The sequence below is a fragment of the Sphaerodactylus townsendi genome, linkage group LG13 (assembly GCF_021028975.2).
Source record: "Sphaerodactylus townsendi isolate TG3544 linkage group LG13, MPM_Stown_v2.3, whole genome shotgun sequence".
NCBI lineage: Eukaryota > Metazoa > Chordata > Lepidosauria > Squamata > Sphaerodactylidae > Sphaerodactylus > Sphaerodactylus townsendi.
This window is the reverse complement of record NC_059437.1, coordinates 24,443,138-24,731,495: the sequence shown is the minus strand read 5'-3', so window position 1 is coordinate 24,731,495 and position 288,358 is coordinate 24,443,138. Positions and strand designations below refer to the sequence as shown.

The 288,358-nt window shown below is 43.1% G+C and overlaps 3 protein-coding genes across 13 annotated transcripts; all 3 read left to right on the top strand.

Annotated features, from left to right (window-relative positions):
- Positions 1-79,031: 79,031 nt before the first annotated feature.
- Positions 79,032-185,550, top strand: MAMLD1 (mastermind like domain containing 1). Its single transcript, XM_048514459.1, has 5 exons — positions 79,032-79,355; positions 139,767-141,464; positions 180,024-180,176; positions 182,260-182,341; positions 183,165-185,550. The coding sequence occupies exons 1-5, from the start codon at positions 79,302-79,304 to the stop codon at positions 184,193-184,195; spliced, it is 3,018 nt and encodes a 1,005-aa protein (XP_048370416.1). The 5' UTR covers positions 79,032-79,301; the 3' UTR covers positions 184,196-185,550.
- Positions 185,551-192,511: 6,961 nt separating this feature from the next.
- Positions 192,512-237,771, top strand: MTM1 (myotubularin 1). 4 transcript variants are annotated; one of them, XM_048514445.1, is made up of 15 exons: positions 192,512-192,596; positions 202,151-202,222; positions 202,948-203,020; positions 204,445-204,539; positions 206,112-206,222; positions 207,949-208,050; positions 215,933-216,016; positions 217,524-217,673; positions 219,176-219,364; positions 221,872-222,057; positions 222,205-222,411; positions 228,486-228,578; positions 228,987-229,100; positions 231,273-231,449; positions 235,084-237,771. In XM_048514445.1, the coding sequence occupies exons 2-15, from the start codon at positions 202,163-202,165 to the stop codon at positions 235,243-235,245; spliced, it is 1,803 nt and encodes a 600-aa protein (XP_048370402.1). In that variant the 5' UTR covers positions 192,512-192,596; positions 202,151-202,162; the 3' UTR covers positions 235,246-237,771. The 4 variants fall into 4 exon arrangements, with proteins under 4 accessions (XP_048370402.1, XP_048370398.1, XP_048370400.1 ...); XM_048514441.1 differs by having other exon boundaries at positions 235,081-237,771; XM_048514443.1 differs by having other exon boundaries at positions 192,530-192,592; positions 235,081-237,771.
- Positions 237,772-240,429: 2,658 nt separating this feature from the next.
- MTMR1 (myotubularin related protein 1) lies at positions 240,430-286,897 on the top strand. Of its 8 annotated transcripts, XM_048513938.1 has the most exons (18): positions 240,430-240,707; positions 244,253-244,273; positions 244,778-244,883; positions 247,624-247,647; positions 251,825-251,875; positions 256,268-256,343; positions 260,538-260,632; positions 260,790-260,897; positions 261,565-261,663; positions 262,063-262,146; positions 263,590-263,739; positions 264,874-265,062; positions 267,222-267,407; positions 269,624-269,830; positions 270,285-270,377; positions 276,137-276,250; positions 278,671-278,847; positions 286,169-286,897. In XM_048513938.1, the coding sequence occupies exons 1-18, from the start codon at positions 240,529-240,531 to the stop codon at positions 286,325-286,327; spliced, it is 2,118 nt and encodes a 705-aa protein (XP_048369895.1). In that variant the 5' UTR covers positions 240,430-240,528; the 3' UTR covers positions 286,328-286,897. The 8 variants fall into 8 exon arrangements, with proteins under 8 accessions (XP_048369895.1, XP_048369896.1, XP_048369897.1 ...); XM_048513939.1 differs by lacking the exon at positions 244,253-244,273; XM_048513940.1 differs by lacking the exon at positions 247,624-247,647.
- Positions 286,898-288,358: the final 1,461 nt, after the last annotated feature.

Here is a 288,358-nt window from a genome sequence, read left to right as displayed (position 1 = left end):
ACATCAGGACATGGGTAAAGGATGTTGTTTTTATGGGCTTCCCCCTTTACAAAGCTACCTGCAAGTTAAAAAAGCATTAATACCATAGGCAAAAAAACTAATCTAGCCCCTTGTTATATGGTTTTCCATATCCTGGATGGTGGGGAATTTTTTCCATAGAGGAGCATGCACAAATGTGAGTTTCCCTCTGCAGTCTGGGATACTACATTGGACCAAATCAGAAACCTGACATCTCATTCCCACCTCATTATGCTACATATGTAGATCAGATCACTATTTTATTTCACGTTTACTTCATTTATAGTCCACCTTTCTCAGGGGGATTCATGGCAGATTACAACTCAAAACGATGCAGTAAAAGCATGGTAATACCTACCACTAACAAAACAAGAATATCACACTAAAAACTCAGTGTAATACAAACAGTAAAGTAGGATTACTACAGTGGAGAAGAATGCAGTGAAACACTGTATTCCATATAATAAGCAAATTAATCAAGCAGGATTACAAAGTTAGAGAACAATGCAAGCACAGTATAATATATCCAATGAAGATTGTCTTACCAAACTGGTAAGGACCTTGTGATGTGCAAGTAGACACATAAATGGCCATAGCACAGTTCCTTGTGCAAGGTCTTCTGGAGCACCAAGCACTTTCCTCCCTATATATGATAGGACACAGAAATTTGTTGTACAAAATATCACAGCAAAAGGAAACACAAGCTGCGATACACAAAGTCTGACTTAATTGTCGTCTTTTTCTTGCGTTTCCATTTGCGCCAGAGCTCTAGCCAAAATTTTGCAATGGATGCTGCCCAATAATTACAAACGTATCGTTGTTAGTACTACTATCTATAGTAGGGGTGTCCAACTCTGGCGCCTCAGATGTTCATGGACTACCATTCCCATCAGCTCCTGCCAGCAGAGTCTGATGGGAATTGTAGTCCATGAACATCTGGGGCGCCAGAGCTGGACATTCCTGATTTATAGCCTTGTCATACCCTCCTCAATATCTTGCAGGATGCAATCCCCGCCCCACTTCCTCCCACCTATAGAAATATGCAGCTGGTGCAAGGTGGGAAGCTGTGTCCAATCACCGCTTGGACACGGTCCACCACAGGTCTTCCAATGCGGGGGCCACATGCACCTTCCCTTCACATTTTAACATGTCTGCATGACGCAGGGATCACTGGGCTGCTGTGTCAAGTGCTTCCAAATGCAAAAGAGGGAGGGGGGAGAGTTTATCATTCTAGTTCCTGATAAGGTTCTTTGGAGCCCTGCAGCAAAACTGCTGTGCTGTTCCCGCTCTGTGCAGTTCTGTCAGACTGGAAGCTGTTGAGGTAGCCTCTCCCTCCCTTCCCTGTGTGTGTGTGTAGGAAGAAAGTAGAATGAACAGTGCTCGCTCCAAGAATGCCTCCCAGTGTGTGACTAATCAACCCCCACAAGGCTTCATACTTGTTTATTCCAGTTAGACTCTTCTGGTTCATATCAAAACATAACAGCCAGTTCGCTTAATTCATCTCCCTTTTCTGAAGTGGCAACTGAAGCAAATGTCTTGATAAAAAAATTGGGTCCTTTTATTTGCTTGATGCCACCATGACCAAATTTCCTTTTGCGGGAGAACAGACGAATTAGGTAGCTGGTGCATGTGAGTGCGAGCCATGCAGAAAATAAGAACAATAACAACACTGGGAGTAGATGTGGGTTTTTTAAAATATACAAAATCTCCCCCTACAAACCTTTGCTGGTAAACATCAAGTCCAACATGCAAGATTCTCTCCTGCAGCAACCTAGCAATCAAGAGTTCTGTTCCATTCACAGCACGGTGTCAAACTAATTTATCCCATAGTCCCACCCATGGAGATGCTACAAATTGGATTTAAATTAAGTTTCATTCTAAACACATACATGCCCGCCATAACAAAACAGTGACAAATTAGCTTATTCCATTTTTTTTTAGTCGTCATATGGGATCAGATTGACCTACAAGCCTTCCAGCCTGAGGCTGGTTTTCCAAAGGTCACATATTTCAGGAACTGGCTTACAAAAAAAAAAGGTAGGGTAGCTATCAGTTGATTGGTTTCATTATTACATGAAAAGCCAGTTGGAAAACAGTAAATGCATGGGAAAGCATCCCTTTAAAAAAAAACCAAACACATGACTGGAAAGCTAAAAGCATAGAGTGGAACCAACCATATTTATAGTCTTCTCATTAGGAATATTGGAGTATTTTAGGACTGAAAATGATCCTAAAGGACATCTGGTATTACCTCATCTATGTACTGAAACATCTACCACTTTTAAAATGTATTTCACTGGGCAACCTGCCACACAAATTCTGATGCTTGGAACATTCTGAGAATCCAAGGCTTCAACTCAAAAAAGCATGATCCTAGTCCTTGTGGAAGTAGAAACAAAAAGTACAGCTAGGTTGGACAGGGAATCTGAGATTTGGTTGTGAGGGTCAGATGTCCCCACACAGTTCCCCTTGGTTCTCTTCTGGCTGCAAATCTCTGCCCCTTCTGGAAACCATGATCCAAGTTTCATAGTGACCGCTGCCCCCCGCTCTTACTGTCTGATTTCCTTGTTCTGACCCATATCTTCATTCTCTCTTAAAATGTGAATAGTGAAGCCAGATTAAAGGAATGCAGTCAGCAATATGTGCAAACCTCTTTGATGTTGTGGCATTTTGATTTGGGAGGGGACAGCCGGGCAAAGCGGTGCTATAAATAACCCTGGGTAATAGCAATAGAGAACCTTTTGAATAAACATACTACAATTATGGGGGTTATTTTTGCCTTCTGCTTTATATATGACGATATTTAAAAAAAAGGGCATGCATTCGGTGATTTCCATGCTAACACCATATATTATGGATTGACCTAAATCCCTCTCCAAACCACCCCCTCCCTGCCGCCCTTCCCCCATCCTCACTTGCCAAGGGATAGCACATAATTAGATTTGCTTGTTTGGCTTTGCTCCTCAGGGCAGGGCTCTTGCTAGTTTTAGAATTTCCAAGCAGCCAGAATGGGTCAGAAGCAAAGGGAACAGAGCGAATTTGATCCTGCTCTGCAGAGAACTTGGCTCGTTTCCAAATCAATCAGAGCTGGGGGGGGGGAGCAACAGGCATTAGAAAGAGATCCTAACAGTTACCGCGGCTAAAACATCAGCTGTGGTTAGATCAAGCGCTAGCAAAGAAGGCAATCTTGAAACTGTTATTTATGAAGAAAGGCAACACTTCAGAGTTACTGTGGGACACGTTCGGAAAAGAGAGCATTCTGCCAATGTGTTTTGCAGTAAACAGCCTTTTTCTCTATGGCAGGCATATGTATCCTGGCTCTTGCTATTCTGCAGGCATCATTATGAGTTAATACGCACAAATACTACCTCTGCATGCTGTTAAACTACAAGGGATGAGACATGTCTGCAGAGGGATTTGCCTTCTTTGTCTTTCAGATAGCAACGCCATGCCCAGACCTGTAGATCCTGAAAGCACAGTTCCTAGTCTCCCTACAGATATGGCTGTATCCTGAAAGAACAGTGAAATTAGTTTTTAGGATCCTCTGAATGGGTTTGCATGACCAGGGCTGAAATGCTCTGAAGATAATTCTTTAGATATTTTATTAGAGATGTGTTCCCAGTAGCACTTTTATCACAGGTTTGCCGATAGAACTCCCACCCACCAAAGCACTATTTCCACTGTATGATGGAGGCTGATTATCTGCTAACTTGTTAGGTTTGCTTTACTGACGACTGAAGGATCCAACAGCTGTTTTATGAACTCCTGTGGAAATTGGTATTATCCTAAAACTGTCTGTACTGGGATGTGGTTTGTGTTGGGCTTAGATTAGGGAGACCTGAGTTCAAATTCCGGTTCAGCCACAAAACTCACTGGGGCTTGGACTAGTCAGTGTTTCTCAAGATGGCTTCCTTCACAGAACGGTGAGAATAAGAAGGGATACCCCCATGACAAGCAGTCCTAAGGTACTTGAAAGAACAGTGGAATACAATTGTGGCATTTCAAAGAATAGAAGACAGTGTGTGTTGAATGAGAACTGTGAAGGACTTGAGTTCAAATTCCCACTCACCTATGAAACTCCAAAGTGGCCCTTGCCTAGTTACTGTCTGTCAGCCCAACCCACAACCCAGAGATATTGTGAGGATAAAACAGAGCAGGAGAAAGTGGTTTCCTTGGGCCGTTTTCGCACGGAGGCGGAAGCGGCTGGGTCGGCGTACTTCATGCAAGCGGTCCCAGAAAGAGCCGGGATGACGGCAGCAAGAGAGCCGGCTCGCCTCGGCCGTGAATCTGGCATGTCCCCAGACCTCAGCGACGTCAGGCATGGTAGGCCTGAGGACATGCCCCCCCCCGGCCCTGCGTGCCTGCTCCTGCGTTGCAGGGCAGGGAGGCGTGTCCCCAGGCCTCGGCGACGCGCCGGAGGCCCAGGGACAAGGTAAGTGCAGGGAGGGAGTGAGAGGCTTGAAGCCGCTTATGACTGGCACAGCAGCGGCTTCAAGCCGGCGTTTCCACAAAAGTGCGCTTCCCAGCGCACTCGGGAAACGCCGGCTTCGTGCTGGTCTGGCGGCGCGAGGGCGGCGTGGCTGCAATGCAGCTGCACCCCCTGTGCAAACGGCAGCCTGGGGACAGCGTTTTTGCCGTCCCCAGGCCGTCGTATTCCGCCCGTGCGGAAACGGCCTTGGTTTTTTAAGAGGGAGGATGAGACACAAATATGGAGAAATTTAATAATGCATCTTTAAGTTAGCAGCGTAGGTCAGAATCAAGCAATGGTGCATTTCCTCAAGCATAAGAGGGAGTGTCATCTGTTGAATAACACCACCCCCTGGAAAATTCCCTGCACATGGCGTATCATGCAGGACAGGGCATCTAGGGCTCACCCTGATGAACAAACAGGTGGGGACATTTCGCACTAAAGGCTGCTTCCAAATTCTCTTCAGACTTGGAAATTTTCAAGACACCTTGGGCAACCTCCTGATTAAGCTGATTTTCATGTGGGGGGAGCTTTTTTCTCTTTCTTTCATGGGTTTCATCTAAGATGTACTTACATCTACACAGACAGGGTCTAGCTAGATGTTATAAGAAACGCGACTGTGCCACCACTCCATGTCTCATCCGGGCATGAGGTCATCAGGCTGTGCCTTGCCTTTCCTATGACTCATTTAATTGGCTGCTACTTTGTAGCAGGCCATAGCACAAAAGTTTCAAGGTCTGTGTTGTACTGTGCTAGATTTTTTTTTAGGAAGAAGGAGAAGAGACACAAAGCAGCAGTGGTTCCATACCTCTCATACATTCTAATTAGACCCACATTCTCCGGAATCCTGAAATGGTCCTCTCCACTTGATTGTATTGTAACTGTATGAATTGAATTTGCTTCCAACTGAAGTGTGCTATAACTCTGTAAAGTTTCTAGGTGCTCCCACTCATTATAATCAAGGAAAATAATTCCTACTCAGCCTGGAAGGATCTGTTAGCTACCCCAAAAGAAACGCCAAGTTATATAACACGTGTCCAGGCTACTTTGTTTCTTATCTGTGTGGCCAATTCTTCATTTCCTCAGAGAAAAGAAAGTCATAATCTTTTAATCATTTCAATGCTTGGTGTGGCCGTTCGAAAGAAGACAAAATTGTAAATTTCATTTAGTGGTGGAATGCTGATTTGTATGCATCACAATTGTCAGAATGAAAATCAATTCAGACCCCAATGACTCTTGTCAGGCCTTGTTAAAGTGTATCAAAATTCTTATGTGAAGTCTGTAAATAATGTAGGGGGTATCATTTTGAAAACCAAGATGGTAATTAGGTTTAAAAAACCAAGTGGGTTGTTCCTTTTCCCAGCAGCTGCAACGGACAGCCATCATTGTTGAAGAAGACCCAAGACTGTGAGCACTCCCTTTGGTACTAGTTAACCGTAGTGGGGACAGGGGTAGAGGTAGGAGAGAAACAGCTGTTAGTTAGTTGCTGCTGTTGGAATTCCATTGCCCAAAGAAAGATCAATTAAGTCGTATACGAGGCCGTTGCGAACAAGACAAAGCCGCTTCTGTATGTCAGAATGTAAATACAAGTCTGTGCATTAATAAAACAATAAGCGAAATGAATAATTTACCGTCTGCCTTAAAAACTACCAAAAAAAAAAGAATCAGCAGGACAGAGATTTCCATTCAATCTGGATTGCATTTTTCCTCCGTTCTACCTACAGGCCATGTACCAATAGTGGCACGTTTACCTTACTGTGTTCACTGCAATCCCAATTAACACTTTTTCCAAACTGAATTTAGGTGTTCTTTTCCCCCTTCTTCCTTTCCTAATGAGGTTTTTCCCTCCCTGCTGTCTCGATACAAAGCTTTATGCTGTATGAGTGTGTTCATATGGTGCTTGAGTGTGTTATCTGACCTTGATTGGTGTTTTGGGAGCCAGTTAAATAGATTACATAGAGGTTACCTTGACAACTGTCTTTGCTGATTTAGCAATGCAGTTCATTCTTGAGCACAAGACTCTCGGCAATGGTGGAATTCTACTGACTTCATATTAATCATTAACACAATGTTCTAGAAAGGCTCTGCCAAACCAGCAGTAAGGGTTGCATTGAAATTATTTTCCTTTTTCCCCTAAAAAAAACCCCTAAATAGTATAGACTAACTAATGCATGCAGTGTGAAACGATGGTTCACCAGCCTTAAAATAAGTTAATGTCCTGTTTCAGGGTCCTCGCTCTCGGTCCCAGTATACATTAATATTGGGATAATGAATTAGATGGATAAAGATGATCCTTGACACGGTGTCTCCTCTTTAAGATTCATTGTCTACCATATGTTCTTTCAGGTTTGTGGAGTAAGCCCCTGAGCATGACAGATAGCTAAATACAAGCATGGACAGACATATTAACGGAGAGGGATGAACATATTCTTGATATAGAGTGTTGGGGGTGCTTAGATGAACACAGTCCTTTTCTTGCCCCTCAACGTTAAAACTAAGCCCATCTATTTTTCATCACAGAAGGACAGCCAAGGTGTCAAAACAAAGAAAAATATCTGAAAACTAAAACTGTCTACAGCAGAGAGCCAGGAGCATTAAAAGCTGCCATTGAAACAAGCATGCATGGTCCAGGGTGGAGCTATGACTGATTGCTTGGGCACCTGCTTTCCATGCAGAAAATCCCAGGTTCAATCTTGGCATCTTCAGTTAAACGATCGGATAGAAAGACCTCTGCCTGAGACCCTGGAGAGCTACTGCCTGTCCAAGTTGGCAATACTGATATACTGAACAATGGCCTCACTTGGTATAATACTGGGTCGCTGACAGGGGGAACTGGGGGACAAAATTAGAAAGGCCCAAGTCAAGTGGAGGGCCCCTGAAGTCAGTGTTACTCTGGCCCTGCTAATCAAGCCTGCCTGCATTGTTTACTACCAGGCTGAAGGAAACCCTTGCTTATCAGATCCTGCCAGAACTATCAACCTAGTCAGCACTGGAGCACAGACATACCAGCCAGCACTAGGAGTGGTGATTCACACACACACACACACACCCAAAAATCCATATTTAATTTACCGATTTAAAAAGCCAGTTGCATTGCTCAGTTTTGGACTCAACTCTTTCTCATCCTTGGTTGGTAATTTAGAATGAACTTAACATTAGTACAGCAGCACACCCTTGTTAAAATGATAAATGGAAGGGTGGCAGCTAATATTTCCCCATGATCTATCAAACTATTAAAAGCTTGCTCCCCCTCTTTATATCCATGGTAGTGGAGTGTTAATCTGTATTGGTGGTTACACATTATTATTATTCATTCCATTTGTAGGCAGCCCTTCCCATTGCAGTCTCATGTGGAACAGAAGTTAGAACCCCTCCCCCTCATTAGATTTAATTACATTTTAAACACTATTTAGGAAGGGGTTATTATACCTGTGGGGCGTCCAACATCCCCTTGTAAACACTACTTTGCTACTGTAGACATTAAGCCTCATGTGACAAATGACACAATCTGTATAGGAAATGTCAATCCAGTCAGTCCCAAAGATCCCAGTACTTTTCGTCATGATGGAGGCACCACTATGTACCTCTGCTTTTGTGCTAGGAAAAAGTACAAAGGTAAACTTAGATTTTTTTTACTGACTGACTTATTAAAGATTTATCGTGATACTAAATCGAGGGATGTAACTGTACCTCTCTATTCTGCATTGGTTAGACCTCACCTGGAATATTGTGTACAGTTCTGAGCACTGTAATTCAAGAAGGATATTGACAAGCTGGAACAGGCCCATAGGAGGGCAACAAAAATGGTAAAAGGTCTGGAGTCCATGCCCTACGAAGAGAGGCCTAGGGAGATGGGAATGTTTACTCTGGAGAAGCAAAAGTTAAGGGGGGACATGATAGCTATGTTTAAATATTTTATGGGATGCCATGTCGAAGAGGGAGCAAGCTTATTTTCTACTGCCTCAGAGACTAGGACACAGAGTAATGGATTCAAGGTGCAGGAAAATAGATTCCACCTAACCATTAGGAAGAACTTCCTGACCATCAGAGCTGTTCAACAGTGGGATTCACTGCCTCGGAGAGTTGTGAAGTCTCCTTCTTTGGAGGTTTTTAAACAGAGGCTGGATGAATATATGTTGGGAGTGCTTTGATTGTGTGTTCCTGCATGGCAGGGGGTTGGACTTGATGGCCCTTGAGGTCTCTTCCAACTTCATGATTGTAGGATTCTAAATTTTTGTGAACTACAGTCCACTTCACCAGACATGTCCTATATTGGTGCACAAATGCATGCGTGCACCAATATAAAATTACAAAATTAGACATAGTTTGGATCTGGATCGTATGGGTGGGGGCAGGTGGAAACTCTGGCCAGGGGCACATGGTGGCCCTCAGCAGCCCTGGGTACACAGCAGCCTTAGTATTCATTGTGGTATGAGTTTCTCTATGCAATAGCATTTTCCTATCTCCCACATGTAGCATTGTTATTATTATTATCATCATTGTTTATTTGAAAAATGTACACATCGCCTCTCCAGAGACATGCTTGTTGTGTCTTAAAACACATCCATTTAAAAAAAAGCTGTGAAAAAGCAAGCCAGGGCATAAAAACTGCACAAAACAGTTATTAAGCTACTTAAAATATTGATCAAACACTCCACATACGAGAAGGCAGTGGCGTAGCACCCACGGGATGGGGGGCGCAACGCCCCAGGCAGAGCAGTGGCAGAGGCATGGCCGGGCTGTCGAGGGGGCATGGCGGGGGCATTCCGGGGCATGGCAGGGGCAGGTGAGCGCACACACACGCCCCAGGCATAGTTTCCCCTCGCTCTGCTTCTGCGAAAAGGAGACCATAAAACAACTAAAAAGATACAACTCCTTGGTTAAAAGCATAAGTTAAAAGGGGTGCTAGATGCAGGAGATTTTAAATAATGCTTTTGAATGTATTGTCAAAGACTTTCAGACTATGTGGCCACGGTCTCCTAGTTTGTGCTCCTTTTGCTGTTTTGTGTTCTGTTCTCATCTTTCCGCCTATGTTCGCATGCTCCATCCTTTTTTGGTCTCCTGTGCTCAAAATGCTTCCTCGGGCCCATCTCTTGGTCAAACAGGCAGAAGAAAGAAAGGCAGAAGGGAATGAAAATGTGGCTGCCAAGGACAGAAAGGTAGGGGTAAGGCAGCCAAGGAATGGCAATGGAATGGGTGGAGAAGAGGGGGCGGGAGGGAACAAAAAAGCAGCCGCCTTTCAGTTATGTGGCACTGGGATTGGATTGCGGTGATTGGCAGGGAGTGAATCTGCAGAACAGTGGGAGCCATTGTGAGCCTCACCCCCAAAATCCTGTACACTGGAGCTGTCGCGCACCTCACTGGTGCATGGAGATTGGCTAGAAGTCCATCATCCCCATCCGGCCAGGCTCTTACTCAATTATATAGAGAGATATTTTTATGCTGTTTTTATGTTCCTTGCTCATTTTTCATCTATTTTTATACTGTTCATTTAGAATTATTTCATTTTACAGTGTTTTTGCTTGCCATATAAAAGCCACTAGGCTTCTTTGCTGCATCAGCAGCTGCAGCAGCAATGGGAAAACCACATAACTTTGTTCCAGTGTGAAAATATCTACATTTCCAATAGCTTAATACCATTCAGTAATCTCAGTGCAGAATTCTGCACAAGTTGATGCTTCCAGCTAGTTTTCAAAGAGAAAGCCAACACAGAATACACTGGTGTGATCAGACCATGGATAAATGTGGCTAACTATTATATGTCCAGTATTCTCAATACTATAGACCAAAATATTTTCCTTGGGTTTTACTTTGGACCAGCTTCCTATGCTCTCCCCCAATGAGATCCTTCACCAGATCAAGGAGCGATTATTTGATAAGGAATATCAGTCATTACTTGGTAAAGCAAGGAGTTAGTGTTCACTCCTCCACTTTGACATTATACCTGGGAAATGTCGGATAGCTGATTATTTAAATATACTTTCTTACCCTAAACTGAGATGGGTGATCACCAAGGAAAGAACCAACACGTTCCCTCTCACATTACCTCTAGAGAGGTTTCTGAAATCTGCACATCAGAAGTGTGCTTGCACTTACTGCCAAACTCTCGAAGATTCGCTTGAACACACCCTGTTTGTTTGCGTGAAATTTATGGGATTTAGACCCAACATTTTCTTCTGGCCCCCATTTTGGCAGGCCCCTGTTTTCTTAATTCTAAACTGAACTACCTCTTGAATAACCAGGATCCTGTGATATTGGAAATGGTGGCCAAGTTTCTGACCAACGCTCTGAACTAATCCCTTGGGTTTTTTTCCTTTTCTTTTCCTGTTTATATTCCCTCCATGAATACTGGATATGTATATTTTTCAGCTACTTCATTTTGTTTGTTTCTACTCTGTTATTTTCTATTTTGATAAAGGTTTCTGATCTGATCTATAGAGCTGATATTCTCCGCCTAGCTCCCCTCCCTTTCCCAGCCACAGGAAATGAAGCTTGTCTGGAAAAAAAAGTTTTAAAAGACCTCCTGATCATCAGGGAGGGCAGAAGCAGAGCAGGGGAGGTGGGCTGGAGCCAGAAACAGGCCCTGCTTGTGCTGTTCCTTGAAAACGCCAACTCTATATATCAATATATCGATTGAGCATTAGAGAAGCAGCAAGGAACGGGGGAAGGGGGAAGGCATGGATGGCAGCCCAAGGAGTTGGAAGGGTGAAGCTATGCAGGCTGGCCATGGGCAGAGGGAAGAGGTCTGGGACAAAGCTGTGCTCACTGGAAAATCTCCGCACTCTGGAGGTGAAGCAAAATTACATTCATGCTACAAGCGATTTTGCTTGCCACAGGGAGACTAGAAAGTGAAAGCAGGGCGTGAGGATATACATCTGTACAAGAAATCTTGCTGCAACAGACATTTGCCCCATCGCACAGCAGATGCCTTGTGCGTAATCAGCTTATAAACATTGGTTTAGTGTGCTTACTGCCTCACCTGACTTATAAATACCATCTCTCCTGAGACCTACTCAAGGTGGCTCAGAAATGGCACAATAAAATCATAGGGAAGGAAAGGAACTTTGCTTCAGAACTTTTAGCACCAGTGTAATTTAAACCTACTGTTAAAATTTACTGTGGGGCTTGTTTGTATACCTTCATAGCAAACCATCCAATTTTAGCATTATGATTAAAAAAGAGGAAAAACTCCAAGTTTTGGAAGGAGTTAAGGATCTAGTCCCAGCAGCTCTATGCAAAACTGCCATATTTGCTTTGGTAACTGAAGTGTCTGCTTGGAAGAGATACACAATTTAGTTTGTTCAGAGAGCGATTTATCTCACTTCCCTTTCTGTTAGCGAGAGCTGTCCTTCTAGGTCAAGGTTGAAGTCTGTGCCATGCAGACTAGCAAAGCTACCGCTTTGATATTCTACATAGTACCTGGCCCAAGGATAAACAAACAACTCATTTTTTTCAATGCTTCAAAGTAGGATTTATTGGCTTTTGTGAACAAAATAATCTTCCCAACAACAAAGAAGAAAAGCAAAGGCGAAGAAAGGAAGCAGTGAAATCGGCATGAGCAAAAGAGAGGTTTTTTCCCCCCACAGTTTGATAGATCTTTTTGTTCGGCCAGGTGTAATGTTTGGAGACTACATCAGCAAGGCAAGAGTACAACTCTGCTTTATGTGAAACACAGTGAAGCCTCAGCTACTTGTCCATCCTGAACAAACCCCACCTGAGTAGAATTTCCCACATTCTGGAGAAAACAGTGTCCTGTCCCCTTAGAAGAGGCTTAATAGGGTGTTATTTACCAGGTGATGCTACTCACATCCAAGTTTTAACTGAACATTTCCACACATGAAGCTTCTCTTCAAGGGACAGGACTTTTTTTTTCAGGTTGCCAAAACGGTGGGGAAAGCATCAACACATGCACGCCCAAGAGTCATGTCATAGACCTCTTGTTTGCCTTCTGGAAGGCCGTAGCATCCCTCTAGGCAAATTTTACCTGGGAGCTTCCATTTGCTGATTTCTTTGACCTCCTGCACCTGTGCATTTTGGGGTACAGTTGGTTAGATCTGAGCCATCCTTTACCAGGGTTCAACCAAAAATAAGGCCGCAGCAAGACTGGCAGGATTTTCTCAGGATTGTATTGTGGAATATTAATACACTTGACTGAAGAATAACATTGTCCCAATCATTCGCCCTTTCCACACGGGCCAGTAACAGTGCCGTGGGGACGGCAAAAACGCTGTCCCTAGGGAGCTGTTCGCATGGGGGCGCAGCTGCATCGCAGCCGTGCCGCCCTCGCTCCCCCTCCAGCGGTGTGAAGCCACTGTTTCCCAACCTCACTCCCCGAGCGAGGTTTTTGGGAAACAGCGGGTTTGCACGGCAGCGGCTGGAAGGCGCCATTCCCCCCCCTTTCCCAAATGCCTTACCATGTCCTCCGGCCTCTGGTGCATCACACAGGCCAGGGGACAAGCCCCCCCCCCCGCCCTGCGACTTCCGAGCTGTCGCGCAGGGCAGGGGGTGTGTGTCCCCTGGCCGGAGGACACGGTAAGGCATTTGGGGGACGGCACAGCCTGCATGGAGGCTGAGCTGTCTTCCCCACCGCAACCGAGACCGTTCATGCGAACAGTCCCGGGGGGGTTGGGTCGGCGTCATGTACGCTGACCCAACCCCCAGTGTGGCCGTGTGGAAACTGCCATAGTTTGTTCCTTTGCCAAACAGCACTTCTTGAATTTTGTTCAATAATATGTAGAAAATAGTCAGTTCCATGGTTTATTGTCATTATATTCCATGGGGACTAATTTCTACATAGCAATACTTACGGTATGGGTTTTTGATCAGATTGCACTCACAAGTAGAACAAAATAATTGCCTTTACTGCTTACATTTCACTTAATCTGGATCCTGTTGTATCAGGCCCTGGATCCCTGTAAGATGACTGGAGGGAACATTTCCATTGAAAATTTGTGAAGAGGGTTTTACTTGGCATACTAATGCAAGGCTCCTAGGTTGTAGAATGTCTCTTCTAAGCAAGCCTGAGAATCTGAGCCAGTGCGATGAGGTAGTTAGGGCACTGTATTATGACTGGGGAAATTCACTTTCAAATCCTCCTCAGCCATGAAGCTTACAGGGCATAAACTATATCACAGAATCTTTGTGAGGATCAATTGTTTGTCTGGGAGGCTGTGCCCATGAGCTGAGCTTCTTGGCGGAAACATGAGGTAGTCATGAAGAAACTAATAGAAACATAGGACCAAAATTCATGTACAGGACATCTGGGTGGTTGACTCTGTGGCCAGAGAGAAAACAAATATGCATGGGGAGCTCAAGCTAGGGTTCTGCATCTGTGATGTACCCTGTATCTTTACATTTTGCACCAATTATGCTGCCTCCTAGATCCCAAACACTACTCTTGTTTGCCTTCTCAGTTATGGCAAATTTTGCAAAGAAAACGTGCAGTGCTCGTTGAGAGGACTGTACGTATGTGCCCAATAAAAGTAATTTGTTCCAGTTGCAGAATTCTGCTTTTCTGGACATGGAATTCTGATGGTGTAGGGGCTCAGTGTGAAAAAGCAAAAAAGGGAGCACAACTTAAGTATTTTTATTAACATGCACCACAATTGCACATCAGGAGGATTTCGTGATGATACTGTTACTCAGACTCTCAGTTTCCACTGCTGTTTTTTCCTGCTTTCAATATGACCTTTTGGGTAGAGTAAACATGTTTTGATGGGAACGTTGCAGTACTAGGCATATATGATCTTTGGCCTATGTATGATGTGTACTGCATAACCTTTGTGGAAAGTACTGCCTAAGGTAATCCATCATGGAGCAGTCTTCTGGATTAAAGGCTGTGACCCTCAAATGAACATGCAGTTTAAATGCTTTCTGGCAACATTTGTTTCATATTCCATTGTGTATCAAGAGAAGGGAAGAACCCGCAAGACAGAGTTAAAATGAAACATACCTGCATCATTTTATGGTAAGACCATTGTTAACCAGATCTTCTGTAAAGAGTTTTATATGCATTCTCCCCATACAATCCACCAGTCCATGTATATAAGTATGTCTTACTTGAATTCTTGTGATCCATTGAGTTGAACTAGCCCAAGAACTATTTGTCCATCAAAACACTGTAAATGCTTCTATGGCTTTCCATTTGGATTGATGTACAGCAGTGGCGTAGTGGTTAAGAGCAGGTGCACTCTAATCTGGAGGAACCGGATTTGATTCCCCGCTCTGCCGCCTGAGCTGTGGAGGCTTATCTGGGGAATTCAGATTAGTCTGTGCACTCCTACACATACCAGCTGGGTGACCTTGGGCTAGTCACAGCTTCTTGGAGCTCTCTTAGCCCCACCCACCTCACAGGGTGTTTGTTGTGAGGGGGGAAGGGCAAGGAGATTGTCAGCCCCTTTGAGTCTCCTACAGGAGAGAAAGGGAGCAATATAAATCCAAACTCTTATTGTTATTATTTGGACAGTCTCTGTGGCCCCCTGGTTTGCAAGAGGAATTCCCACCACTTGTAACCTGTATAACTCTCCTCCTCTGGCATATTAGAGAAACCCTGGTGGTACAGAGTTTTTTTTAAAAAAAGATTACTTATATCCTACACTCTTGCTTCCCAAGACATCAAAACAATGCAACATATTATCAACAACTTTTCAAAAATCCAGCAATAAAACAACAGCATCTGAAAAAGCAGCAGCATTTTAAAAAAGATTAACCGTAAAACCCTACATCAGTAGGAAAACCATGAAAAGGCAAAGAAAATAATCAAGTCAGAAAATAATCAGGTCAGGAAAAGAGAGGAGGGGGATTAAAAACATTAACACTATCAGTAGACTCAAGCAAAAAAAATCAAGAAAATAGTATGTAAACCTGGGGCCTAAAATGCATACCAGCCCAATCTAGGGAGGGATGGGGGGGACTTCCGGACCCAGCATGGAACTATGCCGCCCAGAAAAGCCTACTGCCTGAAGAGTTTTGCCAGCCTAAAGCTGAATGCCGGTGCAGCTGGAGGCAGGCTAGGGGGCTTTCCAGTCAGTTCCCATTTTGAGCCAGGAACACCCCCAGCACTGGTCAAGAGGGCTTTTGCCCGGTGGAGGGCTTTCAGGCAGCCAGGGATGTTTGAGAGTTTGCTGCTTTCCCATGCTGTCTGGAAGCCCTCTGGAGTGGGCTGTCTGATTCGTGAACTATTATAAGACAAGAACTCCAAAGCTCAGGTGCACAAAAAAAGTTCCTGTTTTGGGTAGATCTTCATCTTGCTCTGAAGAACTGGCTACACAGAGCAGAGTTACTGAAAAGTATCAAGCTGATATGGAAACTTGCAGTCTACTAAACCACATGTGGCTTTAAGATTAAGCACTACCATTTTGAATTGTGCCTAGAAACAAGTTGGTAGTCAGCGTAGCTCTCCTCAAACTGGAGAAAGATGTTCATGTAACCCACCTTGGTGGCTACTGAATGACGCTGAGAAGGATGACTGGGAAAGAAGAAAAGGGACCATTCTTTGGCGGTCCTGATGTGGCATCCATTGAAGAACACCGCCTCAGTCGATTGCGTTTATTTGGAAGTAATTGCAAGTAATTATGCTTGGCACCTAATTATGCTGAATGACAGCATAAAACTGGCTGTCCGTCCCCCTAATACCATGAGAGGGCAATCCTAAAAACACTTCCCACACTGAATAGACCCTCCCATTTTCTTGTCAGCTATGTTTTTGACATCTTTCTGCAGCCAAGCAAATTAGAAACATGCTCTGTTTCCCTGCAGGCGGTTTTCAAAAATTCTGAATCACTGCAGGATGGTGGGATAGAAAATTGGTGCACACGCACACACACACGCACACACATACACACACCCCACAAATTTCCCATGGATTTTGTTATCTGCGGTTATCATGTATGGGATTAATAATCCACCATAGAGCCACATATCCTCTCTTGTAACTTTGCTTAAATTGCCAGCCTGATTACATTTTATGACTTCGCATTCTTCTTCAACATAATTTACTTTTCACTTAGGAAATATGTGTGTCTCAGGGGAAACAGTTGGCTTTGTGTTCTCCCTGATTGCTTTGCAGATTATGAAGAGCAACTGCAAGCATCTAATAGATCTGTTAAGATCTTACTGCTATTCAAATCTGGCTGCTGCTTCTGCTGCTGCTTCAGGCAACTTCTATTTAAGATTGTCTGTAACTCATCCCCTTCATAAAGACAAGGGTAGTTCTATTATTTTCTTCCCCAGACTTCAGATACTGTTTACATTTCATCTATTCCAAATATGGCACCTGAGATGTGTTTTTTTAACCACCTACATGATCTACTACAGGATGAATTTATGCTGGATCGCTGCTGCATTTCTCCCACTTGGTATCTACACGGCGTCTCTTTACTTCAAATAATTCCTACCCAAGCCACTTCTCTCACACATTAATCACAATTTTCTGAGTTCAGCCCAGATCAGCTTTCGTGACACTACTGTGTTCTAAAAACTTACTTAAGAGGAGTTAAGTGCGTTTTGTGGGGGCACGCACACAACTGCCTCAGAGTTATGAACATGGCTGGAACTTGGCCCAGGCAGATCTTTTCCCTTCCTCTGTTGAGGTAATCATGACAACAAGACCGGAGGGCTGCCAGAAGAGAGATTTTGGGGCAGCTGCCAATATCCTTTAGTTTGTCTAGATTCCATTGGTTACACAGGGGCAGGGAGAGCATATCTTAGTTTATCTCATCACTTTGGAAGCCTCCTGTTCAGTGGAGTCATCCCTGCCATTCGGCAGTGGAGCAGCCACCTCAGGCAGCTCGATCCTAGCCACCAGTAACAAGCATCAAATTGGCCTATGTTAATTTATTAGCTACATGCCTGCCAAGTGGTGGAAATATTTGAAATCTAGACATGGTACAGCTTGTTTTTAGAGGCTGGAATTTTCAAACATGTAAACAGAGAGAAAATTGATCTGTTACTGGCTTCTGCATTTGCAGGAACTCCATAATGAAGTCTATATTAGTCTTCCAAGGAGGATGGTGCATTTGTAGGAATCTCTCTCAAGCAAAGGGGATGGTTTCCCTGTACACAGTATGACTGTTTATGCACTTGTCCTTCAGATTAAGTGTACATTCTCTTTGGGTTTGAATCTTGATTACACACAGATTTCCCCCTTTTCAGCAGTCACTTTGCCTTCAGATCAGAGAATCGTCATGGTTTTCCAAAGCTATGAAAGTGTGACTCTTCCTCTCCGTTTTCAGGGAACATGAAATAGATCAGAATGCATTTAGCTTTCTTCAGGTTTTCTCACTCCCCCCTGCTTTTTCCTACACATGCCACAGCACTTCCTCCCATTCTTTGGGCTACCATTTCAGAAGGATCAGAAGGACTTTCTTTTTTTTTTTCACACTTAAAGGCTATTGCTGGAGCAATAGACCGAGTGAAATTGAGAAGACCATGGCATGGTCTAGCAAACTAATGCTAGGCCAAAGATGGCCCGGGGGCGGGGGGGGGCAGGAAGATAGTAGGGAATCTCCCCAAATGGAGATTAAACAAAAATGAGGAAATGGGGGTGGGCAAAATGGCAGATCAGATTGACTAGGGACACTTCTCAGGAGGACAATCCTTGTGGAAACAAAAAAAAATGGGGAAACACCCCCTGGGGGCATGGTGGGGGCGTTCCGGGGGTGTGGCGGGGCGTTCCAGGGTGGGGACGGAGGACGCACCAGTGCACCGGACGCTTTTCCCCCTTGCTACACCTCTGACTACACCACACTGGTTCTGACTGCTCTAATTCTCTGGGATGGTTTCCCAGAAGGAGTTTGCAGGGATCCAGTGTCAATGCGTTTTCTGAAGGGCTGGAAAAAATGTTTCTTTTTGGCACACATTCAGCTAATAATTATTCAGAGACTCTCAAATCTGATTATTTCACTCAAATGTTTTGGTTGTATTGGAGATTATTGATTTATTTTATCTGATTTCGTACATCTCCTTTCTCAGTTGGAGAGGCGATATATAAATGTATGAACAAACAAGCCTGCGTAATCAGTTTCAAACACAGTGCCAGTCCCCTGACTCCCATATATTTCTTTTTGTGGCTTCCACCATTTTATTGGGGAAATCTCTTCTTAAAAGCCTTGTTTCTTTTTGTTAATGTTTCTTTTTCAAGCTGAGCGCCACTGGCGATCGCAGAAGCCTGCCAGTTTATCTGTCTTTCAATTTCTGAAGCTTTATTAATCAGCACATCCCCTGAAGCAGCTGATGTGAAAAACCCACTACAAGAATAAACAAGCACTATTATCAAAGTTCTTTTGGGGGGGTGGGGAAGGATGCGTAAGGTCCTCATTAGAAGCATTATTGTTATTGGGAGTTTGGTTGATAATTGTGATCTGATCAATTTGCCTCTGCCAGATAATGCCGCTTAGTTGTCTAAAATAGAATCGTAAGACTTGCAGGAACACAAGGAGCCTGGGTTGTCCGGTCAGGCTGCATCTCACGTTTTCTAACTCTGATCTTGAATGGGGCTGAAGCCTAAGGAAAGAATGGGCTCCTAACAGAAATTCCGACACCCAACCATTCAGATGGGAGAAAAGGAACAGCTCACTTCACTTGTTTACAATCCACCTGGTGGCTTTCTGCTCCTGTTTTGATTCCATTTACAGTGCATACTTCCCTGTGGCTCTGTGGAACACGACAACTGGAGGCTCTTCCCAATTATATTGTATTATGTCCCCTTTACTCAGAGTCCAGATCTAAATTCCTCATGGCTCTTTTAGCCAGCGTCAAGTTGTGTTCAGTGGTGGAGAAAACTACCTTCCTTTAGCTGATGTAGATATATACATCACTTACCTGATCTTGTTGTACGCACTGGCCACCATGAAAATTGGGACTAAGCCCTCACTTGAGGCCTGGCCCATTATAGTATGACTTACATGCTTGTATCTTACAGCTAGGGATTTCTATTATATTTTAATCTCATTTTAATTTGTTTTAATTGCCCTCTCTGTTAATGCTTGTATTTTTGGTTCCTATGATTCCAAATAGAGAAATCATTTAGCTTCTGTGTTCTTATGGGGGAAACATATGGGACAACTGATTTTATTTATGCTTTCCCTCAGAAATGCAAGCAGCTTCAAAAAGGTACCAGTGGTCTCCCACCCAGGAGTTCACTATTTGCCACATTATAACTGTTACATTTTTATCCCATCCTTCCTCCAAGGAGCTTAAGACAGCTTAGTGTTCCCACCTGTCCATTCACAAAAAAGTCCTGAGAGGAAGACTAGGGCTGCAGTCATAAGGACACTTCCCTGTGGATGACATGGGACTTATATCTGAGTAGATCTCATAAGGGTTTCTCCTCAGGTGAGTATGTGAGACTGGCCCAAGGTCACTTCATGGCTTGGTAGAATTTAACCCATATCTTCCAAGCGTTAGTTTAGCATGGTTGTCATTCAGTTCATAGCTGCTTAGCATCAATTAAGCTGTGGTTTTAAGGATTCCCAGAGCATTTGTTTGGACCTGTTGTGGAAAGAGGGCAAAACTTGCCTCCTACAATGGTTGGCCCAGGCCCCTGTCACAATGAGGACTTCCAAAAGTCATGCTTTACATCCCCAGGGCTTCTTGATTTACACAAGTCCTCCTCCCTAAATGGATATCAAGGGTTATCCACATTGGGAAATGCCTTTGGGTTTGGGAGGGGAGGGACCTCAGTGAGGTATCATGCCATAGAGCCCACCCTTCAAAGCTGCCATTTTCTTCAGGAGAATTGATTTCTATAGCCTGAAGATCAGTTGTAATTCTGGGATTCTCCAGGCCCTGAAGCTTGGTGATGCTAGTTATTTTGCTAGCAAAAATATTTCATAATAATGAGTAAAGGAATGACATTTCTAGTTGCTGTGGAGAGTTAGTCCAGTTATTCTCAATTGTCTGCTGGAGTGTGTTATGAGGGGGTTCGTCAAGAATGTAACACTGAGCTGGTAACAGTGCAGAAAGTTATCTAATAAAGTCAGCTGGTTTTTTTTATGTCTAGGTTTTTAATGCAAGGTACTATTGGAGTCCTGACCTGAATAGTCCCAGGCTGGCCTGATCTCGTCAGATCTCAAAAGCTAAGCAGGGTCAACCCTTGTTAGAATGTGAATGGGCGACCTCTGAGCACTACCAGGGTCATGACTCAGAGGCAACCAATGACAAGCCACCTCCAAATGTTTCTTGCCTTGAAAACCCTATGGGGTTGCCATAAGTCAGTTGGACTTGACAACACTCACACATTACTGGAGTCCCCTGACCTAGATGACCCAGGCTAGACTGATCTCATCAGATCTAAACTGCTAAGCAGAGTCTGCCCTGGTTTGTATTTGGGTAGAAAACCATGATCACTATGCAGAGACAGGCAATGGCAAACCACCTTTGATCGTCTCTTGCCTTGAAAACCATAAAGGATTGTCACTAGTCAGCTGTGAGTTCATGCCACTCTACACCCCCACACACTCTATTGGAGTAATAGATTGGTCCCTAATACTGGGTAAAGTGTGTATGCGTGTATAACTGCTTAAGTAGCAAAGTGATTTTTTTCTCACAACCTAGGATGTAATAACTATAGCTCACTTTCAAAAACAGAACAGTATCATTCATACTGAAAAATATGCTTTTTCCCTCCCACAAGGGATGCCTGTGTAGGTGTGGAGCTGTAGTCTGGGAAATTAAAAAATGCAAATTAAAAAAATGCAAATGTAAAAGCAAAGCAAAACCGCTTGCCATGGTGCTCGAAGGGCTTTCTTAAATAGCAGCAAATTAAAGAAATGCTATGTAATCAAAGTTTATATCTAGCCTTAAGAAAGAAAAGCACCTCTCTCTCTAAATATAGTGGTAGTACTATCTGCCTGCTTTTGACACTGTGTGCCAATTACTAGTGAATTACCAATACTGCGCCTCATAGTTTTAACAAGAAAATGCCTCTACCAAATCACTTTAGCTGGTTTAATTAACTAATGACAATTAGCAGGGATATTGCATTTGTGCACTGCAGTCAAGAATACCTTTTCTTAGAAAAATCCCACTCATGCATTGTGCCGTCTATGGTATAATTGACTAGGAGTGGCCAGTATTGGACTCCTTTAACTTTTTGGAGCTGAGCTAAGGGCATAATAAATGTTCCCTTATTACATTGTTGGAAAGCAGTGGCCGCCTACACCAGTTAGCCCAAGCCTGTCCATAGTTTTAGAGGTATCCTGCTGGGTGCATAGAGAAGAATTTTGTACACTACCAGGTGGTCAAGACAAGGATGCCTATTTCTGTATCCATGGTGGATTCTGCACAGCATATGCATAATGAATTGCAGTCATTATAAAGGAACCCATTTTCCTTTTTTTCCATTTCCATGTCATTCGGGCAGCGATTGGAGCCCATGAAAACAATCTGAGGTGCTTTCACACCTTCACATGGAGATGCTTCTCTTTTTAAAAAAACATTCCTGCAACACATGCATAGCTGCGCAGGCATACAGAAATGAACCCCGCAGCCATGCCAGTCATCCCACAATACCATCCGCTGCACCTGCATAGCTGCACATGTGCAACACATGGAATTTTAAAAAGGAAAAGGAACCTCCCAGCAATGGCAGGGCAATAATGATCGTATTGCTATAGATCGGTCATACTCGCTGCCAAAGGGGAAAAACATGTTTGGGGGACTTTGTATCCTACTGGGTGCTCAGAGAATTTGCCCACAACCTGCTGAGCAACCTGTCCAGAATGGCAGGCCAGCAGATTCTCCCTGACAGTGGATATCATGGGATTTAAAGTGAATGGGTGGAGTAAAGCATCTCCTGCCTGGCCATTTGCGTGAAGCCGCTCCCACCTGGGATTTTGCAAAAGAATCGCTGGTTCAGCAATTTTAGAAAATCCTTGGTTGAGGGAAATAAAACAGGAGAAGCTCGTTTTGGAGATGGGACCAGTGAACACACACACACACACACACACGCCCCTGCACATGGTTTGTATTGCGCCCTTCACCTGTTACATTTGCCCTGTTCAGAATTCTCCTACTGTGGCCCATCAGTCTCTGCAATTGATCACAGGCAGACTCATGTTTAGAACACACATTTACTTTGATGCCATGAAATTCACATGAAACCGGCATTGGTCTACAGTAAACCAATCCAGAGTAAATCCAACTCGTCGTACATGTGACAATTATTAATTTCTCCTTAAACCTTTGTTCACACTACCTTTCCGTACCCTTTTTTCCCCCATTTCTGGTTTCCTAGAACTTAGAGAAGTCTGCTTTATTTACCTAAATCCTTTTTGTTTTTCATAAGAATCTTTCCAAATTAAGTGCCTCATATTTAATAGAACCATATATAATGTGAAAGCAAATTGCAAGTGGTAGTATATTTGGATGTTGCGTCGTAATTAAAAGTTGCAACAAAACTCACTCTACCAGACCACTGTAAGGCTAAGGCATACTATTTTATTTGGCCTGAGGGTGGGAGATACAAGGTGGGAACATGTCTTAGTGGTAAATCTAGTTGTCTTTGACTTCCCAGTAGCTAGATGTCAGGTTTGATTCAGACTGTGCCGGGTCCAGATCTAGTGATGCCAATCACAGTGTTTGACCTTGGAGGCGATTCTAACTGTGGAAGAGAATCCTCCCCTTCTTGATTCTTACCATCGTGGCTGACAGCCAAAATGGATACAAGGCCAACTGCCCAAGTCAGCTGATTACTATGTTGTTCTTTAGTATGTTCAAGGACTGTAACAACCAGGTTTCCCATGGAAGCTCAGAGCTGATCCTGCACCTTTGAAATTCAGCCCCAAAGCATAAAGATATATGACTACCACAAAAGATAATTTCTTATGTCCTTATAATGTAATTAAAATAATGGATAACTGCCCCATTGTGACTCCATTACAGTTTCTAATCCTTACTTTGTTTTAATAATCAGACAAAGCAGTTAAAATGTTTGCCAAGTCTTGCAGAACAAAAGTTTTTAAAGCACTCTTAACCAAACATATATCCAATCAAAACAGCATTAATAACATTCTCCAAATAACTATGCAGATGAACTATGCTAACAGTCTCTACCAAGAATAGCTATTTATATGTGTAAGTAGCACAATAAACTATGTCATTTAATCTTTGTGTCTCACTGGGAAATGTGTGTATGGTACCAACTAACTCTTTATCTCTCCTTATGGAAGGCTTTGTGCCCTATTGCTTGTGACGATTTTCTCTGAAGATATATCAGTCAGGGCAAACTATTCTTTACAAGATAATCTTATTCCTTCCAATCACTTCCACCAAGAGATTTTAAAGCTGTCAGAGACAATTAATGATGTTCAGCATTTATAGACAGTGCTTCAGAGTGTTCAAAGCATTTTATGCAGATTATCTCAGTAGGCCTTGCTACAATGCTATAAGGTAAATCAAAGCTCATTTCCATATTGTAGCTAAGTGGGATGAGATTGAAAGATGGTGACTTGCCTAACTCCATGGTGGCAGAAGTAAGATGTGAAATGGGGATTTCCTGGTCAGCAGCCAGACTTCAGAACACGGACCGCTACAGGGTGGGCAAGAAGTGATGACAGCCAAAATGGTGGGGTGTCACCTTCCTTCACATTTGGGCGAAAATCCCTACAAGATAGGCACAACATCCAGAACTGACTCCCAACTACATGTTTCTTTACTGATTCTAAGTTGGGAAATTCCTGGAGATTTGGGCATACTACATGGGAAACGTTGAGTTTAGGGAAGGTAAAGGAACTCTGTGGGAATATGATGTCTTCGAGTCCGCTCTCTGAAGCGGCCATTCACTTCAGAGGAACCGATTTCTGTAGTCTGGAGCTTGGTGGTAATTACAGGAGAACTCCAAGAAGAGGTAATTACAGGAGAACCTGAAGGCCATTAACTCTACCCTGAATGTCCATGCTCTTTATCTTTTTTTACTTGCATTCATGTGCATCAGGTCAAAGGAGATTACTTGTCAAATGCTGCCAGGCCAACCTTCTGGCCGACTTATGACTTCCCTCTGCAGCTGGGGACTCTTGTGATCGGATGCTCTTTGTGTGTGAGAGCGGGATTCTCTGCATGTAAAAAACTAGACGTCAGGGGGAAGCATTCTAGCCTAGCCTTTTGAAGACATGTCAGTTTCCTATCTGTTACGAGATTATTTGTACAGAGGAACGTTCACACTTATGAACCTGGAGTTTCTCAACTGGTACATTCAGACACAAATTACCACCTCTTTGTGTTCCATGAAATTCTGCATGTCTTACTTAAATGTAAATCTGCTTGGGCAGATTTGGGCGGCCACCTTTTTTTTCCAAGGTAGCTTTGGTGCTTTTGACCTGAAAAGGTAAAGAAGGGTTCTGCTGCCTCTCTACCTGTTTTTCCCTGCTTAGACTTGCAGCTGATTTTGGTTTTATAAAAAATCTCTCTCTAATATATATAGTTTGAGCCTGGAACCTAACCTTACTTCAGCTTGGGGAGATTAACAGTTCTGTCCTAAACAGTAGAAGGTCTCTTTAGGATTGCGCCATAAAAGTATTTTCTTGCCTTTGGGGAGCCTTGATAAAATGTGAGGACCGCTGCCTTTTGATTGGAAGAGTTCTTCGAGCATCATGTTCAGTATTCTAGACACTTCTTGTCCATCTACTTATGTAAAACTTGGGTCTAAGTCTCCTTTGACATTTTAATAACTAAATGGAGAAGGCCACTTGTGTTTTTATGATAGCCCAGTATTTCTCTCTCTCTCTCTCTCTCTCCCTCTCCCTCCCTCCCTCCCTCCCTCCCTCTGTCTCTGATGTACACTCTGCAGACTTGAAACAGGTCCAAATTGTCTACCCTTAGAAGCTTGCTACATGATTCCATTATTCTTAACTTCAAATGCTGTCATAAAAAGAAATTGCAGTCACTTACAAACCCACCACCATCATCTACAAAAAAAAATACCCTTTAGGTTACTTAGAGACTGTCCTGGCCTGTGATTTCTAAACCCAGTGTCAGTTTTCAGTCCAGCTGCAAAACCAGGAAAAGGAGGGGGGGAAAGCAGGTGTGTATCCTGGTAATTGTTTTTAATTGAGTGCCTCTCTCCTGAAGGCTAAATTACAGTCCACAGAAACATACTGCAAAAGGAAGTTAGCATAGTCCTTCTGCGGAATGAGCATAACTTCCCCCTACCTTTATAATGCAAATCATGACAGTGATTCAAGTGTTGCAAAATATGTCTGTCTTATGCTTCCCTCTGAACTTCTAGTAGGTTGTCTGCTTTTAATTCCCACCCACCCCAATAGAAATGTCTCTTCAGTTGAACGTGCATTTGGCATTTAAAAAAAACCTGGCAAACTGTTCTGAATAGTGTGAGGGTGGGTGATGTTCCAGGGGCCTGACAGTCAGTGCCTTGCGCTGCAGGAAGGCCGGTTGGCAATCAAAATGTCTTCAAGCACGTTTGGAAAACGACCAGCTATAATTGTCATTGGTGTGTGGTTGTGGAGAAATTTGCATCGTGAGTGACATCATGAACCAGCAGCATCATTAACTAAACCCCAGCAATTTGATTCTTGTTCCAGCTTTGGACTATACATACGATCTTCCAGTTTCTCAAGCAATTTTGAAAACTTTCTTATGTTATTTATAGTCTGCCATTCTCACAAGGACTCAAGGCGGATTACACATCGTGAGTCAGAACAATCAACAAAATGGGACATTCAGTTACTAATGCATTAGGATTTCAGAAGGCTGGAACCACCAGGAAAAAAAAAACAGAAACACAGCATGTATTAACATAACACATTAAGTGGTACAGAAATTACATAATACTACTGACAAGGAGTGTGCACTCAGCAAAGCTAAACTAAAACCCTCCCCAAAAAATACTTTATCAGAATTTCTCTTCCCCCTGCAAGATGGTGGTAATATAAGGGAGTTGAAAAGCAGATCCCCCCAAATGCTGTATTTTTCAGCCTTTTTAAAATCACCATTAAAAAGAAAGATGGGGGAACGCTTCTCCCTTCCTCCCTCTTTTTTCCACTCAATTTCCTACCTCAGCTCGTTCTGTAGTTGGATGGCCAGTCACCTGCTGCCCCAGATGTTTTGGCATAGTGTTTGGAGGCTGTGGTTGGCTGGTTGGAAAAGAGCAGGTTGACGCTAAATCCATTGAAGAGAGAGATCCTGTGGCTGGGTCGGGATGGTCCAGTAGAGGGTTTCCAGCTGCTGAGATTGGGCAACATTATATCCAGATGCATCCATTGAATGCTTGGGTGTGACCTTGGAGTCCTCCCTTTCTATGGAGGCCCAGGTCACCAATACAGCAAGGATCGCCTTTTACCATCTTCGACAGGCTAGGCAGCCCTACATATCCTGGCCTGACCTAGCCACAATGGCCCATGCAATGGTCACTTCTAGGCTAGAGTACTGTAACTCGCTGTATGCGGGCCTGCCCCTGAACTGAGTCGGAAGCTAACCCTGCTGCAGAATGCAGTGGCCAAACTCCTCACAGGTACATCTCTGGTGCCCCAGATTTCTTTTATTAAATAGCCAGCAAACATAAGAGATTTTCTAATAGCTTTATTTGCAAAGAAAGGGGAGCTGTCCCTGCTATGAAAGACTACACTTACCACCCACAATACATACACATATATACAGTTTCTTTGTCCCGACATGCAAATCGCTCTCTGTTCCTTCATTGGCTAGAAAGGCCTTGGAGTGTCACTTTTTCTGATCTGTCTGTTACATATAATGAACCCATATGTAGCAAGCCCCTTACCATTCCATGTTCACTATCAACACCCCTTATTCAGCCTGGGGTGTGTCAGTCAATATATATTAGCTAATTATGCATGCGTCTTGGTCCCCTACCCCTAAAAACTCATGCCCTTTGTCCTACTTTCAAGCAGCTTGGGGGTCTCAACTAGTCCTGACTGGTTTTTTCCAGCCCGGTCTTATGATCTGCTCCTTTCCTGGCAAGAAGAAAACATCCTTTTCCTGTTATCACACATCTGTAAGAGAGCATATCACATCTGTGCTCTGGCAACTGCACTGGTTGCCAGTGGAATTCTGAATCAGGTTCAAGGTATTGGTTAGAACCTTTAAAAGCCCTGAGCAGTCTGGGACCATAGTGTCTACAAATCTGCATCACTCCGTATTGCCCCTGGAGGATGTTCAGTCCTCTGACAAAAAACCTTCTGGTAGTCCCTGGCCCCAGGGATGTGTGATTGGCCTTGACCAGAGCCAGGACTTTGTAAGACAGAGATGTTCCACCAGGCCTTTGGTTGAGGGAAACTGTGTGTCCCATTACCGTCCACTGGCCTCCCTACAACACCCTATCTTCAGCATCACCCACTCTTGATGTCACCCATGCTTGAATAACTCAGCAAGGGCTTATTTATGATCTGAGTCAGGCAGGTTTTTAGTAGGCCTAGATTTTAATCATTCCGAGTTTTAATGATATTTTCTATATTAATGGAATTGTTTTTAAATGTTTGTGCACTGCCCTGAGCCCAACTTTGGACAGGGAGGGTGGGATACAAATGTAATAAATAAATAAATACCAGTGGAAAAAATTTAATTTGGTCACAGTCAATGGCATGCCTCAGAATTATGACTGCTTAAGAGTGAATGCCTAACTGTTTTCCCTGGGAAGAAGCCACACTGAATAAAATGAGGTTTGCCTTTAACTACATCTGCCACTAGCAGTAGTCAAGGACACCCACCAGTATGAAAACAGTACCCCATAATGGTCAAATAAGGAAGGCAAAAGGGAAGAGAAGAAGTGAATCTCAAAAGGAGGAGGAAAGAAGGTGTTTGCCAATTATAAAATAATCAGACATGAGCAAGAAGAGTTAAGATGACGGCGTAGAACCTTCTCCAAATGTGGATTGAAATCTTTCCAAATATCAATTAATCCCTAATCTAACATGCATTTCTTAGTTGCTTCCTGTGCATTATTAATGGGCTGGTCACCCTGAGACGAAGGTAGGAAGTGAAAAGCAATTAAATCCCTCTTCCACCCCTGCAGATATGACTGACCTAGAGAATTCAAGTAAAAGGGGGGAAATGATAAAAGGACACCAAATTAATAAACGTGGTGCTCACACACCATTGCTGTTGAAACAGGGAGAGCAAATCCATGCTTCTTTGGATCATAAGACTGTTGCTTTTAGATCTGCAACTGATAAAGGAAACTCCAGATGTCCTTCTTCTAGTAATTTTTTTTCCTGGTTTTGATGTGAATTTCCCCCCTCCCTTAAGTGAGAGTTTACTGAAGCAGAACTAAGAGCAGTGGGTTTCTTTCACTCTTGGACAAAAGGAGGGACTCAGCTGTCCCTTGGGGGGGATTGATCCCGTTCACAAGCTAAGGCATCATTGTAGCTTTATGCCATTTACCCAACTGTGTTGTGTGTGTGTGTGTGTGTGTGTGTGTGTGTGTGTGTGTGTGTGTGTGTGTGTGTGTGTTACACACAACACAGTTGGGTAAATGGCATAAATGATATATACACACACACACGTGTTTTTAAAGGACTTTTTAAAATGTACTTTGATAACATTTCTTTTTTTCACTGTTTTATCCTAGAAGAAAACCTGTCTTATATTTGCCACAATAACTAAAGCCTCCCCAAAGATCCATACTGGCATACTAAACCCTTATAGCGTAAGTACTTAAATTCACAGCTAATTATGGCTCAGCTATAACATTTTAAAGAAATCCCAAAATATGGTTTATAAGAGAAGTATTGACACAGCCTTCACTATCGTCTTATGAATGGAGCCACTGTGATATTGTTTGGAAATAGTGCTCTAAAAGGGAATCTTTTATGAAATAGAGATGCCAGCTGTTCTCTTTGGAAACATTTATTTCTCTGGCTTAACAGTAAGAAACTCAACAACCCCTTATGCTTATTAAAATCTGAAATCTCTACACGTTGTCAAATCTGTGAGGGGGTCCAAGAAAGGTTTCTGATTGTGGGATTTGAATTCTGCTATTCTTAGATTGATTACAGCTTTTTTTAAAAAAAAACCCTACCATTTATAAACAAAATATGAAAAGGGAAATTAATACTCATGATAACCATCTAGGGCACAATGAGACAAAATGTGGGATTTTCTTGATATTTGTTTCAAATATTTAAAAAGCAACTGTGGTATCTCCCATCTTAATTCAGATGCAAGACAGGGTTCCCCCCTCCCAGGTAAGCGATGAAAAGGATGAAGGTTTGTCTTACTTTTGCATACAAGTTACAGTTACGTTCGATAATATTTGTGTGTGTGTGTAACATTTTCAAAGTGGTCATCATAAATTCAGGGTTGTCCTAAGACTGTGTTCTCGCATTCAGAAATTAACAGCTTTCTTCTGCAACAATGGCTATCATAACAATTTCAAGTAGAGCTGTTACAAATCTGTGGTTGATTTATCAATCTCATTTGTACCTGCTCATGTTTATGTGGGGTTATCTCAATTTATCGCATCAGCCCGCATTAAATAGGTTAGCTGGAATATGGTGACTTGACCAAAGTCTGGCTGGATGGGGACGGCCATCGTTGTCTCCCTTGTTCAAGTGTAACATACTGGCCACTACTCCTCAGTTGCTCTGCACAGATTTGGTACTGGTGGCTGGGCCAATCCTTCTGTCGGGCATTGTCAAAAATTAGGGCCATTTACCAAAGTTGTCAGCCTTTCACCTAGACCAGTGATGGCGAACCTTTTTGAGACCGGGTGCCCAAATTGCAACCCAAAACCCACTTATTTATTGCAAAGTGCCAACACGGCAATTTAACCTGAATACTGAGGTTTTAGTTTAGAAAAAACGGTTGGCTCCGAGGCGTGCATTACTCGGGAGCAAGCTTGGTGGTAGTCGGTGGCTTTGCTTTGCTTTGAAGCAACCATGCAATTCTTCCAACGGGTGAATCATGACCCTAAGAGGGTTTACTCAAAAGCAAGCCCCATTGACAGCAACCGAGCTTACTCCCAGGTAAAGAATCATGCTTTAGTTCTTCGCATGAAAATCAGTGGGGTTTAACAGCGCTTAACAGGGTTACCTACACTGCTTCCCCAAAACTAGGTCTTAGGTTTAATGCTAATAATTGATCCCAGCGGCCCAGGCCAGCCTAGATGTGTGGGGGAGGGGGGCGACTCTGTTTGCGCGTGCCCACAGAGAGGGCTCTGAGTGCCACCTCTGGCACCCATGCCATAGGTTCGCCACCACTGACCTAGACCTTCTCCACATAGTATCTTGTCCCCTCACCGCTGTCCCAAAGCATCATGATCCATTTTTGCATCTCTCAGGTTTCTCTGATATTTTCCAAACATGCCTTGCTTCAAAGTTTTAGGAAAAATCACAGCAAAACCTGGATGGCTGCTGTGTCAGTGGAAAAGTTCAGATTTTTTCCTGGCCTGCCTACATGGGAGCAATTTTCACTGCCCCTGCCACAGATATTTCTTCCACCTCGCCATCACTGTGGAGCAGCTTTTAAAATCACAATTGAATATCGTTATATTGTTATAACAATGTGTGTATCAGGCTCTCTGAATTCCCAGCTTTCATTTTTTTAAAAGTAATTTTCTATCTGCTTTCATTGCAGAGCTATAAAGGGAAAGGCATATCTCTGCAATGAAAGGAACTACACAATTTTTAAAACATGAAATGTGGGAATTCAGAAAACCTGATGCATGCAATGTTATGATTTTATATTGCTATAGTAGTGCTCAGTTGCCAATTTTAAAAAGCCCTAAAAAGCCCTGGTGGCAAGAACACTGGGTGATGGCTGCTACTAGGGGACTGGGATAGTAAAACTACAGGTAAATTTGCCATGTGGAAGACTGTTGTTAATGTGTTTTTCACTGGAAGCAGCAACAAGGACACGATCCCCATATTGAGAACACCCAACTCTTGCATTTCTAGAGACCCATCCTTGTTAAGAAGTGGGTTGCAACATTCTGTACCCGCTGCAGCTTTTGGATCAGACCTGGTCTGCATGGAGTAGAATAGGATAGTACTGGGTTGCCATCCTCCAGGTGAGTCCTAGGGATCCCCTGCAATTACAGTTCATCTTCAGACTGCAGACATCAGTTTCCCTGGAGAAAACAGATGCTTTGGAGGGTGGACTCTATGGCCCTGTACTCCACTAAGGTCCCTGCCTTCTCCAGACTCTACCTCCAGACCCTGCCCCCAGGAGTTTCCCAGCCTGGAGTTGGCTTGTTCCCTGCCCGTGAGTTGGCAGAGCACTGAGGTTGTAGGATGGACAGTACCATTTCTGATTGCAGGTCTGCAACATTCCCTTACGTTAATAGAACCTGCAAGTGGAAAACTTGTACAGCAGGCAGATTATTTACTAGGGGAATAAGCAAAAATTTATCTCAGGGGTGCTCCTTTCCATTTGAAGAGAACATTTTTAAGGAGTAGCATTAATAATGTGCCTTCCCCCCACTAGTTGTTAGAAGTGGTACAGCTCATTCATTCTCTTCATTGCTGTTGTAAACCAAGCCTTGGTCTATGTACTGTACTCCTAGAAGTCTGGCAGCCCAATTGTGAAGTGGGGGGGCGAGGTAGACGAGTGGTGGCCAGGCACAGTGGATCCTCCAAGGGCAGTGAAAAGTCCCTATGCAGCCTGTAACATATCTAAGCACTTAGGCTCATACAGTCAATGGAATCTTCAGAGCCTGAAGGGTTAATTTAGAACTCCTGGGATTGGCTGTGACAGCTGCACAGCACTATAAAATCTAAGGACAGGGTGTTCTGAAAAAAGAAAGAGTTCAGCTGTAAGAGCCAGAGAGAACAGTAGCTCAGAGGTAGCTTTGTTCTCTGGAAGTGGAGGGCCAGTTCAGAATGGGCTGTGCTTCTCTGAATTAAGTGACAGGAAGGGCATAGTTCAGTAAAGGAATCTGGACCAGAGTTCCTGGAGACAAACCTAACACAGTAACATTGATTGATCACACTGGTGGCTTGGTTTGTTTTTTTTCTCTGAAGAGAACTCCACTCAGGTATGAAGCAGTTAAGTTTCTGAGAGAAGGGGAATTATATAGAGAGGATTAGAGCTTCCTCAAGGAAAGCAGCCATCTTTCTATGATAAGCGCCATGTGAGAGAGAGACACTCTAAGGAAGAGTTTGTCTCAGTGTTAGCGTCCAAAGAATTGTGAGTGTGTAGTACTTACCTGAGGGTAAAAAGTAAGATTTTTAGGGAAAGGTCTAGATAGCCAACCATAACTCTGTAATAACTATATTGAAGTAACAGATTTATTTTGTCTAGTGTCAAAATAACAGTATCATCAGGAAAACACAGATAGTGTCCTGTCTATAATTCATATCAACTGAAAAAGTTACTAAACAAAAACTTGTACAGAATAACCTCTCTAAAACCAGCTTTGTTTGTACCTATATTTTTCTCCTTAATCCTTTCCCAGTTTAACTCTTTTAAACTTGTTTCTGTAAATAAAATCTTTCAATTTCTGGATTCAACTTTACAAGCCTCTGGTGCCATTTCTTTATTTAGTTCATGACAGAAATACAACAGGTTGTTTTGGTTTCTTTCAGAGATACTGCCCTTCCTAAGAGATGAATGCTCTAGAAGAGCAGTTAAAGACTATTTAGATGGCTTCTTAGGGAAAAAATATGTGGGAAAACTGAAAGAGAAATATGAACTCTTAAACATCCTCTCCTTGATACTAAAATTTTTGTTCTGACACTAAAAAATTTGCTCAGTCACAGCTGTTCTGTCAGTTAGAGATTTGGGATGGAAGAATTTCCCTCAGGGCACAGGTAGTTGGCAGGCACTTGTGTGAGGCAGACACTAAAAAGACTAGGGGGGTGCCTCATTATACAGCCCAGTGGTCTGTACCACCGTTACTAATGCCTACAAAAGGGGGCCTAAAGGTCTCAGGAAACTGACTAAAGTTGGCTCTGCTCTTGGGAACACCCTCATCAGCACTGGTGCGGGTTGCTGTGGCAGAGGAGCACTAGCACCATGGCAGCTTTGGCGCCTGACCATGTGTCACCACACAGGTCCTGATGCTGACATTGATATGCTGTGCTGAGTGGTATTTACACTAACAATAGGGTCATACTGCATCCAAAGCCTTTTCGTCCCCCCCCCCCCCCCGGAATGCACTGTTACATGCCCAACTCTGGGAATCCTTGGCTTATATTCAAGTATACCAATTTAACTGGCCTATCAGTCAGTCTGTATATCTAATTTTGTTACTATCTTTGTGGCACTTAGGCACGCCCACCCTCCTTAATTGCTACATTGGCTGCTTCCTCTTGCTTGTATGGGGTCTATAATCTTTGTCTTTTGCCATGTTATTGAACTTCCATTGCCTCTGGATTCATTAGCAATCATTATTTTGGTGCAAAAAAATAAATCCTGTACTGCACATAATGGGATGACCTGAGGCCATTCTGTAACTGGATGTTCCCATATGGGTATTCTGTCTATCATATATCAACCTGCTGAGAAAATATGCTTTGTCCTAGGTCATGTAAGCAATGTGGCTGTTAAATGTTTTAAAAGCAGTTATATAACTGGCATTTAAAATGTTTTATTGAAAAACCTTAATGCTACTGTAACTGAAATGACCTGTAAAAGGTATCCCATTTTAAAATGGAATTTGATTAAAAAATATCATACTAGGATGTTATGTCCCCTTTTCTGTGCTTGCACCCCACCATTGACTAGGCTTCATCCACTGAGCTCCCCCACCCCTGAAACACAGCAGCCTGAAATTCCAGAGGAGCATTCCCTTTTGCTATGTAATTTCTAGGATGCTAGGCTGTGTTGAAACTCGTTATTTATTTTAAACTTAATCCAACGTTTGAAAATAGAAAATGACAGGACAGGACTTTTTCTGTTGTGGCTCCTCGTTCACAGAACTCTCTCTCCACAGAAATCCACGTGGGGTCCAGTTTGAGCAAAGGGCAAAAATGTTCCTAATCTCCACTACTTTCTGTTTATTTTTTTTCTCATCTCAGTTGTTTGAATACTACATTTATAGCCTGCCTTTCTCACAGAGACTCAATGTGGATTACCAAATGTAAAACAATGCAATCACATGGCATAAAACTATCAGTGAACCATGCAATAGGGCCCATTCTGTAATCTTGGAGTACAGAGAAAAAACTAGGATTACAGGATTAGAAAACAATGCAAACATCAAATGTACAATAAACAATGCATAAAGTAGAAATAAAGGGGTAAAACTGTGTCATAAAAGTGAGATGATACTATAGTAGGTGTCAGAACAGAGGCCCCTTTTACACATGCAGAATAATGCACCTTCAATCCCCTCTCACTATTGTTTGCCAGTGGATTTTGCTATTCCACACAGTAAAATCCAGCTGCAAAGTTCTTTGCCCACTCTCACAAACAATGAAGAGTATGGGATCTGCCCTGCAGTGAGTGTGAGAGGGGAGAAAAGGCATCCATAACAGAAGCTCTGTCCCCCAAAAAATCCTCTTCCGCGTGGGACAGAGCACCAATGTATAACAGACCAAACTCGCTCTTTCTCCTTGTGCTATATACTTTTGACAAGCAGTTAGAACAGGGATAGGGAACCTGCGGCTCGAGAACCGCATGTGGCTCTTCTGCCCTTGCACTGTGGCTCCACGAGCCGAGCCGCCGGCCCCATCCTTGCCCGCCCTGCAGGCAGCAGGGCAGGCGCACCAACTGCCCACGGCCAGCTGGGCTGCGCCGCGGGCTTCCCCTCTCGCCTGCCCCATTGGAGCGGGGTGGGCGCTTTCCCGGCGGCCGGCGAGGCCGAGCTGCTGGCCCCATCCTTGCCCGCCCTGCAGGCAGCAGGGCGGACACGCTTCTCAGAATGAGCGGAGTAAAAGGTAAAAAAAACCCAATATATACAGTGTTATCTTTATTTTAAATGTCAAAAATTATTTGCGGCTCCAAGTGTTTTTTTCCCCCGTGGACGATGGGTCCAAATGGCTCTTTGAGTGTTAAAGGTTCCCTACCCCTGAGTTAGAAAAAGTAAGAAAATGTTTTTGGTGGATCTTGGAGATGTAGGATATTTGTGAAGAGACAGTGTCTGGGATTTTGAATTAAAAAGCCTGAGTCCGCTTAGATTTCTATTTTCCCTGAGACCCTAAGGTTAGGGTCACCATGAAGCTTATTTGCAGCATATCCAGAACAGACCAAAGAAAGTACTTCTTCTTTCAATGTCTAGTTATCTTGTGTAATTCACTATTATAAGATGTGATATATACTGGTAGGTGGCTTTCTAAAAGGATTAGACAGATTGATGGCAGATAGGTCAATCAGCAGCTACCATCCATCATGGCTAGATTGAAACTCCTTGTTCATCTGGACTAATGGACTTTGCTCTGACCCAACAAAGCTAACAATAGCTATATCAGCTGGGTGCAACTTTAGCAGTACTCGCTGCACACAACTCCTCCTCAATTAATTCACCTTCACCTCACACTGGAATAAAAGTGTTTCTTCTTAGGTTTGCTAAACCCTCAGCCCAGGGATCTTCCAGAAAATATTTTGCAAGGCTGATCTTAAGAAAATAGTTCATTTGACTTTTTATTTTACTTTTCTAAAGATATGTTAAGGCTATATTACAGCCCTGAGTCCTAGGGATGATGTTGGGAGTGGGACACACATCTAACTACAAAAATAAATACCTGCAAAAACCCTCCTAAAGAATTTTGTTTGCCGCGAATGGAAGACATGCAATGAGCCAAAGAACAGTTAATTCCAATGAATGTGAGATCAGCATGCCTGGTCGTATGATGCGCTGTTCCCATTTCACTCTGGTACCCTAGTGAGGAGGCAGCAATTAATGCACAATTACTTGGGAATATCTCACAGTTGTAGAAGACCTGATCATTTATCAGCTTAGTGAGAGAGGAGCAGCCTTGGGGCTGGCAACAAAGGAAGTGAAAATAGTTAACGGGAGAGTTATCTAGACACTGGAGCCAAAACTCAACACCTACAGGAAGAATTTCTGCTCAGGAAATAAAATGAAACTTTTTTCTCCTGCAAGGAGACTCCAGGTGGCTTACGAACTCCTTTCCCTTCCTCTCTCCACAACAGAGAGCTGTGCCTTCCTGACACAATGCAAGAAGAAGAGGAAAAGGAGGAGAAGCAATGTGGGATTGAGGAACAGAGGATACAGGGGGATGATGAACCTGGATGTAGGCCAGGATGGAGAGAGATTGATTCATTCACTCTCAAAATGGAAAAAAAACCCCTCCAGCTCATCCACTGAAATGAACACACAGTGAGTTCAAATCAAGCTAAAGGAAGTGCTATATCATGTTATTAATTTACATGGCTATCCTCCAGTTTTCTTTCTAATCAGAGCCCAAAATAATGTTCAGCATCGTTCTCCGTCCTCCCCTTTATCTTCATGACAATAACCTTGTGGAGCACGTTAGGCTGAGCAAAACTGACTAGCACCAGTCACCCAGCAAGCTTCCATAGCTGACTAGAGATTCAAATGTGGGGGCTTTTCCACCTTTTGAAAAAGATCTTTGACCCTTTATTGCTTCGGTTTATTCTCTGATTTCCACATGCATTTTTGTGCATTTAATTGTCATTTGGGTTATTTTGTCCCCGCCCCCGCCCCCGCCCCCGCCCCCGCCCCCCAGTTTTTTCCTGGGTCTTTTGAGGCCATTTTTTCTCAGACCCTTGGTTTTCTTTGTCTCACCCATCTCTAGCCCATTTTTTAATTACTAGACTTTGCTATCATCATTAAAACTATCCCCCAAACAGTTTTCTTTTTTTGTTGTTGTTTTAATGGCCTAAAATAGCAATATATAATGCTGCAGGAGCCGGCCTGCACGGAAGCCATGGGAGCCAGCCTGCACAGTGGCTGGCCCCCGCCAAGCCCCCCCCCCCATGCATCCCTGCAGTCTGACAGGCCACACACCGTTTTGGTCATATGGAGGGGCACCCAGCACCCCCCCCCCCCATGTGACTGAAAGGTGTGTGACCCCATGTCCCTATAGGCTGTACGCTTCTGGTCTGTACCTATCAGAAAAGGCAAACTATATCCCCACGAATAATTTACACTTTGAAAGGGAAACAGACCTCTAAATTATCATTTTAAAAAAAGCATTCTAAGAAGAGTACAAGAAGCATATGCTAAGAAACAACTGACTTGACTGACAGCCGCCATAACGGATTGTCAGGTTTAAAGAGCTGGCTTGCTAATTGGCTGACATAATGAGGTAGATTCCTGGCACTCCCAGAAAGTATGGTTGTGCGCTATTCCATCAATCTTCCTTCAGTCACCTTGGCATTCAAAATACAGCAGAAACACTTAGCTACAGTTCTTTAAACAGGCATGGGTAAAGATGTCTCTGTCTGTATTAAATGTAAGGCAAAGGGTTGCTATGGTAAATTGGAGCATGCAGAAGTGGCAATGTACAGTCCCACAATAGTGGTATCAGTTCCATAACAGTGAAAGCTACAAGTTAGTTGTACCTCTAGAAAATGACTGGATTTGTATCCAACAGAGTCCATTATCAAGAAGAAGAAGAAGAGTTTAGATTTATACTTCATCTTTTTCTCCTGTAAGGAGACTCAAGGTGGCTGACAAACTCCTTTCCCTTCCTCTCTCTACAACAGACACCTTGTGAGGTAGGTGGGGCTGAGAGAGTTGTAAAGAACTATGACTAGCCCAAAGTCACCCATCAGGATCCATGTGGAGGAGCTGGGAAACAAATCCAGTTCATCAGATAAGAGTCTGCCACTCATGGGGAGGAGTAGGGAATCAAACTCAGTTCTTCAGATTAGAGTCCACCTGGTCTTAATCACTACACCATGCTGGCTCTCTCTCTCTCTCATGCGGTATCTCTCAAGGAGATACACAAGCTCACAACCGAGAACACAGTTTAAAACAATATCATCACCTGGAGACTTACACTGTGAAATTTGTTATTCAGATTAGAGTCACCACTCTTAACTACTACACCACGCTGGGCTTTGGCTCTTCTCCCATGTAATGCAGTGTAGCCCTGAGGTGAGGGAGCATAACCACATCTTCAGGTGTGTGGATTGGTGATTGGTGAATAAGGCAACCTATGTAAGAAAACAGCAATTGCTCTTGTCCTTTCAAGACCCCATGCCATGGACCCAGTGGTGGGATTCTTTAGGTTCTCACCACTTCAGCAGAACCGGTTGTTAAAATGGTACTTGTAAACAACCAGTTGTTAAATTATTTGAATCCCACCACCGGAGCCGGTTGTTAAATTATTTGAATTCCACCACTGCATGGATCCCAAGTATGATTCCCGCCTTTCTTCAGAGGAGGGCATAAAGTGCCATGCATCCAGCTAAGGAAATAAATAAGAAACATGCACACTGTTGTCTAGTAGGCTACCCTAGTGCCTGTGTCGCATGGCCTTATCTACACGTTTCTTGGCACCTGCCAGGTGTTTTTAGAAAGTGGGCAGGCCCAACTGCCCAGTTGGGCTTCTGACTGACCACCAGAAATCTGGAGGGTTTTTGTTTTATTTTGTCAAGTCACAGATGAGTTATGGCAATTTATGGCTTATGGCTCTGCCACTTGAGCTGTGGAGGATTATCTGGGGAATTCAGATTAGCTTGTGCACTCCCACACACACCAGCAGGGTGACCTTGGGCTAGTCCAGCCGTTCTCAACCTGTGGGTCGCGACCCCTTTGGGGGTCGAATGACCCTTTCACAGGGGTAGCCTAAGACCATTGGAAAACATATATTTCTGATGGTCTTAGGAACTGAGACATGGTTGGGGGTCACCACAACATGAGAAACTGTATTAAAGGGTCATGGCATTGGGAAGGTTGAGAACCACTGGGCTAGTCACAGCTTCTCGGAGGTCTCTCAGCCCCACCTACCACACAGGGTGTTTGTTGTGAGGGGGGGAAGGGCAATGAGATTGTAAGCCCCTTTGAGTCTCCTACAGGAGAGAAAGTGAGGATATAAATCCAAAACTCTTCTTCTTCTCTCTTTTCAAGCCAAGAGATGTTTGGAAGTGGTTTGCCTGCCTCCATGTACATGACCCTGGTATTCCGTGTAGGTTGCCCATCCAAATACCAGGGCTGACCCAGTTTAGCTTCTGAATTCTGACGAGTTCAGGTTAAGCTGGGGCTACCATGTCAGGAAATCTGATCGGGGCTTTGCAAAAAAATTTAAATTGTTTAAGTAGCATCTGCCACCACGGTATAAAGATCTTCACTGCATGACTGAACATGAGCTGTGTTTATTCAAGAAAATACTTTAAAATGATTTGTTCATTTACAAAGGCATCCTGTTAAGCAGAGCCTATGCTAAAGTGTTGAAGAGTTACTAACAGAGTTATGCATAGCCTCACTCTCTGCTATTTTGTGGCTGGCTTTGCCTTGAGTGGCAGCCATTTTGAGGTTGGCTCCACCTCCAGCAGAAGTGATTTTGTGGTTGTGCCCACCACAGTGTGTCAGAATGTCAAAGATGTCTGCAGACTCAAAAAGGTTGGGGACCTCCTGAACCATTTAATAACCCCCCCCCCTTTATGTGGAATATGGGCAAAGCCAAACTAAGCATCCAAAACTGTCCCTTCTAGATAGAAAGCAAAGCACCTCTTTCGTTCAAAAATCAGCTGGTTATATATAAGGTGAAAGCAGAGGCTGTGAAAAGCAGCAGAAGTTAACACTGTAGATGTAAAATGTGGGTGTAGATGCTACAGTTCTACAGGAAACAAATGGACTGACATATGAATGGTATGCCCTTGTACAAATGTCTGTTGTGATGTGTATATTCAGTGTCTAAAGGGGCGAGGGCCAGATGAAGTGTTTTCAAAATAATGCCATAGAAAAGTGAACATACAGCAATCTGAAAAGAAAACCTGGCGGTGCAGTGAGATGAGAAATTCTCTACAGAACATCTGGCTCTCTCACTTGCTTTATTTCTGGATCTCTTTCTTCCCTTTCTCCCCAGGGAGTTACCAGAATCCTCTGGGATGGCGTGAAAAACCACACTATTTAGTTTGTTAGTTAGTTTGTACCCCACCCTCCCCTGGAAACCAGGCCCAGGGGCAGCTAACATAAATACAAATACATTAAACACACATTTTAAACAAAATTAAAATCATAAAAGCTAGATAAATGCACATTATGTACAGGTGGCACCTAACAATCCCATTCTACCTTAGGGAGTATATTCAACGAACAGCAGCGGCCCAGTAAATATGGGGCTGACAACAAGCCCTGATTATTTGGGTCCTTAAAAGTCAATAACAGAACCTTGATCTTGTTTTTCCGGAGGGATGAGACAGTAGGAGAAAAAAAATGGAAGGAAGAAAAGGGAAGTGAAGGGAGGCCAGCTTAAGATGTATTTCTGATGCTGTCTCATCCATAGGCCCAGCAGTTGACCTCTGTCTTACAGACCCTGCAAAACTGTACCAAGTACCACAGGGTACTGTACCAAGTACCCTGCAAAACTGTACCAAGTACCACAAATCTCATCTGGCAGAGAGTTCCCTGGCTTTGGTCAAAGACAGCAGGATGATTTTAGGGCCAGGGATCACCAACAAGTTTTAGAGAGAGGCAGACTTGAAGATGCGATGATCCCAGACTATTTGGATCCTTAAAAGTCAAAAGCAGAACTTTGAACCTGATTCAGCACTTAACCCGGAGTCAGTGCAGCTAGTAGAGTACCAGTGTTATATGGGCTTCCCTTGGGGTCCCTTTTAGGACCTGCACTGCTGCATTCTGAACCAGTTGCAGTTTCTGAAGCAGTCTCAAGGGCAGCCCTGCATACAGGGAATTACAGTAGTCCAAGTTAAATGTGACCATTGCATGGATCACTGTGGCTAGATTGGCATGGGACAGGTAGCGGGTCAACTGCCAGACTGAAAAAAATGCCATCCTGGCAGTATGTGTGACCTGGACCTCCAAAGAAAGATGGACATCCAAAGTTACTCCCAAACTTCTGATGAAGGAAGCTGGCTCTAGCTGAAGCCCATCGAGAGTGGAAAGCTGAGCTCCCTGGCCTGGATCACCCTGGTCCAGCCAAATTGCACCTTCTCCATTTTATCCACGCAACCACCCCATTAAGTAGATGATCATCAAGCTGAACTAGATGAAATGGTCATCCCCAGGGAGATGCTGCCATTTTATAGAGTGAGTTCCAGTCAGGAAACTCCTTTTAGGAAACTCCTATCACGGGACCCCGGTTCTGGTTGAGACCATTCCTGTGTGGCTCCTGCCTCCCCCACATTGTTTTTCCAATTCACAAGGGTCCCAGAGTATTATTTCCCTGTATGCCCTCCTGGTACCATTTCAGGCCAGGAAAACAGTATGGGTGGGAAAGAGGAGTCTCCCCTTTCCCCACACCACAATGGTCCCAACCAGAACCAGGCCCCTGCAGATGCAATTAGAAGAAGTTCCCTGGATAGGGTTGCTAAGCCATTCTGGCAACCAGCAGGAGATTTGGGGACAGGGGCCCAGGTGGGGCATGATGTCCCATGCACTGCTACATAACTTCCAGGGAATACCTGAAAGTGATATGGGATCTATAGTAAAACCTGCCCTGGAATGATATGGTAACGCACAGGATACCAGTGGTTTTTAAAGAAGACTGTGGGAGGCCTCCCTCTATGCTAGCCCGATTCCCCAAAGGAATTCACTCTCTAAAATAGTAGTATATCCAATATACAAATGAAACCTGAGATTTGTCCTTGGGATTTATTGATAGATCTCTGGAAAGAGAACATGGAACTTTGTTTTTATATATGACAGCAAAAGCAAGAATGCTATATATGCAGGAATGGAAAAGTCCAGCTATAACTACAGTTGAGGAATGATGGGTGAAAAGGTATTAGAGTTGGCAGAGATGGCCAAGTTGACTTTGTTACTCATAGAAAAGAACTTAATTAAATTTGTAGGACAATTGGAAACCCTTGATAGAGTATTTAGACAAAACAGGGGGGAAAGCCTTGAAGACTAGTGGTTTTGAAGGTTACGAAATGTTAAAGCAAAAACCAACAGATAAAAGCAAGACATTTTATCAGTGATGACATGAAAGATTTAATTTAATCTTGATGCTTCATGATCAAGTGGTAAAAAAACTGTTTTTAGGATTTAAGGCCTAATGTTCAGTGCAGAAGAAACTGGGAGTCTTTATGGAATAAGTGTTTTATAATTTGGTGATTTTTTTACCTTTGAATGTGAATTGGATTTTGCAAAGATTATGAAGTGCAAATAAAAATTGTTTTTAAAAAGATATAAGATGGCAGTATATCCTTGAGGAGGCCCGTCTCCACTAGTTTTGTCCTCAGCAGGCATCCAAGATGCACTTGGGATTTGACCCTGAATCAGCTAGATCCTAGTAGTCTGACAAACTAGTCACGATACCCCATTGGCTGTCAGTATAGTTTGCTTATCTTTGTTTTTATTACCGGCTGTGAGCCTTTGGGCTGCACTGGGCTGTGTGGTAAATTTAAATAAATAAACTGCCCGTGTATGCTGATGATACTACATCAGTCAGCAGGAGCAATTCATTTATTTTTATTTATTTCAAAACTGTAATCCCCCCTTTGCCAACAGGTCTGAAGAAAAATACCCCACCCCTTTACTAGAGGCCTCATGGGCAGAAATCAGCAACTGAAGCTTTTCATGGCAAGGAGATTAATAACATCCCATTGTTAAAGGGGCAGGACATTTTTCTCACAGGTCTGTGAGTCACCCTACTTTCTCCCAGGTTGGATTAATGTACCTAGACCTGTTGAAAATATCTTATGAAGACCACTCGGAGGAAAAGTGCAAACATCAAGGTACTATTGTTCCCAATGACTGGCTAAGGAAGGAGGGCTGTGACCGCACAGGAAGGATCCTGGGAATTTTTGTTTTTTTCTGATTCCAGGTTGCTGTTAAACTCAGACTTGGAGAAAACATATAGGAGCAAGATAGACTATTCTGCAAGGGTTACAGTTTGTTGCAAAGTCCTGAACTCTTGGAATCAATGGCTGGAAGAGGGATTTTTATAAAACAACACCACTTGGGTCTTTAACCAAACAGTGAGCCTATTCTGCCCTCCTGATTAGACCCTGGGGTTTAACCAGCTCTCTCATGTGCTACCAAGTCTATGGCAATCCAGAGTAATGGCACCCGCCTTCTTACATTTAACAATGCTTCACTCAATAAAACAGTTTCACACCACAGGTGAAAGATTCTGGAACGTTTTAATTAACTAGCAAGAGCACTGCTTGATTTTTATCTTCCTGGAGGTGGTAGAAACTCCAGAAGCTTGTCTCTTTGACTAAAAGCCCCTAAAATCTCTGAGACAGATCTATATTTACAGAAGACACTTTAGTATCTACAACAGTTTGCATCAGAGCAGTGCAAACTATGGGTTAATGTAGCTTGCCATGTCTGGGGAATTCAATATTTCTCATCCTGAAAGCAAGGAAAAAAGCAGTTTAGGACTCAGCTGTGCAAACTCTGCTAAGGGTTATGCGTTGTGTTCCCTCCATTTATGCTTCGAGATCCATTAATTGGGGCACGGATCCCCTCATGTCTTTGTTCCTATCGGAATCCCTGTTGTGTCTGTGCTGTTAGGATTCTGAATCCCAGCTGGAAAGTAATCGGAAGATGAAGGGTGGGAGAGGGGAGGAGGAGACCCAAACGAGAGCATTTTCATTTTTAAACAGTTAATCTTTTCAAAAGTTACATAAGAGCTTGCATTTTAATAGCCTGACATCGCACAGATGCAATAAGAGATCTGAGTCATCAAAGAACCTCTCCTTCATACAATGAAATAATTACCCAACTATTCCTGGCCCTGTTAATTTAACTCAGCCCAGTGGGTCACACTCTCTGCAAGATCTCTTGGGCAAAGGGACAGGTAGAACAAACGGAGCTCCAGAAACCTCAGGGAAAGGAAGTGTGTGTGTGTGGAGGCGGGGGGGGGGGGGGCTAACATCCCCAGGCTCAAATCAGAGAAGGCTCATGATTTATGAGCCAGTTTTAGCAGTCTTGAAAAATGGGGGTGGATCTTTGTCCCCCTGAACATTCTACAATCATTTGTAAATTGCTGCATTTTCCTTGTGAGCTCCACCAGTCTCTGTAAGCCCTCCAATTAACTTTACTTTGGACAGCAGCAGCCCCCTCCCCCCCCCTTATGAAACAGGGACAGCCATTCTGCTCTTTGGTGTTTGCTTCTCTCAGGGCTTTGAGGGCCACGACAGTGAGAAAGCAAAGGCCTCTTCTCCCCATTTCTGGTGCCCCAAATACTGCGGTGACGTACCATCCTAAAATAAAAAACACAAAAGTCAAAATCCTCAGCACCAACCTGAAAATAAAAATCAGAGCACTTTATGAGACTAGAGGGAGTATTCTTGCCTGACCTGGTGCCTAATACTTCATGGGTTTTCTAAGTGCAAGGCCCTAGGAAAGTGGAACACAAATCTCTTAAATGAATAAAAAAATAATATCTCCAACACATAATATTCTGAAAAGGCAAGTGTTTCTGAGAAGCTTTAGGGCCCTTTCCGCACAGCCAAAACAAAGCTGGCTGCCGCCAGGGTACATGAGCCCGGTGCAGCCCTGGGCTGTTGGCAAGCCTTCATGTGGGTGGCTCCAGAGCTAACACGGGTCACCAATGCGCATTCGCATGGAGGTGCGTCTTTTTTTTACCTACTTCCCAGGGCCTTGCTGATACCAGAAGTGCCTGCATAGCTCTGCAGATGGGAGATGGGAGGTTTTTTTAAAAGCACAGCCGCATAATGCGCCTCCCACCTGGGGCCGTTTGCTCGGCTGCGGCTACAAGGTGCATTAAAACAAAAGAATCACACAAATCGTGATTCTTGGAAACCCTTGGTTGGGGGGAACGCAGAGCGTACTCACATTAGGAGCAGGATCCGTGCAAAGTTCCCCCCAACCCTTAACCCATGTTTATTTTCCCATGTAGAAAGGGCCGAGGAAGGCTCCCTATTTAGCCTTTGGACCATTCAGGAATGGTGACTACCTACTTGCTGCATTCCTTTATGTTCCCCAGTTTGTCTTTCAGATGATAAAATTGTTCCTGTAGGTGTTTGACTGCTAGATCATAGAGTCTTTCTTCCCAGGTTGAGATGTGTGGTTCTGACATGTACTGTCTAAGAGCTTCTTCGGGCAGGATGGTTTCAGAATGTAAGATGACTTGTGTTTGAGAGTGTGCTGTCAGATTCAAGCCGGCACTGGTCCCTTCTGCACAGGCAACACAAATGGGTTAAATGAACCTGTGTTACCAGTCTTGTTGTTTGCATGGTGGGTCATGCAGGGGCCATCTGGGATCGTTAGGAGCCCAGTGATGCAGGATGTTTTGCACAGGAAACACTTTGTTTCTTGCGTGAAACATGCATCCGACAATCCCCCAACCCAAGAATCCCCCCACAAACATATCAGTACAAAATGGCGGCTGCCTAGAGAATGCACTCTGACAGCAGCCTACAGAATCCACCATAATGGATGGTGGGGGTGGGGAAACAGAATGCTTCCTGCTTGCTGTAGTTTGCACAGGCAAGCAGGAAGCATATGAAACCCAAGTTAAAGGGGGAAAGCCGCTGATTTTGTGGTTTTCATTTAACCTGGGTTCAGGAAAATAAAATGAGTTAGAAGTGTTTGGGGGGCGAGCTCTGAGGGAACTTTTCTCCCATAACACTTTTTTCACCCCCTTAACCTGCTATATTTTGCCTGTGCAGAATCACCCATTGTGACCCTATAGGGTTTTCAAGGTAAGAGATGTTCAGTTTGTCATTGCCTGCCTCCATGTGGGTGGAGAGAACTGTCACCCAGTAGGATTCATATGGAAGAGTGGGGTCATAAATGAACAGCAAGGGAGGAGTGGGGTAGCAAACCCATCTTTAAGATGGCTTAGACCTGTTGAAGCTGCTTTATGGCGTTATATAACCCAAAGCAAAGTTACAGGGGCCAAATGTTGAGGCAGCGTATCAAGGTTAGCAGGATTGATTTGGGTGCGTTTAGATGCAGTGGGCTTGTCCGTGAATGTCTTTGTGGGAGGGCCTGCACATGTTTTGAATTTCTTCCTGTAACATAACCTGCCAAAATGGTGAACTGTGCCACCAAAAGTGATCCTTAATATGTGCACAAGGAGCATGAGTCAAATCCTAAGGTAACCTAACAATACTATTGATTTTAGGGTCTCTGGATGCCACTCGATTCTAGCCCTTGAAGCAGAAGCAGAAGTTTAGGAACATGTAGCTGTCTTCGCTATGGGTCCTATCCTCTGGAAGTTCCTGCATTGGAGACTAAAATAGGCTTAACATCTTTGGGTAATTTTGTTGGGAGAATGTAGAAGCCTCTCAGAACTCTCATCAGAATACAAATGCAAGGATTCTTAAGCATTGACCATACATTCCCTTCGGTTGGATTCTCTGTAACACACACATTTTCCCCTTTCCCAAACTCACTATGCCTCAGATCAGAGACTCTCCGCTGTTGCTGAAACCCCTGAAAGTGAGACTGTTCCTCTTGTTTTGCCAGGAAAGCAAAGGCAGAGAGCATACGTTTGGCTTCTATTGGGTTTTCTCACTCCCCTGCCTTCCCCCGTCCACCCAGCAGCAATTCTTCATACTCTTCAGGGCAGCAATTCAGAGCAATCAAGATTGTTTTTTTAAAAAATTAACACCAGCAAAAATTTACATGAAATGTACATAGTCTAATAAAATAACTCTACACCCAAGGCAGCACACAAGAAAAAAGGCAGCAGAGAGCAGCCTCCTCAGTTGGAGGTTGCATGGAGAGAATGAGTGGGTAAAATGGCAGACCGGCTCAGCTGGGGATACTTTGTAACAAGAGAATCCCATTTAAACAAAAAATAGTGGGGGGAAACCACTGCCACGCTGACCGTCACAGGGTAAGCACTGCATGCATAAAGGACCTTAAAGGACTTTTCACCTTCGAGACTGAAAAGTTTTGGTGCATTCCCCCACTACCTTAGGCAATATGGAAACTATGTGCTTGGTGTTAAATTGCTTGACTACACAGTGTAGCTAGGGTTGCCCTTATCTCCACACTTACTTCTCCCAGTTCTGGTCTAATCAACACAAGGTTTCAAAATAAGCTTGTAAAGCCAGCTGCCTTTTGTTTAAAGCCAAGGACTAAACAGAGATGTGGGCACTCTAGCTTTCCTGTGCACCGTCTGCTTTCTGTGCACCGTCTGCTTTCTTGAATGTAAACTAGCATATTTAATCAGTGGGGGGACATTTAATTTCTCTCTTTTTCTGGTTATAAGAAACTAGACATTTGAATTGGGTGAAGACTGGAATCAGGAATTCCCTCGTGGGTAATTCCACCTTAAATAAATAACAAAAACATCAAAGCCAAGCAGAGCAATTGCCAGGGTTGCCGTTTGCTTCTCAGAAGTGATTAACTGAATAATAAGGAGAGATTTTGCATGTGATTCAGGTAGAGGTCCGTGGGCAGAATTCTCAGAAGCCTTTCACTCAGTTTGCATCAGCTTTTCAAACAAGGAGGCAAATAGTTTTAATAGACCACTAGAACAATATCCTCACTTTACACTATGAGGGTTTGATTTTCAGACATCGTGGCAGTTGTTACGTTGTTCGGTTATTATAATTTGGGCACTCCAACCTTGTGGAACGGGAAAACAAACTATCCACAATTCTCCTAATATGTGCAGTCACCGTTTTGTGTGAACAGGGCAACACACATATTTTCCAGTGTCAGTATGCACAAAAACAAACTCTCAAAAGTATGTGTTTCCGATTGCACGTGCCAGAGCTGGAAAATATGCATGTTGCCCTGTTCAGGAGCAGCAGTGGCGTAGTGGTTCAGAGCAGGTGTACTCTAGTCTGGAGGAACCAGGTTTGATTCCCTGCTTTGCCGCCTGAGCTGTGGAGGCTTATCTGGGAAATTCAGATTAGCTTGTGACCTCCAACACACGCCAGCTGGGTGACCTTGGGCTAGCTAGTCACAGTTCTTCTGAGCTCTCTCAGCCCCACCTACCTCACAGGGTGTTTGTTGTGAGGGGGGAAGGGTAAGGAGTTTGTAAGCCCCTTTGAGTCTCTTATAGGAGAGAAAGGGGCGATATAAATCCAACTCTTCTTCGTCATACAAAATGGGGACTGTGTGAATCAAGATGAGTGTATATAGTGCCATCTCCTCTTATACACAGTTGGATTGCAAAAATTGTTGTTGTTTGTTGTTGTTGTTGTTGTTGTTGTTGTTGGTGGTGGTGGTGGTGGTGGTAGTAAGACAAATACAGTTGTAAAACAACCCTATTGTCCTGGCCCCTTGCTTTCAATCACACTATTCCAAAGTTAGTAACTTTGTGCCTTTTGTCTCAGTTGCAACTTCCCAATTAGCCCCTTTGGAGGTTGGTGAGCACATACATGCACATGACGTAATTGTTTAGCATGTTGACTTTATCACAGGGGTAGTACAAATAATATTTTCTCTATATAAAGGCAAGAAGTGCCCTAGAAATCCACTGATGGCCATGAGGAAGCTGAACCAAGTGGCCCATTGGATGATCACACATCTCTTTTCATCTCCATTAGAGCCAGGATCTGAGCCAAACAGATGCTAGGGGCCTGCACGACTTTGCTTACTGTGGGGGTTTTAAATGACCCAAGACATTCTTGTCTCTGTGGTACCAGTTTACATATGCAGAGTCTCAACTTGATGCCAGCCATCAAGCTATGGACAGTCATATGTATATGTTACCCACTCTTCAAACTACCTCGTAGTTGGAACGGACCCCAAAAGCCAGACAGGAAGAGAGCAAGATTTCCCTGCCAGTTTTACCAGTTAAGGCCTTGCAGAATTCCTTGCTCCTCCTCAAAGCTAGCAGAATAAGCTTTGCCCAATAACTGCATACATACCAAACATTTTCGTTGGCTTAACTCCTTCAGATTTCAAAACTTTTCAAAATTACACCCTTTGGGTTCCTTTGGTGCAAAGTTCGGATTTGTGAATCCAACTGTGCCTAGGTCTGCCTGAAAGGTGCTGAGAAGCTGGGTTAAAATCCAGCTGAATATCACAACAATTGACCTTTTATGACATCCTTCAACTCAGAAGAACATTGATCAGTACAAGATGTAATGTTAGAGGCTGTGTAAAGACCTGGAGATGCATAAAGACTTGTGTACATGATGTAACACTCTGATTTAAACAGTTCTACATTTAGAAACAGTGGTAACATGATCCTTAATAAGATTTCAGTATCACAAGAACAATTCAGCTTAAAAAAAACAACCCAAAAGATTCTGTTGGTGGAATTTTTGTATCCTCCCTCTGGAAATATCTAATGAAAACATGCAAAAGAAGAATATTTTAGTCTCTATTTACCTTGGCTAGGGGTGAAGTGTTAGTACATTATGTTGCTGTGATGCAATAGAACAGACTTCAGCAAAGAAAAAAAATTAGATGTTTATGTATAGATGTAAATCCTGTTGCTAACAGAGAGCCAAATATGGAATAATTTGAAGAGTTTAACATAGCTATTCATCGAAGACCTGTAATTTTCAGCACCATTCAAGCCAAGCAAAGGCATGGGACCTCCCCTAGTTTCATGTTCAATAGCTGGTGCCCACAAACAGTAGGCAGGGGATGGGTGCTCATATTTTGGAGACCTCTGTCTATATCCCTGGAGCACATGGCTTATCTATGCCTCGTAGAATTCTGTAGGCACAACATTACAGTGCTGCTGTTTGACTTCTTGTGACATGCTGTGAAATCGGCAGTTGCGGAACTGGTGTATGGATAACCCTGTCCTCGGGCAATTACAGAGTCTCCCAATTCTTTGGCTGTGTTGCACTGATCTTGCCTTCAGACCACATGAAGCTGAAAACAAAATAAGAACATACACGGCCCTACTGGATCAGTCCCAATGTAGTTGGATCCCGTAATGCAAGAGCAGAAGCATAAACAGACTTGGTGCATTTCCACTTGCACAAGATCTTCTGCCGCACCTAGTGCTTTCCTTCCTGAATCTTGCTGTGGCCAGAGATCACTGTTGCGTACAAGTGGAAAGATAGGTGGGGACAAAATATGTATAACTTCGCATAAGCAGCCAGTGTGATCTGGTTTTCATGCTTCTGCTTGCACAAGGATTCCAGCACACAGGGAAATCTTCCACTGAACCCAAGTGATAAGTTGCCAGATGGATAGCTTCCATCTAGAAGTAAGAGAAGATACTAAAGTGTACTTTGGCTCAGGAACTAATAGGTTCTGAGTCAGATTTGACCTCTTTTCTGCCCACCCCATTATCAACTGAAGAGGCAAAATGAAGCTGTGTTTGGGCAGCATCTTTTTACAAGGAGGTTGGCCAGTGGCATAGTGCCCAGGGGGCGTCTTGCACCAGTAGCACTCCAGTGCATGGGTGTGATGTGGCGGGGGTGTGGTGTTCTGGGGCATGGTGGGGCGTGGCAGGCAGGCAGGGGCATGGCAGGGGGCACAGGGTACACACATGCCCCAGGCGCAGTTCCCCCTTGCTACGACTCTGAGGTTGCCAATTAGAAGGTTGGGCTTGGATTGGTGGCCCACCACCTCTCTGTCCATTGTCCAAGCATCTGTCCCAGCTTGGGCTGCCAGGCAGAGGTATCAGGTTACAGCAGGAAGCTGAATCCAGTCCAAGAGTCCGTCAAGCAATTTCAGCATCAGACGTCTGGCCCGAGGGTCAAAATGCACAGAATCAACAAGTCAAAGGAAGCGCTGCAGCAGTCACGTGCTCAGTTGTATCCAGGCCTGTTTGCTCTGTGATCCTGCTTAATATAGGGTCTTCCAGCACGTTAGGCTTCATCCTGTAAAGACTGTGCTTCCGCCTGCTGCAGAAGGTGGCTTCTTTGAGCTAACAGGTGCAAGCTTCTTCATTTAACTTGCAAAACCTCCCTGTGTCACTGCCTCTGTTGATATGTGGGCTCAGGTGAGCTAGGTGCATGAGTCTCTGCAGCTGGAGTAGGACTGGATGCACAGCCTGCTTCTGGAAGCACTTCTGGTTCTGAATCCTGACCTGCTGGTTGTTCACCCTTGCAGGGGCCATGGCTGTTTGCAGGGGCCCTGGCTGCTCCCAGCCCAGCCTTTGTTGGTTCCCAACCTGGTCTGGGCTTACTAGGCTCTGCTCATGCCCTGAGGACTCATTACTTTCCAGGGGATGGCCCACAACAGCATCTCTCTAGGAAAGTTACAATATCATCTTAAGAACACATACTTGGGAGTAGGCTAGGGTGACCATCCGTCACGCTTTTCGCGGGACCCTCACGCTTTTGCGCGAGGTGTCCCGCGTCCCGCCGGGCTCCAACAATGTCCCGGTTGGGAATGTAATAAGGCCCTGCGTCGCCAAGCACGACGTGCCACATTAGAGCACACTTGCCTTATGCCAGGGGAAAAGCTTCCCGGGCAGGAGACAGGCAAGCGCCCCAGAAGACACTGGGGCGCTTCCCTGTCTCCTGCCCGGGAAGCGCCGCGGTGCAAAGCGTTGCCGCGCAAAAGGCATGGCGATGCTCCTGCGGGCGCCGTGCGTCAAGCGGGAAGCGCCGCTGCTCTTTTATGGTAACGCTTCCTTCGGGCAGAAGACAGGGAAGCGCCCCAGAAGGCACGCCGCCGCGCAGCCGCGAGTGCATTCTGGGGCGCTTCTCTGTCTTCTGCCCGAGGAGCGCTAGCACGCGAAAGTTGTAGCAGCTGCAGCTCCTGCGTCAGCGGATGCAGGAGCTGCGCTACCTTTTGCGGCGGCAAGCTCCCCGGGCTGGAGACAGGGAAGCGCCCGCTTCCTTGTCTCCAGCCCGGGGAGCGCGGTTTGTGCACGCGCGCGCACGCACCCCGCTTTTCCCCCCCAGAATTCTGGTCACTTTAGAGTAGGCCCCACTGCATAGATCAGTGATGGTGAACCTTTTCAAGACCGAGTGCCCAAATTGCAACCCAAAACCCACTTATTTATCGCAAAGTGCCAACACGGCAATTTAACCTGAATACTGAGGTTTTAGTTTAGAAAAAATGGTTGGCTCCAAGATGCACGTTACTTGGGAGTAAGCTTGGTGGTAGTCGGTGGCTTTGCTTTGCTTAGAAGCAACCATGCAACTCTTCCAACGGGTGAATCACAACCCTAGGAGGGTTTACTCAAGCAAGCCCCATTGCCAGCAGCCAAGCTTACTCCCAGATAAAAGATTGTGCTTTAGTTCTTTGTGTGAAAATCAGTGGGGTTTAACAGCACTTAACAGGGATACCTACACTGCTTTCCCAAAACTAGGTCTTAGGTTTAATGCTAATAATCAAGCCCAGCAGCCCAGGCCACCCAAGATGTGTGTGTGGGGGGGTGCGACTTCCTGCCACATGACGAACTCTGTTTGCACGTGCCCACAGAGAGGGCTCTGAGTGCCACCTCTGGCACCCGTGCCATGGGTTCACTACCACTGGCATAGATCTTGGGTTGATCTGTTTAAGATTGCTCTCTTAGTTTCTGACCTGGGAACTTCCTAGCATTTGTTGCTTATCTTTGGCAATGTAAGACTTGTGTCTGTTTTAAACAGAAGGATAGCACATCTTGATCATTTTTTAATTGAAACCTATTCCATTTGTGCAGTCCATCTATAAACTCACTACCTCTAATAACACGTCAGTGAGTTTCAGAGATCATTTTGTGGGTTTAATGTGTTTAATGAGTAACAGAAAGGGTTTTCCCCTGAGTCTATTGTATTGCATGAAATTATGCCAGATTTATGTACAGAGCCATCAGAAAGGATTTGCATCATGGGCAGCACAGTGGGGTCTTTCTTGGGTCTGTCCTGAATAGTAGCAGAGGTGTTCTCCTTTTCATTGCTTACCCACTGCTTCCTGCTACATCTTTTAAACAGCCACTCCAACTAATGCATTTAGCAGATATTTCCGTTCTGGGAGTGCACACTTATGGGAGATTAGCAGGGAGGAGTTGTAATGGGTTTCCTTTCCTGCCCAACCACCCTTCCTTATTCCCCTGCTATGCCCCACCCAGAGAGGGTCGTTGGTATGGAACCAGCTCTACCAGTTTTTAGTGATCAAAGATTTCCTTTTGGCTGGATTTTTTTTTTAGGAGGGTACTTTTGAGATATAGCCTCAGTCACCTTCTCCATGACTGGGACTTTGGGACTTAAATAAAGCAGCTAATGTGCAGTTGTGTGTTTAATAGCAAAGATCCAGGCATTGAGCTGACCATTTACACAGGCAGCATTTTCAGTTTTGGCCAATTAAACATTTAAAAATAACAAAATACATCAGATAAAACAGCAGTTTGCTTAAATGAAGACAAATGCACACAAATATAGTAAGAAGGGGGGGGGGAGATGCACAAAATAGAATCTGTACTTAGAAGGAATTGTGTCAGAAAATGAGATCATATTGATATATTTTGGTACCAAACTTCAGATTATCTCATGGATCTTCAAAGATGCTGTATTGGATCTTTCGTTTGTACCCAGAGAACTCTGAAATCAATCAGTCTATTCATGCCCAAACATCTGCTTAACTTGCAGATGAATAAAACTCTGTCTCCTGCTTTAGCAGTTCACTGTTATTTCTCTCTTTCTCTTTGTGTCTCTCTCCCTCTCCTCCCCCCCCCCCCCGGTCTTATGGACAAACTGAACCAGCTTTTTATATTTAAATCCATATTTTGTTCATAATCTATGGATGACACAGACACATGAACATGACCACAAAGACAAAGTCATCCCATAAACAAGGCCTCACCATTATCTATATTTGAAGAAGTTATTTATACCCCACCCTCCCCCGGTCTCAGAGCGGCTTACATTAGATATAATATACAGTACTATAAATACATATACAATTCAAATTTGAAATAATAAATGTCAATAAAATCCTGTTAAAACATAGCATTCTTACAAACATCATAAGTCTATCCAGGAGACAGCTTTAGCTGGCAGCTGTACAATATCAAAACTGGTGGAATCCAATCACCAGCACCTGGGGGGAGGGGGGTGAAAGAGGGAGGCCAGCTTGAAATTTTCCAATTGTCACTGTCCTCAGCCATGTGCCCGGTGGAACGTCTCTGTCTTACAGGCCCTGCAGAATTGAGTTAAATCCCACAGGGCTCTGGTTTCACTAGTCAGAGAGTTCCACCAAGTTAGAGTCAGGGTAAAAAAATAACAACAACCCATAGCTTTGGTTGAGGACAGCTGGGTCAGGGATCACTAACAGTTTGGAATTTAATGAGTGTAGTGCTCTCTGAGGGGTATATAGGTAGATGTGGTCTCAAGAATCAATGGTCCCACACTGTTCAGGGCTTTAAAGGTCAAAACCAACACCTTGAACCTCATCTGGAATTCAGTCTGGAGACCAGTGTTGTATGGGCTCTATGTGGGATACCTATTAAGACCCACACTGCTGCATTCTGGATCAGCTGTAGTTTCCAGAGCAGTCTGACAGTTAACCCTGTATAGAGCAAGTTACAGTTGCATAGTCTAGAGATGACCATTGGGACCATAAAGGGGCAGACTGCTGCAGCAAAAGCAAAATGCTAGAACTGATAGTTTATCTGCTGTCAGTAAAGACTTTGTTGCAATTTGGGGGAGGCAGGGGAAGAACTAGTCAGGTACCAGGAATTAAGGCCAAGGCTTAGGGCTGAACACAGAGTTTTGTCTGCTTAGGAGCCAGGTACTAAAACCAGACTTCTCTGAGCTCAGTAGCAAGGAGGGTGTACCCGATTATCAGAGATTTATCTGACCTGATTCCCTCCTGTTTCTGGGCTGTACTACTTCAGACTACAAAGGTGTTGCATAATGGAAACCCCCTAAGTGCAAAATAGTTTCCTGTGGCCTTTCTTACTCGAAGGGATCCCCCCTATGCCGCGCGCTGCTCTCAACGCGCGGCATCCCTGGTGCGCGCCCCGGCGTCCCCACGACCCCGCGCTCTTCGCGGGGTCATCAACGGGCGCCGTTTTCTCCAGCGCCAGGGATGCCACGCACTGAGGGGGCGCCACCGCGGCAGTGTCGGGGCGGCTTCGCTGTGGCCGTCCCTGTCGTGGGGAGTGCCCAAGGACCCCACACTACTTGAAGAGAGTAGCACGGGGCTTAAGGTAAGTGGGGAAAGGGCCTGTGTTATCATGGCAGGGAAAATCCCAGCATATAATTTTCTGTGTTGAGGGAATTTGTTTTTCATGAAGAGCATTCCATTGTGTTAGACTTCATGTCCAACCCTAGATGCTAGTTTGCACCTCAGTCGGAATTACACCTCTCTGCTTATGCTTGTATCTCTTTTTCTGCTAGAGTTGTTTTTCACAGGAAAGTTCTACCAGCCTGCTGAAATATACTTTATGCCTCCTGAAGGCTGCATCAATTTAACTCTTGGAACTCCATCACTCCGCTGGATAAATATGAACATCCAACCCTTGGATATGATGGTGTCTTAGCAATAGTAGTGAATTCTTTGGACTTGGGCTTGGAAGCATTTTTTAAAATTATTGGCAGGTGAGGAACCTCCTCTTGAGCTGAGGCGCCTCTCTGCACCTTCTGATCATTCTTGAAGGATACTAATAGGATATTAATGAACAAATTAACAAGAATGGAAACACTGAATCCTTTGAGTGCTTTGGAGGAGTCCAGTTCTTTGCTCCTCTTTATAGTATTCTTCTACATTTTTACTCTTAATTGGACCGTATCATATTTGTGGATGTGTATGAAGCACCCTAAAGCCATGACATGGATTTAGGAAAGGTAATTTTGCAAATGAAACAACATTAGTAACTTATTGTGAGTTGTATCAAAGGTGTATAAAGAAAGGCGGTGTGTGTGTGCCCTTTGATTTTTGAGAAATCACAATGGCATCAACGGACTTAGGAGAATATAGCTCTGCCTGGGATTGCACTGGAAATGGCTTACTGTAGAAATCTCTGCTTAAATAACAAGGGTTGGTTCAACAAGACTGACTTCTGCTGAAATTGTGCTATTAGACTATTTTGTGCCAGAGGGTGTGAACTTGTTGCTATCTGCGGTCAATTCCATATTTTCCCCGCTGTGTGGCAGCCTTTTTGACAAAAGTAGAAGGATGCACACAGGTTAGTTGAATTAAAAATGGCAGCAAGGACCTGCATGTGGCCAGGGTAGCAGGAACTGGGTCCATGGCAAGCAGAAACCAGAAGACGGCCATTATGTGTCATTGGTAGTTGTGTAGAAACCATAATTTTAGCAGGTACAGCTTGTCATGCAGAGGTGAGAAAAATCGCACCTGCTAACATTCCATCTTTGATGCATCTGTTGAGGCACAGGAACACCTTCCTTATTTGCAACTGGTCTCCCCACTTAGCATACCAGTAAATTGCAGCAAGAAAATATATGCTCAAACCGAAATATATGCTCCCTGCACCTCATCTCTCTTTTTTGAACCCTTTAGTTTCCCTTGCCAACTGCAAACTTGATTGTACACAGGTTTGGCTTTGTTTACTTTTAATTCTTGCTACAGTGTTTTCCAGATCCCGTGTGCAAATCTAAATCCAGCAACCACTTGAGCAAAAGCAAAATGGGCCATGTATCTTGTGCCATAGCTTGCTGACAAAATGCAAGGTGGAAGGGGATTTTTTTTTGTCCTTTTACATTTTATTACTTTTTTGCTTTGTGATGACTGGCTGCGAGCCCATACATTTCTTGAATACACAATAGGGAGTTGGGAAAGACTGCAGAAATAAATTTTATTAACACACATTCACTGCAGTGGCAGCAGAAGACAGAATAATCTCCTTTGGTTTCCTCTGGCAAGCAGAGTCCTCTTCATACTGGGTCAAGTCAATTAGCAGTATAAAGTACGACAGGTTTTATTTAAAAGGGGCTTTAATTAAAGTTTTGATACAATGCTCATGCAAACCAACAATCTGTCTTTGAGGGATACGTATTATCTAGAAATTGATTTTAACTTTGGCTCTAATTTATAGGCTGTCCCCTTCAATAAGCATGATTCCTTGGGAGATATTAAAATCCCTGTTGGCCCAGATAATTTAGGCCCTGTTTCAGGGTTTGAGAGCACGCTCAATATAAAACAAGTCAGAGATCTGACCTTCATTAAGCAAAGAGTTTGAATGCAAAAACCTGATCCAGTGATCATCCACCATATATGGCAGGAACAGCTGTCTCATACGCAGGATCCTCCTATGAGTAGAAAACATGCAACTATATTATTCTAGATCGCATTCTGTGCTGGATCCCCTACAAATTAGCAGGGTAGATCAGAAGATCTACTTTACTTTTTTTTCTCTTAAACTGGTCTTTCCCTTAACCGATCTAACAGTCAATGATCAAAGAGTTCCACATCCATCCTTTCCCACCCAACCATACAAAAGTGGATGTAATTAAATGTAATGTTTTTAAAAACTCCTGCACATCTCTTTTTTCTTACCAACCCCTTCACATGTATTCACAAATACCCCTCTCCCCCAAAAAACATATATTTCTCACTTACAGTTCAGTTGTCATTCAGTAGAAAAATAGGTCAATTCAATGGGGTTTCATGAAAAGGATTGAGGGGGAGCTGGAGCGGAGAGAGATAACCTAAAGGGTAATTCCTAAGAGAAAGCAGTCCTGGAAACTAAATAGTTTTGTGTGAATTCAAGATATTATTCAACAGATCAGAACCCCTCCGCTCCCTGAGGTTAACCCAGTTCTAATAAGCAGCAATCACTACACTTATTAAAAATGAGAGTCTGACAGTTACCAACATCTTTAGAAAAGCCAAACAAGTTGGCACTTTCTTCCAGAAACCACAGCGCACAACATGATTTGTGGTTCTAATGGAGGAACCGCAAGGCTCAGGTGAATACCTGAAGGCATTGCCTGCACTCGCAATGGAGGCTACAGGACAAGGAAGGGGATTGACCTGGGCAATTAAACTGAAATATTTTTATGGATTGGAATTCTAAGTAGGAAGCCAAGAGGCAGGGTTTTTTCCCCCCCGAGCTTGACGTTTTAACAAGTACAAGGCATAAATCTATGTATGACTGGGTTGTTCCCAGTGCATAGGGTGTGTTGGAAAACTGAACAGGAACACTGATTGGGAAGTCAAGTGGTGGCATTTGTATGCTTGTAAAGAACTTTGACAGACTAAGGCCAAACATGTGATGGCAGCATTATAGCAATAACAACAGTGGGTCCACTTTGTTTGGGTTTTTTTTCCTTTCCGACAGGGTCCATGTGTACACTGGCCCTGAAGTCTTTTATATGGGTAAATAATAAACAATGACTGTTGGGTCATTATCCAGCCCACAGTTAGATGTGTTTAAATGTCACTCATTTTAAGCAGGTCCAGTCCGTAAGGTGGCTGAAAAACAGTCATGAGAGCTGATGTAGTTACCCAAACTAGATGTGGGGTTTTTTTTAGTGTTGAGTCTAGGTTCCGCAGACCAAACTTTCTCCTCTCAGACACAGCAGCTGTGAGGACCATCAGTTTAAAAATAAAGTAGAGCCCAAGGGGGGGTCAAGACACACTGGGGGGGAGGAGACCTGTTGCCTCCCCTCTGTAGTTCTTCTGTACCAAGACAGCACTGTGGGCAAGAGAGAATTGTTTCCCTCTTCTTGTGGCTCTGCATGGAACATTCTGTGCATATGCAGCAGCAAAAATGGGGAAATAATTTTCCCTCCCCGTGCCATTTCAGCTCAGAAAATCAGTGAGGGGAGAGGCGGGGTTCTTCCCTCTTCCCGTCCCGGCAGCATTCTGAGCCCAAATGGACTCTCCTACCTTTTTAAACCGATATTCCTCGCAGCTGCAGTGCAGTCCTTAGACCAGTTCAGTTCCATTCTGTTTTGTTTTCTTGGACATCCAGTGTGGTATAGTGTCAGGAGTCAAGTAAAATACCTGAAGATATTTTAGTTCCTTTGACTGCTTCCTTACAGTGACAGTGGTTGGGAAAGGAAGAAAGAGACACAAAGGTTAGGTCTGCTCCTTCTTGCCCTTTTCCCACCTCAATTAGGAACTGCTCTGGACTAAAGGAGATTGAGTGAAGCTGTCAGCGTGGGGCCTTCTGGAGCACATTTGGCTCTCTGGATTGGGGACATTCATTTTAGACCAAATTTTTAAATTTTGTGCCATCAAGTGACTGCTGATTTGTAGCTATCCTGTAGGGTTTTCAAAGCAAGAGACATTCAGAGGTGGCTTTCCTCACTCCCCTGAGATATGTTGGTTGTCTCCCACCCAAATACTTGCCAGGGCCAATCCTGCTCAGAGGTCTGATGAGATCGGGCTAACCTTGGCTATCCAGATCAGAGCTTAAATAACAGTGCAATCCTAAACAGAGCTGCACCATTCTAAACCTGTGGATTTAGAATGGTGTAACTGTGTTTAGGGTTGTACTGTAAGTCTGCAATCCGGTATGCGTTTACTTGAGAGTGAAGGCCATTGAATTCAGTGGGACTCGCTTCTAAATAAAGACTCAGAGAATCAGGCTGCATGCAATAAGCATAATTTTGAAGTAAACAAATTTATTTATTTATTTATTTATAATCAAATTTATATACCGTCCCTCCCCCGAAGGGCTCTGGGCGGTAAACAACACAATCATCACAACAATAACATTAAAATCCCAATTAAAACAGCGAATTAAATAAGTTACAGCGGCATCCAACAAAACTTCATAAAACGTAATACACCCACCCTGGAAACAGATGCTATATCCTGTCTCCTAGGAGCATTGTCTACAGAATTTATGATACTATCAGTTAAATATATATGCATTTTAAATAGTAATTGACAAATATTAGAAAATATTTTGAAAAGCAGGAGGTCAGCAGTATCAACATCATTTCACTATTACCCAGACTTATAACTGTGGAAGTATTATATAGGTTCTATTATTATATAGGTTCTATTTTCATATTTCAAATACTTCACATTTTTGTTAGTAGGTCATGGGGGGGGGGAATTTCCTCCCCTCTCCTGTGTTGGATTCTCATATGTGATTAATGTTTGCATATCTCCAAGAACCCTCTTGGTTCCAATTACAGGTGGCAGATGTCTTGCATTTGTACTACATAATTCTAAAATGTTTACCCTCAGTGGTAAAAGGGTGAATTACCCCCTGAGAAATATTGTGTAATGGAGTGAAAATGAGAAACATAATGACTTCTGAATTCTGTGTTTCGAAGTGTTTTGTATTTCCAACCGTCACGTTTTTCAAGCTTATTCCTGCAACCATGAGGACTGGTAGCTTTTACTTTAAAATAACAACCGGGGTTCTAAGGAATATCCCAAGAGCCTTTGAACCTCAGAGATTCTGAATAACCCACAGGTACATTTTGTATTTCTCTGGATTAACTTAACCCTTGCAGTGCCTTTCTTCCCCCCCCCCCCCAAAAAAAAACAGTCCTACCCCTTCTATTGACAAAATGGAAACAGGGCATAAAAGCTGGCGTGCTCTGGGGTAGCTGTTTCCATCAAAGTAGGCTCCTTCGAGCTTTTTGCCAGCTGCTTTCAAATGCTCTTTGCTCAGCCAAAGCAATCATGTGGTATTAAAAAAATACACATATTATTGCTGAAGGAAGTGGGGGGAACTCTAATGATTGCAATGAGAATTGAAATGTTTGTAAATGAATTAAGCTAGTGTCTATCATCCTTTATTAGACTGATCTCTCATGGAAAGAAAAATAAGGTCAACACACAAGATTTCCCCTGCTTCCTGGAATTCTTGCATTTTTTCAGACTGATAACATGGAGTGGGGAGAGTGAGTGTAAAAATGCATGATCGCTGGCTGAAAGCTCCCTCCCCCCCTGCAGTCCTGGGAGAATGCCTAAAGCATGAGCTCAGATGTCAGGCAGCTCTGTGCATGGTGTCACACACTTCCACAAGCAAATTCACAATGACATTAAGAAAATAAGATCGGGAGCATAATCCATCAGGAAGTGCTTCTGTGCAATCTCCCATTAAAGCACTGGGGAGGTGCACAAGCGCTCATCATTTTAGTCGTGTTTTTGCACATCTGTCCATGCATTTTGGTGGAACAGGTACCTGAGAACTTCCCAGTAGACAGCAACCCTAGGGCCCTGTACTCCAATCACCCAGAGTGCCTGGGAGAAAAATTCCTGAAGAAAGTAGGTTCTCTTTATCAGATTACCTAACTGGCAGCCTCTCCGAGGCTCAGAAGTCATTTCCACAGAGTTCCGAGAATCTTTACTCCCAAGTAAGTGTACGTCACATTAAAGGCTGATATGAAAGAGGCTGGCCTTAAAACATTTCTCTCCCCAGGCTCACACAAATTGTTTTCTTAAATGTAGTTTTCGGTCACCTGCAACGCAGCTGCACATCCTATGCACAAAGAGCAGCCAGGGTGAATGGCAGCAGGGCGGGGGGGGGGGGGGGGGGCCACACTTGTGTCTCTCAATTAATCCCCTTTTTGTGGTTTAAAAATAAAGGCTGGACAGAAGCTTAGTCAGAAGATGTGAGCACAAAAGACTGTGCCGCTGTGGTATGTGCTTCTTAGGAAAAGATCTAGATGATTTGCATATGGCCACCTAAATATTTAATGTCTGCGCTGAAGAGAAAGGCAGGTTTGGAACTCCACCGTGCCCACAAGTGACAGTCTCCTTTGCTGGCTGAAATTGTGCAGTACGTGAAAGTCCATCTTGAGACTGCATTTTGGGTTGCAGATTTTTGGAGACCCTTTGGAGAGGCCTTTCAGTTTAGTAGTTTGTTATAGCTGCAACGATAGACTAAGAGGATGTTTTTTAAAGTTGGTGCAACTTAATGATGGGAGTAAAAATGGGTCAGCCACCTTGTTGGCAGGAGGAAAATGCTTTGACTCCAAAACCTTTATCAGTCCTCAGACTGATCAGTCATCCCAACCTCTCCCTCTCTGAATAGTTCCCCAGCAGTTATTATTTAATAAGAATACATGGTAGTTCTTTAATGCCTGGAGCTTTATAATGGAGGTGCTGCAGAAGACAGAATAGCAAACTGGTGGCCATACACCAGATGCAGCCCTACGAGTCTCAGAGGCAGAGCCCAGATGGATTTCATTAAAGGTCCTTCTAATCCCATGGTGGCGAACCTTTGGCACTCCAGATATGGACTACAATTCCCATCAGCCCCTGCCAGCATGGCCAATTGACTGTGCTGGCAGGGGCTGATGGGAATTGTAGTCCATAACATCTGGAGTGCCAAAGGTTCGCCACCACTGCTCTAATCCATTATCCTCTATCTTACAGTGACCAGCCAAGAAGCCTACATTCCCTGCTTATGGACAACAGCAATTGGATTTTTAAAATCCAGAGGTGTTTTACATCCTTATCTGGTCCTTAGGAGCCCTGCCAAATGTTTGTTAAGGTGTAGCAAAAGGTTTGCCCACTTGTCAGATTAGGAAAGAGGAGGGGAACACTTTCAAGTTGTACAAAAACAGAGATTACCCATACTTTAATGTTACCTCTGTCTTGTTGCGTGTGCCTGTCACACGAACGTGATACCTGTATATATTCATAATACTACACCTGAGTGGGCACAGACTTTGAAGTGCATATGGCTTTGATGTGAACTTTAATAAAGTCCACTTCCAGTCTGCAGATCACTCTTTGAAGAATAGTGTGGCCCCTAAGGTATACACCTGTACCTTGTATTATAGTTGTACTGCAAAAGTTCATTTAAATGTTTCCAAACGAATAAAATATTCTGGTGTTTTAATGTCTAATACAGTTTGCTGACCTTCTTGGCATTTTGGAACTTTTCCCTTTTTTTATGGCATTTGGTCATGTCTGGTTTGTTGATCAACTGCTCTTGGTAATTTGGATGTTTTCGGTCTAAAGGCCATAGCACCCTACAGACAATCCTAAAAGTGAAGTGAAATAGAAGTGGTGTATTTGCAAAAACTAAACCAAACCTTTTGAAACTCTGAATAGGTGTTCTGTGCTCATTTGCATAAAATAAACTTGCTTGCTGTATATCTAAATAATTCCTGCAGATAAGGGCAGGTACTGCAATTTAGTTTGCTTTCTATGTTTAAAAGAATGGAAAAGACTAATCATGGCCATCATGAAAATATTTACCAGAAGAAACAGACAGAGGGTTGAATCCAACCAGCTTTCCACTGATTAAATAGGAAGGAAAGTCCCCTTGAAAAGACAATGCTGTGAACCTTTGAACCTGCATAGTTAAAAGGCATGTGTAATGCGGACTGAAATAAGAACGGAATGTAGTGAGATTGAGTGAAAAAGTTGGCTAGATCCAACTCAAAAGAAGGGAACCCTCAACATATCTGTTGTAAAGTGTCTTTTTCCGATATAGGTGTTGCTTTACTTTTCTCACTGCTAAGGCTGCCAGAATGAAAGTGGGAGTTTGAGAATAGTTTTTAGACTGGAATCCAACATAAGGGATGTCTGTAATGTCGTTTAGAAGGACATCATAACCCCGTATGATAAAAGTGCTTGCAATGGTCCCGTGCATTCATGTCCTTCCTGTGAAAAACCTGCATCTCTCCCACAATTCACCCTTTGTTTCCTGTCTTGGTTAAACGCAGACATTCGATTGTGCTTGTCTAGACTTGGCCAACTCTCAGCTTTCATTAGCCATCTGTCAAAATGAGAATATGTAGTAATGATTTGCCTTTTAGGGGTAGATCAGAGGAGTAGTTATATACCCCTCCTCCCCCACCTTAGGCTATGTAAAGTATTAATCACTACTTTTACTTCTGCAGTGGGAAGGAAATGCCAGCCATGGAAATGCACTTTGCTAAAGTTAGAGAAAACTCAATGATCAACTAGCTCCCAAAATCAGAGGCCCCTTCCGCACATGCAGAATAAATTTCAATCCACTTTCACAATTGTTTGCAAGTGGATTTTGCTATTTTGCACACAGTAAAATCCAGCTGCAAAGTGGATTGAAAGTGCATTATTCTGCATGTGCAGAAGAGGCCTCTGATTTTGGCAGCCGGTTGATTATTGAGTTTTCTCTAACTTTAGCAAAGTGCATTTCCATGGCTGGCATTTCCTTCCCACTGGCCTCTCTCTCTTTGTTTTTTTAAAGCAGCGTGGTTTTTATTCCTAGAATGTGCAGGGAAAGCAGGAACGTAAGTTAAGTAATAGCTTTTATTAAGACCACCCAAAATAATTCAAAGCCGTTTATAATTGTGAGATCCCCAGGTTCACCCAGCTGGATGTTACAAAGCAAGGTGTGTGTATTTCACACCATGTTGTTTGCATCTTGTGGATATGTAAAGTCCCGTCAAGTCACAGCTGACTTATGGCAACCCTATGGGGTTTTCAAGGCAAGAAACTAACAGAGGTGGTTTGCCATTGCCTTCCTCTGCACAGCAACCCTGGCATTCCTTAGTAGCTATCAGACTAGATGTACAATTGGTCTGATGCTGAACGGATGTTGTTATGTTCTTCTCTTTTGGTAGTTTTTTTTAAATGCCTGCAGAATCACTCCCTTTGGAGCAGTCAAATGAGGTTCTTTGCTACCCATGCCACCTTCTCCTGAAGGTCTCTCAGCCCGTCCAGATTCTGTCCACATGGAATCCTTTTGCCACCTCCAGCAAAAGCATTACTTTTTGCCTCGAGGCAGTCTTCAGATGCATTTTGGCTTTTACGAACGCTTGTAAAGGAGGCCTCCAGAACTTGTACACCCAGTTTCCACAGTGGTTTATGTGATGTAATCTTGTGCTTCGGGGGGTGATGGGAGGGTCATGTCTAAAATGACTAGATACATTGGAATACTGACATCTTAATGAAACTAACTTTTATAACTCCCCTTTCTCATACACTGAGGTGTGCCCTTGGCTAGGTTCACTACTGCAGCCTTTCCCCACTATGGTTTACTGCTTTCTGCTGATGCCAAAAATAAGCAACAGAGCAAATTTTTGGCGAAGTATGTTCATACTAGCCCTACAGCAAACCTAGTTCCTATAATGTCAGTGGAGTTTGTGCAGGAAAACTTCCAGATGGGTTGCGGACCGTGGATACATCTGTCTTTCTCCCCCTTCACTGCTGTTGGTAGCACTCAAAATCCTTTCCCAAGATGGCTGCCTCACTTTTTTTAATCACTTCAGTGTTCAATACCTGCACTGTGAACCAACCTGTTGTTGGTTGTGGTGGGTTTTCTAGACTGTGTGGCCGTGGTCTCGTAGATCTTGTTCCTAACGCTTCGCCTGCATCAGTGGCTGGCATCCTCGAAGATGTATCACAGAGAAAAGTCTGTTACACACTGTGTCATAGTCTGTCATAGACACAGTGTGTAACAGACTTCCCTCTGTGATACACCTCTGAAGATGCCAGCCACAGATGCAGGTGAAACGTTAGGAACAAGATCTACCAGACCACGGCCACGCAGCCCAGAAAACCCACCACAACCAGTTGGATCCGGCTGTGAAAGCCTTCGACAGCCTGTTGTTGGTAGCTGCTTTGAGCTTTCTTTGGAAGAACAAAGTATCTATGTTTTAAAGAAGGATCCAAAAGCTGTGGCCCAGGCTGAAGAAAGCAAGCTGTCTAGCAAACACATTTGCTTGCACATTGAACTGGTCACAAGAAACAGAGAAGGTTGCTCCTCATCTTCCCTTGCACTCTTTCTGCTATGTACACTGAAAATAACTGATCCCCTTAAGTGGCGATTAAATTCCACCGTTAGAGCACAGATAATGTTTTTTCAGTCTCTTATATCAGCTATAGAAAATCGTGACTCTTGTTGTGCTGAGGGGATTAGAGATGGTTCCTATCTTTACAAAATTTATTGCAAGCAGGCAAAAGAAATCATGAGGAGTTAGGAGTCTGGAGAAGTCACAACCTTGCTGAGAACCGGAAAGGCCCTGCGAAATAGTTTTGGCATGTTTAGAATTATCTGAAAGTTGTGACTACGGCATTCTTGGTATTTGGTTTTTGGTAACCAAACATAATGACATGGCAGTCGCCCCATTGCTCCCTATAATGGCCATGTTTTGTTAGGAACAGGGGATTAGAGGCTATCAGACACACTATAGTTGCCACTGAAAATTTTGACAAACAAGATATAACTGAGTCTGAGAGATCCTTAAATGAAGTACGTTTTAAAAAGAATTTGATGGAATCAAGAAGATTTCAATAGGAACCAGTGAGAAGGTTCCACACGCTTGCCTACTTTGAAATCCTTGTTCCTCGGAGAAAAAAAATAAAAAGCAGCTGATTACTCCAAGGGTTGCTTCTCCTGAGATTGTCAAGATGATGCTTAGCATTTATTTTAAGAGTAGTCAAAGCACTTCACATGGTAGTGTGTTGTGTGTGGGGTGGGGGTGGGGTGGGGTGGGGGGTCCTTTTAGATCCTAGACATTTATCTGTGTCTGTAACATGCCATCAAATCATAGCAACTCTGTAGAGCTTTCAAGGTAAGAGCGTAAAAGGAGTGGTTTGCTATTGTCTTTCTCTGCCCAACAACCCTGCCATTCTTTGGTGGTTTCCCAAAAAATTGCTAACCAAGGCTGGCCCAGTTTAGCTTCTGAGATTTGACAAGACCAGGTTAGCCCGGGCCCATCCAGGTCAGGGCTAGGCATTTATCTACCCAGCATCTATTTAAAGATAGGCAAGGAAGGAAGGAACCTCGTCATGCAGAGTGGGAAGCTGCAATACTGCAGTCAAAGATCTGCTCACAACCTGAGTTTGATCCCAAGGGAAGTCATTTTCAGGTAGCTGACTCAAGGCTGACTCAACCTTCTGTCCTTCTGAGGTTGGTAAAACGAATGCCCAGCCTGCTGGGGAAAAAGTGCAGATAACAGGGGAAGGCAATGGCATACCATCCCGTAAACATACTGTGTCTACATCCTTTTCCACCAGAAGATCTAAGTGCGGTCGTTCATGGTTCAGTGGGAGTGCAAGAAGCATGTTTCCACTGTTGAAAATAATCCCTAGTGGTTATAAGCATTAAAGAATCCTTTTTAAGCGCAGCCTTCGTCAAACCCATAATTCTGTGCACTATTAAACATTATAATTTGATGAAATACAATTTATAGTGCATTGGACGACTATCGGCAAGACTTGTCTTTCTCCATAATTGTGCCCGCCATTTGCTGCCTGGTTCAGGAGCCCCCGTGTTGCTGAGGCCATTTGGAGAATGTTCCCAGGAGTTTACTCAGCTCGCACCACATCCAGTGGTGTTTGTGTTCCTTTGCCAACCCGTGCATGTGTGTTCTTTTCTTTTAAATTAGTAATCGTTGAAGCTTTGCAGAGTGTATATATATATATTAGAGAATCAGCTGCTCAGAGGGCTGGTCTACATCAAGGTAGACCATCCCTTCAAGTGGCTGCCATTCTAATATACACCCTGTGCGGGTTGACAAGGAACAGAAACTTTAATCATCACGCCCAAACCCTAGCCAAACTCCCTGCCCCACTCCCTTGCCAAACTCCCTCTACTGCTGAATTCTGGGTAGGATGACTATAATTAGTTAGGCCAAGTTAGTTAGTCATATGTAGCATATTCTATTGTTAGTAGTGTAGTTAGGACTGTTAGGATTGTTTTATTCTCAGGTTAATGGACTGTAATATTTTAGAGGAAGTTGCCATCTGAATTTTTTCTTATTATTGTTAGGTTATAACTTTGTTCTATCATTGTTTATAATGGACTGTTAAGCATGTTATTACTATGTACCTGTATAGATGTTACGTTGTTTTGTTGTTTGATATTCTACATTATTATTGTTGAAATGTATTGCATATCATATTGTTAGCCGCTCTGAGCCCTCCGGGGATAGGGCGGGGTACAAATATAATTGAAATGAAATAAAATTTTAAAAATACTGCCGCTCCACCGCCGCCCCTGAGCCCAAGGCTGTCTTTGGCACTCTGCAAGGCATGCAGGGCAAGCGAGCAAGCAAGTGGCATGGTGCAACCTTCCTCTCTCCCTCCTTGCTAACCAGCCAGGCAGAAGAAGCCTCCTCCTCCTCCTCCTCCTGGTAAGAGCCAGCATGGTGTAGTGGTTAAGACCAGGTGCACTCTGATCTGGAGAACTGGGTTTGATTCCCCACTCCTCCACCTACATGGCTGAGGCTTATCTGGTGCTCACTCCCACAACCCTGCTGGGTGACCTTGGGCCAGTCACAGTTCTTCGGAACTCTCTTAGCTCCACCCACCTCACAGGGTGTTTGTTATTGTTGTGGGGGGGGGGGAAGGGAAAGGAGATTGTAAACTCCTTTGAGTCTCCTTACAGGAGAGAAAGTGGGATAGAAATCCAAACTCTTCTTCTTCTAAGCTGGGGGGTGGGGGGGAGCTGTGGGGAAACCAGGAGGGAAAGAGGGAGGCTGCACAGCTTGCTTGCCTTGTGTGCCTTGGAGAAGGCTTTTTTTGCTGCTGCCGGAGCGGGGGGCAGGGGGAGTTTGGCAGAGAGTTTGGGTGGGAGGTGGGTGCGGCAGGGAGAGGGGCCAAAATGCACCCCCCATGTGACTCAGATGGATGGTGCCTGGTCAAATTACCCCCCTGCCCCCCCAGTTGCACTGCTGGTTGAGTAACCTCTCGTAACCAGCCCCTTCCTTCTCTCAGCTTTCTATTTATCACCCATAGATTGCCAGCCTCTAAGGTGGGTCGATACTATTATCGGAGAGGATAGTAATTTGGCAAAGGCCATCTTTTGGTTGAGATGAGATTTGAATCAAGAACGTCCTGACTCACAGCTCTTACTTATCACTGATAGCTAGTGAAAGGAGCCCATTAAGACTGGCGTTTATATCAGCTGAAGGGTACATACATGTGTGCCATCAAGTGGCAACTGACTCATGTTGATGCCAATAAGTGGGTTTCAAGACAAATGATTAAGCAGAAGTGATTTGCCATTACCTTCCTCTGCAGAGTCTTCCTGGGTGGTTTCCCATCCAAATAGTGACTCTGCTTAGATTCTGAGATCTGATGATATTGGACTATCACCCAAAGGGCAGGTAGATATTTGCAAAAAGGCTCTTCCTGGTACCTGCCAGAGGTCAAGGGCTGGTAAGCATATAAAAATGTTCAGGTTACCATGTACAGGGAGGAAAGTGACATATTGAAATTGAAACTCATGCAAAATGTGGCAGCCAGGCTCCTTTCGGGGATAACATCTAGGGACAGGATTACACCGGTCCTATATCAGCTAGACTGGCTGACAATCGAGTACTGGATCATGTTTAAAGTTTTGGTTCTGACCTTTAAAGCCATTCGTGGCCTCAGACCTGCATACCTGATGGACCGTCTCTCCATGTATCGCCACTTTGGGCCCCTCCACTCGTCGGAGGCGGACCTGCTGGTGATCCCTGGCCTCTACAAGGCCAGGGATCCTGGCTGGCCTCTACAAGGCCAGGGATCCTGGCTGGCCTCTACAAGGGCTTGGGCTTTTACAGCCCTGGCCCCTACCTGGTGGAATAGGCTCCCAGGTGAGATAAGGGCCCTGCGGGACTTACAGAGTTTCCGCAGGGCCTGCAAAACGGACCTGTTCCGCCAGGCATTTGGCCAGCCGGGAAAATATCGACATCTCGCCATATAATAAACATCTGGCCTCCCGTGGGTACAAGTAAGGGGGAGGGGTGGGAGTTTTAAAGCCGTCTGTAACGTTTTTATGGTTCTTACTTATTGAGTACTGATTGTTAGTTGTTTTTATGTTGGACACTTATGTTGGACACCGCCCTGAGCCCTTTGGGGGAGGGCGGTATACAAATAAAATAAATAAGTAAGTAAAGAAAGAAAGAAAGAAAGAAAGAAAGAAAGAAAGAAAGAAAGAAAGAAAGAAAGAAAGAAAGAAAGAAAGAAAGAAAGAAAGAAAGAAAGAAAGAAAGAAAGAAAGAAAGAAGAGCATACATACCCATTTTTGTACTCCTCCTAATGCGAGGCAGTTGTGAGCAGGGCTTTGGCATGGAAAGGAGGGCTCTGTAGCTCAGGCATTTGCGGCCTTACCAACCATGTTCCTTACCAAAGCGGAGCATTACATTTCACTGTGTACATCATTGGAGTGGAAACTCAGCAGCTGCAACGGCTAACGCTTTGCTGACTGCTCTTCTCACTAATGTGGGGGATAGGAGCTCTCCTGTTCATGTGACATAGCTTGGATTGCCAGATGTCCCTGCTTTTAAGAGAAGGTCCCTTATTTTATATGCCAACGTTTTAACAACATGTCATGTTTCTGAAATTTTTGGATCTGGGATCCTTTGAGGTTACTCTCACCCATGTTTATTATGCAAAATGCTCTGTTCCCCCACCCCCACCCCAAAAACCTCTCTGGCATCTTTAGTCAGTTGAATAATTGTGAAGATAACCTGCTTCAGTTGTGCCTGTGTCACAATGGAGAGATCAAAGGGTAAGTCAAGGAGGGGTATGCATTTCTTCCTTGTGGACAGGTGGGAGATTGTAACCCGTTTCACCCTAGAAACTCTTGAGTGTGTTTACAATGTGTTAAATGTTTTAAAGCAAAAAATAACTTACCCTACATATAAATAGCTTCCTCCCACATGTACCAGCCTACAAACACCTGCCCAAGTGGAGAGCTTCTAATTTAAATCATGTATCCAGTACTGGGATCTTGTGAATTTAGAGGCAGAGCCCAATTTTCCTCTGTCCAGCTAGGATTTTTCTTCAAACCTCTCACATTTTTGCCTGAGGCCATCTCTTTCTGCTGAGCCAATAGAAACAAAGCAAATACCTAGGAATTCAAATATGGTGGAACTTATTGTATCATCTCAGTTTGTAATAGAAGCAGCCTTCTCTACCACTTACATTTGGCTCATAGAAAAGAAGAGTTTGGATTTATAACCCTCCCCACATTTCTCTCCTGTAGGAGACTGTAGGTTTACAATCTCCTTGCCCTTCCCCCCTCACAACAAACACACTGTGAGGTGGGTGGGGCTGAGAGAGCTCCAAAAAGCTGTGACTATCCCAAGGTCGCCTCACCCAGCTGGCATGTATTGGAGTGCACAGGGTAATCTAGTTCCCCAGATAAGCCCCCACAGCTCAAGTGGCAGAGCGGGGAATCAAACCCGGTTCTCCAGATTAGAGTGCATCTGCTCTTAACCACTATGCCACTGCTGCTCAAAAGAGGTTAATCCAGTAGCAGCCCTTTAGTACTCAAACTCCGTATGAGCAACATGCTTTCACTGCTTTTGCAATTTATCCGCATCTGACAGATCGACAAGTTATGTCTTCACATTCCATTTCCTTTGACATGTTGCTGCATATTCTCAACATTATTTTTCCAGATTAAAGAATTTGCCATGAGACTTACTGAGGTAGCCTGGTGGGTTGTCTTTCCCGCACACTTTGTTTTGGTTCCCACGTGGATTAGTATTGGACTTCACAGTCGTTTGCACGATAAAAGTAATTATGGCAGCTTGGTTGGGTTTTCCCTGCGCAAAGTCAGTTCATTCTAAACGGGCTCTGTTTTACCTTTCACACCTTTCCAAAAGCCCCATCGTCCCACATTTGCCCGTCTGCAGCAGGGAACAGTTTGCTGGATGAATATTTAACTGCTTCCAAATTGTCATGGAAATAAGATGCCTTGAGGCTATTGTAGTTCTGGTTAGAAGTAGCTGGTACAATGCGCAGATATTTGTCCCGTTTGCCCAGAAAAGCCCATCAGTGGCATGCAACCAGTTGCCAGGCGTGGTGTGCTTCATGAGGTGGGCACATCAGAAAATCAAAAATGAGGCTGTATGTGAATCATACGTGCTTTTAGACGGGTGTTGCTAACTCTTCCCAAAGAACAGTTTGCCTTTGAAAAGGACATGCAAAGGATTTAACATTCTTTATAGCACTGCTGTCCATGTCATTGATCCAGCCTATGGCCTTTTCTGGATGAGTCATTTACTATGTATCTTGCCTGCAAACGCTGCAGGTTTCTTTTCCTTTTAATTCCACACATTTTTTTTCTCCATTTTTTCTCCAGAAATATATTCCCTTTATTTTTCTTCCATTGTTTTCCCAAGTGCTTTTACCTGGATTTTTTCTATCAATTTCCAAACCAGCTTCCCTTGAGAGTGTGATCTTGCTGAAACAGTCTTTATTTCTCAGTCCTGCCAAACGCCCGGCCCTTATTCATGCACCCAACCTCTCCTTCACCCATTTTCTTCTCCCCCTTCTCTGTTTTTAAAAGGATGCTTTTTATTTCTCTTTCTTCTATCAAACTAGTGATGTAATCTGCAGTCAGAGACACTAGCAGGCTCGGTTGGATTAGCGTTGTCAGTTTCATATAGAACTTGCAACATTCAGGCAGAGTGGCAAACAAACAGTGTCGATTTCTGTTGGTGGGTGTGGATGGACTACAATATGATAAAACACATCAGCTTTGTCTATTTCACACAGAGCTTGTGATCTTAAAGTTCAGGCAGCGGCTCATTCCGCACATGCAGAATAATGCACTTTCAAATTGCTTTCAGTGCTCTTTGAAGCTGTGCGGAATAGCAAAATCCACTTGCAAACAGTTGTGAAAGTGGTTTGAAAACACATTATTTTGCGTGTGCGGAAGGGGCCAGAGATACAAACTAGCATGGGTGATTGGATCAGATTGGATCCAATCAGCTTTGTTAATTTCACATGGATCTTAATGTTCAGGCAGAGATGCAAACTAGCATGGTCAATTGGACCTGCTTTGTAAATTACATATCGAACTACCAATATAACATTAGAGCAGAGAAGAAGAGTTTTGATTTATATCCCACCTTTCCCTCCTGTAAGGAGACTCAAGGTGGTCTACAAGCTCCTTTCCCTTTGTCTCCCCACAACAGACACCTTGTGAGGTAGGTGGGGCTAGAGAGTTCCGAAGAACTGGGATTAGCCCAAGGTCACCCAGCAGGAATGTAGGAGTGCAAAAACACATCTGGTTCACCAGATAAGCCTCCACCACTCAGGTGGAGGAGTGGGGAATCAACCCCAGTTCTACAGATTAGACTCCACCTGCTCTTAACCACTACACCACGCTGGCAACTCTTAACCACTACACCACCAGAACAATTTTGAAGCTGGGGACAATTGAAAAGAGTACTAAGAATGCTTGCTGCATATAATGGAGGACTGCTGCAGTAACAATTCTATGTTACTGTAAATCCATAGGGACTTCGGGTGGTTTCCTCATTACCGAAAGTAATTGTTCCTCCTTACAAGTTTATCTCTTCTATTCAGATTCTACATTGTCAATTCATCAGCCCCTGGGAAAGGATCACACCCATTGTGAGTGAGTAATTCACTCTTTTGAATGGATCTAATTTCATCACTACTTTTCAAGTTAAGATAATCTTTTCAGTGGGAGGTTCCCTTCCCTTTCTCCAACCACCTGAAGAGTTTTCACCTGTGTGTGTTATGGGCCATCAGGTTCCTTCTGTTTTATGGTGGCCCTATAAATTAAAGGTCCTGATCAGGAGGGCTAGGCTAGCCTGATCTCATTTGATCTCAGAAGCTAAACAGGGTTGGCCCTGGATAGCTTTTGGGTAGTAAACCACCAAGGAATCCCTCAGTTGCTTTGCAAAGGCAAACCAGTTCTGTTAGTCTCTTGCCTTGAAAATCCTCTGGGATTGTCATGTCAGCTATGACTTGGTAGCATTTCACACATACATGAATTAAAGACCTTCAAAACATCCTATTAACAACACTGCTCTTGCAAACTGAAAAGTCCTGACTACTATGTCTCTACATAGCAAATTCCCAGATTATGTTATATGTTAACAAAGCATGGAAATTTCAAACTAAGTATTAAGATTGGGGATTATAAGCATTCATTGCAAATAAGATCAACTATGACCTCCGTTTGGAAACATAAGTTAGGGGAAAATATGCAAGCAAGATAACAAGCAAGGAAGCCCCTTGAATAAACCCTTGAACGAAACCGTCTCTTGTCAGGACAGAAAAGAAGCAGAAAGATATAGTATTCAAAGTGACAACACACAGCATATTTAGACTCATGTTTAGATGTATGTCTGTTCTGACAGAACTGTAAAAATGTGTTACTGTGGCAAATGTCATTATATCAGTTTGCTTTGATGAGTAAAAATTGATTGTTAAAACATGTGCCAAACTTGCACAACCTTACTAATACAGCACATATTAGTAAGCTGTGCTCCTCCTATTTTTTCCCTTAGATCAAATAGAAACTGTCAGAAACTGTCAAGTGCAGCCAAATACATTGCATGCCCACTATCCAATCCAAACACTTGTCAACTGCCAAATATTAAATCAGATATGAAACACAGATCATAAATATTTAGTTAGCATTGGAATATTCAGATAATGTCTGATACACAGAAAATTTTGAGGATCATTTTGGGGAACAAATTATTGCTCACTCTGGATGGAACACACTGTTTCCAAAGACCTCTGTCTTTCCTTTTACTGGAATGGATTCTTGTTAACTTCTGGAATCTACTGAGATCATGCTATTCAGAGAATGCTGCAAGAGAATAAATGGGAACAAATCAGGCATAAAAATTTGAGCCCTCAGAAAACAGTGGAGGAGCACTCCATTAGACTCTATAGACTTTCCATGATAGACCATGACACCTTCAGCAGAAACATTTCAGAGGGAGACTCCATGAGAAGTTGCTGGGTTTGGAATTCATATGCAGATGACACTTTGATGCTATCAGACTTGGTAGGGACTTGGGGTGGTTTCCTCATTACCAAAACTAATTGTTCCTTCTTACAAGTTTATCTACTCTATTCAGATTCTGCATTGTCAATTCATTAACCCCTGGAAGAGGATCACATTTACAGTGAGTGAATAGTTCACTCTTTTGAATGGATCTAATTTCATCACTGCTCTTCAATGTAATGTAATCTTTTCAGTGTGAGGTTCCCCTCCCTTTCTTTAAGTACTTCACCTGTGTGTGTCATGGGCCATCAGGTTCCTTCTGACTTATGGTGACCCCATGAATTAAAAATCCTGATCAGGATGGCCTAGGCTAGCCTGATCTCATTTGATCTCAGAAGCTAAACAGGGTTGGCCCTGGATAGTATTTACAACAGCCTTGAGAGATAGGCAAGACTGAGAGTGATCAGCTCAAGGTCACCCAGCAAATATCATGACACAAATATCATGACACCCAGGAGTTGGCTCCCATGGGGGATTTCTGTAGACAGTGGAGTGTCAGTAGAGAGTGACTTTCTGCCTTCCTCCCCCTGCTAAACCCCCCAAATAACTCCTAAATTCTTTGGGGAATTCTGGGGGAACCCCCAGGAACAGCATCAGGGGAAGATGAAGGGAAGGAAAAGGAGCTTGTAAGTCACCTTGAGTCTCCTTACAGGATTCTTGTTAAAGTTCTGGTCTTCTTGCTGCTCAAAGTGTTCCAGAATTTAAAAAGTAATACTTAAAGATTAATACATTTATTATACCATAAGCTTTCAAGAGCCAAAGCCTACTTTATTTGAAGCATGATCTGTTATATTCCGTAAGCAGAGCAGAAGAAGAGTGGCATAGCTCTACTACAAAAAAGAGTCTAGAACAGGGGTAGGGAACCTGCGGCTCTCCAGATGTTCAGGAACTACAATTCCCATCAGCCCCTACCAGCATGGCCAATTGGCCATGCTGACAGAGGCTGATGGGAATTGTAGTTCCTGAACATCTGGAGAGCCGCAGGTTCCCTACCCCTGGTCTAGAAGGACCAGTTTCCTAGAAGTAGATGTGTTACATGTGTTGGCAGTGTGGTGAAATAGTTAGAGAGACTAGGACAGGGTCGGCAACCTTTACCACCCAAAGAGCCGTTTGGACCCGTTTTCCACGGTACTGAAGATCTACTGAGCCGGAAAGGCGGCTCGGCATGGAGCCGCCTGCGGTTCGGCCCCTCCACTCACCTTTCCTTCCAGCACTGGGAGGCGGAGGCACCGGGCAGGGAAACCCCCTCTGCCGGACCGAGTAGGCAGCTGCCTGCTCTATGGGGCAGAGGGGGTTGTCCGCTGCAACGATGGCAGAGGGGGGATGGCGGCTGCTCTGGAGGGACACAGCCACGCTACCATCTGACCTCCAGTGGTTGGAGGGCAGCATGGGTGTGTCCCTCCAGAGCAGCGCTGGAAGGAGAGGTGAGTGGAGGGGACGTGAAAAGCAGTGCCCTCACGCACGGAGCCGCCTCCAGTTTGGCCCCTCCACTCACCTTTCCTTCCAGCGCTGCTCTGCTACCCTCCAACCTCCAGGCCATGCGGAGCCGCAGTATAAGGCTGAAAGAGCCGCATGCGGCTCCGGAGCCATGGGTTGCAGACCCCTGGACTAGGATCTACAAGACTGGGGCTTGGATCCAAGCAGAGATTTCTACAGTCTGAAGACACTTTTTTTGCCAATTCCTCCTTCCTGCTGCAGACCTTCATCTTTGATTAATTTATCATTTGTTCTGATTAAAATGTCACTTGTGAAGCTTCAGCAGAGGAGGCAGACTTGGTCATTGCCCTAATTGTGTCATAAACGTATTTATGCCTATCACAGCCCACTTGCAGTTTCAGATTTACCCATAGGCTTGGTAGGCTGAAGCATAGGGCCTCAAAATCTAGGGGGCCTCCGGCCAACGTGCATAATATTTTTGACACTATCGTAGGCCTTTCTTACACATGCTGTCATAAAGCAACGTCATCTCCAAACAACCCTTCAGAATTCTGTGTTAAGCCGATAACTGGACACTAGCATTGATTTCTGTATTGATTTTGTCCTTCCAGGACTTCACTGAAGTGGACCCCTTCAGGGTTTCCTTTCTAATAAATGTTGAAAATTAATTTTACTTTTTATTTTCAGATTCTTCTTCTTCTTCTTCTTCTTCTTCTTATTATTATTATTATTATTATTAATAATAATAATAATTTTATATACCGCCCTCCCCCTGAGAGCTCAGGGCGGTTCACAACAAGGTTAAAACATACATTAAAACATAATTTAAATATTAATTACATAAAAACAGAACCCATTTAAAAATGTGGATGGCGTCTGGCTACCCCCCTCCCCCTCTTGTGCCCACGGGAGGCCAGATGACATGGTAGATCTGAGCATGAACAAAAGATTAAGTGTTTACGATGTTCAGTTATGGCAAAAGTTTTTCACAGTGTTAATTTCAACATTTATGCATTTTTTTCCCCCAGTCGCTACAGTATTTAACAATAACGTCTTATTTTTGGGTTTACTCCATTTTGTTTCAAACGCTCTTCCATCTTCTGCCTAGTCGTGAGGGTGGGGTATTGGGGGCGCTTCACAAGTGGAATTCCCTGGGGTCCCTCTTCATCTAAATCTGGCACGGCTTGCTCGGTATTTACTTGGAGATATCATACAAGATATCTCCAAATTCGAAGGGACTATAGGTGAGGACAAAGCCAAACCACTCAATGGCTAAGTGTAGGATTCCTGGTTTTGAGCAGCAACAAAACAGGCAAACATTCAACAGGTGCAGCTTTCCCAGCATTCAGCAATAGTGCTGGAAAGAACAATACCTGTTGATCTGGTGTCATTTCATGCAACTGTTCCAAGGCAGAAGGCTTCCTACCAGGAACTTAACCTTTGCAGTGAAGTCATCGGAGAGTTCCTTTGAAAAGCAAGCAAAGTACCAACAAGGCGTAAGGGAGGTGATGGACTAGGTTGGAGTCTCCAACTCTGGTGCTCCAGATGTTCATGGACTACGATTCCCATCAGCCCCTGCCAGCATGGCCATGAACATCTGGGGCACCAGAGTTGGACATCCCTGGACTAGGCTATGTCCGGGATGCCGTTCTCCGCAGACGCTTACCTGCGATTCAGGGGAAAGTTGCGCCTGTTCCAGGAGGCGATTTGAATATCCAGCCCCGCCCCTCCCTCCTTCCTCGCTTCAGCGGCTGCTGTGCTCGGTCGAGCCTCCCATTCAGAAATCCCACTCGGTTAGCAGCATCTATAGCAGCTATAAAAAGCATCCCGCGTGCTTTTGGGCCGCTGCCCGCAGCCTTGCACCGCAGGAGGCAAAAGGCACACAGTGTACTCCCCGGTCTGGTTGGTCACCTCGAGTCACCTAAGCGGCTGCGGCTGCAAGGGAAGTTGTTGGGTCTGGGACGTCTGGACTTTGGCGGCTTAAGCGAGCGGGGCCCTGGGCCAATGAATGAACCCTCAAGACCCGGACAGTCTGCCATGGGGAGGGGGGGGGGCAACCCCGCATCCTTTACTCTTTTCGAAGCGCTCTCCCGCGTGCGATTTGCACGCCTCCTTCCCTCAGCCATGCCAATGGGTTGCTTGCTACTGTCTATTTTTTTAAATTCTTATCCTTATTTCCCCGCTCCTGCGTCTTGAACCACCAGCGGGTGTTGTAACAAAGCCCAAGTGAAACTTTTTCCCGGCGTGGAAACAAGTTTGGCAGAACGAATGCACGCTCTCTTGGAAAAACAAAAACAAAAGTCTGGTAGCCTTGAGCAGGGACGAAAGCAATTCACATTAAGAAAGGGGAGGGAGACGGCCATCCGAAGTGAAACTTCCTACGCAGCGCCCCCCATCAGGATTGCCTCTGTGGCCACTTCCGCGAATGCAGAATAATGCACTTTCAATCCACTTTCACCGTTGTTTTTCAGCGGATGTTGCCATTCCCCACAGTAAGATCCAGCTGCAAAGTGCCTGCGGCCCCGTGGCTTCTCTGGGGCGGGCAAGGCCGGCTGCGCCGCTTCCCCTTTAAGGCTGGCGTTTGCCCGTGCGGGGAGAGGGCGAGGGCGCGCGAGCGTGGCCGTGTCTCCTCCCCCCGAGTGACACAGCGCTTGGCTATGCCCTATCAGTAACTTCAAGCCCACAAACTCCACCTTCGACGAGAGGAAACTGTGGGCAGAAGGAAGCGTAGTGAGCGAATCGAGACAGACAGTGAATCATTAGCAAACTGCAACGCCGGGATGAACTTGTCGGGAACCTAAAAGGAAGGGGGGAGGGACGGGAAGGGAAGGGAAGGCAGAGGAGCAACCAGCAGCGCCGAGGGTTTCTGTCGCCTCCTCCGCTCGGCCGGAGGGACCCTTCCTTCCCTCTTGGCGCGGCCGGGTTTTGTCCGAGACGGTCAAACTGGATGTAACGAGCTGGTGGAGCGCCAGTCCAAGATGCTTCTGGTGTCCCCGCGGGTAGAAGCACCACGCATGGAGCCGCACATGCCGGTAAGTCCGAAGCAGGCTCCCTCCGGGCGCGCGCGGGTCTTCGGTCCGGTCCAGTTGGAGGGGCGCTTGCTGCGGGGGGGGGGGGGGGGTCCCAAGTTCTCGGGATGGGCGAGTCCTGCTCGTCCTCCCTCTCCCGAGGCTCCGTCCCTTGCTGAGTTTTTTTTTATTGTGCCTTTGGGAGACCGGGAGAGGGGAAGAAACTAAGGGGGCTTTTGTGTTTTGGGGAGGGGGGGGGAGAAGCAGACTTCGTAAGAGGCTCCTGCTCGCCTTGTTCCGGCTTGTGTCAGGCGTCCCCCTCACTTGGGGGCCGGGGGGGAGAGATCTCTCGGCGATGCGTGTTTAAAATGGTGGTGGATCAAGGTGATTCCTTGCCATCCGAGTGGCTGGTTGGAAAAGGAGAGAGGAGGCGCCGGGCGCAGGACAAGCCGGCGTGTGCTCGTGGAGCAAGATCGGTCCAAGGAAGACAGACAAAAGTGTGGCTCCCCCCCCCTTTTTTCTGCTGGGTGTCTGGCTGAGAACCAGCTGCCGGGGGGGGGGGGAGAGGAGGAGGAGGCCGGGGACGCGCGCGGGCTTCACCCGCCTCCCTTCCCCCGTGTTCTCCAGCCTGCCACAATCCGAGACTGCCTCTCGCGTCCCGGAATAGTTTGGTTCCTTCGGCAAACACCGCTGGCAGCTCGACCCCGCACGGCTCTGCCGCCGCCAAGATCGCCCCTGGCCCGCTGGCACAAAGCCACGGCGATCAATGCAAAACGAGGCTTTTACTGGGATATTGGAGGCGGGGGGGGTCGGTGGGTGGGTGGGGGGAAGGAAATCTGCATCAGGGTTGTAAAAACGTATCTCGACATCAAGTCTGGGAAGGAAGCGGCCGGGGTTTGATGTTGGCGTTATTATTATTATTATTTTTAAATAGCCTGGGTTAAATGCTGACTGCACAGAAGACTTAATAGGATTAGAGAACTGCCAGGACGTTCAGTCTGAGGCGCTGTTGTGGCATCCCTGGGTAAATAGAGCCGGGCAAGAAGGCTGGTTCAGGCTAATGAGGGGGGGGGGGGGCTTTAAACTTAGCTCAAGCAGATAGGCGTGAATCCGGGAAGGGGGGGGGGGCGTGATGTTTCTGAAAGGTATCTCCTGTAGGGCGGTGCTAAAGAAACTATTGAAAGGTGGGAAGGAAACTAGAAAGTGTTTGTTGGTTCGCGGTTCCTTTTCTTGTTAGCAATTTCAGTTTGTAAAATGTAAAAAGACTTTTTTTTGGGGGGGGGAGGGGGATTCACTGTAGACCTGTACCGTTTATCTTCTCCCTCCCTCCACTGCTATGCTCCGCAAGATTTCAGACTGTAAATTCTTTGGGGTGCAGACCTGTTAAAACCTTGCGTTTATCTCAGCTGTGATGTGCGTTGACAATAAATGTTTTGCTTTAATAACAAAGCTGTGTTGGATTTTTGTGGGGAGGGGGCTGTTGAAAACCTGTCGCCTGCCAAAGAATCCTGTGTGATCCGAAAGCTTGTTTCCAACACTTAAATATGAATTGATCCAAACACTTGCAGTGCCTTTCTTGCCTCCTGGTGAAGCCCTTCACTGTGGGTTTTTTTTAAAATCCACCCATGCTGACTCACTTTAAAAAAAAGTATTTTGATTTCTCACCCTGTGATTAAGAGGCAAAGTGGAAGGAGCCACTTCGCCGGGGTAAACAAGTAGCTTGTTGTTGACTGGGCTGTACAGCTGTCTCCCTTGTTAACCCGGAGGAGGAGATGGTGGCCCCGGCTCTGCTGCTGCTGGCGCTGCCACCGTGCTTGGGTGATTCATTATTAGGATCTCTCTGCCTTCTCCTTTTGGTGTCGTTTGACCCCTTCTAAATTAACTCACCACCATGGTTGCTGGGACCCCTCGACTGGAGACGGGGGGGGGGGGGTTAAGGAATGGGAGGTGGATTTGTTTGGGTGGCCTCTGGCTGCTACTTACTCTTATATTCCCAGGCTGTGCAGCATGCTTTTGTTATGGGTTTACTAAAGGGGAATGAGATGTAAGAGGTGGGGGGAGATTCTGTAACCAGGGAGATTAGGGGGAGGGTATTCCTGCTCCCAAGGGTGGAGGAGGAGACTGGCAGCTCCCCCTGCAAGAATTGGCTTGTGCTTTCTTTTTGGACTGCTGCTCCTTCTTCCTGGAATAATAAATGTAAAAACCTCTCTCTCTCTCTGTCTTTCTCCCTGAGCCTGATGAAGCCAGGGAGGGAGGTGGGGAGGAGAGATGGCACAGCGTCTGCAAAAGATCCTGGCGTTTGTAACAGGAGATTAATAGGTTGCAGGGGAGTCTCTGTTGCCATCTAGCATCATCTGCTCTCTGTTTCCTATCTCTGCAATTTGCAAAGGCTCTCAGGGGCTACCCGCCCCCCCCCTTCCCCTGCTAGTCTAAGGCAAGGATCTTTTCGTTTTTGCAAAGATGCTGCACGGAGAAGCCTCCCTTCTAGCAGGAAGGGTCGGGCATGACTTTTGAATGGACCCTCTCTGTGTTTTGGGGTTCAATGCCTGCCTTCTTTTGCGTGTTTGTCAGATGTGCTGTCTGCTTCGGGGAGTGTGTGGTCCTGTGGGGTAGGTGGATGCGGTGAGATGCTCGTGCTTGCCCACCTGCAGCTCCTGTCATAATTGGGTTGAGGCTTTTCTCCCTTTTTTTGTTCTTCTTTGACTAATGCCAGGGCGCCTGTGAATGTCTCAAGCAAGAAGTTCCAGGGATTAAGCCTGCTCGAAAGTCTCTCTTCAGACAGCAACTTCAAGGATCTTGGTGCTTGACAAAAAGATGAGGCCAAGGGAAAAAAAAGACTCTTGCCTGTTCTAGAGGCCTTACAACTTAACCTTACAAGATATTGAAAAGAAAGAAGGCTCTGGCTTCATTTTTTTAAGGAGGCAGTGCTTCAGACAAGGGGTAGTTGGTTTGTGGCCACTCTTAGTGACGCAACTGTGCTCTGCCTACACCAGAGGCACTGTCTTTGGTGTACTCACTTTCTGGGTGTCAGATCCTGAGTTGGGAAATGTGTTTAGGCCCAGGTGAGCGGTGGTTGTTCAACACATGCTCGAATCTTTCTGGAAGATGGTTCTCATGCTCCATTCTGTAACTTCCAAGGTTGACAGAGGTTGTGGTGCTCCAGTTATTTCTCTGCAGAGGTGTGGGAGTAGGCAGGAAAGGGGAAAAAAACCCTCTTCTTTTCAGCGGGCACTGCGGGTAGAAGGGGTGGGTTGTGTTGGACCACAGAATCTACTCCATCTAGTCTGAAATTGCCAGCTACATCCCGGCTGTGTAAAAGCTCTGCTCAGGAGGGAACTCGCCCACAGTCATCCTCAAAAGTATCCCTTCTGTTCCATTCTACACAGTTTCCTTCCACCTCCACATTCCCCCACCAAACAAGCTATTCCTCTCCTACTCCTACCCCAAACACTGTGAAAACTGTTTCTCAGACAGATCTGTGTTGTGCAGAAGGGCGGGGGGGCGGGGCAGGGGGGGGAGCACACTATTTAATACTGACTGATCTTTTCTGCCCTTAAGAAATGTGTCTGGGAATAGAAATTACGCAGTTAGGATGTTCCCTTGAAAACCTGATACTTTCAACTAGCGAAGAGTTAACTACAGCAACTAGTTGAGAGAAAATACTTAATTTACCTATTATATAATTCTCTTGTGTTTCTATATTTAGGTCTTCAATCCCTGGTTAATTCCTAAAGCATTTCAGTTCTGGAGGTCTTATGCTTGTGGATAAATTGAACAATCAAATCCTAAAGGGACTCTGGATGGGAGTGTCTTGATGTTTCAAGAAATTCATGGACCTGGGATTTGGCATGTATGTGGGGAACGGTAAATCTATATTTGAGCACTTCTAACAGCTTGCCCAGTTATCAAACAATGGTGTGAAGGGCAGTGTGTATTCAGGGATTCTTTGGTAGGCAAAGATATAAAATTTAGTCCTGGCTGCAGAATTCAGCATTCCAGGGACATGTTTTCTGAAAAACATTTTCTTCTAAAATCTAGGTTTCTATTCTGCAAAGGTGGGCTTTAAACTGTGTGGGTGATACCTGGTGACAAGGTACCAATGGAGTCAATGTGAAAATCCGGAAAGCTTCTCTGGGTTTTAATCTTGGCAGACAATCTGTGCGGGAAACTTGGATCTTTTCCACAACTCAGGGTTTCCGTGCCCTGATGGTGGGTTGGAAAAAGTGCCCTGGAAAGAGTTGGCCTAGTCATTCAGTCCTCTTGTTTACTAGTGTATTTATTCAAATATTGATACTCCGCCTTTCCTCCTGGCTCAAGGTGGCTACAGGGAGGCTGTGAGATGTGAGGTGACTCCTCTTGGGTTGGTGACATTTCCCATTAACGCTCCAGTGTGCCTGTGGCATGAAGTAAGATAGCAGCTTGCTACTTCCTGGAAGCTGGATTGAACCGGGTTAGTGTGGTGGCTTGGAATGTCAATCTGGATTCTTGACAGATGTCATAGGTATGTTGGAGAGTTCACCATTAGCTCAGGCAGCTGCTTCATTTGGTGGCATCACCAGATTGAAATGGTCATGTGTCATGGCTGTTATACGGCTGCCGTGTGGGAATCATTGAAAATATGGTGGCAGTTGCCATAGATTGAGCAATTTGGTGAAGTAGTATGTTAGGAAATCTTCATTCGGCTACTACAAGCAGCTGTCACGAGAAGCCTGAAGTGGTATGCAGATCTCTTACTTGGCATGGTGGCCTGCTACACACATTCCCATAATGTAAGCGTCAGTTCAAAGAAACAAAAATGTTCCTGTCCAATTTTCTTTATCCCATGTTCCCCAAGACATAGATATTTGGACAAATGGGAAGGCTGGATAAGTAGAAATGCAGTTTTGTAGGTATTATCCTGGTATCTCTATAGTACATTTAATCTAACACTCTCCTCCCACCCACCCCCCACCCCCCGAAGCTCAGAACAGTGTACACAGCCCTTCCTTCCTCATTTTATCCTCGCAGTAATCCAGTGAAGCAGGTTAGACTGACACACAGTGACTGGCCCTGAGGTCATCCAGAAGCTTAATTGCAGGGTGAGGGCTTGAACCTGGGTCTCCTGGACCCTAGTCCAGTGCTCTAACTTAGGGATGTCTAACTCGTGCTCTTCAGATGTTCATGGACTACAGTTCCCATCACCCCCTGCTAGCATGGGCCAATTTGCCATTCTATCAGGGGCTGATGGGAATTGTAGACTAGGAACATCTGAAGCGCCAGAGTTGGACACCTCTGCTCTAACTGCTACGTCACACTGGCTCTGCTCATGCAGCCACATCATTGGTGATGACTTAATAATTATCAAAGGGCCCTGTGAGAACCCAAAGATTAGGCTGGAGGGTTGATCGCTTTCTTAAAACAGCTTCAAGGAGCTCCTGGCTGTCCAGTCCAAAGGCCTCATGTTTTATCCGGTGGGCACATATTAGTTATTTTCTTAATCATCATATCCTTTTAATAGTGCCAAAAGCAGCTCACCGCACCAAAAAAGGTGGGACACACAAATCCATAAATTAATATAGAACCTGTAGCGAACATCCTAATCCTCATGGATCTGCAAATTAAAGGCTTCACTCCCCCCTCCCTCTTTATAGCTAGACGGATTGCCTGTCTGTACCTTCCACAAAGTGCCACTGAGCATAATGTGAGCAAATCACAAATCAAGTGCAAAACACGGGCTCCCTCCTTTCTCTTCTCCCCCTCTTTGTGCTTCCCTTCTGGAGCAAGATTATTGGAAGCTAAAGCTGCTGATGTGAGAGATGGACCATATGGTGCCTCCATAAGAGAGAACGCTGAAATGGCCTTGAACCTGCCGGACTGACCAGCTGTTTATTGCCAGGAAGAGTAGCTAATCAGCTCTTCCCCTTAAAGAAACATTCACCTCTTTTCTTTCTTGGGATGCTCTACAGTTTGCATACCAAACAGCTTGTTCTCAACAGGAGGAAAAAAGTATTGGTGTGGTGCTTTGCCCTTGATAGGGGTGTGCTTCAGGCTCATGGACATCTTTGACATGGGCAAGTCTTGATGATTCTGGAGGGGGCAGCTGCAAGGGCATCTTAGCATACAGATGGGCAAGGAAGTTCAACTGTTGTGAAGGATTTTATTGTTCTCAGACATTTTACTCTCTTTTATCCCCCCCCCCAAAGGGTTACTACCTCCTGACTTCCTTCCCCTCTCTTCAATGAAGCATCCCCCCCTCCCCGTGCGTTGAGAAAACACTTGCTCAAACACTTGCAAGCACTTACGAAGCGAGAGGCACGCAAGACCAGAAGATGAGCCAAAAACCCTCTCCGTTTTTTGGCAGTTACCTTTTTTGGTTCTCCATATGTTGTGGGGAGGGGGGAAAAACAATTTAGGAAAAGATGTTTCTGGTTGGAAAGGGAGAGGAGGAGAGAAAAATGACAAGGAAATTCCATGTTAGGAAAGCATTAGCAAAGGGCGACTTCTAATGTTTTCCTGCCATTGACGTTGATGGTGACACAGCTGTGTGGGCTGAAATGGGAACGTCACCAAGCTTTTAAACTCAACCAGGAAGTAGTCTGTTGCTCAGGGATGAAAAACAAATATAAAGCAGTATATCTTCTGCTAGCTGAAGTTAACAGCTTCTCTCCAGCCAGGGGAAGGTTGTTTCATGTGCAGAGCAGATTTTGCAATTTCTCAAACGCTGTTCCCCACTCCCACCCCTTCCAGCACACTCACACACTTTTAAAAAAAAAGAAAGCTCCCCCGTGATGATTTCGATTTGGAAAGGAGAAGATGTTTCTCTTTGGTATCAGAGGAAGAAAGCACGGAAGGAGACTGTGCCTAGCAAAATCGCCCTGAGTCTCCAGTCGCTGCAGAAAGAGGAAATGCAGTTATGTGGCCCTTGAGAGATTTAATTGATTTCATTGTCATGAGCTTTTGCAAGCAGCAGCCTATTTTACCAAATGCAATAATCTGTGGAACCTGAATTCTGCCTGTCCAAATGTCTAACTGCATTTAAAGAAAAAGCAAAGAGATTAAGGGTATGACTGAGAACTAAGTAATGTATGATGGGATGGAACCTGTGTTTGGCACCTGAATCCCCTCTGCCCAGTTTCCACCTCACTTCCACTGGCCAAGGTGCTCTACTCATTTTTTTTTAACAGGCTTTTTAGTCACCAGAACTACTGTGAGAATTTGGTGCCAGTGATAGCTGGTGAAATCTAATCACCATTTGTACTATATCTTGGGCTGGATGGTTATATACTATGTTGTTACCTGTTTGTTTCTTCAGGTCAAATTCTTCCTCCTATTCTTCAATTTTGTGTTGTGAAGGGCATATTCGGTCACTGAAAACTTAAGAGAGTATCAGTTATGTCCACAGAGTTCAGGCCCTGGGATTTTTCTGATGACTACTTCATGCTTGACTGTCCCTCTGTACCGGAACATTGCTGGTGGCAAGATGAAAACACCAACTTGAACTGGACTTCTTGTATTACAGGATAGAACTTTCTGAGCTCATCTGAAGAAGAAAATATATGATGCAGCTCTTAGTTGGGATGTGGGCTCTGTAATTTTTGTTGTTGTTGAAACTATCTTATTATGAGGAATAATGAGGAAAACTACTATTGGATATCTAAATGGGAGGTAGGTACATCTGACTCATGGGGCAAGAGCTGCTACAAGTCAGTAGGATTTCTGTAGGAGAACTTGAATTATATCCCCATTAATTAGTGGAGAGAAGAGTCTGGGGTTGATCCCAGGTATTCCTGGGAGTGACATGGGAGAATAGGCAGGGGTGTATCATGCTGGCATCAGCTCTGAGCAGTAGACCTGGGCACTGGCATTGGCTCTGAGCAGTAGACCTGGACACCGGCGGTGGCTCCCGAGTGGTAGACCTGGTTGCCAGCACTGGTTCTAAGCAGCTGACCTGGACATTGGCGTGGGCTACAGGCGGTAGACCTGGGCTATGGACAGAAAAATCAGATTTTGTCTCCGACCTCCATTTTTCCTGGATACGCCTCTGGCAACAGGTGTAACTGGCACCTGCCACCACTGCCTCCTGTCCTGCCTGGTTCCAGTAGGCAACTCTATAGCCCATTCAGCTGGGGCATTGTCATTGGAGACAGTTTATGCTCTTCAGCTCCATTTGGGTGCTTTCATGGCCAAAGTTAGCATGAGTGCATAGCGGCAGGCTCTTCACCGCTCTTCTTGAAGCTTGGTGGCAGCAGAATGAGTGCAGATTTGTGAGCCTGCTGCCATGCTCTCCAATTGCTTGGGTGGCAAAATAAGTAGAGTTAACAATGGAGTTCTTTTTCTGGCTTGGAAATCAAAATGTTGTGAGCTGGTGCTGTTTTCTAGTTACCCCCATTACCCTTCCTGTAGTATACTTGGTTGGACAGCACCATTTTTGTGGTTCAGCAATTCATGAGTCAATTGAAGTCCCCAAAGAGATTGGTGTGTTGTCTCATTTGTCATCTATGTTGGAGAATACTAGGAGATAGCATTGACTTGTAGAGTTGACTGAAGGGGCGGCTTCTGCAGGCGTTTGAAGTTGTCCTGAGCGTGTGCTGTGAAATTACTGTTTGCAGAAAGCAATTGCTACCTTGAAAAATAAAGTTTCCAGCAAGTGCTTGTTTGAACCAAACGTTACGTTTGTGAACGTTCCTTGTGAAATTGGCAAAGTACAGATTTTGAAACAGAAATCTGCTCTCTGATTGCAAGGTAGGCACATTTCAAAAAAAAAATATATGAAGCGGACATTTTGAAATTCCAAAAATGAATCAAGGTTTTCAAAGCCAGTTTTGAGTCTGAAAACATCAATGAACGTAGGTTACGAACACAAGCAGGAAAGAACAAAGTCCCATTCCTGAATCACCCACTGGACACTGGGTACTCAAACAATTTCCACTAGTGCCTACCTATTCAGTAATCAATGTCTGGTTGGAAGCCAGTTCTCTCATTGGGAGTTGTGAAACAAAGGCAAAGAGAAGTCCTGATTTAAAAGGAAAATTAAGTTATTAGCATTGTTTCCTCTCCTGGCCTTTTCAGAGTTGCCAGCAATGCAAGAGTATTTAGGGCAAGGTGCTTCTAAGTTACGATCCATTGCCAACTGGTTTGGTCTCCAGATAGTTAAATCTGCTCAAATTAGAAGGTGGCATCCTTCCAAGGACTTTTCTTTATACCTGTCAGATTTGCCACTCGCTTATTTAAGAAATGATTAATAATGTATATAGCTAATTTCTTCCTTTGCTGCCCCCTTTTCCCAGTGTGACCCACTACTTTGGGGGGGGGGGATTGTATTTCAAACTGAAGGATTTGTGTGTCCAAGGCTGTGCGTCAAACTATTTTATATCAATATTGATTTTTTTAAAGGGGGGTTTCTGTTATAAAGAGGGAGCGTTTATCCCCCTGAGCTCTTGGGCAATTATCTCAGTGCCATAAATGTTGATACGCACATAATGGATGTAACTAAAAAAATCTCCTTATCCAAGCAGAAAAGCCTGGGTGTTTGTTGGAGCAGACAGAATGCTGAGAGTGTGAATAGACAAACCCATATGTCGTCAGTGAGAGAAATAAATGATGGACGAACAGGAGTTGGTTACTATGGATCAACACAATGCAACCAATTCCCATCATACCCCTCTCTTAATAATATACCCGCTCCGGTGCCACTGATGGGTAGCCAAGGTAGCACCAGTCAACTGTAAGCCTTTTTAAAAACAAAACAAAACAAAACTGTTCTTCAAGAATACTGGAGGCACAGAGCTACTGCAAAGTTCGCTTGCACAAACCCCTTCAACAAAGCTTGTGTGGGTGAACTTTCCAGGAGTTGTGATGTTGAGTCCAAAATGCAGGCAGCAGCATTCTGTTTGCTAGTAAATTTTGACAGAGACTTAGTAAATAGAGCTTTGGGGAATTGACTATTGTGGGCTTTCTTGGTTTTGTGGCTGTGATCTGGTAGTTTTCGCTCCTCTAACATTTTGCCTGCATTTACGACTGGCATCTTCAGAGGTATGTCATGGCGAGATGTGTTTCTCTCCACGGCTCAGTGTGTTAGGAGCAAAGACTACCAGACCACAGACACACAGCCTGGAAAACCCACAACAGCCAGGTGATTCCAGCCATGACAGCCTTTGACAATACGATGGGAAATTATTTGAGGCTTGAGTGTACAGAGGAACCTGTAGTAGTATGATGGAGAACTGTGCCTTGGTTAATTTCCATCAAGTACTCTGGCTTGTCTAAAAATAAAATTACTCAAACCAAAATGTACGTAGATTTTCAGAGGCGGGTATTCCAGAACACTTTACTATAATACAAAAATAATGGCATGATCAAGTGGAAGTTCTTAAAATCATTATTTTTGCATTTAAACTGTTAAGACTGCAGTGGATTGGTATATCTTTACATTACTGTGAAACTGCTGATACATTGATAAGGGATTCAGGGAGTGCTGAGACTTGGGTTAAGTGCTTTTAAGTACCAACCAGAGCTAAATACTTCTAGGCCCCATTGATTTCTGTCTCGCATTTCAAACATTCACATTTTTATCAAGACTAGATAGAATTTATCTGGATTCTAGTTCATCAGTGTAGCTCTTGGAATGTCACAAGAAGTTTACTATTTATACACTTTTCTCTCAAGAAACTCAAAATGGCTTACAATGTATGTATGTATTTATTTGTATGTATTTTTAGCCTGCCGTGCATCCCAAAGGTCTCAGGGTGGGTTACAACACAAGGGCCCGTTACAGTTTAGAATGTGAAATGGCAAAACAGTAGATAGCAGAAATTGCCTTGAGCCATTGGTTTTCCTTTCAAGAGTTGAAACAAATTCCTTGGCCTAGATGTAGGTCTTTCATTAGCCCCAGGGCATGCAGGTCTTTCACTAAACTCCAGTGGGCTACATTGACTGGTTTCTCTGAACCTCTTCAGGAGCTAATGCTATGAGATCCCCCTTTAGAACACATGTTGTGTGAAAAGCCTTCGCATGTAACCACACGCCAGGAAACACTATAAATCACATTCTCACCCCCCCCACTCCATCTTTACTATCTCTCTTAACATAAATGGTAAGTGCTCTGATGTGCGATCAGGTCGCTGTTGAGTTGGGTATTGTACCTTAGTTAACCTATAGAGGCCCCTGCAGTTAGAGGAGGGAAGGGAGCAATGAGTGATTTGGGAAGTCCCAGCCAGCCAGGGTGATGCTAGCAGCTGGTCTCTCATACAGCAGGGGTTACAGAGGAATCCCATTCTAGTCTTGTGCTTTCCTTCATAGTACAAAGTCTGTAGATCTGCAAAGGGAGAGGCAAGTACTGCATGTGCTGATCTGAGAAAGCCAGCCTGGCTGAGGATGGTGAATCATTAGTTCTGTATACCACCCAAGTTCTTCTGCATGGGAGTTCCCTGTTTTCCTATGTAGAAGGGGTGTCAAACTCTGGCACTCCAGATGTTCATGGACTACAGTTCCCATCACTCCCTGCCAACATTATGCTTCGTAGTCCATTAACACCTGGAGAGCCAGAGCTGAAAACCCCTGCTATATGTCAAGCTATCAACTTGTACTTGCAGAAAAGTACCCCTTCCTCCTTGCCAGTCCCACTGCTGTTAAAAATTGGTTGCTTTTAGGGACTGCTGGTCTGTCTGCACAAACTACCCAGGTGGCTGCTGGGAGTGACAGAGGGTGTTTTTTTAAAATCCTCCAATGAAGCAATGAGCCACTTAAAAATAATACCTGGGAATCTTCACAGTATTTCAGAGGTATGGGGTCCACAAAGGTTGCATTGTGTGCAGTGTGACGTTGCACACCCTGGTATCCTGTGCTTCTTCGGTGTGCACATCTGAGCAGTGCAGTTGTGTGGGATGGCAAAATATCATGGCCTGACCCAGCTCATTTTCTGAATAAGAACAAAGGCTCAAATAAGTGTTGGTTACAATTTGGGTGTCTGTCATTTGCATAATAGAAGAATACCTAACCGGGTTGCTCTCCTTTCTACAAATTTTATCTGGCAGCGCCACAGAATTGCTTAGTGGAAGTTTGCAGTGCTCTGGAATAATAGAGAGAAATATTTTCCGGTGAAGTCAGGTCACGAGAGCTTTGCTTGGAGCATGCTACTGGAGCGATTGCACTCTTCCAGCTCCTGTTCATCACACAAAGAGCACGTGGAGCAGCAAATTAACTGGCCATGTGGCAATCAGATCTAAAAACATGGCTTCTGACGGAAGTTCAGGATCCTCCACACCTCAAAACGTATTATTTTACTCTTGAGGTGGACTAGGGAGAAAGACATCTTGCCCAAAGACCTCCAATGGCTTCATTACTGATGAAAAGGGAGGGGGTTGAATCTACGCCTCCTGCTGTTCAGCTCCATCTGCCGACCCTAAACGTTGTGCTGAGGCCATTGCGATCAGTCAGTGGACGGAAAGCTGGACCTTGGATGTGGTTCTTTCCCACCCCTCTGATGTGATCTCTGCAGGTACCTCCCAGTGACCTATATAAGTGATTGCTAATTTGTACTTCCTCCATGTTGAGCCATAGCCGTCACTCATACCATTTTTAAGGGTGCTTGGGCTGGTGAATATGTATTTCTCAAACAGGTTGTCTATCTCCTCTAACAACAAATAGACTTTTTGTCCCCAATCAGTGATAAATCTTGGGTCTTCTGAGGATTCATTTCAAACCCTAACTTGTTCTGGTAGCCTTGCTGTTGTTTTTTCAAAAAGGTGCAGCTCTAGTGATTAAGACACTGTTTTTTCTGAAGGCATCTTCTGGGTCTCGCCTGGAGCATTAATGACATTTCCACACTGTGCAGAACCATAAATGGGTTCTGCCGTGTCAGATGCTGCTGGTGTACTTGAGCCTCCTCTGCCTCATTCTCCTTGATTTGTTTTTCTGCAAATCTATTTGCTGAACTTGGCTCTGCTGTCCCTTGTGCTCTTCACGGTGAGGAGAGACAGCTGGAGGTTCAGTCTGTTGCAGGCATGAGAGGGGATTACCTCCACAGGGGAGGGTGTTTGCCTGTTGTGGGGGTGAGCCACAGTGGGAGCAGCTATTAGTACTGGTAAAGTCTCGATCGCTGTCTCTCTTACCTTCAGAGGTGATGTGCATAGCAAGTGAGAATTCGTTCTTAACTTCTTAGGGCTTCCGTTGTTCTCTAAGGACAAAATGCTTAACCGTGGGCTGTTTGTGCTAATTATGGCTGAGTGTTGTAGCTAAAACCTTAAACCTTTTTTTCTGCTTCTGCTGTACAGAATGACAAGCAGATCTTGCTGATAGTTCCTTAGGGGCATGCTGAACCCAAAGTTCCCTGTGTATTTGGGGATCTTAATCACATTGAGGCTTGAAGAGTTATGTCTATGACCCCTTCCCTTTTTGACTCCTTGAAGCCCCATTTGGCCAGTCCAGTCCTTGCTGTGACGAATTATGCCTAACTTCATATAAGTCTATTAACCAGAGTTCAGACCCTTTGTTTAAAACCATTTTTTGTGTCCTCCACCAGACAAAACCAAATGGAACACAAGATTTTGTTCAATTTTGGTCCTCAGACCTCCTCCACTTTGCCTAGCAATTCCCAATGAAATGGTTGATTCTAACAGGTATAAGAGATAAGATGAGGAAAAGACAATTCTGCTCGAAGGGTGACCTATCCAGTCTTTCATTGTTGACTGTAAATAAATATGTGACTTTTTTTCTATGTGCAAGTGGAGGTTCGGGCAAAATACTTTGCAGAGCAGGGAAGATCTTGTCTGCTGCTTTTATTGAGTCTTGTTGATTTTAAGTGGAGAATACTCTAACATGACTGTACATCTAAACAACGGTGACACTTCACAGATGACACCTGTTCTTGGAAATGTTGCAACGCTTCCTGTAGTCTTCAGGACAGGAGGGATGGTACTGTACTCACATTTTAAAAACTAGAACCAGTAAGGCAGCTAATTATAGGTGTGTGACATCATTGTCAGTGTCCTTGTATATATTTTGTAGGTCTGTTGATGGTCAAGCACTGATCGCTTGACATTCAGAAATTCTTGCCTCAGTGCCCCCCCCCCCTCCCCCATGGCTCTTGTTCTAGGATGGTAACTCCCCGACATTCTACTTCAAGGATAACTTTTTCCACCTGATTTTGCCTGTTAAGTACCTCACAGACTCCTGCCACAGAGAGGCTCCTGGGAAATGTTCTAAGGGTGCCCACTTGGCTTATGTGGAGCATTTCGCCAGGCCAGTCAAAATCACCTTCCTTCTGCACAAGGGCAATTAATTCTCCCCTTTAGGTACTGGAGGATGATCATAGTTGTAATAAAACTGTCTTGCAAAAGCTGTCTGTCATTTCAGCTACAACCTCTAAGGAACCCCAGAATGTGGCTTGAAAAACAAGATGATAATTCTCATCTATACAAACAACAAATTTCAGGATGTTTCATTTTATTGGGTCACAGGCACGGTCCCTCTAAAATCTACTCACTAGGGGTTTTCATGATCATATTTTCCAGGTTGGGTGACAGGTAAGTTGAGATCCTGATCCTTAAAGTCTTTAGCCTCTTCCTGCTCATCTCAACCTCCGCTTCACCTCTTAAACATGTGCACAGACTAGAGATTGAAGCAAGTTCAAGCATCATTAACCCCGGATAACTGATTGTGTAAACAGGCCCCTGGTGGCCGTAAGTGTTTATGCAACTTGCTTAGTTTAGTGGGCCACGTAAGAAATCAGGTAAATGTGCCGCCCAGCTCCATGTTTCGATGCATTTATTTGCTGTCACTCTTGTACTGTTATCAAAACTTCAAGCTGTGAATGCTAAATGTGTGCTGCTGTTTCTGTGCTTTTATTCGGAAACTTCATTTGTCTATCCATGAATTTGTAAAACTCATTGAAAATATGACCTTTGATAAAATTTGCTGGACTGTGGCACAATCAACCCTATTAATTTTCCTTCGTTTAACTTGCATTCCTGTTTCCATTCTTTAATCAGAGTTTGCAATTCTAGTTTCCATTTTATTTCTATCGGGCTACAAGCATCCTTTTTAAAAAAAAACAAATGGACCTCTTGAAAGGTTACTGAGTCATTCATGCCCAAAGCCCCACCAAAGTATCTTGGGAGGGCTGCATGAAATTAATGCCAGTGCCATTCTCTGCAGAGTTACACCCATTGTTACACCCAGAGTAAGCCCATTGACCTCAGTGGAATTTAGAGTGTGTAACGCTGCTTAGGATAGCACTGCCAGACTCCATCCTCTACCGTAAAACTACTTGAAATGCTAACAACATTTCCAAGTTCTCGATCCTGAACAGCTTCCTGGACCTTGAGATGGTTGTGTTGCGCTGCAGCTTGAATCGCTAAGAGGTCTAGATACTGATATTGGGGGCTTGAAGCCTTCCCCCAATGCTTACATCTTGCCTCTTTTGTGTTAAGATTGACCAAGTACATCACATCTGCAGTGGTCTTTGTGTCTCATTCTGCAAGACTGGTGAGCTTCGTGCAGTGCTTTGTGAAGAGGTCCTGGATTTGCTAAGCTGCTTGTCTGTTGGGGATTAATTTAACCTCTAATTACTACGTTTTCTTCACAGTTTGCTACACATGAACATCTTATAACAAAAGAACAATGAGGGGTTCAGTCTGATTTAGCTGTGGCTCTGGAATTTAATTTAGGGGATACAAAGTCAAATCTGACATACTTGGGGCTGCTAACATATTTGCACGGATATTAGAATTCAAGGATATAATCTTGTTTTCTAATGATACAGCAGTAGTAGAGTAAATAATGCTGTTAGCTGTAGCCACGAGCTTGGTGTTTCTGTTTTGTTTGTTTTTTTGTTTCATGTTGGATGGAAAAACAGTTCATCAGATGCCATTTTGTTTCCATCCGGTTAACAGTTCAGGATGACTATTTAAAGCTGTCGCATTTACTACAGTCGGATTTCTTTCTTGTATAGCTGGTGTTCCTTCCTGATTGAAAGGAGATTACCTCTTATTTCCTAATAAGCATTTTAGGTGTTTATGACTGCACATGCAAAACAAAACAAAACAAAAATCTTATTTTCTTTGTCAAGCCAGTGCAGCCATTGTGTTGGCAGAGTCCCAGCTTACACTGCCATCATCTTAGCCCCTCTCATACAACATATCCATGGAGATGGAATGCAATTGGGGGGGGGGATGAGACCATTTAGCTCACTACTCATGATCAGGTCCTCAATATTCAGGGTTCATGGGGAGGTACCATACATATGCATACAATGTAGGAAATCTATACACCTTCCAATAACCATGTGAGTCTGTTGCAACCTTCCCCTTCTGCATTTAGTCTTTACAGGTGATGTTGGGGAAAGGACTCTTGTTTAATACATCGCATGAGAAAGAGGTGTAGCGCAGTGGCAGAGCAGCATGGTTTGCATCACAAGATCTGAAATGCAGTCCATGACATCTCCAGTTAAAAGAATCTTTGAGTATCTGGTGGTTCTCCAGAGCTGCTACCAGTTTAAGTACTGAACTAGGTTAAACCAATAGACTCCACACAAAACATTGAAAATTTGTTCATTAATCATGCAAGGTTTTTCAGATTGCTTATTAATATTTTTGTCATGCATAAGCTTGAGAGGTAGTTGATCTCAATTTATTTCTCAGGTGAGGATCACAGTCTGAGAAACAACAACGCTTTCCTAATCCCAGTCAGTTGAACTGAAATACTGCAGTATGTTCTTAAATCTCGGTATTTAGCTGTTAAGTGAGGAGATGAGCAGTTAGATCTGAGTTGTAATCCCAACTAATTACTTCATTGGGTTTGCTCCATAAATTTGCTTGCTAAAATTGCCTTGTGAACAAAATTTATTTTTTAAAAATAGAAGAACCTGTACAGTCCAGCAACCTTCATTCCTTGGATCTAGTGTGCATACTTTAAAATGTTAACTTGAAATACTGTCTTCTTGCAGATTGACCACTGTTAATTACTCCTGGTGCTGTGGACACATACTTTCCTATCCTTGCATTGATTACTATATTGGTGAAGTGGGAACCCCAATCTACATTTTTGTGAATTGGCAGTTCTTTAGATCTAATTGTGGAATCTACTGAAAGTTCGGTACAGTTTTAACAGACTACTTGTATACTCAAGCTATATCATAGCCAAAGTATCCTTACTAGATTGTTGAAATTATACAGATCTCTTGCATTCCCCTCCCCCTCCACTTTTTGGCTCTCCTGTAACCACCATTTGCCATGAGATCAGGCAAAGTATGGTCAGCTCTAGCTTCCAAATCTTTGGTTTGACATGGATTTGAAAGCAACGTTTTACATTAACGCTGACTGGAATTGAAGAAGAAGAAGAGTTTGGATTTATACCCAATTAGTCTGTTAAAACTAGTGATGTAATCTGCAGTCAGAAACACTTGCAGGCTTGATTGGATTAGCGTTGTTAGTTTCATATAGAACTTGCAATGGAACATTCAGGCAGAGATGCAAACAAACAGTGTTGATTTTTGTTGGTGGGTGTGGGTGAGCTACGATATAACTTAGCCAGGGCAAAACACATCAGCTTTGTCTATTTCGCATAGTGCTTGCGATCTGAAAGTTCAAGCAGAGATACAAACTGTAGGGTGAGTGGATCAGATTGGATTCGATCAGCTTCTTAACGTTCAGGCAGAGATGCAAACTAACATGGTCAATTGGACCTGCTTAGTAAATTACATATTGAACTACCAATGTAACATTAGGGCAGAGAAGAAGAAGAAAAGTTTGGATTTATATTCCACCTTTCTCTCCTGTAAGGAGACTCAAGGTGGCCTACAAGCTCCTTTCCCTTTCCCCACAACAGACACCTTGTGAGGTAGGTAGGGCTGAGAAAGTTCCAAAGAACTGACTCACTAGCCCAAGGTCACCCAGCAGGAATGTCGGAGTGCGGAAACACATCTGGTTCACCAGATAAAACCTCTACCACTCAGGTGGAGGAGTGGGGAATCAAACCCAATTCTCCAGATAAGAATCCACCTGCTCTTAACCATTACACCACGTTGGCTCTTAATGGTCAAGCCTAACAACTTGGAAATGGTAGAGGGAACTTGTGGGCAAGAGAGTTTATGAACCCTTGGTATATTCCTGTTAGAGTCTTTTTAATACAAACCAATTCCCACCTTGGTATTCTTGAGGTGGAAACTATTCATATGCAGTCTGCATTGTAATTAACCTTTTGGAAAATATCTGGAGCAAAGCAGGACCACAAACTTAGTGAAAGCTGCTCCCTTAATTTACCTATGGCAACATGCTAGTTTGAAGAGAGCAAACCCATCACGTTGTTACCTCCGCCAAATGTAGAAGGAGGCACCAAGGAAGACAAGCTGGAAGTTCTGGTTTGTGTTAAGCACATGGGAAAATGAAACAAGGGTTTATATTTTTGCTTATTTCTGCAACCATTAATCCAAAATAATATAATCTTGTAAGCATTCCCCAGAGCTGCATCTTACATGAGGAAGGAAATGGTCTCTGCTCTTATACAGAGCGGAGAAAGACTAGTGAATAAGTCTGTTTTCAGGCCTGCATTTTAATGCTTGACCTTCAGGGTTAAATTTACCACAGGTGACCAAGCTAAGTGAGCCTCCAGATCCGTATCATTCCACTCAACCCCTAAAAGCAATCTCCCAATACTGTTAGATAATTGTTTCCAAATAGCTATCAGGTACTCATCTGGTACAGTCAGCAGAAGACTACAGAATAGATAGTGGATTTAATTCAATTTTGTTCTTTCCAGCTGCTTCTGCTTTTACTGGCATGCTCAGAACAATTTTCTCATATGAAAGCAATTGCTGCATTCTTTTAGGGTTTTTGAAAAGTAACCCAGTAGATCATGATATCCTGATTCCCTCCCCCCCTCCTCATTTTTCTGGCCCCTCTCTAACTTGTTCCTTTAGGAGTCCTTGTATTATCCTAATTAACTTGATTTTTTAAAAGTCACACAGGCTGCAAAAACAACTCTGTACAATGCTGCAGTCAGAAATGCAGGCCAAAGGGGTTGATCCCTGACTGCCAAGCCGTGACTCATTAGAATGGAATTTCTGTTCCTCCCTTGTCAAAGACTGCAACTTACTCCAAAAGCAGCAAGTCTCTCCCTTTGATGCTGCTACTCTGAAATGCCTTGCATTGTTTGGTGTCTCTAACAGTATTTAAAGCCACAGGCCGCTGTGCCGGAATCTTGTTTTGCATAAGGACAGAATTTATGGGGTTCTTGTTTGTTTAGCTGAAGTGTATTGAAAGGGTGAACCTCTGATGCTTGATGCTGAAGTACTAGAGTAAAATCTACCTTCCAAGGAAGCCTTACAGAGCTGAACAGCAGAAACACTTGTCTGCCCTTAGATATCTCACCTGCAAAGGAAGAGACTCTCGGGGGCTTCTTTTACACACACACCCTTTCTCCCTTCACTATTGTGAATTGCTTAAGTCTCTTTTTCTGCCTACTGTAAATTTGTATTAACTCTGCAATAGGTGGATCTGTATTAGCTTCTCTGATGTGTTTCCTTTAAATATATATCACTTTTGGCCTCTAGGAGTTTTACACTTTAAGAAACTGGAGCCAGTGGCTCTTCTGGTTGTACTTGTTTTGTAATAGCAGCAACTTTGTTTTAAAAAGTGGAAGAAAATCTGTTATTTGGACAGGGCGATGCAAAAGGGAAGGAAGGAAAGATCGGTGTGCCCTATTTTTTTTCTTTGTTAAAGTAGTCATGTCTCATTTCTCCCTCTTGATGTTTGTTTCTTCTCCTTCATTTTGTTCATGAACATACTAAGCCCGGCCTAGGTGTCAAACTCGCAGCCCTTCAGATGTTATGGACTACTGTTCCCATCATCCCCTGCCAGCATCATGCTGGCAGGGAATGATGGGAACTGCAGCCCGTAACATCTGGAGGGCCGTGAGTTTGACACCTGTGTAACTAGGGTCTCTTAAGCAAGCCAAGCCAGCCATCCACCTGAAGTAGAGGATACCAAAATTCCCTTACCTTATGAGGTGGTTGTTAAAATTGCAGCAAAGTGCTTTGAATAGCGACAGTGACTTGGCCCATACTAACCCTAGTAAATTGGGACATTAAGCATGGTGAAGGCTTGACGAGGGTTGTAAATTGTCAGTTATTTAGTTTTATTCCTGTTTATGCAACCAGAGGGTGGTGTGTTGCTATTTAGATTTTTTCTTTCTCTTGCTTCCCAACACCTGTTCTTGTTCAAGTCTATGTTGACCTATGTATGTTCTGCTGACATGGAACTTTGATGCCTTTTGTGTTATTACCCTGCTGAGAAATTAATTTAGCAGTCCTTCCTACTTAAAGCCTAGTTTTCACTGCGTTGGTAGGCCTGTGCATGATCCTACGGACTGCAGTTGGAGGTCCATGCTTTCTTTTAAAACAAAACATCCTCCCATGAGAAAAACTAGATCTTGGGCAGAATAGTAGTGTTACTTTCTCTTAACATGCTGGTTTTGTGAGTATAGGAGTGAAAGAGCATTGTGTTATGTAGGTCTCCACCCACAGACTGAAGTGTTACAGCCCAGGCACAGAGTGGCCATCTTTGTGAGAAGTAGGCCTAAATCCTCCCTCTGTGTTTCATCACAATCTACCATAAGAGACTTTTAAAGTACGCTCTTTCAGTTACATTTTTGTCGTGGTTCTCCTTTCCTCCAATTCAATGTTTATCCTTACATCAACTCTGAAGTAAATTAGCCTGAGAAAGAATGACAGGCTCAAGGTCACCAAGTGAGCTTAATGACTGAGGGAGAATATAAACCCGTCTGAGCCCAGCATTCTAACCATCACACAGCAGATGCGGTGCCTGCATTTTGTTTGGGAGCTGGACATGGAAAAAAACATCCAAGTATTCTTAAGATTGTTCCCTAATTTACTTGAGCATTTCTTCCCTTCAAAAGTTCCCAAGTTCCTCAGAAGCTTTTCTGGTGACAATGCAAGGATTTGTTATTTGAGGGAGCGTTTTAATAGTTGGGAATCCGCTGCAGTTTATTTTAGCAGTATACATTTTCAGATGTGGGCTTATAATAGATGTCTTTCTAAGCACATTAAGTGCTTTGTAACTTAATCACAGCCGTTTTGCATTTATGAAGATTGCTGCCTGCCCTGAACCCTTGTGAATGGGATGGATTGCAAATCTGAAGTGAACAAAACAGATGCATCTTGATCAGGCTTGCAAACAATTCCGCAAAAGTCACCAGCCCTCTATTAAGGTGGCAGAAAAGAGAGAGGAAACCCAACTGTTTGCAAAGCTTCACTACCAAATTGCCTGGAGGCAATTCTTACTCTCTGCAGGCAGCCAGGCAAAAGGCTATTCACACTCTGATCTCTCTTTTTGCTTTTCTTTTTAAGTGCTCTTTGAAAAGTGAACTTTTAGGATTGTTTCTTCACAACCCACATGAGACCTGATAGTCTTTGCTGAAGCCTGCCCCACCCCAAATCCGTAGAAAGTGCCTCAATTGTATTTTTGAACCCTTAGAAGCTTAGAACTTTTGAAATGCAGATAAAAAAATGCATTTTGTCCCATTCTGAAAACCGCAAGATCTTGGTGTAGTCAATAATTCTATGGTAATGGATGCTCAGTTATCAGGCTTGGTGGGGCTGGTCTGCTTGGCTGATGAGAAGTGGCCTGTCGGTGCAGCTCCAAATGCCAGGCATTGTTTCTTGAAAGTGAAATGCCACCCAAGGCACAGAATCAAAAGGCGCATGCCTCTTATGCCATCGTGTGACAAGTGTGGCATGTCCGTCATTCCCAGCATTTGCCTGTCATCTGCCCCTGTATGCAGTCGTTAAGCAAATGAGATTAATTAAGTGCACATTTGTCACAGTACCACCAGAACGCTCTGGGTGATTAACAAACATCACTCTAAGCCAGTGATGGCGAACCTTTTCGAGACCAAGTGCCCAAATTGCAACCCAAACCCCACTTATTTATCGCAAAGTGCCAATTTAACCTGAATGCTGAGGTTTTAGTTCAGAAAAAAAACAGTTGGCTCCTTCTTCCTCTATCCCACCCGCTCGAGCAGGGGCCAGCCTGCTCTAGCCTCCAGCAAGTCCTGCATGCACTGCTCTGTATCTCTCTAGCATCTTTGCCTCCTCTGCACCCCCCCCCTTGGGCAGCAGCCACCCAGAGCACAGGCACCAGGCCCACCATCCAAGTCCTCCCTGCTCACCACGGTGCGCTCACCTCATGCTCAGTGACCCAGGCCAGCCTAGGTGTGTGTGTGGGGGGTGTGTGTGTGATTTTCCGCCCCTCGCATGACGAACTCTGTGTGCGCGTGCCCACAGAGAGGGCTCTGAGTGCCACCTCTGGCACCCGTGCCATAGGTTCGCCATCACTGCTCTAAGCGATTCTGGGGTAACATTCTAACACTTATGAACAGGAGCATTTCAACTGGTCGTCAAGCCCAAGGTAGGTTTCCAGGCAGATATGTATAAAGATCACTGGGGATTCAGCAGTTAAAAATAAAAATTTCCAGGTAGTACCAGAGACTCTTTCAATGCACTCTGTTGAGAATTACAGGAATCTTATTGGCAGGAGTCTACGTGTACTCTCATCATGCCCCACTATTCTACCCCTGCACTTTGCCAGATTGCTCTTTTTTTGGGGGGGGGGGGCTTTTTAAGTTACTGGTTGGTAAAAAGTAGTAGTTGCTACTTAATAAGAAGAACATAAGAACGAGCCTGCTGGATCAGACCAGAGTCCATCTAGACCAGCATTCTGCTACTCGCAGTGGCCTACCAGGTGCCTTTGGGAGCTCACATGCAGAATGTGAAAGCAATGGGCTGCTGCTGCTGCTGCTCCTGAGCACCTGTTCTGCTAAGGCATTTGCAATCTCAGTTCAAGGAGGATCAAGATTGGAGGATCAATAATGGTGCTATAACAATATATTTATTACAGATGTTTTAAAGAGCTGGCAAAACACCTGCTGGTAGTGGCCGAGTGAGGTGAAGGATGAGGCAGGTTAGAAATACCTTGTCCACACAGGTCCCAAAACCACTTGAATGCTTTCTTTTGGGAAAGACCATGCCCAAGCAGGATTGATAAATGCACAGTGAAGCTGGAGAAAGCCAGAAAGTGGACAAGACAACACCATGTTGTGTTGAAGTCACCCTCCCCACCCCAAAATGCTTTGTGGAGGAAACTCTTTTTATCCATAATAATTTGAGAGATAATCTAGCTGCAGTAACCAAAGAGGGTGGGCAGGTCAGGGTTATAGGAGCAAAAAGAAACCCTGTAAACAGATTCACAGCACAATCCTATGCAGTTACTCCAGTCTAAACACACTGGAATAACTGGAGTAACGCTCTTTAGGATTGCATTGTTAGAGTGATATCCTAATCCCACTCAAGACACAGCCAGTCAAAAATGGTTTATTTGAAATGGTAAACTTCTATGTGAATTAGAAATACAGAAAACAATGAGGCTAACTGAAATCTGATTAACTCTGTTCCACCTAATCATATAGGGGACATATGCAAGGGATGGTCTAATCTAGAGATTTACAGAGGTATCTGAAGCACCGTTGAAGTCAGTGGACTTAGGAGACAGTGACTGTTTAAGATTGCATTAATGTAGGTTTGGACCATGAGATAGATTATTTCTTTTCCCAAACAGCTATAAGAGGTTCCACACTAACATTTTAAATATAAAAACCTGTGAAGCTTACATTGCATTATCAGTGGTGGCCCTTCAATGAGAAACGGATTTCTTATCCTTCCATTCTGATGGATTGGAAGTGATATATGCTCTATGTTTGTTTGGATAGATTCTTCTTCAGGTGGACAGCCAACTGTGCTGGAACCATACTTGAGAAAAGTGCTCCCTTTTCTTTCTATCCTGTATTTCTACAACCAGCCTTTTAAAAACAAAGTCGTTAAACTTGTGAAGATTGTCCCATGTTTTATAGGTGTAGTGATGATCTGCTGTTAGGGGCTGTTCTTGACAGTGAGGGGCATCTCTTTGAAATGGATTTCTTCCTTGATGTGTGCAGCCAGGCAAGACAGGGCTATATTTCATTTCCTGTACTTTTTATCCTTATGTTGACTGGCTCGCTGGAATGTCCTGTGGTCCCAAATAGCTGTTTCTCTTTGGTTGGAGCAACACCTCGGCTTGTGCTTGAAGCAGAAAGAGAATGAATGAAAGCTTTTCAGTCTTGATCATAAGCATTTCTTGATCCCAGAAGGTAGATCAGCCTTAATTTCAACTGAATGTTGTATGTCCTTAGATAACTCCTTCTCCCCTGTTGATTAAAGTTCAGTGTTTATACATTTTGTGGAGGGAACTGAACAGTACCTGAAGTTTAGCAGAATTTACGTACCGGTAGTTTTCTTTGTCGTTCACCATTCCTCTTTCCCTGCCTCTTTCCCTCCAGGTCATCTAAAGCCTTTTGACTGTAATGGAGTTGTTTAATTACTCCGTAGTGTGAAACTAAGAGGATAAAACTGACTGCCCACAGAGTGGCAAATCAACCCAACAATTTGAAAACTAGTCAGACTAATGAATGGGCATCCTTTCTTCATGAAGAAAGAGTCTGGTCTGGGGGCAGCTGTGCTTATCGGACTAATTTTCTTGCCATAATCCCTTGGTGTAAATGGAGCAGATTTGGTGTAAATGGAGCAGATTGTGGGAGCTTTCGATGAATATTGGCATCCTTTTGCTGCGGATTTCTGGCATTTCTCATTTCGTCCCCAAGTGTGGGCATTCATTTGTCTGCAACTAGGTTTCTTTAATCTTCTGTTCATTTTATCCCTGCGCTGGCTGGCTTGCTGACCTACCACTAGTAAGATGCCTCCTTGTGGGTCACTCAGTAATTCCCTTCATCAGAGCTGGATGTTGGGGGTAACATGATGGAGTATCCTTTTAAAGTCAGGGTTTGTTGCAGGATGGTGTAATGGCACTGGCTTTTTAAACTGGATAAGTTCTGTATCTTAAAAAGCTATTATGAAAGTGTATAAACAGTAACAGTGCTAAATATAGCAGTTTGATAACTAACCACACATTCCTGAGCGTTACAGGCTCAGAGTTCCCATAGAACCACTTTAGGAGGAAGCCTTTATAAATGAATGATGTATTTCTGTAGATGGGGGGAAGGGGAGCTTGAAAGATTAAAGAGCTGACTCTCACATTTTTCTCCTCCACACTTCCTAGATTTAAGCACCTTCTACAAGCTCTTCTCTTTTGTGTGTCGCTTCTATTTTACCCTTCTTTTCCCCACACTACCAGGACATACAACATTTGAATGAATTTCCATAGACCGACTGAAGTCAAAATTAGGCCATCTTAAATTGTTCTTGATGCTTGCATATCTAAACCCGCAGGCAGACCAAAGAATTGTAAGGATAGAAAATGTTCCAAGTGGTGATGAAGAGATGTTGCAAGTGGGTGTATAAGAAAAACCTGCATTTCGTGTCTGAATGGAACTGGTTTTGGATATGAGACTTTCTGGAGCTCTGGCAGGATCTAATTATTTGAAATCTTGTGCAAGCCAGTGGTTTGAATTTTGTAGGTGATCCAAGGAATGACACCCAGCAGCAAATAGCACGCTTAACACTTTGAAAGACAGGCTTCCACGAGCATGGTGAAAGGCTACTGATATACAACTTGGGCGAGTGTTTCAGCCTCTTCTCATGCAATATTTAGTGCCTTCAGGTTTTTGCTCGATTGTTCTCCTCCAGGTGTTTCGGGGGCGTCCTCGCTGTTGTTGTGACTAGAAATCTGCCAAAAATATTCATACTTTGTTGTTCAGTTTTTGGTGGACCTCCTTTTGGTGGACCCCCTAACACAGTGCGGAACTTTGGTTATAAATATTCTAGCATTTTTCCTGGTGAAAGAGCAAGACCAAGGTACCTTCCGCACATGCTGATTAATGCACTTTCAATGCACTTTCAATCCACTTTGCATCTGGATTTTACTGTGCGGAGTAGTAAAATCCGCTTGCAAACAATTGTGGAAGTGGATTGAAAGAGCATTATTCTGCATATGCGGAAGGGGCCCAAGACAGACATAATGAATATCGGAGATCTTTATCTCCCTATGAGAGATTAATAATAGTGTATGCCCACAGATTGAACCAGGCTTCCAGTCCTGTTAATATGTAAATGAAAAAAAAAATACAGGTTTTTAAAGGTATGTTTTTTAAAAAAAACGTAGATGACAACTGTGTTCAAGTAGTAAAAGCAAGCTGGGAAAGAGGAACATGAACGGTTCTTTGAGATCTTATTTTGAACCTCAACTGTCTTCAGGAACAGTAGATTTTTTTTCAGACCAGAAGAGAGCTGTAATTGAAGAACAGCAAAAAGTAACAAAGTTACCATCTTGGCCATTCATGTGAACTTTTTTTTTTTGAACTTCAGTTCTGTCTCAAGAAATGAAAAAAAATTAAGAGTAACTTTGTCCCTTATCTTGTTACCCAGAAGCCAGATGAACAAGTTCCTCCCATTTCCTGTTCTCTGAAGCATCAGATCTGAATACAAGTTGGAATATGGTGATGAGGGGGTTGTAAGGCAACTCTGAAGTGTGTTGTTTTGGGGAAAGAGCAAAAGATAAATAGGACTTGAAATTCTGAGATTTTTATAGCAGACCTGTCTTCTTGTTTAGATGTCTTTAAATCCTAAAATGAAATGTTTTTGGAAGGAAAGGCCCCTTTGCAAATTTCCACAGGAAACATAAAATGGGATGTTGAAATCCATTCTTAAAGCTGCGAAGACAGATGAGGTATTTTGGATTTTCATGGTATAGCCCAAGGGGGGAGTAACTGGCCTTCCTTTTTGTGTCATAGTTAAAACAATTCAACAAACTTCAAAGAAGTATAAAAACCACACCCTGTGGCAAAGAAGTACTCCTTAATAACTACAGGGGTGGCCAAGAAATTCTTCATAACTATGATGGTGATTGGCCACTTTTTCTACATAATATTACTATTTATGTCACTTTCCAGGTTCAAACCTTAAGATGTTCCTGGGCTGAGTCTAGGGTAAGTCCCCAGAGACTGCTGAAAGCGGCATCCATTCCTGTCATAAGCAATTTAAAGTTTTATTTGGAAAACAAGGCTTGAACAATGTATTGTCAAAGGCTTTCGTGGCGGGAATCACTAGGGCGTTGTGGGTTTTCCGGGTGGTATGGGCTGTGTTCCAGTAGCATTTTCTCCTGACGTTTCACCTGCATCTGTGCCTGGTGAAGATGCCAGCCACAGATATAGGCGAAACATCAGGAGAAAATGCTACTGGAACACCGCCATACAACCCGGAAAACCCACAACACCCTAACGCTTGAACACATCTTGACTTAGGCAAAAAATAAGCCCTCTGCTGTCTCAAACTATCTTAGGGTTCACATCCCTGATGCGCATATGATCTGATTGTATAAACACAGTCTCTAAATGGCTGCCTTCTATTTTCCTCTCTGTTAAGGTGGCAACCTTTGCTGTTAGTGTCCCTGGTTTTCTTGTTTTGTACTGCTGACCCAAATGGGGTCTGGCTGCACAGAATCTTCCCCCTTGAGAAATCTGGCAGGACCCCACAAATGAAAGCAATTATCTGGCAATCTCATTCATTTAACCAATTTGGTTACTGGAGCTAGTCTTCAAAAAAAAATTCATTCTTTCGTTAGTGGCATTGTTCTGTGCTTCCGCTGGTAGGATTGTGCTGCAAATATGGAGAGAAAAAAACTTTGCAAATGTCTGCCACTCTGAAAACAGCTTTTAAATGCCTTTTTTTAGAAGGACAGTAGATAATAGGAATAAAAAGAATAGCTATGTAATGGCATTATTAATAGGGAAAGAATTTAGGGGCGATTAAGGAATAGCAATTTTTTATTGTGTAGAGAGGATCTAGAAGAATGGACTGATTACCTTTTGCTCTGGGCTGTACTAGCAATCAATTTTTCTTTCTCATCTTCAGTTGCTTGCTAATTGCATTGATTTTTATCAAATATGTACACAAATCAATTCTGCATTTTAGCGCTGTTAAAAGCTTCCTTCCTTCCTTAACAAGCAAAGGTGATATGATCATGCAAATCAGAATAATTTTCTTTTTCTCTGTTTAATTTGTTGCTCTAACTGACCAGTTGTTGAGTTTGGGACTTTATGAGAGTTCTGTAGGTCAACGGTTGGGGTGGCTTCTGCTTCATCACGGTTGAATCGCTTGCCTTTTGCTTCTGGTATGAGAGAGGAGGTTTTATCAACCTGAGTCAAGTTGGAGTTGTTAATGTCAAAATGGAAAGAGCAGCCTGTGTTGTCAAACAATACCAGTGGGGAGAAATTAGCAAAATACAGACCTGTGATAGTGTCATTTGTGGAAAAGAATAAAAATCCCTGCACACTGCCCTGACAGAGGACATTCAATATGTTAACCTCTATGGATTAACCATATAATCCACACTAGGAGCCAAGCTATGTGAGCTGATGGAAAGCACACATTATAGCCTTCTTGGCATTGTGCTGCTTCAGGAACAGGAGGAAATTGCATGTGTAAATATCCCCCACCCCGGGTCACAAACTGTCAGCTTGTAGTGTGCTGTCATGTTGGGCTAAAACAGCTTTTCTTGGACCAGATAGCTTTCCATCAGCTAAGGTATGTGGAAACATTCATACACATTTCCCCAAAACTACTTCTGATGTGGCTTATTTCTTGGGGAAGGTGCACTATTTGATGCTTCTGAAACAGCCTGAGACAACAACCAGGTGTGCAGGAAAAACTGAGGGGTACGGGGTACCAAGTCTCAAATGTTGCTCTGAGAGATGACTTGTTCCCCCTAGTCTCCAGTTTGACAGAGACGACTCTGAAACAAACATGTCTACCAGATGTCTTTGGTGACAGATTTTATTGAGTCACAACTCTGTCCTGCCGGGCATGCTCTTTGCTGTCTTGGCCACCAAAGGGAATTATACTTCACTGAACGATAAGAAAAGGTTGATCTAAAAAAATCCCCAATCCCCAGAAACCTGAACGTATCAAGCAAGTACATTTTTCTTTCTGCATCTCATAATTCATTTTGCAGTGGCCATTATGTTAGTGTTTTAATAAGCAAATTATATTCTGCTTCTTCAAAACCCACCTTTTCCATGAAATACTTTTAAACCACCTTTGTCTCTACCTGCTGTGAAATCAAAGAACACGAAATTTCATTTGCATGTGTTCAGCCCTGGTTCGCCTCTCATATCACGTCCATACTCCTGTTATCATCCCATTGCTAAAGTTTCCAGCCTCTGGCCTTTGCGGCACTCCTTTGAGTACCATGATGCCTTTCTTGGGGTTTCCTGCTCCCACCTGCTACTTCAACAAAGCGTCTCTTTATCCAAATCAAAGAACCACCTCTTGCTTTCTGGAGGAGGTGATACTTCCCAAGAACTCTGAGGACACCACCTTTGTGTCTGCTGAGAGTAGAAACAGCTGCCCTCTATCATAGGAGTATTTTAGCTTGTAGCCTGACAACATATTTTGATTGTCTCCAATATCTCTGGCAGCCACATTGTGGTGGAAGATGCTTCCCATTTTCTGAATTCCCAAAATACCCTCAGGCTCAACGAGTGACCCCTGGTTTGCAGTCTGAATGCTTTGGTACATTTATTTATTTATTTTTAAAAGCAAGCAAAATACATAAACATTTTTTTTTGAGGTGGCATATGTTTCAGTAGCACTGAATTACTGTATAAATAACCCCCGAATGGCCCTTATGGTCAAATATATGTATACCAGGTTGCAGAAATATCCTCTCTCAAACAATGCAACAGAATTTATATGGCCGTTTTTCTTCTTTCAAAGGACTCAACAGATCATGCCTTCAAAACATGATTGCCGTCTCTGTGCTGGAAATCAAAAAGCAAACAACTTTATCCATTTGGGTTTGTTTATGCCCATGGCAGTTTAAATTGTTCATGTCAAATGTACCTCTTTTCCAAGGTACACATTCTTTTAAGCGTGAGCTACCCACTCTCTGTGCTTGGGAACTGTCTAGAATACTGCTCTGTAACTGAAACCAAGAAACAGATTTCTGAAATTGACATCAAGACTTCCTTTGTTTTTCAAATCAGTCCGCCAGGTAACATTTGGTATAGTTTGAACTTTAGCAGTAGTGTTCACAATAAGGCTTGCTTATTCCTTTAAAAAAAAAGACATGGAATTTTATGATATTCTGACACTTGCCCTTTTGCCAAATAAATCTGGAAGCGGAAGAAGAAACTGGCTTAAAATTGAAGACATTTAAAACAATAATGTTAAAGAAATAAAAGTTTTATTTTTTAAAGACGTGACTTCTGCTGTTCATCCTTTAATCTTTCCGGCAAGAGTTAACCTAGTAGTCTGAAGCTCTCGGGTTCATCATAATCTTGTAATATCTTGTGTACAAATCCAGTTCTGATCTGGAGTGCATTGAAAGTTTCTTTACCCCAAGACATTTGTAGGGTGTGCTAGGTTCTAAAATAACACCTTTATAAGCAATAACATCCCTTAAATTAGCATCATGAGACTTTGCCATGTCCCAGGATTTGCTATTCCATCTTGACAACTCTGCTCATCCGCTGGACAAGGCAATTCAGATTAACAACTGTCAGGCGTAATAAGTGGGCGGTCAGTCCAGTCGTCTGTGCAGATTTGCAGTGAGCCTTGGGGAGAAGGGGGCACAGTCTATCATGTTCAGATCCTTCATAGAGACTTTGTATGGGTCAAGGGGTTAGGGACAGTAGGGAGGAAAGACTCTTACAGTGAAGTGCTGTAATGACTCCTCTCCCATCGTGGCTTTGTGTCTCAATCCTGCTTTGAAGTCCAATAAATGTCAATAAAACTCTCTTCCACAGAGGTGACTTTCTAAATGACACATTAGCCCCTCTAAATGTGGGTTCATCCCACTGCACTAATGGTTAGTGTGTTGGAGTAGGATCTGGGAGATCCAGGTTAATATCCATCTGCCCCTCCCCCCCGCCTCCCGCTGCTGTGGAGGCTTGCTGGGTGACCTTGGGCCAGCCTAACCTCGCAGAGTGGTTATGAGGATAAAATAGAAGAGAGGAGAACGATTCAATCAGCTTTGGGTCCTTGCTGGGGAGAATGGCTGGGCGTAAATGGAGCAAATAAATACTAAAGCATTTAAAGGTGTGAAACCACATTTTTGTGTCCCTTTGATTACTTACAGTAGGTCTTTTTTCTTGAAATTGGCGATCTGCCCAGCAGGCCCCTATAGAGTTGTAATTTCTTAAATGTTGCAGTTGAACCACTTGAAATGTTGCACTTGAAGCGAAGTCCCACAACACTAATGTAAGCCATAAAAGCCCCCCCTAAGAAACTTAAGAGTTGGCTTGTGACCCACAGTTGCCCCCCCCCCCCCATGCTGCTCCCTAGAGTTCAGGGCCCTACGGAGGGTGTCTGTCCTCTACTTGGAACTCCAGGTCAGCTAGAATATCATAGGATCCCATCCCAGTGCTGGGCACTGCACTCATGTAAGACTTGAGCGCTCCTTTGTTTGTGCTGGTGTAACCTCAGCTTGTGGGTTCTGTGGGGCAGTACTTGGAATGAGTTGCAACAACAATTTTTAAACAACAAAATGGTTTACTTTTCTTTACAATTAACACTTTTAAAACATCAACATTTAATGTTACAATTCAAGGTCCTGTTCAGGTTGCATTTCAAGTCCTTCTATTTACAGTCTACTGATATTGCCAAGTCCAAATTCTTCTTTGCAAGTTGGCTGGCTCCTGAAGACTCCAAGGGCTTGATGAACAGGTTGCAACATGATGAAGGTCTCCAGGAGAACTCTCACCCATTACAACCACAAAAGAAAACCCTTAACAAGGTGTTAAGGGCTTATAGAAATCAAGGTCCGAGTCTGGTACCCTTGTCTTCTGCAAAGAGCTCTTTCAGCCTTTCTGCTGCTCTGAGTCTCCACCCCATTACTGGGTCAACCCATTCTGGGCCAATCCATTCTGGGCATGGGGGTTACACTGGCACAGCCTGAAATGGACTATTAGTGACATCTAGGGTAAATAGGGCCTGTTTGTTTTTGGCCTTTGGCTGAGTCAATATGAAAACCCTGAGACCAAAGCAGCTTACATTGTTTTACATTTTATCCTTGATTGGTCCACCATTTCCCATTGTATCTTTGCAACACCCCTGTGAGGTGGGTCAGGCTAAAAGAGTGTGACTGGACCAAGATCACTCAGCAAACTTCCATGGCAGAGTGGGGATTCACAAATCTAGTCTGTCAGACTGTCACTATACCACATTGCCTCTGTTCTCTATTTATAAATATGCAAAGGTGTTGAGGCGCGGGTATACGCCAGTGCCTTCCATATGTTCTAGTCCTAAACCCTGATGGAACAGCAGTGCATAAAGGATCTGGTATCCCACTGATTTTTTAATGACCTTGTGCTCTCTGAATTTTATCCTATGTAGAGCACAAATGGATTCCCCCCCCCCTCAAAATCAGTTTAAAGGTTCTTGCATGCACATATGCTATCCACTCAGACATTCATTTTAAAATCTGATTAAGAGATTGCCATCTTTTATTGTCTGGGCTTGGACAAAGCAAAATGATGTAGCTGACTTTGTGGAGCGGTTCTGAGAGCAGTCATATCCTTTTTGATAGGTGGAATGTCTGTAGGAGCTGGCATGTTTCTCCCCGCCCCCAATACTGGAGCTCTGGGAGAAGAGAAACACTGCTACTCCCATACACGGACACACATACACACTTGGTTTTGCATAATCTCAGCCATTTCAAGTCCATCGTTGTCGGCAGGCTTGTGCTCTCTGTTTTGTGTAGGACTCCCAAACTAAGCTTGTGGGGGGTGTTAAAATAGCGCAGAGAAGATAAATGTACCGGCTGTGCTGGAGGCTGTCCTCAGGCTGTTTGTTATGTGTCTCCAACACTGTTGCTACATCACACACTTCCTCGATCTCCCGATTACCCTACAAGCTTGTCTAATGGGATCCTCTGTTGCCGATTCTAGCTCACTCTGACCTACTTCTCTTCTTATGTCCCAGCAAGCTGTCAAGAACTATCAGAGCATTGGGAGCTGAAATAAACACTCACCAAGGGGAAAAGCATGCCATTCTCTAGTGAATTTAATTAGCTGTGTGCTAACTGGTTTGTTTGCTTTTTAAAAAAGCATCCTTTTTATCTGTTTAAATTCTAAATCATTTTTTTAAAATCTGCAATTAAACAAAATAAACTAAAATAAGTGTTGAGGGGTTAGGCAAGCATGTACAGCACTGTGCTAGAACTTTTCTTTGTGGGAGGATGAGAAATTAACCTGAGATTTATGTATTTATTGTAGCCAGAATATCTTTCATCATAGACTTGACATCTTCAGTGTTTGTTTTCATTTTAGGTTTAAGAATTCATTTGAGCTGATGATTCATAACATACAACGTAGCTGGTATTACACCTTTGCTAAACAGGTTCAGAATGGTAAACCTCCACCAAGTTTGCCTAATTCTTTTCATTGTTTGCTGTTACAAAGCCTTAAGATGCCACCTAATGGTTGATAACCTAATATTATAATAGCACATCATGAACAAGATGGCTTCTTCCCATATTTCCTGTCCATCACTCAATTTTAATACAGTGGGTATCACAGTGGAAGTGAAGACCTCGGACCCTCCAAATTTTTGCTCCTAATTCTACATATGAGAAAATATTAGTGGTTCTCAAGTGGTGGAAGATGGAACTTTCTGGAATGCTAAAAGGCAAATTCATGTTATAATTATTATAATTATTAAGCATATTCCAAGGGTGCAGCTGAACTCTGAAAACCTGCTCTGTGGCTATGGTGTTTGGCAAGTCTATAGTCAGTGTTATATCTTGCTGACCCTTTCTCCATGAATTAAAAGATATTAAGGCCCTGACCTGGGTAGCCCAGGCTAGCCCACTGTCGTCAGAACCTTGGGAATGAGACGTGGTCAGACTTGCCTGTAATTTAGATGGGAGATCTCCATGGAACAGTAGGGTTGCAATAGTGAACCACCTTTGAATGGCTCTTCCTTTGAAAACCCCTTGGGGTCACCATAAGTCACCTGGGACTTGATGACAAAAAAAAGATAAAGTAATACTTGTAGAATGTAGATAGAAGAAAGGTGTGACAAACATTTGGACCTCTCCCTTTACCCAGATGCCCCCGTGCTAATTTGTTGCTCAGGGGAACTGCCAAGTTTATGCAAAAAGAGTTACACATGAATGTAAATATGCATCTGTTTTAGTTGCCGTGCAGTGCTGACTGACTGCCTATGGTGTTCAGTCTTTGTGAGGTTCTAGTCCTCATGATTATAAAGAAAAGTTTATCAGTGTGTACAAGTGTTATCTGATACTTCAGAGATCAAAAGTTCCCTTGAATGGAGCTTCTATGGTGCTGGAGTTCTCTGTTCTTCTTACACCCTGTCTCTTTCCACTGCCTAGCCATCTTTTGCAAAACCCAGCACTGCACATATATTTGAAATGCATTCACTATGCATAGCATGGACTTTTCACTGGCAGGAATGTGCGATGCATCTGGCAGCAGGATGTTCCCAGACCTATTTTCTAATAGAATTTGGTTGGTCCTATTTTGTTAACCTATGTTTCCTCAGAGGACACAAACGTGGAATAGCCATGGAAGCTCTCGGCGTTTAACTTAAATCAATCACCTCCTACCCACTATTGATACTTCTCAAGAACCAATGAGGCATGTTTAATTGCACATGTGTGGACTTAGCAATCAATGTGCAGATGGCGGGAGGCTGTCTCTCTCTCCCCCTCTTTGTGTGTGTGTGTGTGTGTGTGTTAACATTGTGAGAAAAGCTTTGAGAGGTCACATTAGCCCTAATGTGAGCGATTTTGTCATTTCTAAAATTTAAGCGGAGTGGGTTTTGCTTCTAGGTCAAGCAAATTTAATTGGATGCTTTGGCATTAGAGGGACTCCAGGCTTGTCTCTGTCCTTCCGCTTGTAATGAGAGCCAAAAGGAGGACTTGCTGTGTGATAAATGGGTGAATTTTATTTGCAAAGCAGGTAAAATGGGCTCTTGATAGATAAAGGGGTGTGTGTATATGTCTAATTAACATATTATTGTTGGTTTCTGCTTCTTTGGAAGCTGTGAGTCAAAAGCTTCTGTTACCTTCTTACAGCCTATTTATCATATAATGTAGCACACTGCTGTTTATATTAAATCATATTCATGTTTCATGCCTCCCCCCACCCCCCTCCACCTTTTCTTTTCACTGAATGTGTTCCTGAAGCTATTTTCTGCCCTTTCCCCTTTGCGTGTCACTTTCACTGCTGGAATCTTGCTACTGTATGGAACACCCAGGAATTTTACTGGTGTGTGTGTGTGTGTGTGTGTGTGTGTGTGTGTGTGTGTGTGTGTGTGTGTGTGTGTGTGTGTGAGAGAGAGAGAGAGAGAGAGAGAGAGAGAGAGAGAGAGAGAGAGAACTGCATTTTTGAAGAAAAAGTATTGGATGGTTTTTAAAGGCTTCTTTATTAAAAAGTCACTGGCCATTTCCTAACCTTTTATTATTAGATTAGAAGATTAGATGATAATTCTGCTGTTGTGCTTTCTGTGTGTAAATAGTGTTAAGTGCTTGGCAATACACTCCTACCAATTATTTCCTGGGAGTAAGCCCCACTGAATAGATCCGAGTAGGATCCTGAGTAGACCATCTTAAGAGTGCTCTCTTGGTCTCTTGATATGGGATGGAGATTTCCTGAACAAGAACTCCAGTCAACAAGAAGAATGGTCTCTGTTCTTAGGGGGGGGGGGAGGACAAGAGGTCAGCCTTTAGTATTTGCTACCTAACCCTCTGCCCCCCCCCCCCCGCCCTGCTTTGTGTTTCATCAGTAAGCAGACTACAGTACCAGAGGGAAATATATATGAAGCAGTATGCTTGGTATCACATTGTCACCTGCTGAATAACATTTATAGCATTTCTATAGTACTACCTGAGTGTTCATAATCAAACTTTGCCAGGTAGGTCAGTACTGTAATCTTGATATTGCAAACGGGACAACTGAATGAACGACTTCCCAGCTCTTAGCCACTCTTCCATCCTAACTGTTATGAAACATTTTAGACCAAGAAAGAACATCCTTTCTCTCCTTTTGGATCACAGTACAAGCTTTGAGTCTCTTGGTTCCCAGCAAAGCAGTTGGAGCCGGCTATAAATTTCTCCTTTTCTTTCCTCCCCGTTCGGATGGTTTCTCTTCTCAGTGTTTCGCTCAGACTGAGCTAGGCACATATACAAGTCACTTCCACATCTATTTTTAGTTCCCCTCTAATCATTTTCACTTCTAATTTCTCATCCATTAAGCTCAGTACTTGAGCTGTAAACACTGGAAAAGAAATCTTGCTTTTTCTTCACAATTGATAATGTGTTCTTTTCATGTGTTGCATTTGGTTTTTAGCATTAAGATCCACAATGAGACATGGACCAGAAAATAAAGTATCTCCTACATGTCTTTTACCTCTTAAAGGTAAAGGAAGTCCCCTGGTCAATCACCGGGTCATTACTGGCCCACGGGGTGATGTCACATAGTGGTGTTTCTGGGGTGGTTTGCCATTGCCTTCCCCAGTCATCTACACTTCACCCTCAACAGGGGGGTACTCATTGTACTGACCTCAGAAGGCTCAGTCAGACTTAAACGGGCTAGCTGAAACTGACTTATGTCAGGATTGAACTGAGATTGTGAATGGAGCTTTGATCTCAGTACTACAGTTTACCACTCTGCACCTCAGACTTCCTTCTTTACCTCTTACCTCCCACTTTGTAATGCCAATCTTAGCCTGCAGTGCCGTTAAAATTTTGATATGGCATCTCATTTATCGAACGAGACTACTATCAGTAGTAAAACTTCCGTGTAAAACTGCTCGGATTGGTTTTCACTTTATGTTCTTATCTGACTGTATCAAACCCATCTCCTCCGACCCACTGTCTCCCCCATAGTTTGATGCTCCAGGATGCTGAAACATGCCCTGCTTTGTTCTGTGACCAGAGGTGACACTCTTCTGAACCCTCAAATACTGGAAAATTTCATTTATCTTTCATACAGTTCAAAAGCCTTGTTGAATAGGCCCGTCCTCCATTCAAGGCATGTGTGAATTTTCAGTGGCCATCTAAACATTGTCACAAGGCGGAGTGAGAGAGAATAAAAAGCAGGTGATCCTCAAAGTCTGGAATTTCAAACAACAATGTTCTTGTCTATGTGATCAGAAGGGACTGTTTTGCCTGCCAGCAGCTCACAAATGCTGGCATGACTTGGTCTGATAATCATTACCTGGAAAGTCTTTTTTTCCTCTTCTCATAGCCTTTTTTTTTACATTTTGTAATTTGGCACAACAAAGAGTTCTGTTGAGATTCAAGGCTTGCACTCTGTTGTGTGTCATTGGGTTAGTCCTAATGAAAGGTATTGTGTTTAGTCATTTGGGCTTTCCTTTTGGTCCAATATGACTGTCAATAAGAATGCAGATGGACATGATACCAAGCAATACAAGCCACCATGGCATTATATGCATTCTTTCTCCTGCTGAGCACTGAAAACAATTTTGCCAGTCCTCTGCTTCTACAGAGGAGTGTGGTAAACTTGCTCTTGGTAACATGTTGCCTGTGTTACCATAGAATTGCTTCCTGCTCTTTACTTTATCCTGATAGTATAGGGTATGTGAGGACCCAGGTGAAGAATTTATTTGCTCTCTGACATGCTTGAAAAACCAGCTTTTGAGGCAAATTATAGGGTACAGTAGATCTCTTCTCCAGAGAAAGCTCTTAAACAGAGCAGACATTCAGTGTAAAGCACAACTTCATAATGGTGGGGGGGGGGGGGAGTTTATTGTACATTGTAGCGCTTTGTAATAAAGAGCGTCATTATGTTCTTTAGGAACAATTATCAAAGAACAACTTCAACATTAAGAACACCCTTTAAAGCATGTACTATTAATCAAATTGAGTTATTTTGAATAAGATTTCTGACCTAGCATTGCCAACTGCTAGGTGGGGCCTGAAATTCCGGAATTTCAATTTTTCTCCAGAGATTAGTTCCCCTGGAGGAGATGTGGGCTGGTGACAGTAGACTATGGAAGTGATCAGAAACCTTTCTGGTTTGGTGACCCAAAAAAACCCCAGCATGTGCAAACCAATAAAACCAGAGAAGCTTAGGACTTCTTGCATTGGCATCGCAATCCACTTGGGGGTCAGGACCCACAGGTGAGGAAATGCTGCTCTAAGGTGGATTCTGCACTGGCCAAAAACAGCACCCCAGGGATGGTAAAAACACCATCACCGGGACGCTGTTCACATGGCTGCCACCTCTACAACGTCTTCCCCCGGAGCGGAAATGGTGTTTTCCTTTTGGGAAACCGTGCTTCCCTGCCGGCACTGTGCAAACGGCACCGGGTTGGAGGCGCTGCTTTTCGGCGCCTCCATTTCCCCCAACATTTACCGAGGATGGAGAGGCGCACCCACACTGCCCTTCAACCCCCAGGGGTCAGAGGGCAGTGGGGGCATGCAGGGAGAGAAGGTAAGTGTGGGGAAACAAAACAGGGGCGCCACCTTGGGCCGCAGCTGCTCTGGGGCCACTCACACTTCAGCAACCCCAGAACTCTACCGGCATCATATATGCCAGTGGGAAGCCGCTGTACTGGCCCCGTGAGGAATCCACCTACTATGGCATCATATCCTTTCCACACTCCCTCCAGCAGTTTTTCAACCTCTGGCTACTCTCATTCAAAAGTTAAAGCAAAAACTAGAGGCCACACATTCAAAAGCAAAATGTTTGGCAGCTGGATGTGGAACACTGAAGGGGGGGGGACAGTGTTTGATCTGAAGACCCTCACCCAATCTCATCCTTCAAGGGGGTGGGAGGCTAAGAAAACAAGCTGGTACACAGGAAAATAGTAGTTAGAGGAAACACTAAAAAGAAAGGCAAAACTCTGCTTGAAACATTTCTATTCAAATAGGTTGTCGGCTGTTTATTGACTGCACAGTTCACTGGTGAAAGGTCGACAACTCTGCTGTGTCGGCAGATAAAGACAGAGGAAAGGCATGTTTGAGGTCACATTGCAGTGGAGTTCAGTCATGCTAAAGGAGGCACATTTGGATTCTTTATTTACTCAAAAGGGGGAGGATGCTAAGGCATTAAATCTGCACATTTACAGCCCTTCACTGCTTAGATTAAGGACTCTAATTGATCACAAATATGTTCTGTTCCTCCATCTTTTTCTACCTTAATAAGCTCTTTAGAGCCTAAGTGTTTAATCACTGACATCTGTAATTATTTATCTACCTTTTTGTTTCTACACAGATTGATTTGGCCATTTATTATAAATTATTAAATCTGGGACTCCAGTGTAATCTGTCGAATGCATTTCTGCCCTTCCTTTCTTTCATCGTGCATTTAAGGATTCTGCAGTTTATGATGTTACACACATATTTTGTTATTTACCCTAAACAATGGGTCTTTAACCTAGATGAGGCAGAATTGTCATTATTTAACACTTTTTCTTGGGAGCTTTCATTGTGCTTCTGGGTCCCAGTAGGGAAGGTATCTATGCAGAGACGCTTAGAACACTGCCAAGGCAGAGTAATTTCAACACATGCTTATGGCAAAAAATATCACCTTAATTAGTTTCCGGAATTGGAAGCTAATTTATTCTTTGCTTGAATTATCATCCAACAACAAAAGTCAAGCATTGTCCAGTAGAGATGACCTGAATTTGGATACTGGCTCAAGGGTTGGCTACGGAAGAATGAGTTTCAGCTCTAAAATGGGAATAATGAACTTTTTTTCTGGCTTTTGCCAGTATGAATGAGATGAAAGTGCTTTTGGCACAATGTGAAACTCAGCTTTGCATAACACCAGTATAGCTACCTTTACGGTGTAGAGAATTAACTTGGTTTTAAATTGCAATCCAATTTGTTTTGTTAATTTATGGAATTAATTTTGCATCGTTCCCATTCTAGTGCACAAATAATCCAAAGTACAGGAGACTGAAATATAAATATGCATTGTTAGACATTGTTAATGTCCACATCTTCCTCCGTTGTGTTTTTTGCCATCTCAACGCAGAGACTGTGAGCTCCTTGATACAGGGACTCGACTCATACTTTCAAGCACCATTCACATACGTGGTGGCAGGTAAATAATGTTGTTCAGAATTGTCGTATCTTCCTTTCCTTTCCTTGAAAGGGGACTATATCCAAGGGGAGTTATAGATTAATGAACTGCCTCTGTTTCTGCAGATCTCTAGATAGTTGTCAGAGCAGAGCCCTGGAGCACCACTTGAAGTCTTCTTTTGAGCAGAAATCAATCTCAGTAGTTGACTTACATTCCATGATACCTTTCATCACGAATAGTTTCTTTGTAGTGGATTTTGAACCATTTTCTCTGTTCTTTTGCAAGTTAAAGAGTTCTTCCTCTATTTGTCATAGATTGTATTTCAGTTAAATTGATTGTTGCCCTGTGCTGGCTAGTTTGATCTTGTCAGATCTCAGAAGTAAAGCAAGGTCGGCCCTGGCAAGTATTTGAATGGGAGACCTCCAAGGAATACTAGAGGCCTGATGCGGGGGCAGGTAAAGACAAACTACCTCTGAAGGTCTCTTGCCTTGGAAACCCCACCAGGGGTCGCCGTAAATCAGATGTGACTTGATAAGAAAAATTTTTTTTAATTCCTGGGTGCTTTGAAGGAAAATGGTTCCAAATGATCATGTTGGTTCTAAATGAGGAATTCAGATTAGCTTAAATGAGGAATTCAGATTAGCCTAAATGAGGAATTCAGATTAGCCTGTTCACTCCCACACACGCCAGCTTGGACTAGTCACAGTTCTTCTGAGCTCTCTCAGCCCCACCTACCTCACAGGGTGTTTGTTGGGGGGGGGGGAAGGGAAAGGATATTGTAAGCCCCTTTGAGTCTCCTACAGGAGAGAAAGGGGGGATACAGATCCAAACTCGTCGTCTTCTTCTAAATGGTCATGTTAATGAAGAAGGGTGGAGCTACAAGATCAAGATCCACTGATATTTGTGTGCACACATTTCTCTTTGTACCCTTGGTGGACACGCTGCTGTATGAAGCCTGAGGTAACTTCCTCATGATGGCTCTTCTGGAATGAAATCCAGAAGCAGTGTTCTGTTTATCACATTCTGTTCCATCCGGAAAATCCATGTTTTCTGTACAGTTGCAATACAATATGCATATTGATCTAAAACATACATACAAGTTGGGTAGCTTGCCATGTCCAAAGGATTCGAGAGCAGCCCCCTTTTCAGTATATAATGGGAACATCCCAGGATCCTCCCATTCTGGCAAAAATACACATTCTCTCAGAGGTCGGTCTTTACCTTCCATTTCTGTTTCGTCCCTTCCTTCTTTGCCTTATTCCCATACTGTCCTGTGAAGGACTTAATCTACTGTTGCTAACCTTTCAGTTCAGTTTTGACATGTCTGCAAAATAATGAAAGGGAGGGGAAGTCAGTGGTCTAGAAATTTACTCATTTCCTCTGTCGTTAATGAGTGCTTTTAAAAAAGCCCTCCTTTACTGTTAGTTAGAGTGGAAAATCAAGAGAAAGTTCAGACTGTGCACAGCCAACAGTTGAATGTTGGAAAGAGAATTTTAAAATGTACCACTAGAGCAAGGACCATCTTAGGCAGATTCTGCATGGGCAGGAAATGGACACGGTTAGCATTAGTTTGGACATGGCCCACCCACCCTGGGGGAGGAAGATGGAAGGGAGGGAGTGAGGGGTGGCATGCAAGGGAGGGGAGAGGGTGAGGGGTGGCATGCAGCAGTCCTGTTATACCACTCTCCGCATGGGCCAAAAACAGCGGTGTGAAAAGGGTTACAGTGTAACCCTTTTAAACCATTTTACATGGTTTTCACGCCGTTTTCACACTGCTGTTTGTGGCCCATGCGGAGAGCGGTATAACTGAGGACTGACCCAAATCATTTTTTAAAGGAAGGGCATCATCATGAGATGAGTCTCACTTTCAGGGTTTACATATTATCCAGTGTCCTTTTTGTAAGTGACTCCCTCCCCTGGGTGTGGAAAATTCACAAGATCGTTATGATGATGAGGGTGGGAGAGAGCTGTTTTGTGGTGAGCTATTTAGTTTGAGGGGATTAAAAGATTCTGCAGCACTTCCCATTGCAAAGAGATGAAAACCAAGCCATTGTCTTAACAGAGGCTCCTGTCTTGCTCTGTTACTCTGCGAAGGAGTGGCTTGCTTGACTCCAGAATTAATAGAGCAGAGAGGAAACAGCTCTTAAAGAGATGTGTGCTGGTTTCCTTCCTGTTCAGAGAATTGGAAGGCCTCGGGCAGTGAGGTAATGTCATTTCACATAACTTAGAAGGCTGTTCTCATAAAGGACAGTTGCAGTAAATGAAGTGAGCCTGGAATTTTTCTCTTCAGACTTAAATAAAAGGCGCTGCTTCTTTCCTTTCTTCTTTCTTTTTCTTCTTCTTTTCCCTCTTTCTTTATTAAAACTTCTGCCAGCACATCAGATGTCAGTGAGGAAATAAATACCCAATAATTAGTTTATTATATTCAGGGATAATTTAGCAAGGCCTGAAAAATCTCAGGCACACCCAGATTTTTGGAAGGGTGCTTAAGCAATGTCGTGAGCCCAGCCCCTGAGAATAGCCCTTTGTGAGACCTGTTCCGTCGTTTGGTTACAGTTATACTGGACAGCTTTTGAAATGTTAAAAATATTCAGGGCACCATAAACCAAGAAGCTTTCCTATTTGGACTAATATGGAAGTGGAGACGAGCTGGGCAGGAGAAGGTTGATGGACTTGATGGCCCTTGAGGCCTCTTCCAATTGTATGATTCGAAGTTTGCTGGGGTTTGTGGTCTTTCCTCTTCTCTTGCTGGCTCTTGGCGCTCCTGTCTCTCAAAATGAAACTAGAGCCGAAGACTGCCAAGGTAGATAATATTTAATATTTACATTAATATTGCACGGGAAACCAGCCTGCCAAAATGTTTACTTATGCAACAGCACTCTGTCATATAACCAGTAGTGGGGTCTGACCACGCTTCTCCACGGTTCCAGTCCTGCTCTGGAACTGCTGCTAATGCAACTGGCTACACTGTGGCCCTATTCTCTGGCCCTGCCCAGTGAATCAGTTTTCAGAAGTTGGTAACCTTGTGTGCTATGCGCTTTCAAGTCACTTGCGACTTGTTGCAACCCTGTACACAAATGACCCCCAAAAGGATGTGGCTTCCCTTATTGAGTCACTATTGTATGTTAGGTCTTCCACTTTTCCTATTGTTTATTCCATTTTTCGTGGTATAATTGCAAGAGTCTTTGCCTTCCCATGATGTGACCAAACCTTGATAGCCTCAGTTGAATCAATACACAGATGGCAACTCTACAACATTTGTAAAGTATGCAGACAAAAAACCCATCCAGTTCTATTATATATTGTGTTGCCCTGTTTTTCAGTCAGTTATCTTGTGCTCTGTTTTCAAATTCAGTGCTGTCCTCAGCATAGTTATGCCCTTCTAAGTCCATTTAACTCAATAAATTTAGAAGGGTAGAACACGGTTAAAAATTGCACTGCTTGAGGGGGTCATTGCACTTGGGAGGTGGGGGAGTTGTTCCCTAATGTGCACGGTTATGTTTGTCTTTCTTTTCATCTCGTTCATTAAAAGGTCCCAGAACTGCCCACCTAGACAGAACTAACAAGGCTGATACAAATTCATAAGTCTTCCCCCAGTCCAATTTGACACTTGGGCACCTGGCCCAGGGCTGTCCAGTGCTCATGATGACACCAGAGCCCATCCAGTCCTTGCTATGCAACTCGCAACTGCTGGGCTGTGCATACAGAGTATTTCTTGGGCTATGTGTGCCATAACCCTGAGATCTCATTGTACCCGGCTCATCATTCAACACCCTGACTCATCAGCTTTGTGTTTTCTAGCTCCCTAAGCTTGCACCAATAAGGTTTGAAGCATGTGAACAATGCCTGGTAAACTCTCAGAAAACAAAGGGCAGGCATTGGGGGAAGGCAGGCTTCAATGTCCACATGGAGATGTCCCTTTTCAACCACTCCTGCCTTTCTTCTGAGTGCAGGGAGCGCTCTCTGAAGAGCAGCACCCTCAGCTTTGACTTAATCAAGCTGAATCCGTGTATTATTATTATTTTTGCTTGTGTTTGTTTTCTGAGTCACCCACCGGGGCAAATCTCTAATAAAATACTTCTCTATCAGCGAAACGCAAGAGCAATTTTTCCTGAACAGCAGCGTGATGGTGTACTTTACATATTGAACAATAGTGCAATGCTTTGCAGAAAATGTGTTCTTGATATAAAGATTACGCCACCCCCGCCTCCCACATTTATTATCTGATTCATCGTAGCAGAATCACAGGCCTACAAGGGCTGTTTTCCAGCATTCATTCATCTGCATGATTTGTAATGACGGTTGTAATCCGGTGAAAAGAGGAAGTTTAAATTTTGAGCAGTTGTGCATCTCCCCGCAGTTAACGAGGCATCTAATTTCTGGGTAAATTCAATCCAGCCTCCCTTTCATCCTGGATCTTGCAGATGTTGTGTTTTTGCATATTCTGTTTCCATACCTTTTGCTGTTGATCTGTGCGTTGGTGCCAAGATCAGACTATTTTTCCTTCCTTTCTTTGAAGAGTGTAAAAAGCCTGCTTTGGCCCCTGATCTGCTCAGCAACAATTGGAAAAGACTTCTCCGTTTTAAAATTGCTTGTGAGTTTGCAAAGGGAGACATTTAATGCTGTTCAGTCTTCAGCTTCAGCTGTATCTCAACGTGGTCTTTTAAACCTAGTAATTAAGAATATGAATGTTGCCCTTTCCAGTTAACACCGTCCAGCACTTTAGGAGAAGAAAGGCCTTTTATGGCCTCTTGGAGGAGGTTAATAATCCAGTTTTCCCAGCTAATGGTAAAATACATTAGAAGAACACCAAACCACTAGCTGGTTTGGTAAGTAGAACACCACGTTTGAGCCCGGAAGACTGTTTTCAGATACTGAGTAACCCTTGGCCAGTATCTTTCATAGCATAATTTACCTTCCAGAGCTGTTATGAAGCTCCTTTATTCCAGGTTCCATTGATCTGTCCAGCTTGGCTATGGTTGCAAACTCCTGTTTGGGAAATTTCTGGAAATTTGGGGGTGGATTGGAGGATGGAGTTTGAGAAGTTCTCTCCCATGAGAACCCAATGCAGCTTCCATCTTTCTTCCTCTGTTTTATCCTTGCAACAGTCCTGTGAGGTTTTATCCTTGCAACAGTCCTGTGTGGCTGTTCCAAGGCTCCCTAGCAAGCTTCCATGGGAGTGTCGACTGTGCACCCCCCCCCCCCCCAGTGCAATGACCCCCTGGCACTCTGATCACTGCAAATAAGAGGGGAGTTTGTGGTGTAGTAGGGGCGGAATCTGCTATTCAAATGAGAAAAAGTCTCAAATCCTTCTGTGTGTGTACAGTTGTTGGGTATGCCAGTGTGGTGTGGTGGTTAAGAGCAGATGGATTCTAATCTGGAGAACTGGGTTTGATTCCCCAACTGAGTGGAAGAGGCTTATCTGGTAAACCACATGTGTTTCCGCACTCCTACATTCCTGCTGGGTGATGACCTTGGGCTAATCACAGTTCTTTGGAACTCTGTCAGTCCCACCTACCTCACAAGATGTCTGTTGTCGGGAGAGGAAGGGAAAGGAGCTTGTAAGCCACCTTTCCTTACAGGAGAGAAAGGTGGGTATAAATCTAAACTCCCTCCTCCTCCTCCTTCACCACCACCACCACCACCACCACTACTACCACCACTACTACTACTACTACTACTACTACTACTACTACTACTACTACTACTACTACTACTACTACTACTACTACTACTACTACTACTACTTCTTCTTCTTCTTCTTCTTCTTCTTCTTCTTCTTCTTCTTCTTCTTCTTCTTCTTCATTATTTGTGTTGTGCTTGACAGACACCCATAAGCAAAAAGAGATTCCTGCCCTAAAGAACAAGACATCTCTTGCAACTGACCTGATATCAGAATAGCTCTTTAGGTTCTCACCTGCCGGGGGGGTTCGATCTTTGTTTTTAGTTCTGTTTGTGATCTTTAATAGACTCTGTGGGAACAGTAAAAAATAATCAAGTGCATTTTTAAATTTCCTGTCCAACTTTTTGTTTGAGTTTGATCTAGATTAGATATATTTTATTGAAAAATGAGCAAAAAAGCAGCATGGAAGTGGCTTGACACTTCCCATTGAGTTCCTTTCCTCCTGGACAATGGTTCTACAACAATGAAGAAAGACCCTCCAACTTGGGAAACAATATGAGATGCTGAAAGGGTAGCTTCCTTATTGCAGGTCTTCACCTGTGATGTCATCACTGTTTCCCCCCACAAATGCTGATCTTCTAGTTAGAACCAGAGGCTTTCGCAGAAAATATTTCACAGGGGCTGAGCAAGAGAAAGTCAGGAGCTGGAAAGAAACATCTGAAATCTGATGATGGAGTGGCTATAACCAGTTTGTTGTGGTTTTTAAAGCCTGCTGGTGATCTGTGAGAGGGAGCCTTGGCTGTGGTGGAACATCAGCTTTGCATGCCAACAAGGACCCAGGTTCAGTTCCGGCATTGCCCATAAAAGGATCAGGTAGCGGGTGCTGTGAAACACCTTAACTTGGGGCCTTGGGCCAGTGTCTGCCCATCAGACAATCCTGACCAGTACTGTGGCCTGCTTAGTATAAGGCAGTTCCATGCGTTCAACAAGCCATCTAATTGGTCACAAAATCCCTGTTGGAAGACAGCCCAAACTGCTTGGTCAGAGGCTGGGGTTAAGCTGGTGAACTATTATGAACTGCATGTCCTCAAGTGTCAGTTGTCTTTAGCAACAGACAGAAATAGAGTTGTACATTGTTTGTCCCTTGCTGGCAATGTGGAACTGGTGTAGTCTGGTGTGAATGGTGGGAGTGTGGCTGCCTGTCCTTGCCTAGTTGTTGGAACAGTCTCTCATACATACTTAGGCTTCAGTTTCTAGTCCTCCAAATTGACTGCTGCCCTTGGTATCAACGGCTAGTTTGGGGTGCCGGACTGATGTGGTCTGGTCCCAACAATAGTAAGAGTCTATAACTGGGCCATTCAGCTTCACAGAGACTGGTGGAGTGGACCAAAAGCCATTTTGCCCAAAGATTCCCTGCTGTATTGAAAGTCCTTGCATCTGCAGTCCTGCCATGGGCCAATCAGTGCTAAACAGCATGTCCAAACATGAGCAGAGAGCATGCGCGTGACAAATAGATCCAGGTGGCTCAAGCAAGTGAGCCGTCTGCATAGTAGCAGCATCCCTCACATATTTTGAACTGGGGAAGGCGAGAGCTCTTTCCATCTCCAGCCATCCACATTCCAGTTATCTGTTTGGCAAAGCACTGAGACTCTGTGTGCAGAGCCCAAGATTTGTGCACCAGGACAAATACCCAATTCCTTCTCTTCCCCTCCCACCATCATTTCCCCACTTGTTCTTGTGGCAGTCAGGTCCACTGTCTGCTTCACGCCTTGCCATAAGTTTCCAGCTCAACATTCAGGTTGTTGGGGTGTGGCGGGACCAAGAGGGCCCTTGCCATTGCTTGTATTGCTCCACAGGGAATAGCTACCATCTTAGAGCTCTCTTTCATACATGAACTCCCCAGGACACTGTACGTAGAGAAAAAGAAGTCTTGGTCCCCTGGTTGAGGAGCAGTGGGGAATTCCTTGAGCCTCTGCATCCTTTCCGTGTGCCTCTTTCCAGCTGTGATGCTGTTGCTTCTCCCTGGTGGGGGAGGCAGTGGCATATTCAGGAAGGTGAACCCAGTAAGAAGTTTGCTGCCACCACTTTTAAGGAAACCATTTAGAAGGGAGGATCGTTCCGCCATACTCTTAAGAAGGAGACTGCAAGTTCTGTTGATACAGCTACTACTCTATTTGCCACTCTTGCCTCTGAATTGACCAGCTGTTGGACCAGCTACTCCTTGGGCGGGGTAGTTTTGGGCTTTGTAGTTGCTAGCCACCATTCCTTACCCCCTGGGACTTTAAGGTTTCTCAGACTGCAGTGGTATAGGCAGCCAAAAGAAAGAATAACAAACCCTATATTTTTCAACCAGCATCTTTTTCAACACACCACTTTAGATTAATACTTCAACGCCGGCCGTTTAGCATTCTGATCACTTTGTGCTTGCAATAACTGGAAGAATTGAATTGGTACTAGAGATGCATTATGCATAAATAGGGAGAAGTAGATGGGAGCTGTTTCCATTACATTACATATTCTCACATGTTGTGTATATAGGCAACCTCAGTGTGGGGCGGCATTCAGGAAATCCTTTTTTGAAGGGCTCTTTTGATTTTTCCAAGTTGTCCAAAGCATCTGGGGGCAGGGGGGTCAAACATGCAGCCTGGAAGCCACATCCAGTCTACAGGTTTTCCTCAGCTGATAAGGCCCAAGGTAGCCACCCTCCCCGTGCCAATCTGGGCTGGGGAGCCTGCTGGGGGCTCACCAGCTGAGGCAGCAATTCTCTCTCTCTCTCTCTCTCTCTCTCTCTCTCTCTCCCTCCCTCCCTCCCTCCCTCCCTCCCTCCCTCCAGGACCTGGCCCAACCAAGTCACATTTATGTCCTATCTGGCCCTCATAACAAATGAGTTCAACGCCCTTGATCTAAGGCACACTTCCCCCTTCCGCCCACCTTGGCAGCTTTTGATGGTAGCATAAGCTTTTTGTAAGCCGAATCCCGCCTTCCTTGATATATGTACAGCCTTGTTGTTGACGGCTATGACAAGTTAATGTACATAAGGAATACTGTATTAAAGAGTGTCACTTTCATTGTTTTGTGCCCTCTTGAGCAGAATGTGATATTTGGTCTCTCAATTGTGTCCAAGGGATACAAAGGCATTCCTATGGGGGAAAAGATGAAATGTCATAACTAAGAGTTGACAGCAGTTCTTTCATCCTAAACTAAGTATGTGGAGCTTAAATGGTCTGACCTTTTAGCAGTCTGTTTGCTTAGCTCTAGGCATAATCTCTGCATTAGAAATGGAAGGGTAACTTCCTAGTCTTGCAGACAAAGATTCAGAAAATATGTCTGAAGTCAACAACCGCAACAACAGTAACACAAACACACTTTTAAAGCTTGCTGAATAAAAATGCTATTTGGAAACCTGGTGGTAGATCACCAGATTTGTGTTTTGGGCTCCCTCAGAAATTCTCAGTTGGTTTTTGACGGCTGGAGAGAATTTGGATGGCTGCTTTGCTATGGATTAGGAAGAGCAGAAATAGACACGGATGGATTCAGACACCGCTTGGGCTATAACAGGCACTGGCAGAGCTGAGAGGCTTTTAACAGTCATTGTAAATATATCAGCTTTATACAATGTTTTGTGGTTCACAATCAAACTGAACTATACAAAACACCCCTGAGAAGAAGAGGGGGATTGGATGTGGCTCTTCTTTTGTGCCCCTCACCCTGTGACCGTCGTTTCAATGAGAGTGCGAAAGTTGCTCTAATGTATAAATTCATTAGACTGATGGATACAATCCTGAGTTGGATGGCCAAGGCTAGCCCAATCTCATCAGATCTCAGAAGCCAAGCAGGGTTGGCCCTGGTTAGTACTTGGATGGGAGGCCACCAGGGAACTCTAGGGTCACTACACAGAGGCAGGCAATGACAAACCACCTCAGTTCATCTTTTTCCTTTAAAACTTATGAGGTCGGCTGTGACTTGGTAGCACCTTCCACTCCCACCCATGGATATCCACTCCAGCACATTGGATGAAATGCACTCTGACTTGCAAAAGCTTAGGCTGGAATCCAGTTCTGTTAGTCTCTCCCGTACCAGTGGCTTCCTGTTTTATTTTGCTGCTAGAATGTTATGTAGCCTGCTGCCCATCGTGATACCAGTGCAAAGATTTCCAATTGCTGACAAGCAGAGGAAAGTGGATCCATTTTATATCAGAAAGTTTTTAACAAGACAGTCTTTTCAAGAGGATTGTAGTAAGAAATTCGTTTTGAGTTCCAGTAATTACATTGTCTGATAATATCTGTATTTTAAAAAAAATTCCCATCAACACTCCAGGCTGTAAACAGCCTTCTTGTTCACGTCCACTTAAGATGTTTAATAAACAGCATTGGGGTAGTCATGGTGGCAAGCAGTACTTCACATCTGACCCCTTTCCAGTTCAGAACAAAAGCTTTATAAATGAGGGATTCCATAAAAAACCTACAAGGGTAAGAAGCACACAGTGCTGTCAACTTCATTTATCTACCAGGATCACCGTTTTCTCTGGTGGTCTTTTCCCCCCACAAGTCAGCATTTAGGTTGTCAACTTACAGTGATGAATGTGCGATTAACATAGTATCTCTCAGTAGTTGGAGAAATGCTAAAATTAAAAGCAAAATAGCTAAGAGCTCAAGCTGTGAGCCAGAAAGCTCCCAGCTTAGATTTCACATTCTGAGGCTGTTATTCCCACACTCCTATAGACAGATAACAATAACACATTCACAGATTACAAAATACACGGGTTGGGTCTGGATTTCCATCATGTCCAATGGGCCACAATTTCTTGCGAGTTGTGGGTTCTCTTCTATTTATGTGTGGTGCCCTGTTAGGTTCAGGACCCTAGTATGCACAGAGAGAGGGTTTCAGTCTTCTCCCTTGTGCCATTTTCCTAATCTGAAACTGAACTAGAGGGTGCAGTTTGGGGAAACTGATGTGTTCCTTGTTTTACGCATGGATTTTCTGAACAGGCCAATAGCAGAGCGCTTTGCCTACTCAAAGCCACTGGATAAGTGCAAATTATTATTATATCTGAAGCTGTCTTTTTATTCTGTTAATTCACAGACTATCAATTAGATGTTAGAGTATAAAGCTAGCAATCTGGCACTTGCTAGCACAACAGACATCTGTCTGTATAAGTTTAGTACATTTCTCCTACTCTTGGCCAAAGTGTAGAGTGGGAGGCAATCCCATAACTGTGTGATCTTGATCAAGGTAAGTATGTGCATTCCCAGAGGAGAAAATAATGGCAAAACTGGCTTCAAATGGTTCTTTAAGTATCTGCAACTGGAATGCGAGGGCAGATAGAAAGATCAGTGGGGCTACAAGAACAGAACGGGAGTGATTCAGAGATTTGGACAGTACATATAAGGATAGGAAAGAAATCTGTTTCAGAAAACATTTCTATTAACCAAAATGAAAAATATTCAGCAAAAAAAAGTAAGCAACTAAATCTGGGAAATACTTTTTTCATCTCTCGTTGCAAGTGAGTTGTGGTGGTTAACGACACATTACAAGAAAATTGCTCATAATCGAGTCTTACAGCAAGCGAAGTAGGAATTTTCAAGCAATGAATTGGGCAGAGGGGCTTAATTGCTTTCCCTTCCTACTGTTTCCCAATTCTTCTTGCTGTTTAGGTCTTTTACAAAGTTAAAACCTTGCATCAGGATTCTGTGTTTTGCATTTGCATGTAATGTGCAGTTCTTTGTTTCTTTGCAGTTTGAACGTTGCTGTAGAGTACGTCGCTTCCCTTCACATTTTAGGTTTGTGTGCATCGTAAAGCATGAAGCAGCTTTCAAGGTGTTGGTTTGAGTGGAAGAAATAGTTTTTCAGGGTCTCCGTTGCACTCATTTGCCAGGACCTATAGTAGCTTTAGATATATGGAACTTTAGTCTCAGGCAGAGAATGGTCTTTTCCATTGGCCCTGAGACCATCTGCTTTGCCACTGGAGGGTGGGACATATGGATAACAATGGGAGGTGGTCGGAGGGTAAAGTGAAGCTTACATTTTGCCTGTTTAGAACTAGCCAGATGTATGAAATGATGGGTTTTGGTAGGGTGTGCAAGTATGTGTTACTTGACCTGCAATGAAGCTCTGCCTAAGCTGACTTGCAAGGCTCTTGTTGATTTTGAGTGGGACTAGAATTTCACAGTAATAAACAGTTGGAAGGCTGCAAAATAATCCACCATAAGACCACTCAGCATTGACTTTCCAAGAACAATCAAGGTTACAGCTATTTTTCTTTTCCATAGACCAGTGTGTCTGCTTCAGGCCAAGATCCAAGAATGCTTTGTTCTCTACATCCTGATGCCAAAGCTCTGGGTTGGAAGCCCCAAGGTCTGGCAGAAATTTTGGGCACAACTGGAGTATTTGTTTCCAGGACATTAAAGTCTCAGCCCCCAGCTTCTAGGGGCTTGTCTCTGGCAGAGAACTTGGTACTGCAGGCTTCATTGAATAGTCTGTTTTGCCAATGTTTGGAATTCATGCTAGGGTTGCCAACTCTTGCCCTAACTTATTTATTTATTTATTTATTTATTTATTTATTTATTTATTTATTTATTTATTTTTAGTATTATTATTATTATTATTATTATTATTATTATTATTATTATTATAAATTATTATTATTATTATTATTTATAAGCCGCCCTCCCCCGAAGGGCTCAGGGCGGCGAACAGCAGACAATAGAGCACAGTAAAATCAGTAATATCAACTATAAAATCAATTAGGAACAGCTCTATATATTAAAACCCAACCCCATTAAAAGCAGCGTTCTAACATCAAATATATTGATGGCGTCTCTCTAATCAGTCCCCTGAAAGGAAATGGGAAAGAAAGGGCGGTAGGTTCACAGATGTTATGGAGAAAGCGGGGAGGCGGGGGGAACCATCAGCGGCCCGACCCCTCAAAGGCCCGGTGGAACAGCTCTGTCTTGCAGGCCCTGCGGAAATCATTTAGATCCCGCAGGGCCCGCGTAGCTGGGGACAGAGCGTTCCACCAGGCAGGGGCCAGAGCTGTAAAAGCTCTGGCCCGGGTGGAGGCCAGCCGCGTCATTGAGGGACCAGGGATCACCAGTAAGTTGGCCTCTGCTGACCGCAGAGGCCGAGTTGGGACGTATGGGGCAAGACGGTCCCGCAGGTACGGAGGCCCCAGGCCGCGCAAGGCCTTAAAGGTCAGTACCAACACCTTGAAAATGATTCAGAATTCAACCGGGAGCCAGTGCAGGCGGCGCAACACAGGTAAAACATGGTCTCTGGCGGCACCCCCTGTGAGCAAACGGGCCGCCGCGTTCTGGACCAGTTTTAGTTTCCGAATCAGACGCAAGGGAAGGCCTGCGTAGAGCGAGTTGCAATAGTCTAGCCTGGAGGTGACCATTGCATGGATCAAAGTGGCTAGGTCCGTTTGAGAGAGGAAGGGGGCCAGCCGCCGGGCTTGGCGAAGATGGAAGAACGCAACCCGGGTTACATGGGCCACCTGGGTCTCCATTGAAAGAGACGAATCCAGGTGGACCCCCAGGCTACGGACGGAGGAGGCCGGTGCCAATGTAGCCCCCTCCCACACCGGCGGCTGAAAATCCCCAGCCTCACCCCCCCGACCCAGCCAAAGGATCTCCGTCTTCGATGGATTCAGTTTTAACCTGCTCTGCTTCAACCAACCAGCGACCGCCTCCAAACAATGCTGGAGAGCTACAGGGTCGATGACCGTTCCCCCCTCCATCAGCAGAATGAGCTGAGTGTCATCAGCATATTGGTGACAGATCAGCCCAAAGCTCCGTACCAACTGAGCAAGGGGTCGCATATAGATGTTAAATAATAGCGGGGACAGCAGCGCTCCCTGAGGTACACCACACTGAAGTGGGCACTTTCGGGAGGCTTGGTCCCCGCACCACACTTGCTGGGTCCGGTCCCGGAGAAACGAGGCAATCCACTGAAGGACAGTGCCTCGCACCCCGGAAGCGGCCAGGCGGTGGGTCAAAAGGTCGTGGTCAACCACATCAAACGCTGCGGTGAGATCTAACAACACCAGCAGCGCCGATCCGCCTCGGTCTAGTTGCATACGGAGCGTGTCTGTGACGGCGACAAGAACAGTCTCCGTCCCATGCCCAGCACGGAAACCGGACTGGAAGGGATCGAAGGCCGATGTGTCCTCCAGAAAGCCCTGAAGCTGCTCCAACACCACTCTCTCAATTACCTTCCCCAGAAACGAAAGATTCGAAACGGGGCGGTAATTGGCCAGATCTCCAGGATCTAACGATGGTCTTTTCAAGAGTGGGCGGACCACTGCCTCCTTCAACCCACCAGGAAAAACTCCTTGCTCAAGGGAGCTATTGATAATATTCAACAGGTGGGGTCATAGCTCCACCCGGCATGCTTTAATAAGCCAGGAGGGGCACGGATCCAGAGGACAGGTAGTAGGTCTAACAGCAGCCAGGACCCTGTGGACAGCGGCTTCAGAGAGCAGGGAAAACTGGGCCAAACAAGGGCCCGAAGACGGCAAGGGAGCCTCCAGTTCACTTATTGTCTCTAAGGTGGAGGGAAGGTCTTGGCGGAGCGACGCGACTTTATCTGCAAAAAAGCTCATAAATGCCTCATAGCTGATAGCCAATTGACAATTTGTAGAACCCTCAGACAATGAGGTGAGTGACCGAATAATACGAAATAATTGTGCTGGGCGAGAGCTAGCAGATGCAAGAGAGGAGGAGAAGAACGCTCTCTTCGCCTCCTTAGTCGCCATCTCATAGGCTTTCATAAACGTCCTATAAGATGTTCGCGCAGCCTCGTCACGAGATTTCCTCCACACTCGCTCTAGTCGTCTGAGCTCCCGCTTCATACTGCGTAGCTCCTCATTATACCAATAGTACTTGTGGACCTCAAGCTTTAATGATAGCTGTGTTTACAAGGTGATCAGATTAATGATGGATAGCCATGATATCCATCTGTTAGCCATGATAGCTAGAGGAAGTTCCCATGATCAGAAGGAACTGATGACCAAACAGGCCATCATGCCTGTTCATGATACCTAGCTGGCCACAGGTAGAAGCAGGATGTTTGGTAGTCCACGTAGCTCCTTGCTCAGATCCAGGGAGTTTTAAAACTTTGGTAGTTGATGTGATATGCTGGGATCTTTGGATCATGTGGCAAGAAGTGAAGCCACACAGGACTATCAAGCCTTTATTGAGAATTGGGATGGACCAATGCCAGAATCTCTCCTGTTCCCAAGTCACTAAAGGATACATAAGGAGCATGGAAATGCTGGAGTGAAGGAAGGTGAATCGGTATTAGATTACACTTTGCCGGGTTGAAAAGCAGTGTGAATTAATGACTGGACAAGAACCGGTATGAGGTCAGTTTATGTCCTGTAATAGATCTTGGCCAGTTGGTATCTCTGTGTAACCTACCTCACAAGTTGATGAAGACAAAATGACATGTATACCATCCTGAGCTCCTTGTGGAGAAGGGGTGGGGTGAAAGAATATAATAAATGTGACAGACGAAAGCTTTTTGTGCCATGTGAATGCAAGTCCACCCAATGCTTTCTGCAGAGCCCCCCATAGCACTCCCTTGTGGTTGTAGCATCAAGTCAGCAAAACTGCTGAAGAAAGAAAATAATTGAGAAATCCCACTTGGTCTCTTTTAAAACAAAAAACAAAAAAACCCACACACAGCAAAAATCTGTCCACTTTCTTTATTTCCCAGTGGAGGAGATCCACTATTCACCATCCCTGTGACATCACATGAAATTAATGTTGTCTGAGAAATTACTGTAAAGGGATGCAGAGGACTTTGAAATTAATGGACTATAAAAGAAAATGACATAAAATGATACGGCAAGCGTTAGAAGAAGGGTAAAGTGAGGCAGTGGCAATAGAGAAGCATCGAGTTGGAGATTGATCATGATTTACAGCCAGAAATGAAAGAACTGTGCAGTGCAGCTAGAGAAAATGGGGAAAGCAAAAAAAAAGCACTACTTCTTTCTTCAGCTGTCAACTTAATAACACTTGTCAGTAAATGAAATGTGAAAGTTACAACCAAACAATATGCCCAGTGTGGCTGCTGTTAAATCTTTGGGTGACTAATTAAGACCCATCATTTGCTAGGAGGATGGTATGGGGAGGAAACAGTATTGTCTGGCTCCTTATAAATGCATTTGTCAAAATGCAGATTTTTGCTGTACAAGATTCTGTTTAGTAACCAAGGTGTCACACCTGGTTCTCATACATGTTGCAAGCGAATACAGTCATCGAATCTGATTTTCTGTCTTGACGGCAAGCAGTCATTTTTCCCCTGCCCTCATGTCAAATAACTTTTAATGACCCTTTCCTCCTTCAACCCTACCTAGTTCATGAGGTACCAATGTATTCCCAAGTATTAATACTTGTTAGGTTTGTCTTGGCAAATTCTTAGAGTTACACAAAACTCTTCATGCTTCAGTTCAGTCTCAGTATGGTATAGATTGTGTGGGCTAATTTGTGGGTTCCCATACCTTGAGACTGATCTGTACTCTTGTCGGTGGCCTGAAGAATTCTCCCTCCAGCGGGTTCCTGCTCCTCTCCCGCCCGCCGAGTCATGTTTAAATATGTGCAGAATAATGGTTTTGACAAAGGCAATGCTTAAAAATGAATGATAATTCTCATGACCCTGCTTGACCTGCTACTGTTGGAGCTTCCGCGTGTATTCTGCAGTGACTTGCTTCTCTTCTGTATGTGTGCCATATAGCTTGGAGGCTTTTCCATCCGGTATTACACACCGTGTTAGTGTCCTCTTCCCCTCCCCCCCTTTCATTTTGTAAAAGTTATGCAAGGCAGGAAGTGAATTAGACCGGAGGAAGTGACACAACTTGTGGTCATAGGTTAAAAAGGCACCTGTCATTAACAGTTCCGAAGGACGAGCTTCTAAAACTTCGTAGCAGCTCATGTCAGGAGGGAGGTGGTGACCATCCTGTCAGGAGGGAATGCTTTCAGTGCAGTCAACCTGCCTGCCATAGACTTTCCAAGTATAGACTTCATGTTGCTGTCATGTCAGCCCAGAATTGAAGCCATGCTGACAGGCAGGTCAGATTAGGCATTCCTTGTTAAGTGAGCGGTGTGGGGGAGTTATATTTTAGTACACAGCAAACATAAAACAACAAAAATGTTGGCAATACTGCAGTGCCTCATAAGAGTTGAGTGAGTGAGTAGAGGGGCATGTTTATAGACAGTTATTGTGTTTTTTAAATATCTACCTTGTTAGGCAAAAACCAAACTGTAGGCCTGGAAGAAATGCTGCATTACAGCCAGTGTGGTAAAGTTAAGACAAGGTCGCCTTAGAGACAGAAAGACCCAGGTTCAGTGCATTAATCCACTATGAAACTGCCTGAGAACATACCTGCATCAAGAATCCCTAGTGATGTAACAGATATAACTATTGAGAAAGTCTGCAAAGAGTATCTTGTGTCTATTTTGCCATGGTATGTAGCCTGGGTGAGAATAGAAGTACCAGACAGAGGGTTCTTGGTCTTTGGACCACGGCTCACAGTCCCATCTCTGTGAGGGTCAGCTTGGCAGAGCCAGACCAGACCAGACCAGATTTGTTTTGTTTTGTTTTGTTAGCCTATTTGTTTTTCCCTGTGTGGAACTCTCTTTTTCGTCGACCACTCTGGGGATAAGAGTGGCCTAAAAATGCAAAGAAGAACAGAGAAAGATGGGGAAGTTTTGAATCCAGGTTTCACACATCAGAGGCCAACATCCCATCCTCAGGTTATTTTGTCTTTATAAACTGGATTCCACTAGCACTGTGCACAAATGTACATATTCTCAACTTCTACCTCTCATAAAGCAGCAGCTCAACCGATATCATTCAGAGTATTTCAACTACACAGGGGTAGATTAAAAACAGCCAAATGTAAACTGCCTGCAAAGATTGGGGCCTTCTGCAATAACCGGAATAAGACATGTGATGGACATGTGATGGACTTCCTTGTAACCTGGACTTCTCTTGTAATACATGAAGAAACCGTGGGTAAAGTAACACGGTGGAGGAATAGACTACTGAGCAGCAAACTCTGGATAATCATAGAAACAACCTAATAAGCCATATTCTGACAGGTAGTTTCATTCTGCAGCTCCAGATCAGAAATCTGGAGAAGCTCAGAGTGTTATGACAGAAAAGTATAGAAATATTTTAGTTAAATAAAGCAGGAGAACAACAAAATATATTTATGACTCGGCACATCGCCAGAGGAGGACTTCACTCTTCTGCTTCCCCAGATCTCTTGTTTGGAATGCAAGTTCAGTGACATTCTCTTCACTGCTTTGCAACCATCTTGCCTTATACCTGCTCTGGAGATGTGGCAAAGTCACCATTTGGCCAAATTATTCTGAACAACCAAGTTGCAAATAATTGGCAAACTCAGTTTGAGGTAGTTCAGTTGTGTCTCTGGCCTTGGTGGACCAGCTTACCGAAGAGCTGCATGTACACCAGGGCGTGTTAAAATGGCAGCCTGCGTTCCTTTTACAATGGCAGAATATGAGACCTTAGACCTGTGGCAAAAATGAATGGAAATGGAACCCAGCATTCCCATCTCTTTTGTGCTTGTGGACGTATCCAAATTTGCAGATGTCGGTAGAATAGGATTACCTTTGCACCAGTTATTGAGTTTCTTTTTTGTTTTGTATGATTAGAATAGTTTATTTGCGTATAGAGGCTAAGTTTGTTAGAAGTCAAACATACTTTGAAGTGCTGTACAAATAACAACTAGCGGGAAAGACTAACGTTTCCTTAGGACAGTGATGGCGAACCTTTGGCACTCCAGATGTTATGGACTACAATTCCCATCAGCCCCTGCCAGCATAGCCAATTGGCATCTGGAGTGCCAAAGGTTCGCCACCACGGCCTTAGGATGTTGTGGGTTTTCCGGGTTGTATGGCCGTGTCCCAGTAATTTTCTCCTGACTTTTCACCTGCATCTGTGGCTGGCATCTTCAGAGGATCCCTACAACCTGGAGAACCCACAACATCCTAGTGATTCTGGCTGTGAAAGCCTTCGACGATACATTAAAGTTTTCCTTGCTATTTTTCCAAATAACCTGGAGAAAATAAACTGATACTGTTTAAAAATGATCTCATTCTTGGTAAATAAGAGCACAGTTTTAATGCCTTTAAATGGCTGATTAATCCTGTTGACACCTGGTCCTGGTTATTAAAATGAGGGCAATAGATAATTGCATGTTGAAGAGATTGGCAAGTCCTCTCAAGTGGCCATGAGAGAGCCATTGTCTGCTGCTCAGAATCTTTAGAGAGCGTAGAAAATGTAACTTATCTTTTTTGCTGTGATTTGTGGTTTCTGAATGAGCTTGATTAAGGAGGATCGTCTTTATTTTGGAGAGTTATTGTCACCTAACAATTTTTTGTACATTTTTGTGAAGCATTTACCAAACCCCCTGAAGGAACAACAGGTTGACTGACATGAATTACAAAGAACTGTAACATATTAAGATTTAGCCTGTCAGTTGCTGTTTTTGCAGTGTCTGAGACATCTGTGGTTAGGTAGCTTGAAAGATTATAGTCTGTTCAGAGAGTGGAGACTTTTTTGTTTTGCTTCATTTAGAAAGTATGCAGATTATTTCAAATGATCTGCCTGTAAGGAATGCAAAATAGTGGAGCTGTCTCTGTATGAGTTTTAATGCCTCTTGTTGCCAGTTTTAGTTCATGGTTCCTTTTAAACTTGCTATTGTTCAGAGGAAAAATAATTTCTGTAGAATAAACTTGGCATGTTTACTAGGAGCATAGAGTACAGCATCATAATTGAAATAGCATTCTGTCCTTTTGGGAGGGATGGTGGTGGAATCTTATGTTCATGTTGGCAAATGTCAGGTATTTGGAGAAATTCTTATATGCAGAGCAAGCCCAGTGTCAAAATTTGGCACCGATAGGTATTTGATAAGGCCCATGCCCTGGTAAAGGCCCCAGTGTCTGTCAGAGATGCTTGGCCTACCTGTTCCCCTCAGGAACAGTAGCATCTAATGCTCCTCTTGACAGAAAATAGGAGCTCTCCCTACAACCCTCTGTAACATCATGGATACCTCTGGAATGATCTCCAACTTCTGGTGGAAGGAAAAACAACTCTCACAGGCTCTTAATGCCAAGTAGCCAAAAGAGCATGGAAGGCTAGTACTCTGGTGCCCACACATGAAAAGACATAAAGATGTTTTAAACTCTTAGCCTTGTAGGGGGTGCTTAAAAGAACATGACAGTTGTGCTGTTCTCCCTCCTCCAGAAAGCTGCCTGTATACAAAAGAACAGCATACTTAGTTGGGTGGGCACTTGAAGGCACCAAAATCTGGAGCCAGTCCTCCAGAAAACCATCAGTTTATATTACTTTGCAGCAGAAGCAATAGAGATGGGTCTCAGCTTCCAAAGACTTCATAGCCTCTATGATGAGAAGGCTAAGATGGGTTAGGGGTTAGGGTTATTGTTCAATTTAATTTATTACTCAAGTGATCATAATACACAAGCCAAACATCATAGATTTGAAAAATACACAAAAATACTTGCTTACTTAGGCTTGACCTATTTGCACAACTGGGCTGGAATTGAGAATAGATTTTGAGGAGGCAAGTGAACCAGGTTAAATGTAGCTTTGCTGTAACGCTATCAATGTATTCAAAATAAGGGTCGTTTGCTTTCTTGCCTGATGTCTTCATTAATTTGCTTGGTATGTTCGAAGATTATAATAAGATTAATAAAGCACTGTTTTCTTTGCAGTTACAGGGATCCATTAAGAGAAAGCTGGAAGATGACAGTTCCCCTGCTTCCCACACCATGCCTGATGTCATTTTCTCAAGCGACCACAAGAGACTCTGCCTCGATGATGTCACGCTTTCAATGGGACAAGGAGCCAATCCCGTTTCCTGTCAAGATATGCAGCAGTCACCCTTCTCCACCAATCACAGTGCATCCTCTATAGGGGTGCCAAGTCATGCCATGCTGCTGGAAAATAATCATATGAATGGTAGCAGTATAGGGTCTCCATTTTCAGTACCACCCAATGCTGAAGTGGGTCAGAAGGGGTCCATTGGCAACCAGAACAGTATGGGCCATTATGATGAGAAAGGCAGCAACATACAATCTGTAGACCAGGAACTACAAGACTTGTTAGAGGAACTGACTAAAATGCCTGAACCTTCTCCCAACGACTTAGACCTTGAGAAGATTTTGGGAAGCAAACCTGAGGAGCCGCTTGGAAGTCTGGGCCACCCACAGCCAACCATCAACAGCACTCCAAAGTCCTCCCCACAGACACCGCACTTGGAGAACCATGGGCCCAGTAAAGAGTTTTCTCCAGGGTGTAACCCTGCAAGTGGAGGCTCACCCCAAATGAGGCCCTCCTCAGCTGGCGCGATCTATCCAGTTCCATCCCAAAACAAACCTGTTGCGTCACCCATTTCGTCAACTGCACCAAGTAAGAACCAGGCTCAGTCTATGCTCTCAGTACCTTTACCCAACATGACTAGCTCTAACTGGCATGCACAGCAACTAAAACAACTGGCAGCAAGCAAACAGGTCCCTGCTACCAAGCATCAAGCTCCAAACTGGTCCAACATATCATCCCAAGGCCTGTCTCCCCCTTACCGGCAAGGGTCTTCCCCTCACCATCAGCCGTTCAGTCCCCAAAACGTCATGGTGTCCAGCATGGGTTCTAATGGCTTGCCGGGAAGCAATATTCAGAGTCCTCAGAGCTCTTTGCTTTCGAGCATTACATCCAGTAGCAATGCATCCAGTGGTCCATCTCCTCCTTTTGGTTCTGAGAAGCTTTCCAGTCCTGTTCTCAACCAGCAACCTTTCAGCCCTCCAAATCCCATCCTTTCCAATATATCTGCCACCAGCATTCCGGCCAACAGCATCAAAAGCCCACAAAGCAACATGGTGTCTACCAATACTGGGCCCTCCCCACCATATAGGCCAGAGAAGCTTTCCAGCCCTGCTCTGCACCAGCCCCCGTTCAGCCCTCAGAACACCTTGATTCCAAACATAACTCCGACCAGCAATCCAACCAGCATGCAGAACTCTCTCTTCAAACCAATGTCTGCAGCTCAGTCCAAAAACATGAACCTTATCATGCAGCAGCCATCCAATGGTTTGCAGCCGGGCTTGGTGACTGAAGGGCCCGTTGGACAAGACCAGTTTTCATTCACTAATACCAAGCCGCTGTCCCATTTCACTTCGGAGTCCACTGCTCCTCAGAAGATGTCGCCCATGACTGCGAGCCCTGGGCAGCAATCACTTATTCACTATCTCCAGCAGCAGCAGCAGCAACAACAACAACAACAGCAGCAGCAGCAGGTCGCCACGTCTCAACAGTCCCAGCAAGTCAACAACAACCAGTTCATTCATCAGCAGTTGAGGCAGCTGATGCAGCCTTCTCGGATGCAGCGGCACATGCAGCCGTCTCAAACCCGACAGGTAAGAGGAACTTTTCTTCTGCCATATAGGTGCTTTTGGTTCTTCAATCATGCACTGTTTGTTCCTAGCTACACTCTATTCCACAGAAAGATAATGGCCCCTTCCGCACACGCAAAATAATGCGTTTTCAAACCACTTTCACAACGGTTTGCAAGTGGATTTTGCCACTAAACACGTGCCCGCGTTACTGTATGCTGACGACACCGTTCTTCTTTCCCACACTAAAGTTGGTCTCACTCGTCTCTTAAATTGCTGTGCTGAATATTGTAAGAGGAACGAACTGGTAATTAACTATGAAAAAACCAAAATAATGGTCTTCGCTAGAAGACCCCCTAGTCATACATGGACCATCAATAACAGACCCATAGAACAAGTTAACCAGTTCAAATATTTGGGCATAACTCTTACTAGCAACCTTAATTGGGCAGTACATAGGAAATTAGCACTCGCTGCAGCTAACAACAGTGCCCTAGCAATTCAGCATTTCTTTTTCACTGTGGGCCACCAGTATATACCATCCGCATTGAAGGTGTTCAATGCTAAATGCGGCTCTCAGCTCCTCTATGGAGCACCTATTTGGATCGGAGCTATAAACAAAAATATAAACACAGCCCAGTCCCGTTTCTTCCACAAAATTATGGGCTTACCAAATTGTGCTTCATATGCAGCCCTATGTTTAGAACTCGGGCAAACATCACATGCCACGATGGCCTGGCTGAGAAATGTCAGATACTGGCTACGTATCCACTATTTGCAGGATCACTCCAGTTTGTTACACCTCATGCTTTCCGACTATGCAAATTCTAGGTGGCTGAAACTAGTTGAGGGAAAAATTGAAGCACTCTTGGCTTTTCATTAGAGTCGTTGGAGTCCCTCTTTCCCTATCAGAAGCATATAGCTGCTTGAAAACTAAGCTATTAGAACAAGAGTATCAGGATATGATAACAGCTGTGAGGAAAAGCGTGTTCCCTGACCCTGCTTATTCCAGTTGAACAAGGACACATGGCCAATTATTTACAGTGGATCACCAACCCTAAATTAAGAAGAGCTTTAACACTGGCCAGATTCAATCTAATGCCTTCTATGCTGCTCTATGGCGAGATATCAACAAATTGATAAACAGAGGAGGCTATGTCCATGCAATATGGGTCAGGTGGAGACACTTTCGATCATACCCTCTTTCATTGTGTAAGGTTTGCAAAATCAGAATGTCACAATCTGCACTTATCCCATTTCTGTATAACAATCTAACTGATGCTCTTAAGATACCTATGCTTTTGAACAACATGGATCCCACAGTGTGTGAGAATGTAGCAAAATTTCTGCTAACAATAATAGACGTAAGTCTAGATGAATACCAACCAATGTCTATGTATTATGACCACATATAGCCAGCAGTAATTTTGCTAGCTTCTGTCAGTATCCGATGACGTTTAAGTGAGTTAACTTAGCTGAAGGAATGTCCTATAGTTACAGAAGGACCATGTATATATTTTAGTATTTAGTATTTTAGTACCAGTGTCTATAATTGTGAGCAATAATGGGCAAATTTTGTATGCTGATTTTGTATGTTTATTTTATGCCAATAAAGGCTTGTGACAAGTGGATTTTGCCATTCCGCACAGCTTCAAAGAGCAGTGAAAGCAGTTTGAAAGTGCATTATTCTGCATGTGCGGAATGAGCCGATAATTCAGTCACCTGAGGTGTAGCATTGAGGAAGTCGTATGCTTCTACATTAGAATGTAGTTCTGAACAAATATAATTCTCATTCCTTTTTACTCACTGCCTTTTCCAAACTCACTGTTTTGTGCACTGTTGAACATAGTACTTTGATACAATAGCATTTATGCCAAAATGTATTTTTACTTTCAAATGGACCGGGAGAGGGGGGAGAGAGCAGGGCTAGGTAAGCCCTAGGACCAGGCAGTGCATTCTCCAACAAAGAAGGTCTGGCATGCTTTGTTTCGTGGTGGAGGAATATACAATCTACTATCATCTTTATGTGGAATAGAGTATACAAACGATACTCCTGATCAAACTTCTTTCTAGCCAGCATGAGATAGGGATTTTGATATTGGACTTCGATGCAAGAGATCTGGATGGAAAGTCTCATTGTGCCATGGACACTCTCCAGGTGATGGTGGGCCAGACTCTTTCTCATGCTCTGACAAGAGAATGCACCATCCTGAGCTCCTGGGGGGGTGGGGGGGGGAATGGAACAAACATGTACTGACTAAATATCTGGTAGGTGAGAGGGGATCAGTGCTCAGACTGGAACCTAGTGACAGGGGTGCCAAAATGCACAGGGGTTTTGTTTGGGGGTGGATAGCTATTTTCAGTGTGGTGTAGTGGTTAAGAGCAGCAGCCTCTAATCTAGAGAACAGGGTTTGATTCCCCACTCCTCCACATGAGAGGCGGAATCTAATCTGGTGAACCAGTTTGAAAACAAGAGTGAAAACAACAGCAAAATTGTCACACAAATTGCTTTGTTTTTAGTAAATGCTTTGGGGGGGGGGGGGATTTCATGATCAGCCTTAACATCAGCGTAAGTTGTGGAGTGAAGCCAAGTTGATGAGAATGTTCTGTGTTGCAACAAGCAGGTCTTGAAATACCTGTTGCAACCTTTCTCCCAGAATGACTTGCTTTTGACAAGCAGTGACCTGGTTACAAAACAGCCCATTGCCCCAGGCAGGTTTGCTTCAGGGACCATCTTACAAGGAGTTTTCTCGTGACCAGTTGCTGAGGAAGGAATTCAGTGGAGCAGCTCTTGAGCAGAGCTGGTGTCTGCTCTGAGCGTCTTGTGACAAAGAAATGGGAATTTTGTTAGAGAAACAGTGGTGTTTTGTTTTGCGAACAAACCAATTTTACCTTCAGTGCGATCTCTCAGACATTTCGAAATTCAGTGCCTGCTAGCAGAGCTGGGAGAGCTGTTTCCAAGCCCAAGGGATAGGGGTGGAGCTACCAAATAGGTCTAGTAGGGAAATAAGCTCTGACGTTGGGTATATACACTTGCTACCAGAAAACTGCCCTTATTTAAAATGGGCATGTTGTATATGCTTACTGTTTCTCAGGCACATACAGAGTGCTCCGAGACAGAGCCATTATCAGCATAGCCCAAAGTGAGGCATCAGGAGCAGCAGTGGCGTAGGAGGTTAAGAGCTTGTGTATCTAATCTGGAGGAACCGGGTTTGATTCCCAGCTCTGCCACCTGAGCTGTGGAGGCTTATCTGGGGAATTCTGATTAGCCTGTACACTCCCACACACGCCAGCTGGGTGACCTTGGGCTAGTCACAGCTTCTCGGAGCTCTCTCAGCCCCACCTACCTCACAGGGTGTTTGTTGTGAGGGGGGAAGGGCAAGGAGATTGTAAGCCCCTTTGAGTCTCCTGCAGGAGAGAAAGGGGGGATATAAATCCAAACTCTTCTTCTTCTTCTTCATCTGCCAGGACCCAAAGTTTCTGGCAGGGCCCACAGCCACCTACCCCTGTCCGTTACGTTTCCTCAGCCCACCTGCTTGTTTGCAAGCGCTCTCCTTCCCGTGCCCCTGGCTGCCCAGCACCACCAGGGAAGACTGTGTTGATGGCGCACTAGCACAATTGGTGGTCACAGCAACAGCATTTCCAGTCACACACAGTGCCTTATGCTGTTGACTAAAGGACATACGGATGGCTATGAGTGTAGGGGGGGGGCATGAACAGACAGGAAAAGGGCACAGAGGCAGGTGGGGGGCAGGACGAGAAGTGTGAGTGGGGCTCCTGGTGGTGGGCAGAGGAAAGCAATACTAAGAAAAAAGTGCCTTTCAATGTGTCTTCCTCATACTCTTAAATAACCTTCTTATGCAGTACAGGGAGGGGTATCCCAGTGTACTTGACTTCCTGCCATTTGGGTTTCAGCAATAAAGCACCCATTCCATTCACCCATGTCTTTATTTTCCCCCTTGGGCTGCTCCCTCCCCCCCCCCCCCTGTTTCTAAGGACGTGTCTGAAATCAGCCACCTGGGAGCAGGGAAATCTCCTGTACTGATGAGCCATAAGAATTCACGTCTGTTGTGACAATAACTGTGAGCAAAGAAAATTTCACATTTTCAAATCGGTTAGGTAAGCTCATGATGCCTGACTGGTTTTACTAGGAGAGACTTAGAACATTAATTATGTACTAAACGACAGCTCTGTTCTGGATTTTATATCGCTTGTTAAGCTTCCTCTGAATAACAAGTGAGTAGAGGATCAGGGCATTTCTTTTTATGAGCTTAATGGCTTTTTATCACAAACCATGGATTCTGACTGCAAACCTACTCACAGCCCGTAGAGACATAAATGGATTATCGCAATTCTAGTATTGCTAATCAAGGGTTTTTTCTTTTCTTTTTTCATTGTGGCATTTCTGTTTCTATTGAGCTGCGGATAGAAGCGTCAGTTGATTATTCTGTGCTATTAATCAACTAATTAATCATATTGGTATAGATTCTTAATAACGTTTTAAGCAAAAATCCTAGTGCAACTGTGTTCAAAGCTTGGACAGGGATTCTGCTTTTTAGATGGAAAATCTTCATACCTAGATTGCCTTCGTAGCCATTTCCAAGCCTTCAAAATCCACACAGAAGTTAAGACCGCCTTCTTTAAAATCATGCAGTGATCTCCTGAATTGTAAGGTTCACGTCTTCCTGCTTGCATAATGTGAGCATGTGCAGTTATCATTCACTGAGAAGGTGAAGTGGAGAAACTCTGGGAAATCCTCAATTAATTAATCCTGACTAATGGAGCGGAGGAGAAGGGAAAAACTTGGACCTTGTTCATTTGCATAAACAATCTTTGACTATAACAAAACTACTTCTCGTCGATGGCCATACATTTTCTTGACATTACTGGTGCAACAGCTTAGCACAAAATAATTTAACTTCTAGCTGTTAGTTGCATATTGCAGGTGACAGTGGAGCGTTCACCCTCTCCTCAAATAGAGCATGTGAAATACTTTCAAAAGTGGCCCTAGAAGGCAAATGTGGAGGCCTCTTAGAAGTCCCTACAAAATAAATTACACTTTAGGGAAAAAAAATAGCCTTCAACTTTACCCCTGACCAGCGGTGGGATTCAGCAAGTTCGCACCACTTCGGCAGAACCGGTTGTTAAAATGGTGCTTGTAAACAACCAGTTGTTAAATTATTTGAATCCCACCACTGGAACCGGTTGTTAAATTTATTTGAATCCCACCACTGCCCCAGACCCCAACGGTGCCCAATAACCCCTAACATGTGGTTTTTTTACCAATAAGCAGAAAAGGCATAAGAAGTGTCATCATTTAATGGATTTCCTTAACCCCATGACTCATTAAACAACCATCAACTAATCAAAATTATCACCATACCATGTATATACTGGGCTCATCTTCTGTGTTCATTATCATGGATCCCATGATTTTGTTAGGCAGAGGGAATGAAACAGAATGTGAATAACTACTTCCCCTGTGTTAAAAGCAGGTGTCCCAAGTGCAGATGTTCTGGACTCCAAAAGAGGCTTAAGGAGAAGTTTAGGTCCCTGATGAGCAGAGACTGGAGATTTCCAGACCAAAATTATACATAGCTGTATTGGGCCATAGCAAAGACACAAGCAATGTAATACATTTGATTAAGCACAACTGACACGATGAAACACTGTTCAAGCTTTTGAGCTTCCAAGAACTTTTCACCAGTCTGGGTGGTTAAAAACGGGTGGGACTTCCAAGCCATGATCTCAGGGCCATTTTTAGCATGCTTTGTCACAGGGTCCAGGTGTGGCCAGCTGGTATCAGGTTGTGCGCTTGGCATGCTGGCAACAAGAAACAATCAAAAGAGAAAACCTCCAGTTGAAAAATATAACAGCCAAGCATTGATCAAATGTCTTTGAGGCCAGATAGCACACAAGCCACTATTTGAAACTTACTGGAGATCCCTGGCCTGAAGGATGTCCGTCTGGCTTCTGCAAGATCCAGGGCTTTCTCAGCCCTGGCCCCTGCCTGGTGGAATAAGTTCCCCAGGGAGATCAGGGCCCTGCAGGACTTGAATGAGTTCCTCAGGGCCTGTAAGAAGGATCTTTTCCACCAGGCATTTCCATCTAGCCAGCCGGCCTGACCAGTACTATCATTGACCTCCCATGGGTGCAGTAAGGGGGGGGATTTTTCTCCATCTATGGTCAGTCTTGCTATTTTAAATACTGTACTGTTGGTTATTTTATTATTGTACTTGGATTCTGTGTTGTTGCCTCCCTGAGCCCTGTTGGGTGGGTGGGTGGGTGGGTGGGTGGGTAGGTAGGTAGGTAGGTAGGTAGGTAGGTAGGTAGGATGGATGGATGGATGGATGGATGGATGGATGGATGGATGGATGGATGGATGGATGGATGGATGGATGGATGGATGGATGGATGGATGGATGGATGGATGGATGGATGGATGAGATCAGCAGGAAACCTTTGATTCCCCCCTCCCAGAGTTGTTTTCATGACCTACAATTTGGGGTGGGGGGAGTCAGTGCACTAGACTTGTTCAGGTGGAAGATTGTGAGGATGAGGAAAAGCATACAATGACTATGCACAGGCATGACAAGGAGTAAAATGGCCAGTGGTACGGGGGTGTGGGAAGAGAGGCTGAGGAAAATGTGAGTAAAATATAATCAAGCAAATCAGGCTGTCCTTTGAATGTATAACTTTAACTGGTCATATTAAAATGAGGGAGGAAAAAACAGAACACTTGCATTTCTGATCGTGGGCAGGAGAGTAGATGAAATCGACAGTGTTGGGAACAGGGGAAGTAAACACGAGGATGTGCTCATAAAATAACAGCAGGGAAGTTTAGTCAGGGCTCGGGAAGATGAAGGTGCTTTCTCAGTGTGGTTCTGGAAGGCACCACACCAAGAACATTAGAAGGATGCAACAGCTTGCGCCTAATGCAGGTTTTTAAAAGACACACAGATAGAGATGAAGGCGCTATGAAGTAAGGGAGGGGGGAGTTAAGAATTTTTTTTAATTAAAAAAATTAGTTACATTCCAGAATTCTGATATAGGAGCTCAATATAACAATTGAAACCACATGAAAATCAGAATAATGTCAACATTGTACTATATACTGTATACAATATTTATTCAAAGGGTGTCAAACATTGTGGCCCAGGGGCCAAATCTGGCTCGTGGAGAGAACTTCTCTGGCCTGTGAGCCAGTCCAGGCACCCCACCCCCACCCCACTTCCGATCTTGTCCGGTGAGCCTGCTGTGGGCTCGCCAGTCAGGCAGCCACCGATCCCACTCCCGATGTAGCCTGGCGAGCCCCAGACAGCCACACACACGCCTGGGCCCAGCCTGACCAAGTCATATTTACGTCATATCTGGCCCTTGTAACATATGAATCCTGTACCACTGCAATTTACTGTAAACGTTTACAAACAACAAAATATAAATGTAAAACTTTTGTTCAGTTTTCAGATTAAAATAATGTTAGGGTTATTGCAACTGTTTAGATGTTTGCCCTTTTTTAAATGTTTGAATGTGTGTGAAGCCAATATAAGTACAGGGTAGCAGATAGCATATAACGCCTTTCCACATGCAACTTATTATACATGTAGAGTACAAGTTAACACATCAGAATGTGCGTCCAAGTCCTGCTGCCACAATCCAGTGTTCATTTTACATGCATATGAACCCTTGAAAAGGTCTTCCACCTAACTAGGCAAAGGGTGCTGGACACCCTCTCTGAGTGGCTGAAGCTCTAGGCCTGGATTGTGATGTGTAAAAGGTTGGTCAGTGTCAGACTAGAACAAGTGAGAAGGAGCTGGGTTCAACTTCACAGTCAGCCATATAGCTCACTGGTTGACCTTAAGCCAGTTGCTCCCTCTGTCTAGCCTACCTTGCAGGGAAGTTGTGAAGATAAAATGGAGTAGGGAAAGCCAGGAGCACCGCCCTGAACTTCTGTGGAGCATCCCCTTGGTAATGCCCATCTTGGTATTACAGCTACCTAGTGACTGGCTGGTGATTGCCTATTGCCATCTTGACCTGCCACCATGGTAGGGAATATTTTTCCCCTTTAGGTGGTAGGGTAATTGAAACATGTTTCAGGCTAGGTTATATAATATTATCTTAGATTAGAGTTTATGGTTTTAATTGTACAGTCCCTTAATTTTTTAACTTTTTAGTATTTGTTTCATAGGTTGTTAGCTGCCCTACGCCTTGCTCTGCTGGGAGAGGGTCATAAATAAATAAATAATAGTGTGTGCAGAGCAGGAGGGGAACATTGCATCATCGTCAGGGTAGTTGGCAAGATTCCCACGTGTCACTGCATCAACATTGTATAGATGGTTTCTGTGCAGTAAGCAAGCCTCGGCTCCACTCCTGCTTTTATAATCTGTGTGCTTGGTTAGGTGGCATTCTGGAACAACCTGTTCATGCAGAATAAGAGTGCAACACTTGGCTGTCTTAATTACCTACCGCCAGTGATCCTACTAGTGAGCAACTGATGAATGACCTGGAATGCTTCGTCAATGGTCTGGAATCTCGCTTCAGCCTCAGAAGGTGACACCCATCAGCTAGTGGGAAGGCTGGAGAAACAATTGGGGAGCACGTGTAAACTTGGAGAGGGCCAGAGAATATCACAAGCTGCGATGATCCATCCAGCTTGGCAGGTTGGCTGGAGGTTGAGCATCCTTAAAGGGAGGTTTCTCTTTTTTTGGAGAATCCAACGCAGGATTAGTGGTTGTGCCGACAGCTGTAAGAGTCTGGTCTTTCAAAGTGTTATGTTTACAAATAGCATATATTCCGTAAACGCTGCAAGCCTTTGGATTCACTCTAATCCAAAATGAAATTAAGCCCTGTAGCATTACCTTTTTGAATCTCGCCTCTTGAGGAAGATAGCGGTTCAACAATATACTTCCATCTCTTGAGTGAGGATTCTTGTCTCTCCTAATCAAATGCAGAATCAGATTCAGCATCTGGCAAGGAACGACAATTTGTTAAGCGGATGGAGACCACTTACACATTTAAGAATTATTGTTGGTGTAGTTGCCAGCTTGTCTCGTTTCCGAAGGAGTGCTGTAATAATCTGTTGTGTTTTAAACGTTGCTGCCCTTTTGTCTCTGCGCATGCATGTTTTGAACGTGGTTCAGTCTGTGAGAGAGGGGGGTTTTGCCTCCCTTTTGAGCAAAAAGTGGTGCATTGTGGATGAACAGTCATGTAGATGTTAGAGCCAGTTTAAGGGTAAACAACAGTATATATAAAATGGGGTTAGGAGGCCTAGGGTGGGGGCGAAGGGAGCAGCTGCTGGGAGTGGGGTGGGAGTGTGTGCTTTTGTGACTTTTAAATGGCATTTTTAAAAGGAAGACTTTGCATTCCAAAGAGTAACCTTGTGGTTGTGCTTCTTTTTTAACAACCCTGCTATCTTAGATCTCCAGCCCTTCCAGACAATTCATAAAGCCCCGGATTGCCTGCAGGAGTGGTAAATCTGATAATGCTTAATCTTTCCCCATCTGATGTTCAATGCTTTTATTGTTACACATTGACAGATATTGATTTGGCCACTGAAGGTTTGCATTTCACGATAGTGGAAATCTGAGTCCTGTAGAATGCGTTCTGTGTAATGTAACCACTTGAGTGAAACGGCCTTCAAAGGAACTGTGTGCTAGACAAAACAGCTAATGCAGAATACTCGGGAGGTTCACAGGGTAACTTATTTGTGACAATCCCATGAACTCCCCTTGAACCAAATCCACATATTGTGGACAGGTATCTAGGATCCTATTCAGAGAATCTCCCTCCCTCCCTCCCCCCACCCCAATAACCAGTTGCAGTGTATCATTTCCAGACAGAAGTGTTCACAGAGGGCTGAAAGAGGCTATGTAGTAAGGAAGGCTTCAGTTTTAAAAACGTGTAATGTATAAAAAGGACCTAAGATGCTTTAAGTGTGACCTAAATAAGGTTTGACTGCAACCCCATTCCCAACTATGTGAATTAATACAGGTATGCTCATTAAAGAGTGGAAGTGGTGAGGAGTCCCAGATGAGTGTCCCTGATGGCAGCTTTAGATGTGTTGCTCCGTATCTTGTGAAATAGTCATAAAAAGTCATGTATTATGCTAACTTCCTTGAGTACGGCTTGTTCAGTTAAGGACCCAAAACTCTTTTTGGTCTCAGAACATCCCACAGATTTTTTTTAATGTGTGTTTGTTTTTCCAGCTGTTACCTCAGAGAAGTTAGAAACATTGCTTTTTTCAACATTAAAGCAGAAGTTCTCGAGATCTTGGAAAAGCGGAGTCACTCCTCATAAACTGTGTGATTATATCTGAGGAAGCTTATTTTTAAACTGGTTATGATATTCAGTGACAGGATGTTTTCGTTAGGTTTCCAGATCTTCAAAACAAGCTGCTGGTTTGCAATGTATCTGCTGGAGAGCATGTTTTCAGAAACCGAGAGATGTCCAGAGAATCTCTTGCAGCTCATTTTACGGTCATTCTGCATCGCAAAATCAGGCTTAGAAAATAAAGCAAAAAAACCCCCTGTTTGGTCCACGTGTGATGCCTTTATTATGATCCAAGATCAGACAGTGTTTAAACAATTATTAATTTGCAAGGCAGATGTAACATTGGAGGCCCTGAAGCATGGTGAAGTTCTGCATGAGAAGGGAGGATTGCGCAATCCTATAGGACTTTCTTGTTGCTCATTCTGTGGATTTGTGTCTTTTGTTATATGTTTTTAAGAGTGTTGTGTGTGTGTCTGTGTTTCCCTTAATGACACAGAAGGGTGGGGAAGTCTACCTCTGATTTCAAAGTTTCTCAGTAGTGATAGCACAGATGCAGAAACTTGCAGGGGAGAGGGGCTTTTGAACAGAAAGGAGACTTCAGCTAATTAAGTGCCTTTTGAGTTGACAGAAGATGGTTTTCATGACAAATTTTAATGATAGAAAGCAGGAAGTCTGATCCAGGAGCCTGACCTGTCTACAGATGTGGAAACTTTGTCTGGAATGGTAACTTCAACCGTGTGTGCGTGTTGATTTCTGTCACAACTGGTTATTCCCCAGCCTGTCCCTTTTTTAACTTTGAGGCAAATTTCAAAAAGGAGCCTTCATGAAATTAAAGAAGTTATAGGACAGCAAGTGTTACATCAGCCTTCCTGATGTTTAAGAGATCTGGGTGTCTGTTCAGTGGAGATATTAAGGCATCTTCTGGAAGCCCTCTGTGCTCTTCCTTGAGATCCTGGTAGAAGAAAGATGGGGGAGACACAAATATGGTCTTATGGCAACAAAACAAGATCTGACCATATTTGGTCACTATGTTTTGTCTGGCTCTCTAGGTTAATTGGTAGGCTACTGTATTTAACAGGATGCTGATGGGCTGGCTGGGCTACTGGATTACTGGGCTACTAGAAGGGCTGATGGACTGGCTGAGCTACTGGGGGGGCATATTCAGGTAGGCAGGGCGCAAGCTGTTTAGCACCTGGGAGCGAATTGGGAGCCAGTACAGTTCCCTAATGACTGGCGTTATGTGCGTCTGGCCAGATGTACCAGCTAAGACTAATTGTACACTGGTGCTTTGCCCCGCAGCGAGGGTACGTTTCCTTTGGGGCAGAGTTGCAGACACACTAACACTTGTAGTGCCACAGATTCCAGAACCCCTGCCGTTCCTGAGAGCAGGCAAACCTCAGTGTTTCCCCTTGCTTCAGGGTTTCCACTCCTTCTGGTCCTCACCCCACTCCTCACAGGCATTTCCAGGGGACTGACAGTCAGCTTTTGCTGGCTGTGGTAGGAAAAGCACAAAAATAAGGGGTGGTAGGAAAAGCACAAAAATGAGTAATAACAAGCCATCAAAATACCGCTATAAGAAATATAGATATAAAAATGTAAAGGGCTTTAAAAACAAAGCAAGCGATCTTGCAACCTACTGGGAGTGACTAAAAAATGGAGGCAGGCATGCCGCACAGCAGGCAGCGGGGCACCTTCTCACATGTAAACAGAGAAACACTTGGAGACCCCACTATGACCCCACTGTGGAGCAAAGAGCCCCAAGGAAAGCTCTCCATGCATAATGGACCTAAGTCTCCTGACCTTAATAGGAGGAGGGGAAGTTACAGGAATTTGCTTTTTCCCTCTTTATGCTGTTGTCGTCATCGTTGTGTTCTGCTTTGGAAGAATATTGCCAGAATGTTTTGCAGTGCACTACCTCAAAATAACTTTCTTGGTAAAATTGTTTTTCTCTTTGTATCTCTTCCCCCCTCCCCTGCTTTTTTTTCCCTGGGCATTTTGGAGAAATTTCAGCATGTGGGTGGGGGAAAAAACAAAGAAGTGTCTGTGAACAGGAACTCGCATTGTCTGTCTTTCTGAATGAGACTGAGCTAGTTTCATTTGGTTCTCTCGCACATCTGCAACTCTAGGAACAGAGGGATGATTCACAGTTTGCCCAATGACACGAGAGCAAGCCAAAGCTTGTGAATTAATATCCACTCTGAGTCTGTGTTGTAAATGTGCTGCAAGGAACGGAATCAACCTTCTCGGCAAATTATTTAAAATAATAGTAATAAAAAGAGCATGAGACACAAATTAAGAATACCTTCAAATCTAAGTTTGAAAGCAAAGGATACTTGTAAGCAGTTTTTACCAGTTTTGTCCATGAAGAAATCTACCATGTAAATGTGATGGGCTCAGCCCCTTAATTTGGTTCCTGGGACAACTGTTCCGTCTCTGTAATGGACTGGGTGGCCCTGTTAAGTATATTATCTTGCTTTCCAACTAATTATGGCTTAACAAGATGCTAAGATAGGATATTGTCCCTTTGATGTTGCTTAGGTGATCTTAAGTCTGTTTTTCTGCATGTTTTCTTAAATCCTCCGATATATTTCTGTGTGGTTTTCAATATAAAAATGTGTTAACAGAATAATTGCCTAAGGAGGCTGATTTACATTTTTCTTTCTCTTCTCACTCCCGAGAGATGTCCTGTGACTTCCTCTATTAGTCCATTAATCACTGCAACTCAGAAATGATTCTGATCAAAGAAGCAGAATGAGGTTGAAGAGGTACAGAGTCTGGCAATTGACTTGGCTGTTTAGATTCCCCGCTGAGCTCATTTAGATCTGGAATTAAGCTGTTCTGCAGTATTTTTCCTCTCTGGCTCACTGGCAGCCATGCTGTAGCTAGCATCATCCTCACCCTGGAGGGCTGGGAGGAAGAGCTACCATTGAGCCAAACTCTGCTGATTTACCTGCAGATCCTCTCAGGCTCAGTAGGAGGTATAAAAACATAATTCTTGCTCCAGTATAAAAGGAGTACAAAAATCTGCATTTGAATTATACAGCCCTAAATTGGTTGTCTCCCTCCCCATTTTAAATCTCATTTTTCTGCACTCGGGGAAATAGGAGAAAGGAATCAGAGTGCATAGCGTTTCTCAAAAATCAAGCGTGTCAAATACAATTACACTTGACAGCGCTGTCCTGTGAACAGTTTCCTGGAGAGTAAGCCCCACTGACTAGACCAGAGCAGGATTCTGAGTAGACGTGCTTAGGAATGTTCTCCACATGTTTCATTTGAGGTGGAAATTACCATGAGGCGAGCTTCCTCCTCCACGATTTATGTTACTTGGTGAAAAGTGTGAGAATATTAAGAAGGAAAAATTGCTTCAGCTTCTGGAGGTGGGGGGGGAGGGAGTCTTTGAAGTCAAGCAGAGGATCTGTGGAAAGCCTTTTGTGCAGAATTGACCGACTCAGTTGAAGAATGCAGTAGGCTTTTAACTTGTGTTTCCTCTTGAGGTTTTTACAGCCTGACCAGAGAGAGAGAGGTGCACCTAAACTTGTTGATTTCTCTGGGTTCACTGATTTCACATGCCTCACTTCGCATAAGTTTGCAGCGTCAAAAGCTGTTAATGACTCAAAAATATTTTGGATTTGACAGTGAGGAACTTGGCAAGAATTAGCACTGTGTGCTCTCCAAAAGCTGGCATTTAAAAGCCAAGTCGCTCTTATTTGTTTACCGTTGCACATTAGTGGTGCTTAAGCGGTTAAAAAAAAAAAGAGGATCTGAGACTGGAGTCTGGCGGGCAGCCACATCCTCTGACTGGAAGTCCAGCCACCTAATCCCAACATATGAAAATGCCGTGCACAGAGTCAGATGGTTGGTCTGTTTGGCTCAGCGGTCTTGCTCTGGCTGCTCCAGGTTCTGCAAAGCTCCTAGCAAGGAGAGCTTGTCCAGACCCAACGTCGTTATCAGCCGAACCTGCTAGAAACCTGGGAAGTTACATGCTGAAAGTGTGAGCTTAGTGCATACAAACAAAAGAATGGCTTTTCTTTAGTCGTCGGTGATGGAAAAGAACTTTTCACGTGACCTGCAGTGCTCTTTTCTCCAAAGAGCAGGTGGATTATTGTGCGTGCAATCATAAACTATCCAACTTCCTTAATTCAGTTATGTGGCTAGAGCTGTCTCTTTGGAGCCCCTCCCAAAAATAGACACTCTCATTCTTGCACATGTTGAGTCATTTTAAGGTGTGCTCCTTTAAATAAAATTGATCCTGGGTACCGTTGGGAGTGGAACTATAAAACAGGAATGGGCAAAACTTCAAACTCAGCAAGGTGACAAATGCAGCCAGGACGGCTAAACAGTATTCTAAATTCTTAGCCACAGAGACTGGATGAAGGGAGAATCAAGTGCCCCCCCCCCCCTTATCTCTCTCTAATCTTGTTCTCAAAAAACTGTGCTGCTGCCTCAAAGACCAGATACTAATTGATTCAACATGGTGTGGCTGAGGAGTCATTATAGGCATTGCCTTCCTTCCAGATTCATTTGGCTGTAAGGGCGGGAAGATTTGTGGCTCATTCCGCGACCCCCTCCCCCAAACCCTAGGAAGACAATTCACGGAGTTCTGCTTTTTCCCTTGAACGCCAGAGTTGGGAAGGACTCCTCTGTCCTGCGAGACAAAGTGGGCAGTCAGACGGCCCCTTTCCTGAAATCCCAGCCAGGCACCAGACGGCCAAAGGAAGAGCGGCACCAGGCTGAATTAGATTGACTGCTTCGGACAGTGAAACAGATTTGGGCTTAATTTGCTCACAGCTTTGTTCTCTGAATCTCTCACACATATGCTCTCTCTCTCCCCCTCCCCCCCTTTAAACCTCTAAAAACTTAAAGTTCCAGGGGCAGCCATTACAGGATCAGATTCTTTGTGAGTAGAGTATTGGAGACTTAGGGTGATGTTGTGACATAATTAGAAGCAGAATATTTAGCAAGTTGAGCAGGCAGACACAGTACTAGGCTCATTCAGATTCCCAGGTGCCTTTTGCCCTTGAGTTGTAATTTAATTTTCCCCATATGCTGGACGTGGCCTCCAAACTTTCTGGGCTACACATGGGTCTCAGATCCCATCTTCGCAGGTAGATCTGACCTCAGTTCCCCGCCAGCCTTGATTTCTCATTAAATCTGTGTTGATTGCTGCTGGCCAAACTGTTATGCAAGATCGCATGTTGTTTCAACTGCAGTCTTCATTCTGTGCTGCAGAAATATTTTAAAGGAGACCGTTAGATACGAAAAAGATCGGCATTCTTTTTGCACAAGATCTGTTTATGGAAAGAGGCCTGTGTGGTGATCGGCTGGGTTGCCCTAATGTTTACACAGAGATAGAGCCAGAAGAAGGATCTCTGGCTGTCATTGGTTGAGTAGATCAGATAGTAGAGGAGCAGGGCGGGAAGACAGTTATAGGGATGGAGGGGTGGTCGGAAAGGTCAGGAAACTTATATGGGCAGCCTTCCGGTCTTTGGAGCCCCTAGTGAAACTTAATTGCAACAAGAGCCCTGTGGCTAAAGCAGCTTCCTATTAAGGAGTGTATTTTGGAGTAGTCAAAGACGTGAAGTCTTTCCGAGACTCAAGGTCTTAGAAGGCTAGATTCTTACCACACGGGTGCCAAAGTATGTGTGAGGAATCATCTCCCTTCTCTGCTTCTTCCTGCTCGTTTGGTTGCTAAAGGAGAGTCTTGTTCACGTGTTTCCCATAAGGAAGGGCCCCTGCTTTGCCAGCACTCATCTTAACTGTGCCTCTCTCCGCATGGCTGCTTTCTTTTCTCAGTGTGTCCATCTCCATCGGCAAAGTCAGGCTAACCTTTTTTTTCCCTTCCCCAGCTGGTGTCATGCGCCAGAGGCAGAATTTGTGGGTGTCTTTCCTTTCTGCTATCTATAGCAATTGGTAGTTTTCTGTTTTTCCTTTTCAAACAAAAAAAGAGAGGCTGTTGTCCCTGCTTTTGAAAAAATATTTTGATCAGATTTACAAGCATTGTCTTCTTCTGCAGGTAGGAGCTGTAAAATGTGATGTGTGTGATGAAGTTCTGGGAGAAAAATAATTGTTCGTAATTTCTGAATCCAATTAATAATTTCCTGTGGGGATGCTTCAGCTGCTACCCTGGTAAGAACAGCTTTGGCGTCGCTGAAATGGCTTTCTAGGCCAGGCAATGGGTTATAAGTACTCTGTGCTCCAAAAAAAAGAAGATGATGAAAAGGAAGAAACAAGAAATTATGAGTCAAGAAAAACAAAACTGCATGCACTCTTGGCTGATTTTTGCCCCAGTGCCACATGGTGAGGCGGCGTGGCTGCTTATTTTCATTCAATGCACTAACACTACATTCCTAAAAAATGTTTACAGTCTTCTAGGTCCCTTGAAAGCAAAAGGATTTAGAAGGGTATAACTCTGCTCAAGATTGCATGATAGTCCTGTCCATGACTTACTGCTTGCTGATGCTCTCCCCAAATCTCCCTTCCTGAAGAAAACCTAATTGCATTTTTGATCTTGGATAGCAAATCCCAGACAACATTGAGATGGTCCTTCTGGAACCCGCTCAAACAACCAGCCTTCCCTCCCTCTCGCTGAGTCAACCTCACAAGAACTTCCTTGCTGTACCAACTGGGTTGCGACTTTGGGCTAGGACTAGGGCACAGGGTCAAACTATCCTTGAAGCACAGTCGCTCATAGAATCATTCTTACTCACTGCCCCAGCCTGTCTACACCCTCTTCTGTCTTCTGGACCTAATAACAGCAACACCACTGGAAACTAGATCACCATTGGTCGTATTAGCTTTCATGGTCGGATTCAATTATTCAGTGAAGTGGATTCTTCTATGAGGCTTGTGGTGGTTAGGGTCTGTTTCCTAAGGTGGTTAGCGAAAGCTAGTTTCAGTGGTTGAGATCTTTAGAGATGTATCACAGAGAAAAGTCTGTCTAGACACAGTGTGAAACAGACTTTTCTCCGTGATACACCTCTGAAGATGCCAGCCACAGATGCAGGCAAAACGTTAGGAACAAGTTCTACCAGACCACGGCCACAGAGCCCGGAAAACCCACCATAACTAGATCACCATTGTTCCTACTGCACAGTGGAGAACTTTGGTAAGAAATGTGTGTCCGTTTGAGCACGAAGCCACTCAGTTGTAATGGCACTTACATTAAATACTATTGTTTTTCAAGGAAAGAGGCGAGACCTCTTCAAATGGAGGGTGGTATATTTATTTATTTTGTGTGTGTGTTATCAAAGTGAAAGCTGGAGGGAGGGGATTCTTGATTGGAGCCAGATCCAGACATGATAAAGGGGTGCCTGATTGCTTCTTTTGTGTGTGTGCGCGCGCGCATTCGCGCACATGTGCCATTAAATCACAGCTGACTTGTGACCCAGTAAGATTTGCCCTTGCCTGCCTAGTCAAAGTGGATTTAATTAAGGGATGTGAGAACTGTGACTGACCTAAGGTCACCTAGCAGGTTTCACGTGGAGGAGTGGGGAATCAAACCCAGTCCCTCCTTGGATTAGTTTCTAGCCAATCTCACCACTCTTAACCACTGCTAAATCGTACACTGCCTCTTCCTGTTTGTCTTCTAAATGGCCTTTTGTAGTAGCCTAGGCTCAACCTCTTCATGCTGGTGGGATGGAGAAGAAGTAAAATCTCGAGAGGTAGCCATGCTTGCAGGACTTGATTTGCCTTACATTTAGGCCTCTGTATTCCTTCATTGGCACACACCCCACACTACATTTTTTCCCGATCAGATTCTTTGGCTTTTTGGGGGCCTTATTCCTCAGGTATCTCTTAACAGAGCCCTACGGGGATGGGGCGGTATAATAAATCGAAAATAAATAAATAAATAAATAAAATAAACTGAGACTTCAGAGTCTTGATAACAGGAGGAAGGAAAAACCCAAGTTTGCAGAGGCTTGTTTCAAAGGCAAATTAATCTTTGTGGGTATCCTAATCTGCTTGTGCAAGAAAGAACCGGCTGGAGGTTTATTTGCGCAATAGCTGTGCCAGTGGAAGCCAGAACTTGACATTTATTTATTTGATCAAGAAATCCATACTCATTCAGGTACTCAATACCTGAAAAGCCAGTAAATGCCAAGCAAGTTCCACCCTGGCTCCTCATCCAGACCCAGACAGATTCTGTGCTGGCTCTGCTTGTTCCTCTGGGAACTGCCCAAGTGGAGATTTTTGAAATGAAAATTTAGCTGCCCTGCTTAAAGTTGCTGACCGCTCAGAATCCCAGGAACACATCTACTGTATTCAGACAAGGTGAATGGCACGCTGTGGATTACACAATGGGTAAACTATGGGCTAGAGTTGCCAGGTACCTCCTGGCAACCAGCCGGCAGTGGAGAAGTGGAACTTAAGGCAGCAAACTTTCTCTAAGGTTTCAAGGATCTAGCTGGTAGCACTAACTAGCAATGGTCAGTACATCATGTGGAAGAGTATCCGTGAGAGAATTAAGGGATGTGGGAAATACTTTTGAGACCAGACAAGGAAACCTCAAAGCTTACACTACCTTTCAAAGGCTTATTCACACCACCATTTTTAGTAGTCTTTGTAGGACATGTGGCTCACCTAGTACTTGTCTGTCCACATCTTGATCATCCCGCTTTTTGAATTCTACCTGTTTTAATTTCAGTTGTTATAAGCAGCCCTGCCTCTAAACCCTAGGGCAAGCAGCAGTGTTTTTCAAATAAACATATAGTTCATTAATTGTAAATTGACTAACCTGTGTATCCAAAAAAAAGCTTGTCATAAGTAGTGGTTTTTATCTGACAAGCTTTGTTAAAACTGCCTCTTCTGTGACATGCTCTGCAGTTGTCATGTTTTCTAAACCCTGTAATAGCCCTTCTAATAATTGGGGTGAGCGAAAGGTTCTGTTTTGCCCTAAAATGATGGTGGATATCTAGTTGAAAGATAATCCCATCATTAAAACAAAAAGTCAAACTATTGAAGAATTTGGCACCGTGATCTTACATCTCGGCAGGATCCGCTCACTCCAGTCTGTGATGTTATGTTCTGAAAGCAAATGCTTTGTTTAAAAAAAACCAAGACTTTCCATTCCACCCAAAGAGAAGTTGTGGCTTTAATTGTTACACGTCTTGGTGAGGGAAGGGCCTTTCTTAGGGGTTTGGCAGGGCTTATTTATGTGGAAGGGATGGGTTGTGAGGGTAAGCAGGTGAGGGTAAACATCAGAACGTGAAAAGGTATGGAATGAGGAGGCGATTCTACTGTTCTTTCACTGGTGCAATTAATTTTAGGAAATATAGTTAAGAGAGAACGTCTGAGGGGAGGCTCAGCTTCAGGGGATGGTGAGTTGAGGTGTATGCCAAAGACCTTAGGGCTGTGAGCCTCTAGGTGAGGGCCGGAATTCTTCTGGAATTATAAGATATTTTCAGACTCTAGATATAGCTCCCCTGGAGAAAATGGCAACTTCAGAGGGTGGGCTGTCTGGTCTCTCATCCCTGCTGGGCTCTCTCCCCTCCCCAAACTGTGACCTATCCAGGCTTTGCCCCCAGATCTCTAGGAATTTCCCAAGTAGGAGTTGGCAACCATAGGGAGGGTTCTAAGACCACCATGCCTCCAGCAGTACCATCCCATCCTCTTTGTGACCAGGTTATCCAGGCAGGTTGGTAATGGTGTCACAGAATCACATGCCTTGCCTCTTGCAGGCTAAGGAGGGCCATAGAGTGGGACATGCCCAGGAGTCTCTCAGATCCTGGAATCTGCACTGCCTGCTAACACCAGCCTTATATAACTTTTGCATTAAAAAGTTGGGAGGCTGCAGAGCGCAGTGCCAAAATTGCCATTACCGCTTAGCCAGATTGCTCCAAAAAGGCATTGTTCCAAAAGGCATCTGTCGTTCAGAACAGCTCAGCAGCTGCTAAAAGTGGCAAACAGGCTTCCTATCAGTGGAGAGGCATAGAGGTTTGTGAAAAGTACACATCTGAACATTTGTCCCCTAGGCTTTTGGCCAGTCAAAGTCCAAACAATGTGTGAAAGGGGGCAGAGCGTGGGACACCAGTGTCCCATCACTAGGTGACCTTCCAGATAGTCATTTTTGTAGGATGTCTGTGACCAACAAGCCAACAGAAGAGCTGAAGATCTAGACATGGAGTTGGGTCCAGCCAACTTTTAAATCCAATCTTGCCCAGCTCTCCTCCTTACTACTGCCCCAATTCTGTATAGTTTTGTCACTGCAGGTCCTATGATCCCCAGCACAGACATTTCGAGGAGTCATAGGGGTTTCCCCCTCCCTCTCTCACCAATGGAATAATTGGCTGGATTCAGCCCATTATACAGGGAAGACTGACATACTTTCAGAGCCTGGTCACCAGACTCAGATGTTTCTGTTTCTTTCTGGCTTAAGGCACTTGCAATTACTATTTTAGCTTCCAGGTTTAGGTTTTCTGATTTGCCATATAATTTCTGTACAGTAATCTTAGACTACTGTACAGGAAATGTCTGCTGGTTGATTCATGAATGGCGAAAACACAATGCAAAAAATCTAGTTTGTCATTGTTTAATGAAAATGAATTGACAAGCTGATGCCATTAGTTAAGATTGGTTTGTGTTGATTATTCTGGCACCTGGCTGTCTGGCTTGGTTCAGGCAGGTCAGAAGGAGGAGGAGAATTGTGGGGAGGGGAGGGGAGGGGTAATGAAACTTTCTACTCTTCGGGTCAAACAGATCTCTCAGCAGAGGAGGATTGTGCTGATGGGCCTTTGTGTTTACCATCCATCAATGATTCAGGGAGATAAGCAATTGGCTCTGTCTGCCTTGATCATTTCTGTGCTCACCATTTGTAACCGTAGCCGCTGTTTGGGTAAATTAAGTTTTTCCGTGCTCCCTGTCCCTAAGGAATTAGCACTAGGTTAAGCTGCCCCATCAACAGCTGCAAAGAGCAACATTCTACAGCTCTCTTTGGGTAGCAGGCAGCACCTTTATCATTCTTGCAGCCCAGGCGGTGACACAGAACGTACAGACTTTTGCCACTGAGGGCGAAGAACAGGAGGCAAGACCTGCTTACCGGTGTTGCTCACTGGCCAGAGGGGATGAAGTAATGACTGCTCCAACTTTAGCTCCAATGACTTGTGCCCACAAAACCTGCCTTGCAGAAGTTGCATGGCTGCTGAGGATGTCCACAGTGCTCTTGTGAATGTGGTGGAGCTGCTAAATTCCCTCATCTGCTACTGCAAGGAATGGGATTTCTTGCTTCCCCCCTGCCCAAACTGTGATTAACTTTCAGGGGGGGGGGTGTCTGTAAAGGGTCCCAACAAGACTACCTCCTTAACCACTGTGCCTTCATGAACCAGATTCTGTCCAGGTGCTCTGGATCTCCCCCGCCCCCACTGTCTCTCTGCTTTCCCTGGGAGATCAGTTCTCATTCATTTCATTTCATTTATTGAACTTGTACACCATCCTTTCAAACCTTAGGAATGTTTGCAATACAGTAAATATCCAATAGTATAAAATTAAAAACCAACGCTTCTTCCAACGTTGCAGTATTCAGCTCTATGAGTCAGAGGCATCAAATTATGTCTGGTGGACCAAGCATTAGCAGCAAAAGGGTGAATAGCCAGAGAGGTACATCAAGATAGACTCATAGCCCACCCCATCCTCTCTGTGGCTGTCAAAATTCAAGCCTCTCTTCTTTCTGTGGCAACTCTGCCTGCAGAAAGTCCCCCCCCCCCCCCACCGTGACTGTTTTCTTGGGTTGCCAAATCTGCTTCCTCGTGCTTTTCAAGTGAGAAATTTAATTGTCTATCAAATTGGAACCCTTCCTCCCTGTCTGTTTTGAAATTCAGCAGAGACGATCCCTTGGGTGATTGATACGGTCCCTGAAAATTTCACCTCAGTTGGATGAAAAACAAAGTTAAATGAATGTTGCCTCCTGTTAAACAGAACTGTCATGCCTGTTCTGTTTGAAAGCAGCCTGAATGGTGCCCAGCAACAAATGAAACTCACTTGCACCATGTGTCTACCTCCAGGTACTAGCAAACTTTTTTTTTTGCGCCGTGCATGTGTTTCAGATTAGTTGCAACAGAGAAATAAGTGAGTGCGTCCCTTTTAAGGAATAACCTGCTTGATTCTGGTGTGTTTGTTCTTTTAGTGACAGGGAAAAATTTGGAAAGGAGTCTATCTTTCTCTGCTCTTTGTCCCCTATCGGAGGGGCTTCTTTCCTGCACCCCATATAGCAACACATTCTAGAGCGTGTGCAGTGTTTCCTTGCTTGCTTTTGTTTCGATTGTGTGTGTGTGTGGTTGGAAACTATCAAAAGAATGGAATGAATGTAATGATTTGCTGGCTGCAGTGCCCAGTATGATTTGAGTCAATAAAGCTGCAGACAGACAGTGCAGTTGCCTGAGACGACTTTAACCTTGTTTAATGCAACCTTGCCGGCCTCCTTGCCCACCCCATCACCATGCCTTGCATAAAGAAAACCTTGGCCAGACTTTAACCCATTAAATAATTCATCAAGAGAGAGCAGGCATCAGCCCCCTTGCAAGGCGGATTGGTCGCCCCGGGATCAGCAGTAAACTTTGGGCTCCCTGGATCATCTCCAGAGTGCTTAAACCACAGGGATGTCTCTGAACAGGCAGGCTAACCTTAATTTGTTTGGCTCAGGGAAGTTAACTGTTGATGTGCTGGCTCTCTGTAGAATTGACTGTTTGTGTAATGCTCAGGACTAAAAATGTCTCCCTGCTACTTTTGTCCCTCAGCACCATCAGAGTGGAAGAACTCTGAGCTGTCAAGTTCTTTTTACACAGTCGGTTTCTCTTGTGTGGTTTCCTACTGTGTGTTCTTAATTTTCCTCTATACATCTGGGTAGGGAGTTGCTATCTGTAGTATTGTCTTTAAAAGGTGCCGTGGGTAGCATAGCACTATTGCCAATCGTAAACCATCTCTTCTGTCTGTTGTATTCTTCCTCACGTGCCCACTGTTTATATCCGCTTGAGCCCCCCTTTGATTTCTAGCTCTGTGTAAATCATCAGCTGGTATCAGACTAGGAAATGCTAATGTCCGAAGAACAAACCAAGCTGAGAACCACTGAGTTTATGGATGTCCATCCTTGATTAGCAACTTATGGGAGACTTGCTGGGCTCGGGCAAAGGGGATGGGACAGAAATGGTGTTATGCGGTGCACTGTGTCACTTCCTGCTGAATTACAGAAATGATGTCACTACAATGCAGGTTATCACTTCATGTTTGGGGGGCTGGGATTTTTGTCACACAATGCCGTTTTTCCATCCCCATTTCCCCTTGCTGCTTATTCAAGCCATTGTGGGGAACCCGGAAGGATTAGAGGGAGCCCTCCCACTGGAAGTAGATAAGTAGTATCCCTAACTATAATGCTGCAAGCCAGCATTGTGGACAGGTCAGCTGTGCAGCAACAACAATGGTCATTGACCATAATTTGCCCTGGAAAACATCCTTGTGAGCTAAATAGCCAAATCCACTCTTTTTGGCATTTCCATCACACTAAGTCAGCGATTCCCAACTAGGGTTCCGTGGTACCTTGGGGTGCCGTGACCATGTCCCAGGGGTACCGTGGCAACACTACCACCCTCCCTCACTTTTGTGGTGTCTCCCGCCGGCGCCAGCAAGGACATGGAGCTGGCCCAGGAGACAGGGCCAATTCCCGCACCCTCCCAGTGCTTCCCTTCACCCTGGCAGGGGAAGGGGGTGGTGGCAAGCAGCAGCACTGGGAGGGGAAGGTGGGGGGGATGGCAGGGGTACCGGGAGATATGAAGAGTGTGGTCAAGGGTACCGTGATGTCGAAAAGGTTGGGAAACACTGCACTAAGCAAAGAAAAAAGCTAGAAAACCTACATACTGAAGTACATCAGAAAGATGGTTGTGCCTGCTGTGTTTTGAGATGGTGTTCACTTGTCATGCAAGAGATGTGAAATATTCATGGAATGATTTACCCAAATGTCATGTCAAAAGGAACCTTCTACAGGGCTTCAGTAAATAGATTTTCCGGTATTTGAAAAAAAGGTGTTGCCATATTTTCCCTTTGATTTCTTCTGTAGAAATCCAGTGCTGGAGAAGGCATAATGTTAAAATTGTGTTTTAAAAGTGCTGTCTGTTGGGAAGACAGAGTGTTAATTTCAGATACTTTTGCTTAAAACTCAAGAGCCCAGACCTTTAAGTAACCGTTAAGCTGGGCTGCAGGAATCTGGATGCAATCTGTCTTAATTACCATGCAACAACTAGCTGCAAAGACAAGCATGGTTTACAGTGGGATCCATCAGGGTTTTGCTATGATCCAGCAAGCTCATCTCTTTGACTAAGCATAAAACCACCTTTGAAAGTGAAACTTGCCAGACCATAGGTAAAATGAGGCAATTTCTTTTTAAAAGCAGGAAGAGCGGAGGTTAACTTCATCAACTACTGTACTAATTTGTAAATTGAGTGCTAGGGCACGCTAATGTGCTACAAGAGTGCTGCTCGTGTGTGGCAAGAAATACATTAATTGTATTAAAAGCTGTTGTGAGCTGGAAGTACATTCCCAAAGAGGAGGTACATACAGAACCACGAGTCATGTGGGGATGGGCTCCAGCCTGGCAACGTGGACGTATGGGTGTAATTCTTGGAACTCAACACTTTAAAAGCTTACCCTTTTAAGATGGAAGAGTGAAACATGGTTCTAATTTTAATTTAGGGAAGAAAAATCTGTCCCCAGAAATTTAGGAAATGCTGACCTGGTATCCCATGTAAACTGGTCGCCAGACTAAAGAGATCAGTTACCCTGAAAAAAAAATTGGCAGTTTCAGAGGACAGTCTCTATGGTATACCATAAATTCTAGGTTAAAAAAACCCCCAGACTTCCCTCTTTATAGGCACCATTCCCTAAGTCTCTAGTAATTTCCCAGGCTACAGTTGGCAACCCTTGCATAATATCACTCTTGTTTTTAACGGTACTGTATAGTTAAGAGATTCATAATGAAAAAGTTAGCATACTATTCTCAATATCTTCATTTTCAAAGTTATTTGAGTGTTTCGGCAGCTCCTTGGGGAAAAGGGACATGTGTGCTAGAAGAAAAGGGGAAGAGAGAGGAAGAGGACGGGAAAGGAAGGTCTTGGGCCAAATAACTGAGCTGCAGCCAGCTTGTCTCATAGGGATGTATCTGGAAGGCAGGATTGTTCATCCACTCATGTCATGATTCATCGCACCCGCTGGTGTTGAGAAAGAATGGTCCTGCAGCTACAGAACAAGGCACCTCTCCAAAAGATGTCAGATCTATGCCAAACGATGCCACAGTCATCTTGAGCAATCTGAAGTGAGTTGCTTAAGCGCATTCTAGATCAGTTTTTCTCCTGACCTATCTATATTAGTAATGTTTTGAGCTGGTGGAGAGTTGCGTTGTATAGTGGCTAGGGTCCAGCCCAAGCACTTCTCCAGCGTTCAGTGTTTTTTCATACATGTCTTCACACCCTCCCGTGCACATGTGCAATCTCCATGAAAGCCAGAAGCAAGGAAGGGCTTATGTGCATGTGTTTTGGAGTTGAACTTGGTGTGTTCATCTCGTGTGCAGACGTTCTTCTTTTGTCCGGCTGTTCCTTTCGGTCGGATTGGTTTTGGCAGGGTTGTTTTTGTTTTACAGAATTACAAGCTCCACCCCACCCAGCCACCACATTCCCTGTCTTGGATAACAGCCGTAAACTTTGTGTGCTTCTCACCCCACCCCACCCATATTGCTTCCCCAGCCCAGTATTGACACGCTTTGACATGATGCACCAGGAGTACAGTCTTTAAAGGGCCACTGAGTTTGGCAAATGAGCCTGTGTTCTTGTGATGTTTTATTAGCACTGCATTCAGCACTGTAAGGTCATATTGTGCATCTGGCCATTTTGGTGCATCGTTCATGGGCATCGTACAAGTTCCCTCTCTCCCTTGGGATGGGGCTCTTGAGGTGTTCGGAGCATGTGTTAATGTGGAAGGAAGAGAGGGGGGGGGAGCCTAATTTTTGAGCCATGACTAATATTGTCGAAGTTCTAAGCAGTTCTCCAGGACTTGGAGTGCTACAGTTTTTGAAATGCTTCAGTTATCTACAAATAAACACTGCTAATTGCTTTGTAGAGTGTGTTATCATGCAGTGGTTAAATAATGAGCTTCTTGCTAATGTATTTGCATCAAGCTTCTGTTGGCTCTTTTTAATTCGAAAGAATCTGAAGTAGTAAATACAGATATAATATATATATATATAAAATGTCTGTGTGGGGCGGAAGGATATTTACAGTGAGGCATAAAGAACTGTCAGTGGTAGAAAGCTGCTTTTTTATGTTCTTGTCCCAGATGACATTGCTACAAGGACAAATCGGAGCTTGATGAAATGAAGCTGCAGATGGCTAGTGATCTCAACTCCGTAATAATGAAATGACACGAGGAAAAAAAATGAGCCGGCTACAGTTTGTAAATACAATCTCTATGGAGGTAGAGCAGGGGGGCTGCCTTCGTGTTTTTTTTAAGCACCCCCTTCCCCTCCCTTTTGGTGGCAATACTGTCTGCATTGATTCTGAAATGGCATTTCACCTTTTAAGAGTACAGTCCCTTTTCTTTGTTGTCTTCAGAGATGATCTTTGTATGGAGAATTGCACTGTGTGTGGAGCAGTGATTCTCAACCTTCCTAATGCCGCGACCCTTTAATACAGTTCCTCATGTTGTGGTGACCCCCAACCCTAACATTTATCCATTTTACAGATGGAGAACACTGATGCAGAGAGTCTTAGGCGACCCCTGTGAAAGGGTCGTCCCGACCCCACAGGTTGAGAACCACTGGTGTAGAGGGAGTAAGGGTTCCCCAACATGGAACCCAACAGTGTGTTTCCTAGCATCAACTGCAGGGAGCACCCATTTGGAAACAGTTGCCTCCATTGTAAAAAGATGCTCCATTTGGAATCTGCTGATGGGACCTTCCAGTGTTTTGTGATTGGATCTAGCCTTCATCATGGTCTTTTTATGGTAGTTCTCACCTAAACTGAAGTGGCCATTTTGCTGTGGTGCCTACTCCATGTTCTCATCTTTCCAAAAAAAAAACCCCTCCCCCACAGGCTCAACAAGTGGCATCTGGTTGTTGTTTTTTGCTGGTTCATACTACACTAGAGTAGCATAGTGGCTCAAGGGATTGAAGGATTGAGCTGGTTCAAATCTCAGGTCTACATGAAATCACTAGATAACTTTCAGTGAGCTGCTCTTGACTCCCTCTTAAATATGCAATATGGAGTTAATGCTATCCTGTGTTATACAATTGTTATGAGGCTTAATGAAGACATTAATGGAAAGTAGGGTTGCCAGCATGATTTTGGCAAGTGCTGGGAGGTTTGGAGAGTGGAGTTTGGTGAGGGTGTGATCTCACTTCCCGGTGATGCTGTAGGAATTTCTCCCTAATTTCTGTGGTACAGACCATAGAGACATGGGGAAATTTCTAGAGTGTCACAATTGACCCCGCTTCCTAGCCAGCTTTTCCTCTCACTCTGCATTTTCTCATGGTCTGAAAATTAGGGCAAAGTTAAGCAGTTTACCTGCCAGTGGTAGCCAAATAGTAAGCCTAATGGGAAGTGCTTGGGACCCCGAAAATCAGGACGTGGTAATTGTTGCTGTCAGACACGGTTTTAGTTGTTGACATGGTGGAAAGAATGAAGATGGAAATCTGTTGTTGTTTGCAGTGAGGATACTGTGGCCATTTCCTGGTTGTGAACTATTTCTGAGTGTGCACAGATAAGAGATATTAGGATATTTGCCCTTTCACACACAGCATCCATGACAACTGGGAGTCATTGCTTCACGAAGAAGATATTGTGGCAAAATATCTGATCTCATTAAAGCAATGTGTATTTGCATTCACCACTATAAAAGAAACCTGCCATTGTGCTGGTTTTCTGCATTCATAGGTCTCATGGCACATCAAAAGACAGGATGTTTCTTGGATCCTTAAAAAAAGGCCTCTTAACAGCAGATGCATTAGCTACCTTATATGAACATGATATATCTCATTCATGAACTGAGCTAACCAGATTCAATTAACACAACTTGCCAGAGCCATAGACCTAGATGGGCCAGGATCTAGCAGCCATCCATATCTGAGTGGAGGCTTCGAGGTAATTTGGGGTGGGCCCAATCTATGCTTTGGCCTGTTACTTTTGCATATGTTGAGCTTTGCAGGTCTGTAGCCTCATACTGGTTAATGCACTGCATTCATTTTTTAAAGACTGGAGTATTTGGCGTTTCTGAAATCAAAACAGCTTACACATTTGTGCACAACTCTTATTTAGCCTCTTTTTTCTTGTGAAGGGCAACATCCTCCTATCCCTGATGATGGCTTAATAATCTGTGTGGTGATGTTGAGGTAAACGTGCTACAGGGTGTGTTGGGAAATCTGTAAATCACTTGATAAGCCTTTTGAGCCTTTCTGTTTAAAATCTCTGCCTTAAGTACATTTCTTCATTTTCTACCCCTCCCAATCCCAAGCCTGCCCATTCCCCGGCTCTACCTCTACTACTTTAGCATACTCCTTTTGTGGAGAGGTTGCAACAATCTCCCAGACCTCTTAGACAGAACTCAAAAGGCAGTTTCTGCTGCATGTTCAATTACCGAACTCCTCTGAACCTCATCCCACCCCTCTGTAAGCGTGTGCCTGCCTGGATGCAACAAATGGATTGTGCGAGTCAACCACTGCTTTGTAAGCAGGCATGAGGTGGGGCAGTTTGTCATTGGGTTTGGGGCAACCTTATAGAGATGATGAGAAAGATTGCTGACCAAAAAGCCTGTGTGAAATGAATGAAGCGTTTAGGTCGTGCTGGAATTATATGAGGGCTGCTCTCAGCATCAATAAGGTTGTAGTGTTGTGTGGACAGTGTTGATGGTAGAATCAAACTGAAATAGGGGTGGTTTTTTTGGCAAAGGATTCCATTTTTGAGCTTTGGTCATGTGGATGGATGAGCAGAAGAAATGCCCATCTATGTAATGAGTCGAATGCTGCAGACAGTGTTTGTTATCAAAGATGGAATCCAGAAGGTCAGGTCTGTTAGCATCTTTCAAGGTTAGGATCAAATAGACAGAATCAGCACTGAATTTATTCACAAAGACCTGCTGCATTTGTAATTCCATTAATTATCAACCGACAGTCTGTAGTCTACAACAGGAAAAGTCTGACATTACCCTGGCTTTTTTTCTTCCACTAGAATTTCTGGGGCCCAAAGATCCCCCCCCCCCCCAAATTGACTTGAGTGAATGTGCTCAGGTGATCCTGAGCAAGTAAAGTATAATGGCTAGCGTGCTGGACAACAATATGGGAGACCTAAGTTTGAATCCCCATTAAAGCACGGAAACTCACTGAGCAATCTTGGGTTAACCCTCCCCCTCCCCCCAGGCTAACAGCATAATAGTTATAAGGATAAAATGGAAAAGAGGAAAATGGTTGATAAGAAGGAGAGTTGGATTTATATCCCTCCTTCCTTTCCTATAGGAGACTCAAAGGGGCTTACAAACTCCTTACACTTCCCCCCTCACAACAAACACCCTGTGTGGTAGGTGGGCTTCTTTAGGCCCCATTGGGAAGAAAAGCAGGGTATAAATATCTAAATTATAGCCTCGCTAGATCTCACCAGCTTTCCTGGTAAGCATTTCAGCACCCGTAGGCTCTGGATGTTCCACCAGTGGACTGCAGTCTGCTTTCTGCACGTCTTGATTTATGACAACTAGTGGTCTCAAGTTTTGTTGGAGCAAGCTTCAAGTGAAGAAACAGATGGCTCAAGCTATTATTGTAACTAATGGCTTGCCCAGAGGATATTTCTGTTCCCTTCCTTGTGGATGGTAACACTGGATTTCAGCAAGTTGAAGGGTAAGAAGTACCCTATGAGCAGATCCAAAGGCAAGAGTGTTTGGAGTTTTAAGGACTTTTCCCCAAGGTCAGGTTTGGCCAATGGCCTACATGCTTTATGTGGCCGTGTCTTTGTTAATTGTCTTGTCTTTTTAAGAGTTTGGGGTAATTTATTTGCCTGAGGCCGCTGCAGTGGTCAGTTCTGCAGTCCCCTATTCTGCAGCTCCTCTAAGGAGTAGGAGCTGGTAGGGAAAAAAATCCTGAGGATGGAAAGCTGGATGTGAGTTATTTTCTAGTTCCTTCCAATTGTATGAATCTGTAGGAAAAACCATTAGGAACAGGAAACTCCTCCCCACAAATCAGAAGGAGACCAGTTCAGTCCTGCAGATGAAGAACTCACCACAGAGAGTGCTATGACCTCTGGCCTTTTGCTGTGCTAGCAAATTGCCAGAACATTTATGACAATTCTACTAGAAATTTGAGACCAGGTCGGTACTGGATGCCCAGGAAAGAGTGATAACGCTTTCCTGACAGTGTGAAATCTAAGAGCTTCCAACAGACTTGATACCTCCTGGGAGGTTATTGGGGTCCAAATCTCCTTTTTTGATTGGTTTGGGGGCAGGTTATTGTTAGTTTTGCAGCTGGACACTTTCCCAAATGGGTGCACCACGTCTGAGTTTGTGAATCACTGTATTAGACAGAGTCAGTGGACAATATGAGAATGCCTGCATGGATTTTTCAATTTCTGGGCAGGAGAGGAGTGAAATGGTGAATAAAACAAACTAGCAAACATTGTTTGAGGAATTTTTGGGTAACCATTGTGAGCAATTGTACTAGAGCAGTGGTGTCCAACTCTGGCGCTTCAGATGTTCATGGACTGCAGTTCCAATCAGCCCCTGCTGGTCATGCCAGTTGTTCATGGACTACAATTCCCTTCAGCCCCTGCTAGCCATGCCAGTAGGGGCTGGTGGAAATTGTAGTCCATGAACATCTGAAGCGCCAGAGTTGGACACCCCTGTACTGGAGACTGAACTCTATACCCTATTCAGGAACTGACTTTTTAATTATTATTATTTTTTGCATAAACAGAATAGAAACAGAGACTTGCTCCTTACTATGTATGCCAAAGTACCGTATGTTCAAGATGCTTCTGTGCCATAAAATCTAATCTTCCTACCCAGCCTATTAGGAACTTAGATGACTTTGAAGATACTGTTGTACTATCGATCTTTATCTCTCTCTTGAATGGGGCACAATCTAATGGTAGTTTTATGGAGATTAGTGTCTCTTTTTTAAAAAGAGAATGAAGTGGAACAGCCCTTGATACAGATGCCAACCAGGTGTTGTGCTCCTGTTGCCGTCGTTTCCATCAAAGAAGACACGTTAGCTTTGTGTGAGGCACATCAGACCAGCCCTTGTAACAACGTAAGAAAGAAGAACTTGAAAGCGCTCCCTCCTAACAAAACTGTCTACCCCATCAGATCGCTTACAGACTTCAAACAAAGCCTTCCCTTGACTGGCAGCCTTGGAGATAAGCTAAGAAAACCTAAGTCTGACAGTATTTCACATGGTTATATATCAAGTAAATGGGTGGGGAAAGTGGGGACCCCTGCTGAGTTTACATGGTTTTTATCAATGCTACTGTTTAAAATACACACACACACACACACACACACACACACACACACACACACACACACACACGAGAGAAGCTTCAAGAGATTTCTGAATAATGACTCAATTTTATCTTTAAAAGCATCTCTAAACTGGAGGGGAAGAAAAATAAAAGCAGAAATCTCTAGCAAACAAGGGAAGGAACGCAAAAGGAAGGTTGTTTAAGACCACCTGTCCTGAGAAGCAGAGGAAGAGGGACAGGTAGGCAGAGGCACCGTTGCCGTGCCTGCTGGGATCACCCTTCCGCTCAACGGTAATAAATCCAACAATAAAAGAAAAAAATCTGTACCAACTGAAGGGCAAGGGCCTTGAGATATTCCTGAAACAGGTCAAGAGCCTCTCCATGCTTGATGCAACCCAAGCTGGATATCTACTTTTAAAATGAAAGGTGGCCCTTTATCCATTTCATGAACACCCCAAGTACTGATCTCTTGCAGTCTGGGAATTCTTTAGGACGACATTAGGATGTGGACCTGCCACTTATATTTCAATTACAAGTCAAGATCTTTCTTTGGTCACATCTCTGCTTATCGTTTTTAGCAGTTGCTTCCCTTCTTTAATTAGCAGTGTCAGGTAACTGTCTTGCTAGATATCACTGTTGGTCTACTGAGAGAAGAATCCAAAGTCCCCGATTAACACAGTGATTAGAAATCTGATGGTGGGAGATGATAAATATTATACCAATGCAGAGGTGAAACCTAAAAATGTCTCTGCTCCCCAAGCACTGAGACTGGGGCCCAAAGGAGGAAAAATCAGCCTAAGACTGTGCACATGGTGAGTTGATTGTATAGTTTCACTTTCTTGAAATGGTTGTCCCGACTTCATGCTTTCTAGAGTACTTTTTAAAAGAAGAAACCTCCCCTAATCTTTAAAGACTTCACTGTTGCTCAGAATTTCATGCCCTTTTAATTTTATTTTATTTACAACTTTTCAATGCTGCCTTTCTACCCAGTCAGGTGGCACACATAAAAACATTTAAAATTACAAAATAATTCAACAAAACAAACAATATCATGACCACAGAGGAGGGTCAATAACAATTGCTTTGTTTATGCCAAACAAAACACAAAAATCTTCACCTGCTGATTGAAGACACCCCAAGAGTAAGACGGACAAATCTTTCTAGGGAGGGAGTTCCAAAATGTTGGTGTCATGACTGAGAAAGTAGTTGCCGCCTCCTGGTATTCTTTGGAAGACTCTCATGTAAATAAACACTTGCCAGAATCAAAGCTGAGAGTATGTGACACTCTGCCACACCGGCTGTCTACATGATGCCGCAAGTCCAGTCTCCAAAGCTGCCGTTTCCTCCAGGGGGACTGATCTCTGTAGTTTGGAGATTATAATTCCAGTGGTTTTTAAAATCAAAATTCGATCACAAGGGCGGAGTGCTCCCGGGGACATGCAGGGTCACATGTCCCCAGGTGCACGGCGGCTGGTCATGTGGGGAGGCGGAGAATTACCCACCCTGCCAGGCTGCTCCTGTAGCCGGCGGAGGCTCCGCTGGCCGAAGGAGAAGCCTGGCTGGACCACCTCTGGGCTCCCCTCAACCCGGGCCCACCAGGCTGCTGCTTCAGCCAGTGGAGCCTCCACTGCCTGAAGGAGCAGGCTGGTGGGCCTGGGCCAAGGGGTGGCCTGTGGCAGGCTCCCACCGGCTAAAGTCAGTGGGGTGGGGGTGCCTGGAGCAGGTGTTATCCTGGGCACCATTTTATTTATTTATTTATTTATAATCAATTTTATATACCGCCCCTCCCCTGAAGGGCTCTGGGCAGTGAACAACATAATCATAACAGCAATAACATTAAAATCCCAATTAAAACAGCGAATTAAATAAAATTACAGCGGCATCCGACAAAACTTCATAAAACGTTATATACCCACCCTGGAAGCAGACCCAAAAAGCTGAGGGCCCCATAAAAATTAAGGGCCCAGAGCGTAAAAAAGGAGGGGAGGAGGGGGAGGGCGCACTTCAGCGGTCGGCCCCTCCAAACGCCCGGTGGAACAATTCGGTCTTACAGGCCCTGCAGAACTCTCCAAGATCCCGCAGGGCCCGGATAGCTGGTGGTAAAGTGTTCCACCAGGCAGGGGCCAGGGCTGTAAAGGCCCTGGCCCGGGTAGAGGCCAACCGCATCATTGAGGGGCTAGGGACCATCAGCAAGTTGGCCTCTGCCGAATGCAGAGGCCGCAGAGGGACATATGGGGTAAGACGGTCCCCCCACCCCTACCCCCCCTGTTCTATCATGTGTGTCACCTTCCTATAACTTCAGTGTGGGACAGTTCAGACAATGGCTGCAAGTTTGGCTAATCAAAAAGGATTTAGATGATGGAGACAATTTACATTAAAAGAGAGAACATGGTAATCGGAGCTTCAAGTTCAGGCCTGCTTCCTTGTTGTGGAGATCCTCTTATTTCTGGTATCCTTAATTGTAATAGGGTGCAATATTGGGGGTGGCCTTTCCTGCTAAGACTAATTCTGGGTGTGTGTTGGTTATGCTAGAAGATGTTCCGCTTTCTTCAGTGTGTCAGAGAGGCACTACTGAGATGCTGAGGAATGTGCCAGGATATTTGCTTAAAGTGTAATTAACTAATTCAATAATCAGGTGACGAAAGAAATTGTTAATTGGCAAACAATTTCATAGCCGTGGTATGAGTATTATGGCTTGGCTTGCGTGGCTGGGCCTGCAAGTGAGAAGGCAATTGGGCTTCCTTAGCAGTGATAAAAAGGGGAGAAAATCAGGTTCATTAACCTTTGATGCAGATAGCAATGTCGCTTTGGTCATGTGCAAGAGCTATTCTTAGTTGTTACACTTGCGAGCTTCCCCCCCCCCCCCCCTCCGTTGAATGAAATACTGCAGTTCCCACTAGTGGTGAAAATACAGAACTTTCTGATGTTTGTTTATCCTGAATGTAATGTTGTAGAATGCAAATTGCCATTTCCTCCTATTGTGTTTTTGTTCTCATTCCTCCCACAAGATTTAGGGGGATAAAAACAAAAACCAAAAAAAATCCCTCCTAGGTTTGAGGAGCTAATTAAATTTCCTTTCTCAAACTTCGCTTTGAACCAGTTGCAGCTTATCCCACAGACTTGCAAGCAAATGAATCCAATTGCCTTTATTGCAGCGGGGCAAGTACAGGAGCACCTTACATAATTAAAGCTGTTTTGTTACTGCAATTAGTGTTGGGCGGCACACTTACCTCCCCCCTAATAATATGGTGAGGTAGCGGGGAGATTGGCATTCTCTTTCCAATGAAGTTGGAAAGACTTGAAGTAGAAAAGGGGAGTTGCTGTCAGCAAGGAGACACCTTCATGATGGGATTCATTAACGTTGTTGCCTGGAGCAAAAGAATCCACATGATTGTCATAGTGATCAAGCTGCTACATAGCCAGTTAGGTTGGGAGGAAATCGGAGGGGGCACTTGGGAGTCTTTCGGGTGTAGGCCAAGCAAATCGACTCCCTGCTCCATTTGCAGATCTGTTTCCCCTGGAGGCAACCCAGCGTAGAGCTACATGGTCACCCTACAACACGTGACACATGAAATGGGCAGAAGCTTCCAGAGGACTTTTTTTTCCTTACTAACATCACTTCTGTTTGTTTATGTCAGTGCTGCTGCGTCATTCAGGAATGCCTAGGGGAAGACATCTTCCGCAGGCCTGTTAACCTCTAGGAGAGTGGAGAACTTTCTCAGGCTGTTTTTGACCTCCTTTGATGGAGAGAGTTGGCACTTCTGGGCCCTTTGCTGAGCCGGGGGCCCTGGCAAATGTCTGGGCTTGCCACCCTCTGGAGCGGCCTGGTTTTTGCATGGATTGGAGTGGGGGGAGAGAGTTAGGAAACAGGAGCCAGAGAAGCAGAGCTGGGTGGTTTCATAAATACAGCTGGTGCTCATAATATATTGCCACCAGAGAGCATTCAACAAATATGAGAATGAGATGCAGTGGAAGGTACAGATTTACATCTACTAGTGAACTGCCCAGTGAGCATTTGTGTTTCAGCCTTTGTGGCTTTGTGGAACAGATAAATGCTATGACAAATAGTAAAACACCATAAAAGTGAGAGATTTCAGTGGCTTTCTTTTGGCTGAAGCTTCTGTAAATGGAGAGGAAGAATTCCCCCAGGTGAAGCAGTGATTTTTCTTCCCATGATGCAACCCACCTCCTCTTCCACCCACACCCCACCTCTTCCACTCGGCTTTGCTCTCCATAAACATCGCACAACGTTTCCTTGCTGATTTCCTGTTTTCTCCATTATGGCACAATCCTAATTGTCAGATGTCAAAAGGTACCTACCCTTTTCTTGGTTGCTTATCTTCTGGTAACACTGATGTTTGAACAAAGGATGTGGGCTTCCATTTGGCAAACAAAGGAAGCGTAGCCCAGTTTTTAAGTGCGCCGACTGTATAATATACAGGGACCTCTCTGCCAATAATAACAAAGTGCCATCAATAATGTAAAATTGTACTAGAAGCTGAAATAGGTTATGAGGCAGATGGTGGCAAAGGAACAGACTGTATAATGTCTTTCCTCCCTTGTTTGCCTGTTTCCTATTTTGTCACTCTGGTTACTTAGCAGATCCCACCAATAGAAACACTGGTTTTCAGGATCGATGTGTCGTCCTAAAACTCTAGCCTCTGCTCTTTTCCCCAAAGGCAGACCTACAGCACCTTACAATATCATTCCCTCCTCTTCCATTTTATCCTAACAGCAACCCTTGTGATGTAAGTTAAGATGCAGGTGAGTGACTGGCCCAAGATTACCCAATAAAATGCCACAGTGGAATGGGGATTTGAACCTGGGCCTCACAAATCCTGGTCCAGCACTCTAGCCAACACGACAGTGGCTTTTCATTCCAGGTCTAGGATTGTTGAGTAACCTCAGATTCAGCCATTCCAATCTGGTACAAGCCTCAGCTCTTCCAGGCTATCTAAGAATTCCCTCATATTGCCTCTGAATTGTTTGGGTTCCCCTTTGAAAGTGAGAGTGGTGGTTCTGTGAGGCTGGGGAACCCTTGCAAGAGATGAAGCCCTGACAAATACCTGAGCATATCATCCTCTGAAGTAATTTCTCAACCAAACAGTCAGCTGACCTAAACTAACTTCCCCATTTGCCAATTGCCATCACACGACTGGGCACCCTTCTGTTGTGCCTGGTTCCCTTTCTAGCTGAGACCCTCCCCTTCCTTACCACTATAAAGTGCTAAGCAGGAGGGAGAGGAGGCAGCAGCCTTTGCCTGGATCAAGACCTCACTGAGAAACCCTTTCCAAGGACCTTTTCATTATACTTTAATAGGCATTTTTATTGGTTTTAATTTGTGGGCACTGCTTTTGGTAGAAAAGCACAGTAAAAATATCATAAATTTAGTGCAACTACGTTGCTTACCGTAGAAGAAATAATTAAGATCATAGCTCAAGATATTGAGCTTCCCATGGTTTCCTCTCCTTGGTAAGATTCAGGGATGTTTCTTCCCTGAAACATCCCTGAAACAGCAGTGGCATAGTGGTTAAGAGTAAGTGCATTCTAATCTGGAGGAACTGGGCGCTCTGCCACCTGAGATGTGGAGGCTTATCTGGGGAATTCAGATTAGGCTGTGCACTCCCACACATGCCAGCTGGGTGACTTTGGGCTAGTCACAGCTTTTCGGAGCTCTCTCAGCCCCACCCAGCTCACAGGGTGTTTGTTGTGAGGAGGGAAGGGAAAGGAGATTGTAAACCCCTTTGGGTCTCCTACAGGAGAGAAGGGGGGGCGGTATAAATCCAAACTCTTCTTCTCTTCTTCTTCTTCCCACTGCATGAATTAGATGGACAAGCCAGGGAAGTTTAACACCTATGATAATAAATAACCTTTTTCTTGTGAACTGGGATTCTCCTAGAGCAGGGGTCTGCAACCTGCGGCTCTCCAGATGTTCATGGACTACAATTCCCATCAGCCCCTGCCACCATGGCCCATGCTGGCAGGGGCTGATGGGAATTCAGAATCACACATCTTAGGCTATCTGAAGACCCCTGTCCTAGAGAAATCGCCATTATTTGTATACTCCTTACTAGTAGCCTTTTGTGTATTGAATTACACGGTGTGTTTGTTTATTAAATGGGTACAAACTACATTTTTATTTTATGTTGGTATTTGGAAAGAGCTTCATGTTGGTGTTTAGAAAGAGATCGACAGAAGCAGTTATGATTATATGGTATATATAAATGATAAATCAATCTCGAACTTTAATGGGGAGGTACAGTTTATATTAATTCCTATAAAAATAGAATGAGGAGATGGTATTTTATTCCTGGCTCTTGAAGATTCAAAGAGGAAGGATTTTAGAGCAGGTGTTTCTTCAAACATCCCCCCCCCCACCCCCCACAAGTGATACTATGAAAAGAATCTTTAAGCTGCCCAGAAGGTTTTTAATATTTCCCATGTGGATTTGGGCATATGTGAATATGTTGGGATGACACATTCCTTTTTTCAGCCTGATGCATAGCATGGTGTGGTGAAGACCTGGGCTCATATCCCTATTTTGCCATAAAGCTTGCTCGGTGACTCTGGGGCTCTCTGGGAAGTGCTGATCAGAAATAAAGTGAACACAAAGTAAGCTTTCTTAACCATAGAGTACATGTACATTTAGAAGCTTAAACCTCAGTTTGTGTACTGAACTGAACTCAAGTTCATGCAAGCTGCAGTTTGAAGGGGGCTGTCTGAACTGAGCCACTTTGTCATCTGTGATTCTGGTTGGAGGTTTTGTGAACTAGTGCTGCAGAGGTCTCAGCAATGTTCTGTGCTGTGAAATTTCAATTCTTTTTTCTTTTCTCTCTCTAAATGACAGGACCAAAACCCGGGGATTGTTGCTACACTTCAGGAGCCAACAGCTGTCCCAAATGCAGGTCCAGCGCCTGCTCCGGCTCGGCCGATGGTGAATGGTTATACCATGAGGAACCATATACTAAAGCAGCAGATAATAAGGCGGCAGCAGCTACAGGTTGGTGCTCGGCCTTTCTGTGAGAAGCTGTGTGATGGCTTATGGGGCTGGTGTTGAAGTGACAGGGCCTTTCAGATGCATCTCCCATTTTAGCCCACCTATCATAGAATCATAGAGCTGGAAGAGACCACGAGGGTCATTAAGTCCAACCTCCTGCAGTGCTGGGCAGCATATATGCTTCTCGTCTTCCCATTTCATTCGTGTGGCAACCTTGTGAAGTAAGGTTAGGCTGCAGAAGTGACCAGCCCAAGGCCCTTCATAGTTTGGATTAAAAATTATTTATTAAAACAAACCAAACAAAAACAAGGGTCTGAAAACACAAATGACTGAATGCATTGACATCAAAATACACAAGCTCGAGCTTAATTGCTCCTTCTGGACATGAAAACATTCCATTGTGTAAACTTTTCAGACTTTTGGCCATGTCATAGATAGGTTAGCTTACACAGATGAATGCCCTCCACCAGCTTCTCCACCATTCTTCTTTGTATAGCGAATTTAAACGTGGGTCACTGCAATCTCAGTTAAGCACTCTAACCATAGCAGCACGCCATTGATTTTATTTATTTGCCTTTATATCCCACGTTTCTCTCTCAAGGGACCCAAAGCAGCTTACAATAACAATAAAGAAAATACAACAGAAATGTAATAGCAGCACTGTGTTGTGGGCTGGTTGGGATTCAGTACATGGTTCCCTTAAAAACACTGGTTCCAAGCTGTCAGCCCTTTGCCTCCTATCTTTCAGCTCACGCCTCTGTCCATGCCCAAACTTTATACTACATCAATAACGAACTGAACATACCTAGTCAACAGAAGTGCCAGACTATCTATCCATCTATAAATAAACTTATCTAAGCTCACAAGCCCACCAGAACAGAATGGCTTATACCTTCTCCTAATAGCCATCACTGAAGAATTCAGACCTTCTCCAGAACTTCCGAGACACCACTGAAGAGGCACTGTCTCCAGTGCTATGAGGCAAAATCTGAGGGAGGCCTTGGGCTGTTGACCCTGTTTGTTGGTGTTCCAGAGTAACTGGTTGACCACCATGTAAAATAGGGTGCTGGACTAGCTGGCCCACGGGTCCAATTCAGCAGGCAACATATTCTTGTAAGCACATTTTAGAAAGCGAAATACTTATTTTCTTTCATGTTCAATCCATATGCTAATTTCGTTCAGCCCAGCAACTCGTCCTTTCTATGTCATTGTGGAATTGAGCATGTATTTGTGAAGATAACCTGGTCATTTTCAATTGGTGCTTCCATCCCGTGGGCTTCCGTATTACCTCAGAAGGCCTTGTCTCTCCCAACTGTTAAGGCGTTCTATTAAGTTTGTGGATATAATCTGTTCTATTGGAAGCTGCCCTGAGCTTTATGGAAACATGTGGTGTAAAAGTCTTAATAATGTACCCCTGTCCTTCTTGGAAGCCTAATAAAGCCAGTCCATTAGGTTAATGGATAGTTTTGGTGATCTTTTTATACCACTAGTATTTTGCTCCAGGGCTTGCTGTCCCGTTTGTTACAATTAATTAAGGGTACTAGAGTAGACCCTTAGCCAGGGTATCATAGCAATAAAAATTAATGCCACAATGAAAATCTCAGCACTTTCCCTTTGCTCAAATATTTCAGCAAAGGGTGACGAAGAAGGCAGCATTTTAACATTATTTGGATGTAGGCTGGGGGTTACGGTCAGTGTAGCATTGCCAGGTCCGGCTCAGAAAATTCCTGGGGATTTGAGGGTGGTATATGGTGGGAGGGGTTGAGTTTGGGGAAGGGAAGCTCAGTGGGGATGTGTTCGGTTTCTTCTAGAGTTTATGGTGAACTATACAATTTGCCCTTTGACGTTACCATTCTTTCCAGGGGAACTGACCTCTCTAGTTTGGTGATCAGTTGTAATTTATGGAGAACTCTAGACTTCGCATTGAGTTTGGTAACTGTGATTAGCTAGAAGAGAGAATGTGTGTCTTTCTTATACCCACTCTTCATCATGCACTCCTGCCCACTGAATTTATTGAGCAGATAATTCATGTTGGCAGTGAGAGATTCCATTGATGGGACCCTCTCCCCCTTTTTTCCTTTCCTAGGAAAAACAAAGACACGGCATGATGGCAGTGGCGTCTGATCAGCGGAGCGCTTTTGTGGGCCAGCAGATGAATCAGTTTTCTGGTAAGAAGCAAGCGAGTGTGTTCGCAAAAGCTTGAAGTTTTGTGCCCTGTCTTAATTCCAAGGAAACACAGAAATAAGAGATCCTGTTTGTACAGTTTAAGGTTACGAATTCAGCATTCCCTCTACTACTAAGTTGCTTAAGCTAGACTGCTCCCTAAGAAAAGCTGCTTTAAAAAGAAGAGATACACCAAAGCCTGCTTTGAAATGTATCGTGTTCTTGCTTGATCTTTCCCCAACAATCTGTATATATATATTTTTTAATGGGAAACTGTTCAACCGCAGATTTTTCCACCTGAAGTGGTACACTTTTGGGGGGCAGCCATGGCTCAATGGAAGAGTATCTGTGTTGCAAGCACAAGATTCAATCCCCAGCCTCTCCACTTAACAAAGGGTCAGGTTGTATGTGATGTGAAAGCCCTCTGCCTAAGACCCTAGAAAGTCACTGCCTGTCAGAGTAGAAGGACTGCTCTCAATAGATAAATGGACTGACTCAATTTGAGGCAGCTTCATGTGTCCTTCAGCAGGAATTGATTCTGCTGGTCATTTAACTTGGCTGCAAAGCATTTCTACATGTTTATGCTTGGAGCCTGTTGGCACTACTTTGCCTTCAGCAAAGAGGCAAAGTAACTTGAGTCAACTTTTTTTTTTGGGGGGGGGGGGGGGTGGTTGAAAGTAGCTCCAAGGAAAGTCTTCACATAGTGCATGCTTATTTATATAATGTATTGTGCTCAGAAGAAAACCTTAAATGCGTGGGGATATCGTCCTCAAGTCACTCCGGAATCCATGCGCTTGCTAATGTAACACTTTCCTCATTTCTGCACAGCTGTCTCCCAGCCCATGCCGACCGACTGCAGCCAGTCCATGCAGACTCCTCCCCCAAACCACCGCATAATGCCATCGGCTCAGGGGATCTTACAGAACGCCTTGGGCTCTGGGATCTCTCCGGCTGCTATGAGCCAGAACAGCGGGGGGATGGTGATGATGTCTCATAACCCCAACAAACAGCCAGGAATGTTTCCATCCAGTTCTGATTTCAATCTCCGGCCAGGCCAAAACTCTCTGGGCATGAATTCCGGTTGCCAAACGGTTCACAGCCATCCCGCAGCTCGGCCAGGCTTGGCATTGTCTGCCTTCAGCACCGGCTCCTTGGTGAATCCTCCTCCTGCTCAGCAGCACTTGAGGCAGCCATCTATGCCAAGAATTCCTAACATCTATTCCAACTCATCTGCACAGATGTGGACACCGGCAGGGGTACCACGGATGCCAAATCAAAGCCAAATGGATGCCAGCATGCAGCAGTACACCAGTAGTCCCCTCTTCTCGAAACAGACCACGAGGCCAAACATCCCAGGGCAACCGTTCTCTCATCAGGCCGTGGTGCCCCCCAATCAGATTGCTCCCGGAGTCCAGGCCAGACAGATGCAGAAAGTCAGTCTTGGACAGTCTGGCCCAAACATGGCGATCCTGAACAATCAGAACTTGAGGCCCAACTTAACCAGAGGACCTTTGCCAGCTGCAATGAATGTTATGAAATCAATGCCTCAAGGTGTGTCTGGTTTTAACCAGCTGAGTCCTGCTCAAGCGGTTGGCCCGCCGACCTATCCTGGTTCCACCGGCCAGCCGACGGGAACATTCAGCCGAATGAGTGCTGCCGCTGAGCTGCCGCCACAGTATGACTTTGTGGCCCAGCCGAACAATTCCATTTTGCCTGGGAATTGCAGCGAGGCAGACTTCATTGACTCTCTGATGAAGAACAGCAGTGGCGGGGGTGGCACTGATGAAGACTGGCTAAATAACTTGACAATGATAGATGACATTTTGGGACAGCATGTTCAAAGCTCTGGTCATGTGTAACTTTCAAGGGGAACAGAGGGAAATGTAAATAGTTTGTGCAGAAACTTTCAATGAAAGAAGTCCCCATCATTCATGGCTGGAAGAAAAAACTTGGCCAACTAATTCTTCCCTCCCTTCTGGGTTTTTCAGACAACTGTACATATATTTGAATATTTTGTAAATTATGTTTTCCTAAACATTAAATATGGAAGTATTTATACTTCTTTGCTGGATTCTTTGTAAATACCCTATAGACTACGCTTCTTTGTTATATTATAGGAAATGAATTACACTTTGTTCTAAATATGCAATTTATTGTTAGTTTCAGTAATACTGTGTATTACAGCATCAAATATTTTATGTTTTTGACATAACACATGAACTAGGGGTGTCGTGGCAAACTGAATCACACAGAAAGCAAGCATGGTAAGAGTCCATATTTCCCCGTTCCCTTTGCACAGATTAATGTGTCTGGTTGACTGAATGACAAATCCATTTTGATCTTGCAAATGAGAATTGATCCCTTCCAGGCCCAGAAATTTACCCCACAAATTAGTTAATCAGCTGTCTCATTCTGGCAAGCTGCGATCTAAGCTGGATGGAAAACTCTTGCTGCCATTGGTCTATGGCTGGTTCACACATCCACAGGTGTCAAGATGCTGGCAGGGGATGATGGGAACTGTAGTCCATAACATCTGGAGGCCCGCGAGTTTGACACCTGTGATTCATGCGCCTTTGGGACAACAGAAGCCATGATGTGCACGTGTGAATGAGCCATTGCAGACCAAATACAACTGACAATACTTGGAAATGGCAGGTTTATTGTTCAAGGAGTGTTCATACACACACACATTGATCTACAAGTGATATATGTGTGTGTGGGAAACTGCTCCCCGGAGTCATGAGGCTGTTGAGCTGGGAGGGTAGAATAATGAAGTTCAGCTTTGTAAAATCCTTAACATCCAAAGAGAACAAGAGTCTGCCTAGACAGCTCTTCTCATTCAGTGGATGGCCCTTCCTGGGTTGCCTTCCTCGACAATGTATGTTTGTAGTGTACAGGTGATTTGTTCCTGGTTTTAAACAATTTTCGTATTTTCTTCTCTGTTTTTAATAGGAGGCTCTTTTTTTCTCCTCCCAGGGGGAAGAAGTCAATAAATGCAAATAGCTTAACTTTGGATGTTTTTTCTGTCATATGTATATTTAAGAGTCTGTTTATAAAAGAAATCCGTTGTACTGTAAACTTCGAAAATGTTCATACTTTGTGTAATCATATTTTAATAGCCACGTCATCCTCCATTTGTAAAATAATGTCCACTTCAAGCACACCAAAATGTTTTTTCCTTCATACCATAATAAACTGCCAGGGGAAAACTGCACTCTTTGCATGTATTCATTTGTTTGGGTAGATGCAGCATTTGAAAAAAAAAAAAAGAGTACCTGCAACATTGACTTGAATGAAATGTAAGGACCCTTTACAGGCAATCGGTTATTTTTAGATGAGAGCTGGGTCACAAGACCTCGCAACTCTTTAGGGGAAATTGCTAGAAAAGTGCAAGAGCGCAATCCCATCATAGCCTTTTTTTGCTTGTGCGTTTATTTTGGGAAGATATTCTGTGAGCACAAGCACTCAAGGGGCTTCCGTCATAATATCTGCAGAATCGTCTCTTCCCCACCCTGCAGAGTAAGAACTTTGGGTCCTGAGGTCTCCCTCCTTTGCAGATCTCCATATACTCGATACTAAATTTCCTGTTTTCCAATGAGCTTCTGTAAGTTATCCTTAAGGTCAGCTTGACCCGGGGACATTAATATTTCTAATTACTTTCACATTATAAAAAGCATTACCTGCTGATTTCCTTCCAGATTCTAATAAAAGCACAGGAGCAGGTCATACCACCCCCTCGCCTGCAGTCAGTTAGTGACTCTACTCTTTGCTTTTGAATTAGGGCAAATGAGTCTTGATTTATACATTAGCTTGCACTTAACAGTATTTATTTATTTAGATATTTATGCCCAGCTGTCTTTCCCAATGGGGACCTAAAGCATTTTACAGAATTGTTGAGACGGTGTGACTGGCCTGTTGTCACCCAGTGAGCTTTCGTGGCAGAAACGGGGATTCAGACAAGAGTTTCTCAGAGCCTCGTCCCATACTCCATGCAGATTCCTGTGGCTTACATGCATTTATAGCTACACAACAAAGTCCCATGGTATGAGAGCGACAACCATCCAACCACATTAATCCATGAATGAGTTCTGACCCTGCACCCAGAAATCATTTCATTATTTTAGATATGCCTTGCTTTTCTCCCCAATGGGCCCACTTACCAGCTTTCAACATCATTTTCCACAGCAGTAGCCCTATGACATAGGTGTCAAACTTGCGGCCCTCCAGATGTTTTGGGCGACAGTTCCCATCATCCCCTGCCAGTATGATGCTGGCAGGGGATGATAGGAACTGTAGTCCATAATATCTGGAGGGCAGCGAGTTTGACATCTGTGCCCTATGAAGTAGGCTAGGCTGAGAGGGTAATCAGCCCAAGTCAACCAGGGAGCTTCCAGGGTCCCTCTAATCCAGGGGTCTGCAACCTGCGGCTCTCCAGATGTCCATGGACTACAAGTCCCATCAGCCCCTGGGAGGGGCTGATGGATTTGTAGTCCATGGACATCTGGAGAGCCGCAGGTTGCAGACCCCTGCTCTAATCAGACCCTCCAACCACTACACCAGGCATGCTGATGAATGACAGGAGGAGAAGGAGCAGAAAACAGGACCTTAAAGGTGAAATTATATATAGGATGTTGACATTAATTCCCCTGGAAGTTCTGCTCAGCACACACGCCCCGCACACCCCGGTTTCTGGATTTTACCAGCAACAGGTCTACACGTTCTCCCCCCACCCTCAGCTTTTCTCCACAGTTCTTTATGGCTAAAAATGTGCCTCCTTTCAAAATTAAAACTGATTCTCAAAGTAAATTGTCCCACTCATCTGGTTCCGTGTCTGTGTATGCAATCATCCCTGTTCGTTATGCTATGTGAACTTTTCTTATTCTTCTGTTGCTCTGGATGTCAGTGGTAGCTGGTGGGTATGAATGTCCTAGGAAGATTACCATAAGTATTCTGATTTCCTGAACCCCAAGGAGAGGTCACTTTGGGATAATAAACTCCATTAAAATATAAATGAAAAGAATTCATGTAATTTTTTTTCCTAGCAAGAATTATCCTCTAAAGAGCTCCAGGGAAGATGGATGTAAGTACAATCAAAATTCTCAGAGGCAACTGCCCAGAGCTTTGCTAATCAACTGGAGAATCCTATTTTGTGAGCCTGGGGGAACACACAAGGCTTCTGAAAAGATCCATTGGTCTCAGGGATAAATGCAGTTCAATTGTATTTATTGTTGAAGGCATAGGGTCATAACATCCCAAAATGCACAACCACTTATATAATGTGTAGCAGAACGTCACCACAAAGGGACTAAAACATTATTACAAAAGAAGCTAAAATTTGAGAAGAGAAAAACATGAAGATATAGTTAACACAGTTTATATTACAGATTGGCTAAAAGTTTTACAGAATTAGCAAATGCTAATTTCTTATATTTATAATATGAAAAAATAAAAGAGGCCACTTTAAAAGTGACAAAAGGAATAGCATCAACCAATACAATTTAATTCATTCCTTGTCTGAGCCAGAAAAGTTTACAAGAAATTGATGCAACATATTGTCGAAGGCTTTCATGGTCAGAATCACTGGGGTGTTGAGGAGTTTCCGAGCTGTATGGCCGTGTTCCAGTAGCATTTTCTCCTGACGTTTTGCCTGCATCTAGATGCCAGTCACAGATGCAGACAAAACGTCAGGAGAAAATGCTACTGAAACACAGCCATACAGCCCGGAAACCCCACAACACCCCAATTGATTCAACAGTTTGATTCGAATGGACACGTAAAAAGGATAATATAGGATGTAGCATATAATATCCTCTACCTCATGAGACCATAAAGGCAAAGATGTTATTCCATAGCAATTCTTTAAAATCTGCCCTATAGACTACTCAGATGGCATAATTTGAAAACATGCACTAGTAAATGTTTTTCTCAAGGTAGCATTAATAAGATCAGTTAAATAATGAGAAAAATAATTGTTTTCTTCAACCGAGGATATCACAGTGAGAATTTGGAATGTCGAACCTTATCAATGTCTTGAAAGAGATATTTTCAAAAAGCTAGGTACAAATTTTCCTTGTGTCTCAAAGCTTAATGACCTCTACAGGAGGCAAGGAATACGGGCCAACAAAATAGTGCCAAAAACAATAGTTTATTTATCAAATGGTCAGCAGAAATGCTATCAAGTTTATTGTAACATGTTATTAATTTCAAATGAGCTCTTACTGTAATAGAGGGGAGACTACCTTCTAACCTTAAGTGTGCAGTGGGGGTTCCCTGAAGAAGGCCCCGTTTTTTTCTTTAAAAATTAGTTTGAATAATTTCCAGTTAGTAGAATATGTTCTCATTCCATCCCCAAAATTCAGCCCCATGCAAAAGCAGCATAATATCTTTGTCCTGAAATACTTTAAAGGCCAGGGCTATAAGCTGACCTCCCTATGGCATTTGTTTTTTACGATAGCACCCAATAGCACCCAATGTAGAGCAAGCAGATGACAAGTTGGCTTTGAGATGTGCTTGCCAAGACAGAGACGCATGGAATACTATGCCAAAACATTTGAAAAGAGGGCATTGTTCTATTTCATGGGCTTTAACAATCCCATCTATGCTTAGCTCTATTACCAAAAACTATGATTTTGGTTTTATTGTAAATCTCAATTAATCCACTAGTCTAACTAGCTTTCTTCCAAACACAATTTTGGCAAAATACTTGATTAATGCAGCTGGAAAGGCTATCCAACAGAACAAGCAGTCTGTGTTTTATCCCACCGCCTAATGTGTTTGCTGGAATAATATTTTAGCAAGTATTTTGTTTTAGTTATCATTTGTAATTTTTTTTTTGTTTCTTCTAACACAAAAAGAAAAGCAATGCGCTAAGAATGTGTTTGATCACTGGAGTACTTTCAGGTGCCCGTGAGACACAAAACAAACGAAGCAAACTGCTGCAAATGTTTACCAGAGCAAACAGTGATGGAAGTGTGTAAAGTGCAGCTCCTTTTATACTCCACTAAAGTTGTACTAAACGCACAGGATACAAGGAGGGGATTGCTGGGCAGGGGGGGTAGGGATTAAGTTTGCTTATGTTTCTGAGTCTTTGAGGTGTTTGAGTGCTTTTATTTATTTTACTGCATTTATACCCTGTTTTTTTTCCAAAAGAAACTCAAAGCATTTTCTCTCCCATTTTATTCTCCCAATAGCCTTGTGAAGAATGTTAGGCTGACTAGGCATGACGAGCCCAAAGTCACCTAGCAAGTATCCATGGCAAAGTGTGGATGTGAGCCTGGGCCCCCGAGATTCCAGCCTGACATAACCACTATACCATAGCAGTGTAACAAGCATTTCAGTGACACCCATGCTGCTCATCGGTATCCCTATGTTACAGTGCAGAAGTTCTCATTCAAAAATCTTACAGTTTCCTGGGTCACACGGAAGAGATTCATGGGAGGGGTCATACAGGCAATCTAGTCCAACCCTCCGCTCAGTGCAGGATCAACCTAAAGCATCCCTGATAAATATTCATCCAACGGCTGCTTGAAGATTGCCAGTGAGGGGGAGCTCACTATCTTCCCAGGCAGCCAATTCCACTGCTGAACTACTCTTCCCGCAAAACATTTTTTCCTAATATCCAGCTGGTACCTTTCCGCTTGTAATTTAAACCCGTTATTGTGAGTTCTATCTTCTGCTGCCAACATAAACAGCTCCCTGCCCTCCTCTAAGTGACAGCCTTTTAACTACTTAACAAGAGTGATCATGTCTTCTCCATGGAGGACCCCTCAGCCTCCTCTTTTCTAAGGGTAGACCGCCTCTACTCTTATCACCCTCAAAGACCCCTCCGGTCTGCAGAGGGGAATTTGCTGGTGGTCCCTGGCCCCAGAGATGTTTGGCTGACAACGACACGGGCCTTTATGACCCTGGCCCCAGCCTGATGGAACACTCTCTCTGTGGAGTTCATCCCAGTTCCGCAGGGCCTGTAAAACAGCTGTTCTATCAGGCCTTCTCTGCCAGGCTGGCCGGGCATCTCTTTTCCTTTTTTTAAGGCCCCCAACTGGTTTTCGCTTGCCACCTTTTGTAATCTGTTTTTAAAGTTCATAATGTTTAGTATATATTTTTGTATTATGATATTGCATTGTTTTATATGCTTTTATCTGTATGCCGCCTATGGGAGATGGGCTGGAAATGAATGAATGAATGAATGAATGAATGAATGAATGAATGAATGAATGAATGATAAAAAGGCATTCCTCTCAGACTTGGTCTCCAAGCCCCGGATCATCCTTCTGCACCTGATCTGCCTCCACTCCATTTTGTCCACATCCTTTTTGAAGTTAGGCCTCCAGAGCTGCACACAATACTCCAGGTGCAGCCTGACCAATATGCTATGCAGTGTGGGACAGTTGGGAAGTTATACCTCTGCAGAGTTTGCTCTGCAGTGCAGACACACTCCAAGACTGCACTGCCCCTTTTTGCCCCCGAATCAAGTCACTTGTAATTTATGGTAATGATCTACAACACATCCGAATGGGAAAAGCCTTTTTCAGTTCTTGTGGACAAAGAGGCTTCCTTGATAGAGTCAATCCATTTCATGCTGGGTCTTTCCCTTTTCTCTAGTTGCAACGAATTCTATATATTAAATACATGACTGTGTAGATATAGTTTGACAGCCAGCATGGTGTAGTGTTACAAGCGGTGGACTCCAGTCTGGAGAACCAGGTGTGATTCCCCATTCCGCCACATGAGTGGTGAACTCTAATCTGGTGAACTGGGTTTGTTTCCCCACTCCTCCACATAAAGCCTGCTGGGTAACTTTGGGATAGTCCCAATTCTCTCAGAACTCTCTCAGCCTCACCTGCCTCACAAAGGGTCTGCTGTGGGGAGAGGAAGGGAAGGAGTTTGTCAGCCACTTTTGAGACTCCTTATGGTTGAAGAAAATCGGCGTATAAATCCAAACTCCTCTTCTGTGTTTTCTGTCAGTTGACTGCTGTTATTGGACGCTGAGCACTGTAAGAGTGGGAAGAAAAATTCTCCCCCTTTGCAGGGCAGCTAAGGCCAATGGGGTGCCTGTTTCTATCGCCTCACATGAGCATCTTCCCAAGCGGCGGCGTGTGCATCTCTGGCATTTCTGCAGTTGTTCTGCCTGAGTCTCGACCGGGGGCTCATTTTACTGCTATGCGGCTTTGGAGTCAGCCGGGGCATCTGTGCTGGAAAAGGACAAGGTGGGGGAACGGGCTTTAAATAGGATGAAGCCAGGAGCTGAGAAATTGAGGTCAGCGCAACCTGGAGAGGAAGAGCGGGAGGGGGGAAGAGCGTGCCCGGTTCGACCCCCTGCTTTGCAAATGTCGCCTCGATCCATACACCAAGTGGTATTTTTAAAAGAACAGGCCAGAAGGGGGCTGGGGGTTGCCCGCCGGAAAGCTTTGGTCTGTCGTGGGGGTCCCCGCGTTCAGAGTTGCGTGGAGGCGTGTAATGTGTGAACTGCTGCCGCAGGAAAGCTCTGATGTCACTCCTGTCATTGTTCCAAGGCGGAGAAATGCTGCCGCTGTTAAGGAAAATGTCTGGATCTCATGCAGCTAAATTATCAGGAAATTAACGAATTCCCTAAATTATTCAAATCCACGAATGCCTTAGGTTTTGGGATGCAAAAAAAAAAATGTTCGAGGTCCGTGATGTCTGACATGGTGGGTGCATTCATGAACCACTAAAGACGAGCAAAAGAACAAGTGGTGGAAACTGAGAGCAAGAGCCAAATCGCTTAGCAAAAAGAGCTCCCCTCTCTTAGGGTAACCCGTATACAGAGCAATACCATCTCGCAGCGATTGCAATTTGCCACTTGTGGCTGACTTGCGAGTCTCATGCGCGACATTTCGGACCACAGGCCAGTTTCCCCAACTTCACCATCCGGCCCTACTTATTTTCTTCCCCACCTTTCTCCGCGGCGGGGTGCCCAACTTAGAAACCCAGAAAAGACTACGACTCCCAAAAAGCACCGCGGTGCCTCGTCACCTCCTGCAGACACTGAGAGCTCCCCGAGGCCAAGCGGACTACATTCCCCAGAATGCACTGCTTTCCTACTCCCCCTCCCTTTTCTCCATTAAAAAATATGTGCTGTGGCTGAACGGCGAAGGCAGGCGGCGGTTTCCTGTCAGCTGGTGTCACGTGACAAAAGGGCGGAGCTAAGGGGCGGGGAAAGCAAAAAGGTTGGGAGTCTGTGAGGGGAGGAAGGGGGGTAGCGACGAATTGAGAAGGCGAGGCGGCAGCGACCACCGGTGGGTGAGTGAGGGGTGGGTGGTGTTTCGCCCGAGGGCCCCTGTCCTGGCAGGGGAGGTGGGGCCGAGGCCTGGGCTGTCCCAAAGTTAACTGGTGGACTGGACTCGAACCACTTTAAAGAGCGAAGGAGGGTCGAGATAACTCTCCCTCCCCCCGCAACGTTGCTTTATTTTGAACACGTTCCTTGCATGTAGAAAGCTAGCCTGTCAGGGCAACAGGTGGCACTCGAAGTGGTTCTCTTTCCCGAGGCCCCTCCCTAGAGTTATGTATTTCTGCTCTGAAAGGGGTTGTTGATCTTCCATAAGGAAATTCCTTCTTTATCTTAAGCGAACTTATTCGGATGTTTTTAATTGTATTTATGCCTCCCAACCCCTCACCTTGGGAACAGTGTAGTTTGTTGCCTTGTTTTCAGATGCATGTGCTGAGGAGGCCTGGGACTGGTTGGTGGTGGGTAAGTGCTCTCCCAGAGCGTTTGTGCCTTGGGATGTACTAAAACGAATGGTAGGAATGCCCTCTGAAGGCCCATTGAATATAATGGAGTCAAGAATGACAATTGACTCTCATGGCCTCCATTGGAAAAACGTTGAAGCAAACAAAAGCAGCACAAATGCAGAACAGCTTTAGAGAGACCTGAATTGGGATTGTAGGACAAGCCCCCAGAGTGCAAGATTGTTGTCTGAGTCCAGATAGACTGCTCTTGGAGTGGAATGATAATCCCTGAGACTGGAATCGCTGTTCTGGGACTGCACTGACTGTCCTCTTGAGCAGAATGAAACCTCCCGAGCACAACAGAAATGATCTGTCATTCCAGTCCCAGAATATTTATGCCGCTCCCAGGGACTGTCATTCCACTCTGGGGGCTCTCTTTCTAGTCCCAGAGCAGCTTCTCTGGGCCCAGTGACTGTCATTTTACTCTCAAAGCACTGATTCCAATCACAGAGGCTGTTATTCCACTCTGGGAGTTGTCATTCTAATCTCAGTGTAGTTTCTTTGGTTCCAGGGACCATTTTCTCTCTCTGTGGCCTGTATATTCTAGTCCTTGAATGCTTGCTACGTCTATGGACTGCCACTGCATTTGGGGGGCTGCACTGCAGTCCTAGAACACTTATGCTATTGTCAGGGACTTTCATACCACTCTGTGGGCTGGCATTCCTGTCTTAAAAACATATTTCACTCCCAGAGACCATCATTCTACTTTGGGGTCTGACATTCCAGGCCTGAGGCAGGATTCTGGAAATCTGTTCCACATTTATCCTTTAACTTTTGTGTGCAGTAATGCCTTTCAGTGGAACCCATGCAAATTAGTTGACATTCCTGGCTGCCATTATATTCAGTGGCCTCTCAGGCCTCTCCCATTGTTTCTAGTAGGCATTCTTGTCATTCATTTTACCACATCCCTGTGCCTTTGTGCAACTCTCTCATGTATGTCTGCACACATCTGTTAGTTCAAAATAATTGCGCTCTCCCCCATGCTTTCTCCATTATGTGTCATAGAACTTTTGCCTACTGTGCATCACAGAATTTTCTACTACTTAAAATGTAGCTCTCCCCATATGCATTTTATTAACCTTAGCATGTTCCCGCCACCCAGGCATGGCTGTGTATGTTCACATATTTTTATGTGTAGGGCCTTGGTGCGAGGTGGAAAATGGGTATACTTTACTGGGGCCCAGTCTGAACTGTAAGTATATTTGTTACCTCGATCATCGTTTATTTCTGCCATTTCGGAATGTAAATACTTCTCTAATTTCTTATGGCATTTTGTGTATGAGATGGTGAGGACATATTTTGGTAGGTTTAGCAAAATGTTGCTTAGCATGTGCGTGCACCAGCTTTTCTGTGCCCATGGCATATTTCATATCGAATATATTGCTTGCACATTAAACAATACTTGTTTTCTGATGCTCTTCACTTACAATCTTAAGGTATGTTGTGGTTTTCTTCCCTGCTGTCTTAGCAAGTTGACAGATGAAGGAAGAAAGAGGCAAACTTTAAAGATCTTAAGACCCTGACATGCCAGCCTTTGATGCTAGATGCTGGCGGGCTCACAATTTGACTGCTGTAGATGTTTGCTGTGTATGTGCAATTTATATGTAACTTTGCTTTTTGAGAGGAGTTGTCGTGGCTCGGTCATCAAGTCTATACTGTGCATGCAGGAAGTTCCAGTTTCAGTCTATAGAATCTGTGGTTAAAAGTTCTTAGCTGGCTGGGGGTGGGAAAAGGCCTTCCTTTGCGTTAGGAGCTGGAGAACTGCTGCCCAGTGTAGTAGAAAATTCCAGACCAGAGCTTGAAGTACGTGACAGCTTTATGCTTTCATGTGATGTCACCGTATTCAATTTAAAAAGAGAGTGATACAATGCAGGCTGCTTTTGTGCAAGCATCCCTGAACTCTTACTTCTGAATATATGTTTTTCCTACATGGAGACTTATCCAACTCAGATAAGTACATTTTCATGGTAGCAATCTTTTAATGAGTAAACTTAACCCACAGTTTTAGACCTGTGCATTTTGTTAATTTATAGTCTTGTCTTGCTGAGATTTAAAGTGGATTACAAAAAAGTTTTTTAAAAATGCAGCAAAAGCAGGATGATAAATCCAGGATGCATTTTTTCTCACACATTAAAATGGCCCTATTCCTGTTATGAAAATGCTGCCGTGAACAATTCAATTTTATATATTTTGCAGAACAGTAAAGTTTTCCTTAGCACTTTCTGTGTTCGCTTCAGAGAAGCTTTTTTAAAAGTATTGTTATATCAGGGTAATGCTGTTGTAGAGTTCAGCAGAAAAAAATTCAACATTAATAAGTGGAAGGATACCATTAGTTGCATAACATGTTTTCTCACTGTCTTTTCATCTGTGCCTGTATCATGCATACACATATGTTTATCATGTGTAGCTTTCTCTCCTTGTGTCTTTTGTAAAAGTGGGCACGTTGATAGTAAATCTTTAAAAATCCAATTTTTATCCATTCTTTCCTTTGAGAACCTCAGGGTAGTATAGCTAGTGGTGGGATTCAAATAATTTAACAACTGGTTCTGAAAGGATTCAATGGTGGGATTACCACCAGTTCTCTGAACTAGACAAAAAAATAACTACTGGTTCTACCGAACTGATGTGAATAGGCTGAATCCCACCACTGGGTATAGCATTCATGGTCTCCCTTTCTCTCATATATATATTCCTCGACAAGCCATGAAGTAGCTTCAGCTTTGCTTGGTAGGGAAATGTGGGGCTTTCAAGCTGAAGGGGACTGGTCTCAAAATCCAAATGTGCAGTTGAGATAGAGGTAAAAGGCAGGTAGGGGCCAGTGGGAGCAAGGATGTTCTCAAGGCACTTGCTGCTGCTGCTGTACAGATACCTCAGTAAGCTGCATGGCAAAGAAGAGCATGAACCCTGCCCTCTCCAGTGCTGGTTTGGCATTCTCACCATTGTACTGCACTGACTGCGGTGTGAAGAGTTCAGAAGTTCCTCTGTCGGCTCTTCTTTTACTTTAGGCTGGTTCATATGTTTATCAGGCCCAGCTAAATTCTTCTCTTGCAGGGGCACATATTCCACCTCTGGCACTCATAATGTTGGAAGGGGTTGTGTTTCAAGGGTACATGATTTAAGTGAAGAAGGTTGAAGGTTCAGTTGCTGGTTAAAATGTCTAAGGGAGAAAGTGTTAGGAAAGACCAGACTAGACTCCAGGATAGTTAAGTGGATAAGGAACTGGTTCGAGAACCGCACCCAAAGAACAGTTGTCAGTGGGAATTCATCAGATTGGATTGGAAGGTGTCCCGTGGGGTGCCACAGGGCTCGGTTCTGTTCCCAGTCCTTTTAAATATTTTTATATATGAGCTGGATGAGGGGGTGGAGGGACTACCTATTATATTTGCAGATGACATCTAATTGGGAGGAGTAGCGAATACTTTGGAAGATAAAGATAGACTCCAGTGAGATCTGAATGCTCTGTAAAAGTGGGTGGATATGAACATGATGCAATTCAATGAGGAAAAGTGCAGAGTTCGACGCCTGAGTTACAAAATGAGAGGTACGCAGAATGGACAAGGGATAAATTTCTGTTTGAGGACAAGATCTAGGGGTACAGGTGGACTGTAAGCTGAATACAAGTAGTCAGTGTGATGCAGTGGCCAAAAAGCCTAAGGCAGTCTTGGGGTATATCAACAGGGGCATAATATCCAAACTGCAAGATATCAGAATCTACACTGCATTGGTCTGGCCACACGTGGAGTACTGTGTGCTGTTCTGGAGGCCTCGCTTTAAAAAGAATGTGAATAGACTGGAGCGAGGGCAGAGGAAAGCCACAAGGATGATCAGGGATCTGGGGGCCAAGTTCAGTGGGGAAAGGCTGAGGGACTTTGGGAATGTTCAGTCTAGAGAAGAGAACAGCAGAGAATAGGGCTTTCAGTACTTGGTATAAATTATGGGCAGAAAGGTACCAGTTTAGCATTAAGAAGAATAGTCCAATTGGCCATGCTGGCAAGGACTGATGGGAATTGTAGTTCATGAACATCTGGAGTGCCATAGGTTTGCCACCACTGCTCTAGGCTGATCCTGCATTGTGTAGGGGATTGAACTAGATGGCCTTTGTGGTTCTATGATCCTTCCCTTCCTGAGCCCCTGGATGACTCTGTCAGAGTAAATAGTACTGAGCTGATTGGACCAGTGATCAGACTTAATGATAGGCTGCTTCACAGTTTTGCTTCAGGTGTTCATCCTTTCAAGGGACCAGCTACCACCCCCAAGTCTGTAGAATTTATATCTCCCCAGGAAACACCTATGTGATGTTACAGGTGTGGTGGGTGTGTATCTGTGTGGTATGCACGTGTCAACCTGCTGTACTACCAAAACAAGAGGATTGTCGGGATAGGTGAGCATGTGAACCAGTTCACAGCTGGGAATACGTTGCAATCAGTTACAATTTATTGCCACTAACACATCTGTAGCCAGCGTTGTCATGATGTACACGTGGCATTGTTCAGCCACTGTGGTCTAAAGGTCAGACTGCTGGACTTGGACCTGGAAAAAACATGCTTGCCTTGAAACTTGGTGCTTTTGGTCAGTCACTCTCAGCCCCTGCAAGGTGATTATGAAGATGAAATTATGCACATGACTGTGTATGCTCCTATGAACTCTTTGGAGGAAAGGTGGGACAGAAATGCCCCATTATTGGTTTAACATTGGATACTAAGGTTTAAAAGGAAATATGTTCATTTTTTGCCTCCTAAAATTCAGCTGTGTGATGGCTGAATGAAATAGGTGGTCACGTTTTATTGCTTATCCTCTGCACTTCGAGTTGCTTCGAATCAAACTTTTCAGAGGTTTCTTTCATGCTGTTTTAAATCTGCTTGCCTCAGAGTACAGGAAAGCCTTGAGGACTTGGGCCTTGCATCTCCACTATAGGAGATGCAACGTTTCTTGTGGAAGTTTTGAACCTTGTTACTTTCTCTGCATGATTCAGCTGTATAGCATATGCACCTTCTCTGTTCCGCTTTCTAATGTAGCTTTCAAAGACAGATCAGTGTTTAGTGTAGTGCTTTTAGGACAAAGAAGACCTTTAGCTTCTGTATCTTGAAGGAAGCGTTTCCTTGTTCTTGCAGCTAAAAATATTTGGAGAAATGAAGGCTTTTTTGTTACTAGTTCAGCAGGTATTGACAATGATTTTTAAATGGTGGTCTGGAAAACCAACTGTGGGTAGAAAATTTGTAGTTGTGTTGCCAAGGTGTTGATACTAGGTGTTGAGAAGAACAGTGTAGCTCTGTGTGCTTGAGGCTTTTTCAGGTTGAGGAGAGCTGAAACTGGGCTATGGACAAAACCGGGGTTGTTTGACAGGCTGCCGTGGAAACAAACAAACAGAAAAAGCCCATCTTCAAGCTAGAGCATCCAGTCTAAGGTGAGACATGCCCTAGACTGGCATAACATCACCATCTAGTCTAACCCAGTTAGTCTGAGCAGATATTTTCTTAGAACGGTTAAGAGGTGTAGTAACCTCTTCAGAGAAAGGATGTTAACATTCTTCAGAAAAGGATTGGCTATAGGAATTTGGAAAGGGCATCCTGTTTTTTTGCTGCCAGGTTTAGTTTCTGCTTCACTGTCCAGTGAGAATCCAAGAAATGCAATGGAGATAATGCAAGCCTGCAGTAACTGGAGCGTTAAAACGCACAGCCTTGGTGTGCTTTCGCTGATTCTTACAAAGGCAACTGCTGATAGTGTCTAAAGCTGAAAGAGGAAACATCTGTTTGCCTGCTTCAGGCTCTTTGACATCTCAGTATCATGTGTGGGTATAATTTTCTGAGGAAGATGGTTTGTAGAAATTGTGCAGAGACTTAGGAGGGTTGCAGCCGTTCCCAACAGAGTGAACGTGCAGTTTGATGTTGTACCTTAGGTCACTCAGCGCTTGGTTCATGGTCCCAGGGAGAAAAAATTTTTTCACAGGCATTACTACACTGTTCTCATAAAAGGATGCAGAAAAAAAATAATTAAATAGAGCAGCCCCACATACTTTTTTGCCTTTAGGACCAGAAAAGCATTTGGAAAGAGGCTTTATATTACTTAAGCCTTGACAGAACGAATGAATGGCGGCTTGGTTTAGGATTGATATCTTGTTCCATTTGGGATCCCAGAATATGGTCTTGGTCTCTCCCTGTGTTGCAAAGCCCAGATTTCCCTCTGTTCTATCCTTCCTGTGTGGGAGTTCCTCTTGCTCATTGGTTGGGTTCCAACGCGCTATCTTGTAATCTTTAGTTTGCTGCTGACCTGTATGACTGATTTTGAAACTGGCTTCTGGGAAACACAGTAATTCTTTGGAAACTTAGAGGCTGCTTCAAGGGAAGTATCAGCAATGACCGACGAGCGTCTTTCAGAGAAGCCCCTGTTTGTTTATTACATTTTCCCTTCATTGTAAAACTTACCTGGCCTCAAACCTTCTTATCTTTGACAAGGCTGCTGGTTCCATGTGTTTTTCAATCATTCTACTGGCACTACTGATCTATCTGTTTATATAAAAGACAAGGCATATTGGCCATGACTCACTTTTTATAGCGCACTTGTGGTCTCCAGTCCCCATGATACTGCCATGGGGGAAAGTGAACAGGAGTGCACTCATGGGCCTGGTGCACCAAGCCTGGTGAGAAGCTAGCCCTGGACTTCCTCACTGAAATGCAGCCTGGCTGAGAGGAAGGCAAGTCCTGCCATTCTGGGGGCTGCTATGAGAGGCGAGGTGATGGCACAGATGTGATCCTGACTGTGTTTCAGTAGCCCACATGTGGCCCTGGGGACCCCTGGAGGGTTTCTTTCCAGTCTTCAATGGGGAAGGAGGAACCTCCAGGAATTACAACTGACTGGCAAACTACAGAGATTGCTCCCCGCCCTGAGAAAATGGCTGCTTGGGAGGGTGGAATCAGGGGTCTGCCAGAGCCCAGGAGTCAGGGGAGCCCCAGATCCCCCAGACCCCACATCCCAGCTGAGTTCTCTCCTCTCCCCAGACTGACCTCCCTGCTCTTAGATCTCCAGGAATGTCACAAGTCTGAGCTGGTAACCACCAGAGACTTTCAAGGGCGGGATTAGAATACTGCAGAAGCCTCTAGGTTTTTAATGTTTCGTGGACAATGAAAGAAATGACCAGCAGCAGTTTTCTAGAGCCTGTTGTGTTTTTTTTGCACAACAAGCTTATTGCTAGTCTTATAATATATTCCCACGGAAGAGGTGTATATATGCTCTGTCAGAGGTGAACTCTCAGTTTACATAGGGAAGTGTTGAATTCCAGTAGCCCTGCCCAGTGTGATACCTTCTGCTGTCCTCCAATACACACAGGTTCCTCTTCAGGGAAGCCCAAATTGAAAGTCAGGGAACTGACAATCATTTGTCTATATCAGTAAAAACGAATGGGTCTTAATGCCTCTGCAGATCTCCCTGTGAGCATCATGTTTTTATTTATTAGGGCAAAAATATCAGTAAATAGGTTTAGCAGTTATTTTATTACTTTAACACTCATGAGGAGGAGAAACCTTAGTAATTCAAATATTTATATCTTCCATTGCCAGAACAATTTCGGTTCAGAAAAGCCTGCCACATTTTTTAAATACTTAAAATTACACCAATTAAAATTGCAGTTACATGAAGCAAACCACCAGCAGCAAGCTTTTTGCCAGTGAGTAAGGTTGTGGTGGGGCCTAACAGGAATAAACTAGCAGCTGAAAAATATCCCAATTTATTTCTTTTTTTAATGACTAGTTTGCATAATAAAATCCATTGTCTTGTGGGGCAGGGGGGCTGGAGCCCCAAACATTTTAAATCTGCCCCTATATAACTAGGGCCTTACAGCTGGATGCAACCAGTTCAGACAATGGAAATCTGTGGATTAAATATGAAATGGCTGTGACTACGCCTCAATAATTAGAGTTTCAGCTATTTTGAGACTCGGGTAAAATACCATCTTGGATTCTGTTGCAATATCAATCTGGCAGCTTTCCAAGAACAACTCCTATAATCTGTGCTACAGGGAGAAGAAATCGGTGTCTTTCATAGTAATGTCAATATTGGATTTTAGTACTTGCAGCAAAGATCTCTCAAGATACATACATAAACTATTCGGAAATACTTTTGTGTTTTAGTGGGTAGGTAGCTGTAAGTAACCAGGAATATGACTAACTGAAATGCTGTTTGTACTATTGTTAATTTAGGCAATTAAGTCTCAAGAAAGGATTCAGTAATTGACATGCGGTGACCCAATCTGTGCATTGTTAGTTGAAAGTGAATTTTGTTGTGTTCAGTGGTGTTTACTACCAGTTAAATGAGCATAAGATTGCAGCCAATATACCTTTTATGACAGTTAGTGTGGCACAGTGGCTAAAGAAATGCACCACTTGGCTCCATGAATTGTCATTCTAAACAGTCCATCAGTCTCCATGCCCTCATCTGTGATATGGGCATAACAGCAGTGTCCTTTTTAAGGTTCTTAGGGTTGCAGAGATGCTTTCTGTGTTGAATAATTTAAAGAACTTGCACAGATGTGTTATAAGACAATGCTTCACAAGTATAATCAATGTTTTCTATTGGGAAATAAAGAAACAAAGTTTTTGATATTTAAGAAGAATCGGATTTTATAAGTTGTTTTTCTCAAGTTTGGGAATGGAAGAATTTGAAACTGGAAAAGTACTGATCACTCCTGTTTTCCTCTTCCTTCAATTTTATGTGTGTTTGTGTGGTTTGGAAAAAACAGCCCAATCTTTTCTGATATTTTTTTCCTAACGGGAAATTTACAAGTATTTAAATATTAGTTTGCATGGTTTATAGTCTTTCAATGTTGTTTTGGATTTGCTTGACTAGCCCCTGTTATTGGAACTACCTTTAATATTTTTAGCTTGTTTTCCAAGTAAATGTAGGATAAGAAAGAATGTGAGAAGCTTTCCAATAAGAAAGTAAAATGGAGACAATAAAGAGTCTCTTCTGTCCCCCTTCCCCAGATAACACAACTTTAGTTTCTAATAATGTATGTAGTCCAATAAAAAATTATGTTCTCTTTTCCTGTTCATTCTCTGTTCCTGCTTTCTCAACAGATCCCCCCCAGCATGGCCTCATCCTCTACACCTAGATGTAATTCAAACTCTTTGGAGAATTCCATTAAAAAGGTTAGTGTATCTTGTTAAAATCACAGGATATCTGAAGAGTCTTCAGGCTAATCCAGAGGGGAGTGTGGAACAGTTTCTGGGAGCAGTGGAAGGTTGTTCCCTCTCTGTTGGCACAAGGGGCATCCCCATTGGTGGCATCTAGGCACAACTCCATTGGTGGCACAGTTCCATGGTGGTGAAACCCAGACGTGGGTGCTGCTGCAGAGCTATGCTGATGTCTAAGTGAATGCTGATTGGGGGGAGGGGGTGTTGGTTGGATTGGGACATTTGGGGTATTGAGCCAACATTAGATGGTTTCCACCTGGGCTTTGGAACAGGTGTGCCATGGTCCGGAGTTACTTTTGGGTGGCATAACTACATTTTGGACCATGGAGAGCTTTGCAGGCAGCTGGGGGATTTCTCTTTACTGTTGCCTCCCCACGCCACCTGAAAGCCTTCTGAGGGCAATGCAGTGGTAGTGCTGTCCCCAGCAACCTCAGCCGTGATGATTGGGCTGCGCTTTTTGTGCTGAGAACCTAAGTTAGTGACATCTTAAATTTTGTAATGTATTATTTTTTTAAAACTGAGTTCCCAGATGTCAAATGAAATCCCACGGTAATGCTACAAGCCTACGTGGTTTCTTGGCTCCAAATTCTGACTGGAGATTGAGGCTTCCATGTACTAGATTTTGCCAAACTGTCCATGCAGTGTGAGTTTATGTTTTGCTTTCATGCTTTCTCCTCTAGCCTATAAAAGATGGAACTAACTGGGAACACAATGAAGAAATACCTCGTATACCAGGGGAAATGAGAGTCACAGGTAAAAAGAGGGCTAAAACATATAACTGAACATTTCAGGAGTCAGTTCAAAAGCACAAGAACAACATTTGGACTCTGTTGTATCACTTTGGATGACAGAAAGGGTGCTTCTGCATGAGTGCTTCTGTGTCTAAAAAGTAGAGAGAATGCCAGTATATCAAGAGCTTCCAATTCAGGAAGAAGCTGAGCTTGTCTTAAGCAAAGTTTCTGAGCATTTTAACAAAGGCAAAATTGCCCACGGCCCTCCTAAAAGATTTTCATCTCTGAGGTAGTGTGATATTTTTAAGGTAGGAGATTAAAATGAGCCGCATTTTGTAAAACTTTTGTGTTGGTGATGATACTTGAGATGTCCTCTGATGAAAACTACAAGTAAGAATAGTGCTAAAGTTAAACGACTGCAAAAACATATTCTATAGATTGTCTAGAATAGGTGATCGGGCACACTAGTTGTGTAATGGATTGGAATTTAACTCTCTTTGATTAAGTTGGACTTCTTGCAACTAAGTCTTTCCCTAGTGAAGATGCTTTCTCCACCAAAGGAAGACTTGGTGGAAAGACACTGAAGAATTCTATCCTGTGTGTATTTGCTATATAGCAAACTCGAGGATGTTTTAAAAATTACTAATCTGTGTTACAAACAGCACACACATACCACATTGTAGCTGTCCAGTATATAAGAGCGTATCTTACAGTATGTGATTGCTCCAGTTCAAGTCTGTTGAACGCAGCAGAGCCACAGTGATAGAGTTGTACTGTGTGATTTAACTCGAACCTGTAACAGAGAATGCCCTCTCCTTTTTCTGGCTTATGGAAGCTTTCCTGGCTGGGATCTTCAGGGCCATTCTTAACACATTAAATGTAAGCTCACTTCATCAGTGTGGCCTAGTAATTATATTGCCAGATTGAGAATCTGGGAGACTCCACTATGCAGTGTAATCTCTCTGGGTGACCTTGGTCCAGTCGCTCTCTGCCAGCCTAATTTACCTCTGTCGTTGTTCTTATATGTGTGTGCAGCAAGGAAACACTAAAATATAACCCGAAGCAGGCTGGAGCCAAACAACTGCTTTGGATGCACCAAGGAACTTGGAATATTTCTCTGGTTTTTGAAAATTTCTTAGCAGATTCCACTTTTGACAGTCCTTTGAATTTTGAAGTAGCTTACTATAGTGTACTGAGGTCAGAGACTGTTATGGAGGAAACACAGATCAAAAGCCCTTTGTCGGGCATGTGAGACTCTGCTTTGTGTCTTCCATTCTGTACTGAAAGTGACATGGCGTGAAGGCCTTTTAGTATTATAAGTGATTTCTCTTGTTTTCTCGCTTGTTTCTGTTGAGGGCAGTTGCTTGCTGCTTATTTTTTAATATGGAAAGGATCGCTTGAATGTACTTTGTAACCTTAAATGTGGGACTGTGGTTCCTTCCACAGATAAGGAAGTCATTTACATTTGTCCGTTTAATGGCCCCATTAAAGGAAGAGTGTACATAACGAACTACAGACTGTACTTAAGAAGCGTGGAATCGGTAAGTACTCTCTAGTAGCGTGCTACACTTGCGGTGGAAACAATTAGTTACATTGGGTGGATTATATGAGTAGCACAATCCAGAATTGGGGGGTGGGGGAGAAGCAGTACCACCACCAGGTACAGCACTCCAGTGGTGCACCTGAGCTGCCTCCTAAGTAGGTAGCTGTGCTGTGGCCTGCCCTGGAACCATACAAAAAAGGCCAAACTGTTTGCCTTCAGTGTCATGCTTCACAAAATTGTGGTGTGTCAGTGCCTTCTCCCCCTTGTTCTTAATCTTTTAGAGAAGAAATGGGGAGGGGACTAAGACATCACCAACAGGACAGGACCTCCAAGGTGACTTTACCCAGGAGCCCATGCAGGAGACATTGTGGCAGTGGCACCAGGCCACACGATGGGCTGCCCCTAGGGAGGGAGTGTCTGTTTAAACCAGCATCATCAAGTCTTACTGTTAGCCCGATCATTAAAAAGCCATGTAGCTTTCAAAGGTGTTTGTAAAAGTATCATTTGAATCGTTCAATGAAGTGGCATTAGGCATGAGACAAGGTGAACTTTCCCTGGGACTTCAGAGTACTACTCTACTTGCTGAGTTTTGAATTAGAAGAATCATATGACCTGAATTGCCAAAACTGAAGGCATGTCTTAGAAGTAATGCACTCCTACAGTATAAGACTAAACAATGCAGTAGTAATAATTACTAAACAATGCAGTAGTACAGAATTAAGGCAGTGCTGACTAAGACTAGGTATACTATAGAAAAGGTAGTAAGTGAAATTACAAAGGTTGAAGACAATGAGGTAGAAACAGGATAATTCCTCCAATGATCATTGCAGTAAACTACAACCCTGTTCCATCATAAAGCCACCCTCCCTGGCTCTCTCTTTCTGTTACAGAAACCAGTATTTTAAAAGTCTGAATGCAGATGTGTGGCCTCATATTATATTTTTAAAATCTTATTTATAATATTTCTATGCCACTTCTTCAGAGTCCTGCTTGAGGTGGCTTACAATTTAAAAAACATAAGCAGCATAAAAATGTCCATAAAACAAGAGCAGGTTATTAAAAAGCTGTTAAAAGAAATCGCTAAAAGCCTGGGTAGAAAGATGTGCTTTGGCCAGCCACCTGAAAGTGAACTAGGCCCCAGGCAAGACTCAAGGGAAAGGACAGAGGCAAGGTGCCACCATAGAAAATTCCTTGTCTCTAGTCACTGCCTGCCTCACCTCATTTCTGAAGGCTCGGCCACATGGAGCAGGCTTGAGAGGCAGATCTTAGCTGATGATCTGGATAGTTTGGGATTTGAGGTGTAATAACTGAGGTAGTTTTCTAGCAATAAATGTGAAGTTGGTTTTGTGGTACAAACTTGAAATGTTGCTTTTCCAGCAGCTGCTCACCCTATACTTTCTGTGCATGCAAATAACTACTTGTGTGACAGCCAAGTTTACTCTTCATCACAGGGAGGCAGTTTCCATTGAATTTACATGAAGTGTATGTTTCAAGGGGAAACTCCCCCCCCCCAAAAAAATATGAAAATGTGGATTGTAAGAAGAAGTCACTTTATCTTTTGCCTAATTAGGATCCTGTTGTGGTATTAGATGTCCCTTTGGGTGTAATTTCAAGGATTGAGAAAATGGGAGGAGCTTCAAGTAGAGGAGAAAACTCATATGGATTAGATATTACTTGTAAGGTAAGGTTTAAAATAATACTTTACTAGCTTTTTGTTGAGAAATTGTTAATTCTGGTGAAAATAAATTGATTCTTAAATCCTGAGTTGTGCAGTCTTGCAGTGCTGAGGTATTTAAAAATCTGTATCCTGTTTTTGCTCTGACCTGGATAGCCCAGGCTAGTTTGATCTCATCAGATCTTGGAAACTAAGCATAGTTGGCCCTGGTTAGTATGTGGATAGGAGGCCACCAAAGAGTACCAGGGTAGTTATGCAGAGGCAAGTGAATCTTTGAATCTCTCTTGCCTTGAAAACCATGCATCATGACACCTCCCCACCCCCCAAAAAGAGCTCCCTTTTGGCCAAAAACTTTTGAGACAGGTTACTTCAGTTAAAATTAGAGCATGAAAATACAGTCAATTCAAAACCATTTTTAAAATGAACATGGCTGCAATCCTAAGGATGCTTTCTTTTTTGTCTTATCCACTGGATAACATGACACTTATTGAGTAGATGAGCTTAATGATGCTCGCAAATGGCATATGAGCAGCTTATAGGAAGCCTGCTTTCATTTGTGGTGAGCTGGTATTATTGGTTGGATCCAACTTAATGCAGCGGTTCTCACCAAACCCCCCTTTTCACTGCAGACCCCACCTGCCATGTCACTCATCATTGTTCCCTATCTCTCAGAAGCAGCAATTCATGGAGATCAGTAAGCTGGAGTCAAGAGTTCCATTCTGCAGCTGAAAAATGTATATGGATTCAACCCAATTTGATCAGTCAGTTTGCCAATGTGCCAGCTGATCTCGCTGTCACGAGCCCTCTGTGATCTTGACATCTGCCAGAAAACACATGGGTGCAGGCTTCATAGTTCCCTCATACCATGGAGTCATGTTGAAATTGCCAAGGGAGTCCCACTATCTCAAAGGGGGAACTTGGACTAAGGAGATAAAGCCTGGGATCAGGAGGATGAGTATGTGTTGGAGTTCTTTTTGTGTCATTGCAGCTTGTGAATGGGAAACACACTGGTAATGTGGTGACGAAGTAGGCCATTCTGGCAGGGTGGGAAGAAAGTATAATCACAGTTTCAAGATTGCTCTTCTTGCCAAGATGATGGATCTGTTAGTAGTTCACCGATGTTCACTCATCTGGTTATCATTGTCTGTTTTTCTTTACTGATATGCTGTAATTTTCCAAATGTAGAATTTAATTTTGTTGTTGCCACTGGTTCAGTAGAAATATAAAAGTATCTGTAATCTATTTGTCAACTATTGTACTATAAAAATCCAGTTCTTTATACCTGGACTTGAATCCTTTACCTATCTTTTGGTGACACTTCTGTTCATCCATTGCAGAGGCTGTTCACTGCAAAGCATGCTTTCATCTGATGCTAGATATTCAGTTCATACATCTTCAAAGTTTTTTAACTGGCCAAAAAGTACATAGCATGTGAGAAAAATTCTGTGCAGTAGAGAATAATCTCTGCAACAGAGAAACATAAGCAGATAGAAAGTGTAAGATTGTAGCCTTGATAAATGTCTAGAATAAACATTGGTAAATGTTCAGAATAAAAGTGTTTCATATGTATATTTTTGGTTTTAGCCTGCTGTACAGAGTAATAAAAGGAGAATATCTGAGTTTAACATCAGCCAGTTTAATCCTTAATAAATTCCAAAATTACTGGCATAGCCGATTTATGGATAAGTTTGCTCATCACCTTGTGCTCAACTTGCTGTTTTTAACCTTTTAGGATATGAGAAATTTGCGCTTTGCATTGAAACAAGAAGGTCATAGCAGGAGAGATATATTTGAAGTCTTGACCAAATATGCTTTTCCACAATCGCATAACTTGGTAAGGTAGTTTTTGCTGTTCATTTCTCTTTTCTGAAAAGTATAAAACCAATTTGGTTTCTGGTTCATTTCTTGGATAAATAACTGTCATCTCTCAGAGTCTTGTGGCCTACTCATAGTTATCTTAGAAGTAAATCCTGGTGAATTCAATCGAAGTTACTTTCAAGCAAGAATGATTGCAATACTAATATTGCATCAAGGACCTAAAACATCAGAACTCGCTGTTTTAGACTTAAACATTTGTGATCTTTTACATGGTTAGGTAAACAAAAGAATGGCGGAGCATTTTTGTTTACGGGGCATTGAGTCGTAACAGTACTGAGTGCCTCGCATGTTAGCACATTGGACCTTTGTTTCCTCATTTCAGATGGCTTTCCCCCAGGAAACTTGAGGCTGGTACAAACATCCATCGATGTCACTTGTTTACTTAATATTTGGTCCTGGTTATGCACACATCAGATTGTGGCATTACAAATAGATGACACAATTAAAGACTTGCATGTAGGGATGCAGGTTTTGCTGACTTTCCCTTGTTAATTGCACCCCTGATACAGTTCATCTGATTCTGCTGCATATATAGACGCAGCCATGTTGAAGTACAGCTGAATGTGTGAACCAGGTCACTCAATTGAGAAGCACTACAATTAAGATGATGTGATAACCACCATTTCATAATTAGAAATGCTAAGCCAGACTGTGAGTTTTGGCAAATTACAAGTGAATGAGGTCCCACTATATGGTATTGTTGAATGTTTCAGTACATTCTGTTTTTAGAGGGAAGGGTTAAATTTCACACAAGCATATTGTGTTGCTTTGGAAACAATAATAGAGTGCAGTGACAGAATCTCAGTTGGAATAGAGCATTTGTTGGTCAAAAAGGGTTTACTCATTTAGACGATCAGATATTGCTCAAGCATTTTTATTTATTCAGAACACTTTCACTTCACCTTTCTGCTAAATAGTGCTCAAGACAGCTTACAGAGAATAAAAAAGTCAACAATTCAGCAATTTATTAAACCATACAATTTAAAATAGGAAAGCATAAATCAGGGGTATCGAACTCCTGTTGTGAGGGCCATATATGACATAAATGAGACTTGGTTGGGCCGGGCCCTGGTGGCTGCCTCGGCTGGCCCCAGGCGGCAATGGGGGTGGGGTGCCTGGAGCAGAGAGTCCTCAGCAGGGTTGGGTGGCTTCCTTGAGAGGGCTTATCAGGCCCACAAGCCAACTGAGGCCACCACCACCCCTGCTCCTGATCTGGCCAAGTTGGAAGCAAGGTGGTGATTGCTTCAGCTGGCTTGTGAGCCTGATAAGTCCCCTCAAGGGGCCAGATCCAGCCTCCAGGCATGGACTTTATTAGAAAAAGCAAAAAGAATACTTTAGTCATCATCTCATCTGATAACCAATTAGCTTTTATAATTAGGGCATTTGTTATGGTGAAACAAATTAATTTGTAACGATAATTCATTGCAATTTTTAACAACGCTAAGTTATATTCTATAAATGCAGACAAGTCACCAAATGTTACTTCTTTTTAGCCTTTTCCCCCTATTGGAGCTTCAGAGTCAGCCGAAAGATAAACATTTAAAAAAATAGAAACAAAATCAGAAGATAAAGCAAAGTAGCATGGAGAAGACTCTACTTCCTAGTTCTTTTAGCATGTCAGTTTGAGTCTTGGATAGTCCCAGATGCAGACACATTGAGGACTGACAGCTTATGTTCCTGTTTGGAGTTACTTGCCGTTCAAGCTAGTGGCTAGCTGGAGAATGTGGTGCTTCTGGGTCCTTCCCCTCCCTCACTGATGCAGAGGGAAGCAACCTGTATCAACCAATGAGGTTATAGTGGCAATAAAAAAATAAGCTACCAGCTACATAGGGAGCCAACATGGTATAATGGTTAAAAGCAGCAGATGTAACCTGGAGAACTGGGTTTAATTCCCCACCCTTCCACTTGAAGCCTGCTGGGTGACCTTGGGCCAGTCACAGATTTCACAGAACTCTCTCAGCCCACGTGGAGACAGCCAATGGCAAACCACCTCCAAACACCTCTTGCCTTGAAAACTCAATGGCGTCACCATAAGTCAGCCGTGATAGTGCACACACACAAACACCAGTTCCACTTTGGCATTCTTGATTTAATGAAGTAATAGTTGATAGCAGTCCAGTTAAGGACAGACTATTGACCAATATGCTGCCAGCTGTGACTTCAGGCAAAAACACCTGCGATGCACTAAATGCTTCTTCTTTCTCCCTTCTTGTTTGGAACTGTGGTCTGGCCCATTCTGAACTTATGTCAGCTTTTGCCCTCTGAAGCAAGATGGATAATCTGAAGACTGACAGCCTGGGTTACTAGGAGACTGAACTGCCCATTGTAGGTGTTCCGACTTCCATCTCACATTCCTGGCCTGCTGATGCTCAAAGTTTGCACGTGTCCAGGGAGACTGGCTTTTTAATTACTTCCAACATTATTTTCTATTTTGCTTCATAACTTCTTCTAATTTTATGTGCAGAACATGTTATTTAAGAGCTAGGATTTGGCTGTCCTTAACTTTGCAATGTATAAAATCAAAAGCTTTTTCTCCCTTTTTGAGGGGGAAAAGTGAATGAGAGACCTACACCAGGATGAGATCATCCTGCCAGCTGAGATCCTCTCTAGATGCCAACGTGTGCCTAACACAGTCACTAGATATCTATCCATTGTTGAAAAGCCCCAGGAAATGAACAGAAGAGCTTGTTCCTGCTTTCCTGTATAAAATAAACTCTTTCAGAAACTCTTGAAATTGTATCATCAATCAAAACAGACTTTGTCTTATAGGATCTTAAGCTTTTTAGTATCTAAGAAGTGTTCATTTTTGTTTCATTTTCAAGGTCTTGAGCAAATATGGTTTAAAAACTTTTAAAAGTGTTGGTACAGTTTTTAGAAGTATATTTTATAGAAGTGCTGTGTAAGTTTTACTGTCTGGTCATGTGTATATGTCTGCCCATTCTTATGTGCACAAAACACTAAGAGATGAACTGTCTGAGGAGCATTTCAAAGCGCAGATCTTTCTTTTCTCTCCCTGCCCTTTTCCTGTCTTATGTAAATGCTAACATTAATATACTGACTCTGTCAGCAAGGCTGATCATAGCTCAAAAACAAAATAGAAGCTAACTCATCTCTCCTCTCCCAGCTTCCAAACATCAGAGCAGCAACTGATTCATTCTTACGTTGTTGAGCATAAAAATGTATCCTGTATAGCTCATGAAGCAAGCAGATCTTTGTGGGTCATTATATCTTTTTTCTGATAGAGCATCCTTCACATATGTAATAAGCTATATTTTTATTTATGAACAAGGGTGTATACATAAAACAAAGATAGTTCTGCTTCAGGTTTTATGCTGCAGGAAAATAGACAGGGCAGATATGTAGAAGTGAACTGAATGACTGGCTATTTCTGTGCAGGTTGGAAAAATGGATTGTTTGCGCTGTGTTTCGTTACCACTTCGAACTTCTGAAACTATCCCTCAGTGTCCAATGATGGTGTTAATTTAAGTGCTCACCAGACTTCTGTGATTCAGATTCACTAGCCCCAGCTTCCTAGTTCTGATTTTTCAGAGTATACTTTATGCATGTGCTGCTTTTCCATCTCTCATGAACTGGGCTGTACTCTGCTTATTTCCTATGCACATGTTGGGTGGTTCTCGCTTTCACAAGGAAAGCATGGTTGCTGTGCATATAAGTATTCTACAAATCAGAGTCTCACAGAACTTTGCATCGTTCTGACTGAGATAGCCAAGCTGCTGCCTTTATCTTTGGAGCATCTCTTGCTGAGTAGAATAGTTCTTGCTACCTGAGTGTACTGGATACGCAACAAAAACAAACAAACTGCACTGCAGGATTCACACAGATGTTCGTCATGTAATGTACTGCAATGTTTATCAGTTTTTAAGATATGGTCTCTTACATTTTGTTGATTATTTTTAATGCTGTTGTAGACAAAGCGTTTAAAATGCTCATTGGATGGTAGCCTCAGTTTCCTTTCAAGTCTCTGATTCTGCTGAGTTCAACTGTTTCTAGAATCTCTTGATCAGCTCTTCAGCGTCTCTGTTATTCCAATTTTGGTTTGGGCAGCTGGCCTGGCATCTGCAATGAAAAGAGCTAATCAGAGGAGCTCTTAATGTGATAACAGGCTGTGCTGTGAGTCGAGGATCAGATTGGTAAGCTTTGCCACATAAGGCAGTATTCAGCTGTGTAATAGTTCATAGACTCCGCTGCTGTGTTTTGAATATTAGAAAGCTTGAAATAAGCCCTGGGATCCTCCCGCTAGTGCTCTTCCCCTTTTCTCTTACACAGTGTGATGCAGTGATTAAAAGTGGCAGACTCTAATCTGGAGAACTGAGTTTGTTCCCCTATTCATCCACATGAGCGGCAGACTTTAATCTGGAGAACTGGGTTTTGATTCCCCACTCCTCCATGTGAAGCCTGCTGGGTGACCTTGGGTTGTTCGCAGTACGCTCAGAACTTTCTCAGCCTCACCTACAAGGTGTCTGTTGTGTGGGGAGCAGGGGGGAAGGGAAGTCGATTGTAAGCTGCTTTGCAACTCCTTACAGCAGAGAAAAGCGGAGTATAAAAACCAATTCTTCTTCTACAGCTAAAGAATGAGTTATTTCTGCTTTGGTGGCAAACTGCCCAGAGCAGCAAATTATAAGTCCTACTTGGAATCTGGGTTATAGTGAAAGCATAAACCATAACTCTGATTTGCCAGCTCTGGTTTGCTGATAATTGACAGCCTTCCAAGAAGTGAAATCAATTCAGTAGCTGATGGTACAAAGGTGTGTGTGTGTGCGCGACATGCAAGTTCAGGTGTTGCTTATGAATCTGGTGGGAACCAAACCACCATTGAACTCTCTTTACATGCCTTTTCTTAACAGTGAGGGACTTAAGGATGCCAACTCCAGCTTGGGAAATTCCTGGCGATTTGAAGTCAGTGCCTTGACAGGACAGAGTTTGGGAGGAGAGTGAGCTCAGCAGGCATGTGATGCTATAAAGATTGGCCTCCAAAGTTTCCTGCTGGGAAATTGATCTGTGTAGTCTGGAGATCAGTTGTCATTCTGGGAGAATTTCAGGCCACGCTTTGTGGTTGGTGTAACTCTGCAGTTGGTATAATCCTGGAGGCACAATAGATTTTAGAACTCACCCATCCTTTGATATTATTAAGCATAACATTTAATTTGAACTAGAGAGTTGCCATTTTGTTCAGTTTTGACTATATGAATTCATAAAAGTATACCACAGACTAAAGCAACCTCATGTCCATCAATTACAATAGTACATCATACCACTGTTTTTTTCCCAAGAGCCTTTTTATCGTTTCCTCAAACTACCCAAAAGCCAAGAAGACGAGAAACCTTTTATTTTTATAACCCCCTGTTGTTTGATGCAGCATGGTGCAAAATTATTTTGATTACTAAATTACCAACATGAGTATAAACAAGTTTTACAGTAAATTTGGCAGCTAGGTCAGATGATTTCTTCAGATAAGGGCAACCTGCAGAAGACATTTTTCAAGACAGTGTGCAGAGGCTTTGTGAGCATAAGCATGTATTTTAAATTACTTTTTAATAGAGAGAGCTGTGTTTTCTCTCCCTCTTGGTCGCTTCTTGGAATTTCAGCTTTGTTCAATGAGAGTATCATTTTGATATTCAGATCCTTTCATATCGGAACCATCTTTTCTTTCAAAAATTCTTGCATTTTTATTGATTTTTTTTACTGCTTCCCTGGAGTTCCCTCCCCCTGTAACACTGTAACAACAATAAAAACAACCATGAATTGTAGGGGAGGAAAACAATTTATGGATACAATAAAGATGCCCAATTCCTTTGGTTTGCCATATTTTAACACACCCCTTTTCAGTAGCAGCAGGAGATCTTTCTAGTAACATATGCCAAGATTTCCTGTACCTCATGGGATATTCTTCGTTTTCAGTTCACCTCACTTTCACCCTTTCTTGCTGATTCTTATACAAACTAAAAACCTTTTAAATGTTGGGAATGGGGGGTGGGGAGTGGAGAGGGCTCTCGCTTTTTGACAAGTGTTCAGGAGCAAGGAGCTCACTCTGCAGTCTTCAGACACAAAAAGTGCTGCACTTTGGCACACATTAATAGCTTGATAAATCTTGGCAGCAGTTCGATCCAGAACCAAGTGCTAGTTATAAATGAGAGCTGGTGTAATATAATGGCTGAGAATGAGTTTAAAATTCATTTCCATAGTTCAAATACCACCTGTGCCTGCAAATCATCAGCTATAAAGCCACACACGTCCTTGCTGCGGCAGGTCCCAAAATGTTATTGGACTGTCGGCAAGTTGGCAGTTAAGAACTGCCTGGGTTGGAAGTTGGGGGGGGGAGGGCTGTATCTGACAGCTGTCAAACTCCAGTTTCTAGGTATCCTAGCTACCATGTGTCACTTACTTTACAGAACACTAGTTAAGGATAATCTACATAAAGTCCTTTGCTAAGGTGCTATATGGGTGCCAAGCGTACTAATGTTTGCATCTCTGTTTAAATGGCTTAAATCTGATGCTCAGCAAGTAGTCCTCCTAGACGGCTTCCCGTCTCAAACGGCAAAGCAATATCAAACACACAAGAGAAGAAGGCACCCACATTTTTGTTTCTGCTTGCCGTGCCCTTATCCGTTGTCAGGACGATCTTCCGCTGCATGGCACATTCCCCGGGCATTAGGTGTTTCTACTGACTCAAGACCATCAATATCTTTCAGTGAGCTGAGCATGTCCAGTGCCTGAGGAATGAGCTCTACACTAGATAAAGTGCAATGCATGTGAAAGCAATGGAACAGCAACAACATGAATGAAAAAAAGAGAAATAACCATTTAGGTAGCAAAAGGAAATGTTTTTCTGCTGCCACTCAAAGGTTCACAAGGTCCACAGGTACAAGGAGGTAGTTCCGGCATCAGTGCCCCGACAGAAAAGGTTCTGCCTCAGAAGATGGGACACACAGAGCAAGACTGCTGTAGACTGGTAGGGGGATTTTTGTGGGAGCTAGTGGCACTTTGGCCCCCCTGGTCTCAGATTATTTAGGACTTTAAAAGTAATAACTAGCACTTTAAATTTTACTGAAAAGCATGTTGGCAGCCAAGGTTTTGTGCTGCAGCTGCCATTTAGGTTGCTAATTTCTGGCAAATCAGACCAGAATTTAGGGATCTGGATTGCACTGAGCTTGCTCCGCTTTCACTTGCCAGTCTCTCCTTACCCCAACCCTCCGTGATTAGTTATGTTTGCCGCATTCTTAAATGTTGCTAAAACCAGCCAGCTTTTGCCCTTAATCCAGAATTTATAGGCAGAGCTTCACAAAACTACTACATCAGGTAAAAGTTACTGTGGTAGAGTTTTCACACGAGTGAGAAATGGGGAGAGAAGAGTCTCTACAGTGCCAGTATCTTAACTGCTGCTTAGAAGTTTGCCTCAGCGTAGCTTGGTGGTAGAATTGCTTCAGGCATCTTTATTTTCCAGCTGAGCAATAACTATGATTTCTGTGTGATTGAGGCTCGTTTCTAGTGCAGTGGTGGTTGTTAAGTCTTATTGTGTGTTCTTTGTTTTACTGTTTAATGGAACAGGAGACTGCCTCCACCTGTGTTTTAAAGATAAGTGCTCTTCTGCCTTTATGCTTTTTACCCTGGCTAGTGAAAATGAAAGCAGAGGGTGGGAATCCTTGAGTTTCAACGAACTGCTTTCATATATATACTGAACAGAGCAGGTGATGGGAGCAAAGGCATTTCTGTCTGTTTGTGGGACGTGATGAGAGACCAGCTCCTTCTCTTGAAGCTGTTTTCTTCTGTTGGATACCAATCTAGTAATTTCCCCCATCCCCTTTTTTTTGTTCTTATAGCAATTTTTTGCGTTTCTCAATGAAGAGAAGTTTCCTGAAAATGGTTGGCTGGTTTACAATCCCATGGTTGAATACAGGAGACAGGTAAATCTGCTTGAGAGCTCGTTCTTGTTGTTTGATTGGAACATTGCCTTTATTTACCTGATTCTGTGTGTGTTTTGAATACTTATTGGGGGGAAGAAGTCTGGGTTGTTCTGAACTGGGTTAAACAGACAGAAAAATAAGACACTGAAAGCTTTTATGACCCTTAGGCTAGGAACATGGACTGTGTGTTTCGAACCCAGCCCCTGCCTGTTGAGCCTTAGCTACAAACAGATTTCATCTGGCGCTGCAAGATTGTTTTAAAACTTGACTATCTGGATGTTTCTTTTTCTCCCTTTTGTTTGATCTTTAGCTCATTCAAATACTACAGAATAACATTTCGGATTTGTCCTAATGCACCTAAATTTTAAACATTGCCCATTGCTTTTATTTCCCAAGATTCGAAAATAACATGGAAATTTTAGGAAATTTCATGCATGTTGCAGCAAATTTTGAATAAGTAATGACAGTGGGCAGAAGCGATGGGGTATTATGGTCTATTTCAGAACTCTTCCAGAGTCTTATTTCATACTTGAATTGTGATAATTCAAAAAGTTGAATATGTTTTTATATGTCCATAGTTGATTCATGTGGATTTTTTCCCCAAGTAGTTTTTTCAGTAGGATGAAGTGCATCCAGATTCAAGCAAGTGTTAGTATGGTCTGGGGTTAAGAACCCGGATTTGGAGGGGGGACGTGGGTTTAAAAAAAGAAAAACACTGCATCCAAATCTGTGTGTGTGTGTGTGCGCCTGTGTCTGGATGGGGAACCAGGCATTCCTCTCAGTGCTCTGGTAGGCTTTGGAAGGAGTGTCTCCTCCAACACTGCATTAGGTCAGCATTCACCTTGGCTCAGAATTAGTTGTATTGAGTGCTTGGGGGTGACATCATGCAGTGTTTTATGTAACACCTGTGGATATTTGGGAGCAGAAGAGAAAAATCAGGCTGTAGAGTAAGACTTTAGAGCAGAGGTCTTCAAACTATGGCCCTCCAGATGTTCATGGACTACAATTCCCATCAGCCCCTGCCAGCATGGCCAAGTGGTAGGGCTCATGGGAATTGTAGTCTCTGAACATCTGGAGGGCCATAGTTTGAAGACCTCTGCTTTAGAGAGTCACCTGCTTTCATTTTTGGTTTCCCTTTCATTCGAGCTGATTTTTCCATAGCAAGCTGGAGGAACATAAAGTTCCTTCTTCTGAATTTGTTTTCAGACCAATCAAACAGTTGTATTGTTTTACTCACAGCTCTTAATCAGTTACAATTTAGTAGGCATTGGGTGTTTCATATTGTTGGGCTGGAAACTCATTGGCAGCATCTTGTCTCCTGTGATTCTTAATCTTTTTGGTGCCTACTGATCTAGATCCTCATTTCTGTAAATATCTGTGGCAAATTGGTAGGTTATTGCCACCCTGTGGCCATAATGGTACACACAAGGATAAGCAACATGAAACCTAATTAGAGCAGATGTGAAATAGTACCATGTAAATTGTTGTCCCCCTTTTTCTTTTGAAGGGTCTGCCCAATGAACAGTGGAGAGTAACATTTCTCAATGAACATTATGCACTGTGTGACACATATCCCTCACTTTTGGTGGTGCCGTATAATGCCACAGATGAAGATCTCAAGAAAGTATCTGCTTTTAGATCCCGATGTAGAATACCAGTAAGTAACTCATGTTTTTCAAAATTTGCTTCGTATGTTCAATAATTCTTAACCTTGCCTGTAGGGAAAAAAATGTTCTTTACTAATCCTTTGAAGGGGATGAATAGATCCTAAAGTAAGTCATATCATTAAAAGGCTTTGAGGGTTGTATTGAGCATGCCACCAGCTGCTAAGAGGTGCTTAGAACAGCAGCAAAAAATTGGGGAGACTGTATGAAAAAATCACTGTTTTCTTCTAATTTTACTGTATGAACTGTTTGCTTCAACGGTGCATGTGCATATAATGGCCCATATGTAAAAATGACTGCCAGAGCGTACAATGCAAAGTATAAATGTTACTGGGAGAGGCATGAAACACCACTGTGCCATTAACCTTATTGTGGTTGAGAAGTATAGCCATGAGGTGCATCCAGATTCAAGCAAGTGTTAGTATGGTCTGGGGTTAAGTGTTGGTACAGTTTTTAGACGTATATTTTATAGAAGTTGCTGGGTAAGTTTGACTGTCTGGTCATGTGTATATGTCTGCACATTCTTATGTGTACAAAACACTAAGAAATGAACTGTCTGAGGAGCATTTCAAAGTGCAGATCTTTCTTTTCTCTCCCTTCCCTTTTCCTGTCTTATGTAAATGCTAACGTTAATATCCTGACTCTGTCAGCAAGGCTGATAATAGCTCAAAAACAAAATAGAAGCTAACTCATCCCTCCTCTCTCAGCTTCCAAACATCAGAGCAGCAACTGATTCATTCTTGTGTTGTTGGGCTCAAAAATGTATCCTGTATAACTCATGAAGCAAGCAGATCTTTGTGGGTCATTGTATCTTTTTTTTCTGTATACATTTTTTTCTATTACTGGGAGAGGCATGAAATGGCACTGTGCCATTAACCTCATTGTGGTTGAGAAGCATAGGCATTAGTAGATGAACGGAAAGAAAGTATTAACACTTTGGTTTCCATTTCTCCAGGTCAATTTGATCCTACTCCTCAGGCACGGATTTAAGCAAATGACTTTTTAACATGTCTTGACCTTATTATGTATTCCATTATGTGTGAATATGAGAACTCTCTTCTAAGATGGGAAGTGAGCTCTCATGAAATCCATTAAAGTTCTGGTCGTTCTTCTGTTATGTATTCTTGGATGATCTTAGTCACTAGCATGTTATGTTCACACTCTTAGTTATAGTTAAATAATTACACATCTCTATGGCCACAGTCTTGCAGTATCCTGGGAAGGACAATTCTAAGACCTGAAGTTTGAAACTGACAAAGTTTCACTTGCATCAGATTTAAGTTCTTGCAACCAGCTGAGATTAAATCCATGTTGTCTATCATCCTGCTTCCCTTAGTGGCCAAGTAGATGTTCTTGGAGGCCTGCAAGCATAGCATAAAGGCCAGGCCTCCACTCACCCTCTGGGCTGCCTCAATACAAGGGGACTTGAACAGCTGGCCTACTGCCAATGAAAAATCACCGGACACTTAATGAACATTTTGTCTTGTATATTTAGGTTTTGTCGTGGATACACCCAGAGAACCAGGCAGTCATCACACGTTCCAGCCAACCACTTGTTGGTATGAGTGGCAGAAGAAACAAAGATGATGAAAGGTATCTGGAAATCATAAAGGAAACTAATGGCCAAATCTCAAAACTGGCTATCTATGATGCAAGGCCCAGTGTAAATGCTGTAGCCAATAAGGTAAGCAGGTGTCTTTGTAGTATCTTTGATGACAGTCACACCACAAGGCTTGTTTGTGTGTGTGTGACAGTAGTCTTAAAGAAATACTTGCTGCTTTAGAATGCCGTCTGCATTTTTGATCTAGAAATGTCTTGAGTGACTGACCAAAATGTCATTTTTTTGTCACTGCCATTAGATCTGCCCCATATAAGCCCTAAATTAGAAATGCAAATTCCTGCTGATTTGGTAGTCTCTTCCAATTTTTTTCCCATTCTTCCCAAGTTGGGTATTTGTCTGTTTCCCACTTTGCTTCAAGTATTATTCTAGCTGCTGTTACCATAAATTTGAATAATTCATTATACATTTTTGGCATATTGCTTGATAATTTATTTAATAGCATACTTTTAGGGTCCATCACAAACTTAATTTTTAAAATCTTTTGCATTTCATCATGGATGTCTATCCAATATGTTCTTGCTTTCTTGCATGACCACCTCACGTGATAGAAAGATGCATCCATACTTTGGCATTTCCAACAATTCTCACTATATTTGCTAATGATTTTCTACATATTTGGGCGAAATATGCCCTCTTTAATTTTATATCAATTCTCTCTTAATGTTTGACATTCTGTACACTCAATTTCTTTAGTCAATAAATCCTCCTATTGCTTCATATACCGGTATATGTTTTCTCCAAAGTTTTACATCCACTTTATCAAACAATCTTTAACTACTCTGTTTCAGTATCATATTTCAATAGAATTTTATAATTTTTTCCTAACAGATGTCTTGTATTTGTGGCTATTAATTGTTCAAAGTCCATTTTTCTTCTTAGTTGGCCTCTCTCTTCAACTACCGTATATGTTCTCTTAATGTTATCATTTAACAATATAAGAGCCACTGGATATTCTTTCCTTTTTGCTAAGTTTTTATTTTGTTTACATTATCAATCATGTTCTCATAGGTTATAAGGTTAGTTATCCTTCTTATGCTTCTTTCACAATGAGCATCAACTGCAAATAATGATAGTCTCTGATGCCTGTGGCATTCTAAGATGTTATTTTCCACTTTGCCTTCATCACCACAACCCTGTTAGACTTAAGAGAACTCTTAAAAATATACCTACAGCAATAAAATACAGTCCTCAATAATGCTAAAATTCCAAGAAAATGACAAGAAAACCGCAGAAAATAAACAGTGAATTCTCTTTCTGCCCCATATTTACCTAAACAGAAATGTCTTGCAACCTTTCAAAGGCTAATAGATTTATGCCTTCTGAGCAGCTGGTTCTACAGAATCAGAGTTGCAGAATCCTTTGCAGTGGAGAATTGGGGCAGGGTCCTGCCAACAGATTTAAGGCACTGGTGGGCTTATAAAAGTAGCATTTAACATTCACTCATATTAATAATTAAATTAAAAGTAATGTTACTATGTACGGATAGAAACCAGCATTTTAAATAGTACACTATGCAGATTTGTGCCTGGTAACTCTTTCCTTTGAAATTAGTAACTTACTTTGAAGCGGCAGAAAATAATTCTAACTTTGGAGATGGGAAAAAACTTTCACTGCTGTAAATCCTTAAATGGGAAAAAAGTTGAAGAATTTAGCTGTTGTTTATGAGTGGTGTAGTGGCTGCATTCCTTTCCTCCTGCAATCTGGCTACTCCCAGTGCTTTGTTATTGCTTGGTCCACACCCCAGGATTACAGAGCCACTCCCACAGCTAAAATTAACTGTCTCTCTTTGCTCCAGACAGACAGCTAGATGACTCTCTGCAATAGGCTTCTCTATATGGCACTGACAGGAAGGAGCGCTTGTGTATCTTTTACAGTCAGCAGAACTTGGCTCAGTTTTACTCAAGTATGGGAAATGGGATGACAGCAAATACCTTGGAAAGTCTGCTCAGAGTTTCCGTAACTCCTCAGGAGTGTGTACATTTTGTCTCTCATTCTGTAATATTAGTGGTGGAGCAGACTTTATAGCTCCATTGCCTGAGGAGATTATGGAAACTGTGAGTGCCATTAAGTGTTTTTATACCTGTGTGGCTGAAAGAAAAATTAACACTGGGAAGCTAAAACTTGAATGGTGGAAGATTTTCCTTGGAAGAATTGAATGTTAAAATCAAACTGAATGGCCCTGAGGCCTCTTAATTTTCCTAGTGATATTTAAATCCTCTGATGTAAAAAAGATAATGAGGACCATTTTGCATTAAACTTGCATTGTTGCCCACATTTCCCTTATGCTGTAAGACACCAGCTTTTTGGTCATGTTATCTTGAAGAAATACTTTGTTTCTTTTCCTTCTGAGTATTGATTTGTTCTCTTCATCAAGGAAATATTGTGGAAAGCATTTCAATACATTCCTGTTCGTCTGAATCAGATTACATTTTGTCTGTATGTAAAAGAGCGTGACATGGCACAGCTTCTCTATCCTTCCAGTCTTGAATGACCTGACATGTTTTACTTCGGAAGATGCTATTGCAACAGTGCTCTGAAGAAAGCTAAGCACACATGTCGTCTTTTCTCAGGCAACTGGTGGGGGGTATGAAAGTGATGATGCATATCCCAATGCAGAGCTGTTCTTCCTCGATATCCACAATATTCATGTCATGCGAGAATCCTTAAAGAAGTTGAAGGACATTGTTTACCCTCATGTGGAGGAATCACATTGGCTGTCCAGTCTGGAGTCCACTCACTGGCTTGAGCATATCAAGGTAAGAATGAATCAAAGTCACATTTTAGTTGGTGTACCTCTCTCAAAGGCAGACCTGAATTGTGGTGGTAGTTCTTTTGATTAAAACTGCAGTGAGGTTGCAGCAAAAATACTCCTTTCCAACACTTTTGTTTTTCCAATTTTTCAGCTAGTCTTGACAGGCGCCATTCAAGTAGCAGACAAAGTGTCCTCTGGAAAGAGCTCTGTCTTGGTGCACTGCAGTGATGGTTGGGACCGTACCGCACAACTGACATCTCTGGCTATGTTGATGTTGGACAGCTACTACAGAACAATTGTGGGCTTTGAAGTCTTGGTGCAAAAGGAATGGATAAGCTTCGGACACAAGTTTGCATCGGTGAGAGTAAAAACAAGTCTGCCAGAGTTGGTGTGCAAAGCTGCTGTTTTGGTATTATTTCCCTACCTGCAGTATGGGAGTGATGATACCTTAGAGAACATTTGTAGGGGATGCTACAGTGTAGGTGTGTAGAGCACTTTGAATGCTCAGAAGTGGTTTATAAATGCAAAATGTTATGATTATTATGTCTGATTGCAGGGGATCGCCATGTTATGCACCAGGCAACTAGTCCATGAAAACTTACGCCGCTGTGAAACCAATAGTCCTTCAGGGCATAATGGTCGGACCATGGCACTCTGTCAATAGAGGATACGGCCATATCAACCCCTGAACCAAAGACCAGATCCAGAGTGTGACCGGCCTCATGAGTGGGGCCAGAGTTCACCAAGGAGAGGCCTAGTGTCGCCATGGATGACACCAGGTCCGCAGCCACTGTACAGGAGGCAGTGTCGACATGGACATTGAAGTCCCCCAAAACAATAAGTTTGGGAAACCGCAATGCCCAGTCGGCCACCACCTCTAGCAGCTGTAGCAGGCTACCTCCCGGTGTGCTAGGCGACCGGTACACCAGGAGGACAGCCAACCTCTCCGAGGCCAACCACTCTAGGCCAACACACTCTATACCACTGATCTCTGGGACAGGGGCAGCCCTGAAGGGTATAGAATCTCGGATGAACATCGCGACACCACCACCCCGGCCCTGGGTTTGAGACCGGTGGAGGCACGCAAACCCTGGGGGGGGGGACCTCGCGCAAGGCAACAGTCTCGCCTTCACGCAACCAGGTTTCGGTGACACAAACCAGGTCCATCTGCAGCTTTCCAAGGAAATCCTGGAGCACTTTGATCTTATTATTGATGGACCTGGCATTGATCAACACCAGGGATGAAGCAGGGGATGTCTGAACTCTGCCACCATCGTACATTGGGATAGGACGGAGGTCAGAAGGCAAGCGAGCATAGCCATATCTCGTCCGCCTTCTCTCACATGGCCGCCGCCTACCGTCGTACTTACCCCGTCCCACCAACACTGGGATCCTCAGCCCCATAGGTGGCGCCCCCTGTCCTAACCGCCTCCTCTATCTAAAAACCCCACTAAATCCCACTACTAGTGGGCCTATTCTTGCCACTAAACTAACTCTACTAGCCTACTCTAACGTCTAATACTAACCAATAAGCAAGATAAATAATTCACTACACCTATACACCTAATAACTTCACTAATTTGAAGTAATGAAAACAGAAAAAAGGAGAGAAAAAAGGTAAAGTCACCGACCAGATCTACTTAACAGCATAAGAACATAAGAACAAGCCAGCTGGATCAGACCAAAGTCCATCTAGTGCAGCTCTCTGCTACTCGCAGTGGCCCACCAGGTGCCTTTGGGAGCTCACATGTAGGATGTGAACGCAATGGCCTTCTGTGGCTGTTGCTCCCGATCACCTGGTCTGTTAAGGCATTTGCAATCTCAGATCAAAGAGGATCAAGATTGGTAGCCATAAATCGACTTCTCCTCCATAAATCTGTCCAAGCCCCTTTTAAAGCTATCCAGGTTAGTGGCCATCACCACCTCCTGTGGCAGCATATTCCAAACACCAATCACACGTTGCGTGAAGAAGTGTTTCCTTTTATTAGTCCTAATTCTTCCCCCCAGCATTTTCAATGAATACCCCCTGGTTCTAGTATTGTGAGAAAGAGAGAAAAATTTATCTCTGTCAACATTTTCTACCCCATGCATAATTTTGTAGACTTCAATCATATCCCCCCTCAGCCGCCTCCTCTCCAAACTAAAGAGTCCCAAACGCTGCAGCCTCTCCTCATAAGGAAGGTGCTCCAGTCCCTCAATCATCCTTGTTGCCCTTCTCTGCACTTTTTCTATCTCCTCAATATCCTTTTGAGATGGCGACCAGAACTGGACACAGTACTCCAAGTGCGGTCGCACCACTGCTTTATATAAGGGCATGACAATCTTTGCAGTTTTATTATCAATTCCTTTCCTAATGATCCCCAGCATAGAGTTTGCCTTTTTCACAGCTGCCATGCATTGAGCTGACATTCCCATGGAACTATCAACTAAGACGCCTAAATCCCTTTCCTGGTCTGTGACTGATAGCACTGACCCCTGTAGCGTGTATGTGAAGTTTGGATTTTTTGCCCCTATGTGCATCACTTTACATTTTGCTACATTGAACTGCATTTGCCATTTCTGAGCCCACTCACCTAATTTATCAAGGTCCGCTTGGAGCTCTTCGCAATCCTTTGTGGTTCTCACCACCCTACATAATTTGGTATCATCTGCAAACTTGGCCACCACGCTACCCACCCCTACTTCCAGGTCATTTATGAATAGGTTAAAGAGCACTGGTCCCAAAACGGATCCTTGGGGGACACCACTCCTGACATCTCTCCATTGTGAGAACTTCCCATTTACACCCACTCTTTGTTTCCTGTTTCTCAACCAGTTTTTAATCCATAAGAGGACTTCCCCTCTTATTCCTTCATTGCTGAGTTTTCTCAACAGTCTCTGGTGAGGAATCCCAATGGTGAGGATTCCTCTGGTGAGGAATCCCAATGCTCCCACCACTGGACTGCAGTAGATACCAGGGGTAAAGGATCAATCAATAAACAGACTCCTGGCAAGTGTAAGATAGTAACATGAGGCCAGCAGAAGGGCACCAACAAAAACAATAACAAAAACAGGGGGCTGCTGCCACCAGGCCCCTGCACCCACATACAGACACAGTGCAGAGATCTTAAAATGGCTAGCACGGGGCTCACACCACCCGGCTGCCACTCCTGTACTGGAAGCCAAATATAGAGGGGGCTCATGGAGCTGATGGTAAGCAATGACAGGCCTCTGCCACCGGCCCTAGATCGTAAATGTGCTATCCACTCAGCCAACTGCACCAAAGAGCCGGCCCGCTCAACTCTCTCACAGTCAGCCAGCCGTAGTCAATTGGGGCAGTAGAGTGCCAGGCTCCCAGAGGTCGTCCTCTACAGTTAGAATTTAATGGCCTTGCAATATCTTCTCCTATCCTCGCCCCTCTATCAGCTAGCTCTCCACACTTCCCAAGCTCTCCAAAATCCTCGGTACTCCTCCAGCGCCACCACCGTGGCCTGTCTCGCTTTCGTGATGGCAAAGTTCCGTCGGGGGTCTTCACCTCCTGTAGCGCTTGCAATGTGCGGTGCTCCACGCCTGGCTTCCACCCAAGCCAATGATACAGCTGGCTTCCACCCGAGCCAGGTGGAACACTCTCCCACCATCTGTCCGGGCCCTGCGGGATCTTGGAGAGTTCCGCAGGGCCTGTAAGACCGAATTGTTCCACCGGGCCTTTGGGGAAGCCGGCCGTTGATGGTGCGCGCCCTTCCTGTTCCTCCCTCTATCATCTTGGGAGCCTATAACATCTATACCGCCCCCTCTCCGGGAGGGGTCTTTTTATCTATTGATAGTTTAATACTGGACGTCATGTGACTTACATGGAACGCTGTAATTTTATGTAATTTATGTATTTATTGATTTTAAATGTGACTGCTATTGTTGAATTGTTTATGATGTTTGTTGTCCACCGCCCAGAGCCCTTAGGGGATGGGGCGGTTTACAAATATAATAAATAAATAAATAAATAAATCTGTCTGCTGCTTTGAACTGAAACTGTAATGTTGAAAAGCATAGCAGAGGGCTACAGTCTGATGGATAAGACAAAACTTGGCATAGAATCATCCTTCTACTCAGATTCTACCTGGATTTCTGGCTAATTTGTACTTGGATCTTGGTTAATTCTGCTGCTTTTGGCCACTCCGCTTTTCTTCCAGTGGATCTCTTTTGGTGCTGTGTTGTTGGTACTTTGTTTTTAGATATCTGGATTTTATTTTTTGAAATTTGGATTTTTGGATATTTGGACCCAGATTTGGACTTGGATTTCAACAGACTGTCTGTGTTAGGCAATTACATTATATGATACATTTTCCCGCCTGAGTCTTTTTTCTTTTTATTATATGTACTTTTGTTTTTCAATTTTTGTTCCTGATTGCACCCCCCCCCCCTTCTTTGGTGATATCTGGATTTTAAAGGACTGGGTTTTGTTTTGTTTGTTTTTTCTCTTTTTCTTTTACCCCTAAAAAGTAGATAATTGAGTTCAAAATTAGTGCAAACTTAGTAGATAAATAATTTTTAACTCAGTTTGTGGTTGTTGTGTACTGATAAATACTAACAAAAATTAACAAGTTAACAATTTGGTTATATCTGGTCCTTGATCTCCTGCACCGGTAATATAGATTAATACTTATTAACACTGATCTACTAATATATAACAAAATTTGAGTCCAATAGTGTCATAGAAACCAACAAAATTTTACAGGCTATAATCTTTTGTGAATCAAAGCTTACTTTGTAAGACAAGAAAGAATGAAAAAGATCCATCAACCCTTACATCCAGATCAGAAGGTGGGGGTTGTTACCAAGAAGGACCTGTTAGTGCTTCTGCTGGACTCCAGTTTTGTTCTGCTACTACAGGCTAACAGGCCTATCCACCTGAAATGATGTTATGAGGACCCTAGTAGCACTATAAACGTGTATTGTGCAGCAAGATTATTATTTTAGTTGAGTTGCAGTGCTATTTTGAGGCTTGTGTTCTACATTCTTTTTTGCATTTACAATGTCCAATTGTGAATTCCGATCAGCTATTCGTGTGTTAAATGTATTTGTTGACTTCCTCGTGTTGCATTGGGTAGGCTGAAATTGCTTTGAGACTTGGAAGGCTTCAGAATATATATATATATATTGGTATTCTTTCCTTCAGGAATGTCTTGGTGGTGACATTTTGCAGTTCCTTTTGATGTGGCATTTCTGTGTTGATAACATAGCCCCAGAAAAAGCATTAGCCTCCTGCTGCTCATTCTTACATTTTAAGACTCTTGTGTCTATTTCAAGCTTTAAAGTATTAAAACAATAAAAGGTATTGTAAACTACTAAAAGGATTAAGACCGCATTTGCCAGAGTCAGACTGTTCTATTACCATTGTTGATTTAACACTGATCTAAAGAATAGTGTTTTGTGTCTAGCTATCATGTACATAAACATGATTTATCTGTGCTAGTTTCCCATTAGACCATTAAAGCAAACTTGGACTGTCAAAGCTAACTGTGTTCTTGAGCAGATTTTCCCAGACCAAAAAGACATGGCTTTTAAATCCTTGCCTTAAGCAAAACCATATTGCTGCATAGAAGCATAACTCTGGAAATTTGGCAGCTAACTGCTGCTTGAATAATAAACTTACATGCCCTTTAAAAACAGCTCCAAGTCCATTTTAAAACCCATTTGTTCCTTTTAGTTTCAAGTTGTCCAGGCAATGGGGCTGCCTTAGAATAAAGGAGCCCTCCAGTTTAGTAAAGGTTGACATTACAGGATGATGCTTAATTGTTAATGAGAACGTTTTATTTTGGTAGATGGTGAATGTGATAGTGTGCTTGCAAGAATTATAGTTGATACTTCACTCAGTGTTAATGCTTTCTCTGAAACTGATAATGCTTATGAAATGCATTTTCTTAAATACAGTGGGCTTACCATTTTCTTTATAAAATGTCTTTGGGCGTTAAATGAGGAAAAGCTGTAGAGCACATGATCCAGCCAAAGGAGAGCAGCAGTGTAACTCTTTTCCCTTGAACACAGTTGGACTTAAAAATCCAGCATCTCTTAACTGGGGTAAATGAAGTTTCTAAATGGATCACAGTGAAGTAGCTGCAAAGTCCTATTGATTGATTCCACTGGTGAGGGAAATGCTGCTCAGATCGTACACAATAGACCATCTCTCACTTCAGTGAGGCACAAGGCTTCATCTTGCACTGTGCATTCCCTACGAATTCATTAAGGAAAACCCAGTCTTGCCTTTGGCCTCCTGCCATCATTCAGTTTACAGAAAATTCAAAGTAATAATCAAGAATTCATTATTTCTTACATCTATGCCATATCTGCTCTGTGTAAGGGGGCTTAAAAGTTATCCTTACCATCCAGTGGAAAGATCAGTTATTACCAGTGACAGAGTTAATTGATGCAAGTGGGGTTTTCCTGATTTCTTTTCAGAGAATTGGCCATGGAGACAAAAATCATGCTGATGCTGACAGATCACCCATTTTCCTCCAATTTATTGACTGTGTCTGGCAGATGTCTAAGCAAGTAAGTTGTCTTCCCAGAATACAGTGTCTGATATCGGTTACAAAAGAGTAATTTTGTTTACTTCATTCTGGGTAGGTCTCTGTAAATTGTTTGGGAATTGTCTTAAATAATTTACTAACTCTGCAAAAAGCTATAAATCTCTGCTGTACAACCTGAAGTTGTCTTGCATGATCAAGCAACTAGCAGAGGGTTGATCAAGCCATTTGAATACTCTAGTTAATGCTGACCAGTAAAGCCAACTGTTGGTGCTAAATAACTGTTTCATGTACTCGTGTACAAGTTTTAATGTACTTGTATTTATAGTTTTTCTACTTGTATTTATAGCCCTTCTGCAAAGTACAAAGGGCACTTTTATTAGATGAGTATGTTTAAATGAATTTTATTGGTTTGAACTTTTTCTTCCCATAGTTTCCGACAGCTTTTGAATTCAATGAGCAATTTTTGATTACTATTCTGGATCACTTGTACAGCTGCCGCTTTGGTACATTCTTGTATAGCTGTGATTCTGTGAGAGAAAGAGAGGTACGTGCGAGATTGTGTCATGAGAGCTGCATGTCTTTAATCAGTATATCTAATTATCAAATGACAAAACTTGTGGATACTTAAATTTGGAGACTAGAGCCATGGACAGACAAGATAAATCTTTCCATAACCCTAAGAAAAGCCCAAGTTTCAAGAAATATGTGAAATCTAAAGTTAGGTATATTTTGACCTTTGAAGGGAGGATTCATCAGGACCAGGCCTGGCAGCAGTTACTGGGTAATTGACTACCATCCAACTTGCATGATTCACCCAGACTAGGCTGCTTACTTCTGTTCAACAGCAGCCACCCCATAAAAGCAAGTGTGGTGTAGTAGTTAAGACATTTGGACTACTAGAATTTGGGAGACCTTGGTTTGAATCCCCAATTTGCCTTGGAAATTCACTGGGTGGTTTTGGGCCAGTAACATATTCTCCGCTTGACTTCCCCGTGGAGTTGTTGTGGAGTAATGATGTGTTGCTTTGATCCCCTCCCCCCATTGTGGAGAAAGATGGGATACAAAGGAAGTAAATAATAACTACAGCTTGAAGATTGTGGGGGAAGGGGGCAGACAAAAGGTTGACTGGTAGTAAGTGGGAAGGAAAAAAACAAAAAAAGGTGAGGATATGGAGAAGGAAAAGAGGAAATAGTGTGGGAAGGGGGTTTATGTAGAAAGATTCTCTACCGTACAACTAGGCCCTGCCCAGTAGTCAGCACTGTGTAAAGTTTTCACATGGAGAAGGGAGAAGGTAAAGCTTAAAGCCAGGAAGAAAAAGATTCGCTGGTGGGTGGAAAGAGAGAAGAAAGCAGGAGAAGGGGAGAGGCTATAGGGCAGGGGTCTCTAACCTTTTTAGCCCACAGGCCTGTTTGGAATTCTGACACAGCATGGTCAGCACAGGCACTGCTGCAAGAGGCTGAAACAGCCACAAAATGGCCACCACAGCTTACCTTCAGTCACACATTGAAGACCTTTGTGTGATAAGCAGCCTTTTAAAAAATCTCCACAATCAATCAATTGAATCTCCAGTGGCCAGTCAGAAGCCCTGCTGAGCAAAAGCCAATCTGTCTCCACCTCGTTTCTAAAAACACTTCTTTCAGTGTCTATGGGTACCTTTGGGCCCATGGGCACCATGTTGGGGACTCCTGCTATAATAGGGGCTTTCAGGGAAGGGAAGCAGGGAATAGTGGGAGAGGGAAAATATTCTCATGCTTGTTTTACAATGAAACAAAACATTCCACATGGGTGTATTTGGGTAGCAGAGTTTGGGTGAAACGATAACGGAATATTTGTTAGAAGGAGTTTGCTACTTGTGTGCAACTGAAAATCTTTTAAAGGGCTTCCACTGGAAGAAATTACCTTATGGATTATCCAGCCCTTCCTCCAAGCAAGAGTATACATGGTTCCCCCCCTTCCTGTTTTATCCTTCTAACAAGCCTGTTCATCTCTGTGGTCTTATGGGACTGCGCATATGCAGGCCTGCCGCAGAGAAGAATTATCAAGCTTTTCTTCAGGCATGCCTGTAGCAACAGAGTGCTCCCTCCCCCTCGGAGCCACAGGCAAGAAGATTTCCTACCAAAATGGTCATGAGGCTGGAGGGGCAAGCAGGCTTGCACATGCACAGTCCCATGTGTGCCTGCACAGAAAACCACTTGATGAACAACAGTTACAGGTAGGTGCAACATTGTTTTTTTCCTAGCTTCGGTTAAGAGAATGCATGAAGGTCCCATTTTGCTCTTTATTAAAGTGTAAGGTTTGTGTCTCACCTTTTAATTTTGCTAGATAGTGGCTATTTGGGATACCTGCACAGAAGTTAAATTTACAAAAAATTGGAAGCCTTCCAACCAAATGTGTCAGGAGGACATGGTCCCTGTGATGCACCCAATATGTGCAATTCCTGTAGTGTGTGAATTGCTTAATACATGGATTTTCCATGTGTGTATGGAGGCAGAAGCCTATAGAGAAATCCCTGTTTCATCCAATTGACAGTAAACAGCGATTGTATGTGTTAGGTCCATGACAGGGCCTGTGTGCTTCTGATATGCATGTTGGCAGGCTTCCAGTTTGCATGAATGTAGCGGCTGTACAACCTTGAAGTGTACAAGCTACCAAGACAAACTGTAATATTATATATGAAAATTAGAAATTAATGTTGATTCTTTATTTTGCTTTGCAGAAGTTGAGTGAAAAAACTGTATCTCTGTGGTCCCTGATAAACAGTGCAAAATCAAAGTATACCAATCCCTTTTATACTAAAGAACTGAATCGTGCTCTTTATCCAGTTGCAAGTATGCGCCATTTGGAACTCTGGGTCAATTATTATATTCGATGGAATCCGAGGATTAGACAACAAGTAAGCAAGTTTATAAGGAAAGGGGGAGTATTAGAAGGCTAAACTTTTTTTGCATGTAACTTTATAGAGTTGTAAACTGTTTCTGTATAACCAAAGACAAATTTACATAGATAAAGGCAACTTAGAAAAATAGAAAATACATCAGACCAATGAAAAAATAACATTTGGAATATCATGAGCAGCCACAGGCCAGGTGGCTAGCTGCAGTGCCATAGCTCCACTACCTCGCCACTCCTAAAGAGGGTACCACCAAGAAGCCCCATTGCCCCAAATCCGCATTATCCTGCCGGTTGAGGTCCTGTAAGTTGGGACTCCCAGCTACTGGCATAACACAGCGACTGACCAGGGGGGAAGCCGACTGGGCTGCTCTGCTGACCACGCCTATTGCCCATCCTTGCTATGCCAGTGCTGGTGATGGCCCGTGATGATGCTGCGGCATCCAACACTACACTCCAGTGCCATCCAACTATTAACCAGGACCAGTCCTGCTTACCTTCTGAGATCTGATGAGATCAGACTAGCCTGTGCCATTCAGGTCAGGGCAAGAAGTAAAAGGGTGTTTTTTTTTCATAATTTAAAACAAGAAGTCTTAACTAGTAAATTGAACAGCCTGTCTAAAAGTAAAAAATGTCATTGTCCTCCAAAAAAGGCCCAAGAATTGCTGGTAGCCTTCTGCACCAAATTATAAAAGCCCAGAGTATTCTGCTCATCGAAATACAGGACAACCATTGCCATTTTCTTGCTAGACCCCTGCCGCCAAGCAGTGCCATCCACACATGATGTTGGGTTTCCGCAGATTGGCCTAACATTGTGTAAACTTCAGTTCTGTCACAAGCAGAAAGCAAGAACTTAAAGTTTATTACAGAGCAGGCAACTGAAATGGGTAAGGCCTGCTGCAGGCTATGGTGAAGCCTTTGGAACACAACCTCCAAGTAGCAAATGAAAGATTTGAAGATGCTGCTTCCTCTGACCTGTTCTGCCTTATTTAACTAGGCCGGCTTCTCCTTTTTACCTAGTTCTGTATACATGAGCTGTGTTTGCCAAGGGAACATGCAAAGTGGGGAGGGGAGGGTACGAGCTGGAGGAATTAAACCATGAATCACTGCTGGTTTCTCCATAGTTCTTGTCAACTATGATTATTGTTCTGCTTGCCTGCTACAGAAGGCTTTATTGCCTTTTGTGACTTATAATAAAGTGCATTGGAGCAGTCAAATGGGTGCGTTTATCCTAACTCTGGCATTACCTGGAAGCTGCACTTTGGATATTTTTTCCATTAATGAATATATACAAACAAGCTGTGGGTTACTCTCCAGGCATAGTTGTATGCTACATCTGACTATCCTGCAACTTTACCGTAAAAGTATAGTATCCTCTGCAAATTGAAATTCCAGCCAGTTCTGAGTAACAAAATGTCGCTGCTTGAGATGAGGTGTAATCCCAAACACAGCCTGTGTTGTGCCTGCATTAAGATTCGGAGATACCTTTGCTGTTATTAAAGACCCAGTCAAAGACCACGTTAAATGGCTGCATGGTCATACACTAACAACCAGCTGTAGATGAATATTTCTCAGAGGACTTGTCCACTGACTAAGGGGGTCTGTTTCAATCTACATAGTGCTTTGTATTTTAAGATGGCACTATTTGCAAGTAATTTATCTGGTGTCCACTTACAATCATGTATGTGAGATCCCTGGCTCAGAACTGTGGGAGTCTATGAGCAGCACCTTAGAGAGACTTTGGATATTATGCTAATACAAGAAATGCATACATGTAAGTCATTTGTGTGTTTGCCTCAAATGTCTGTGATGGGAAGGTGCTTCTCCTTTCACCATGAGATGAGTTAATTTGTTTCTATATCTGTTGTTTGCATCTTCCTGTATGTGGAGATATATAACTTCTCCAGCTTTCAGTGTGAATGAGAAGAAAGCCAATTAATATATGAGTTTCTTTCCCAACTGTGTCTCTGCTTTGGAGGAATATCCAAAGCTGGACATAGGCAAACTTGTGTCACAGAAATGTGCTTAGGAGCAGAGTTTTTAGAACTATAGTTGAACGCCACCCACGCCTTTTTTTTTTTTTTTTGCTTCTTCACTGTGGTTTCCTTGAGATTGCTTTGGGAGCTCTCCATTTTTCTGTTGCTGGTTAGCTATTCTCAAAGCTGATTCACTGAGCAGAAAAATATGGTACACACTTGGTGCTGCTTATCCTTGAGATTTGGAGGAACAGCTGGGATTGAAAAGAGAAGAGAGCGCCTCTGTTTGACAAACAGTCTTTATCAGTGAGCCACTAGAAAGGAGCAGCAGTCTTAAGACAGCACTTTCCTGTAGTTGCTCCAATATTATTTACAGTGCTTTGTGGACTGGAAGAAAGCCAGATAAGTGTTCTACATATCTTTCAGAGTTGTGGCCTCAGTAAATCTTGTGTGTTTATTTAAAAGATATTTCTGAGAATATGGAGTGTATTTTCAAAATGTGAAAGTACAAATTAATTTACTGAAAAAAATAGTTAAGCTTTTATTTGTTTTAGCTACAGGCCATAGCAAAGAGACACAACCATAATTCAAAAACAGGGGAAAAGAAGCCATTTATGGCAGATGGCATAGTGGGACTCCCCAGTTGTAGCTGTCATAGAGATGGATTGTTTGTCTAGCTGCAGTTGTTTTGACTTTGGCTTGGTGATGAGAAGGCTGAGAGAGTGGGGACAGAGATGAGGCACAGTGGGGTTATGTCTGCCTTCCAGGACACTCTGGCACAAAAGGTATCAACAAAATGGAGGGCTTTGTGTTACCCAAGGTGGAGACACCATCTCTCAATAATATGGGAAAATTAGCTTTAGAGCAGACTGCTTTAAAATGTTGCAAGAGGCTTGGGTAAGGAATCTCACACTTTGAGAACGGTCACATAGGAAGGCGGTTAGCCCTGGAGCTATATATTTAAACAGCTCATGCTGTTCCAAAGTGGAAAAGGTTTCTAGATATGATCATATACAGTGTAACAATTATAACAAATTGTCAAAAATTATAGGTGAACTCCAGTTTCACTGGTGCAAAGACTTGCTCAATGGACGTAATCTTTAAAATACTGAGGGTGTATATATTATTAGGCTGTTTTTAAATGAACTATCGGTCTCAGAAAATGAGTGACTTGCATGATTCCTAAAGATCAAGACCAGCAATTTGATGTTTCAGTTCTTATTCTAATTTGTGGCAGGATAGGACCATTGTTTTATGTGTGAAATGGGCTGTGGTAAAAATAGCAACATTTCTGTATCTTTGAAAAGAGTTTTCAGTTGGTGTGACTTCAGCTTACTGAAACTTCCTGGAAGAACTAGTTGTTGTGGGTTTTCTGGGCTGTGTGGCTGTGGTCTGGTAGATCTTGTTCCGGATGTGTCGCCTGCATCTGTGGCTGGCATCTTCAGAGGTGTATCACAGAGAGGAGTCTGTTACACACTGTGTCCAGTGTAACTTCAGCTTACTGAAACTTTGTGGAAGAAATTTTCATCCAAAAATCAGTTTGTGCATAAACTGACTTGCATATGGAGGTTTCCATTATCCTGAAATTCAGATGTAAAGTCTTGGTATATGGCTGTCAACACTTGTTTTTTTTAACAACAACTTTTGTACTTTGTCTAGCAGCAGAATCCTGTGGAGCAGCGCTACATGGAGCTACTGGCATTGCGTGATGATTACATGAGACGGCTAGAAGAACTGCAAATAACAAACAATCCAAAAATTTCCAATTCATCTTCCTCATCCTCTTCCTCTCAGATGATGCCCCACGTGCAAACTCACTTTTGAGGGAGAATCGGTTGGCTTTGTGTGTGTGTGTGTGTCCTCATAAGTGGTGCTTATTCTGCTGTAACGGACAAGAGAAAACATTGATGCCTTATGTATAGCTTCTTCCTGAACTCTCGGTCCCTAGAAGAGAGGGTTTGTACACAAGTGGGCTTTTCAAATGGATTTATGTGCCTTTCAAAACGTATGACCTGGGAACATTATCTAACTAGCAGTCAGAATATTTTTAAAAGCTGCGTATTCCCCTCCCCCTTATACTCTGTGCAGAATCCAAATCTATTTAGCTAAATCGTTTCCATTAATAAGTATCACCACCCAAGAGGAGCATGAATTCATTCTCCTCTAGGGACACTTTCCTGCTCAGACTTAAAATGCACGTTTCAGATACTGAGTGAAGTGCCATTGATGCTGTTGGGGGCTTTGCACAACCACTTGCGCACATCTTTGGAGCATCATCGTCCTAGAGAAATTTGAAGAAGAAAGTGAACTGCAAAGTTACCTTGTGTTCACAAAACATAATTTTGAGGAGCAATTACTGTGTGAATTCTAGTTTCTTGCAGTTATTGCAGTGCTGGCAATAAGCTCTCACAGCAGAAATTTCCTGAAAATGTGTGCCTATTCAGAACAGTAGCCTTATTTCCAAAGTAGATTAACATTTGAGATGAGACATAGTGGCCTCTGTGTATGTGTGTGTACCCTCATCCCTTAACAGAGTAGTATTTTATGAAGTATATTAAATTTATTTACAGAAAATAAGTAAGCGCACTGAAAGAGAAATTTTGTAGCTCTTTAGTTTGCTGTCTTCATGAAAGTCTCCTGTCAAATTTTATAATTTGTTCCTTTCAGGAATCTTTTACAAATGTTATAAGCACTTGAGAAGCCAGCACAGACCTTACAACTTGATATTTTAATTTGTGGTTTGCTTAGGACAGAGTTGGCCAACCTGTGATGCGCCAGATGTTCATGGGCTGCAATTCCCATGAGCCCCTGCCAGCATGGCCAATTGGCCATGCTGGCAGGGGCTGATGGAAATTGTAGTCCATGAACATCTGGAGCGCCATAGGTTGGCCACCCCTGGCTTAGCATTTAAAATTTTAAACGGTATTTGGTCCATTCAGAACATCATGAAGCATAGGATTTACAAAGGATTGTTCATAGCTAATGTGATTTATTTTTAAAGTATTTGACTCCTTTAGGGTATTTGCCATTTGTAAATTATTGTACATGTAACCTACAAAATATATGGTGGTGCAAGGATATTATAGGATGTGTAAATTAAATATAAATGTATTAAATATACAGCCTTTTTTGTAAAGTGTAAATATTTTGGGTTTGAAGTTAGTCAGTCCATAAAATGCTATAAATTTCTTAATTTTAGAGGGCATTGGAATATTTTAGAAATAGTATTTTTTCATTGCAAGAAAAATGGAGCACATTAATACAGTAAATGGTATATTAAGAAATTTGCACTACCTTCTTCAGGAATAGACTGAAGTAGTTACTAGTAACAAGTTCAGCTTGCTAATGCATGATTTGATTTTCACTTGGTATTTGTCCTCTAAATTTCATTCTCTGGTAACTTACCTCTTCTGTATCTCAGTGCACATATAGATGGTTTGTTCCTAATAGAGACAAATCTAAAACATTAAATAAGTAACTTGAATGACAAGGACATTCACATTTAACTCATCAGCTGGTTTTAATTCTGCAGCTGAGAATCTATGCAGACTCTTATATTGTTTGCTTGCAGTTTTCAATATGCTATTACTTATCACAACCTGGGCAGCCCAATTCACAGCCCCAGGCAGCCAGGGATGCTCGGGCTTCTGTGCCATCTCCAGAGGGCTTTCTGGCAGTGTGGTGAGACAAAAAAACCCAAAACCTGCCACTGGAAAACCCTCCATAGGGCTTGATGGACTTATGCCATGCAAAAGGGTGGCATAAGTCTGAGCCCTGGACCATGGGGTGACTGCCCACAAAGCCAGGGTGAATGCCTCTGGCTGTGCTGATAGGGCCCACAGCAGTGCAGCACTGACATGATGCTTAGCATCCCAGAGGGCCATGGCCCCCACCCGGCGGTGTGTTTGCCCCTCTGCCAGGGTAAGTACCCTGGGGAGGGGAAATCTGCCAGCATAGGCCTCTGCCACCTCCACAAGTCAATTTGCTCCTCCCCCCAGACCGGGCCTTAAAGCATTTTGTTGGTTATATACCTACAAGAAATGTGTGTGCATTTTGTCTTTGCATTCTGCCATGTATGGACAAGTTGATATTTTGCTTGCTTTTTCTAAGTAAAACACTACGTGCTCAACTGAGATGCATGTGGAGTGCATGTGGAGAAATATTGTAAAACGAGTTGAATTCATTTGCCTTCTCATTAGCTGTCACCACTGCAGGTGATGCTGCATTTTGATTTTTGTATAGTTAATATTATTTGGGAAAGTATAACTTGATGAGAGTTCACTTGTATGTGTGTGTGTTTTTTTAATACCTGCTTAAGTCATGAAATAATAAAAAAATCCACTCCTCCTCTATGCCTATCTTTCTGGGTAACTACAGACTGAATGGAACATTATAGCTGTGTTTTAAAGAAAAGACTGCTGTCTTTTAATTGTGTAATTTGGAGATGATCCAGTTTATAGTTGTGCCCTTTGTGGAGAAACTTTCTAAAGTAGTACACTTCACAAGTGAAATGGCTCAGGGTGTGGTTGTTTTTACCTTGTATACCTATTAGTTTTCTTCCAATATGCTTGACTGCATAATTTACTAAAATGTTTAAATTAGGGAGGTAACAGAGGTTGCTCAGACTAAAAGTTCACACTTTTAGGAAAGAGGCTGTGTACACCATTTGTTTGTTTGCAACCAGTATCATGGGATAGTTATTAGCAGGTGTCCACAACGTGGCAAACACTAAAACAATTAAAAACACAGTTAAATTATATATCAGTTAAAAGCACAACCCCAGAAGGAGGCCTAATAACATATTGGAGGTATGTCAGAGGAAACAAAGTTTTCACCTGCTGGTGGAAGACGCTGATAGAGGGAATGGAGGATGGAATTCCACATTTTTGTGCCATGATGGGAAAGGATCTTTCTCAGGTTGCCACTCATCTAGCTTCAGATGGTGGGGGCAACAAAAACATCACCTCCAAGGATGAGCAGGTAGGTTCATCTGGGAGAAGGCAGTCCTCAAGGTATGTTGTTGTCAGGCTATACGGGCCTTTAAAGGTCAATAGTAGCACCCAGAATTTATTAAAGCAAGTTGGAACCTAATGTTGGTGGAGCAAGACTGGCATGATACTGTTTCCTACCATCCACTCCAGGCAATATTCTGGCCATAGCATGCTAAACCAACTGTAACTTCTGGTCAGTTTTCATGCAGCACCACATGAAACATATTGCAGTAACCTAATGTAGATCATTGGTTTTATTATTTAATGTAAATAAAATTGTTTTTTTATTAAAGAATCCTCCTTTTGGATGCATACCTTGACATGGTAAAGGGAATTGTATGTGTCAGTGAAGCTGGAAGCAATAACGGCTCTAAGCTCTGTCCAAAGGCTTAACTCCTAGCAAAGTCAATCAAGGCAGAATGGTTACATCTGAGAACCAGACTAAGTTGTGCCCACACCCTTCGGAATCCCTGAAGGCTAGCTACTGGACAGCTGCAGTAGTGGAAGATTACATCGGCAGAAGATTTTTCATAGACAATGGCCATGCCGCTAAAGCTAATGCTGTTTAGCACTGCACAGAAGAAGGCAATGATAAAGCATTTCTGGTCATTCTTTGCCTTGAAAACCCTCTGATGAGACAATCCAAAATGAAAAAAATATGTAGTGCTGGAAGATGGTACCCCCAAGTCAGATGGTATTCAGTCAGCTTCTGAGAAGGAATGGAGGACAAGGACAAGTAGCACTATTCTTAACAATGTGACTGGACTAAAGCTGAAAGGACATTCAGTTGATGTGAATGGATGCCTATGAATTTAACCATCATTTCAAGTTTGTGCCCCAACTACATATACTGATGAGCAAGAATGTGAAAACTTTTTATGCAAGTGTCCAGGAAAAAGTGATTGCACACCTAAACAAATTGTTCTGATAATCATAAGTGACTGGAATGCAAAATCAGGAAACAAAGCAAAATCAAATATCGTTGATAGATTTGTCGGAGAACAAGGGTTCTGCCATGCCCCATGATCGAAACAAAAAGCCTGCTTTTTTGGAGAAAAAATGCACAGATTATTACTATTAGCATGGCAAAACTTCATGGATAGTCTGTGGCAGTAGGGTTTGTAGTGCAAGGAATGTGGTATTTCCAAGTCGATGTGGCGAGAGCAAATTCAGTTCTGGTTATAAAAAACCTGAATCCCACCCAGAGCGCTGTGTTCCACTGGTGATACACATAACACCAATTGAAAACCACGGTACTACACTCCACTGATTTGTTATCACAGCTGTAGAAACAGCAAACACAACACTATCACCAGAATGTTTATGGATACTGAGTCTTTGAAGCTGAAATGGAAACTGAGTTGTCATTTCTGTTATCTGCTTATTCAGTTGTTAAAAGAATGGGATATAAAGTGTTTGAAGTGCCCATGCTTTTGAATATGAAAGTCAATCACCCTTCTGCTTTTCATATAGTAAACTGAGTACCAATAACTGTCAACTAACTAGCCACATGGCTTTTAGTATTGTAAAGCAATTCTTTCCTGCGTGTACACTATGGTTACACTATGGCTGCCAATCTCCCAGTGGGGCCTGGAGATCTTTCATTAATACCCTCTCTCGCACTCACTTTACTGTCAGAATGCTAAACCTGGTTCAAACTCTCCGCAGCCACTAAGGTCAATTATATGTGACATGCTTTGACTCTATCCTACAGGATACAACGGCGGAAAAGGTAATCGTACCCTACAAGCTCCCTGGGGGACGGGAAAAATATCAAAGCGACAAGCAGTCAGACGCTCGCGATACACTGCCCCTGTCAATGGATGTTCCATCCCTGCTCCCAGTTCTCGAGAAACCGTGTTCGTCGTCTCTCCGACTCCCACGGTGAGAGCAAAGCAATCCTCCTACCTCACTACAAGCGCCCTGCCTTCCCCCTGGCGGTGAGGCCAGAATCGGGCCTGGCCCGCCTTTTCCCCTTAGCGCCGCCGCCACCGCGGAGGCCTCTGGGTAAGGCTTTCGCCGCCAGGTGACAGTTGGCTGCCTGGCTGTGGCCGCCTCCGCAGGCGCGAGGCCGGGGAGAGGCGCTGTGCTCGCTCTCTCGCGCGGCGCCCTAAACATGGACGGTAGGGCGGCTTCGGCGGCGGGACCGGGGCAAGCCGCCGTGGAGAGCGGAGGCGGACCTGCCCGGAGACCCACCCGCTTGGTATCGGGGGCGGCGGGGCCGGCGGCGGCGGCGGGGGGCGCGATATCGAGCGCCGCTGGGTCTCGCCAGCCCAGCGTGGAGACGTTGGACAGGTGAGGAGAAAGCAGCAGAGAGCGCGCGGGGGGACGGGGGGTGTTGGTTTCCCTCTGAAAATGGGGCGCCCTTCTCGTCAGGATATTGGGGGGAGGGGGGAGACAGCCTCCCCCGCCGAGAGTGTCTTCGGAGCCCTGGAGTTGCAACCAGCTGGTGGAGGAATGGAGACATCTGCTAGGAGGCGGAGAGGGGCCAGGACCGGGGGAGGGGGGGCGGCGGCGGCGATGGCACCCTTTCGTATGGTTGTGCGAAGATGTCTCCGGCCTGGGTTGGCGAGCGGGGGCTGGAGTCGCCTTGCGGAAGAGGGACTGGGCTGGGTTGCAGATCCCCTGAGTCAGCCGTCTCCCCTCAGATTCTCTGCTTTGGTTCCAAGAGTGAGAAACTTTGATATACAAATATGCACACAGAGATTACATGCTCCCACAGACCATATGCACACTAGAGATTACATGCTCCCCCACAGACTATATGTACACTAGAGATGACGTGCACCCCCAGGCACAGATTATGTGCACCTACCCTGAATCTCTGTATACAAATATATACACACGCATATGCGCAAAAAATTCTGCCATAACCATTTTTAAGGTGTCATAAGATTAATTTTAAGGCGTCACAATATTGTTTCATTTTTATTTTTTTACAAATTTGATTTTTTTAAATTTTTAAGGTGTCATAAGATTCTTTTGTAGGTGGCTAACCCTCTGAGACACACAGATCTATGCACTCGTGTATACAGAGAGATAATATGTACATTGATTTGCACTCATGCACATATAAACGTATGCATACATGGACACACGTTATATATGTGTGCAGATTTTGTGTGGACGTATGCACATGGGAATTGGAATGTCAATTGACTGTTTCACATCTGTCGGCCACTTGACATGAAACTTGTTGGGTGACTTCTGTCAGCGTATCTAACTTCACAGGATTGCTATGAGGAAAAAAATGGAGGAGGAACTATGTATTCTACCTTCAGAAAATGTGTAGTTAGAATGTGCTAAATAGTTTTTGTGCAAGTGTGTCTCACTTCTTTGGGTGCTTGCATAGGAAGATTTCCAGGTGGGGCTGTAACATGTATGAAATAATTGAGCATAATCTTTACTTAAAATTGTGAATAAATTTTAGGTGTTATGTTATCTGGTCTTTTACCAAAGCAACATTAAAATAACAGTTCATGGTTTTTTCAAGATTTAATAAATGTACTTCCATGAGTCAGAGCTCCCATTCAGTTCAGCAACATGGGGTAGAAGAACTTCTAGGTAGGATTGTTCCCTGTTTCAATTATAAATATAATGCTAAAATGTTATTTTAATACCAGTTTCCGGCCCTTTTTCCATTCGTTTATGCAAGAAAACATCTAGGGATCTAGCATGATTCTGTACAACATTTAGGAATATAAAATCTGTATACACTTACGTATAATGTAAGCCAATTGCATTTCGTGCATCTGTATTGTACTGTTAGCCATGAAGATATAAAGAGCATATTTAAAGAGCTTAGACACATGGTGTCTGAGAAGGTCCCCAGTGTGAATGTTTCCTTTTGTTAGGAAAGCCCCCCAAACTGGCACTTCTGAGAAAATAAAGGACCTACCTTGGAAGGCAAATGCCTTAGCAGACCTGGTGCTCGGGAGCAGCAGCAGTAGAAGGCCATTGCTTTCACATCCTGCATGTGAGCTCCCAAAGGTATCTGGTGGGCCACTGCGAGTGCTGGACTAGATGGACTCTGGTCTGATCCAGCAGGCTCTTTCTTATGTTCTTACTGTAGAAATTGAGTGTGAAGCACTTGGAATGCTAAAGTGCTATGTAAATGCAAAATTCTGGACTAAATCTACTGACTTGCTTGTGCAAAGATCATGAATCTATTCTATGCTGCCCACCCTCTCCTACCCTCCTCACTTCCACATTAATTCAAGAGGCAAGAGGGTGATTTGTCCCCTCCCCCTCTCCTCACTGAAGCACCAGCAAAGCTATTAGTCCTTATGAGTTCCTTGACCCTTCAGATCAACTTCCCTGGAATCTGAAGGGGATTTTGTGGGGGTGGAGAACATGGGGAAAATCTGTGGTCATTGTTTTGCTGATGGATTGCTGGATTCCACACATTTTTATTAGTACAGAAAGATAACATACATTAAAGTATCAAAATCTTAAATACTAGAAATAAAATAGAAGCCATGTAAAGTTGTAAAATGGAAGTTAAGTGTCTTACTTGCCATTCTTGTGACAAGTGATAGAGTTAGATCAGCTAATCTCCACTTTTGACCCTTACCAGATATGTACTGTATTGGTGTAACCAAGGGCTTAGGGCAGGTGAGGGTAGTTCATTTCCAAAGGAAATAAATACTTTGAAACATCTTGGTTCTCTTTTACTCCATACTATTTAGCATTTTTGTTGTTGGCATCAGTTGCAGCAGAAATCAGATTCTGATTTCACTTCCCATAATCTAACTTTAATGTTTTTTTCCGGAGTGTCTGAATATTCCAGAAGGAAGAGCCTTCCTAAAGGTTGAGAATGCTCCATAGGTCACCCAGTTTAAAGCAGTGGATTTGCTAGCCCTAAAATTTCTGTGATTTGTTTTTCTTGCACCCCTTTGCATATTTCCAACAGTAAGATCATTCTTACTGTCTGATTCATTGATGGGGAAGGGAGTAGTACACTCCTGTTTAACGGTGCTGGGGATCATGGGACCAGCATGGGCAAAAGCGATGTGTGAAGAGCTTGTAGTGAAGAGGGGAATTAGATGTGATTGATTGAAAAAGATGACTGGATTCAATCCACTATCTTGTTATTTTATCATTATCGGGTTTTTCAGAACATGTTTGTTTCTCCTTTTCTTCCACTCAGTGGAAAAAATAACAATGTTTGTATAATTTTTCTAAAAAATAAAGATTGTGGTATTCTCTGAATAATGTTTCCATGTGAAATATTTACCTAGCCCTGCCAAGTGAATTCACCTGTAAGGCATCCCCTCCCCATCTCAGTCCTCCCACTCTTGAGCACACTCACTTTGAAGTAGTCATTTCAATGGAATTGATTGCTAAATACAAATGCAGAATGAGTGCACAGTCCTGAAGTGATACATTGTGAGGACCTTTTTAACAGAAATCAGTGGGACATTTCCAAGTAGTGTTTAAATGCAGCTGGGTTAATCTGATGGGAAACAGTGGGTACAGCCTTGGGCCCAGTTCTGCTGGGGAAGTCAGTATATCATTTTTAATACATTAAAACAGATAAATAATAGGAATGAGATCTTGGATCCTAAGCCTTCCTTCTATTTGGGCCCCTCTTTGTCATTTATGGATGTGGTATTCAGCTGCATATCGCTTTCCTTGGATTCTTAGTTCTTTTGAGTTCCTTGGTAGATGATGGTCTTGGTTATCAACATCTTTTGGTGTTGAAGAAAACTTGACTTGCTAGAGGGCCATCACCACAGCACAGCACAAGTGGAAGCAAGGCTTTTTATCCAAGCCACAATATCTTGGTCCTTGATCTCTTATTTATTTTTATTTGGTTTTTATCCAATTCTTCTTCCCAGGAGTTCTAGGTTGCATACCCGGTAAGGCTACTGGGGCAGGTAAAACCTTGCTAACCAGCATTTGTTTTCTAATCATTCTCTAATTCCTGTTACATGTATGATTAGTTCCTTTAACATTTCTTGACAGCATCTGGGTTTTGCTTTATCAGTTATTTAGATGATATTCCTAATTGTGAAAAATAATGCTGCAGATTTGCATTTCCCTCTTCCGTTTTTTTCTGGGTGGGAGGGGTTGCCATAACAGTAGTTTGCCATGATGTCTGAATCGAGCATAATTTAATTGCCACTAATGAAATAATGGTTTGAAGTGTGTTTGAAATCATATGGTTTTGAGATTTATTTTGCAAGCTACTGTTTTCAGCATTTAGATGTCAAGGCATGTTGTGATGCGAGGAAATCTGTGCATGAAATGAGAGAAAGTAATACTCTTGACGGTTTGTTCCATTTGTTTGGAATGTGCCATTAGGGTGAGTGAAATGCCTGTGAGTCTTTAGCTACATAACATATGATGTTTTGTTCTTCCAGCCCCACAGGATCCCATGTTGAATGGTGTAAGCAACTTATCGCTGCTACAATTTCTAGTCAGATTTCAGGTTCTATGCCCACAGACAGTATATCCAGAGAGTACAGGGTAAGTTTTATTTATTCATTTAATATGGGTATTTATGGTCACACAATTCCTTATTGAAAACAAGATTCAAAAGGAACTACAGAACAGGAATGTGGTATTAAATTAAAAATGTATTGTGTCTTATGAAACTAAAAATGTATTGTGTTTTATGCAACAAAAAACAATAAAAGAAGGCTGACAGAGCATGTAGGCAGAAGAGAGAAAAATATAAATAACAACTGAATAAACTGCATAAAACAAAAGGCCATTTCAAAATAATGTAAATATATAAACTATTTAAGCTGTCACAAAGTAACAGATGACTAGCAAATTATACCAATTTTAGTTTACTAATGACCTATTTTCCAGTTTCATTATATGTTTTTCAGTCTTTAAGATTATAGCATCCCATAATCTAACTATTTTGAGCATCTTGATGTTTTTTGTAATAATGTTAATTTTAACAGTTTAAACAACTCTTTTACTTTAATCAGCCAGCTTCCAACTAATGGTCTATTATTTGACTTGAAACAAACAAACAAATCTTGTACCCATCAGTAATGCAATAATCTGGTATTGTTAAAGGACTGAGACTACACAGTTCAGTATTGTCTGCCTTGCATTGAAAACTCTCTCTCAATAGTGTAATTACCTTGTCCCAAACACTTTTGCCGTATTACAGTATCACCATGTATGAAGGAAGTCTGCTATTGATTTCCTTAAAAATAACAGTTATTACTAGGATTAGTATAGATTCTAACTGACGACAGATGCCATTAGTGCAGCATGTTGTTTCGACCCCTCTGCTGGTGTATTTGCCCTTATGCAAGTGAGGTGGGCACCTACATCAGCATGAGCTGTGCTGATTCCCCAAGTTTCCTCTGGATTGGGGTGCCCATATGCGATAGATGGCAAGAAAATAATTAATATTTGCCTTTTATTTTGCAATTCCAGAAAACTCCAAGAACCTGTTCATGTAAAGTAGCAAAATAAGTATTTTTCTTATCCCATCTTGAAGCAAGTAATTTGCCCATGCACTTCATGCTCAAGATGAGGTAGATTCTCTTCTAGAAGTAGCATACTATTTAAACTCTTGTGGATACAGGTAATTTTCCACATGTGTTTGAAGGTGAAATCGTGAAGGCACACTTGATCATAGATACAGTCAATGTAATATGTTCAGAAAAAACTGCTTTCCTGTGATGCATGACTGCAAAATGTCTATTGATCAAGCTGGCAGGCTCTGATCTGTGGCAAATTTGCCTTTACTGCATGTACTATACCTCTAGAATCTAGGTTAGAGTTTGGGATTGAATGTGCCTGGGAGTTCAGAGACAATCATCAAGAGCAGAGTGGTTTGCTTTCATAGCTGCTGTTTCTTGGCTTAGCCAGAGCAGGCCCTTTTAACGGATTGAGCCATTTGACAGGCAGCCTCTCTCTTCCCAGTTTTAGGTTAAATACTTGACAGTAAATACTTCTGCCATAAGTTTAGTAAGACTCTGTTAAGGTATATAGGCTATATGTTTCCCACTTGGGTTTTAAACAGTAATAAATAATTTACCCTGTTAGGCCGCAATGAAAAATGAATGTTCATATTCCCTACTTTCATTGTAGCTATGGCACTGTGTGCCACTTTAAGGCTGTATGTAAGGAAGCATAAGATCTTTCTTCACTAGCATAACCTTTTTGATGAGGTAAGCAGATGATCTGGTTTTTTCCCTCGCTGCCAGTACAAACATGTTACCCCTGCATATTATCTAAATCATACTCTCTTAGGCGCCATCTTTTTCTTTTGGATCTGTCTTGTCCCATGTATGGGTATGAAATATGCACTGGAATTTCAATGGCAGATTCTTTATTATAATAACTTGAACAGAAGGCTTGTTCCTTTAATTTAACATATGACCAAATAGATTAATTTTAATTTAATTATTTGATTTATAAACCCTTCTCTCCCAACCAGCAGAACTCAGAGCAATGCACAACGATATGTACAATTAGAATTATACAATTAGATATAAAAACGTTAAAACTTCAAGTCCTACAGTATGGTGCCCTTTGCTTTTTAACCCTGAGAGTGGGGTTAATAAGAAATAAACTCTTAATAAGAATATGAAACAAAAGAACATCATAAAAAGAGGAGAGGCCATGAAGTCAAGAAGCCCTGACTTACAGTTTAGAAGAGTAGCATTATTTAAAATCATACCAAAATAATTTATGATCCAGAATCAACTGAACTAATTTAAGCCCTATTTGTTTCAGTGGAACTGAGACCCTGAATTTTGGAGGGTATTGTTCACATTGAAGCAGGTGGCTGGTTTTTTTACATTGGAATATGCCAATTTCTTTTGGTTTGCAACAACCCTTTGTGCAGAAGCAATTAAAATAGTTGCATGTTGTTGTCAAAGTCCAAACCTGTGTTTTCACTGTTGCTGTTATTTTTCCTCTTAAAAATGCAGATAAATAGTAGCGCAATAATAATTACACCATAAGCTTGCAAAGTAATTAATCCTTAGCTCACTTCAGTCTTTTGATTGGCTTTATCCACCAATGAATTAATCAAGGAGTCAGGGGAATGTTAAAAGTATGAAAGAGACTCTGAAAACTCAAAAGGTCTTGATTCCCTCCACTTCAATCTTGGGAAATGTGACCCTGTAAGCAGCGTCGTGCTCATTAAAATACTTCTAGAACATGGGGTGGTACTGCCTGACAAAATTTAAATACATGATATGTTGGATAATATTTGTATTTTAACTAACAGGTATACAGGAGGCCTACTGTAAGGGTAAGACTAAATGTGGCTATTGGCAAACCAGCCTCTTACCTGTTTGTGTTTTTGTGCTGTGTTGAGAACTCAGTGTGCCTCAGTGTTCTTCTCTACTTCATTAATGGTTGCTTTAAATGAGTTGGGCCATCTTGCTATGCAATGCAACAGCTTGTTTGCCATAGAAATGTTTTATGTACATTACAACATTCTCATGAGCAATAAAAGCCAGAATATAAAAGAGCAGTATATTTAAGTTATGTTAGAAATGCTTGGTACTAACTTAAGTTTTATTATATTGATTCTGACAGAATGGGCCCTCTCAACTGATGCTTACATGCTTTGGACTGCAGAGTACTGTATTAGCAGTTTTCATGCATTCTCTGTGATAAAGATATTGGAAAGAGAAACCTAAGAAAAAAGCAATATGTCTTAGTTTGACCTCTATTCATGCATTTGCTTATGCCCACTTTACTATAATTGCCATAGAAGCTTAATGCAAAATTCAAATCTGGGCTCCAAGTTAGGTATTACTGCAGTAACCTTTATATCAGTTCTCAGTTCGTTAGAATATGTCTTCCGGTGTTCATTCTGGTTATAAAAGCTCTGCATGCAGTATTTGCTGCCTTCAGTTTCAAATCAGTAAAGATTGTGGAAGGTTGGAAGGCTGCTGAAAGCTGGTTCCAAGAACAACGGTATGCACGTGTTTTCTCCATGCTAAAATTATACTCCGTTCCCCAATATACCAAGACTGAGCTTAGAAGAAGAATGTGACTGGCTATTGGCCTAGTTGTCTGTGATAAGTGAAGTTCATCTCCAAGCAACCAGGCAGGGAGGTTGTTACAGACTCCAGATGTGACATCCCCTTCCTTTCTGCCCGTCAACATGCCACAGATTACTGAGGGGCTGCTAAGAATTTTTCTGCAAAGCTAACAAATTCTGGTATATGATGATGACCCTGGACATTTGTATAGCATTTACAGATATTCAGAGCAGTTCATATACCTTATTGTTGTAATCTTTACAACAAGCCTGTGTTGTCTCCATATTACACATGGAAGTGTGTGTGTTTTGAGGCTAAAAGAGGCATGGCAAAGCCACATAATAAGTTCAGGGTAGATGAGGTGTTCGGGTCACTCTGGTTTTACACCACAGCTACAGTTTTGTCTTCTTGTTCAATATTTTTGTCTATTCCACATGGCAAACCTACTCCTCTTGCCTCCTTCTCCTTTAATGCTTTCATTGGAAAAGGCACACCCAGTTGTAATGCTTCCAAAGGTGTGTGGAGCTCTGAACAATTTAGAGACACCTCTAATTCAGAACTAGCTTGCCTCCAGCCATTGGGCAGTGCTAGGAAACTGAGAACTGGCAAGCAAGTCCTGAGTTAAACTTTTCCATGGAAAAGGAAAACTGGTTATGACCTACGTTGGCTTCTTTGTACTAAGGGCCTTCTTTGCTAATATATAAAAGGCTCACACACAGCTTGAGGGCGGGGCTTACACAGAACAGGTTACAAAATACAAACAAAACAGCAGAATGTGGTGGTTGCTTATTCTCTCACTGCTGAATAATTACAGTCACTGTGCTATCTTCAGCTGCCTGAGGAGGAGCAGGCGTAGATGTCAGCCACTCCCCACAGGAGGGTCTTGACTGCTTGTGGCCACAACTGCGCTGTTAACTGTGATACAGATGCCCAGGAAGAAGAGCAGGTGTCCAGGAACAGGAGGAGAAGGAGGATGGAGCTGGTGATGTAAGGAGGAAGAGGAAAGACAGGAGGGGTTGCCCCCCTCAGTGGGTGCCATTAACCCTTGTGTGCCAATTTTGGGTATCTGGGACAAGGACGAGGAGGGAGATGGTGATGTGGGGCCAAGTGGGTAGAAAAGGCAGGAGGGGTTGGCCCCCTCGGTGGGCGCCGTTAACCCACCAACAGTTTTCTAGAGCCTGTTGTACTTGTTTGTATATTGGGCTTTACAGCTAGTCTTTTAATAATGATGAAGCACAAAGCATTAAACATTAGCAAATCTCAACATGGATAAGGTGAAAAGGCTTTCCAGTTTATAGAAGGGGTACTGTGATTCATCAGTGGAAGGTGCTGATGGTCATGGATCTTCCCTGCTTTTTCTTGACTCCAGCAGTTGTTACTGGTTTGTTACTGGGAAAGTTGATTCCAAGGAGTGGGACTAATAGCCAGGTAGATCATGAAGTTGCAGTGGGGAGAGGGAAGTGGGCAAAATTGCCCTTTGTGTCTCTGTCAGTGCAGGCTCAGCGTAGCTATGCTGAGAATACATCACCCCTCTGCTTCAGCTTCCCCCCACCCCACCCCCAGCCAACGTGCATTATTCCCACCTATGAACCTGGGAATCAACTGCTTAAGGGAAAGGGAAATTGAGGAAGGTCCACAGTCTTTGCTCTGGATCCAGCTTAAGATATCTTGAAGTTCTTACTGTTTTAGGACATAGTTCTTTTACAGTTTGCACAGCTTCAGCCTTCTCTTCTGCATCTCTGCTTCTGAATCCTCAAAACTGTCATTTTCTGTCTCATCTGGGAATTTCTTTCTTCTCTGGGAATATGATGAAAATGCATCTGTTCTCTTGAGCTGCATCCCTGTGTGTGTGGAAGATGTGTTTTAAAGATCAATTACTTATGAAAGTAAAAATGTGAGAAACATTTATAATCCAAAAGTTTAGCTATTGGCTTTTTTTAAGGCCAGTTGAATACTGCTTTGTTGTGTAATATGAATTATTTGGTGCAGAGGGAGAGCCATATGGAATTTCTGCAGTCTCAGTCAACAAGCTGGTCCAATAAGCCACCTTGCCAACTATGTGTTATGTTGTGTTTGTATATTGGCCAATTGGTCAGAAATGCTGCAATTCAGAGGTGCTTTATAGCTTCATGTTGAGTGTCTGGTATGCCTTCATCAAGAACAGCGGAAGTATGCTGTCTTTCAGAGAATCCTGGGGTTGAAATGAAATGGTAAGACTCCACATCACATAATTTTTCTGGATCGATATAAGCCCTTTTGAGATATCAATGTGTGTACATTATCTGGGGTAGTGAAGAGCAGTGTTGTGGTGAAAATACAAGTACACAAGAAGGCTCTCCAAAAAGCAGGATCCCCAGTTATGTGGAGAAGGCTATACAACTGCTTTTTATTACATACTAAAGGTCTTTCTTGACAGTGTGCTATATAGCTCTACTGCCACAATTTCACTCCCTTCTCTCCCACGCCTCCCATTTGGTATATACACATTGTCTGAAAAATGATGCCCCAAGAAAATTGTGCCTGTGACAAAAGATTTACAATCAGCTTTCATTTTTCAGCCTGAGCAATGTGCAGCATTGCTTTTTCTATTAATAGTTTCTCCCCGTCAACATTTGTTAACTGGCACTCACCTGGGATGGAAACAGCCTTGTGGTGGGAAGCTGTTAATCAGCTGACCTCCACCCTGCAGAATTAGCAAAAGAAATCCCTCATGTGTTCCAGTGATCTTTTACTTTGCTGCAGAGACTTTAGAGAGATTCTTCGTAAATAAAGGTGGAAATCAGATGAGCATGCAGAAGTCAACCTTTGAATATTGTGGCAAATGGCATTCTTGGTGACTCAGTGATACTTTTGGGAATATATTACAAACTACAAAAAATTAAGACACATAATAACTAAGTTTGCTTACAGCCTAATCCTGAGTATTTTGCTGATTTTGATATTGTGTTAACGGGCAGGTTTTCTGACAAGACAATTAAACTTTGGAAATGGAAACTATTTAACTGTTTTATCCAAGTAATTGCATGGTTTTCTCTTTCTCTCTCCCCCTCCATTTCTCTGTGCTACCATAGTATGCTATAATCAGTTTCTTCTGTTATTTCAAGCATGTGGCCTCCTTTATATTCTATATTTTGTCTTTGTTGTTTTAAAGATTGCTTGATTCATAAAGACAGTACATACTTCATGTTGTTTGGTATCTGGGCTTACTCCAGAAGGGATTGGGAGGCACGTGTTCCAGTTCATTTATGACAACTGGATCTTACAGGGGCAGAATATATGCTTGAGGTCCTTGATAAATGCAGGATGCAAAAAGTACATTGATGTTAAAGTATCTACTGTCTCTATTTTTAAAAAGGAATTCTGTCCTTTCACCTATTATGTGCATGTTTTTTCCCTATTGCTTCTGCTTGCCCACTGCTGCATCATGCTATTCAGGAGATACAGGATGGACACAATGGTTATCCTTCTGACGCAGAAGTTGATCAGGTGGCAAATTTCACTTACTTTTTGTTCCATGATTAAATAGTATGTTACTGTGTTATTGGATATGTGAAAACTCTTTTTTATTTTCTTCTAAAAAGATTCAGATATATCTTAAAAATGTTTTTTGGGTTACACAGAAATATTTTTTTCTAGGGCACTCTTTTTTCCCGAGGGCTCTCTTTTATTCAGATTCAGTATTGTTCACTAAGGTATATTTCAAACCGTATGCACAGAGAAAGTCACGGACAATTGTAGATTGTACTTTATAAAATATTAACCTGAAGAGCTAACCACAATCTTGCCTCTTCCAGTGGTGTATGGGCATCAGTTTGTTGAACCTCATCTGTATGCACACGTCAGATGCTAGATACACATTGTGCCCTGACATGGCAAACATTCCTTCCTCATGTATCACATGTTTTCCCTGACCTTGGTGGCTCAGGCTAGCCCTGTCTTATCAGATTTCAGGAGCAGAAGCTAAGCAGCATTGGCCCTGGTTAATACTTGGATTGGAGGGCACCAACGAAATCCAGGGTCACTCTGTAAAGGAACGCAATGGCAAACCACTTCTATTCATCGCTTCCTTGAAAAGCCTGCTGAGTGGCCATAAATCAGCTATGACTTGACAGCACTTTACACCATCAGCTCAAGTTCAAAGATATCAGAATATCCCAAGTCATTTTTTCCAGTGTATCTCAGTCACCAATGACTCAGGCAGCCATCCTCTTCCACTACAAGTGACTCACACCAGGAATATGAGTACAGACCAGCAAACTATGCCATGGCCTGGCAGGAATCAGTAGAAACCCTTGGCTTACATTGCTGTCACTGAGCATGTAATAAGTGAGCGATGATGTGAACCCTGCAGCAATGCAGTTGCTTCCAGCACAGTAGCCAGTTGGTTGATTGCGGCCACTGCGGCTGTAGTGCATCTGTCCTGCAGAGTATAGTCAGCTTTTCCTTCCTGCTCTCTTGCCTGGAATTCAGCAAGAGCAACTTTTTATGCAGGTGATTCACCTTTTTAAAAAAAAATCTGTGCAAACAGGCAAAATAGTGGGCTGTCGCTATTTCTGTGTAAATAAACTACAGTCCAACAATTTAGCACTACTGACTCAAATATATGAGTCAGACTCTAAAGATCTAAAGAACTGCCCTTGGCATGTTCTGTTGGATTTTTGCAATTTCACAATCTACTTTTGAATGTTTCTTCAGTTTCAAAAATGATCTGCTATGTAGTTATTTATTTATTTATTTATTTATTTATTTATTTATTTATTTATTTATTTAAATGTCTATATCCCATGTTTATAATGCCCAAGTTAGATTTCAAAATATAAATATACATGATTAAAAGCAGAGGAATTAAAATATCAAGTTAAAACAAGGAGAGATGAATATCTGGATCCTAACTTGTCCCAATAGGTAAATAATGTCCAGAAGAAAACAAGCACAGATTCACTTATATTAAAATGAATTAAAATGTTCACTAGGCACAATGTAAATCATGAGCAAATAAAAGAAATATATGAACAAAAATAGTACATGAGGACAGACAAATATGACACATGGACTGTGAAAAGGAGTAATTAAGGTAGATAGCAGATAGCTACATAACAATGTGGTACTCAGTAATCTAATCACTCCGACCCATCTAGTTAAAAGTTAAGCTGTGGGTTGGATACTTTTAAGTTACAAACAATTCTTAGCTACCAGTTCAGGAGTCCAGTAGACTTGGAAAAAATGGAGGCTGAAGGAAATCTTGGAAAAGGGACAAAAGCACAGTTTAAGAGGGACCAGTGTTGAGCAGAGAACACAAGGGAAGATGCAGCTAAGAAGACAGAAGAGGCTGTTGTTCAATAAGAGATAGAAAAAGGAAGAGAATTATTGTAACTGATAAGGTATTGGAACCTTTCGCTGAGGGACAAAAGGCTTCTCACTAAAGCTGTGTCTTGCTCTGAACCTTTGGTAAAGTTTTCATCTATCAGAGACATGACTTCCTTTCTCAGCAGAAGCAGAAAACTTTTCCTGCTTATCCTGTTATCTAATTATTTACTTTTTTTGCGAATCAACATGGTCAGTATCTTCCGAGGAAGCTCCTTGTCTATCATATTCCCTTCGGAACCGTCTTCATCACCAAGCATAGGTGCATTCAAGGCTGTTTGGTTCAATGGCCAATCAGTTTTCTGTCATTCAGGTTTATTATATTTATTTATTTGCTTGTTTGTTTGTTATATTTTTAGACTGCCCTCCCCAGTAGGCTCAGGGCGATATACATCATAATTATGTCCTCAATTTTGCAACAAAAAAATGCTTTTGCATTGGGCTAAACTAAAGTCTTCACCTGACTTTCATCATATATCTGAGCTGCTGAGATTGCATGGCCAGGTTTCTTCCACTTATTATCCTGTCATCATAGCTGGGCATATAATAGGCCAAAATTTTTCAAGTTTTTCAAAATGATCAAACTGGATTTCTTTAGGGTTCTAAGATTAGGTTTGGTGACCAGATTAATAAAGGAATGTATGTACTTTAAAAAGACCCTCAGAATCCTCTTGGGCATGTGGATCTTGAGATCTGAATAATAAAAAGATTATAAATAAAATGTATAATACACTTTAGCTTGTAGAATTCTGAAGTGTTGAATAAGACCAGTCTTATTAGCTACCATTTAACCAGTCAATGAGCTTGTTAACAAATTAAAACATTACGCCACCAGTACTGGTGATATTTGAAGATAGTGCAGGGTCTGGATTTTAAAAAATCATATGTAGTTTTGAAAATAATCTTAAATGTGTTGTGACAAATGATGCGTGCAGATTTGCGATGAAGCCTGGGAAAGCGGAGTGTCATTAAAATCCTATTAGTCTTCATTTTAAATATGCCGTTAATGAATCAGTAATTTAATTGCATCACTTAACATAGGATAAGTAGTATAAATTATAGTACGTCGGATGTAATATTAGTAATTTCACATGTAATATCACAGTGATAAATTGCTGATTTATTCAAGAAAACAAGGGAATCGTGTTACTAAGAAAAGCATGATATAGATATATCTCTCTCATCAAAATCAATTGTTTATAGAGGAAAGTAACTATGAAAAAGATTGCAATATTAGTCCTTGTTTTAAACCAGAATTGTGCCACATTGTGAGCATCTGTGCATATTTTATATAACATTAACTGGATTTTTACTTGTGCCAGAATTTTTTATCTTGCAAATTTGAAATGCTACAGTAAAATACTGTATATTCTCTCTCTCAAAAACAAACAAACCAAGCCCTTGGGCCTTTGTTTCCCTAAAAATAATACCTGTTGCTCTAAATTGTCAAGGTAACATCTGGACTTGGATAATAGATAAGAGTTAGTGTGGAGTCTGTTCCATTGAAACTTCAAGAACAGAGGTAGAATACAAACTCTGAGGAGGAAAATCCCCTCCTTCTCTTTTCTACTCATTTTTCAGTTGGTGTCACCAGAACAAATTAGCAATTCAATAATCTCTCTGAAAGTGCTCGGTTATTGTTCTTTCTGAGCATGTGTTTAAGAGAAGAAATGACATTCTTTACATAATAATTTGACAGAATGTCTTTTAGGAACCTTATTAATAATTTGTCTTAAAAAGTAGTCCTAAATGTCTGAAACATCACTGAGTGGCTAAACTCCCACCCTCACCCCCAAACCACTTTCTTCCTGCTCCGCTGTTCTTGTAAAATGTGATGCTGTAACATATTTTGGGAGATGCATGTGAAAGTTTCTTGCTGTTCAAAATATTTGCAGAATGTTTGCTTGTGCTTGCTTGCGCTAAATAAAACTAGGGTAGTTATTGCATCTTTGTGTAAATGCTTTGCTGCTAATACGTGTTTTATGTGTCTGTGCGGTTATACAGTAAATACATAATTAGCTGCAAATCTGGGCTCTGTGGTGTCTGATGCTTCATAGAGTCTTGCTTAACCACAAGGAAAAGGTCAGGGCCAGCTGCAGGATTGCACATTCCTTGTACTTTAGCTGTGGCTTCATTGGCAGCAACTGGGCCTGTGCTTAAAGTTGACCACAGTTCGTCCTTAACCAGGGTTCCAAGCTGCTTTCAAACTCCAGTTTGCTTTAACTGCCATCGCTTGATGGAGCATCTTAAGTTCAGTTAAAGCAAACAGAAGAATTTTTCCCCTAAATACCAAGTATCAGGAGTGCATAATTGCATGGCTTGTCCCTGATCTCTTAGCTATGATTAAGTCTGTGCAGGCCCATGGTGTTAACACATCATGTTTTGAAGAGGGGGGAGAGGCTATGATTTGTTTGTCTCCTGTAAACTTCCTAGCAAGAGCACCTTCTCATAATTGTGTATTGAAGTTGTGCAGATGGAATGTGAGATTTACTTCTAGCATTGGCTTTCTGCCAGGCATTGAGAGATGGAAACAAACTCGCCCAGATGGAAGAGGCTCCACTTATTCCTGGAGAATCAATTAAAGCTATCGGTAGGTGAAGTACTGAGTGATTGTGGTGGCATTGTTATTTGTGGTTGTACATAAAATAAAAAACATTATTTATTTGGTTTTATATATTTTTAGAAGTTGTACATAAAGTTGTCAAATTTTATTCCGGATCCTTAATCCTTTATATTTGAGTGGGCCATTGGAGCTACAGAGCGCAAGAGGCAAGCAGATCTGAGAAGAATTTTAATTACAAATTAGTGCAGAAATCAGTGAGGCATGAGATTGACTTGTGCTCAGTATAATCCTTGGATGTGTGTGTACAGCTTTAAGTATATTCCACAGCTGAGACAGAACAGCAAGGAAGGCCTTTTTGCTCTGTTGGTTCTCTCAGCAGATGGGGGTGTACTCATCAACAGGAGAGGGATGACTGGAAGAATATGTGTGGTGTTCTTTGAGCACTGAAATTGCTGTGTAAATCTAAATGCATACTATTATTTAATTATTTAAGCAGTAAGAAACCTGTGCAAGTACCATATATTGGAGCATGGAAGAGTGTTTAGAGATTGGGAAAACAATGTTTCTCTGTGTGTGGAGTATTTCCAGTGAGGTTCAAAGAATTTTAAAAATGCTGCTCTGAATCCCCTTGCATTTTCTAAGTGTGTTTGGTGATGCAGAATTGTTAGCCTATCCCTGTAGTGTTGTCTTAGTGAGAGTAGTTTGAGGCTGATAACTTGCAGCAATATCTGGCTCAGTGCCCAGTGAAAACTGCTATCTGTGAGTATTAAGTCTTTGTGAATGTATTACATCTGTATTCCATGTTTCTGACAAAGACTTGTTCGCTGCAATTAAAATCCAAAACACATTTCTCGTCGCACATGCTGTACCTAAATGAAAATAAAACAACAGCCATGCCCTCAGGCATACAAACTGAAAAGCAGCGTGCACGGGGAGAATGGGATGGGTATGAAGTTGAGGAGAACGAGGGAAGATCAGGTGTAGGAGTGGTTCTGACGCCCAAACATCTTGTTGGGGACAAGCTGGTGCTCATGTCCCCCTCCCCTTTCCCCACTGTCCTTGGTCCTTTGGCTGGTGACAGCAAACATCTTAATTAAATATCAGTTCTTTGTGCTGTCCAAGCCATTCATTGCCATACTTTTGAAAAAGCAGGCTTTGTGAGAGAAGGCTTTCGCAATACTGAGGCTGCTGTGTGATCATCCTTTTAAAAAAGCTAGTTGCCTGTTAATTTCACAGATGATCAGCTGATGTCTCCTCATTAGAAGCTACTGTGGAGATATTCTCCTTTTATTATATATTATCTTTTATATATCTACAAAGCTACAAGATGGTGAACCAGCCACTCTACAGAGTAAAGAGAGAAAAATAAGAAAAAAATAAAATGTCACCCTCAGTCCCTCAAAGATTTATCCCATTGTGACAACAATAAAAGTTGATAAAGATTAAGAAAAACATAGATGACAAATTAAAGAACAGATAAAACTACATGACTTCCACCTTGCCTTCACCATATATGATACATTCTATATTAGATAATCAAAATTTCTTATACCAGCTTTCTCTTTTGTTCTAAGATTTTTCCCCCGTACCCTTCGTTGTATGATCTGAGTACAGATATTTACATACACAATCTACTTTGTACCATTACCTCTTCATCCAGAATTCTGTTACTATATACTATATACTATATTTTATTTTATACTATATTTTATTGTTCTTCGTAGTCTCCAGATAACCTCTATTTTTAAAATATATTTTGTAAATAGTTTCAATAGCTCCCCCTTCCATCTTATTTTCTAAACTTCTAACTTTTCCATCCTGATAAACTATACTTTAAAAGTCTTTTTTATTCTTGCTGTTGAATGTTCTTGCTTCCTGTATAACAGAGGTCTTCTGAGTTCCATTGAAGGTAAAAACCAGTCCTTCTGGTAGCCACCATTTAAAGGGTATAATTTGTCTCCCATGACAGCTCCTTCATGATTATCAAGTCCTGCCCCAAATACTGCATTCTCTTTTTAAAATGCATATCTTCTTTCATTGTTCTTAATGGCATGCAGTCTTGGGGTACCTTTTTTGTGTGTGCAACAAGTGATTTCATACAATATATTCTATCCACCTTTGACTGCATTTCTGGAACAGGAACAGCCATATATTTTGCTAGCTCTGGCAAAAAATCCTTACAAAGATCTTCTCCATCTAATCCTGGCAAAGCACGAATTCTCAACGCAGATTCATTCTGTCTTAACTCCAGACCAGTTAATTTTTGTGCCTGCTGTTGTATTTCCTTCTGGTTAACTTTCAGTTTTATTTCTATGATTTTAGAGTCATCTGATACTTTATACAGATCCTTAGCCAGACTTCTAATCTTTTTCTTCAATTCTGGTATATCTTGCATACATCTGTCAACTTTATCAATTTTATTTTTCATTTCTGATATATCGTTCTTCAGTGATATAAGCACCGATTCAATTCTCTGTATTTGGTCTGGTAGAGTGGGTATAGTTTGATCTGAAATGGCCCTCATTTTTCATTTTGAATCTGCCATTGTTCCAGGGTTTTTAAAGAAATAGCTTGTTGTTTTCTTCTCCCTTTCTCCGGTTTCCAGTTTTATCAAGATCGTCCTTTTATTCTGGGTGAGCTATAAATCCTTTTTCTAGGAGGGCTTCTTAAGCTTTTACCTGTTTAGATTGTGGAAGAGCTTACTGCACTAACAGACCTCTAGACAAAGTTTTTCATTCCAACATGGCAAAAGTTATGACACAGTTCATAAATCAGGGTCATTACTCAGTTATACTTATCTGTTTTAAGAAGCAAATTCTTGCTGGGTGAAGTATGTGTTATCAGGTGAAACTCCCCTTTTCACTTCTTCTCTTCTTCAGAAAATAAACAGCATCACTTACAGCTCAGAGTAGTTTAAACTGCTTTTCCCTTTGCCGAAATAGTGATTTCCAATGGCTCCAATGGGTGAAAGGGAGGCTGCTCACCAGTGCCTCTCATCCCTCCAATCCCATCTCTCCAGAGCACAGTGCCTTTCTCTCTTGTAGTTCCAGGAGAGTGGCAGCCATTTATGGTGCTGGAAGTCCTGAGATATTCTTGCAGATAAACTATGGAGTCTGCACATGGTGCGTTGCATAGATGCAGCGTGTATGTGTGAAAGCTGGTGACAGTTTTTGAATTTTGAGCCAAATGGGCATAGACAGCTATGAGCTTAGCTGGACAGGAAACAGCCTGGGAGGATGTGGGCACACATTCTCTGTGATTTCTGATGTGGCATACACTGTTTTCCATTTGTTTCAGAGATCAACAACAGTCTGTACTTGTAAATAAAACCAGTATTATAATGATACTGCTTGTGGAAATGGGTAGCACTTGACAGTGTATGTTTTGCCACCTTGGCTCAGACAAGGGACTTGTTTGCTGTAACATTCAGAAGTGCCTCATTGCTGAATGAAATCGTTGGGTCATTTTTTATTCAAAAAGTGTTGTCATGGATCTGGACTATGAAGCACTGTTTGTTCCACTCCTAATGTTCTGAAAATAGAAATTATTAAATAGGAAAAGATGGATTTTATGTCTGCTCACCGCTTACAGTGGAATCTCTCCCAATATATGACAAATGCACGCAGCTTTGAGGGTTGTCGTTGAATATAGTTGTTGTTGGGAGGAATGGAGTAAACATACTGGTCTCCCTCCCCTCCTTTACCCCCCCCCCCCTGCTTCCTCATTCTTTTCTTGTTCCCCTGTCCCTTCACTTATTTCTCTCTCAGGAAATTTCTTGTGACCCCTTCCTTGATTTCCTCCCTCCCTCTGGTTGATTTTCTCCAGACTATACATCCAATAACTAAATAAATACATAAATACTGGAGGATGGCAGCTTCAGCATCCTTCTACTTTCAGCTGGCTGAGTTTCAGTTAGAGCTGTTGTAGAAATTATTGCCATCAAGACACTGACCAGAGCTCCACCAGGTGACCAGCGAACTCCACCAGGTTTTTTCATGTAATTTTCAGGACCCCCAAAATGACTATTATGGGTCTTGTGAAATATTTCACTACATGAAACCAGTTTTTCTATGATGATATCATTCTAAAAAGGTATTTGAAAGTTTAGCAGTTTCCTTGCATGAAATATTGTTTGTGTATGTGTGTGTGTAAGAAGAAGAAGAATACTATAAAGAAGAATACTATAAAGGAGTAACAAGCATTAATCCTTATTTTTACCAGCTAAAGATGTCATGTATATATGTCCATTTATTGGAGCCATCAGTGGTACGATGACAGTGACAGATTTCAAAATGTATTTCAAGAATGTTGAAAGGGTGAGTTCTTTTTCCTTTCTGCTCATGTTAAAGAGCCATATTTTTCTAATGTTTTTGAATTCCACTGTTAAATGTGTAATCTTATCTCATGTTGACTATATTAAATATTTCTGACCACTGTAATAATAAAGAGATGTTTACTTTTTTCAAATTTCAGGAACCCCATTTTGTACTTGATGTTCCTCTTGGAGTGATAAACAGGGTTGAAAAGATTGGAGTGCAGAGCCATGGAGATAACTCTTGTGGTATAGAAATTGTTTGCAAGGTATAAATTTAGGAAAACATACTGGTATCCAAATAGTTGCTCCTTCGTGTTTAATCCTCTCTTGATGTGTATTTGTATATCAGAGGGTGTTGCTTGTTTGTTCCTTGTGAACTCTACCAATTTCCTGCCTTAGCTGGTGTCATGTTATAGAATATTCATACTGATGGAAGGAAAAGGTCAATTAAGAGAATCCTAAACACAATATATGGTAGAGGGGGAGAGAGAGAGAGAGAGAGAGAGAGAGAGAGAGAGAGAGAGAGAGAGAGTGTTTTGAATAAAATGTCAGTTTGACTAACAGAAACTCTTAGATAGAGCCTAAGGCAGCATCCTTTCATACATCATAAAGCACTTTTTTCTTCCAATGATTTGATGTGTGTTTTCATGAGACAATCCTTTTTAATGTAATGTAATGACTATTTAATGTAATGACTATTGCTTCTGCTACAGGTGATGTGTGTTTCCTTCACCTGTCTGCTGAATGTATTGGTGTAGCTTGTTCACATGGGAGTGTTAGTAACTGAACTTCAGATTGAGATTTTGCTGGATTAAGAGGAGGGACTCTTTTGTACAAGTTGACAGTGTAAACTCTTTCATTTTGATTTAACTGGTGCAATTTCTGTATTTATACCGACACTTAAGATACATTGTCTAACTGTCTCTTTGACAGGATATGAGAAATTTGCGGTTTGCCTACAAACAGGAAGAACATAGACTGGAGATTTTTCAGAACCTTATTACACGAGCATTTCCTCTTTCTCATGGGATGGTAAGTATTCTGTTCTGGAATTCTCTTCTTCAGAATATAAGCGGAAAGATGTAGAAAATCAAACAGTCTGCAAGATGTATTAGTCTGCTGATTGCTTATTGTCACTGTTGTGGCACAAACTGTTTGTCGTGGAGGAAATGAAGGAATTAAGGCTACCCTCCTAAGCATTATTAAAGTGAAATTTCATTGATATCTATACGTCTGATTCTAAATAAATAACATTGGAATGGAGAGATCTCTTGCTTTGGTCATTAATAAATGCAGAATTGTAAACTGTGCTTAAAATGATTGATTGAACACTCCGGAGTCTTGAAATTCATGATAAAATGAACCCGTGGATTCTGTTGAGAAATGAAGAAATATGTGTAGTAATGTGCGCTTTTGTTTTACTGTATTCAGCCACTGTTTGCATTCAGCTATAAAGAAAAATTTCCTATTAATGGCTGGAAAGTTTATGATCCTATGGCGGAATATAAAAGGCAGGTAGGTAGTGAAAATATTCAAATTTTAAAATGATTTTCTGTACTTATTTTTCCTCTGAATATCCACAAACATATTAGAAATCTGAACCATGAAACTTGCCAGCATATGGCTAACATAATCCAGGTGAATCATCTAGTTCCTGATTTTTTGTCTCTTGGGGAGGGGGTGAGAAAGGTGGGGAGCTGATTGGATGCAGCTTTGCCATTGGCTCCTTGCTTTCACAAACTAATTGTTCCAGTGTCACTTCTGGAGCTGATGTTTGCATGTGTACATTTTAGGTGGTTAAACTCTATGCACGTGATCTGTCTTTCTCTTTTGTTGTGGTCAGTGGGGCATGTCTACTCACATTCACAGGAAACTGTATGCATAATTGTGCAAGCTCAAGAGGTCATCATATTTTTTTCCAAGTGTGCTTATTTTATTTACTACACAAGTGCTCTCAGGGCAATGTGAAGTATAAAATAATGGCCTATAATCCAACTGTCATCATTCAAAAAGGATTCTTTGAAAATATGTGAGAAAAAGCGAGGTTTGCCTCTCTGGTTACCTGGTTTGTTCTGGGTTGAAATGTTGCTGCATCCCCTTTTGCTCATTATCATTCAAAGAGGTCATAGAGGGAAGAGGAAAACAAGCAGATTCAGATGTCATCTTTTTCATATGTTACATAATCAACCAACATGCCAGGAGAGTTACAGATCTTCCTGTTACTGAAAGCAGGCTCCCTATCCAGCTAGTTGTGTTTGTGAGCAAGTAGAGCTTCTAATATAGTCATTCTTCAAACTTCAAATCTGCTCATATGCAAATGGTAAATAATGAATGTGCATCATTTTCAGAATCCCTATACCAAAAGAAAAATACTTTGGAGTGTTATATATATATTTTAGTTTAAAAGTTCAGTATGTTATTCTTAGTAGGTTCTAAGGTCTTTCTGTACGGCTGCGGCAGCGCTTCTCCACCAGCATAATTTATGCTGGTGGAGGCAATGAATTTCTTTCGGTTGCCCTCCCCACTTCACCTGCCTCATCCAGTGATGTCACTCTGGAGGGCTGCGGGATATCCACGCTGCCCTCCGACGAGTGGGAGGACGGTGTGAAGCCGGTCCCTACGGTCCTCCACAACGGCCGCTGGAGAGAGCGGGTGAGCGGGAGTAATGAAAGGCTTTCCTTCGGTGCGGTTTGCACCGCACCGCTGGGAAGACGCGGTTTTTTGAAAACCTCGCTCAATGAGTGAGGTTGTCAGGGACGGCTTCACGCCACCCGGGGAAAGGCAGGACGGCGCTGCTGCGATGCAGCAACGCCAACCATGCGAACGCTCTCCCAGGGACGGCATTTTTTCCATCCCTGGGACACTTCATTTGGCCTGTGCGGAAAGGGCCTAAATTTAGCTCTATAAAATCTGGTTTCTTTAAAAAGCACTAATGAAAAAAACTTTGTTTCTCTGCAGGGATTACCAAACGAGAGCTGGAAATTTTCTAAAATTAATAGTATGTATGAATTTTGTGATACGTATCCTGCCATCCTTGTTGTGCCAGCTAGTGTAAAAGATGATGACCTCTCTAGAGTAGCAGCATTCAGGGCAAAAGGCAGAGTTCCAGTAAGTAAGTCTGTTTGGTTAAAAAAGAATGTTGCTGTATAAGGTTGTGGTGTATTTTATGACATCCAGTTGCTTCCTCATGGGGATTTCCCCCTCAGGACAGAGCAGCATCCCCACCCATTTTTGGGAAGCCTCCATATGACACTGTGCTGATTCCAAACACGACTTGTAGGGCTGTCAGGGATACCTTGTTTAAATCAAATTAAGGGAAAACATCCTTTGTCCTGGTTTGAACCGAGAAAAGCAGTATGGCTTCTGCAGATGGGAGTGGGGTTAAACTCTACATATTACCTCCCTCCTTTTTTGTCCTATAACTGCTTTTTCTTTTAATATCAAAACCGTGGTATAGCTTTGCTGGGCATTGCTGGGCTAGAGGGGCTAGCACAGTTATTATTGCATCAGTGTTTCTGCATTAATGCGACGGTAGAAAGTGGGTGGTGTGGTATGGTAACAGCAGCAAGTGGCATGGGTATGGGTATCCGGATTCACCCCCCTGTCCACTTTCATGCCACTCACAGCTGCTTCCACACTTTCTACATTCCTGTGTGAACATTGATCAGATCTAGACAGCTGTTTATTCCCAGAAAGCTTCTAAGTAAACCAAGCCTGTGGGTGACATGGAAGGGAATGCAGAAAAACGTCACCAATCGGGGAGCTGAAGTGTAACACATAAATACTTAAATTACTATTGTGCAAAAAAAAAAAGCACTTTGCGAATTCTAGTGATAAGTTCAGTGGGTTCTGTTAGTTGTGGGTTTTTGAGGGGACCCACATATTAGAATCCTTCCCAGTTTGAATTTTTTTAGCCAAGCTAGTACTTGTTTTGTTTTTATAGACAGTAAATTCTAACCTCTAGGAAATATAATTATATGTAATAAACATTTTCTTAACAAAGACATGGATTCATAGAGCTGGGTTTTTACACATGGCCAAGGCCTGTTAGTATGCATGGTGAGATTTTTAATTTTTCAGAGGCCAAATGGCAGGCAGGCAGGCCCATCCCCTTGACAAATCTCCCCAGTGTCAAAAGTAGATATGGTTTCCTGTGGAGGAAAGAGGGCAGCTAGTGTGCCAGTAATTATCTTTGGATGTGTAGAAACCTCTGTGGTTTTTCCATTTCCTCTTAAACTTTAGGTGTTATCCTGGATTCACCCTGAGAGTCAGGCCACCATCACACGTTGCAGCCAACCTCTTGTAGGCCCAAATGACAAACGCTGCAAAGAAGATGAGAAATATTTGCAAACAATCATGGACGCCAATGCTCAGTCCCACAAGCTTTTCATCTTTGATGCCAGACAGAACAGTGTTGCAGATACAAATAAGGTAAAATATTCAGGGATAGTACTGGGATGAGATACGGGGGTGTAACAAATAATTTAATTAATTCCTAATTAAGTGATTACTCTGAGTTTGGTCACTTGGAAACATATGTTCTTTCCTGACAAGATAAAACAATGCACTTTTATAATCAGGTCTGTCAGGCACTCTTGTGAGAGGAATTTGACTTGGACAGTACTATATAATTTATAGAGGCCAAGGCACTGAAATCCTCAGCCAACCAAGCAGAAGCATTTTTAGTGAATTTGCTTTATTAAAATAAAGTTTAACTCTTTTACTAAGCAGGCACTCAATAAAAATACTGATATAAGGAACAGACAAAAGTTATCTTATGTTGTTCTTGAGTACGTATAACAATCACTTGTAAAAGAAATTTTGCAGTCTTTTCCAATACCTCTGTTTTTTTACTGTTTAGAAGTAGGGCAATTCCGGAATTGGCTGAGCAAATTAGTGCTTAGTTAAATGTAGCTTGTGGCAGCAAATATCTGATGCTTGCATATTTAGGACAGAAGATCATATGATATAAGGAATAAGCATACAGAACCAGTAAATATGACATTCATGAGAAATAAATTCATTATTATATTGTATTATTATCTAAAAATAATTGATTCCACTATCACATGTAAATCCATAACAGGTAAATGATCCTACTAAGTCAACACAAATCTGATTTTAGAGTCTGGGTTTAGAGAGGCTCAGTACATGAGAGTTTCTTACCTAATCTCCTGCCCTGGATTCAGTTCACAGACTTCAAAATAATTTCCCCCAAGAATAAAGAACTTGCATGAGTCTAGCAAAACTTGGCAGGTACATATAATACATTTCTTACTTTGACATTATTCTGTCTGTGAAGTAAAATAACACGAGCTGTGGCTAATGATCTAAAACTTGTATAATACAAAGCTTAGCAATTAAAATAAATTCCCACTCAAACACTGGAGAGTTTTCTGAGGTACTTTAACTTCAAGATAAGAATTAACGGGTTACTAAAACTGCTATCTTTCTTAGCAAGGGCATGGCGTGAGATCATGCAGGAAGCAATTCTTAAAAAGCTTGCACTTAAAACTACCTCTAAGAATTCATGGATAATTTAAAAAATGTGTTCTGATGTTTGTCATAACAGATGGGCGTCCTGGTTTCTGTAATTAGGCAGAGTGCTTTCCAGGCCAAATTCCTGCTTTCTTAACTGTGCTGTCTTTCCTGAGCCACTCCAGGGATTTTAAAACAAAAATCCATATGCTTCCACCACTTCTGTTTTTCAAGGTCTAACTCTAAGACTTGACAACTGTGGATTTTAGGAGACTGCTTAAAAATTAACCCCTTTCCCCAATATTAAGAGGCAGAGACTTTCATAGAGCATGGGTAGGCACACTCTTATTCTCATAACCCGAATCTTGCATTTTAAAGAAAGGGTTTATTTCCTAAAAGGAAAATCAGACATTTACTTGGCATTCAGTAACATTAGAACAGAAAATAATAATCAACAGCATGAAGGGGGCATTTCTACACTGATTTGTGCCAAATATAAATGTAGGTACATTGCTTTGTTTTCAAATTATTTCCAAGAACTTCTCAGTCCACTGAGCTTCTTCCAACTTGGAAGCTGCATTGTCTGCGCTCCCTAAAGAAGATATCCAGACAAAACACAAATACTATCCTACTCTGGGCTCCTTAAGTAACAAGAGAGTCAGATTTGTGCATTCAGGTAAATTGAAATCTATATTTTGACATACAAGTCTCTTGGGAGAAGAAAGTTGAGAGCTCATCACATGGAATAAAGCAGACTTAGGACAGTAATTCAACCCACAGTCCTATGCAGGGAGAGAGCTTCAATTTGATGGGCAGATGTTATTGGCTATTTATACCTGGCCTGGAAGGAAGGAAGATATATACAGTTGGCCTATGACAGAAGAAGATACATGTTTCATGTTCCAGTATGAAAGTTCCTTGACAGACCAAGCAAAAGACTTTTTTGGTGTAGCTTGAAAGTGGACTTTTAGGAAAACATACAAAATATTACCAAGGTGTCTGTAGCTAAAGTTCACTATTGATGATGCACTGTTATCAAGAACTAGTTGTTAGATATTTATTGTTGAAACCCTGAAATTATTTAAATAATTTATATAGATTTGTGTTTGCAGGCAAAAGGTGGGGGATATGAAAGTGAAAGTGCCTATCCAAATGTCGAGCTGATCTTCTTGGAGATCCCAAATATCCATGTGATGAGAGAATCACTTCGCAAGCTGAAGGAAATAGTTTACCCTACAATTGATGAGTCTCGGTGGCTGTCCAATGTGGAGAGTACTCACTGGCTGGAATATATACGGGTAATATCCCCCAACTTTTCTTTAAAGAGATAAAGTTTATCTCCTGTCTTTATTCTAATATTTTCTTTCCAAGATCTGAAAGGAGGCGAAATTGTGCTTTATTGCAATGTGGTTTTACATTATTGCTGTACTTTATTCCTTTCCCATTGTGGCATTGTGGTTAGAATGGGGCAGGGATCCCTGGCATGGTGCCTCTGGGTACCATGGTACCTGCCAACACCTTTTCTGGTGCCCGCCAACTGCTTTTAGGAAGTGAGTGCAGCCAAGTTGGGCTTTTGCCCAGCAAGACTTCTGATTGACTATAGGAGATTTGCTTGGTTTTGCAGATTTTTTAAAATGTTGCCACCAAAAGGATCTGCACTGTGTTACTGAAATTAAGTTGTGGCAATCATGTTATGACTCTTGCAACAGCCATTTTGTGGCAGCTGTTTTGTTCCTGCATCCACCATGCTCAGAATTCCACATGTCCAAGAAGGGTTATCTAAACAGTGGCGATTTTACCTCAGATTGGCTAGTACTTCTAATACACTGCTGGGTATCACTTTTACCTCAAGAAAAACTCTTAGTGGTGTAGTGGCTAAGAGCAGGTGCACTCTGATCTGGAAGAACCGGGTTTGATTCCCAGCTCTGCCACTTGAGTTGTGGAGGCTTATCTGGGGAATTCAGATTAGCCTGTACACTCCCACACATGCCAGCTGAGTGACCTTGGGCTAGTCACAGCTTTTTGGAGCTCTCTCAGCCCCACCCACCTCACAGGGTGTTTGTTGTGAGGGGGGGGGGAAGCGCAAGGAGATTGTAAGCCCCTTTGAGTCTCCTGCAGGAGAGAAAGTGGGGATATAAATCCAAACTCTTCTTCTTCTTCTTGGTTCAAGGTCTTGACTCCTAATCTACAACTTTATGATTTACCTCCCCTCGAGACTATTAAAACCTGGAACTATAATAAAATTTGTGAATGGGCGAATGATAAGGAAGCATGTCAGGACATTCAGTTTGCTCAGAATTCAAAGTTTTTGAAATGCTATTCTCCCTTTGAGCCAGTTAAAAAATTCTCACGATATTTATCTGAGCTTATGGATATATCACTAAGAACAGCATTTATGAGTACTCAATTTCAGACAATGCCCTCGACTTACATTCAGGGCAGATATAGTAAAATCTCTCCTGATCTTCATTTCTGCCTATGTGCCTGTAACCACGGAGAAGACCTTGACCACAATTTTTTCTATTGCCCATTATATGACAATATTTCATCTAGATTGAGCCATGTTATTCCACAGTCTGTGGAATCAAATGAGAATCACATCTGCTTTCTTTTGGTAGATGAAAACCTAGTGATTATATATAGGGTTGCCTCTTTTATTCATCTGTCAGTTAAATTAAGGAAAAGGTCAGTCCTGTTTTTGTCTGTGGAATTGATGATTGTCTTTTATCTTATTGCATATTTTTATTTTACTGTATCACTTTTATGGATTTTTATGTTATGTTATTAAGGCTTGTGGCTATAACACTTAATAAATATTTATATTTACACTAGATTTGTTTAAAGATTTTGAAATGGATACATTTCCTGGCACAGATGAACGGAATAAAACCTATTGTACATTGTTAACTAGATCATCAAACTGAGCACAGGGAAGCACAGATGCCTTATCAAGTCAAATACGCTAACAGTCTTCTAGCAGCAGAAAATTCCACACAGTGTAGTCTTTGTAGTATTTATGGAGGAGAATAATATAAGCCATGACAGCTAAACAAAATCTCTGTATTTAGAGGTGCCACACCTGTGAATCCCTGATGTTAAAGGACTGTGACCGCACTTATGAACTACCTGACACATTCAGCTTTTCATTGATAGAACTAGAATAGTAGATTACATCACTGTCACTGTTTGGGTATTGCAGTCAGTGACCAATATAAAACAATCAAACGAATTCTGGAAATGCATCAAAAAACATATTTAAAAACAATTTTCATCAATAAAACATATAGTATAATTAATAAATTAAAATGATATTTAAGCCACATCTTTACTTTGTTTAACATTAACCCCTCTGCTATACAAAGGTGCCATGTTTGGCCACCTGCTTCAATTCGATCTTGTGTTCTTCAGATAAGACCGCTTACGACAGAGTTTGCCTTTTTGTGTGTATACAATTTCAATATTTATTTAAATAAATAGTAAACATTTCAACCTGGTACTTTGCTTCTTTCTAAAGATGCTTCTTGCTGGAGCAGTGAGAATTGCTGACAAAATTGAATCGGGTAAAACATCAGTGGTGGTGCACTGCAGTGACGGCTGGGATCGTACCACTCAGCTTACCTCTTTAGCCATGCTCATGTTGGACAGCCATTACAGAACCATTAAAGGCTTTCAGGTTCTCCTAGAAAAGGAGTGGATGAGCTTTGGACATCGGTTTGCCATGGTAAGTTTAAAAGGTTTCCTCCCTTTATATCAATCCACTGTTCTTCATTCTGTCTGCGTTAGGACCTACTTTTTAATGGGGTAGGGCACTCTGTGTGACAAAAGATACAGTGTCTTGTTTTATTTTAATGTAGACTATTCCATATAATACGCAACTGCAGTTTGAAGAAATTTAGCTTTTCTAACCAGGCTAACCTGATCTTGTCAGATTCCAGAAGTTAAGCAGGGTCAGCCCTGGTTAGTATTTGGATGGGCAACTATAAAGAATACCAGGGTTGTGATGCAGAGGCAGGCAGTGCCAACCCATCTGAACATCTCTTGCCTTGAAAACCCTATGGGGTCACCATAGGTCAGCTGTGACTTGATGCCACCAAAAAATGCACTCCTTTCTTTTAAAACAAAATTTGAAAGAAGAGGGAGGCCTTACTCAGAAGATTCTTTGCTTCCCTTCCCAGCGAGTAGGCCATGGAGACGATGATCATGCTGATGCCGACAGGTCACCGATCTTCCTTCAGTTCATTGACTGTGTTTGGCAAATGACAAAGCAGGTGAGAGAATGCAGTATATTTATGGTAACTATTTCACTGTTTTTAATTCATTTAGAAGGCTGTATTTGCTTGAGAAGGATGCTATAGTTTTTCATTGCAGGGTTGTAACTGTGGGAGTTCACAGGAACAGCAAAAGCCCATGTTTAGTTAAGCACTCTGAAATCTAGATAGGATGCAGATGCACTAATTTAGACATACATATACATATCTTAGTTATCCCAAGCATTTGTATATTTTGGAAATTAATAGCTCAGTCATAAGCCATGGATGCTGGTATATCTCTGGTTCTGGTAGGATACTAGTGTAGCTCGGTTGTATTTGCTGGTCAGTGGAGAAAAGAAATGACAGCCTAACCTACGCCCATCCCCCACGGGCCAAAAACAGTGCCTTAGGAATGGTAAAAACACAGTTCCTGGGGTGCTGTTCGCACAACTGCTGCCTCTGCAACGAAACAGCACTGTGCTTTTCCCCCCGCAACCGGTGGGGAAACGCTGTTTTCAAAACTCGCTCAGTGAGTAAATTTTTTTGAAAACAGCATTGTGCAACCGGTGCTGAGCGAATGGCACCGAGTTGAGGGCGGCGCTTTTAGGTGCCCCCATTTTTTTCAACACTTCCCTTCCCTGCGCAGCTCTTCAGGGTCAAGGGGACATGCCTCCTGACCTCTTACCCCCAAGGCATTGCCATGGCTATGGGGGCGTGTCCCCTTGTCCCTGCGGAGCTGCGCAGGGAAGGGAAAGTCAGTTGTAAAACAAAATGGAAGTGCCTCCGTGCAAAGGCATGGCCGCTCTGGGACCGCCCACACAGAAGTGTGCAAATGGTCCTGGGGCTCCATCGGTATCATTTATACCGGTGTGCAGCCGCTTCTGTGGCCCACGCGGAACGGGCCATGGATAAGGGTTCAGGTCCCAGCATGGGAAGAATTGTCTGAGGTACAGCTGTTGGCAAATCAAGGGGGACACAGGCCACAGGACAACAGTAGGAGACTGCACACCTGCACTTTCACAAAAGGCATTCCTGCCACTTTCCCAGTAGCTCACTGAGGAAAAGCACTTGTGAGAAACAGGAACGAGCAGATTTGAATCCCACCAAGGGAAAGGTGGGTATAAGACAGAGCTCATCTTTTGGTCAGCTTCAAATCAGTCAGCTGCAAAGTAGGAGTAGAGTTGGAAGCTTTTTTAAAAAATTCTGAATGTAAAAAATGTGCTATTTTTAGATACTGCTGACCTCTGTTACAATTTTGTCTCTTTAGCCCATGTCTCTTTAGCCCATGGGATGGATAAGCTTGGTCTTAGACTATACAGATTGTTTGACTGGGAAATTGCTGCTGCAGTTTTTCGGTGACAAGCTACTTTACATATCAAAGACATCTAATTAATATATACAGACTCTGAGGTTTAAGCTATTCAGGATGAATTAATGATGCATTTGTATTTAACATTTGGATTTAGAGTAGATCTTTTATAAAGCGGATGATACTTGATGTCCTCGACCATTGCACAATAGAATAAAGGCACATAATTTGTTATACTTGAATTAATATAATTCCCAAAGCAAATTGTTTTTAGGAAGTTTAAATCAAATGATGCTACTTCAGAGTGATTGACAAAGTGAGCTTATAAAGTATTGTCGAAGGCTTTCACGGCCAGAATCACTTGGGTGCTGTGTGGTTTCCGGGCTGTATGGCCGTGTTCTAGCAGCATTCTCTCCTGACGTTTCGCCTGCATCTGTGGCTGGCATCTTCAGAGGATCTGAATTCAGATCCTCTGAAGACTCAACAAACCATACAACCAATGCTAAACTAATAAAAGCTCTACTGTTTTGCCTCCCTCTTGTAAAGTTTTCTTTTTAAAAGTATCCTCTCAAAGATAGAGAGTTGGAACCAAGCTCCTTTCTGCATGAGCCAAAGGCATTCTGCTCATGCAAGGAAGAGGAGTGTAATTTTCACAAATTGCACCCCTGGCCACTGTAAGCTGGTGACATTCATAAATCCCTTAATCCTCAAGTGCCACTTTTTTAGCATGGGAAGAGGGAGGAATGCAAAAGCTTTCAACAGAAAGAAGGATTTGGGGAAGCCCTGTTTCACAAGCAGAGTTCTGCTTGCAGTTTTCTGGATCCCTCTGAACTATGGCCAGCTTATTTCCTACGCGCTGGGAAAATGAATCAAGATCATCCCAGTTGGAGAACACCTACATTCAAACACCTGGCAATTGGCACTGTGGTTTCACCAAACTAAAAATTGTACTACCTTGGAGAGTGACAAAATGCATCTTTTTCCCTCTTGTGCCTCCAGAACACAGGCCATTCATTTGTACAATGGTAGTTTGACCTGCTGCGCTTGTGACTGCTTACTGAGCCAGTTGTCTGTGGTGAACTGGTAGGCTAAGTTCACATCTTAAGCACAAACTAAAAGCTTGAGAAGAAAGAGATGATAAATGTCTTGCCACCACCTGGCAGATGATTATATCATCAGACTATCATCCATGTTACCCAACAAGTGAGGGGTAGTAGTCCTGATTACATGGCACAGTGTGTGTTACGGTCTTGTTTCCAGACGTGTACTCTCTCTGGGTCAAAGGGTGATTTTGTTTCCTTTTGGTAAATGTAAGGTATTCTTGATCATACTTTTTATGCTGTTTTGCAAAAGGAGCCCAGGTGACTGGTTGTGCAGTTGCATCGTTCGCACCATCAGTTTTGAGACGAGGACAGAGGGCAAAAAACAACCAATACCTCTGAATCTCAAGAGAGAGCACAATGTGCATTGTTCTCAGCCAGAATAATGAGGCTGCTCTGGATATTGTTATTGATTATTGCTTACTTGTCATTAGGAGCACTGAAGAGTGAACCCAGTGAAGTGCATGTATTGTACATGACGCAAATGTGCACTGGAGCAGGGATTTGAGAAGTGCATGTATGACTTAAGAATATGCTTGACATAATGCCCCTCTTCCTTTCAGATGTTCCCTCTTTGAAAGCCCTGAATTAATTCTGAATTTTCTGTAGTTAGTTTTGTGAATTTAGATAATGCTATTAAAAAAACACCCCAACTTACATCCTCAGTACTCCCTTTTAGAGCATTTTTGTCCCGAAGTTTGAGCTTTTGTCATAGTGGTTACTTGGTGGAAAGATTCCCACTTATTTTCTTGTGCTTGTTGGTACTAATGTTTGCATGAGTAAAGTGTTTAATATCATCCTGTTCTTTACAGTACTGTCAGTTAATTATATTGGACACTGTTTCCTCTTTGGAAAAGTGTGCAACTATTTTCATTGGGGGGGAGCCTCATAATGCTTTAAACATCTGGAAGAAACAAAACCCTTTATTGGTAGGGTAACTCAGAACAGCCTTCTGGTTTGGATTTTATTTTACCTCCCTCCTCACTCATTTCTTGCTATAACTGTTTAGTTTCCCTCATGTAAAAGGCTGTGAAATAATTTTGTAAGCTCCATATGTGTGCAAAATCTGAATCCAGCAAGAAGTATGAAATACTGTACACATGAACAAGTCTAGTGAAAGAAGAGAATCTCAGGATACTGTTTTTTAACAGTACAGTCCTGTGAAAAATTACTCCAATCTAAGCTAACTGAAATTCTGGAATTAATCTGGAATATTTCTTCATAGTTTTTCATGTAGAGCGTTGATGAATGTCATAACCCAAGGGATCGTAAGATAAAAGAACCTTCTCACCTCCCATAATTTATAGCATCTCTACGCTTTGTGTTTCAAACTTTCATGGTACTTGTAGTGCTTATCTGACCATCTATTGCACTGTTGCTAAATTCATAGCCATAGTTTTAAAAAAGAACACATTTGAGGTTAAGAGAATACTGCTAGGATTGGAATTCCTTGCTGTCCTTATAGTTTATTTTGTGTAAAGGGGCACAAGGAAGAGATGTCCAAGAACACACAACTAATGGCAGCAGATTTCACAGAACTGAATTGGTGACAACCTGTTGAAACTCCCTGGGACCAGGTGTGACAGATCCTCATCTGGTTCTGTTCTCATGTTTTAAACTGGATGGAAGGCAACAAGGGGGCTTAAGGGTAGATGTGCTCAGCTTGTACATGGCATAGGCAATTGCCAGTGGCGTCTTCCAAGTTTTCAGCACAAACTTGTAACAGTCTAAACCATGTAAAATTTGTCATTGGCTGGAAGGCAAGCATTTTTGCTGGCTGGGTTATAAAATCTTGGCTTCACTCCAGTAGAACTGAATCTACACCACAACAGATGTAAAACATTTCAAGTGGAGTCCCTTTATGAGAAATGTCTAAGTTGGCCAACACTGGCAGACTCTCTGTATATTTGCAGAATCCTAGCATGAACCTATATTTGGGTACTGTGTGGTTTCCGGGCAGTATGGCCGTTTTCTAGCAGCATTCTCTCCTGACGTTTCGCCTGCATCTGTGGCTGGCATCTTCAGAGGATCTGATGTTGGGAAAGCAAGTGGAGTATATATATCTGTTGGAGTGTCCTGGGTGGGTGGAGAAACATTGTCTGTGAGTAACAAGGAAGGCAACCAGGTCAATAGTTGAGGGCATCTGAATAGAAGTATGAGTAGCAATGAAGACTATAGCATGGGAGTAACAATGGAGATAGCAAGGTCACTGGTGGGAGCATCTGAATAGAAGTATCCTGGCCTTTGTTTCTTTTTGTCTGCATAATTGTTTGTGTGGAGCTGGTTCAGACGCAATATCTTACGACTCTAGTATTTTTCAACTTTGAGCAGCCAAGTTCTGGAATTCATTTTCATAGTTTCTTCCTTTCTGTTAAAATTGTCCCATGTGTGCTTACATGGATGTCAATTGCTTCTCTGTGTAGTCTGACATGGTAGCTTTCCAGAGTGGTCAGAATTTTCCTGTTTTCAAAATAATATTCTATGTCGGGTTGGTTTACATCGTGTGTTCAGCAGGTTGCAACAATCCTCTTTACTGGACAATGTTTCTCCAACGACCCAGGACACTCCAACAGATATATATGACAGGCACAATGCTCTTAGAGATCAAAAGGCCTCTGAAGATAACATGAACAAATGCAGGCGAAACCTGCCAGGATCTATTGCTCCTAGATTACCCCAGACTCCCTCAACTGAGCCTCTATATCTCACCAGCCTTCCAACCAGCAGCCGGGCTCCCTTTAATCGACCCGTGAAAGCCTTCGACAATACAATGAACCTATATTGTTTAATACCTTCCTATCCTTAATGGGCTGCAACTGAGATTCTGTGTAAATTCTGGTTGCCTTTTTGGTGTATGTAAAAGTATTTTGCTGTCATTCTGGTATAATGAAAACAGTGTTTTGGGTTTAGTGGGTCATCCTCCCTTCCTGATGTTTCCCCCTAATGTAGAGTTTAAGCTATAGTAACTTAATAGTGAAACCTGCTGCCACCATGTCCCACCCTGCCTGCTTCCATTTAGTTTAAAAAGGAAGACCAGAGAACCTCAGGTGGGGAAATGGAGGCTGTTGTCTCTTTAATGGAGGCTGTCTCTCTTTAATTCACAGATGTGATAATACAGCTCCTTTAGGGGACCTTGATAAGCAGTCCTCTTTCAACAGTTTGAATGAAAGTGCCAAGGGCTGCCAAGTCCTTCCTTTCTTCTGGCAATCTCTGCAGTTTTACTATTTCTTGGAGACTTTGTAATCTTTAACACTGCATTTTCCATTCGAAATTTCTTCTCTTCTTAGAGAGAAGGGAGGTATTTAAAGGGAAACGGGATTGTTTTCTCTTTAGCAAAAACTTAACAAAACATTTTATTGTTTCTTTAGTTTCCAGCAGCCTTTGAGTTCAACGAACTGTTCTTGATCACCATTTTGGACCATCTTTACAGCTGTCTCTTTGGCACCTTTTTATACAACTCTGAACATCAGCGAATTAAAGAGGTAAATCAGCTGTGTAATGATTTTATACACAGAAGCAGGAAAGGAAATAAAATAATTTTTGAGGCTGTTTTGCTTGTTTTGTAGAGCTGAAAAGTATTTAAATGTGACCTAGAAATGAATTTTCAGAATTCTTTTGATGTGCAGAATAGCCTCCAAATGCCACAGATGATACAGTTTTGGAGTCAGCGCTGATTGAATGCTATTCCCACTCTTTAAATTGATTAAAATTTCTAGCCAAATTTGGCAGCTCAGCTTGTGCCAGAGCATCACTTGAAACTGAACTGAGCATCCCTCAGAAGGAAACATGCTGTGTCTTTTTTCATGGCCTGGGGGTTTTGATGCACAGGTCTTAAATGAGGAATCATCAACCCAAGAGCAAACTGTTACTTCCACTCTGGGGAAGTGTAGACTAGTCAGATCTGTTTTGTCTCCAGTACAGTTTGTACTCATTGGCCCTGTCCCTACAGATGTTTTTTTTTCCCCTACCCAGGAACAGGTAGGAAGAAATCCTAATTGACTTTACACCCTTTTTTCTTGTTCCAGGCTAGAAAGTAACACGTGGTCCAGTGGTCTAGCACAGTAGTACAGCACATTCTTTGCATTTAGAGAAAAGCCATAGAGAGCCATTCTAGTCAGTAGAGGCAGTTCTTGGCTGTAGACAGTGTACATGAGAAGCACTTCATTGCATTGCAAGGGACTTTCTTGAATTCCTTATCTGAGTTCCATGATGTCCCTGAATAAGCCTGAGTTAAGAAATGCCTGTGGGAAGTAGATTCAGGAAGGTCTTGAGTGCAGATGAACCCAGCATTTTATTTGTGTTGTTTTTTAAGTCTGTAATTCTAGTCCTAGTGCACTGATTATTGGATGTTTTATGCTATCCTGACCTGGATAACTCTGGACTAGCCTGATCTATCCAGATCTCTGAAGTTAAATAGGATTGGCCCTGGCTAATGTCTGAATAGGAGTCCTCCAAGGAATACCAGGGTCAGAACACAGAGGCAGGCAATGGCAAACCAACTCTGAACATCTCTTACGTTAAAAGCCCTATGGGGTCACCATGAGTCAGTTGTGACTTGACTCTCAGCAAGAAAGGCGAGCTACCAATCAAATAAATAAAGTAAAATTTGATCCCAAGTTACTTTGTACACAGAAGATGCAGAGTAAACGCATGGCTTAACCAGAAGCTCATTCCCTCTTTATACCAGCAAGAAAAATATTTGTGAAAACGAAGACTTTGTGTGTTTGATCTGGTGTGCATCTGGTTTAAGTGACTGATTTAGAACTGCCAGTTTCATGATCACACCACAAGATGGGGCTGTATTATGTGAGTATTCTCACCAAGTATGAGCTTACCAGCCAGCTCCCTCTCATGAATGGATAATCTAATGCAGCTCCCTTTAAAAAATGCAATTTAAGAGACAACTGTAGTGGAAACAGATGCTTTATAGCATCAAAGGAGTATAAAATTGCAAGATGAAGCTGATAAGAATTCAGATTCTGAAACCTTGATTTAATAATGGTTTTATGGTGGTGTTTGTGTTTGGTTATAGAATTTAAGGACCCCTATGAATAAAGCAAAACATGGATATTTAATTAAAAACACAATACTTAGGTAGGTGTAGGAGACTGTAGATAACAAACATTGCTTTGTTGATTGAATTTTGTAGGATGTGTTTTTGCTGACTTCCAAATATTTTATTTTGCTACTTTCACTGTTGTTTTTGCTTACTTGAGATTGATAGTATTCAGTGCTAAAAGCACACCTTTGTTTCTCCAAACCCATTACTCCTTAAACATACCTAAATTGCATCCTCTTGTTACGGATACTCCAAGGAAATAAAATTCAGCATTTTCAAACGTCTCATATTTGAAATATTGTAGTCAATAATGACTACTGCATCAACATATGGCTACTTTTTTTTTTTTTGTAAAAGAACCATACTCGAAAACCATTTCAGGACTATCAGATTTCCTTTTTGTTAATTCAGGCACTTTTAAAAATTAATAGCTTTTGTGTTTCATCTTGGAACAGAGGTTTTCAAAGCAGGTCCCTAGGAATCCTGGCATTACAGATAAGCTCGTCAAGGATTCCAGGCGTCCTTGAAAGACTGCTTGTCCATTTGTGCTGACCGTGTACGCCCCAGGGATCTCTTTGGCATGTTCCTTCCAGAGTGTGTTTGAGTGCGGCAAGGCCTTCTACACTATATTCTTAAAGGTAAAAGTGAGGCACAACCAGTCTGGTTTGAACCAAGATCCTCTGTGCAGAAGGCAGGGCACCTGCAGGAGAACCAACAGGATTTCCCAGCAGATAAAGTCATGAAGTTACATTGTCCTATGAATAATATGCTTTGAGAAATGATGTTATTCCCAGAGCATTCCTTGCTAATGTGCTTAACAAAAATATATATTTGTATCTTTAGGAAATTGCTGCAAGGTCCGTCTCTTTGTGGTCGTACATTAATAGCCAACTAGATGAATTCAGTAACCCTTTCTATGTAAACTATGAAAACCACGTTCTCTATCCAGTTGCCAGTCTAAGCCATTTGGAACTATGGGTAAACTATTATGTGCGGTGGAATCCACGAATGAGGCCCCAGGTATGCTTTTTTCCTCCCTTTCCTTCTTTTTATTGAAACAGATTTTCATTTTGGTTGTGGTGGGTTTTCCAGGCTGTGTGGCTGTGGTCTGGTGGCTCTTGTTCCTAACGTTTCGCCTGCATCTGTGACTGGCATCTTCAGAAGTGTATCAAACGTCTCTCTGTGATATACCACCTCTGAAGATGCCAGCCACAGATGCAGGCGAAATGTTAGGAACAAGAGCCACCAGACCATGGCCACACAGCCTGGAAAGCCTACCACAACCAGTTGAATCTGGCCGTGAAAGCCTTTGACAATAGATTTTCATGTTCTTTGCAGTTTTTAATGAAAATGTAACACTAGTGAGACAGCTGTAACCAAAGCTCAGATTGCATAAAGCAGCATTCATGTGGTGTGGGTTGGTTAGCTGGAGAGAGACTCTTCTCTCTGGGTAAAACATCACATTTGAACATGCAACAGCTGAGGAGACCCACACATTTTGGATGACCTTATCTTCAAAGCCAAACATTACTTGTGGTCGCCACTGTCTTCATCCTCTTCTGTGACACATGCAGAGAATTCCAATGCAGCGATATTTCACTTCACACCACTCTTCCTGTTATATCTGAATTACAGAAGTCTGATGGCACCTTAAGACCAACAACATTGGTTCCAATCTCTGCATTAATGAATCAGGGCTCAGATGTATGGAAGTACTTTCCACCAGACTTGTGTTTAATTTTGCTGCTGCAGACTAACATAGAAATGTTAGTTTCAGGGTATCTCCAAAATCTGATGCATAGAAAAACTCACCCTTCCTACAAGTTGTCTGCATGTGCCAGACAGCTTAGAGCACAGAATCTTTCTCTTCCATTCAGCATGAAATAAAAGACTTTTCTTTTTCCATCCTGTCTCCCCTTCCTCCATCAAGTCTGCGTAATGTGTGGAGGTAAGTGCTGGCACAAAGTTGAAAACATCCAAGGATGAGAAGTTGCCAGAAAGATTTTTGGTTGCCAGAGACAATAACATCTGTAATTCTCTTAACAGTCACCATACATATGATCCCCTCCCCTCCTAACGTCCAGGATAACTTCGCTGTGTCGCTCTGCATAATGTGAAGTGACAGGAGAGCACTTAAAGCTGAGATTCTCATGTAGGGTACAATTCTGCATGAAAAAGATGGAACTGGTTCATACATAACTCATCAATGTTTGGTTTCTAATTGAATTGCATTGTGGCTGAGGTGATGTGAAAATTCTGTGGCTCATTCTTGCACACACTCCTCATTGTTGGCTGGAGGGATGAACATGTACTTGTGACCAAATCTACAGTCTCCTGTGGAGTGTCCATTCTAAATGGATTGTTGTTACTGTCCTTTGGTCTTATAACATTATTGTGTGTTCTTTGAAACTTGTGTTGTTCCTGAAGTGTGCTTTTTATTTGATAATCACTGCTGAAAGATTATTGTGTCACACTCCCTCTGTGGATTGGATTAGTTGAGGTTCCTGCTCCTTTTTCAGTTGTCTCTACCAGGTAAACAGATGCTGAAGGAAGAGACACTTGCAAACAGCCTGTGCCAAGTACAAGGCATTCAGGCAAGCTCTTTTCCAAACCTTTTGGGCAGCAGTACTTTAATAAGCTAACTACAGATCCAAACTGGTTGGTGTACACTTCAAGTAGTTCAGTGCCCCTGTTGCTTATCATGGGAGCAGTCTTAACCAATGGGCAACAGGGGAAATTGCTCCAGGCTGCATGCTGGGGAGAGGACTGACCACTGAAGCTCCTCCCCCCCTCTCCGCAATGAAGGAGGGCAGCTAGCTTGGTGGCAGCAGCTGCTTGTTCCTGTCTCACCTGAGACTCAGACAGCCAGCTTCTGCTGGTGGCAGCAGCTCCACTCATCTTGCATGAAGCAAGAGCTGTTCCTTGCTTGGACTATGCAGGCAGGGGGTGTTCGCAGGGGTGGAGGTGGAGGGGGTGGTAGTCATTCTTAGGCCAGCTTGGATTTTTACCCAGGGCCTCAGAATTACCAACTGTCCCTGGCTCGCCATTGATGCATTATGCTCACTTGAATACAACAAGAACACAAACAGTGCTTGAGTAGAAGTTATTGGGAATAGGGTAGATGGGGTAGCATAATAGTGACTTTTTAAAAGCATTTTTAAATACTGTGGTTTTTAATTGTAATCTGCCTTGAGCAGGTCTCTGAAGAGGCAACGTAGAAATATTCTACATAAACAATTAAATAAATTAAGGTGTTGGATTTAGATTGGGGAGGTCTGGCTTCAGATCCCCTCTCTGGACATAGATCACCTTGGACCAGCCACACTCTGTCAGCCTATCACCTACTTCATGGGATTGTTGTGAGCAGGGCAAGGGGGGTCCACTTCTGCCATGTCAGGCTCCCTGAAGGAAGGCTGGAGTGACTGTGAAGAATGAATTAACCCTTAATAGGCTCTTCTTGGAGAAGCTGGGACAGGTCTTCTTTCAAAGCTCTTTTCGAAACCTTGTGTCAAGGATTGAGCCATTTTATCATTTAGTGCTCAATCTTTTTATCTTTGAATTTTGTGCCGCTGTACAAGAAAGAAACTTTGGACCCCAAAGCTGCATAATCGCTAATTGCCTCACAGGACCTATTGGAAAGTCTCATTTTTCCTGCCAGCTTGGATTACTCATTTGTGCTGACTCTTCTTTTCCTTCCCTTCCTGAAGTCAGACAGTCTTTTTACGACTGCTAGTAAAAGTACCTAATCCCTCTCTCTGGAATACCTGAACACCTTTTGTGATGGTGTATTTTCTTGCTTTTCCTCAGTGTGGATTTCTTTTGGAAATCATTTGGTTTAAAAATGCAAAATTGCAAGAAGTTTATGCTTCTGATAAGATGCCAAAGATTTTGCTAAGCACATTGGTTCAGCCACAAACTTTAAACGTGAAGGTTTTGCCACAGTGATATAAAATACTGGCTTGAGTCCTGCCCAAAACACTCCATACCAAACTGTTTATGTTCCTATCTCATGTTTGCTTGAATTATGAACTTAAATTCCTACTAAAGCTCGTGCATTCCCTCTTGAGCAGTGGTTCTCAACCTTCCTAATGCCGCGACCCTTTAATACAGTTCCTCATGTTGTGGTGACCCCCAACCCTAACATTTATCCATTTTACAGATGGAGAACACTGATGCAGAGAGTCTTAGGCAACCCCTGTGAAAGGGTCATTTGACCCCCAAAGGGGTCCCAACCCCCAGGTTGAGAACCACTGCTCTTGAGCATTTTAGTAGTAAGTCAGAAAAGGACTCCCGGAAACATTAGGGTAATATCATGCCAATAATGCTGCCTTAGTAATGCAGCCTGGAACGCCATCCTGGCCCTGTGGTCATGATTACTGACATGAAGGATAGGGGAAAGAATACTTGCAGTCCTGAGGAAGTGGATCAATCCATGCCTTCTATACTTTAAATAACAGTTCTGGGTCCTTTCCTTTTTTAGAGGGATTCAAAAAGCTTTAAGAAGTGGCAACCGCTTGACAGAATGCGCATTTAAAAGTAGGAGATGACTTACCAGTGTGAGAACTTGATGAGGTTAGCTTGGTTGTATCTCTTGTTCGCAAATGGAACAGCAGTGGGATGGAAACAGTCGAAGCATCCCTTACAACTGAGATGACATAAAAGAGGAAGTCACTCAACAGAGCAGAGGGTGGTGGGTTTTGTTGTTTTTCGGTGTGTAGCATGAAATGGGTTAGACATGAAACACAGCACTTTCGTTGTGCCATGTTATCATGTGCATTCTGCCCTCTGATACTCCGACTCTTCAGACTGACTTCACGTGAACAGCCTCTGTCAATTTGCAGCCAGTTTGATCCGACTCTGCTGACGATGTTTGTCTTCTCTCTGATCTTGAAATATTTTATCGTTCCCGAAGTGAGGGTGGACTCTGTTGAGTCCTAGTATCCATTCATTCCTTTGTTGTGTCTCTCCTTTTCAGACTCAGTTCCTTTCTTCCTACGAAGCATGCTTTCTCTGTGCTGTAGGATCTAATTTTGGCACTTGCTTTGTGCCGTTTCAGTTTATATTTCCAGTAAATTTTAGCTATACGCCTCCTATAGTAGCAGCTGCTTAAGCGTGCCTACTTTGGGAAAAAATGCAGCTTTCATCTTCAGTACTGGACTGTTTGTGTTAATGCCCCATTTTGGGGATTAAAAGCAGTTCTGCCAGACTGCTTGTTGAAAGGGAGGCAAACAGCAACAGCGGTTACTCCAACACATTGTCCTTTTGAGCAACTCGTGTTTTCAGGCTTTGATTCTCTAGAACAGTCTGACATGCAGCTTTACTGCACAACTTAAGGCTTTGCATTGCTTCTGGCTCCTGCATCAAAAGGCCCACTGCCTTCTAGGCAAGCAAAGGTGTGGTCTTTGACCTTTGGGGCCTTCTCATCGCAAGACCGGCAAAGTGAGCCCACAGTTTCTGTTACGGAACTGCCTTGATGCAGCTGGGTTATGTAGGAATGATTTCTCTGGCGTTTTGAGGTCTGAAAGCAGTTTTTAGTTTTTCAGAGTTGGAAAGGGTGCAATAAGGTCATTGTGCCATGTACGAGCCCTACACTACCTACCTGCCACTTTTTGTGGCCTGCCAGATGCTTGGCAAACTTGCCTGTGTTTCATTTGCCGGCAGAAACAGCCATAGGAAGTTGATGGATCCCCTGATGCACGGAGTTCAGCGTATCACAAATTCTGCTGGCTTGGTGCACATGTTCAGCTGGGGGTGGGGAGTCCCCCTGTTTTTGCAATTCTTTGAAGAACTGCCATTCCTGTTTGACCAGAGCAATATGAACTGCAATGGTCCTGCCATATCCCCTCCACTCTGCCTTCTGTTTCCGAGCCTTCAAGAGTTTGGGATCGCACTGCAAAGGAAGCAGTGGGCTTTAAAATCTCTGCAGCCTTCTCTTTTATCTCTCATTGCCAAAATGGTTTCAAAAAGTGCTTTGAGAAGATGATATGCGTTCACTGCTGAACGATTTTCATTTGAATGACTGTCCTTGAGCTAGTAAAGGAAATTGCAAGAATGCACAGTCTCCATCCAATTAAAAGCTGACAGGAATGTAAGAGAAATCATCATTATGCTGCCTTTTATGCTTATCCTTGTCAGTACAGATTTCACTGAGGTTCACCATGCTGAAAGCATGGGAGAAAAGAGGTATCTTCTACACATGCCAGCGTTTCGATACTATTTAGCAGGCCTTTTGTGGCTGTGTTGGTTTGTGGCAGGTTTGCCTGTGAGCCAGAAGCTATACTGATTGTGTGTTCCCTCTCATGTGTGTGCATTATATCACACTGTTGCCCACTAGACTAGTATGAGTGTGTGACCTCATTTTTACTAATCCACAGGATCTATTTATAATTAGCAACACAATGGAAACAGGATTGAAGATTTAGTAAACTCAGAAACATGGAAGTGTTCCATTGACTAACCCAAAGCAAAATGAATGCTTGCACACTTGGTTGGATTACATGGAATGCAGCCTACACTGTTGTAATCCATAGTCTTTTCAGAACAATTGATTGTGATTTTGATGCATTTTTACCAGATGTTATGCCATACAGTAGGGAACAAACCGCAGCTGACAAAGTGCCTAAGTGCTGTATGACTGGTCCTTGCTTCAAATATGGCCTCTGTTCCAAAGCAGTTGAACCTCATTCCTGTTGTGTAGGACCCTAGGCACTTCCTTGACTTGGGAGTTAATAAAACTCCCTTTTTTTACATTAAAGACCATTTCAGGAATAAAATGGCTTTTAATATTCCTTGAGTAGCTGTTAGTAGATTTTTCCCCCTATTCTGGCTGTGGGGTCCTTTGTCCCCAACAAAGAAAATAACTTTTCTTAATACATTGGTGTACTGGTGTAGTGGTAATAGTAGCAATTTAATTCATGGCCCTGAAGTGGCGATTAATCTTTTTATCACTTCAGGTATTTATTGGTGCTAATGACTTCAAACATATTTGTAGCCTAATTAAGTTAGTTAAGAAAGAAGCTGTAAGAGCTGGTGAGAGAACGGCTAATCAATTTTATAGCAAGATTAGAGCATTAATGATTTCCCCCCCTGAAATTACCAGTGGATGCAAAATTCTTCCCAGGGTTCATGTCCACCCTGCCGTAATGTTTCCATGCTGAACACTGAAATAGAGCAAAGGTGGGATTGTCTTTCCTGTCTGGAATGTTCAGCTGCAGAAAATGTGTACCGGTTGCAAAGTGTTGCCTAGCAGCACACTGTAAGCCGTCCATATTGATACTCAGAATTCACAAAAGGAAGAAGACCTCCTCCTCCTTCAGGAATCCAGCACTGCACCAGCTCATTGAACGCCAACCAGAATGGTTTCGAGTATGTTCTTCACCTACTAGGCTTCAAGCTTGCCTGCAGATTATGCCTTTTGACATGCATGATGTTTGGCCTTCTTCCAAATATATAAGTTGGAAATTCACTGTTGTTTTTTTTTAAAGCCCCAAAGTTCAAAGATAGCCTTATTTGTTTTGCAGGAGAGCAGGTCTCAAAAATAGGTTCCTGAGTTAAGCCCCATTTGCTAGACCTCAGGAACTGTTCCCCAGTTGTCTCTGACCAATTTAACCAATGTGTTTTGCTGCCCTTTCTCTAAGTGTAAAGCTGGTCAGAACTCCCCATTAGTGTCATATTTCTTTGGAGGAAACAGTAATCTGTTTATTTAATGTACAGAATTGCAGGGTGCAAAAGTAAGCCTGCAGTTGATATCCAAATTAACAACAGCATTGGCGGCCTACCCTAAAAATGCAGGATCTCTTACAATTTTGACAAACCCAAACTGCTTTCAAGGTGTTGTTGTGTATATATCCATTTCCCTCTTTTTCCTTTGTCTGAAATAATCCTTTGTCTGAAATAATAAATAGAAGATATTATAGCTTTATTGCATTTGTGGCAAAAGATCAAAACGTTTTCAGGAAATATGGGGAGACTCCCTATTGAAGATTTTCATAACAGCTTTTCATGTTTAGCAAATTTGGGAAGTCATGTTCCTTTCCCCAAAAGAATGATGAGAAAATATGAGACTACTAATTGTCGTCTTCCGGCCTTTCTCCCTTTTTATGAGCCTTTGCTGTTTGTTTGCCAGTTGATAGTGCAATCCTACGTAGGTTCTTTCTGGTTCTATGCCCCTTGAAATTAGTGGGTCTAAGTTCGAATTCCTGCATGAAAGAGAATTATATTCCAGTTGTGAACACTGAGGAGGAAACTAGAGAGATCATTTAATCATTTAAACTATAGCACTAGCTTTGCCTTTTTTGTACTGCAATAGAGAGAATACTGATTTTTAAAAATCTGTTCACAGATGCCGGTTCACCAGAATCTGAAGGAGCTCCTTGCCATCAGAACTGAACTTCAGAAGCGGGTGGAGGAATTGCAGCGAGAAGCAGCTACGCGCTCCATTTCTTCTTCATCAGATAGGGGGTCATCTCCTGTAGCCACACCCGTACACACCTCTGTCTGATGCGTGACTGGAATCAAGGTACGGCTCTGTTACAAATGCATTCTGGCCCGCCGAAGACTTCCGTGCCCACTGAGGGTTGTGGGGTGCTGACACCTGATCCTGCTGACCGTCTGTTATGCTGAGGCCGACAAGTGTTTCCCTGTGTGCAACACTGTAGAGAGGATGGTGGTTGCTAGTTTCCCTGTGTGTCTTTGATGTGTTTAACTGAATTTACAATTGAAAAGTTAACTTCCTCTTAAAGCAACCTGCAACAGAACAGTCTGAAGCTGGGGCTCCATCTGTCAGGCAAAAGGTGCATTTGGCACCCTGCTGCCTCTCCCAGTAAGAAGCCCCCCAGGGATGGTCAAGCCTGCCACGAACCAGAACAGAGCGATAATTTCTGACTGGAACCTGCCTGGTTCCTTGGTACTTAATATAATCATTGGATGGTTGTTGTTGGTTTTTATAATTCACAGCAAATATTATGTTCCGTGAAACAGTTGAAGATAAACTGATGCACTTTGAAATGAGTTTAATTTTTAATACTACAGCCAGTTTTATATTTTGAATAAACACGCCATTTAAAATGAACAGGATTTGCCACTGTGAGATACCTGGTAGCTGTAATATTGTCTTGGAATTCTGAATTGTTGAATGCTATTTTTTTCCACAAGTTTTCCCACTTTCATCCACATAAGTAAGACACTGAATTTAACTCCACATCATTGGTATATCTGTACAAAATAACTTTGGCTGAGCCTGACAGTTAAATGTGTAAATTGCAGGTACAAATGCTGTTTACCATATCATGTCAAAAGCCGTACACACAAAGGATTTCTGTTTATGAATAGAAGGCCAAATAGACCTTCCAGCGATGTCTGAAAAGACTCAAATGTCCCTTTATACACTTTTCAGGTGTTGGGAAGCTAGTAAATTGTAATTATTACAATAGATATGTTTTTAAGGAAATCAGTATAACTGGCTTCTTCAAGACAATAAAGGCTGCTGTGTTTTTCCCACTGCTGTTTGATAAGTTTGGCCGAGTCCTTGAATCCCAGTGATAAAGGTGGGCTACGAGTGAAGCAAATGAATAGATTCATTTTACCTGCCTTTCATATAAAAATATCTAGCCAACTGAAGCCAGAGGTACCACAACTGCGGAGTTTGTGGCACTACAGGGTCAGGCAACCTGCAGGCTTTGAGGCAGACCCAGGCCTGCGCTCCCTGAAGCGGCCTCTGCTCTGAAGGGGGGCAAACCACGGAGGAACTCTTTGTTTTGAGAATCTCGCATTTATACATCACCTGTGGCAGCTGGTAACAAAGTTGGCCAGCACACATTTCTTTGCTTTCTTCTGAAGAGCTGGTAAACTCTAATGAGGAGAACCAGGTTTAATTCCCTACTCCTCCTCATGAGCGGTGGACTCTAATCTGGTGAACCAAGTTTGTTTCTCCACTCTTCCACATGAAGCCTGCTGCATGCTAGTCACAGTTCTCTCAGAACTTCATTTTTTATTTCTTTGACCAGTCTTTTCTTTTCTCCACGACACTTTAGAAATTTAGTTATCTTGAACACTGGAGGGGGTGGAATTCCTTTACATTAAGCCCCACAACGAGAATTCATCAGTTGTTTGACCAGTCTTGATTTAATAACCCAAGCAGCACTGCCACAGCCAAACGTGGTTTTGCTCATTACTCCCTATAGAAGGAGTTTGATTTTTGGGTGGTCATGGACTAAGCCCTTCTTCAACCGCTTTCTGTGGAGGGAGCCCTCTAATACATTTCCAAGAAATTACTTTGTTAGATCGATCTGGGGGGGACTCCCGTAATATTTTTGTAGTCTGGAAATGAAACAGCAGATTTTAAACATTCTGTGCTGCAATGCAAACAGAATCCACGTGTGTAGTTTTAACACGGTGTTGAGGACCATTTTGGAAAGAAACGGGTCAAAAATCTACTTCAGGGTGTGTAGGTGATTCAGCTTGTGGACTACAGCCTGGCTTTTGTAATGTTGTTTTGAGACTGATGCACAGATTTGAGAGGGTCTCAAGTAGT

What these genes read in the sequence shown, in the direction of transcription:
- MAMLD1 (XM_048514459.1), top strand. Translation starts at nt 79,302, where the DNA reads ATGCTTCTGGTGTCCCCGCGGGTAGAAGCACCACGCATGGAGCCGCAC. An exon ending in AGCCGTCTCAAACCCGACAG is followed by an intron (nt 141,465 to 180,023) that starts GTAAGAGGAACT and finishes TCTAAATGACAG; the next exon opens with GACCAAAACCCGGGGATTGT. An exon ending in TAAGGCGGCAGCAGCTACAG is followed by an intron (nt 180,177 to 182,259) that starts GTTGGTGCTCGG and finishes TTCCTTTCCTAG; the next exon opens with GAAAAACAAAGACACGGCAT.
- MTM1 (XM_048514441.1), top strand. Translation starts at nt 202,163, where the DNA reads ATGGCCTCATCCTCTACACCTAGATGTAATTCAAACTCTTTGGAGAAT. An exon ending in GATCCCGATGTAGAATACCA is followed by an intron (nt 217,674 to 219,175) that starts GTAAGTAACTCA and finishes TTGTATATTTAG; the next exon opens with GTTTTGTCGTGGATACACCC. An exon ending in ATCCGAGGATTAGACAACAA is followed by an intron (nt 231,450 to 235,080) that starts GTAAGCAAGTTT and finishes TACTTTGTCTAG; the next exon opens with CAGCAGAATCCTGTGGAGCA.
- MTMR1 (XM_048513938.1), top strand. Translation starts at nt 240,529, where the DNA reads ATGGACGGTAGGGCGGCTTCGGCGGCGGGACCGGGGCAAGCCGCCGTG. An exon ending in CTGACGCAGAAGTTGATCAG is followed by an intron (nt 251,876 to 256,267) that starts GTGGCAAATTTC and finishes GCTTTCTGCCAG; the next exon opens with GCATTGAGAGATGGAAACAA. An exon ending in ATTTCAAGAATGTTGAAAGG is followed by an intron (nt 260,633 to 260,789) that starts GTGAGTTCTTTT and finishes TTCAAATTTCAG; the next exon opens with GAACCCCATTTTGTACTTGA.